Source organism: Labrus bergylta, chromosome 15 (genome assembly GCF_963930695.1).
Source record: "Labrus bergylta chromosome 15, fLabBer1.1, whole genome shotgun sequence".
Taxonomy (NCBI): Eukaryota; Metazoa; Chordata; class Actinopteri; order Labriformes; family Labridae; genus Labrus; species Labrus bergylta.
In genome coordinates, this window is record NC_089209.1 from 22,310,284 (window position 1) to 22,558,620 (window position 248,337).

The 248,337-nt window shown below is 40.6% G+C and overlaps 9 protein-coding genes across 13 annotated transcripts; 4 read left to right on the top strand and 5 right to left on the bottom strand.

The window, feature by feature from the left end:
* Positions 1 to 6,089: 6,089 nt before the first annotated feature.
* On the top strand, positions 6,090 to 8,393 carry lft1 (lefty1). Its single transcript, XM_020631458.3, has 4 exons — positions 6,090 to 6,453; positions 6,666 to 6,912; positions 7,093 to 7,332; positions 7,708 to 8,393. Exons 1-4 carry the CDS (start codon positions 6,189 to 6,191, stop codon positions 8,030 to 8,032), a joined length of 1,077 nt encoding a protein of 358 aa, XP_020487114.1. The 5' UTR covers positions 6,090 to 6,188; the 3' UTR covers positions 8,033 to 8,393.
* Positions 8,394 to 11,772: 3,379 nt separating this feature from the next.
* hnrnpub (heterogeneous nuclear ribonucleoprotein Ub) lies at positions 11,773 to 22,391 on the bottom strand. Its single transcript, XM_020631471.3, has 14 exons — positions 21,772 to 22,391; positions 20,491 to 20,605; positions 18,495 to 18,574; positions 18,229 to 18,368; positions 17,935 to 18,034; positions 17,267 to 17,379; positions 16,749 to 17,012; positions 16,495 to 16,614; positions 16,255 to 16,383; positions 16,002 to 16,170; positions 15,603 to 15,884; positions 15,233 to 15,519; positions 14,336 to 14,473; positions 11,773 to 13,946 (listed from the first exon to the last, which is right to left on the bottom strand). Exons 1-14 carry the CDS (start codon positions 22,232 to 22,234, stop codon positions 13,896 to 13,898), a joined length of 2,451 nt encoding a protein of 816 aa, XP_020487127.2. The 5' UTR covers positions 22,235 to 22,391; the 3' UTR covers positions 11,773 to 13,895.
* On the top strand, positions 22,388 to 53,044 carry kif26bb (kinesin family member 26Bb). Of its 3 annotated transcripts, none has more exons than XM_065963458.1 (15): positions 22,388 to 24,205; positions 24,420 to 24,791; positions 27,044 to 27,532; positions 29,525 to 29,649; positions 30,416 to 30,587; positions 35,321 to 35,530; positions 36,041 to 36,134; positions 38,187 to 38,458; positions 39,227 to 39,404; positions 39,585 to 39,723; positions 39,983 to 40,142; positions 40,325 to 43,478; positions 44,983 to 45,152; positions 49,633 to 49,783; positions 50,499 to 53,044. In XM_065963458.1, the coding sequence occupies exons 1-15, from the start codon at positions 24,146 to 24,148 to the stop codon at positions 50,696 to 50,698; spliced, it is 5,946 nt and encodes a 1,981-aa protein (XP_065819530.1). In that variant the 5' UTR covers positions 22,388 to 24,145; the 3' UTR covers positions 50,699 to 53,044. The 3 variants fall into 3 exon arrangements, with proteins under 3 accessions (XP_065819530.1, XP_065819531.1, XP_065819532.1); XM_065963459.1 differs by having other exon boundaries at positions 29,528 to 29,649; XM_065963460.1 differs by having other exon boundaries at positions 44,983 to 45,138; positions 50,499 to 50,693.
* Positions 53,045 to 54,202: 1,158 nt separating this feature from the next.
* cnstb (consortin, connexin sorting protein b) lies at positions 54,203 to 80,198 on the top strand. Its single transcript, XM_020631449.3, has 11 exons — positions 54,203 to 54,363; positions 58,142 to 58,711; positions 60,941 to 61,050; positions 66,549 to 66,579; positions 68,010 to 68,096; positions 68,687 to 68,798; positions 69,895 to 69,916; positions 70,012 to 70,081; positions 70,831 to 71,096; positions 76,595 to 76,739; positions 77,623 to 80,198. The coding sequence occupies exons 2-11, from the start codon at positions 58,624 to 58,626 to the stop codon at positions 77,829 to 77,831; spliced, it is 1,140 nt and encodes a 379-aa protein (XP_020487105.1). The 5' UTR covers positions 54,203 to 54,363; positions 58,142 to 58,623; the 3' UTR covers positions 77,832 to 80,198.
* A 1,265-nt stretch (positions 80,199 to 81,463) lies between these two features.
* On the bottom strand, positions 81,464 to 83,670 carry LOC109982323 (uncharacterized). The gene is made up of 2 exons (XM_020631481.3): positions 83,550 to 83,670; positions 81,464 to 83,020 (listed from the first exon to the last, which is right to left on the bottom strand). Exons 1-2 carry the CDS (start codon positions 83,663 to 83,665, stop codon positions 82,057 to 82,059), a joined length of 1,080 nt encoding a protein of 359 aa, XP_020487137.2. The 5' UTR covers positions 83,666 to 83,670; the 3' UTR covers positions 81,464 to 82,056.
* A 756-nt stretch (positions 83,671 to 84,426) lies between these two features.
* Positions 84,427 to 94,809, top strand: LOC109982301 (saccharopine dehydrogenase-like oxidoreductase). Its single transcript, XM_020631452.3, has 12 exons — positions 84,427 to 84,661; positions 85,477 to 85,589; positions 86,292 to 86,372; positions 86,543 to 86,672; positions 87,092 to 87,141; positions 87,531 to 87,661; positions 88,902 to 89,019; positions 90,746 to 90,865; positions 91,350 to 91,406; positions 92,617 to 92,728; positions 92,888 to 92,966; positions 93,111 to 94,809. The coding sequence occupies exons 1-12, from the start codon at positions 84,466 to 84,468 to the stop codon at positions 93,202 to 93,204; spliced, it is 1,281 nt and encodes a 426-aa protein (XP_020487108.1). The 5' UTR covers positions 84,427 to 84,465; the 3' UTR covers positions 93,205 to 94,809.
* A 20,662-nt stretch (positions 94,810 to 115,471) lies between these two features.
* On the bottom strand, positions 115,472 to 153,077 carry snap25a (synaptosome associated protein 25a). Of its 2 annotated transcripts, none has more exons than XM_065963524.1 (8): positions 152,893 to 153,077; positions 135,651 to 135,794; positions 133,839 to 133,880; positions 129,021 to 129,069; positions 124,987 to 125,104; positions 120,425 to 120,544; positions 117,884 to 118,028; positions 115,472 to 117,073 (listed from the first exon to the last, which is right to left on the bottom strand). In XM_065963524.1, the coding sequence occupies exons 2-8, from the start codon at positions 135,720 to 135,722 to the stop codon at positions 117,005 to 117,007; spliced, it is 615 nt and encodes a 204-aa protein (XP_065819596.1). In that variant the 5' UTR covers positions 135,723 to 135,794; positions 152,893 to 153,077; the 3' UTR covers positions 115,472 to 117,004. The 2 variants fall into 2 exon arrangements, with proteins under 2 accessions (XP_065819596.1, XP_020487211.1); XM_020631555.2 differs by lacking the exon at positions 124,987 to 125,104 and adding an exon at positions 124,639 to 124,756 and having other exon boundaries at positions 152,893 to 153,073.
* A 17,072-nt stretch (positions 153,078 to 170,149) lies between these two features.
* On the bottom strand, positions 170,150 to 188,317 carry ankef1a (ankyrin repeat and EF-hand domain containing 1a). Of its 2 annotated transcripts, XM_029276937.2 has the most exons (11): positions 188,079 to 188,317; positions 186,546 to 186,753; positions 185,973 to 186,134; positions 181,767 to 181,966; positions 181,505 to 181,654; positions 181,127 to 181,250; positions 180,007 to 180,817; positions 177,680 to 177,906; positions 176,838 to 176,983; positions 175,059 to 175,214; positions 170,150 to 173,919 (listed from the first exon to the last, which is right to left on the bottom strand). In XM_029276937.2, the coding sequence occupies exons 2-11, from the start codon at positions 186,733 to 186,735 to the stop codon at positions 173,764 to 173,766; spliced, it is 2,322 nt and encodes a 773-aa protein (XP_029132770.1). In that variant the 5' UTR covers positions 186,736 to 186,753; positions 188,079 to 188,317; the 3' UTR covers positions 170,150 to 173,763. The 2 variants fall into 2 exon arrangements, with proteins under 2 accessions (XP_029132770.1, XP_065820274.1); XM_065964202.1 differs by lacking the exon at positions 176,838 to 176,983.
* A 945-nt stretch (positions 188,318 to 189,262) lies between these two features.
* On the bottom strand, positions 189,263 to 216,781 carry emilin1a (elastin microfibril interfacer 1a). Its single transcript, XM_065963905.1, has 12 exons — positions 216,396 to 216,781; positions 201,573 to 201,689; positions 199,332 to 199,528; positions 199,011 to 199,110; positions 197,844 to 197,952; positions 197,449 to 197,625; positions 194,348 to 195,625; positions 192,446 to 192,860; positions 191,951 to 192,076; positions 191,772 to 191,789; positions 191,533 to 191,667; positions 189,263 to 190,954 (listed from the first exon to the last, which is right to left on the bottom strand). Exons 1-12 carry the CDS (start codon positions 216,503 to 216,505, stop codon positions 190,635 to 190,637), a joined length of 3,102 nt encoding a protein of 1,033 aa, XP_065819977.1. The 5' UTR covers positions 216,506 to 216,781; the 3' UTR covers positions 189,263 to 190,634.
* Positions 216,782 to 248,337: the final 31,556 nt, after the last annotated feature.

Consider the following 248,337-nt stretch of genomic DNA (forward strand, 5'->3'; position numbering starts at 1 on the left):
GGAGCTGCTGCAGGCAAAATCCCAGATCATCATCATGGCGCCCGTCACAGCATCTGCTGTGCGGAAGGGGGGGTGGGGGTTTGTTGGTGGGGGCTGTCAATATTGTGAATGGAAACTGCGGGTTGTCTGTCAGACTGCTGGTGACGTGGTGCAGAGAGGACACTTTTTCTTCTGACTGAAATTACAATCAGTGGTTGCTACTTTAACTATCTGGAGCACAGTCAGGCATAATAACCATGCAATGATGCTGAATCTATTCAAATATTCTATACCTGAAAGTTCTTGCAGAGGGCCTCATTCACAGAAAGACATTTTTTTTAAATGGCCTGTGAATGTCGGCTGTGTGTTGTATGCCTAAATTCTATTCTATTCATTGTATGCTAGCTAGCATAGAGCACATGAGCAACAACTGAGACATGAAAACTATGCATGCACTTGAATGGACATCATTAGGGTCCAATGACAGCTTTAACAAGTGTACTGTCCCTAACACCTTGAACTGGGATTTCTGTGGCCAAAGGGGTTATAGTCATTTGAAAGTTATGAAGCTTCATTGCAGCTCTTATTCTGTCAGCTTTTCCCATCTGTCAACATTAAGGTGTGTCGAGTTTGTCCTGGATTCTCTCTGCCTCTTGCACTGTTCTCACTGCAGGTCACAGCAGCTTAATGCTGGGAACAAACTCTCTAAGACAAACAGTGGTGTGTTGGAGTTGGAGTTCTCCTGACCCTGTGATCTGCAGTGTTCCTGCAGGCTGACTCAGATAGACTTTACAAAGGTTGACATAAATGAGGATTAAGCACCAATCAAGACTTTTAAATTAACTTTCTCTAAGTGACTGTGTTCGCCCTATATTTCACAGAACAAATGAACCTACTCGAGTGGCATTGTATGCAAACTCATACCCAACAGCATGTTGTGTTGGAAAATGTCAAAACTGAAACTATTACGACGGTATTGAGTTCAAAATTGTGATATGCAGTTTCACTCTAAGGGGGTTTTCATCACAGTTTGTTGCTCTTAATTATCTTCTCTTGTTTTGAAACGGCCCATCCTTTTGAAGTAAGGTGCTTATCGCTGCTCAAAGTACAACTATTAATGATTAACGGCCCACAATGCAACTGGGCTCAAAGGGGGTATAGGAAGAGAGGCACTTTGTGTTTCTGTGTCTGTGAGCCACACACCAGCAGAGCTCCACATATATTCACTTCTATTTTCAGAAAGATTGACTTTTGTTGTGCGAGAGAGAAAAAAGGCATAAAAAGCGTCTGTGAGGAAATTAGCACACACAGAACAACTCAGCATGCAAGATTGTGTCCAATGAAGCAGATTTTTGATGGTGACCGACTGTAATGTGAAGCATACAGCACTGGCATGAATGTTTATCAGAAACAGACAAGCAGCAGTTTATATATTCTGCAGCGTGTGACCACTCTGAGATGATTGATTGTCTCGGCTGTGCACACATGTTCTGAGTAAAAGTTAGCTGGCAACTGTAAATAAGTATGTTAAATATACTGCTCTCATTTTCTTTTCCAAATAATCTATTAATCTGTTTGACCCTGCAGAAAAAGGTCACAACACTTTATGTGAAATTCACATGCATGTTGTATGAGGGAAATGTATGATTCTGATGCATGTGTAACCCTGGGGGATTAGTTCTCCTTTAATTCAGTTTTCATTGTTCACTTCTTAACGTGTTTATTGTTTGTAGTTGTTAATCACTGCGGGTGGGTTAAAGAGTTAAGAGCACTTCTCATCACAGAGCTTATCATCAGCCTATTGGTATTAATACGGGAGTGCTGACCCTTTTGAAGTACACTTACAAAGAACCGCTGGGATTTACATGCTGTCCAGTTCAAAGCATTTATGGTCACAGTTACTTTGGAGTTTTTGCATTGAACAACAACCAGTTAAACACTGTGATAATTGATCACACAGTAAACCGCAGCCATGTGGATGTAAAAACAGCTACAAACCAGCATTAAACATGTCCAATAGTATAATAAATAAAGAGATCTGTTGTGTCCTTTGAGCTGCACACTCTCCTAAATAACCTGAGGTAATGCATGAAATACTGCAAAGAAAACACACTAAATCAATAAAATGCTGCCAGTCAAAAAAAGATGAATATTGGTGGTGAAGTATGGATCAATAAGAGAATGAAGTGTTTACAGTCTCAATTCATCTTTAGAAGTGCAGCAGAGTTATTAATCAATATAAAATTGTAGGCTGATGACGTCATCGACTCAAGTTTCGATAGTGGTTATCTCATTGAGAAAAAAAACTGTTAAAAATGGAACAGTCCCGAAATGTGTTATTATTCAGACACTGGTCTGAAAGTGCTTTTCATGTAACAACAGCGCCCTCTGCTGCACAACGAGTCTCAATGCAACTTTTAAACTGGACTGCTCTGGTGGACAACAGCGCCTCTTCTGTATTTCTTATGAGTGCATTTTTTTTTTCTGATTTTGTTCTAGTTCAAATGCTGGAGCACAGACTCATAAATTCATTCTAATAACAGATTGCAAAATAACTTAATTCATTCCAATGGCATCTATAATAAATGGCGAGTTGAGCCTTTAAGTCGTGTTTTTGTTTTATTGAATGGTCTTGTCGTATATTACTTTTAAATAAATTGCACTCCCAAAGTCTCCCCTGAGTCGATTAATTAAAAAGTTAATGAAAATATTTATTGTTAGTCCTATCTAATCATGTCTGATCCTATTTGGGTGAGTCTACACTGGGATTAAAGCCTCATGTCTCTGCGCTGATTGAGCCGTCATTAGCTGTGTGAAATGCAATTAGACTGCCCTGTACTCCGTCTACATGTAGAGGCCATTGAGCAATAATTGTGTTGTCCCTGCACAGGTCTAGCGCTTTCCCCTCTGACAGACTGATCGATGATTATTGGCAGGCCAGCTGTATGGACTGTTCCGGACTCGGAGTGGACCTTTCGTCTGCGGCCGCCCTCAACCATTGTATCGGCCATTAAGGTGCTAAATAAAGCGGTACATGTCCCCAAATATTTGGTATTAAGATAAAGTGGTAAATAGTAGATCAGGAAGTCGGTGACAATGGAGCAGTGTGCATAATGAGGAATCTGCGCTGACCACCAACACAAGTTCAATATTGACTTTGTGGAGCAGCCTGCAGCGCCGCCTTGCTCCCAGGGAGACTCTAAATAAGATGCTGATGCATACTGTATAATGTGCAAACAGAGAGGAAAACTCTTCACCCTGACATAGTCTCCAAGAATTTTCTCATATTTCAACCAAGCCTTCTACAAACAGCATTTTGCAAAGCAAAGGGGATTTCATGTTTCACAAATGGAAGGCAATGACCTATAAATTGGACTGCTTTTGAATGCAAATGCATGGATGTTAATTAACACCTGAGTTGTTGATTGTGGGAGCTTGTTGGCCTTTGATTGAAAAGAAATGGCACCTTGGAGCATCAGATGTAGCTTTGAACTAGGAAACTTGTCTTTGATTGGTATGGGAAGGAAGAAAGACTGTGAAATGTCACACAAAGGGAATCTTAATTTCCCGAATTAGGGGTTGTAATGTGAGGCAGAGAGTGAAAGAGGTCTGTGCATTGTAGGCACTTAGACTCAGCCTTTGGCTGGACTGGACAATAGATGGGCTCACAATTTACATGTCTGCAATAGAGCAGTTTGGAGATCAGCAGTGGACTTTGATGGAGATGGCTCTGTGCTCAAGAGCTCTTCTCCTACGCCCAATCCAAATTTTGGAAATAAATGTGTTTGTTTTTTTGTTTTTTGCCTCAGCACCTAAAAACCCTTGATTCTATCACTGATGGATATATGTTATTCTGGAGATATGTTGTGTCTGTGACTTTATTTACTGATCGATATGTTGTGCCGGCTTCCATTTTTGTTCATTTTATCACATTGAAAATAAATGTATCATCATTTAATTGCATTCTTTTTAAGTTTTGAAAAACTGGACAGGAATTGCAGATGAAAAATGCTCATTCACAATATTGGCTTTGCTGCTGGATGCCTCATTAATAAAACAGGATCTATGAAACAAGCTCATAAATACAGTATTTCATGTCTTTATAGTTTCAGAAATTATTTAGTAGAACAAATCAGACATTTTCAAATGGCCAGTGTCTCAACTTAATCCTTTCATGCATGAAATATAAAATCAGGTAGCAAGATTTTTTAATATATATATTTTTTGACCTCTTAGGACATGCAAAGTGACATTATGTTGTTATTTTTTTTTTAAATATTCATAAATTTCCTCTAGAGTGGACACCAGGTAGTTCTACAATGCAAAGAATACTTTTATTTATATTGAGGTGCATACACAAAATAACAGATTCTTATTCCCTTTCAAAAACCATTTCAGTTTAAGTTTTGAAGGATGACCGTCTTTGAGTGTTTGGGTTTTCCTGTTTAAAAAAAAGAAAACTTAATAAAAGACCATCGACTATATCACCTTTACTGCAAATAGGTCTTCCAAATTGTATGAAACATTACAGTCAGAATGCAGAAGTAACAATATTGAACTAGTTATTGCACATTTAAAAATCTATACATACATTACTGACTTTGCTCAAGTGCATTTACATCACTTTTTCCAGGGGTAAAAAAAATGCCCTTCAGGATAGTATTATCTGTTATGGGTGTCCGGCACTAATTAATAATTTGTCTGTTTGTAAGACACAGGCAGACTCTGGAGTGAGCTGGTCTGGCAGTCATCTGTCATTTGCTCTTCCTGTGTGCCCCTTCAGTCTGTCTGACATCTCTAAGCAAACACGGGCCAATACACAACCACAGGCAGGGCCTTCTGGGCAGCCAGTGAGAGCTGCCTTCTTCTAATGTTTGTGTGACAAAAAAGGCAAGGCAAATCCTCGCAATGGAATCAGATAATCACCAACCCGTGAAGAGCCTGCCCCAATCCACATCCACGCCGGCCCCCGACCCCCTGGATTAACTGTCTGTTTGGCTAATAATTTTAATCTGCTGGAGAGGGCCCAGAATGGGTGACAGGGCTCGGAATAAACATCTAATCCTCCAGTCCCCCTCCTCCCTCGGAGCCCTGCAATACTTCCTTGTTATACACTTGTGCCCAGAATGAACAAGACTGGATTTCCAGATGATCTTTGTCCACCTTTTGCATGGTCAAAATCTGCTGGACCCTGCCACCCAGAAAGAAATAATGCCGCTGTGTGACAGACTGTTGCCAGACTGTCCCGGCCTGACATCGTCCAGTGGAATGTACACGGCTGAGTGTGGGGTGTGTGTGTAGACAAGGGTGCTACTGAAGAGAGGGCACTTCAGGTTCACAGGGTCAAGAGATGTCTGTCTGGGACGCATGTGTAGCAGCAGAGAGCACACTTCAGAGTGGACCGGGGAGACAAGCTTTTAATTCTGGAGTTATAATTGAGTCTCAAGACACAAAAGAGAATTTGGACATGTGTCCTACTATGTGAAATAAACACAAGGTATGACTGATCCTGAGTTACAAGAGATAAAACTCAAATAAAATGATTTTAGATCAAACAAAACCATAAAAGTTTTAACTCCAACTTCAAGACTTAATTTGCAATCAATTATACTGTGCTTAAAAATGTCAGAATTATTGCCACATAAATCTATATGATGAGTTTTGTTGTTGCTTTTGTCACACCTTGCTCTTGTGTTCAGGAGTTTGTAAATCCATGCAGGAACATTTTAACCAATATGATGCAGATGAAAACTTTTGGGAACACTTGTATAACCCTGAACAAATATATAAATTAGTAAAATGTACACAGAAATGTATTGTATGATATTCCTCAGTCACAGTGGACATATATGATCTTATTTGTTTACAGGCTAAAGGGAAGATTTCTCCTAGCTTTGTTATCAAATGCAACCCAGGCCACCAACATCAAGCACGACTTTAGTGATGGTGAAATTACCCCACAATACGGATGGCACTCGAGTCTAATTGTTGCTGTTTGAAGTATGACCACTTAGATATCCTGTTTAGGATGGGGTTGTATGGTCGCACCTTTGTTCTGATAAGGGTCCCTGCCCCCATTGACAAAGTGCGAACGACTGGGAGGGCCGCAACAATATAAGGGGGCCGGTGGAGTGTCAGAGGGACACTGTCTATCTCTGGGTGACTCGAGCTACTGTGCTGCTGTTTTTTCAACACTGAAAGTTTCCATCATGGATTTACTCCGCGCTTGTGTTCTTTTCGCCGCTCTCTTCGGGCTTGCCAAAGCTTTTACGCATGAGGATATGAAGGACGCATTGCTGCAGAAACTTGGGTTGGATGAAGTTCCTAGAATCCATAAGAGGGATTTGGAGAATCTTGTTATTCCGGCGCATATCAGAAACAAGTACTTGTCAATGCTGAAGATGCACCACAGCAGGAGACGAAGATCTCTGCCCAGTCTCGCGGGCATCCTGAGGGGAATCCCTGGCAATGCAGGTATGGGACTTCAACATTAAAAAAAAAAAATAATGCATGTAATTTTAAATTAATTCATATGAAAACAGTATTTTTTTTTTATAGCTACAGGTTTAAGTAAAACGTTTTTCTGTGCGTAATTGTGTTGCTGCGTAAACGACTCTTTTACGCACCATTAAAGTCAAAGCATAAAAAATGCGTCGCCTAAAACGCTTGCATCATTCCTGCTATAGATATATCCGGGGAGTATGTGTATTCTGACACAACGAGGCATCGCATGGTGTTCGACATGGAGGCGAGGATCCCCGATAACAGCGAAGTGACCATGGCGGAGCTGAAGCTCTACCAGCGGGCTTCCTTCCACACACGCTTTGCCATGGAGAGGAAGAACCACAGACCCGTGAACAACGCCCGCGTCAGTATCTACTGGGTGGAGGTGCTGCCAAATGGATCCAACCGGACATCGCTGGTAGATTCTCGGTAAGGGGTCCACTTCTGATGGTGACGTTTGGAAATTGTATTAACTGCTGGGGCCATTAAAGACATGACACTAGCACGGCATCAATTAGTTGTCTTCGTAATAATCAAATTGCATTATTCTCCAGGAACTATCCGTTTCATCTCCGTTTAATTAATCGCCCTTATCTCTCGTGTTCACAGGTTGATCCCCATTCACGAGACCGGCTGGAAGAGCTTTGATGTGACGCAGGCGGTGCACTATTGGTCCAAGAGCCAACAGAAGACACCTATGCACCTGGAGGTGTGGATCGAGGGCGAGAGACCTGGCAGCTACGCGGCAGAGATGGCCAAGAGTGTGCGCTTTACCACCCAGGAGCAGACTGACAACACCTTGGGAAAGCCCGAGCTCATCCTCTACACACTCAACCTCGAAGAATACGGGTAAGAGCGCGAGCTTTTGATATACAGGATATTGTATCAGGGTGACAATTAGTCTGTATCCTCTCTCTTTTTTTTCTACCTGTCACCATTTGCATTCATTAGTCGATTTGTAGGGCGACACAGGGACGTCAGTTTACTCATTCACATGTTCAGGAGAAGTGAGGCATCAAATCACTGTCTGGCCATTTAAGACAACTAATAAGCCCAAGTGTGTTTCCTCTATAGTAAGGATGTTTAGTTCTGATCAGAGTAGACTTTAATCAGGTCAACATATGACGGATGACAGAATAAAAATCATCGACTATAATAAGTGGTTAGAAATGTAGCCAAACGGTTCTGCAGTAATCTAACTTTCTTTATTTTGTTCCTCCTCAGTTCTCGTGGCGACTGTGACGTCAACCAAAACAAAGACACCTGCTGCAGAGAGCAGTACTTTGTCAACTTCCGAGCCCTCACGTGGACTCAGTACTGGATCATCGAGCCTGCGGGGTACCAAGCCTTCAGGTGCACTGGAGGCTGCAAGCAGCCAAAACGCAACTATGGCTACGGAGAGAGGCGGTGTACGGTGTCCGAGAGCGCGCCTTTACCAATCATGTACCTGGTGAAGAAGGGGGACTACACCGAGATAGAAGTGGCTGAGTTCCCCAATATGATAGTAGAGAGGTGCGCCTGCACGATGGACAATGTCTCTATAGTATGATCACGGAAAGCAGCTATTATAGTCCTATAACAACACAACTCTGATGGGGGGGTTAGAGGACTACAGTAGTGCCTTTCAGATTGGGGTTGTTCTATATTTAATGGTCTAGTACTTCTATTTATATGGACATTTATTGGGAGATCCATACACAACAGGCCGCCCTGCTGCCTGAGACTCCATCTCCTTCCACAAGCACTTTTATATATTTTGTACATTTTGATATCTTTTTTTATACAAATGTGTGTTGTTATGTTGAATCTACAGCAATCATTCAAATCCTGTCTGAAGTGTTATATTTTTGAGCTGTACATAATATGAATGAGTTTATGTTTGGAAAAAATAAAATATTTTGTTCACTTAAGAGATCCATGGCCTTCCTCTCTCCCCTGCTGCCAAGCGGCTGTCTGGCTCCATTCACATTCATGCTAACATTCAGATGCAGACAGATACAGCCGTCTCCTCTTTCACCTCTTTATTTACACCTAGAAGAAACCAGAGCCGAGCAAATCATTTGCCTAATGACTTATAACATTTGTTAGAGTTAGGGCACACTGTTGTTGACAAAGGAGCTCGGACTCTACTTGTAATGCTTTATTTACAGAGGGAAGGAGCTACACAGCCACATACAGAGTTACAGGTCAATTCACAATAAACTAGAATGGCCTCTTCATGTGTTTACATCTGACTAAGGTCAGTCAAACATTGGTAATCAGGACCAATACCTAATGCGCTGTTTGCTGTCTGAGTAGGGGGTCTTGTCATTCACTAATACGCTGCTGATGGAGGTAAACAAGTTGCCTCGCCAAAGACAAGCAGCTGTCTGTCTGGGTGGAGAAGTGGATTCCCAGCATACACCTCAAGCGGTAACCAGTAGAAACACAGCTGGTCCTGTGAATGAATGTCAATGATTTTGTGATTGTTTTCAAGGTAACTGTGTCGTGGTATTTCACACTTCATGGTCTCTACAAGTTACTCACACAATATTTACAAATCATGTTTTCACAAGTATTTACCTCCCACAAAAGGACATACAGATTAAATGGTGCAGCCAACCGGTTTAAAGGTCACCTGATCAGGGTCGGTTCTGACCTGTCAAATAAGGGTGGGCAAACTGGATGGTAGATAGCCAAGAGTTTACAGATTTGGATGTTTTAAATTCCTGTTCAGTTAAACAAAGGGAGGCACATGTAGTTCTGGGGGTCCTCCACCAGGACACTTGGGGCTTTTAACACTTAACTTCGTGATTCTGGTGAATATATATGCGACAACTAGTGCTAGAATTTCAGCCATGTAAAAGGAAAACAGAACATGATTAATGATTAATTCAGCTGGAAACAAAAAAGACTCTCCACAGTACACTGTCAGAAATAATGTGCTCAATTTGTACCTTCAGGGGTCCAGCAGCTGTAGTCAAGACCACACTAAACAAAACACCAAGACATACCTGAGCCCAAAATACTCCACGACCAAGACAAGACATTTAAGAATGGAGATCGAGTCAAGACCAAAGCAGGACGAGACCAAGACAAGACCCAAAATATCACTGAAAAATCATTATCTTGTGTGCAGCGGGCGTGTCGCTCACTTAGACCGTAACACAGGGAGGGTTGCGGGCCGTAACCGAGGGATACCATCTAATTATGATTCATGAATGACTTTAAGTTATTAGTTCGTTGAGAGAAAGAGGCATATCCCCCTTATCACAGTGATGACGTGGAAATATAGCCAATCAGTGGTGGTCTTGTTTTAAATTCCAGAGTCCACCCAGTCTGAGACCGAGACAGAGACACTTCCGAGATCAAGACCTTCAAAAAGTGGTCTCTGCGGACTTCAATGTACCCTTTGGAAATGTACTGACCCAGTGACCAACTCTTTGTACCTAATGATGACAAATTTATATTCAGTACAAGAAGAGAAAGAGTCAAACTTTGTGTTCATTTATTACTTTTCATTACATTGCATTAAATGTCATAATGTTTAATTGAATGTCATACTATATAATTCAGTTAAATCTGGAGATGCTTGAGTTGATGTTTGACATTGCAGTGTAATAGAAAGCACGTAGCTTGTGCTTGGCTCACTTTGAACCTCATGGATTGATTACTTCAAATTCATCTTCATAGAAAAGAAGACGAAACGCATTTGGGTAAACTCTGAAGAAAAGATGTTCCTTGAAGTAAATCTGCTTTTTCTTATTCTGCACCTGACTCTTGGAATACAACACATCTCCTTGAAGGAAATGAACCCTTTTGGATTTTAGAAACCTGATTCTGAAACCTCCCAACCTCTGTGTGTATCTGTTTTACATCAGTGTGTTTTATTTATTGCATTGATTTTTTGAACTTGCTTCATTATTTTAGTAAATGTTAGACTTTTCTTACACTCTAGTGTTTACTTCTTCCTTTTCATTGTCCTAGCTTCTAGAAATCCCCCAGTTTGTTGATTTGAGTGGCCTTATATTCCTCTGTCTTCTGGTTCTTTTAATGATTTGTGGTCCAGTCAAAGTACCATCAGAGTGGTTGCACGAGTAATCTGGGTCTCTGTCAGTGTGCCTGTCGGCCTGAATCTCATCAATTATGTCCTCATGTGAACAATATGGAGTCAAAACCTCCGTAACAGGCATTAAGAATATGTAGTCTACCTATTGTGTGTCCACTTTCTGACCTCAAAATGTGATCCTCTGGTTCAACCAAACTGAGCTTGGATTTAATATGTTCCCATAACACTGTACTTTTAAGAATAGACTTTAAACTTTTTTGATAAAGTGTATAGTCAGGGTGCAGGTACAGACCTGCTTATGCTCTTATGCTGCTATAGGCTTAGACTGCCGGGGGAACTGGCAGCTTCAGCTGCTATCCTTCACTCTCTGCACATAGTCACTATCATGCATGTCACTATCTGTACATCTTAGTTTACTAACCCCACCTTTTCCTGGGGGCTCCTGAACTGCTAAAGACCCCCCGACCCCCCTTTGTTCCCTTCCTTCTTCCTGCATCTTCCTCTATCCCATGTTTCGACTCCTGCACAGTTTCACCACGTCTGTTCATTATGAGCCTGGTTTTGCCAAAGATTTCTGCCTGTTAAAGAGAATGTTATCTTGCCACTGTAACTTTGCTAAATGTTTCTTAGTGCTCATGATGGATGAATGTTGTGTCTCTGTAATAAAGAGTGAGGTCTTTTACCTGCTATTTGTAAACTGTCCTGAGATAACATTTGTTATGAATTGGGGCTATACAAATAAAGATTGATTGATTTGACAGCTGCTGAAGCTTTTTTTTTTTTTTTAAAGTGATAAGACTGGATCCCTTCTCTTAGTTCAGGACACTCCAAAATATTGAACCCATATTCATGAAGATGGTATATAGTAAAATCATAATTATCTATAAAATAACCAAACAATAAATGTGTCATTTCATATGTCCTGTTGGACAACCTGTGGGATCTTACTTTTAATTTTCTCTACATTTAAGAATGAAGCTTCAGAGATTTAGTTTAACATTTCTAAATAGCGAATCCATGAGGCGTTACAAACCACTGACTGGTTTCACCTGACAGCTCACTCTTTGGGGAAAAGTTCATTCTTATTTGTGTTACTTTGAGCCCAGTTGGCTTAGATATTTCACTTTGTTTTTAAACTACAAGGGTAGAAAAGCTGAATGATTCTGATTCAACGTTATGAAACAATGAAGCCTGAAAACCTGTGAGAGGTGAACACTTTGTAACAAACCACAAAGTCACTGTTAACCAGTTCGTAAACTTTAATAGAGTTGAGAGAGAAATAAAATAAAAAATTCAACCGCAATTTTCTTCTTCAAAACACAAATATTAGAAACTGTCTGATAGAAAAAGCTTTTGCATTGTTGGTTTACACATTAAAGACCTGATATACACCCTGCAACATAAAGCCATTTAAAAATATAGTCTGTCGTGTTATTATAGGTTATACTGTAAACTCAAAGCTCGTCATCCGGATAGATTTATGGATCCAGTACAATTAAAAGAGGAGGGCACAAACTCTCCAGACATTTCAATATAGTAGACAATCATCACACAGCAGTACTCGGGCAAACTAACACTTTCTTAATCACAATACATTTAGAAGTCAATTTTATGAACATTCGTGCATGGCTGAAATAGTGGTTCAATATTTACACGCTTATAAATAACACTCGGATTCAAAAGTTAAAATTAAAAAAAAAAAAAAAATGGGCTCACACACAACCATATTTTGTCTGATCTACTGTCAGTTTTTTTTTGCAACTCTGATGATGGTCTGGAGTTGGAACACAAGCTGGGTGTCCTCTGTCGGCTCATGACACATTATGAGCAGCCGCCATTATTACCAGGCCACACAGTCAACAACCAAATGTGCCTTTTCAACTGACAGAAACAGAAAAAGGGTTAGGTCTGCGGCTTTTCCGTTTCTTTTCATGAAGTGCTAATGGTGTTTGTATTAGATGTGTTGTGATGCTGTGTAGCCCTTTAGGTTTGCTGGTGAAAATGACTAACCCTGCCTGTCAGCTTTCAGTCCGAGTTGTGCTCCGATCATCAGATATATGCTCAAAACTTTAATGGTGGTATCAACACTCATTTTCAAGAAATTCTTTCACAGTTCTGATTTCGTTTGTGGGGCTGGTCAGTGCTTGCTTTTTCTTTTGTTTTGTTTTTTTTAAGTCTACTGCACTAAAGGGATTTTAAACAATAAAAAAAAAATAAGAGTAAGATCCAGACTTTTCCCTTGGGACAAAGTGTAGTCTATCCTTTAATTCTAAGCACATATTTAAAAAAACACTAATTTAAAGGCAGAACGTAGCAGTACAATGGCTTACTTGTATCCTTAAAAATGTCAAAATACTTTGTCAAAGCGGTGTACACTGGAATAGCTTAAAGGATCTGTAAAGACATCAAAGACAGGACACCAGGAGGGAATACTTAAAGTAATGAGGCGTAAACTTGGGCTTGTAGCGGGGCTGATGTCAACTGTTTGAAGTAGCAAACGGGGACATCGCCGTTCAAAGGTCTTTTACACACCTTTGAAGTGAATCAAAAGTCATAAGCCAGGAAGTATGTTTAAAACAAAAAGCCAACGAGTTGTTTATTGTAGGTCTATGGAGTTTCGGTTACAGGTTTGGTACTGGGAACAGAACATTTATTTAAAAAAAAAAAAAAAAAAAAAAAAAAAAAAAAAGCTTGCTGTAATTCATTTGTGGATTCAGTTGAACTGATTGACAGTGGACTATACTGACACATACAGGTCTAACAGTATAATCACCTACCATGCTTCTCACTAATAAGCCAAGGTTCCATTCAATCATGAGTTATTCTCAAATTTCGCATAAAACTACAAAAAAAAAAAAAAAAAAGATATTTACAATTTGTAATAAAAAAAGCAAAACAGAAAATCACAGCACAGATAAAATGCACAGCGCTAAGAAAAAGAAAAAAAAACTCAACATCTGCCAGGCTGGCAAAATGTTTGGGGTTCCTGAAAATACAAACATGAAATTCTCTTTAAAAGCAGGTCATTTAAAAGTGGTGAAAAAAAAAGAGAATGAAATATACAACGAAAACGGATAGTTGACTGAACGAAACTTAACCCACATCATACATGTGTGTGTGTATATATATATATATATATATATATATATACATACATACATACAACTTCAGATACACTCAGGATGCCTGGTTTCCTCTCTGATGTGGAATGTTGTTGCTCAACATCATACAGGTCAGACGAGGGCTTTAAGATTATTAAAAGTGGGTTGTTTTAAAAAAAGAAAATCAAAACGCAGGATGGAGGGATGTTCCTTGGCTAGTGGTGGATCTCGGTTTGGGCCACCAGTCCGTAAGAACAAGTGTCTTAGTAATATCCAGGCTGATACTGCTGGCTCCACGGCTTCTGGTTCCAGAACTGCAGCGAAAACGCAGGAAGAAAAAAAGTTTGCTTTGTTTATATGACCATAATGCTTTCAGGTAAATGACAGTCTGTTGTCATTTCAGTAGCTGAATCATAATCATCAGGACCCCTCCTCTGAGATTGTCAACGTATAGAAACTCTTTTATTGTATTGTATTACTTAAGAGATGGGACAAAATCCAAGTATTTTTAACATTAAAAGCTGAATAATAAAACAGAAAGTAAGAAAGTCCCAAAGCCTTCGTTCACTTGGAGTTGGGAATATCAATGATAAAAGCATATCTCGCTCAAGCTTTACTAATAAAGCGATATTAATCACATGCTAAAACAAACAGGACTTATGTGCAACAGATGCCTGGAGAAAAGAACTGTGGAAATACTGACCCCTTGCTGCCAGCTCTGGTTGAAGGCCTGGGCCTTGTCCATGCCATTCCTGTTGCCGAAGCTGCCTCTGTTCCTGTCGTTACCGTAGTTTCCATTTTTGTGGCCAAAGTTGCCACGGTTACCACCTCTCTGATGGAACTGTAAGAAAATAGATGGTGCTATGAAAATACACATCATAGAAGAGGTGGGCGATGTGACCACTGGAATAAACAAAATAATACTTTGAAAAGAATCAGTGATGCATTAAAAAAGGGCCTGAGCATATGAACACATTAACACACCAAGACCCCCCCCCCCCCCCCCCCATTTGATGGGATATCTGACTCATTTCTGTGTATGACACCAGAGAAAGATGTTTTTAAAACACTGCGTTTAGATCTCAGTAGCTTCTAAATGAATCTGTTTTCTTTCTCTCCTGAGGTGTTATGCTAATGTAGCATAACGTGATGCATAGCTAGATCCCACAGTTCAAGTGTTGCCAAAACCCACCGTACTCTGTTTCCGATTGGCTAGTAACGTTAGTTAGGTTGAGAATGCGGGCTGTGTTACTGGCAAACCATTGGTAGGGTAACTTCAAGTGCATTCACAACAAATTTCCACTTATTTTACATTTCTCCACCCCCCCTTTCTGGCACAGTGCAACCAGTTGAGCAATTGTTGTTGCCATGTTTGCATTACAAGCAAACTTGTGTATTTAAACCAGTGATGATGGTATGGCAAAAATCTTGTTGTGGCCAAATGAAACACTCATGATGGTACCAATACCGGTTCACCACACACACACACATCTATATCATAGCTTCAGGCATTTCAGAAAAAACTGCAGAGATATTAGACCAACCCCAAAGTGCCTCACAGAAAAAAATAAGAATAAACAACGTAGGTCTCCAAACCCACCTGTCCGGGATGACCCCTGTTTCCTCCACGGTTCATGTTGCCTCCACCTCCTCTGTTCATGTTCCCCCTGTGCATTGGGCCACCTCTGTTCATTGGTCCCCCTCTGGGTCCCATGTTGCCACCTCTCATGGGTCCACCCCTAGGGGCTCCACCCCTGGGGGATCCACCAAGGCTTGGAATGGGACCACCCCTATTGAAGTTTCCACGGCTGGGGAAGCCTCCTCTGTAAGCTGGGGGAGGCAGGAAGCCGCGTGGTGGACGGTTGAAGCCGCCACGGAGGCCTGGAGCTACAGAAACATCAGAAACATTTTGTTAACAGTGTCACGATTCATTTAAATTACATCATATGACATTCAGCTATCAACCTTACCTCCTCTGAAGTTGCCTCTGTTCTGGAATCCTCCGCGGCCGCCACCTCTCTGGCCCGGTCCACCGCCACGGCCAAACTGGTTCTTGCCTCCGCGGCCACCACCACGCAGGCCTCCGCCTCTCTTTGGTGTTGTGCTTCCCTGGTTAGGTTTCTTCTCGGCAGGCAGAGCGGTCTTGCTTTCCTCTTTGTACTGCTCAAGCAGCTTGGCTGCCTCCTCCTTCTGCAGCTCAGCATAGATGACCTCACTGAAGCTCTCTCCCGCCTCAGGCAGAGAGTAGAAGCCTGTAACAGAAGGGGAAGAAAAACAGCATGACTTCAGATGCCAACATTGTATATTTTAGTCCTTGCAGAGATTTCAACAATTCAGGTTTAGTAACAGCCCAAGAATCTTTATTTTACCTTTCATTTTGAGGACAGCGTGTTCAGGCACTTCTTTGCCATCACTCTCAACTTTCTGTTGGACTCTCTGCTTGTAGTCCTCATCAGAGGGGCAGACAATCACAGCCTTACGCTGGAACCCTGCAAACAAGCACATCTTCCTCTTCTGGCCCGGGGCAGACAGGTTTGTCTGAGGGAGAAGACAAGGAGGCTCATTATGCTGTTATTACGATGTCACGTGTGTAATACTGGTATGATCGTGCTCATCACTTACATGATCCAGGATGTAGTTCCTCTTCTTGCGGGCAGCAATTTCAATGAACTTTCCAAGGAAGAGTGGTGCACGCTGGGAAATAGCAGTGAGCTTTGTGATGTCCTTTGACTGGCGTTTCAGACTGTTGATCTGTTTTGAATAAAGGATGAAATACATGACATTAAAACAATCTAAATGACAGACTTTCAACAGTTACAGCTGTGCAGTTGACTGGTGGATGTTTGTTGTATCAGTACTGACCATCATCTTGTCCACAATGGTGTCACTGCCCAGGATGTAGTATTTGCCAGGGTTCTCCTGAACATGGTCCTTCACCCATGTAGTCTTCCCTGAACCTGGCAGGCCAACCATCACTATAATCTACATGAAAGACAAGGAAGTATTTAGATCAAAGTCTCCAGGAATTTTACTGTTAATACTGAAACTTAAAGTGGAGGGGAAAAAAAAACAAAAAAAAAAAACATAGAATTGTATCTCCTTGTAATGGTTCTTACCTCGCAGTCAGCCTTGGTCTGTGGACCCTTGAGCCCCCGGACTCGATCACTCACGGGGACCTGCTGCATGAAGGTGTAGCCCTGGGGCTCGGGGAAGTATGGAGTCTCCATTTGGCCGAAGTTAAATTCCACAGCACAATTGTGGCAGATGACATGCGGGAACAGGGCCTGGCCGTTGAGGGTGTCCTTGCTGACTTGGAAAGCAACGGCCGGCTCCCCGCCATTCTTCGCGAAGGACAACACAAACTCATCACCCTCAAAGTCCTGAGAAAAGAATGAAACATAGTGAGTTAAAGATAATATTTACCAGTACAAATTACACTTGAAACTCAGTGGTAGTTCTTTATCATGTGTACTTCCTTTAACTTTAAGATGCTGCATAAAACTCCATTTTTTAAAATTAAAAAGAAACATTTATTCAACTTATTCTAAACGGAACAGCACTTTAAACTCCTGTTTCTTTGACTGGTTTTCAGGTACTTAAATAACCAATAAGACAAGTAACATTTATGTCTTACAATAAGGCAGCAGATGACATCATTCTCCTCGTACGTTTCTCCAAAGTCCTCGGTCACACAGTTGGTGGTCTTTTTGCCTTTTCCAGAGTATGCATAAGAGTGCTCCTCCTCTCCTAAAATTAAAAAGGAAAATATGTTGACAGAATATACTAAATTTAGTTGCCACACGTCAGCCAGTAAGACTATGTAACTGTGTGTGATTCATCCATGTGGGCAACATGCCAGCCACCATTACCGTTATGTAGGGAGAGCTGCAGCCATTTTGCATCAACATGCAGTGCACCTTATGAAACACTAGGGGGACCCCTTGGGACAGACTGCCTCTGATATGGGATCATCAAAGCAGTAGGATAGTGCTATCCTATTGGCAGACCTCTATGCGTTAAAATACAATCAGTAAAATGCATTTCTCATAGTTTGAACGCAACATTAACTCTCCTGCAGAGATCCTAAAACTACAATGCATGGTAAAGTTTATTAATACCAAGTTTGACCCCCTTACTATTCTGGATTTGGTCACTGCTGTGTGCGTCCAAGAAACGCAACAATATTCTAACAAGGCTCTTCAGCGTTTATTTTAGTGCATGAGTTAAAATGAGCGGGACTAATGTTACCAAGGGATGCTGACAATGACACAACAACATATAAGCCGAATAAAAGACACTAACCAAGGAGCAGGGTGCCAGTGGACAGGGACCAGCCGACCTGCACATCATGAATCTCCATGTTCTTGCTGGAAATGTGCTTCACTGGTATTTTCTCTGTAATCTGTTGAATGAAGCAAAAACGCCAACATTTTTATCAGTAATAATTTCCATTTGTCTAATGTATCTTAACGTTTAGATGTAGACCTTTAAACAGCATGTACGAACAATGTAGAAAAAGTACGAGATTCATAGTAATTATTGGCTTGTATGAAAGTAAAAGATGGAGTGCACAGTGTGTAGGAATAATAACTGTACCTTCATCTCAAAGCAAGCTTTGCCTTTGTTCACACCATAGGTGGCCTTGCCTCCAGACCACAGGTAAGCAAAACTCTCCATAGTGAGAGATGAGGCACTGTATCTGTCCCGTGACACCTTAAAGTGCAGGTCGCTGTTGTCTACAAAATACAAAAAAAACACCACATTATTGCATTTACTCTGCTGTACAGGTCAACTTCAGTATCATACATTTTTATTGAGGACTTTTAACTCAAATGTAATTATGTCACATTTCTATCACTCACAGGCATCAAGGCAGACTTTTGTTTCATCAAGCTCCTCATCTTCTTCCTCCAGAGGTGGCACAGGAGACTTAAATGAGGCCCTGAAAAGAGATGCCAAACAGTCATTTAGAGGACTTGCGTCACAGAGCAACTACATGAAACATATAGATTCCTTGGTACGACTTGCTGAAAAACATTTGGGGAGAGAAGTAGAAAAGCAGACTATGGGAAATGATACAAAATACTGAGTAAATCGGCAAATGAGCCTCGGAATATTTGGGATAGTCATCTGTATTGTGGGCCTGGGCAGACATCACTTACCTTGCAGTATCCAGCGAAATCTAAAACGTGAGAGATACACAGAAAGAAAGCACCTCTTCTAGTCTTAACACATGAGGCTATCCACTTGTGAAAGTGATCAAATCCCTTCAAAATAAAATAAAAGAGAGCTGTGTGTATGATCTCGAGGGTTACAGTGGGGTCAAAGTGATAGTGGGTGCAGTTAAAGTTAACTTCCCATGTGTGGAATTCTCAATGTAAAGGTCGTGACTTACACAGACAGTTCTGTGGAACTGCAACTATACAGTACAGGTTCTCAACATGCCTCGTTGCTTTAAACAAGAAACTGGTGTAGTGAGAGCTACAGCAACTTACCAACTCTGTAGCTGTAGAATGAGTACCCAAATGGGAAGTTTAATAAAGTAGTTAAAAATATTGCAGGTTTAACTTCAGTGATAAAGGATTTCTCAACCTAGAGCAATGATCTTAACCCAGTGGTGTATAGTTTTTGGGGGTTCATTATTATCTCTAGAATACTGTCAGTGTATTTGTCCTCAAACAGTCACAAATGCTGCTGTGGTGGGATATATGGGGACACACTTTCTGGAGCTTTTAGTTATTGCAAACAACAGTTTTGACTTCTGCTCTTGTAGCTGTCCAGTGCCACCTGGCTTTAACAGATCTAAAAACACTTGAATAAATATTGTATTCACTGAAAAAAATAAGAAATAAAAAAAACCCTTTCAATTTAAAAAAATAAAATAAAAATGGCTGTGAGAAATTTGTCTGAAAAAAAAACAAACACAGTAGACAGAAAAACCATCATGTTTCAACAATTCTGTTACTCCGATTATTCAACGAGTCCGTAAACTTCCCCCAAAAATAAAAAATAAATTAATTAAAAAAATGGCAGGATCAAAACAGGTTTGCCGTTTCTGCCAGTTGATTTTTACAGTCTGTCAACAGCGCAATGAAAACAAAATACTGACCAAGAGTAGGTATATGTATGCACACACACACTGACAAACACACATGCTTGATGTCACTGCGTAGGGGTACAAATGAACTTTGAAACTCTCACTTCATGATAACACACACACACAGAAGACATGATTCATGAGACAGAAAAGCATTTTGACATCATACAACCAAACAAAACGGGGGGGAAAGGACCATAGCGAGGCAAAACGATGGACGGTAAATTGCGAGCTCCTCCGTGAACGTTCCAGACACTCTGGAAGATTGCTACATCCTTGTGTGCTAGCCTGGAGCAATGGACCTCCTCCTCCTCCCACCTCTCTCAGCTATTCCTCCCCACCCTCCCCCTTCATTCAAAAGTGCACATCTGCTACTTTCCTCTGGGTTTGTTGTCTTTGAGCAGCCTTGATTCACCTTGAGGACACAGTGGGCTTTGCAAAACAATAAGTGGCATGAGGAACAGATGTGACAGTTCATAGAGACTGAAAGTTGCACTTCTGCTACAGAATGCAGTCCTTAAAAAAGACAGAAATGTGAGTGGGCACTGTAAAAGATAAATGGTAAGGCTCCTTAAGTAGTCAGGGTTGACCCTCAAAACATGTGTGAATGTAAGTTTTTATTGGATAGTATAGTAACTAAAAATGAGGGTCTTCCTCTTGCTAGTTATGTGCATTGGCACTTAAAGCCAATACAGTTCAACAAAGCTATGCATGGCGTTTCAGGGATGCTGAAGGCCATTTTTGCTCTGTCCCATCCTTACCAGCTGTATTTGTTCTCTTCAATAAATTCAAAGTAGCCCCTTCCATGTTCCTCCCGGCGTCTCTTAACACCCTTCTTATTCTTCTGATCAGCATTCGTGTCTTTGTCCGCATCCCCTTTGAAAATAGAACAAAGATATAGAATGAGGTGCTCCTTTTTATGGAGAGAGAGGTCGGACTGGCAGTGGGGTTCTGGCCCACAAAGCCCGTTCATTAGTTACATTGTGTCGACCATAATCATCAATATTAATTTATGAGGTGAAACCTCATGGTTACACTTAACAACACAGTCATAATCCAGAAATTGTAACAGTCGTAATGACCAGATAGAAATTACAATATAAGCTGGTCCAAATAAACATTGAAAACTGGGTTGGGACTGGAAAAACAAGTGATATTAACCCCATAACAAAGGGTTTAGAATAATGTTCATATCATTAAGAGGTCTGTTGTGTAGGACAGCTGCATCATGCAAGAAATTAGACCTATTTAGATGTTTATAGCACCATCCCCAATAAACTAATAACCTAGGTGTCCATATTGAACATTTGTCTATTTATTCCAGTAAGATGATATTCAAGTCAAACCACGTGTTTTATCTCCTGGGTCTGCTAGTTCAAGTGATCCCGGCTCGTATAAAGTATAACACTAGTAACTCATGTTTGGACGTGTTGATTTACATATTTATGTCCAATTAACATTTTAATTATTAAATAACTGAACTTATATCGGTGAAGCAAAGACAACGCGCGATCACTGCCGCAAAAACCCATTCAAACCTTTCAGACATGTTGCTTTGACTTGTTCATAATGGTTATGAGGTTAGCCTTGATACACCCTCCCCCACCTCGGTCCCTTCACTTCCGGGAACACTAAACTAGCTCTCCGGCTCTTCCGCTACTTAGCACCGCACCGCAGACAAAGAGCTAAAAATGCTAACCACGCTAAATACAAAACGTTTATTTCACGCTCTTTTAATTCGACATATTTCCGTAAAATACATACCTATGACGAAACGGTGCAAAAGTTGCACGTTTTTTGTACAGGAATGCCGGGTACTGACTTTACAAAGTGATTAATTTAATCTCGTCAAGGTGGTGACCGATGCTAACGTTGAATGAGCTAACCGGCTACGTGTTGCTAAGGTTGTTGCTAAGGCTATCCATTTTCCAACATGGCCGCTCGGTTTACGTTACGCGTTGTTTAAATGGAGTCAGTCCCTCCGACACCCAGCCACAGCCCATACAGCCAGACACATTTATAACCAACCCGGGTTGACTCACCCTCAGCGGCCTGGTCCCCGGGCTCACCGTCCTCCGCTTCTATTTTCTCCATGTCGTCCACATCTCCCTTCAGCATGGGATCCATCTCATCATCCTCGTCCTCTTCCCCCTCTCCCATCTCCTCGTCCTCGGCGGCGCCATCTCCTCCTTCGCCCCCGTTTTCCGGCTCTTCCTCCTCCTCCTCCTCCTCGTTGGCCTCCATGCTTTCCTCCACCTGGCCCTCGCCCTCCTCCTCTTCTCCCATACACTCTTGGTCTGCGGCCTGGTCGAAACCTTCGCTGGACGCCGTGGCAGCAGCGTCCTGGTCCAGCGGGGTGTCTCCTCCAGAGAGGGCCTCCTCGTCCAGCGCGGCCTGCAGGCGGTCCATCAGCTCGGCCTTCAGCCCCTTGTCCGACAGATCCCGCTTCTTCAGCTCGTCTTTCAGCTCGTTCACTTTCAGCTTCTTCACGTTAATCGAGCTCATCTTGAATGTTAGACGGTCTGTACGATTAAAAAATACGACGGTAAATAAATAAATGGACGCCCTTTGTTCACGGTTATAGCTCAGAAATGCGCCAAATGGCAACCGAACCGTCCAACCAATCTTCCGCCGGCAGAGAGCTGTGTGCGCGGAGCCTGCGGTGTGGGGGAGGATGACGTCACGTACCGTAATTACCCGGAAAGCAACGCAGCCTGGTTATATAGCGCGCAGCCGACCATCTGTCGCTGCCGCAATCACAAAGCCTGGTTGTGGGACAAAGTGGGACATAATGTAATGTGGCGCACATTCAACCCAAAACAACACTTAACGTCGATGATATTATTCAGCTCACATTATATGTAAAACCTGTTCATTTAGCATATGTTTTTGTTTTGAAATGAATAAATACATTTTATTTGGAAGAGTAAAAATGATAGCCTGTATAGTTCACAATAGAATTCATATGATGAAGGTAAACTGTGGAGTCATTACAAGACGTCGTACACGATTGTGAAATACAAAAGGCTAGGCTACTTAAAAAACATCCATGTAGGAATAAGTAGGGTGAATTCGCCTAATGTGGGACAATTTTTGCATTTTAGACTTCTGAGATATATTGCAACATGAAACTATACATTAAATCCACACCCAGTAACACTGAAATCTCCAGGATGTCCCCTAATCAAACAAAAATCCAGTTATCACACTCATTAAAGAAATAGTATACATATCAGTAGTCTTAGTGCCAAATTGTTTCACACAATCTGCATTTCCTAATGTGGGACAGTGCTGTTCTAAATGTGGGACACTGAAAAGTCTATGTTAAAAGGCCTGAATCACCTTAATTCAGGTATAAAAACCTGTCACACTCAAGTCTAAAATGTGCAATACCATATTCTGTAATTTTAACAATTACAATGTTAATGGTGTTACAGAACACTAGAAAAGGACAATACTAGTTTTGATGCATTTAGTAGAAAGACAATAGGCTATTATATCAGCATATCTGACATGCAGAGAAAGCAGAATGTAATGAACATTTTATGAATTCATTTATTTAAAGAAATGCAATGTTACAATGTTACAATGTTAAAATGTTAAAATGTTTTCTATTTCATACGTCTGTCCTGAACAAAATAAATTCTTAGCCAACTAACACCAATACTATTTTGTTGACCAGTTGATTAATTGATCGACAAATCTTTAAAACTGTGTTTTTCCAAAGAGAAATATGCAACATAACTTATTTAATCATATCTTTACCAGAGATGTACTAAGGTTTCTTTGCATATAGGCTACTGTAGGTTTGTCTCTATATAGCTTATTTTGAAACCCTTTTCGAAAATAATATCTTCCAAGGGATTAAACATCTAAGTTATAGCCTATATGATATTAAAAATAAATTGCAATAATAAGCCAATTAACCAAACTCTCCAGTAGAGCAAGCTATTTTGAAATTAGATCTTATAAAGTTAAGAGAAAGATTAAAAGCAGAAAGCCTTGTGTTATAGTTTGCATGTCTCGATGCCATGAAGACTGCACTCTGAAATATGCCCAATGTAAAATGGACATAGATTATTATTATTATTATTAGAAACGGTGCAACAGCGTGCTCTCTGTGACTGGTTGTGTGATCACTTGCTCTATACTGCCTCCCCGAGGACATAATGGAAAATAGCAAAGTGAATTCATGAAGTGTTCTTCGGTGCGCTCTCTTCTTCTTCTTCCTCACTGTGCCACAGTCATCATCACTCCTGATCACAGACAGTGTCTCTTTCCTCTCAGCTTGAGATCTTTTTCATTTTCACCCATGAGTGAAATACTTTCTCTTTACATCCATGGAGCTTTGGCTAAATTCATTAAAAGTGCACCCTGCCTTTGTTCGGATGCCTTTTTAAATATTAACAAGTTGTCATGTCATCTCTGACTGGAAGAGGAGACAGATTTGCTGCTTTGGACAGAGGAACACACAGGGTAAGTCCGTTTCTTTCATTGTGTAGGACTACATATTTTTCCGCATTTGTAAAAAAAAAAAAAAAAAAGAAGGACTTAATGGAGTTTCTTAAAAGAATAATATTGTTGCACTGCGAGATAAACATTTGGGTGTGGTTAGTTACCCGCGTCATTTGACATCTAATTTCCCGCGGCCAAAGCCCACACATCCTTCTTATGATGATTTATTTCTCAGAACTCAGAAGTGCAGCATCACTGTGAGCCCGCCAGCTTTTCTGCAACTATTACCGGGAAATACTACTGCCAACCCAAGGAGCGCCCTGCCCCCGAGGGTGCCGGAGGGACCCGAGGCGACCCACATCGGAATATGTGCCAGAGAGCAGACGCTGTCCCGTCGTACAGGTCCCTGACAGGAGCCGTGGGAGACCGCGTCAGGAGTTCTCTGTTCTCTGGAAGCGGGACTTTATGCAGAGGCACCATGTCGAAGAATCCCGGCTTTGGGAGGTCCGACAGGAAAGTTGCGTGTTGTGAGAAGTGCTCAGCGACTCTTGTTGCTCTCAAGAAACAAGCTCTGAGCCTGGCAGTGCACCATCACTTCTCCTGCAAGGTCAGTAAGCAGGACGCTCTGATGGAGCTGTTGGAGGGTGTAGTGGAGCTGAGTGCTCCTATAAGGGCTGGAACAAGGGGAAGAAAATATGACTATAATAAAGGTTTTTCATTTAATCAAGTTTAATCAAGACTTTTTATCAGGTGGTTTAAAATGATATTGGATGGATAGAAATACAGTAAATAATAATACAATTGCATTTCCTTTGTTAAATAAAAAGGACATTTTAAATAGACTATTTCATTTTTATTTTTGAATTATAAAGACAAAAAAACATACGATTCAGTCTTAAGATAATCAGCAGTCAAGACATATAATCTCAGACTTTGTTAATAGAAACGACCTCTTCTCACACATTTTCTCACAAGTGCTGTGTGTCAAAAAGTCAATTAATAAGTGTTATAATATTCATGCAGGCACATCAGTCTGACTCTTTACAGTGCTGCCTCTGGGAGGTTTGCTCACCATCCATCTGTACATTTGTCACCACTAACATCCATCAAACACTCCCATCGACAAAGTAAACCAGTGCCATTCCTGCTCGAGTGGTTTCAAATGAATATTTCATCTGAGACATCCATGTGTCATCCCCACAGTCCTCTCCATTGAGAGAGGCTATTTATTTCCGTCCTCCTAAGTGGGATGGAGCGCAGTGAGAATCGTGTTTTTAAGACACAGAGACCACAGGACAGAGCGGTACACATTTTGAGAAAGAGAGAGGTGGTATCTGGTGACCACAGACATGGTCAGGAGAAATCGGATAAGCCGGCTATACAGTAGCTCCTTTCAGGTTTATTGATCTGAAGACAATTTCTCAAAAACATCTTGGCCTTATAATGACATCATTTTTTATGACAGGTTTGAAATCTGGCTCAGCTTGAAAGTCCAGTCTGGCCACTTCAGCTCATATCTTTTATTTTCCGTCATCATTTGAGTGTGAAGCTGCAATTTGTCCTGATTATTCTGATATATATTTAAAGAGTACTATATCATGAACTTGGCCTTGTTAACCACTGAATATTATTCAATGAAATACAGCTACAGAGTTCCTGATGCTTCAGCACTTTTGGAGTTTTAATGATTTTGCTTTACATAATGATTGGGAGCTCCTCCAGTTCTCCTCTGGGGGAATATGGGTCACTGACTGTGCTGGCAGCTGGCAGGTTGGATGGGAGGGAGGACAGAGTGAGTCTGTTGCATGCTTTTAGATGTCAAGGGCAAAACAAACAGGCCAGGGCCCAAGAATGTCTTTGTCAAGATCAACAGCAAGATGATGGTTTGAGTTTAGTCTAGTTAGATCTGACAGCCTGGCTCCTTCCTCAGGACTCATATGTCAAAAATATTTTTTTAAAGCGGACTGATTTCAACTTTTATAAACCAAATCTTCTCAAAATCATCAAAATATTAACATTTGATATTTATATTCCATTTTGATGAACAACTTTATTTAATCAATATAAGTAATAATTTCTCATTATAGTATTATGGCAGGGGAAACGGATAGCCTCCTAGCGGTTATGTCCCGCGTCCAATGTACGGGGCTTCAGTCCTCATCCCAGCGGCCCTGGGTTCGAATCCGACCTCAGCCCTTTGCTGCGTGTGATACCCCGATCTCTTCTCCAAACATGTCCTGTTTCTCTTCAGCTGTCTGGTCTAATCAAGGCAAAAATGGCAAAAAGAAAAAACTTTCAAAAATGATGCAATGAATCCTTTACCCCCCACTCAAATACAGAAGAAAATATTGCAAAGTCATTGTTTGTATCATTTGTAACAGTGCTTTACCATCTTTTCAGTTTCAACAAGTAACAATTGTTTTTCACAGAAGGAAAAAACTAAAATGAAATGCTTTTTGAACCCGAGCATTTTGTTATTTTCCATGAATTTGGGCTTAAAAACAGAAAGATAACAGTCATCTTTTTTTTTTTTTTACAAAGGTGCAGTATGTAATTTTTTTTTACTGCATTTTTAATTATCAGGGGCAGTAGTCTTAGTTCCATGATCACTTGGCTGAGTGCTAAGATTGAACCTTCCCATGACTCAATTTCCGTGTGCTCAGTGATCAGTAATGTTGTTCTCAAGTCTGAAATCAAACTAAGCCAATTATCTTTGTAATTATATCTTAAAGAAGCCTGTGCTGAATCTCATTAGGTTATTCTCTTTGTGAAAATAGAGCTTATCTCAATTACTGGCAGGTTACTGATTTCCGTTAGTTCATGTAAATTGATTTCCTCTACCTTTGTGTCATTCTGCAGGACTCTAGTGATCTGTCTGGGTTTCTTCATGACAACCTTCGTGTTCATAGTCGCTCCACCAATGAGTCCAGGGACAGAGAGAGGGAGCCGGGCGAGTGCGGAGCCTGTGGTGTAACCCTGAACCAGCTCAAACAGGAGGCTATCCTATTAGCCCTGGGCGGGGGTCAGCCATTAGCGAAGCCCCCCTTTGAACCCAGCTTTAGCATCGGTTCACTGCTGGGACAGAATGACACAAAGCATGGAGACAGAGCTCAACGTGAGGCATCTACAGCTGTGCACCAACCGCGCAGCCTCACCCAGAGTCCTCACACCCCAAGGAGCCCAAGGACCCCTCAGAGGACGCCTCAGAGTACCCCTCAAACTCTCAGACGAAGGGGGCCCAAGCCCCTCAATGTGGACATGGACCGCTGGGTGGAAGAGCAGCAGCAGCTGGTTGCGTCTAAGTCTGCGTCCAACACTGATGGTGTCACCACGCACCCTCACCGCCAGGTACCCCTAAAAGCTTCTCTTACCATTAAATCACACATAACACATCCCCTATGTGCATTCCCCTTTTAATGAGCTATGTGTGCAAAGTACATCTTTATGGGGGAACATGTCAGCAAAGCTATGATTCATGGTGCCTAATCAGAGCCTATTTAGATCCCATGGCCCAGGACGTTGTTTAAAACTACTTTTGCTAATGGAATGGAATTGGGTCATGAATTACCCTTGTCATAAAAGCTGGCCAGTCAGAAAGCACTTGTGATCAATAGGGGGATGGTCATATTTAACGGGGCGGCTGGTGAAATATGCATTACTGTGATGGAAGCTGCACTGCCTTGAGCCCACCCCTCCCTCCCCCAGGTTCCCAGTGAGAAAGGTCATTAACCTATACAAGGTGATCATGTATGTAAGGTTGATGGTTCAACTTTGGCGTTGTAATGGAAGCTGCTTTCCTTACACAGTAAGAGTTTAAAGGAAGTTGTCACCAGTTAATCACAAGGCTTACATATAGAAACAGACAACCAGCCACACTCACATTCACACCTACAGCTAATTTAAAATCACCAATATAGCTAATGAGCAAGTCTTTGGACAGTGGGAGGAAAGTACCTAAAGGAAACCCATGCAAACTCCACACAGAAAGGCCCTTAACAATGGGGATTCAAACCAGGAACCTTCTCGCAGTGAGGCAATAGATTTAGCTTAAACCTGCCCCTTATTAAATAAAAGACTGTGATTGGCTTGGTCTGATGGAGCAGGATTGAAATCTTTCTTTATGGCAGACACATGAACCCAGGTTCATCTTGTTGCCAGGCTACCATTGAACAGGATTGTTGTCAAACTGAGGGATCAGAAGAGGTTGGGTCTTAGTCATTGGAGCGATATGGTCTTGAAAGCGATATTTTTAATTAACATGCTATTCCTAATTGACTAGTTAAATCTAATTTAACGATAACAATGAAACATCTTATTCAAATGTAACTGTTGAGGTCTTTGCTAGACTGTACGAGACATTAGCAAGGCGGGTCCAGTAAAGAGGGCAGATCAATACAGCTTTGTGTGGCTGAGGAGAAATCATACGAGAGGAGTGTAAGTGAAGGACAAAGACGGAGGAGAGGAGACAAAAGAGGAAGGCAGAGAAAATGATAACAGTTGCAGAAGAAGAGACGGTTTAAATGAAATGTTTAAGATTGGAGGCAGGAGAGAGGAGAGAGGGAAAAAACAGAAATTCCAATTCAAAGAAATGGAGTGGGCGGGACAGGAGCACACAGGAAATAATACAGGACTATGTAAAAGCAACTACATGGAGAAATCAGAGCAGACTGAAATAGAAAATAAAGATTATGAAAGGAGATATGAGTCAACAAGAGGGCATGAGGAGTGAAGTGGGGGAGTATACATTATCTAAATGAGCTCTGGTTTCAACTGTATATTAACCCAGCCCTGCCTCGGTACTCCTCCCAGTCTCCTTGCAAATCAACTCCTTCTGCATCAGTGTACAGCACTGACTGGCGGTTTATGCTCAGACCTTATTAAAAGGAAAAAATCTGAGCTGACGTTATGCTGCTGTGAAACATCCTGAGACATCTATGCTGTGTGTGAGAGCACTGTTATACAAAGATGTTCGGCTCAGTAGCTTGGGGCGAAGCTGACTTCATGTTGAACAGTAACATGTTGAATATGTCATGTTGCCTATCCAGTTATTAATGAGAGTATGTTTTCTGTCCCTCTCCAGCCCTGATTCATGTTTAAAGCTAAGAAAACAGCACTACAGCCATAGGTTTATTCTTTATACTTCACATCAAGTAGGATCCATTATAGAACTAATAGTGTATGTTTAACCCCCTGTGCTCTCCGCCTAGATGCCCTACTTAGACAGACGCACCCATACTTGTCCCTAGAGTAATACCATTGCCTTGATAATGGCCCCTTTTGGAGGAGATGCTGGAGTGCAATTACAGATTTGGATTTTTTATAATGAGCGTTCTCCCCCAGCAGGCTGCAGATGATGCTACGCTGGCCTGTGGTGATGTTGGGACAGTGCAGACTAGCTCAAAGATCCCCCACATATCCAGAGTGGTAAACATCGCCAACACTGCTGCAATGTCCCTTTTAGCCAGGTAAGGTATTCAAAACATACATTTAGACAGCAACTGTTGTGTTCAAAAATATTCGTAATCTGCAGCAGGGCAGGCATTGCAAAATCATTTCACAAAATGATAAATGTTCATGAACCAGCCAAACATTTAGTGAAAAAATATGAAATATAGAAATATAAAAAATATTTTGTGCAATGCAAAAAAATCTGTACGAAAAAACATTTTGTGAAATGAAAAACATTTTGTGAAATGAAAAACATTTTGTGAAATGCAAATACATTTCAGGAGATGCACATTTTTTAAATGGGAATTTTGAGAAACGCAAAAATGATTTTTCAAACGAAATGCAATATTTCACTTACTGCAAAAAACAGAGACTGGAAAGGGTAGGAGCAAAATACTTGTTTGTGATTGGACAAAACAAAAGTCCTTAGCAAGTCATAGCAACAGTTTACCTTTTACAGTTTTCTCTTTCCACAGCGAATTTCAACAAAGTATGAAAATATTGAGTTATCTTTTGTTCTATTCAACCACGTGATACTAATGGTCACTTTACAGAGCAGCCTCTGACATCAGTGTGTATTAATGTGTAGGTGTGACCTGCAGTGTAAAAACACTTTGAGTACTCAGAAGATTTACAATTTACCGTTGACAGGTAGTGTATAGTCCTTCCCTTTCTGTTTTCTGAAATGTTTTTGCAGTTTATCTTCAGGGCCACCGTAGCGTATGGCCTGGCTACACCACAAGTATCTGTGGAATGACATGCCACCTCCCTCCTTCTCTGCAGGGCAGCCGAGAAGCTCAACCTGACACTGAGGAAAAGGGGCCAGGCTTCTGATCCGGCTCCCGCTCATTTCTCCACCTGCTTCAGGGAGATGATCCAGAAAAGCCCGCCACCCGTACCCTCCTGCCTGCTCCAAGCTGCCACTAGGACCAAAGACTCACCCAGTGTTGGCAAGGTACAGTATAAAGCTTCAGATTTTTCAATAGATCAACATTTTTCACTGAATCCTTTTTGGTTTGGGTTGAAATTGGTGACAATTCTAGCATTTTTGGGAATTAATTTTTGAATAAAAGATTCATTTTCATTAAAGAGGGACACACCAGTTAGATTTAGTAAACCAGTAAACATTTGATGAGCTTTGCCTCTCCTAAATCTCTGTCATCATGGATAGATTTACTGACATCAACTTCTTACTGTGTTTTAATTATCTTGTACATTACCAGGAAACAAAAGGATGTCTTGCTGCAAGAGAGGCTACTTGTTGAAATTGTGGTAGCATAATTGGACTCAGGCTCTTTAGCCAATGTGGAAAACTACTTTCTAATAGCCATAAGGGAGCAACTTCACTGCTTGCAGAAAACACTCTAATGTATACTGGTCTACCAGAAAATCACCCATGACCGTTATGACTTGATTCATAACGTAAGTTAACTTGGACTCATCACAAAAGTATTGTGTTCATTTTGTTAATTATATTCCCATTTTAATATACCATAAAGTAGTTTAGTCATGTCACACAGAATCTATAATGTGTGTCACAAGGGATTTAAGCCATGTATTAACGGCTTTAAGCCTTACAGTATACACAAGGCTTCCATAAGTCAGTATTATTCAAAAAGTAGATAGATAGCCGTGTCAGCTGTTTAATAGTGTGACATCATAGCAGCCCAACACATTGTAGCCAGCTATTAATTAAGTTAAACGTTCAAGAAGAACAGGGACACAGTAAACAGGGGACCCTTTGGGTAGGATCGGTACCCTTGGCACCCCAGCAGAAGCGTTAACAAAAAAGTAGGACGGTATGGATCCCTTATTTTGGTACCATTCCAAACTTTTGATGGTGGAAACGCCAATAAATGGGTGCTGTACCGAACCGAACTGAACCGGACCGCTTGGTGGAAACGGGGCTAATGTACATTTACAAGACCATTTTGGGCCACTTTGTAACTTATATTGCAATATGTAAAAACCTACAGTATAGGTCTATATCTGTGGTGATATATAGCACCATCCTCCTCGTCCACATCCACCACCTTGGAAGTGTTTTTACCGCCCTTGTTCCAGCATAAAGAGATCACAGTCAATTTGGAGGAGATCCTATATCCCCCCCTTCTTTATGATACACTGTAATGTGGTGCTAATGTCTCCATCTTGTTCCTCCCCTCCTCTCCACTCCCCTCCTCTGGGAGAGAAAGTGGGGAGATCAATATGGCTGCCTGCCCTCCCCTTGTCTCAGATGGATGGACTCTTGGGTTCAGTCTAGAGTTACAGATAAGGGCTCTGAGAGACCCCACACACCTGCCCGAGCACTCAGCTCAGTGTGCCTCTGCGTGCCAGTTTCTATGTGTGTGTAACAACGGTAAAGAAGGTTCTCTGCTTGTGGAAAAGGTCTCTTGAATAATTGAACCATCATAAATAGAGTTTGACACATGTTCAATGACGTTAGGGAGCCACTTCTTGCATAAGGTTTTCAAATTATGAAGAGGAAAGAGAAAAAAAAACCTTCGCAGAACTTATCATGCAGCAGATGGAAGATGGCTTGCATTCGGTCAATAAGAGATGATGTCATGGTGGTGTAATGCAGTCCTGGACAATTTCAAGAAAACCACAGTCAGCTGGGTGTTACGGCGCACATGGTTACTTGCGATCTTGAAGACCTGAATCCTGATTAAGAAAAATGTAATTGGCTTATATACCTTATTAGAGCATATTGTCTATTGTGAAGTGCATCTTGTCTTGTCTTGTTGCAGACTAAGACCTATGAGCCTTGTTAAATGACTGTAAGAGTCGGGATCTAACTTAATTTAAGACCCTTAAATCCTCTAAATCCTTGGGCTTCCGGTGGAGAGCTGCATTAAGGAATTAATGTCATGACATGTGGAAATATAGCAGGAGGTATGCATTGCCATGCAGCTGTAAGTGCATGTATGGTCCCTGCATTAATTGAATGAGCTGGCTGTCGACTGCAGACTCAACAAAATCCAACCTGAGACAACATACGGCTCATTTTTGTTGGAAAAATCAGGCGACGGCTATGAAGCACAAGAGCAGATTTTATTAAAGGGAACCAATTTGCTTCAATTAAGCGATGTGAGAAACATTTACGACGGCAAAGAACACCATCTTCAGTTCACCTTCGTAATGCTCAAATCTAACTCATAATGACGTTAACTAATTTGTTCTGCAAGGTTTCCCCTTTTCAACCGATGTCTCTCCTAACTCATGTTGCATAAAATAACATCTTACCCTCCAATGGCTGAGCATCAGGGGCTCCAAGCGGAAGTCTTACTGTTACTTCCACCTCACAGCATCATTTAATGTCAGCCTCCTGAGATAAAACCCATGTTTTGGTAAACGGTAAGCCTTGAATTCCTTTTTTCAAAATGCATTTTACATAAGAAAATGATAACCTGTAACTGACTACATGGCGGGCAGCTGTGAATATTTTGTCTACAAATATTAAGAGACTTCTCACTGTGTCAGTGCCCTCACGTCTCTGGATGCAAAGACTCGGCGATGACTAAGACTCGCTTGAATTTTACATGAGGATATTTTTGAACTTGCTGTTTTGAAACTCATTGTTTTTTAATGTTTCCCCTCGGTGCTCAGATTTATTTTCAAAAGTTTATGTTACCTGTACGCTGCTCTCATTCTCTGCTTAAGATCTCAGGCTTTTTTTGAAAATCACTTACATACAGTACATGTTGTTCTGTAAAAGCTACCCAGCCATTACATTTAATAAGTAATGGAACAGGCTTCTCTTTTAAGTTGTATTTGAAACTGCTCACCCGTTCTGCATTTATCTTCTATACAGTATGAATACAGGGGTAAGTGGAATTGTCGTTTTAACTTAACTCTTGTAGGAGTCATTGCACTTCTGTCCCTGAAGGTTTTTACAAGCCGATTTCGCTTTGACCTCTACAAAGTTTAACTGGTATAAAGCTAGATTCATATTAGCCAGGGTAGACTGCAATGAGGCTTTTTTATGAGGTCAAAACCTTACATCATGAATGAGTCTGTTCACTGAAATCACAAAAATAACATCTATGTTTGAACTTGCCACTTAATCTATTTATTTATGCATACAAACTGTTTCAGTGCTAAACCAGGTTTGGATCTGTCCACTGATATTTGGCCTCAGGAGATTAGAACAGGGGCTCCCAAGCTTTCAGCCGCAGACCCCCAAAATAACGGAGCTAACAGCTGGGGACCCCCATTGTCCCCGAGGGTGGTTAAAACCTTTAATGTTGAGCACAGCCGGGCACACTATGAGGCCTGTCCAAATAGTGGCATTAGAACAGCCCAAACAGAAAGCTAGAAGCAGAACACACAGAATCTCTTGAACTATGATTTTGTTTGTATTTTAATATTAATGGATAAGATATGCTGTTTTAAAGTTTTGGGAAAGAAACTCGCATCCCCCCTCTCAGTGTCTGGATTAGAAGGATTTGGCATTTTTGTAATGTCATTCTTGACATTTTGCTTACAGTATTGAAAATTTCCTTTTAAATATGACTTCGACTCACATCCTGCACTTGAGCTCCTAACAGCTGGATTTTGAGCTGATGCTAATATCTGCATGTCAACATGGTCATTAGAACAATGCTAACATGCTGATTTAGACCAATGCTAACATGCTGGAGTTTCTGTATTTAGCAGCAGAATTTAGCAGACCTTAAATATCTTACTTGATGACCAGATTCATTAGGTTTAGTCTAACTTGATGAACCTCTTAAGTCCACTTACCAAATGGATGGTAAATGGAGTTGAGCTTGTATAGCGCATTTTTAGTCTCCTGACTACTCAAAGTGCTTTGTACACCGCAGGCCACGTTTACACCGCATTCAGACACTGATGGCAGAGGCTGCTATGTAAGTATTAACGAACCCCATTTATATATGGGCGATATGGACCAAAACTCACATCTCGATATTGTTTAGCTAAATGGCGATCCTCAATATATATATATCGATATGTCTTTTATTAACGGTCAAAACACAGGAAAAATAAACTACCCGTTTTTGAATTTATAAAGTAATATTTTATAATAAAATTTTTCCTTGAATACAATAAAAGAGAGAGAGAGGAGGAGAAGAGTGACAGACAGACAGTCATCATCAGTGAGATGAGAAAAAGGTGAACTGGCAGCTCTAACGTTATTTTAATGCAACATAAACTAAATCGATATTATACCCTATATCTTGTTTGGAAATATATCGATATATCTTTAAAACTTGATATATTTCCCAGCCCTAATCAAACCTCCGACCTTCTGGTGGCTGCTTCTACCACTGATCCACAGCCGCCCCAGTTATCAATATGTTCTCTACACAGGGTTGGCTGAGGCTGCTGATATGTCATTAGTTTTGCATGTATCTGGTCCTTAATGACGGTACAGTACTAATAACATTTCTAAACCTGGTCTGATGGTGTGAGACGTGAAAGTGAAAGGAGAGTCCATCGAAGAAAGGACAACCATTAAAGTATGGACCAAATGTCATGGCTATCTATCTAATTCTTGTCTATTCAAATGGAAGAATGTCAGACATACTGACATTAATTTTATTAGGGCCATGCTGCTACTGGGACTATGCTCACCTCATGCAATTGAATACATCAGTTGCAATTCTACAATTTATATCATACTGACATTTCCATCTTGCTTCTATCTCCTTTTTATATGTACAGGTCAGAGTCATGCTGAGGGTGAACCCAACACTGTTCGAGGGCCAAAGCCAACCACCTGTTCTCCGTGTTGAACCGTCCAAGAATAGAGTCATCATAATGGAGCCAATCAGCAAAAGCCAAACACACTCCACAATGACACTAGACAGGGATAGCAAACGTCTTGTGAAGACCTTCAACTTCGATGCTGTCTATCCTCAAGAGTCAAGCCAGGTTTGGCTCTTTTTCCTGATTATTGCTGAACATAATATGAAGATATGGTTTTAAATATTAGGGTTAGGGTTAGGTTTAGATTTAACCCTAATCCTAATCCTAACCCTAACCCAGGAGCAATTTGGGGTTAATTGTCTTGCCCAAGGACACATGGGGATCAAACACGTTAAATTTCTGGTTGTGAGACCAGACTCTACCACTGAGCCACAGCCGTCCCACTAAGGTGGCATACTGTTTATTTTCCTCACCATTCAATGCATATTTTCCCTCTGTTTGTCTCCTCTGTCTGCTGACCTAAAAACTGATAGGGCCTGAATAGAACTAACAATTACACCACCCTTCAATTCAACCGTTTCCCAGCTTGCTTACAATGTCTGAGCCAAAGGGAATTGACAGAATCAGTATGACTTCCTCCTCTTCTGCAGATTTTTTTTAACGTTTCAACAGATGTGTTTTTCAGTGCGGCTATGAATCATGAGACGCTCGCTGTTCTTTGTCTTCTCTGACCAGGCTGAGGTGTGTGCAGGCGTCTTGGCTGACGTCATCCGCTGTGTGCTCAGTGGAAGCGATGGATGTGTTCTGGGTTTGGGATGTGCTGATGTGGGTGAGTAATCGGTCACTGTGAGAGGCCATGGGTTAAACTCTTAAAATGAGAGTGGGGTGCTTTTATCTGTAATCCCCCCTTCCCCCTATTTCTCTGTCCCACTCTGGCTATCATTCACCCTTTCTTTACCACTTAAAGTCCATGTCTCCATTTTCTTTCTCTGCCCTCTTATCTGCCTTAATATACATTTTCTCTATCCTTCTTTTTCCCCACAGTAATGACAGAAAAGTGTTGCTCTTTCAACTGTCTCCCCCTCAGTCTTTCATATTTCACCTGTTCCTGCGTAAATAAAAGCCCATTCATCAATTATGCAACACTATTGCTTTTTTAAAAGCCCACCACAAGCTGATAGAGATTTCAACATGCTGCACAAAATGACACAAATATTTTTTTTTATTTTGCTGAGACCCTGAGATTGGACGGGACTGTGCACAAAATGGACTGTAATATGTTGCTATTAGAGAGATGGGACCCTGCACTTAGCGTCGGTCAAGAGGTTTAATAGATTTGCAGCAACGCACACTACAGCGCACACTCACTCAAACACACACACACATACACACACACACACAGGGTAAGGACAGGGTCTCCTTGGCTCTGTTTTTTCACATGACGCCATTCTCCGTAAATCTGATTGAATTAGTTGCCCAATACAAACTACATGTGGCCCCCAGCCAGGGGATATCAATCTCATCCACAGAGTACTATTCGCTCTGAATAGGCAGCATGGCCTTTAATTGGAGTAAACCAATTCTCTTATCCTCATTCAATTAGAGTTGGGATAAGACAGGAGAGGGTAAAAAAGGCCCATAACTCAGAAGTATTGTGGGGCAAAAATGCACACAGAATATATTGTATGTATATTTGTATATTTATATATCAGATTCAGAATCAGCTTTATTGGCCAGGTGTGCTGAAACACACAAGGAATTTTACTTTGGTAAACTGTGCTCTCTTTGTACAAAGGTATAACATTAAATATCAACAATAAACCCAAAAATAAACAAATAAGCAAAGACTTATATGTACAAGGCTAAATAGGATAATAGTGCAGTGGTGAGTAGCGCATATATATGTATATATATACAGTATATATATATGATTCTTTATAACAGCTCTTAATCTGCTCTGCCTTTATTTTACATTTTTAGAACTTTATGTGTTAATTCCTGTGATTTTTTAAATGCTTCTGCAGTTTGGTCTTTTGCATATTAGATATGGATATATTGTCTTATAATATGCAGGACGAGCTGCAGACAAGTTTTACCCGTAGGCTGTATAAAACATGGATGTAGTCTCAGTGATGACACCCAGTAATGGCAGTTGCCATATTGGAAATGCCGTCTCAAACTAACTTTGGTTCATTTAGAAACTGGCAAAGAGTTGGAGCTGAGGCGGGCTGTTAGCCTCCTGGCAAACAGCTATAAAGCACCAAGCTGTCAGTCTGATCAGCCACGCCCATAATTATGCTTTTATAGAATACAAACAGATGAGTTATAGAAAAAAATACAACCCACATACAGGGTCTACCAATAACCACATGAGCTGTCCAGATTGCCATGTTGTTTTTTGTACCAGGCTGTAAACATGTTTATTTCTGCTGTAAAAATGGGCATTTTAACATGTGCTAATGGGACTCTCCAGGCTTTTGTAACCAGCCTAATGGAGGACACTCGAGGAACTGCAGTGTTTTACATTTCCGCATTGGCTTTATTTTTCAACACCAGAGGTTGCCACATCAATGCTGACAACAGTATTTGCGCCAATGACAGCTAACAGGTGTGTTTACATAAAGCTGGGTTTGGATATGCCGATAACTTTGCCCGTCTTTAGCATTGAGGTATTTCGCTCTGGACCTAAGTGGCATTCCATCTGAGCACCAGTCATATCAATGTAACATATATATATATGATGATAAGATCTGAAAATGAATCATATTGTTATTATTGTAAGTATAACATTTCTTGATGGCCCTCTCGGGTGTGTCAAGGCAATGTGCATGAACTTGATGTTTCTGTAAATGTTGCATGCATACATCTGTGTCTACCTCAGGCTCCTGGTCTAGCATGGTGGGGAGTGGTGAGAGCACTCAGAAGCTTGGGCTTATTCCACATGCCATCTCCTGGCTGTACAGTGCCATCAAGCGGCGGAGGGAGAAAACCTGGACCGAGCTGACTGTATCAGTGTCTGCTATAGAGCTCTGCTGTGGAGAGGAAGACACTCTGAGGGATCTTTTGGGGGAGGTGGTTCACTCATCAGGCAGTATCCATGACAGTCCTAAGGCTCATGTCAGACTCCAGGAGGACCCTGTCTATGGGATACAGGTAGAAGTTAAACTGTATTTGATTAGGGAAAAAAAGGAGCTTGTTTAATGAACTTGTGCTTCTGCTGTTTTCATTCTCACTCCAAATCAGAGTGCATTGACATAAATAAACTAACATCATTGATTGTGTTCTATAACATTCATTCAAATATACAGTGTGGTAAAAGCCTAACCAGGCTCTGGAAACATAGATTGTAAATCTAAAAACCAGAGTGGCAAGGCTGATTTTTCCTGGTTTTCTACAAGACAGTATTTTGTATTTCGTGTTCACTATGACACACAAATAAGTGTTATTTAGATCGGTTTGGAAGCAGGTGTCAGGGATGTTGCAGATACTGTGTGAGATATTTTTTTTACTCCCCCCTAGACATGGCAGGATTAATGTTAATGTTAATTCAGAAAGTCATTTTGCATAATGGTCTTCACTTTATGAGCAGATAATACTGGGAGTGAGTGAAATTTCTTAGATTGAGTTAAGATCAAATCTGATTGCACTATGACTGTGCAGCTCTCTCCTCCCTCGCAATGCTGTATGCAAGCCAGCACCACAATGTGCATTTCTCTCTATTTCTTTGTTGGTTTCTGGGATGAATGACATCAAATCTCTCAGAATGTGCAAAGCTCTGCCAAGGCTGGGTCATCCTGTAAGTGATGTCAGATACATTTTATAGATTGACAGAAAGAAATCAAACGGCAGATGGTTTTCATGTGAGCTACTGGAGTGAACCTTTGTGCCATATAAGATTTTACCACTCTCCTCTGTCTCCAGCTACGTAACCACAACCGGGTGAAAGCTCCCACTGCCGAGCGAGCTGCATCCCTTCTTGATGCAGCCATTGCAGCGCGTCGGCACAACGACTTCATTACGTATCTGTCCCACAGCTCCATAATGTTTTTCACTCTCTACATCCAGCCCCCTCGCACAGAGAGCAGCACCATCGGCAAAGGTTGTGATGAATTATTGAATAGCTTGGACAGCTTGTCCCTGTTGAATTTGCTTGTTTCCCCATGAATTATTTTCACAGTTAATCCTTTATTCCTGAATGAGTTTACAAAAAATGATGCAACCCACTTCTTCTTTACTGTGCTTTTAAACTATCCCTTTCTCTGTTGTTTTTATTTTGTAGGTGCACGAGGCGTCACTAAGTTGACTATGATAGATGTTTGTAGTGGTATGAGGGGTATGAGGCCAAATAAGCCTCCATTTTCTGAGCTCGGCCCTGTTGTCTTGTCTCTGCTAAGTGGACCCAAAACTATCCCCAACAAGTAAGAGTGTAACTCCCAAATATTATCTGTAAACATTTTAACATACGTTTGAAAAAATGTTTAACATTTTTACATCGATCCAAAGTGAATTTTAGTCTTGCAAATTGCTTTCCAAAAATACTCAGATTCTGCCCATAAAGTCATTTCATACTGGCTAAAAAACAATTGCTTACTGTAACAGCTACATCAAAAGTTGGATAATGATATATTTGGCTGCAGGACTCATGCAAACTTTGAGTTAATGTCTGTCTCTCTATAGGGGAAGTAAGTTGACGATGCTCCTTCAAGAATCCATGGGTCATGTAAATTGCCATACCACCGTGGTCGCTCAGGTTTCTGATTCTTTGGCACATCTTCAAGAGGCAATATCCACCATCCAGATGGCTTCTCGCATCCGCAAGACCCAGAAAAGGACAAAGGTGACATATATGTTTGTTGATGTCTGTCAGTCCAACTTTAGATTACCTCTCTGTCATTAAAAAATAAATATTTGTTCTCAGACATTATTATTTTCAACACAGCCTGATATTTTCTTGTTGATTTGTGCTTTAAGCTGTCCAAAACAAATTCAACTTTAAATTGTATCTTTTTTCTGCTGCAGTCCCCCGCATGTTCTCCTCGTGGAAGGAGTTTGACAAGAGAAAAGAGAGGACCTACGTCTTTTTCCCTGCGGGCGTTTCACTCCACTGAAGAGGTCGATGTTGACGTCCCTCGTTTCCATTTGCGCGGAGAAGTGGGAGAGCGCTCCAGTAGCGACCAGTCCTGTGACACAGTCATCCAATTGGACTCGTACGGCTTGGTCCAGTCCAAAGTAACTCCAAGACTGGCACAACCCGAATTTGTTCCAATTATACCTTCTTTGCATCCTAACAAGGCCGATATGGACGACCCAGAGTTCACTGCTCTGCTCCAAGAGCTCTTGAAAATTCCTCAGCTGCAGGGAGCAAAGAATAAGGAGGAGACAGTTCAAGGGAATATCGAAGTGCTGAAAGCAGACTTGAAGCAGCCAGGGAGGGACTGTCTTAAATGTGACACATTTGCTGAACTTCAAGAGCGTTTGGGCTGTATTGATGGAAGTGAGACAACAATGGATGTGCTCAAATCCTCCTCAAAAGGCACCCCTGTTAATGACGTGACAACCAAATCCCAACCCCCCAAAGAATCAGGGAAGCATACAGATGCTAAATCATCAGATGCCCCACAGACTCAACTGGATCAGGCATTAGGTTGCAGTCAAACATCTGCTGGAGGACAGCAAACAGATGGTGCCTTACCTGGGGACAGTTTTCAGAGAGAAGATTCAGGTCTGTATGATTGTGAGGAGTGCAGTGGAACCAGTTCCAGTGAGGAACTGCTGAACCAAACTCTAGGTATTAACATGCCCTGCTGTTCTGAACTGCCCAAAAAGGAAACTCTTAAATCAGGTGATAAGCCCCCTTCTCAGGACTTCAGTGTTGATGCTAAGGGCACAGCTACTACTAGTTCTCCAGCACTTCAGTCCACAAGCAAACAGGAGAGTCCTGAAGCTGCCGAATGGTTCAAACCAGACAAAAGGTCTTCACCAATCGGCAAAAGCTCCCCCATATCTCCACCTTCCTCCTGTTCATCCTCACACTCCTTGGCTACCAATGTTATACTGGGAGATGTACCTAAACGCCCCTTAGAGGACATTAAGGAAATGAAGGCCACTATCACAGTAACTGTTCAACAGCCACTGGACCTAAAAGGTCAAGATGAACTTGTCTTCTCAATGGTAGAGGAGGTGACCATCAGTGGAGCACTGGACAGAGGGAGAACAGGTGGAAACATTATTTGTATCAGGGACAGTGCACAATCCCAGGCACATGTTCAAGGCGCTGGAAGCTCACAACCAATCAGGATAATCAGCAATGTCACAGAAGAGCCGGTGGCTGGAAGTACCTCCATTCCAAACAAAAGTCTTGCAGTTCAGTCTGGAGCGAAGGAAGCGAGCATGGAAGAGCCCCAGCAGCCCTTCAGAAAGGAGAAGAGGTTCTTGCCTTCATTTATAAATCCCATGCTAGTTGATACAGATATGGATTGTGAATTGATTTGCGTGAAAGAAAACGAACATCCCCATGACTCTTTTCCAGGAGTCGGGTCATCATCTGAGCTCAGAGGTAATAATGTCAAATGTGAAGAGCATAGTAAGGCTCCAGAGCAGAGGATTGGGGCTTTTGCCTGCAAGAAACATGCAAAAACGTCTGAAAAAGTACATGAATCATCTTTTAGCCGAAATTCTGATGACCTATTGGCTTTCTGCAATGAAAATGCAGAAAACAAAAAACATGAAAAGAGGACGCGAAATACAGACAATAATCCCCCTAGGGAAACAGAGCATGTTTACTCTAGTAAGACTCCAAGGAGACCAGATGGGGGAGAAGTCAGTTCCAGACATGTTGGAAACGGCCCTCAGGGAACTGGTGTTCCACCTGGTTGCCAAGAAACCATCCCTGCTTACTTTAAAACAGGTAGTTTGCCTAGAGGCTGGCAAAATGCCAATCTCAAGGACAGCTACTATGGTGCACACATGACAGACTACCACAGAACCCCAAGGGGGGTGACATCATCCACCCCTTGTAGCCCAGGGGTAACTCTAGAGAGGAGGCAGGGCAGACAGCACTCCCCAGTGACCCACAGCCACCATGTCTCCTCTCCTCGGAAATATGGAGCGGAGTACAAAATGCACGGCAGTAGTGCTGCTAAAAAGGGTGTTGAATCTTTGTTTGAGACGTCAAGTTTCAGAATGAAACATGGTCATATGAGTGGTAGGCCGATGTCCCCTATTGAGGACAGCGGTAGGCTTTTCAGTGCCAAACTGGAGTACCTTGGTACCAGGTCTAATTCCCTTGGGAGATCCCAAAGAGACTTCCCAAATCTTGATAGAGAGGGTAGTAACACCTCTTTGAGCTCTAAAGGCAGCTCTAAGGGAAGTACTGAAGGATCCTCTAAGCGAGGTTACAGAGGACATAATGATGAAGATGATACATTACCCAGGGCCAGTAGGAGCACAAGGAAGAATCAGCGGTCTGACCAGAATCATCATGCATTTCATTCTGAAAACCCTGTAACTCAATCTGCTAGGCATATCCATTCCAAGCTTTCTGCTGTTGGGAAGCTTAAGATGGCTAGCCCTAAAGTCCGCCGACTGTCTATTCCAAGCATCAAGAACCTCAGTCTTCCCCACAAAAGCCTGCGACAGTCTGTCAGCCGCAGTGCCAGTCTCTCTCCAGACAGTAAAACGGTGAGCTTTGAGCGGGCATCCTCCTTTCTGTCCTCGTCCCCTCCGCGTTCTTACCAATCAATCAGTCGGACTCCAAGCCAGAGCTCCACATGTTCATCCACAAAGTCTGCCATCCAGGGGTTTGTCAATGGCCGAATCACAGACCTCCTGAAGGAAAGGTCTTCCAGTCCCACTTCAGGAGCTTTTGACCAATTGGCCCCACTCCCCTCCCCATACAGCCAGGTGACTGCCCCCCGCATGCCTGATCACATGAGTGGGCATGCAAGTGACACCACCAGTGTGCTGAGCGGAGATTTGCCACCAGCTATGGGAAAGACCTCGTTGCACTTCTCAAACAGGAACAGTACGGTGAGCAGTGGATATGATAGCATGATGAGGGACAGTGAAGCCACAGGCAGCAGCACATCAACCAGAGACTCTGTCAGCGACCGGAGTGGCTCTCTTCTCAGTGTGGCTCGCAGCAGTCGATCATCTCGGAGGAGGGGGAACACAGGTAAAACACCTGCAAAAAATAGGCGTTCATGAACTGAACTGGATGACTTTTTCTTCTGAAAAGATCAGAATCTCATCCAAGAACTGAGCGCTTATTGCGTGTAGTGGATGTTAGTTGTACATTTTTTTTAAATGTGTAGTTCCACATTTGTCTGATGTAAAAAAAAATGCATGTTGAGTGTTTTTATAAACCCTAAGATTCATTTTAAACTGTCCCAAACTTTGTGTCTTAATCACTTGTTGCTTAAATTTCCTTTTAATGTTATTATCAAATGTGGGATTCATGTATGCCATGCTTTACTTTAGATTTATTTTATTATTGTTGCATGATAACACTTCTTAGGGAAGAGGCCCACTTCTGAGGGGCAGAATCACACCTATATAATGAATTCAATAGTATGATTGTCCAATGAAAGTGCTGAATCCTCTGGCATTTGAAGAATGTACCTTTAGTTTTGTGGAGCTTTCAGTCAAATTTTAAAAGTCAATACATTTCAAAGGTGATGTTTACATTAGACATTTTTTTCTAAATCTGCCATATAATAAACAACACCATTTCTATGAACAACAGCTCTGAGATCACATTTTTTGGGGGGCTGTAAACTGACCGTATAACATTTTAATGTGACGTTAAGTGGAGATGACATACTTCTGTAGAATGCAGTCAGACCTAGTTTCCTTACTGGCAATAAAAGCTTAATTGTGTAGGAGGTCACATTATTAATATATGAAGGCTGTGACGGCACTTTCTGAAGCCAGAGTGAGCTGAAATGAATGTTTGTCTGATGCGGTACATTATAGAGGTAGGTTGTGCTCATAGCTTGTAGACAGATACATGCTAATGGAATAATGCACTGAGAAACTCTTTAAAGCTTTTGGATAAGAACATGGGTTAAACCAGTGAAAACCTGCTAATGGGGCGAAAAAAGGAAAGTAGGAGCAGAGCTTTGCTGGATGAGCAAATACATTTAAAAGTCCCTGCACATCATCTGCTCATAATCAGATGATCACATTCTGCCTGTGCTTCATTTCCCCGTAAGTGTCCTCTAATATCTCTTCTTCAATCTGATAAAGAATGAAACCTTATCATTTGAGTTAAAGCATGTACTGAGATTTCAGTGACATAAAGCATAAACCTTTTATTGTACCGGCAAACTGAGTCGATCCAGAAATATTAAACCATATAATGTCTTCAGAGTTATATAAATAATATGTCAGTCCTGGAATGCTGCATTGGGCTCAGGCAAACAGTTTTTAGCAAAGAGAGCATTTACAACGCTGGACACTGAAGGCCTCTTTTCTGTCGGTAATTAGCAACAACATTCAGAGTCAAATAATATATAACACTCACTTAAGCAAAGGTAGTCTTTATTTTAAGGTCACTATCTCAACTGCTTTAATGCAAGTATGCAAATGAAAGTTTCAGATACCGGAGAAGAGAAAGTAAAAACCATGCCGAGATACGGCATCTCACTGCAGCATCTCTCTGCCTCGCCCTGCTGTAGGTACTCACCAGCGTCGTCTTTCCCATGATACACCCCAGTCCCTGAGACGCTCGTCTAGTGGACTGCGGTCCCGCTGGGCGGATCGGGGAATCCCAGAGGCCTACGAGTTCAAGGTCTATGAGATCGACAATATACAGAGGATGCAAAAAAGATCAGGTGCTGGCAAACAGGTGCTGGGTCTATTTTGATTTTTTTTTACGAGGTTTCAGGGCTTTTTCTTTTTTTACCTCTACCTGCAACCAGAAAATGGCTACATTACCTCTTCAATGGTCTTAAACTTAATGGACATATTATGGAGACATCAACTATTTCTTGACTAGAGTTACCAGTTGGTAGAGCAGGAGCCCTGTATCGGCCTACAAATGCTACACTCCTTGCCAAATCGGCTGCAGGCTCTACTCATGACCTCCATCCTTTGATGCATCTGTACCCGACTCACCTCCACGTTTCCTGTCTCTCAATAAAGGCTAACACATGTCTTATCAACCTTATTCTAGATTCAATTCAAGTCAAATTCATTTATAAAGCAGATAAAAAATGAAATAAAAAGCATGTTGACCAAAGTGCTGTACAACAAAGGCAGGCAGGTAAATGAAAAGAAAACCAGATAAAATGACCACTAAAGTATTTGATTAAAACAAATAAGAACAGAGATAAAAAAAATAAAAAAAAACATAAACAGACTGACAGTTGAAGAATAAAAGAGTTCCTGGGCAGTATACAGTAGAATAAATAGGAAGGGCCGATCTCAAATTGGATTGAAGGCCATCGAAACCTTGGAAGTGTCAAGCGATTGGGCAGTTCTTAGACTGTACCACAATTTCAGAGCAGCCTCAGCAAAGCTACAGTCACCTCTGATTTAAAGTCTTAGGACTTCTTAAGAGGAAGTGGTTGGTCGACCTATGTGGTCTAACTGGATTGTAAAACTGCGGCGGAACAACAAGATAAGAAGGTGCCATTCCATTTAAAACCTTAAAAACAATCAATACAATTCTAAAATCAATCCTTAAACTGACAGGAAGCCAATGAAGACCAGCCAAAATAGTTGTAATGCTGTAATGACTTTGTTAGGAGACGTGCTGCAGGGTTCAGTACAAGCTGGAGACAGAGAAAAGACGACTGATCTAAACCTTTCTAAAGTGAATTATCGTCCAGCCTGGAAGCGATAAAGGCATGAATGACTCCCTCAAAGTCATTTAGACAGAGCTGGAACTTAACCTTCGCTAAGGTAAATGATTTCACTACAAGAAACGTAGAACATCTCTGAGAAAGATTTCCTTTTTTAGCAGCCGCTTAACTGAACACTTAATGCACGTCACAGAGAGACGATCATGTTTGCATTAGCTAATAAATAACTGTAATAAATCCCCAGGATGGTTTATTAAAGGTACATCTATTGATTCTCACAATTCTGATGATTAAGTTTGTTTTAATTTTGCAGCTGCACAGTTTTTCAGACAATAATAAATAAAAACCCTAATATACATTTTTACAAATCTTTACATGGCTCAAAGTCTCATGGCTTAAAGTCTCATGAAGTCTCATAGCTTAAAGTCTCATGGCTTAAAGTCTCATGGCTTAAAGTCTCATGGCTTAAAGTCTCATGAAGTCTCATAGCTTAAAGTCTCATGGCTTAAAGTCTCATGGCTCAAAGTCTCATGGTTTAAAGTCTCATGAAGTCTCATAGCTTAAAGTCTCATGGCTCAAAGTCTCATGGCTTAAAGTCTCATGGCTCAAAGTCTCATGGCTCAAAGTCTCATGGCTTAAAGTCTCATGGCTCAAAGTCTCATGGCTCAAAGTCTCATAGCTTAAACTCATGGCTTAAAGTCTCATGAAGTCTCATAGCTTAAAGTCTCATGGCTCAAAGTCTCATGGCTTAAAGTCTCATGGCTCAAAGTCTCATGGCTTAAAGTCTCATGGCTCAAAGTCTCATGGCTCAAAGTCTCATGGCTTAAAGTCTCATGGCTCAAAGTCTCATGGCTTAAAGTCTCATGGCTCAAAGTCTCATGGCTTAAAGTCTCATGAAGTCTCATAGCTTAAAGTCTCATGGCTCAAAGTCTCATGGCTTAAAGTCTCATGGCTCAAAGTCTCATGGCGTAAACTCTCATGGCTTAAACTCTCATGGCTCAAAGTCTCATGGCTCAAAGTCTCATGGCTCAAAGTCTCATAGCTTAAACTCATGGCTCAAGGTCTCATGGCTTAAACTCTCATGGCTCAAAGTCTCATGGCTCAAAGTCTCATGGCTCAAAGTCTCATAGCTTAAACTCATGGCTCAAGGTCTCATGGCTTAAAGTCTCATGGTTTATAGTCTCATGGCTCAAACTCTCATGAAGTCTCATGGCTTAAACTCTCATGGCTCTGACTCTCATGGCTCAAAGTCTCATGGCTCAAAGTCTCATGGCTTAAACTCTCATGGTTTATAGTCTCATGGCTTATAGTCTTATGGCTCAAAGTCTCATGGCTCAAACTCTCATGGCTCAAACTCTCATGGCTCAATGTCTCATGGCTCAAAGTCTCATGGCTTGTCTCTTAAAAAACAAAACAGAGTTTATCTCCCTCGATTAATAAAGTAGATAGCTGCATAGGCCTCTACTAAAGAGGCGTCTTGTACCAAGCTAGTTCTTAAAGTTACTCCAATAGTTTGATTTCTTTCTAATTTTGAACATGTATTGTACTTTATGAAAACAGAGGGAAAAAGTTGCACACGTTTTTAGCCTACACCTTTTATTTCATCACGTCAGACACATTCTATCAAATGTTCATTATGCTGCTAGTTGTTCATTTACAAGATGTTAACATAAATCAAAGTACTAAAAAGACGAAGCTGAATCACTGAGTTGAAGTTATTTATACCGTAAGTTGCTAGTTTCAAATGTATGAAGTTAAACCTGTTCATGTTATTTATTTATGTACTTGAAGAGGGACAGTGTACATTCATCAACATTCAGACTGATTTGTTAGCCCAAAGACGAACTTTCATCAGCAGTCCCTTTGCCAGCTGTTCTTTAGGGTCAAAGAATTAAAACCCATTCAAATATGTTTATTAGTGTAGAAAAATACAGATACAAAATGATTTGGGTAACAGGAACAAATAATATCCAACATAGGGCATGATACAGTTACAGTTACCATGGCTAGATCAGTGCAATAAACCATTATTTTAACATTTTATTTAAATGAATGATATGATGTTGACTCTCTCACTGAGTGCGTTTACATGGACTTGAGTATCCCGGGTTATGAGCCTTATCCCGGTTTTGATCATCTTCGGGATGTGGTGTTTACATGCACAAATACAAAACCGGAACAGGATACTTAAAAACCCGATCAAAACTGGGATACTCAAGTTCATGTACTCAAGTACTCATTGATTAGGGTGTTAAATTCCACTGATGAGCCGCTCTGAAGGAAAAGACACCCTGACTTAATGCGGTTTGAAAGTATCTTCCTTTAGTTGACTAAACATGATGAGTTTAGAAATCATCAGTCATTTGTATAAGTAGCATGCTTCTGAGAGTATGCAGCACCCTGGCTAAGTCACAGTGAGTCAAATATTCCAGCTCTTTAGAATTGAAATGTGCTTGAAAGCAAAATGCGACGATGCGTGTGGTGACGTTATGTCCCCATGACAGGCGGTCTGGTCTCATGAGACTACACCCCAACCTCCACTAGTCTCAGACTCAACATTGATACAATTTTAATGAACACATGGGGGAAATTGGGTCAAGGCTGAAGCTGTGAACAAAGAAAAACACGTAAGGTTAAACAAACAGGGTACCGTTTTGGAAAAAAAATGAAGTGAGGACTTTTATTTTAAAAAACCAAACACATATTACAGAAAATATATATGACTAATATTTCTTATATTTTTTCTCACTTGGTCGAAAGTTGATAATATAGTACTGTTCATGTAGCATAGCAACACTTTGCTTGATCGTGAAGATTTTCTTATTGAAAGTGAGTTTAGTGCATGTTGTGCCCTTCTAACTCTCCCTAATGCGTAATAAGGTTAGTGTAATCAGAGGATGATTTATTTAGTAGCCTACAGACTCTCTCACTCCCCAGAGGTGTCGTCCGGCACTAACGTGGTGTTTATGAGTGAGTGGAGCGAGAGGGAGAGGGAGGAAGATAGAGCAATGGTGGTGGTTGTTTTTTTATTTTTACTGACAGGCACACACTGTTTTTTTCAGATCATGTACTCGATCATATCTTTATTTATAACAGTGGTAGAGATGTTACATATTAGAAACTTGGTGTATTTTCTGGAAGAAGTTCATAACACTAGGAACAAGACTAAAGTACTATGTTTCCATATGTGATATCAGACAGGAAACGCTAGGAACAGAGAACGGAGGATGACATGCAGCAAAGGGCAGAGGTCAGATTTGAACCCACGTCCACTGCAGCAAGGACTGTATAGTCTCTGAACACAAGGGACACATGTCATAACCTCCAGGCCATTGGCACCCACAGAAAACATGTTTTGTTATGATTAGCATTAAAGGTGAAGTTCTTAGTGATATACCGTTTGTGGAGGGATGAGTTTTTGAAGCCATCATTTAAAAATACACTTTGAACAAAGAATCCGCCAGGTGCTATACGAGTGTAGATAACAGTGGTGAAGTGTGTGTGTGTGTTTGCGTTTTTCAGGGGCCTGCGAGCTTCAGTGCCAAGCTGAAGTTTTTGGAGCACCGTCAGGACAGGATCTCAGATGTCCGGGCCAAATACAACAACCTCAGGAGAGAGCTCGAGCAGGCCAAACACAACCTCATGCTGGAGCCCGCCAAGTGGAACCAAGAATGTCAGTGAAGTTATCTTTGTTGTCCGGTTATCTTATCAGCTCATTGTTGAGTTGATTAAGAAATGCTTGCATTTCCATGAGTCATAGTAGCATCCCCTGAATGACCTTCTTTTGTCAGAGCAGCACTCATAAAAACCACATGTTAAAATAACCAGTGGTGGAACACACAGTGGAGAGGCTAGTATTAGCCTCTCCACTGTGTGGGAATTTATACGTAACAGAGGTGGTAATTTATATGTAAAAATGTCATTATATTATCAGCAAAGTTTCATATTATTTTTCAGTCTATAAGTTAATTGATTTCATGCCCAGTTGTTTGAACTCCACCTCATTGAAAGAGCAAATAACATGCTTGTAGTATGACAACGTTTCAACAGAGGGCAGTATACTGCCATTACAGTACGCTGACTCCTCATCACTTGAGTGATGCTGTGACACTTTCCTGACATAGCACATGGTGACTCTAGGTCAGACCAGCTAATTTAAATAACAACATTCACTGCAGTTTTATACAGTTGAAGAAGAAAGCGCCTTGTGCAGTCACATGGTATTGTTTATTTTCACCATCATACCCTGTGAGTACATTTTGGCTATTGGGCGACGGGGCAGCACTCACCCATTTAATTTGGTCTACTTACAGTAACCTTCTAAAATGACTTATAAGTTCACTTTACCTTACAAACTGCTCCAGTGTCACCTTGCTGTCCTCCTCCAGTCGACCTGTGGCAGACCTTCGAGGTGGACTCCCTGGAGCATCTGGAAGCCCTTGAAGGGGTGACTGCTCAGCTGGAGAAGAGGCTCAACATCTGCAAGGCCAATGTTATGATGGTCACCTGCTTTGACGCTACAACCAGGAGGCGGCACAGGAAGCGTCGGACAAAAACACAGCAGAAGAGAGCCTTAAAGGGAATTTGAGTTGAACTGATATGACGTTACTATGACTACCTATCACTTTGATGTTTTTAGATGATACGTTCAAAATCCGTATATCTGCAACACACTTTATCTCAATGCATATTTAAAGTGCCACATTACCTCTGGTTCTTTTTGAACTAGGTGCTACAGACTAAGTGTTATGTCTTATAACTAGGTGCTGCCTGTCACGTGATCAGTGGTTTGAAGCCAGAGTTTGAATATTTTCACCTTGACCTCATACAGCCCTTTCTTTGCACTACGTTTCTTCCTGGAATTCTTCAGGCACACTTCTAAAGGGCTTTTAGCTGCTACAATGCAATTAGAAACCTTTTCATGGCACAAACTAAAATGATCAACTGTCACTACCTGTATTATCTGTACTTCAATATGTAGATTAATTTGCTTTTTAAAGCTTACTAAAGTTTATTTTGAGCTTTCAGTTCAGATAGATGCTGACAAGACGTTTTAGTGAGGCTAAGGGACAAATCCTCCTCTCCTGTTAAAGAAGCTGTTGAGGATTCAGATATAAAACTCATGCAATGTCCTGAACAGTCTGTTTTTGTTTTGACCATGAGAAGTAGGTTTCTATGGCACCCCCTCATGGCCCCTTGGGTTGCCAGGCAAACCAGCAATGGAAGCGGGCAAGAGAACTGGTTCAGATAGAAGTGAGTCTACCCGACGTAAAAACCTAAGCATTTTTCAATAAGCTCCACGAGTAGAAACATGGTAAAACTAGGATAAATATTGGAAATGCTTTTAAAAAATTAAGAGAGGTTAAAAGACAAAAAGGTTTCAAGACTGATGCAGAGCTGGCTAAACACTGAAGCTTCAGTGTCCGCAACAGGGCAACCTATGTGCACATCGAGTGGGTGTGTGCAGACAGCTCTCTCCAATGTTTTGAATTTGCAGTACCAATTTTAAACACCAGGTGTCAGAGTTACATATTGCTCCTTTAAGGTGATTAAGGTGAACGGACTATGCATCAATGAGTCATCAAAAAGGCATCCAGCCTTCAATGTGGTTTAATACAGACAGAGCACTTGATATTTGAAATAACAATGTATAGATACTAAACATTTCTGCAGGATTTCCCCTTGAGCACTTTAATCCGGCTGCTAATAGTTTGATTTTACGTTTCTGAAGCAACGAGTTGAGGATTTGATGCATTCCTCAAAAGCTTTTCCAAAAGCTTATGCTGACCGAACACTGTTAGAGCAGAATTGCAGCATTGTTTGGTAGCATTTTACTTAGTTTAATGTAATATTTGTATTTCTTTAAGTGTCTTATAAGATGAAGTAAAAATGGACTCGGTCTGAGTCTAATGAAATGTTTGATTCGCCTGCTCAAGAGGTGGTGTTACCGTCACTGTTATATTTAAAAGGACTGTTTAAAAAGGAATATGCCATTTTGTAAATAGCTTTCAGTGCTGAATACAGTTATAGAATTAAATGTATGTATTTCTGTTTTAAATTTTATTGTGATATAAAAATGCTTAAAGTAGGGTTGCCAGGTCGAGGGGATCAGTTTGCAGTTTGTCTGTGATCCGTCCCAACGCTAACTGAGCCGTCAGAAAAGAGTTTAGGTTTTAAGGACGGCAGAAAGACTGTGATCGATAAGCTGGATGCTAAAACACATTAGTAGATCATTGGTGGCAGAATAAAAAATGTGGGTTCCACTCTGGGTGTAATGGAGGAGTAATTACATTAAAGGCATAACGTCATCATGTCTGAGGAGCTCCCGTGGCTCTGAAATCATTGAGATAATAATAAAGGATGGACTGATGCATAGTGATAAATAGACAGCGCTGGTTTCTACCTGGATCGATGCATTTAAACATGCAGGGATAGGGAAGACACACACACACACTTACTGGACATCTGTTTTGTGAATCCAATTAGTCAGCATGTTGTACGTCACTGTTCATAAATGACCACAGATCTGGGTTTTTTCTGTGTGTTGTCATTGCACAAGATAAATTGTGCAGTTCTCAGTGTTCATGCCTCCATGTTTGATGATCACAACTTTCAGATTTTTTTCCGGAGTGTACATTTGTGCAAATGTGTGTGCAGAGAGAGAAAGATGCACGCAAAATGACAACGACGGGATGACTGTTCATGCTGTCCTCAGTGAAAAGGTAATGAGAGGAGGCAGAGCTGAGCCCTAGAGCAGCTCAATTATAAAGAAAGACTCATAGTAGCAGAGAAAGAAGACACAGCAACACACACACGCACGCACACACGCACACACACGCACACACACGAACACACACACACACACACACACACACACACACACACACACACACACACACACACACACACACACACACACACACACACACACACACACACACACACACACTTCCTTCCCTTACTTGCCCTTCCTCCCCTTCTGCTCCACTTCCTCATTGTTCATCCTCCTTTCATATTCCACAAACTTGAGTGCAGAAGTGAAACCACGGTCCTTCATTCATGCTGCGAGGGAATTTAGATTTAGTAAAAGAGGAAATGGGATACAACACAAGTCAAACATCTATTTCGGGATGAAAATGAGGGAATTCTATCAATTTAGGTTTAAATAAGTAAATGAAAGTCCCTTAATGTAGTGCACTTTACAGAAATAAAAGCGTCAACATTTCTGCCTCTGTGACTGTTTGTATTTTGATATTTGGCAAAGAAAACCCAAAACATAGTGTTCAACTCAAGTACATTTGTTTTAAAATTTTGCAGAAGCCATTCATGTTACATGACAATTCATATCCATTTTGTTCAGTGTCCCAAATAGGCTGACAAATGCATGAATTATAGTTTATTTTTCTAATCCATTTTTATTTTATTTAATCTCAAATTGAAATATCTGATTCAAGAATTCAGTGAATGAAACATATTTGATTTTGAATAGAATTCAGATACTTGTTTCTCGGTCATACTTTTTAAAAAATCATTGCATCTATCATAGAGTATGTGGTTCTGTGTGGAAATGGAAAGTTCTTCTTTAAGGTGCAGTGTTTTAAGTGTTGCCTTATTTCTGAAGCCTGTCATATTTTCTAAAAATGATTTAGGAAGCCTTGATTCCTCTGATGTCTGATGCCGGGTATGCCCCTCAGGGTTTATCGATATTAGTTGTATAAATAGTGAGCAGCCTACTTGATAAAAATGAAGAGGATGGTGAAGAAGATGTTGGAAAAGACCCTAACACAGACACAGAATATGCTGCATCAGTCTGATAAATTCAGGCTATAGGTCTAGTGATTTCAAATGCGTTTTCCTCGTCTTTGTTTGTAAAATAAACAATAAAACCAGAAAATGTTGTACATTTCCACTGTTCCAGTGTAATCCACGGTTTATAGGCTTAACACCCGCATCATATGACCGCTTTCATCTGCTGTTACATAACCACCAACACACAGCCAGGAGCCAGTGTGACACAGCTGCCAGAAGATGGCAGCCTCCTCCACATGGTGAAATAAATAAATAAACAAGACAGGCAGTAATATATATTTTGCAATGAGGGCAAGCAGGGAAAAAAAATCCCCGGATTGGACCGTAAACAAGAAGCATGAGAGAGTGTGAGAGACAGATTGAGGTTTGCGTGGATGCTGAAGGTATAAACGCGGAACACGACTCAGTTTCAGGGCGTTGATGTTGGAGACATCATCCTATATGGTGAGTGCATCTCTCCATCCTATTGCTGTGTAATGATGTGATATTAACTTAGCCTACATATACGGTGAACAAACCTTTGGATATGTTTAAAGCAACTCGAAAAACTCCTGCAACGGATTGAAGACCGAGAGCTGGAAGAAAATAAAGGAAACTAGAGACCAAATGTGGAGGAAATATTTAAGAAATAACAAAAACAACATGATAGAGCAACTGTCATCAGGATGATATCATGTTATTTATTTATTTTTTAACTAAACACCTTTACATCTTATTGTCCTAGAGGTAAATATCAGAAAGAAAAACTCAGACACAAAAAAGATGAAGGCAGGAAAAATTAGCGCGAGGTGTTTCGAGCGCACGAAGCGTCACACACGGTCACTACGTCACTAGGGCTAAAACACGTATACGTGCACACACACGGTCACTGGGGCACCCTAGCGACAGAACATTTATTTATTTAAAAGATATTTATTGAATCCTCTCTAGTACCTACTTGGTTTGATAATGTAGAAATAATAGTAGAATAAATATAGGCTATGTATGTTATATGTTTTTCATATGAATTAAATTGAAGCACAGGTCTGAGAGAGTTGTGAAAAAGCTACAAAGTGCAAGTACCCAAGCAAAATGATGGTTGGAAAGCTATTTATGAAGGCTGCCTGCATTTATATTTTAGTGAAGTCGTTTGAAACAACAAGACTTACAATGTGCATAAGGTTATACATCATGGTGAGCTAGCCTACTTTCTGCTTTAAAAAAAAACAAAAACATATGATGTTCTGTGGCTATGGAGTAAAGATTTTGAGAACCACACACCAGCAGTAGCCTAAATGAATTAAAGGGGCAAAAAAAAATAGTTTTAAAGGATTGGTAGGCTATCACATTTTTATACCATAGCTTCAAAGACCAACACCACAGAGTCACATCTGTACTATAAATATGAAACTAGCAGCAGAAAGTTAACCATGCACAGCCTGAAGGAAATGGGTTTGGCTCTGTAAAATATCTTCCTACCAGCGCTGACACTAGCTAAAAAACATGCTACATGTGTACGTCAGCAAAAAAGGTAGCTGTGGCTCTGCAGGTTCTTCAGAGACAGGTTAGCTTTTCATTACACTGATTCCAGTCTTAATGCTAAGCTAAGCTAAGCTAACAGTCTTTGGGCAATGCACACACGTGATGTCACGTGGTGTCAATCCACTCACTCAACAAGCGAAATATCAAGCTATCCCCATTGACTCTATAAGTTATTATAAATGATCAGGTGTTAAGGATCAGGGAACACTGGAAGCCTGAAAGGAAAAGTACATTTAACTGAAAACGCTGCTATGGAAAGTAGTTAGCAACAAAAGAAGGCTAAAACATTGGTGTGATTATAATTGTTGGTCTAGTATTGATTTAGGAAGCAATTGTAGCAATTCACTAGAGAAGCATCACAATGTAAAAGCAAACCCAGAACTGTCATACCATATTTAAGTAACATTTACATAGATTTACATCTGGAGTTTCTAATCCCTTCATTTTGTGCTGCACATACTGAGTCATGCTCTGCTCCCAGCGTGTGTGCTTTATGTCACATTCCATGTAGCAGAATTCACGACGCTCATGTGACTGCTTACATGCTGTGTGAACACTGTATCCCACAGCTTTCATGCCCTCAGACCACTCAGGCTGAATGTAGGTTTCATGAAGCGGAAATATATTCATCTCAAACCTAAAGCTGTGCTTTTTTTTGTACAAGCTGGTAGATGAGTGTAACATGTGCAACACTACATATTTGTGATTTGGTTCCCAGCGAGAGGCTTACCCAGAAGGATGCAGGTGTTTACCTTGAGTAGACACAAGGAGCTGTCTCTGATGCCAAAGGGCAAGGGAGGAAATTGAACTTACATGGAAACAAAATGAAAAACATAAAACCACTGACAATACTATTTTGTGTCTCTTCATAATAATTACAGTGACAAGATCTGGCTGGAAGTTAGAGTGACGCCCCTTTCAAAGGTCATGCATTCATTCTTTTGTCAATGTGTACAGGTCCACACTGGTGAACGTGCTGTGAAATGCCATTAGGCAAGAAACTTACAGTAATCCTTAACATCTTTGAAACGCCTTAAAGTGATAGTTAAGGTAACTGGAAGTGGGGTTGTATGAGGTAATCAATCTTATGTACCTCACTACTCCCACTTTATAAAGTAGATAGTTAGCAGTCAGTAAGGCTCCTCCTCAAATTTAAGCAATGACAACACATTTTTACCAAAAGACCCACAATTGATAATTACAACAAAGATACACATTTTATTTATCGTTGAAGGTATGAAAATGTAATCCCTTTTCCTAAAATTGTAGAGCCTGAGCCTTTTTTGTTTTTGCAATGGTAATGTAATTGAACTTAAAGAGGACATATTATCCCCCTTTTCCACCTTTTCAAACAGTCCTCTGTGGTCTAAATGAAACATCTGTGCCGTGCTTTGGTCAAAATATAACATGAATCAAGCACCAGAGGAGGTTTGTGACCCTGTATAAACCAGCTCTCTCAGAACGCTCCGTTTTGGTGTGTGTGTCTCTTTAAATGAAATAAGTCCCCCCTGAGTTTTCCTGGTAGACATCACTCCTCTGTATAGCGAGAAAAGAAAAGGGCGGACCTGTGCAAAAGTTTTGTTCTAGGCTGGGGGTGGAGTCCATGGGTGGAGATACCAGGGGAAGAGAGGTTTTTTTTTTTTTTTTATACCAGAATCCCACTGTGATGTCATAAGGAGAGCAAATTTGAAACGGAGCATTTTTCTCCGTGTTGTAAGACTTATGCAGACCACAAACAAAGGACTGGATGGGTTTAATTTCACATTTTGTGGGTCAGTAGACACTCAGGTTACCCAAATATACCTTCAAAAAACACTGTAGAAGAAGATTTTTCATATTATATGTCCCCTTTAAATGTTAGGCCAGTAACATCTGTCTGTGTAGCCATAACAGGACCTGTATAATAGTCAGGAAGCCAGGAAAGACAGGAGGCTAATTTGACCCAGACAGTAAGTTTTTTTTCAGCCAGCTCCAAATGCTGATTAGAGGCAGGCTCAGAAGGCAATTGTTTGCCAGGAGGCTAGCACTTATGATCCAACACACATTTTTATATTATTAAATGATATAGTCAGAGTACTCATCCACTGGGCCTTTCAGGGGCCCAGCCATTTCTGTGGGCGGGCCTGCCTGTGTCCGTCAGGAGGGCAGACCTCTTTACAACCTTTCTCTCAAACTCAAGTAAACCTGATGAATAGAATGAATGAACATGAAGCACATTACTCAGTCGCTAATTCCCAGTGCAGCCTCCAAGTTATTCTATTCTATTCTTCAGCTTAAAATGCTACAATAGTTTGCATGAAGATTAATGCTAAAGTGCTTGACTCCCACTTTTGAACCTCCCTGCTTGTAGAACAAAGTGGAATAATACATTATCAGTGGTGTACAGTGTGTAGTCTGTCTGCATAATCACTGCTAATTATTCTAACCCACAGACTACTGTGACGTAAATTTCAAGTGAGTTATTCAGTTATTCAGCACAGAGCAGTCTGCCATGTCTTAATGTGTAGTCATAGTATGACACAAAGACGACCCTTTCCGCCTGTGATGTAACTGCAATTTCACCAGCATGCCACTTCTCTTTGCATTCAACCCTTTTCTCCTGCTCTGTTTTTGTGAGCTCTCCCTCTCTTTACATTGTGCTTTGCATTAGGCGTACATTATTATGTTCTATTTTTCAAAATGTTTTTATTTTTCTTGACAGCTTCCCGGGGACACAAGAAGGAATGCGCTCTGAATTATGCTTTGTGAGAGAGAAGAGAAAGAAGCACAATAAACCACTCTGAGGAATGTGGAAAGTCTGCACAAAATTAAAACATCATCATCCAAAGTCCAGCCTTCTTAGACTACAGTGGACATTTCAAATCTCCTTTTTTTTTGACCACCCGAGAGAGGCCTGAGGGATTAAATCACATGCTCCATCAAGAGTGATCACAAACCAGACCTGCTGAGACCTCACTCTCCAGTGCTGTCCAGTCCTTGAATGCTTTCTAGGAGCTTCGATCAACTCAAACTTTCCAAAGAAGTTAGCTTATCTCGCTCGGAGGAGGCTCTGAAAAACGCCAGGAACAATTCATGTTTTTTCTACTGAGGGTCTGAATAAGAGCCGGAGCCCCCTGGAGGGTCTCAGAGACACTTTTTGGGACCCTTGACTTGAAGGAGAAGGTCGCTGCAGTAACAGAAGTGATGGGCAACAAAAATGCCACCCCGCCGAAAGGTCCTGGCACCGGAACTACACAGAAAGACGAAGAAGTGTGCTTAGACAGTGCCACAGGTACAAACTCATGACTGATGTGTGAATTTTATATTTGTTTATCTCTTTGTTTTCGTGGGGGTGTTGGGTTTTCTGCAGTTTTAGCAATTTGGATGTTAATGATGACCCTTTCAAGTATATTACTAATATTACTAAATACATTCAATTATTGAAGATTGATGATAAAATATCTTTAAAAAGCTCTAAGCTGGCTTTTTGTTAATCTTATAGCAAACAGAGAGACACATAAGAAGGACACATTATTCTATAGAGAAATGCTGATGGAGGCCTTTTTTAGAACGGCTCAAAGCTTATCATCCATCTGTGAATCGCCGTTTCCCACAAATTGCTGCAGTGCTCCGGAAAAAACACAGCTTAAGATGATCAGGATGATACTAAGCTGTAAGGAAGTCACAGCCAATACTCCTGGATGTTTGTAATTTACAATACAGCTTGAGCCGGTAGGCTAAGTTACATAAGTGTCGCACCATACAGCTGCGGCTAATCGTGACTAATTGTTGTAGTAATGGCTGCAGGCGTGTGTTGACATGCTGTCACTTTACATAAATACAAATTTAGACTTTTTTGTAGCTCGCGCCAGTTCACTAAAACATCATCAGGTCATCAAGAACCTACATGATGAAAGTATATAGGAGAGCACTTTGGATTATGGTATTTGACATAACCTGCTGAGCTTACAGCATGCGTGTCAGTTAGCGTTAGCATCTAGCACATCTGCAGGGGCTGTCATGACACACATACACACACACACACACACACACACACACACACACACACACACCAGGGTAAATACAAGCAGACTGACAAACTGGCTGCCAGTTTTGTAATCATATTTTTTTTTTAGCTTTTGTTGTGTTTTGTAACATAATAAAAGAAACAGCTTGACATAAAGGTTAATATGTTTAATAGCTTTTATCTTACTGAGATAAAAAGACTGATGCCACTCTCATATCCGCTAAAAAGAAATCCAAAAAGGGGGAAACAGCTAACCTACATCTGTCCAGATGTAGAAAAAGCCACCTCACAGCACTTCTTAAGCTCGCCTGTTATCAATCAACATATCATGTGTTATTAGTTTAATCTCAGCAAAAAATGTAAATGTAAAAATGGCAAAATTATGGTACATTACATTTTTATATGACATATGGATTTTTAATATTTAAAGTCAGGTTTCCAGGGGCTTTAAGGGGTACGTGCTCTCATGTTGGCTATTTTTACATTATTGGATCTTGTCATCACCATGAGGTTCCCAGCATCGATGGGGAAGATTGAAAAAGTTACTGCGTACGGCCAGAGCAACCCTTGCTAATAACCCCTTTTTATGCTAATGCTAAGCTAGCTGGCTTTTGGTAATATCTTCATACACAGTGATTGGTGTTCACCTTCTCATCTAAGTCTCAGCAAGGAAGAAATAAAGTCTATTATCTCAAATGTAGAATCATCAGCCTGTTAAAGGAGCAGCACCTCCAAAAATGAAAAATCGCTCTGTGGCTAGTGTTTGGTTTGTCCCCTCTTGGTTACCGTAGCAGCAACATGGTAGACTGTGGATGAGACGTTCTCTTTGTAGATATAAAACGCTCTTTCTAAGGTAACAATAGGGAAACACATCTTATCTGAGGTACTAAAACAATAATTGAAACATTTTTAAGGATATTTTATTCCATTTCTGCCTACAACTCTTTAAATGACCAACTCTTTCATACTGGACCTCCAAACTGAAGTCAGTGAGATGTAGCTAGTTTGAGAAAACTGAGCTAATGTTGGCCTACCACACATAAACAGTAGAAGACTCCGGTGATTTTCTATTTCATGTCTTTGATCTAAAGAGGCAGGATCAAAGCTGAGGGCACTTTTAATCCTTCGTTTAGACCAAGCTCTAATAAATCCTGACTTTGTTAATCGACATCATTAAAGTTATTTTGTTAAACTTCCCAAAGGTCCTCAAGAACTTCTGAACATTTTACACATTTTGACTTGGCTTGAGTAATACTCCTCATGGAGAGTGAACTGATTTATTAAAATAGTATTTTGCCCCTTCAGGTAACAATGTAAAATGCATTAAGTTTACATTTCTATCACTGATGGATTAAAGAAACTGTGCAGAAACACTGCAGCAAAGATCAGAATCTACTCACACACCCTCCTAGAAGTTATCATGTTATTGTTAGTGAACATCTGAAACACAAGGTGTATCTCATTCTAGTGTTTGTCTGTGTTTTGCGTTTCTAGGAAGTGTCTCAGGAGATGGACCGCCGGGCCCCAGCCTGGAACTCCTGGCCTCGCTGCAGTCCCTCAGAGACAACAGTGACTACACACTGCTGCCACACTCCCTGCACCAGGTGTGTGTCTGTCTGTCTGTCTGTGTGTGTGTGTGTGTGTGTGTGTGTGTGGGTGTGTATTTAAATCTTTAATTGAAGGTGGGAGCAGTTTTTCTCCCAAATCAACAGGGATCTTGTGTCTTTCATTAGCGAGACAACATTTTTCTGTGTGGGCGTGTATGCGTCTACATGTGTTTGTGCGTTTCTGTATGCCTGCATCTGCCGTCAGTATGACCTGATAAAAAAAGAAATGTTTTCTCAGTTAGATGAGACAGTTAAAAGAAGCCCTTCGAGCTAGTAAAGCCTCAAAACAGCTCGTTAGAGGCTGCAAAGAAGAGAGCTTGGTTTATAATTTAAAGGCTCAGCTGTCTCTAAATCTCGAACGTTTCTCTGTAGATTCATCTGCTCGAGGAGAAATCACTTAAGCATAGCAACTGGATTTATGCAACAGCTCTACTCTGCAGGTGCAGGGATTTGAACTGGCAACCCTCTGCTCTTTTGTTCGTCTCCTGCCACCTCCCCCGCCTCTGATCACGTGTTCAGAATTCAAACAGACTAATTAGAGGTGTGATAAATATAGTTTGGTCTCTGTGGTTTGTTGAAAGGGATCCCAGCAGTGGTTTCATGTTCCACGTGCGACACTTTGCAGACCCGGTTTTTCCAACAACACATACACATTATTTACACATTAAGATTCATTTGTTTCAGCTTTCTCATCGGTTTAGGACGCTTGTAGTTAAACATCAAACAACAACCTACTGCAGTAATCATAGAGCTGTTTTCCTTCAAATAAAATGAGAGGAGAGGCAACGCAGTGCAAATAGTTCCCTGACAGAGCAGTTTCATGACGTGTGACTGTAAGAGTAATCTTTTTACAACATAAATAAACATCAATTAGGAGGGATTTGGTGTGAGGGATGATGTTACCATACAGATAACTATGTCTGGCATGCAGGCTGACTCTGAGCAGAAACATGTTCGTAGTCTTTCATAGAAGGGTCCATATTTGGTTATATCTGCTAGCATCTGCTTTTCTGGTGCACCAAATATTTCATTACCTTAGTTCATTTATTAAATACTGAACAGAGCCCCCTAAAAGAAAGGAAAACAAAACAATTTGATGTATCAAAGCAGCACGTGTGTGTTTCCATGGCTTGAATATATTAAATTTTAGTAGGTTGTTGGGTAACTGCAGCTAAACTATGTTAATGACAAATGCTGATAATAATATGTATGAATGGAAATCTATAGAACCAGGTCATTACATTACTAAGAAATGAATATCTGCATATTAAGCAATAAGTTCCTTCTACCATGAATGAAGTCAGTCAGTGAACCTGTAAGGGACACAAATGGGTCAGGGGGTTTCCAAAGTTACCAAACACAGGCACATCACTTATTCAGGGGCTCATTCTTAAAAATCACTAGATTTGATGCACAAAGGCTCGCAACACTATGGCTCCCAAAGATATACTCATTTATTTACTTAATGCATTAAAGAACACAACGTCTGGGGCCCGACCGCGCTCTTCATCAGGGGCTGTGAGGTTTCTAAAGCCAGGGCTTCGAGGTGACGTTGGTACGTCCTGATAACACTTTTTTTTGCTCCTGATCAAACTGAAAGCTGTCAAACATGGATACTGTCTGTTAGTGCCTGAATCAGTTCATTAATCTAAGATGACAGAAACTGTTGGGGGAGGGGGGGGGGGGGGGGGGGGGGCTTTCTTCGATCACTGGAGGGGGGAACCTTTCACACGTCTGTCCTCAAAGGTTCCTCGTCTGTTAATGCCTTCTGAAGTGAAACTTTTGTTTCAGTCTGCAACTCTGTTCCAACAAGAGGCAGGGTGTATTGCACATAGAGATAAATGAAATGATTAAAGACCCTGCAGACTTCTAAGTAAGTGAATAAATAAACAGTCTGTTTCTCACTGAGCCTGCAGCTAGCAGAGCTTCTGTTTGTTCGGCTCTTTTTAAGATCATAGTGACAGCAGTGAATTTATAGAAGTGACAAGAAAGAAGTCTATCCACAGTTTGCATCAATCAAAGATTGTGATGATTGTGACATGTGTTGAAGACATAGATTCGACTGAGGAGATGCAGTTGTACAGAAGAGAGTTGTGGTCAGTAGTCTGAGCAGAGAAATGAATTAAACCAACCAACCAGAGTCCATGGATTTATAAGTCAATCTAAAAGAGCGAAGTTAACAGTTCAAAAGAGAGCGAACTTAGACTTAGACTTAGACTTAGACTTTCTTTATTGTCATTCAAACTTGTACTTTACAGTGCAGATAAGAACGAAATTTCGTTGCATTTGGCTCGTTGTAGTGCAGGATAAAAACAGCAGCATGTATTTACATATAAAAAATAAAAATAAGGTGCAGATATAAATAGATATAAAAAGAAAAACTATGAGTAAAAATACTGTACAGATAAATATATTGCACGTTATATTGTGTTTTACAGTCCAGTGAGGTAGTCCTGTGTGGGGGTTTGAGGGGGAATGGAGGGATTATTTTTTCCTGTTCAAAAGTCTTATGGCCTGTGGGAAGAAGCTGTTACAGAACCTGGAAGTTCTACTTCGGAGGCTGCGGAACCTCTTTCTAGAGTCCAGCAGCGAAAACAGTCCATGGTGGGGGTGGGAGGTGTCTCTGCTGATTTTCTGAGCCCTGGTCAGACAGCGGATCTTTGCGATCTCCTGGATGGGAGGAAGTGGAGTCTTAATGATCTTTTCCGCCGTCCTCACCACTCTCTGCAGGGACTTCCAGTCGGAGGCACTGCAGGCTCCGGACCAGACAGAGATGCAGTTTGTTATGATGCTCTCTATAGTGCCTCTGTAGAAGGTGGTGAGAATAGGAGGAGGGAGGTGTGCTCTCTTCATCCGACGCAGAAAGTGCATGCGCTGCTGCGCTTTTTTCACAAGAGCGCCGGTGTGAAGGGACCAGGTCAGAGTGTCTGTTATCTGCACCCCCAGGAACTTTGTGCTGCTTACTCTCTCCACTGCTGTGCCGTTGATGAGGAGTGGTGTGTGGCTGGGCTGGCGCCTCCTGAAGTCGACGGTGATCTCTTTGGTTTTATCGACGTTCAGGGTCAGGTTGTTGGTTCTGCACCAGTCAACCAGATGTTTCACCTCCTCTCTGTAATCCATGTCGTTGTTATCACGGATGAGGCCCACTACTGTTGTGTCGTCTGCAAACTTCACGATGTGGTTAGTAGTGGTCCTGGCGCAGCAGTCATGGGTCATCAGGGTGAACAGCAGCGGACTCAGGACGCAGCCCTGAGGGGAGCCGGTGCTCAGGGAGATGACACTGGAGGTGTTGTTGCCCACCCGCACAGACTGGGGTCTGTTTGTGAGGAAGTCAAGCAGCCAGTTACATAGGGGGGTGCTGAAACCAAGGGGGGGCCAGTTTCCTCACCAGATGCTGCGGGATGATTGTATGTGTATTGTGGATGAACAGAACCTCTTGTGGTATCCCTCAAACCACTTAAAAAAGGAAAACTTAAGAGCACAAAACATTGGTATAATTGATCCAGATGCAGGTACTCAGGTGGGTTTGAAATTAAAGGCCTTCATGTGGCTAGAACATAGACTGTAAATATGAATAGACCAAGCCTGAGTGACGTCAGCCATCTGTTACAGCAGAGGGTTCCAGAGGATCATCAGTAGCAGCCGCCATGTTGGAAATCCTGTCTCAGCCTAACTTTCAGTCAACCTAACGACGGGCTGAGAGCTGGAGCTGAGGCGGGTTTTAAGCCTCTTGACGAACCATAACATTGCACCCACCTGTCAATCGGGTCAGCTACGCGCCTAACTATGGATAACACGTATCGTTCATGGAATCAAAATGGAGCCATTAAAAATGGTGTGTGCCAGCGGTGACAATAACTAATCAGTAGTCGTTTTTTGTACCAGGCTGTAAACATATTAATTTCAGCCAGCCTCAAGTGGACACTCGACAAACTGCAGGCTTCATTTTTTGCAAGACTGGAGGTTGCCATTTGGGTTAGAAACATTTAAAATACACCAACGCGTATCTGCTTGCGCCTCCTTCAGGATGTAGTGACACACTGGTAGTTAGCATTTATTTTGATAAATGACTCTACATGGAAACGCTTATATACTATCTTAGGGATTCATAAAAGAGATCTGAATAAGGCACGTTTGATCTAAATAATCTGAATGAGCAATTCTCCTAACTGGTGACATATTATCGCCCTAATCACGTGAGCATTAAAACCTGGAAATCAGTTTGAATTGATAATAACGTTATGGCTCTAAAACTTCCTGGTATGATTGAATACATCAGAACAGCCGAGGAGCTGAAACCTCCCTGGCTTCAGATTGACTTTGTCATGATCTTAACAGGTTATAGAATAGAAGATAAAAAGTGGATGAGAAGAAAAGAGAGACACGTTAATCCAGACCATAATTAGTTTCATGTGACTTCATGTTTGCTCGGGTGTGTGACTGGCTCTTTCTCTTTTGTCATGTGATCTTCATCTCTCAAGGAATTTGGCGAATTAACAAAAAAAAAAAAATGTCCACGTTTGGTTTAACAGGCAGAGCCAAACTGATTCGATTGATTCAGACAGCATGAAAAATAATGAGAGGTTAACATCACACATCAGGCTACTCTTAGGAAAGCCAATGAGATTGTGAGTGTCCCATCCCATGTTCAACATACAGACTATGAACTCCTGCCCTCTGGTAAGAGGTTCAGAGTTCATCATTGGAGACCGAACCGGTTTAAAAATTCATTCATCCCTGTGTCTGTAAAGCTTTTAAATAGAGGCAAACAGGATAGGGACTATAATCGTTTTTGAACTTGTATTTTAAGAACCTGATGTTATTTTAATTCTTAAACTTTTCTAGACATTATCATATACAATTCTTCAATTGACCTAGCAGACCCTTTTATCCAAAATAACGTACATCAGAGAGTCAGTACAACACAAGCAAGGATCTAGAGAGGAGGAAACAACATCAGGAAGTGGAAACAAACTGCTTTAAGTCTGATCCGACACAAAGGTGCTGACAGGATGTGAACATAGGCAGAGCACAGCTGTTCTTTAGAGTTCTAATCAGCATCACAACCATCCTAAATATCATCATAATTAAGCAAAACTATCACCATCATCAATATCATTCAGTACAGAACGTAGGTACTCATAAAGAGCTGAGTCTTTAGCTTTTTCTTAAAGGTGCAGAGGGACTCTGGCGATCCAGTGGAGTTTGGTAGTTCGCTCGAGTCTAGTTAGAGACTTAGGGCCCTGTTGTGAAGGTTACATTAGGTTATTTATTAATGTTCATTGTTTTTATGTTTCATGTAAATGATGTTGATTGTTGTCTTTTGAGTGAAGAGCCCAAGACACATTTCTCACTTTGTAGGACAGATAAAGTTAATCTTGAATCTTGAACACTGAAAAATTCACTTCACATCACACATGATGTAAAATGCTTTATAAACTGCACTGGTATGACTCATGTTTAATTATTATGTTTTGAATCCTTTTTTCTTTCAGATCGCAGAGGCCTACTCGCTCAAAGAGGACTGTATCCTTTCAGCTGCACAGTGACATCATCTTTTCTACTTTCATTCATTGTGACATTTACCAATCACTTGTGTTTTCCATTTGAGCCTGTGGCTTAGCCAGACTGGTGCATATGATGATCAAAAAAAAAAAGAAAAAGTATGATATGCACTCTGCTTCTGTCTCATTTGATTGAGAGGAGGGTTTACTGCTTGTGAGGCTGCACAAGTCCTTCTTTTAGTCTCCTGTTGTGTTCTGATGAAGGACATTACAGGACACTGATCCTGCAGTGACAAACACAAGAATATCCACTTGTTTGTACATGTGAAAAAGCTTTTAAAATATGCAAATCATGAGAGAGGACAAAACACTCTTGTTATTTATCTTTCTTATCTATTCGCCTGTTTCCCATCTTGTTTTTCTCTCTTAGTCACTCGGTATTCCCCATACTTTGGATGAAAGCCCTGAAGTCCTGAAGTAGGAGTTTCCTCTGGCTCTGTTTTTGCCGTTGGCCTGGCAACAGCTGTGAGCCAGTTATGTTGAAATGAGGACAGTGTGTCAGTAGGGGTGAGGAAGAGGGCAAGGAGAAAGAAAGATAACATACATGTTATCATATAAACTGGGAGGATTTGTGATGAAGTTACCCTGATGTTGAGGATATCAGGAAAGGAATACATGTAAACAGGGAAACATTGTTTTAATGACACTGTTACTTTCCAGACAGACAAACTAAATCTCTAAAAGAAGATCAACTCAAAACTCATTTTAACAGCGCACAATACCTGACTGAGAGACACAGCAGTCCCTAATCCAAAAGCCTCTCTCCTACTGAAGCACTGGGCCTTTAAGTCCTGAGGCCAGGTGCAGCTTGTTGAGTAATCAGCAGCTTCACCTGAGCCGGAGACAACAGAAATGGAGACAAACAATACAGTCATAACAGTACACCTCTAATAAGCTAGAAAGACGATATTACCGTCACTTAGAACTGTCAGACATATACATTTCTTCAGCCTCAGCAAATCACGTTTCCTTTGCAGCTCTCAACATACACTTGGCTCCTTTCCAAATATAGATCTACTGCTATGAGGGGTCTTACACATATTACAGCTACACAGACCTAAAAGAAGAATCAACCTAAGATGGTAGAAAGATTTAAATTCCTACATTAACAAAAGTTACCAAGATCCGAATGTATGAAAATTCATACAAATACAGATAGCAGATAGCAGATAAACATCAAATAGGAGGCTTACATCTTGTGACTCATAGAGAATCAACGTGGATTGTTAAGATGTCTATTAATGGAGAGAAATATTGTCAGGATTAAATCCAAACCTTTCTGGTAAATATAATTTAATGTGAAAACTGATTAATGAAATTTGAGCTTTAACTAATCAGAGGTTTTTTAGAATGAAAGTCTAAGTTGGTGTCTTTAACCAGTGATGCTATCAGACCAGTGGGCCATTCAGTTTCTGCAGCTGGAGAAACTCTACCATGAACGTCTGCTGTCCAACCTCGACACCCTGCAGGAGAACTGGGGTACTGCTTGCATCTGTTCCTTTCCTTTATAATATATAACAAGTAGAGACAGACCGATTAATCGGCCGGCCGATAATATCAGCAGATATTTGACTATCGGTATCGGCTATTTAATCTCAGATATCTGCCAATATAAGATTTATTCAACAGTATAAAAGCATAACATTTGAGTTTCATTTTATTCAACTAGCAATTCTCTTTCACCATCAGAGTGTGCTATATGGATTACGAGCATTATCACTCTCTAGAGTTGAGTGACCATCTTGTCATCGTTATACATCTTTTCCACAAGTGTTTGATAACTGCATTTGAGGGATCAACACAATAAATGTGTACACTTATATCTATCCAGCTCTACAATTCGAACATAGAGCTAAGAAAGTTATCGGTCGATATATCGGTATCTGATTTTTTTTCTCCCCAATATTGATATTGGTATCGGTATCGACCCCAAATATCCCATATCCGTTAGGCCTTGAAAACAAGTTCTACAAATTGCCAAAACATAAATGCATTCATTTTCATAATTGAAAGTAATAGAGGTTAGTTTATTCATATTGTTTGTACCTGTACTCCACGTGTGTTGGCAGAAAGCCAGTTGAGGGAAAAGAAGAACACTGAAAGCAGTTTGCCTGATGAGACGGACTCCATCAGTCAGGAACACATGGAGACTCTCGGCCAGATCTGCAGGACACACCTCAGGTATACCACAACACATCGATCAGCATTATCATGCTGAAGACAGATACATGCTATATGCAACATTTTAAACATAAATATAGCAGATGTCGAATACATCCTAAATAAATATATCCTTAAGAAATGAATCCCTTAAAAAAGTCAAACCCCCTCTTGGTTTGTTATTTTGAGCTTTGTGTTCACACTGATGGGACGATGTTTCCTTCAGCTCGTTTACGTTTAACTCAGAGGCTCAAACATGTTTCCTACATGTTTTTGTCCCATGTGAACACCTTCCTGAGAGACAGTCCAGCCCAATCAGAGACGCTGTTTGTCAGCATAATGGCGGAGTGTCGTCGCACGAGTACAATTGCAGGAGAACCAACAGACCATCTGAACTGAAGATAAAACTTTGGTCTAAACTACTTAAAAGGAATTAGAACCAAAACCTCTTTGGGCTGCACATCAGAATTGAGATCGGTCCCTCAAACGGCTGCACTCGGTCAGAGTGCTAAAGGAGCAGCGGGGGAGGAGGGGAGGTGGTGCCCTGAGGGAGTTTTGTTTGGTGTGAGAGACTGGTGCTAAAGAGCTACATCTACTGCATCTAAAGTCGCTTATTATACCTTTAAGTGCCCACTCTGTTCGAGTGTAACGGACATCAATCTTTGTCTCACATGTGAAAACAGTGTGGAGTCCCAGTCCAAGCTGACTCATTGATAATGCATGAAGGCACACTGAGAATAAAAAGAAAACACACACATGGGACTTGGTTGGAAAAATCAATATCCTAACAGGGAAGAAAAGATTTCCGCAGGATTGTGATTTCCATCAGAGACAGACAAATACCGCAGGTCTGCTTGCCAGATACTGTTGTGCCCCACCCCATCATGTGACTCTTGGTATGTTATTGCAGCCCATAGACATTTAGGGTGTATATGATTTGGGGAAATGGATGCCAACTCCAGCTGGAAAGGCCTGAATGATATTTTAGCATTCTTATATGTTTAGTTACACCATGTCTACTCTTTAGTTTTACCTTTCTATGTGTCTCTTTTGTCTCTCATTGACTGTCTTTATCACTCTTTCTCTGTCTTGACTTTCCTTTGCCTCTGTGTTTCAGACCCTCCATCAGTGTGGAACAGGTAAGTCATGTAAATATGATCTTTATATATTTATCTCTGCTCATTTTAAACCAACATAAACATTAACGTTTTGCGCTCCATGTTTTCTTCAACAGAACGAAGAAAAAATAACCTGGACAGACATTCAGAGCAACAATGAGGCTCTACAATCCGGCCATAAAAACGGTAAACATGCATTTCTACCTGTAAAAATAAACGTACACTTTTAAACCTCCACTTTTAAAGACTGTAAAAAGACTTTAAACATGTAAACACTACATCTACTTCCCTGGAAGTGAGCAGAGAGATGCTAACTGCATGCTAACATGCTAACAATGACAAATTTCACACAACAAGGAAAATATTTATCATGTCAATATATATTTTACTTTAGCATGTTAGCATGCTAATATATGCTAAATAGCCTTTCAAATCATGTGAATGTCAATACTTCATATAACAACTTAAATCAATCAATAAAAAAACATGACTCAATGTTGGTGCTATCTATACAGAGATGCAATATGCCGACTCAGCGGATGCATAAGACCTACGCTTTGTCCACACTGACACATACATACGCATACACACTTTGAGTTGCTTACATAAACATTTCTTACATTTCCATCGCTTTCAATTATTTTGACCTCTTTGTGTTTGCAGGACTATAAAACAAAAGTGACTTACTAAAAAACTTTACCACTTTACCTCTCCTATAGTCGATGGAAAAAAGAAGACGAACAAATGAGAATAGAGTAAACTTTCCACCACCTCCTCTAATCCTCTTTCAAACCTCCCCTAACCTCCTAATCCACTCATGGAGTCATGTTGCTCCACAGGGCCTCTGTATCACTACGCCGTGAGATCAAACACAGCAAGGGAGGAGTAAAAATCAATAACCAATAACCAATGTCATTTGTTGTCCCACATGCCAGTCAACAAGCCGGAAACAACACACCAGGATGAGGAACAAGATCACAGCGCAAAGAGCTCGGATTCAGAACGTGCCTCACCACAGACCGGCCATCAGGAAGAACGTCAGGAGGAGGATGGAGGAGAAGAGAGGTACGAGGAAGGCCACAGAGTAGATGAGGAGACGTGTGAGGAGACGCCAGAGGAGGAGGAGGTGAAGGTGGAGTGGCCGACAGGAGTTCCCCAGGCTTCAGATCAGGACCTGGCCAAGCTGTCCAACACAGAGGGGGTAGGAATGCATATTGTGTCTGCTCATACATCTGACAAATATTACTAGAGAGGGTGAATTATTGTTTTATAGCTACCCCGCATTATTAGACTGTCACAGAACCTGATTTAGTTCGAGATAAATGTATAAAAGCTCCCTGCAGGAAGAATATGAATATATTTCCTGCTCTGTGTCTCGTTGTTCCGTCCTGTATATGTATATCATCTCCTGCATGCATTCCTCCTTCCCTCTCTTCCTTCCCTTCCCTGATCTCCTCTTTTTATGCTGCCTATAATTCTTTCAGCCTGAATACATATGGGCTGCATTGTTTTAGTCCTGTTCAGCTCTTTGTCTTTGCTGGGACACTCCCTAAAATGATCTCTCCCTGGTCTCTTAGTGAGATCATCTCCAACTTCTCCATGTCCCAAAACCTCCACCCATGTCACTGGTGTGGCCTGACACTTGGGATGTTCAGCCTGCCAAATGGGCTAGATTACTGATCCGAGACTGAGAGCCAAGACATCATGACCCGGCTCAGACACTGAGCTGGACGGGCCTGGTGCTTTAGCAGAGTTGCAAATGTAATAAAAGCTATTCCAAACAAGCAGACATCGATGAGGTCAGGATCATAACAGTTATGTAATCCAGCAGAGATTTGACGCAGACGCCTTTATTTTGCAATGCAATACATAAGGGTTTGAGAGTTTTTGACTAAACAAGTTTGTTGCAAGTTTGTTCCCTTTTTTTCAGTCACTGGATAAGAAACATTATCTTTGTCACTACACCTTTAATTCAGATTAAAAAAAAAGAAGAAATACCCAATGGTGGAATACATTTGCAGAATAGCAGAAAGAAAAACATCCTTTTTTAAACAAACTTTTAATATTTTAATATGAAGGAATAACTTACTGAGACTTTTTCATGGACTTGAGTATCCTGGTTTTGATTGGGTTTTTCAAGTATTTTTGTTTGTGCATGTAAACATCATATCATGATTTCAGAGCCCTTATCCTGATTTTTGCTACCTGGAGAACTCTGAAAGAAAACGGGATACTGTGGCATGTGTACGCCTCACCCCGGTTTCTGACAGCTGCTGATTACCTGCGCAGGCACGGCCTCAGCCAAGAGCCAAGTGACGTATCGTCAAAAAAAAAGACATGGAAGCAGCAATGAAAGAATTAAATATATTGGAAATTGAAAGTTTAGAGGGAAGAAAGCTATAAAATGCTGATCTATTAAAGTCTGTGGTGAACAACAGGACACCGTTTTCCCAAATAAGACGTAGTAATGAGAAAGCAGGATACTGGTTATTATCATGTATACAGGGATATGAATTACAAAGGTTTCTTTGTGTGCATTTAAACAACATATCCTGAATATGATCAAACCCAGAGATAAGGCTCATAACTAGGATTCTCAACTCCATATAAACACGGTCATTGTTTTTTAGATCATTTATTTTTTTGAGTAATTTATGAAATTATTTGATGGTGGGAGTTGCAGAGAGCTATAAATTCTGGGAAAGAGAGGGATTGAATTGAACATTGCCCACTGCAGTGAGGACTAACCCTAGATCAGTGATCATCGACTGGTGGCAGCATCGACAGGCTATAGAGGTTAGTCTTGTATTACAGATCCTGTATCTTGAAATCTCCCAGCCAGCTGTTTGCTTTCCAAACTCAACCTCCAGAAAACTGTCGAGCTGCCAGAAACATGTGAAGCCACAATACCTCCCCCTCAGTGGATGCTCACTGCTTATTCACTCCTCTCCTGGCCTAAACAGAGACCTGCTGCAGACACAAGACACCGCTCTATATTAGATCTCTTTATACACCTTGTTATATGTGAGAAGGACATACTGTTTTCTCTCAGATAGCAGGGAATACACTCTTGGAGTACTTGACCATTTGTGGCGTTGAATGTTTCTTAAGGTTCTATTTTCTGTTTTTTAATTTTTGTCTTGGACTGGGAGAAAATCACTTGAACACGCTGAAGAACAGCTTCTGCTTGAAACATCCTTGTGGAAATAAAAAGAAACATCTGCTGGGTTGTCCCTCTCCTCTTTTCTTATTTGACTTATTCAGGCTTCAGCACCCAGTTGTTGAGCTGTTTGCAAGCTAAGCATGATTTTATTAATAATTGTTTGACATTCAGGATCCATGGAGGATTTATTTCTTCTGACGTGACTCCTGACTTTAGTACTACTAGTGCCACAATAAGGTCAACATGTGTTGTTTTTACTACAGTTGACAAATGTACAACAAGAGTTAGCTTGGATTACCGGGATATACAAGAGATTTTTCATGAACTCTTTTTTTTTTTCAAAGTCATAGTGCCATAGTCAGGTCAGTTTTTTCTCTAAAACTTAAGTTTAGGGCCAAATATTGCAAAAGTAGTCACGTCCTCAGGCATTGTTTGTGCTAGTGCTAACAAGCTAGTGCTAACAAGTCTGCTAACATGCTTATCTAAGATAAGTTAGCATGGTTAACATTATACCTGCAGCAACACATGGAGTCATTTTCATTGCGAGCATGTTAGCATGCTGATTTGACCATTGAGCTAAAAGAAGTAGAGTTTGTTTTGGATGCAAATAATAGCAACAATATCATGTAAACACCCTTAACTAAGAAGTGTTAGCATTTAGCTCAGCTACATCTTTAAGGCGCCTCTTTCATGGCTGCAGGCTCTCAGTTTTGATATAATTGACGTCCATTCTGTAATTTGTTTAATAAAATAAATATCGATCAGTCAGTGTATTAGTTTACTTAGCACCTAATAATAACAGAATATATCTAAGGACACTTTACAAAAACAGTAAGTCTGGACTGTACTCTATATAGTAGGGATGCACCAATTGTGAAAACCATGATTGAAATAACAAGACTGCTTCTTTTGGTTCAAGTCTCCCAAAGTGACATTTTCACACATGTTTAGCAGAGTTTGTTCAACAGGTGACTTCTTCTGTTAGCAGTTAGTAGGATTAGATGCCATCATGAATGAATATGAAACAACAGATAAACATCGTCTACTGACATCGGTCCATGCCACATTACCGTAAAACTCCTATTAATTGCCCGGGCTATTGTCCACAGCAAAGATGAGAAAGACTATACAATAAACACCAGAAAGAATATTTAACTAGTCACAAAATGAGGACATAAATCAGTCATTTGTTGTTGTTTCGTAAAGTAGCATGCAAGACTGCTTCATGGCCTGTCCACATATGTTGAAGTTCAGCTTTAATTTTTGTGTCTTGCTGCTTTTTCTCCCCACAAACTATTTCAACACTAAATGCCCCCCAGGTGCCTTTATTTGTCAAAACATGCACCAACACCAGGCTAGGGACTGGGCCTTAAATCAGGAGGAGCTTTGATTTGTTTGAAGTTTTACGGTATTTGCCAATGTTTTGTCCACAAGGTCAATATCAGCCGAAACCGACGTTTCACCGATGCATCGTTGCATCCCTACTTTGAATTATTATTGACAGAGACCCGACATGAATCCACCATGAGCACAGCACAGCCTTTTTAACAGCTGAAAGGGAAACTTCAGAAAGTCAGATACCTTGAGCAGAACCAGACTCATGGTGAACAAACCATCTTCTTTGACTGGAGGGGTAATAGTGATGTAATAGTGATCGTCGCTTAACATACTGTATGTGTAATATTAGCAGCAACAACTTTTAGTTATTATACTTTACTTTAAGTATGACTGGTAAGATTAATTGTAGCAGTAAAAGTTAAACTAGTCTAATATTCGCTCTTAGAGTTTTGATCATCAGATTATAAATTGAAATAAACCTATTTACAGATAAGACTGAAATTGATGAGCATTGCAGGATTGCGCTTCCTATTGACCCACTGAGCACAGTAAATAATTGACCTATAAACTACCGCAGCAGATGAGGCTGACAGATTGAAAATTGTCTCCACTTCAGTAGTCTGCACCGTGCTGTGTGGTTTCTGCTCTGTGGCTTGTTTAGAGATTATAATCAGGTCAAAGGTTCTGGTTGCGGTGGGAGGTATTAAAGTTCTGCTTGGTGTTAATGTCATTGCTGACCTCTGTTGACTGTGCATGGTAACTGATGTTTAAACATTAGACAGAAGTCCCAAATGAGAATATTTTCTGCTTTTTTATCTTCTTTACTAGGGATGCATCGGTGTAACGTCGATATTGGCCGATATTGGCTCTGTTGACAGAAATCAGCAAATAACGTGTCAGTAGCCAATGTGTACTTGTTGTGTCGTATCAATTGAATGCTGGCACCTAGTTGATCTAACGGCTGGTTCAGAGAAGAGGTTTATTTAAAGGGAACAAACTCTGACTTGTTTTCATGCTCAAACATGACAGAAAATTAGCATTATGGGTTTCTTACATTAAAAGAATTCATGAAACACACATTGGTAATCTTTATTTTAACATCGGTATTGGCTCTAGGCTGCACGGGGGTGCAGTGTTTATGGCTTTTCCTCACAGTGAGAAGGGTCCTGGTTCTAATCCCTGTTGGACAGGAGCCTTTCTGTGTGGAGTTTGCATGCTCTCCCCGGTGCATGCATGGGTTGTCTCTGGGATTCCAAATTTCCCTCTGGGATTAATCAAGTATTTCTGATTCTCCCACAGTCCAAAGACATGCTCGTTAGGTTAATTGGTGACTCTAAATAAGCTGTAGGTATGAATGTGAGTGTGGCTGGTTGTCAGCCCTGTGATTGATTGGCGTCGTGTCGCATCTCACATTGGCTCCAGCCCCCGAGACTCTGAACGGGAAAAAGCGGTATAGGTAATGGATGGATGGATGGTATCTGTCCTGATTTTCCCAATCGGTGGATCTCTACCTTTTACTAATTATCAAGTGTTGTAGTTTGTTTAAGACAGGCTTCAGGTCATGTTGATGTTAGACTGCACGGCTACACAGACTGTTTCTGGAGCTCACCCATTGGTTACCCATGATGACAACTGGCCAAAGTAATGCTCTGATATGTTTACATTGACGGCCTTGAAGATGTTTTATTAAATAGAGTAAAGACAGAGACTGCTGATGATGATAATGATAATGTGGAATATTTTAGTGTCACAAAACATGAAACAGATAAACGTCAATTTATGATTTTAATAAAACAAAAAACTTGGCAATCTTTATACTTTTTTGTTTTATTACTTTGGGCAAGAATAATATCATCTGCATGACTGCATGTCACCCCCTCTCTGTCCTCCCAATATTTCCTTCCTCTCTGGCTGTCCTATCCAATAAAGGCAAAAAGGCCTGAAAAATGAATATCTTTTAAACAGCGGTACCTTCTTTAGTAAATCTGTCTCTGTTTATATGTATTTGATTGTTTATATGTATTGCCTGTTGGAGCCATTTCAGTGAGTTCACTACTTTACGTACCAATGGCAGGGATGTATTTTGTGTACACTCTGTCCTGATCATGTTCTGGGTTAAGTGAAAAACAGGATTATAAGAAGAATAAGAGGAAAACATTAGCTGCCATTTCTCTTGTTTCTGTGTGTTTGTCCCTCAGAGTTCGGCTGCAGATGGTCTGGTGTCCATTCTGAAGAGGAGGAGAGCATCTCTGGATGGACTTCCTCCCCCCAGTGACATCATCACTAAACAGAACTCCAAACGTAAAGTTCGCTTCAGTGAGCCAGAGGACGGCATTGAGCAAGGTACAGTTACACATCATGATTACATTTCTATTAAAATGTACAGACATCACATATGTTATATTGCTTTTTATATTTTTACCTGATTCTATTTAAGTTCCCTGTCAGCAGGAGCACTGCTGATTATTAGCTTCTTACTTTACTTTTTGCTATATTTCCTTGCTAATTGACCCTTTGTCAAGCCCCGCCCTCCTTAGCTACTGTTGCTAGGTCAGACATAATCGCTTGTCGTCAGAAACAATTCAAAATGCCCCAAGATTTTTATGAATATTTAATTGATTGGATTCTTCTCAAACCTTGGCTTCAGTGAAATATTAAGGACAGAGATACAGTAGGCTGTATGAGGATAACTCAAAGTCTCTAAAGACTGGTTAATATAATTTCCAATATGACTGACATCTGATGCTAGTGAAGTTGGCTAACATTAGCTGTTCTCATGTGGCTGCTAACCATCTCGCCTCTACTGACCTACCTCTGGACTCCAATGACTCAAACACCATTTCTGGAGCAAGGGGATCGATACACGATGTGTATATCTAACACAGCAAGCAGCTCTTAACCATGTAGTGAATTAGGGTCATTATTAACTGCGACGCACTGAAGAGGCTCGGCCCAGGCAAAAGTTTGAATAACCGGAAGTAGCCCAACAACCGTTGCTATGAGAGGGAGCTCTCTAATTGGTGGACAGCAGACCAATCAGAGCACCAACAAATCCTTGTATGTGTAAATGCATTTATCAATAAAAACTGATTCTGATTCTGAAATGTATGTGGTAGGATCGATCCACAGCAGCTACACTGGTGGTCAATTCTGCAACAGATAATTGTCACAACATTTTGACAAACCAAAACAAAGCATGTAACATTTGTCCATTTCTTGCTTGTAGATGAGGTAGGAGGAGATTCCTGCCTGATCCTGCTGCTTCTGTGTCTGGTTACCGTGGTGATCAGTATAGGCGGGACAGCCCTGTACTGCACCCTGGTGGACACTTACTCCAACATCTGCACCGACTTTGCTCAAAACGTGGACTTCTACCTCCTGAACATACGGAAGTTCTTCGCAGGTCTGGGACACTGGCTTCCTCTCCGGACTTAGAACTTTTTGATCTGCTCTCCAGACTCCTGCGCTGTGATTTGACAGTTTAGGACAGAGAGGAGGGGGATCTCTGAGCACGGCACTAAAATGCCAGTTGAGTTTGAGTTCACTGTGACTGCAAACGTTCGTACAGGCATTCATTTGGTGCTGCCATTCTGCGTGTTCAAAGCTATGATTTGATCGACAATGACTTGTGGGGTCTTTTAAAGACTAATGCACCTGAGCTATGAGTTTCAGATTTATGTTTAACTTATGGATGCTCAAAGCAACGCCAAATAGTAAAAACTGTCAGATTTCACAAGCCTGCATGTTGTGAGGTGAGAATTTGAAGAACCTCTTGTTTACTACTGTCTGTGTCGATTTTCCATCTTCAGCTGAACCTTGCAGACACCACACAGGAGGGCTAACAACACGTGGTTTGAACAGGAGTACGAGGTTATCTGTGTTCTAGTGATTCACCCAGATTTGTAGCAATCTTAGTTGTGTATACGTTTGTATTTTGTTCCAAAAGGCTTCTTGATCTTGTCGTTTTTATATTTACAGAGATGAGCTCTCGCTGAACTTTAAAAATGTTATTGACCCAAATTAAGATTTTCTTTCCTTTTAAATCCATGTCACCATTAGCTTTTTCTCTGTTGGCCCATCTCTGTTCAATAAATCAACTACAGGGCTGTACCTTCATCAGACACATTACACAGCATGACTCTAAAGATTTATATTGTTTTGAAAATCACTGCTCACAGATGAGCCTTCATGATCATCTTGTTTACCTCAGTATAAGTGGTTACTCATTCCTCTGATCTTCTAAATATGAGCGACATGAGATAAGAGGTACTGTACCTCACAGCATCAATGAGAAAAAGGTGTCATTGATGCTGCTATGTACATAGATACAAGGACAGTGTGGCTCTTAGTATTGAAATACAAGTGAAACACTTATTAGCACAAAATATATTTCAGAGTTGTATGATCAACAGTATCAAAAATATTTCAGGACAGCCCACCAAAAAACTAAATTTTTATTGCCGCAGACGCTGCTGTACTGAAGCAGCCTGGCCTTTAATCAGTCTTAATATATGTCAGCTGTGAGTGACCCCCGTTGGTTTACCTGAAGCCACTGAAGAAGGGCCTTCGCCTGAAAACGTCTGTGGCAATAAAAAGAAGTGGAAGTTTAAGATTTTGCTGTGATGTCCTGAAATATTTCAAACACATTTTTTTGGTTGAGGATTCAGCGCCCACATAAGTTACTGATGGTGAGTGCGTTTTTGTTTTCTTATTTACTTTATGATCAACAGTATGCCACACTGTACTTCAGCTCCACACACTCAGGCTCTGACCCTTTGTTTTTATTCTGGGTGCTCAATGCTGTCTACATCTGGATTATGATCAGACCTACCATTTCCCTTTGACGTTGTACAAACACCTACATCCTGATGTTTAAACCCAATGCAGAGAGAAGTTACAGAATGGATTATTTATGACAGCAGGTGAAGAATATCAGAATAAATAAAATTGAAGATCAACTATTTTAATGCTACAACATTTTTTTTAAATATCTATATATATTCATGATAACCCTTAAGCACTTACTGATCAACAGAGCCCTGTTTCCACCAAGCGGTCCACTTCAGTTAAGTCGGGTGCAGTACTCATGTATTTGCATTTCCACTGTCAAAAGTTGGGAATCATACCAAATAACTTGTCTGTAGCGTTTTTGCTACCCTTCTGTTGGAGTGCCAAGCGTACTGAGCCGACCCTAAAGGTTGCCTGCTATGATGTCACCCTAATCTGTAGCTGATGTGGCAATCCCCAATCTGGCTTACATCCCACCTACCACTTAAGGATACAGGAATGGTTAAGGGTATGGTTTGATCTTGTAATCAAGATCAGGTTTTATCGTACCAATCCGTACTGAACCATAGAGGACTGCTTGGTTGAAACGAGGTTTAGTTTACATGTAAAGTTGTGACGCTTCTTTTATCTCCATTGGGGGAGAGAAATATACAATGTTTTGTGTTCAGAGGTTATGCTGTGTTTGTATGATTTTGTCCAATAGCAGAGCGTTATGGAACAACAGTTGTGTTTCCTGGCTGGGACAAGTAACACAACATAACATACTTAATGAAACAGAGATGAGTTCAGCATGTTCCTTTTCCCCCCATTGCCTTGTATCGATGCTTTTACAGATTTTAGAAGATGTGTATTTCTCCTTCGGAACTTCTCATGTTTGAAAATTGATGAATGTTACTCCTGTCTTTCCACGGTGGATATTACATCATGCAATCCACCTTTTTATGTTTTAATATTTATGTTCAGCTGTGTCCACAAGAGAATACCAAAACATAAAGGAAAACCTGCTGCCCTGTCTGTTTTTGTCAAGGCTCCTCATTAATCTGTTGCTTTGGGGATAAACTGAATCTTTTGCCTCTCAATAATATCTTTAATCATTACATGTACATTCATGCTTTTAATTTGTTGCTTTTAGACTGGTCATAAATGCTCCAAGTGTAATATCTGAACTTCCAATCAGATGTCAGAGACAGCCAATGAATCCCCAACTGTTGTATCCACAAAACTCATCTTTATAATCCTGCAAAACTGCGTCTTCAATTAAATATGGGGGATAATTCTCTTCTACTTTAGCATGGTCTGACCCACTCTTTTTAATCTGATACATCATATTTCACCTTCACAGAACATAAATTGACGTAGATATGTTTGCCTGTTCTTTGGCTGCCCTTCCTTGAATTCTTACCTGTCTAAAGTCGAATGCAAGCACATGTTGCAGTCTGCTGCGCTAAACATAGATTTAATTTTTTAATTACACTAGACGGGATTGGGATTTTATGAAAATGTCAGAGGGGCACTGGTGGCCTATTGGTTAGTTTGCTTGCCCCATGTACAGAGGCTACAGTCCTCAAAGCAGGAAGCAGAATCCAACCTGTGACTCCTTTGCTGCATTTCATTCCCCACTCTCTCACTCCCTGATTTCTGACTCTGTCCACTCTCCTGTTGCCTGTGTCTGAGAGAGGCAGATACTGCATTTTGTCACAGGGCAGATCAGAGGTTTGCCACTTTTATAGGTGAGTAGCGTGTTTTTTAAAAGTGCAGATCTTACACTTCGTCACTGGGTGGAGCCAGAGCTCTGTTTTTCAGTGGACAGAGGATTCATGGAGGGGTATGGTTAAAGACTTGTGATCTGAAGAAGGTGACTGGCACGTTATTGGAGGAGGTTGTGCTTACACTTCACAGGGCAACTGCTAGAGATTTGTGAAAGGGGCAAGGACATTTCATGAGATTTCTTAAGGGGTGTGAATAAGGGTTTGTGTTATGAAAGGCGTGTGATAAGAGGCTTGGGAATTCTTGAGGGGCTTGGTAAAAGGTATGTGATTGGTTGAAAGGGCGGGCCAGACGCTTGTGAAAGAGGCAGAGGTGTATGCATGAGATTGGGGAGTGGTCGATATTTGATTTAAAGATGTGGAAAAGAAGAGGCTTTACACTTTGTGAAAAGGTGATGGCCAGTGTTTTGTGAAGTGGCAGGGACATATGAATGAGATTACTGAAAGAGCATTGTCACAAATATGTTATATCAAGACGGAGCGTGGCTTGAGAGTCATGAATGAGAATGAAGGTTATGAATGAATTTTTTTATATTAACCATTGTATTATGTTACAGATTGGGGTTTGGTTTTCGATGAACAGAAGGTGCAGGTTCAGATTTTTTGTTTGCTCTGGAAGGGTGCAGCATTTGTAAAGAAGAGGTGGGGCTCCCAATTTCATACATGGTGGTGGCCACTGATTTGTCTAAGGTCTATTGGTCAGGTAACCTTAAACAAACTAATTTTACTTGGGTAAACTGTGCTGTCTTTCTACAAAGGTATAAAAAATATCAACAATAAACCCAAAAATAAAAAAACAAGCAATGACTAGAATCTACAAGGCTAAATAAGAAAATAGTGCAGAGGTTAGTAGTGCAAAATATGATGTAAACATGAGGTAGTTATTACAGTATTTACATTTAAAAGTGTGCGTAACAATAATTTAAATTGAACAATATATGTACATTCAAAGTGACAGTTTTGTTCCAGGGTTACTGCACAGCGACAGGTCTGACACTCTGTGACTGTTTAGTCTTACCACTGTCTTACAGTGGTAGAGGTGAGTATTGTTACAACTTCTGAAAGAGCAGAGCGCAGCATTTTCCCTTAACAAACAAGATATTGGTCTACACATTTTCATCGTCCTGCCTTGGGCAGCCCTGTGGGTGTTCCAGGCACATCTCTGAGGTACCAATGCACATATTGTGTAGAAAACAGGCTGCCATTACTATCATCACCATAGCATCAATCCGGGTGTTCTGCAGATCGCGAAGACGCCTCCACTTGCACTTCATCCTGCCGAAAGCATTTTCAACAACCACCCTCCCACGGCTGATGTTGGCGTTCTGCTGCTGGTCGACTTCCGTTAGAGCCCCATTGTCAGGTTTTGGAGTGATGAGAAACGGGAACGCCTCTCCTATGTATGCACTGTCTCCCAGCAAGCTGTACTCGCCTATCTTCTCCTGCCATGTTGAGTAGAAGTTGGAGGACCTTAACATCCTGGCGTCATGAACCCTGCCTGGTGGTCCTGCAAAAATGTCAAGGAATCGCCCCCTCTCGTCTACAATCCCCTGAAGGAGAATGGAGTAAAATGATTTGCTGTTCATGTAGTCTCCTCCTCTTACGGGTGGCCTCTGCACCCTGATGTGGCACCCATCAATTGCACCGATGACACCACTGAGGCCACAGAGGTGTTGGAAAGCATCAGCGGATGTTGCTTTTTCACAACTATTTGGCCAGGAGATGAAGTGCTGTCCCATTGGACACATGATATTGAGCACCTCTAAGATGACTCTGTGTGCTGATGACTGTGAGACATCAAACTTGTCCGACATCTCCCTAAAGCTGTTTTGGTTGGCCATGTACCACAGGAACATTAACACCTTCTTTGTCACAGGGACTGGTGGTAGACCTTTACTGTGTTCCTTTGTTATGCCATTCTCCTGCAACTTCATCAGGAGATAGTCAAACTGTGGCTTGGTGACTCGGAAATGGAGAGCAAAAGTGAGGTCATCCATGTCCAGCATGACCTCCCACTCAGGTCCAGTCTTCATGATGACTTGTTGTGTAGACAGTAGCAAGGTGGATATCCTAAAAGAAAGACAGACAATGTGTATTTAAGGAAAGATTATCTCACATTTAAATTAAATTCGATTCATGTAATCATGGTGCGTTCCAGTTGATCTCGTAAGTGGGAGAGTCCCAGTTCCCAGTCGGACTTGTCAACTGGAACGCCTCCTGAAGTCGTAATTACGACTCGGAAACTCGGGAGAAAAAAAAGTAGTAGTAGTAAAGTTCTCAGTCTTTTCACATGTTTTAAAAAAAAATTCTTGCAACATATTTAATTACTTTACAGAGACTTTAAGACAAAAAGTTTGCAACAAAAGACAAAGTTCATATCGTATCTGAAATCTTAGGCATGTGTATTGTATATGTGCTTACCTGAAACATATAACATAAAGCAGACTATTATTATACAGTATATTGTAAAAGAAATACGTGTGTTTAAGGTTAACTATTCTGAAGAGCCTTTATTGAACTTCACTGTTTACTGAATGACCGATTATAAAGCAGTCAAAACGTTTTTCACACAAATAAAAACGCTGAAAAACAAACATACCTTCTGCGCCTCCTTTCTTCCTCTGCGGTGTTTCTGAGGTGGGCCTCATATTTGTTCAGTAGCTGTTTGTATTCCGAAAGAGCGAGCAAAATAAAGGATTTCTTGGACGCGTCCATCTTGATTTCCGACTCGGGTGTGACGTCATTCCCAGTTCCGACTTCCGAGGTAAATGAACGCAGCATACCCTAAACCCTAAACCCTAAACCCCTAATACTAATGTGTCTTTGTTCCTGTTTTTTTATTAAAGTAGTTTTTTCTGATTTCAACAAATTGTTACATCTCCTCCTGAACTCCCCATGTTTGCATGAATATGAAAGTGTTTATGTTCACAAGGATTTCAAGGGGAAACACAAGTTACACATGTGCTCGTTTCCTTTCTCCCATGGCTTCTATTATGAACCATTGTTTTAGAGGGTGAAAAGAGTTTCGTTCCTCTTCAAAAAATGTGATTAATGCACACATCATGAATTTAATTATACACCACTAGATGGCAATGCAGCATCACAGAACAACCCACCATTTAGCTTCAGAGTTTATCCTCATTCTGCAGCAGTGCACATTCAAGCAAACTGTGTGACATACATGTGTATATCATCACTCAAAGGTCTATTTTACATTCAATAATTTCAGGCTGATTGTAGACCATATGGTTCCTCTTGTAATGAGTGCCCTGGGTGTTGTATTTGTTGCTGATATCTCACTATAATCTACTGTAGACCTACATGGTGGAAAAATATATCCTAACATTTCCTTTTAATTTAACTAATAAATAAGATATAAATATGACACACGAGAGTGTAACTCATTGTTTTATTACAGCTGTACTGCGGTCGTAGGCCTAAGTTGCTCAGCCAATCAGCAGACAGATCCCCGGAACTCACGTTACCGGGCGGGACCTCGAAGTGAAACGTAAACAATGGCGACTGTAACCTCCAGCAGACCGTACCATGTTATCATTTTTGGTGCCTCGGGGTTCAGCGGGCAGTTTGTCGTGGAGGAGGTGGCCCGATATGCCGCAGAGACCCCCGGCGGTGGTCGTGTTAAATGGGCTGTGGCCGGGAGAAGCAGACAGCGGCTGGAGGACGTGTTGAAGCGAGCCGCGGGGAGGCTGTGTACGTGCTGCAGCTCTGACACGCTGTTCACTACATAACACAGACACCAGTGTTTAGACAGGCTCATAACGATTACATGTCAATGCCGCAGGATACTTTACACACTTGACCGACACCAGAAACAGTCTGAGCTGGTGTTGTTTTGATGTGTTTGTGGTTTGAAGACAGCCTAAGTTAAAGTCGCTTGATGTAGAATGATGTTACGTTTGACCAACAAGCATAAACCATTTACAATGCAACATGCAGACATTTCTTATGAAGCTATAGCCACTGTTACTTAAAGGCTGGTTGGAAGTTTGCAAGGACACTAAGAACATTAGCACTCACACTCAGCTTATACAGGCCCACAGAAATTAAAGATATTAAAGTTATATTTTATTCTCCTCTATATTATCTGTTAAGTTATTATGAATGAATGAAACCTTTATTGTCCCTAGGGGAATTTGCCCAAGTACCCAGAGCAAAAAAACACAATATAAGTGTCAAAGGACGTCCACAGGACAAGACATAAAAACAAAACCCTTAAATATAATAATACTTTTAGACTTATATGGCCTATTTACATAACTAATGCAAGCCCTCTGATGCTAGGAATTTAAATGTGTTTACATTCTCTTCTCTAGTCGTACCAGAGATGTAGTTTGTTGTGTAAATAAAAGCAATGTTGCATGTAACATCTTTCAAACTAATTGATTCTCCTCATGCAAATTATTGGCCTATATATTGTACAATATGCTTTTTTTCCTGAACTTAAATAAGGTGCTGGGGTTATGTGTGTTGTTTGAATAAACTTCTCTTTGTCTCTCTTTTGTCAGCCATGCCTGAGCTGAGGACAGACATTGAAATCATTGTTGCTGATGTGTCTATTGAGGAGTCCCTCGCACTCATGTGCCAACAAGGCCTGGTGATTCTTAACTGTGTGGGACCTGTAAGTATGCTATCTGGACTTTTTCAGGGGGTGAATGAAGCAAAGACAAATATCCTGATGAAGGTTTTTTGTTAGCATCTACATGAACATTTTACACTTTTCATTAAAAACCAATCAATTTTCAACAGCTTTCAGTGTTTGTGAAGTGGATTACTTATTCCTTGACAGCAGGTGAAAATGTCTCTTCTTCAAAGTACAATGTGAACAAAAGAACAAGAACAAACTAATCCCCTCCCCCACCCTCAACCAAGCACTGTAAATATTACCCCTCAACCCTGCCAAGGTGTGCCATCTGACATTTCATGTGCAAAGTTTAATTGATGATTTTAGCTCTGCCATAAAGGAGCTCAAAGGGTGCCAAATCATCTCAAATATCTCAATTTTGTTCTGAATGAAGTGTTTCTATCACATCTGCACAGTAGAGTAAAAGGCTCTTCTTTCTTCTTCCAAAATAGGAGAATGAGTTTCTTTGTAGTGTGATGTCCATAAGATAGAAGGCATTGTTGAGCGACATTGCAAACTTTCAGCCCTTCTGATACTCCGATGATAATTAATACTGGATTGTGTTTAATCTCAAACCCCAGAATCTTTAATTTTTTTAAATATTCCCTGACAAATGTTTTAAGCAGACTGAAACACTCTAAAATAAACAGTGTAATCCTGTGTTGAACGATCCTCTTTGTGGCATCTTTGTCTTTTCAGTACAGATTTTACGGTGAACCAGTGGTCAAAGCTTGCATAGCAAATGGAGCTCACTACATTGATATCTGTGGGGAGCCACAGGTAGGAAAAACAAAATAAATTTCCCCTTTCTGAAGGTGTGGATTTATTTTTGATTGTATTGTATTTCTGAATTGCACTGAGAAGCATCGAGAAGATGAAGCCTTGTCACTGTGCCTCATAGTGTGTGCAATATGCTTTTTGTGCTGTTTCATGATTTCTTTCCTCTCCAGTTCCTCGAGCGTATGCAGCTAGAGTACCACACCAAGGCTTTGGACAAAGGAGTTTATGTCATTGGCAGCTGTGGCTTTGACTCCATACCAGCAGACCTGGGGATCCTGTATACACAGAGGCAGTTTAAAGGTAGAAAGCAAACACAACATTTGGGTTAGATATAGTCAGCCTAAACTCTGAAACTGGTTTACTTAAAAATGTATGAAGTTAATTATTCTTATGTTGTCTGAACCCTCAACACATCAAACAATAGACTTCACAGTTCAGAAAAACACAGGGCTGTGGTAGTTTTCTTTTTTCTTTAATAACTACGCAATGGATCTGGCATACAAAACTCTCTTTTTTTCTATTATTTATTGTAAAAATTATAAACATTTCATGATAAATAGGTTCATGTAATGATAAACACACAATTAATCATAATACACTGACACTTCAAAGAATGTTTGCTTTTTGGTAGATTAAATACGGATCAGTCTGGATTGACAAAATCTGTTAAATTTTTAGATTTTGAATTCTTTGATGTCTCAAATGTTCTCTGATTTCAGGAACACTGACAGCTGTGGAGAGCTTCCTGCAAATCACCAGTGGGCCTGAGGTAGCTTGGACAACTACAGCTTCTGCACTGCATTGTGGGACTCTATCTTTCCTCTCATTTGTAAACTTGAGCTGTTACTTTAAAGGCCCGGTAAAGGACGTAACTTTTACTACAGGTATAGGAGAAAAACATATAAATTAAACAAACAAAACAAACAGAGAGCAGAATGGAGCGATTTCCAAATTTCTGTTGGTATGAAATATGTTTCAACCTTTTGGCTTCTTCTCTGCAAGCAAATCATCCCCTGGTGTCTAAGTTCATTCAAATTTTCAAATCAAAAGAAAAGAAACATTGGTGTTCATTCAGTGGGAAACTAATGGACCATATAATCTTATAATAGTGGTTTCCTGCACTGTGACAGAATTAACAGTTTGTCTTAATCCTGGCAGGGGTCGTCAGGCCATGATGCCACTTGGCAGTCTGCCGTGTACGGTTTTGCAGACAGCAAATCCTTGAGCCAGCTGAGGAAAAAGTTTGGCCACAGGCCGCTGCCTGTGGTGGGTGCCAAAGTCAAACAGAGGTAAGGCCATAACTGACCAATTACTGTCTGGCTAACACACTTGACTTTGAGTTATAACATTTTTATTGGAGTAATTCCTGAAGAGAGGGGATCAGTGTGTTTCTTCAGTGAACAACAGGAGGACTATATTACTGAAACCCATGAGTCTTTTACCCTTGACCTGAATTTTAATAGGTTGATTGTAAAGTTAAAGAAATGATCAAGCAGCAACCTCTGGTGTTGCAAAATGATGCTGATGTAGAAGTCCTGAAGCAGTTGTCATATTAAAGCCCAGCGCTCACGTTGTTTGAATACTAAGCAGAAACCTCCAGTGCTGAAAAATTAAACTGATTCAGAAGTGCAAAATCCTGCAGTTCTTTGAGTGTCCACTAGAGGCTGGCTGCAGAAGCACCAGAAGTCACATACACACCCCATTCAAAAAGTGTGTTTTTTTTACAGCAGATATTAACATGTTTACAGCCTGGTACAAAACACAAAATAGGTCTGATTAGCTCATGTCTCGATCGGCACACACTGTATGATGAAGGATAAACATTATTCCTAATAAGACCATCTGAACTGATGGACCGGCAGGCTAGTGTAACAGTTTATCAAGAGGCTTTAAACCTGCTCAGCTCGAGCTCTCAGCCTGTTGTTAGGTTGTCTGAAAGTGAGACAGCATTTCCAGCATGGTGCCCACCATTGATGGGACTACAAAACCCCCTGCAGTAACAGATGAGTGACATCACTCAGGGATTCCTCCAATATATTTTTACAGTCCAAAGGTGGGATATGATTTATATAAATTATTTTTGGCCTTTTGATCATGGGCAAAAAATGTTTTTCATATTGAAATGTAATGTATTTCTTGATTTTAACGACAGGTGTAACCTTAAGGTCATGATAAAAACATATTATATAAGTGAAACGCGAGGACAACTTAAAGTTACTATTTAAAAATGTACAAAGCTAGCTGCAGATTTTGCTGTCTGGCTCACAGACTTACATTTGTTGATTAAGAATGAGATTTAGATTGTACATGTTTACTGGTCTTTGCTGGGGTGTAAAGCAGATGAATATACATTGATGCTGCAAGCGTGTGTGTGTGTGTGTGTGTGTGTGTGTGTGTGTGTGTGTGTGTGTGTGTGTGTGTGTGTGTGTGTGTGTGTGTGTGTGTGTGTGTGTGTGTGTGTGTGTGTGTGTGTGTGTGTGTGTGTGTGTGTGTGTGTGTGTGTGTGTGTGTGTGTGTGTGTGTGTCCAGGGGTTTTCTCTTTTTCAGCAAGGAGATTGAGCAGTACACCATCCCATTTATGGGTTCTGACCGCTCTGTCGTCAGGAGAAGCCAGCATTACCTGTACGAGGAGGAACAACAGTCACCAGTAAGATATGATCAACACTTGTGTTTGCTATTGTAGAATTTTCTCTTAAGAAAAAGTTCAACTCTTATTCGAGGCCCAAAGTTGTATTGAATGTATTTGCTCTCTCTTATAACAGTTTAAAAGCTTTTCTCCTTTATTAATGTAAAACAAAAAAAAGGAGTGGAGCATTGCTGAAACTTGTTGGCCACCACCTGTGTTTTTCAGTAAACAGCTTGAAATTAAGGGATGTCCTGGAGCTTGCATGCACAATACACATCAACTCCCTCTGAACATTGTTCCCTTGGTTGCCATGGTTATGGCTGCTTCGGCTGTATTTGCTCTTAACATGTATGAACAGTGGATTATGGTAAGAAATGTGTGCGAATGTTACATGTGTATTGCTGTGTGAATGAGTTTGCAGACACGTCTCTCTTCTTCTGGTGATGTTCAACTAAATTGGAGACGGGGCCTTCAGTGTCACAGCTCCCACCCTCTTGAACACCCTCCCCTCAGGCATCTTTGGACTCATTCAAAAAAACTTCTTAAACACCATCTGCCTTCCACATCCTACAACCTCCCTTAACTCTGCCTCTCCATCGCCATGTAGAGCGTCCTGAAGTCTCTGGAAGGCGCTATATAACTTAAATCTCTCATTATTAAAACATTTTACACTTAACATTACACAGTAGTTTTAACATCTTAATGTCACGTTGTGTATCTTCTTCATGTGCACAAACTCAACAGCAGTCTATGTTATTTAAGTCCCTTAAGGTCAGCGCCCTCTTCAGCCTGAACAAGAGAAGTCAGCGAGTTACATCTGCTTTGATTTTCATAAAGATAGAAGCACCCTTTCTCCTCTAACAGCTTAGCCTGTTTTCTAACCCTGAGGCATCACCGAACTATACTTGGCTCCATGATTTGCTGTGGCTAAGATCGTATCTCATTGTTTGTGGCTTTAGAGAAAAAACCATCTGCCAAATAAATTGATGTAAATTCCCATGAAATCGATCATTTGGCATGCCTTGTTCGAGGCACTAAATAACAGGGCATGCTTCGAAACGTTTTGCTCTGCCCGAGTATGCACCACCTAATACTTCTGTGTCATCTGTGTCCCTCAGAAACAACGTTTGATGTGCTGCAGTGAACGGCACAAACAGCCGTCGCACTCTTTCTCATTTTGATTGCTTGTTTGCCTCCCTGCTTTAAAAACCTATTTCCCCTGCTGTACCTGTAACTAGGTCAGCGTTTCCTGCAGCTGCCACTGTTTTGATCCCAGCCAGAGACACGGCCTTAATGAAACCACCTCATTACGGTGTTTAGACCGCCATCTACCTGCAAAGTGAAAATATGATGAGTCATCAGTAGTGATTCATCACTTTCTTCCCTGCGGCTCATTACTCCCTTTGACATCTCATCTCATCTCACCCCCCCCCCGTTCCCTTTCTTCCTATATCTTTAACTGATACATTTCTTCTAGCCCTTGTGCTTTTCCTCTATCTTTAACATCCACAGTCTACCTCCACCTAACCCCGTCTCTTTTCCTTAATTCTCCTTATCCCTCCCTTTGCTCATATCACTTTCATCTCTTATTCCTTCTTTCATGTCCCTCCCTCCTCCCTCTCCTCCTTCATCTCTCATCCCCCCCTCCGTTGCACCTGTTATCTGCATCCCCTTCTTTCCTTCTCTGTCACTTTTAATTTTCCTTTTTTATCTCACACAGTGTGCCTTTCTTACTTTCTACCCGCAGGTCCAGTACAGTCCCTACGTGGGGATTGGTGGCCTCTTCTCTGTCGTGAAGCTCCTCTGTGGCGGCGTGCTTTTCTGGTTTCTGGTTAAATTCAGCCTGGGCAGGAAACTCCTCACCACGGTATAACTTCCTTCTCTTATCAACCAACCCTCTTTTTGTTGACCTTTAACTTGTTACTTGCTGGCCAGAGTAGTTCATCTGAGTCCCTTGGAAGCAGAGTTGATTTAAATGCAGCCGAGGCTTTTAGATGACTTTCCAGAGCCGTTTAAATCTGCATACATTTCACAGTAAGATGTGTTTGTGCAGCTGGAAGGCTTACCCAAAGCTACTCATGTTAAATGCAGCAGAAGAGTGTAGCAACAACTGTGATATTACATGATGCTGATGAACTGAGAAGTGTTACAAATCAACAAAGATTATACTGTTTCAGTGCTTTATTTATCACATAGTGTATTTCAAGAAAAAGAGTTCTGGAGAGAAAGTTGAGTCAGCAGCAGCATATTTTTTACATTTTAAGATTAAACGTGACGTTTGCACTGTTGTTAGACTTGTGAGACAATTCCAGGTTGAATGGATTCATTTATTCTTTTTTATCTTCCTTAAGTTTCCATCATTGTTCTCCTGCGGCTTATTCTCCAAGTCTGGTCCAACCATGAAGCAGGTAAAACAAACACTGTTTGAGTTTGTAAACACATTTCTATAGTCACTTTGCAGCCTAAATGACGCTGCAGCCATTACAGACGGACTGCTGCTCATAGTCAGTTCACACCCTTCATTTTCAGTTATCTCGTGATATACAGGTTATAACAATCATGAGGTGACTTAAAATCTAAAGTGTGAAAAGACTATGATAAATCCTTTAGATCTGAAAACAAGTGTAAGGAAATATAGTTATTGTTAAAAGTGATTTAGTTTGTCTAATAAAAGGTACTGAATCCTTATTTTCTTAGTAATTTTATTTTTAAGGGGTTTGGTTTTTAAATAAAAGAATCGTCTGTTCTCTTTAGTATATATTTTTTGTGGTCAAACTGTGACAGTGTGACTGCTAATTGTTTTAAAGCAAAACCTAAGAACCTAAGGCTTTAATGAAAAAAGAAAATTCTGTAATTGTTTCACTAAAATGTATTCTTAGTATTAAAAAAAGAACGTATGTACAAAGGTGTCTGATTTCAGCTTTTGTTAAAACACTCTATACTCCTTTTTCACAAAGTTATTGTAAACACATATACCATCATTACATGATACTACCAGGGGCGTGTTCAGATGGGTGGCCTGAGGTGGCATGGGCATTGAAATCTCATTGGCCACCCCAGGTACCACCCCAAAATCCAAATCTGTGATTGGCTATTGGCCGTATCAGAGGCGGGACTTAAGTACAAATCAACTATTCTGGCTGATTTAAACAGGCTAATAGTTGTACTTTCAGATGTAAATAAATAATTTGCTCTTTCAATAAAAATGTCCAAGGAAAAATTTGCATGCGTGCACATGCATGCAGTTTTAAGTACTTAAAATCATAACTTTGCACATCTTTTTTTTTGAGTCCCTAGAGAATCAAACTAATATTTATATGTTTTATATGATGTCAAATGAAGTTTCTTACAAATCATTAGTGGTGGTAGAAAGGGTGCGTGTGTGTGGTGCCACAGACGTCATGCCATCCCTCTATACGTCACCCTGGATTTGCCCTTTTCTCTCATTGTTAGAGCTAACAGACGTGACAGCTTTGGTGCGACGGTGGAGCTTAGAGCCTACATCGGCTTGTATTTTTAGTTTGATTGTACAGTACAGTGTGTAATTAATATGCTGTGAAATATATTTTTTTTATTGATTTGTCGTTTCTCTTCATCCTTCATTCTCCTCTCTCTCAGATAGAAGACACCTGTATCAGCATGACATTTTATGGGGAAGGCTACTCAGAGGGCTCAGATCCCACACAGGGTCGACCCAACACCAAGATCTGCACTCAGGTCACAGGAGCAGGTAAAACTGCTACCATCATGTGTAGCTCAGGGTATTAAGAAGTGACTGAAAAATGGTTTACCTGGGTGTACCCTGCACTACACCACTTGATGTACCTTGAAATGTTATTCATTTATTCAGCTGTTCAAATGCTTGTTTCATGTGTGTTTTGGTTTACAGATGGATATCTAATAACAGCCTCTGCTATGGTACAAGCTGCTGTAACTCTGCTGAATGAGCTGCACTCTCTCCCCAGAAGGTTGGTTCAGTCTTTGGTGTTTTTCTTGTGCTCTTTTTACTTTGTCCCTCTCTATCATACATTTAGTCTTTTTTTACTTCTCTAAATCTGCCTTTACTGTCATGCTTTTAAGAGCTCTCTTTTTCTCTGTGTTGTTTTTAACAGGGGAGGCGTGTACAGCCCAGGAGCTGCCTTCTTTAAAACCAGCCTCATCGAGCGCCTCAGTAACCACAACCTTAAGTTCTCAGTCAAAAACTAACACCACTTTATGTTGTTGAATAGTAACCACTGTAAAAGTTAAATCACTAATATTGACTGAAGATGTTCATGATCCGGTACAACATCATCACTAACATTTTAAATTGAAAGTTGTGATTCATCAGAGCGGTCTGAGCTCAGAACAGAACCACTAAAGCAAGGGGAGGTTTGCTGTTTCACTCAAGTCCACTTCAGAAAACATCTGTTTTTAACTTGTTTTCTCTTTTCTTTCTGTTGCAAAGCAGCAAGTACTTGCATTTAAATCTGGGGGGAATGTAAACATGTTTTCCTATCATCTTTAAGATATCTCACATTGATGCAGCAGCTCTACATCTTTCCAGCAAGCTGGCATATTTCACACACTAATCTGTTGACTCTGCATTCTTGAAAATGTGTTAGGTTGGCTTTTTGCAAATCTGATCAACACACTTAGTCAACATGCAAACGTGTACTTTAACATGTAAGAAAACAGGGGTGCCAGTGGCCTAGTGGTTGGTGTTTGCGGCCAATTTGCAGAGGCTGTAGTCCTCCAGGTGGGCGGCCCGGATTCAGGTCTGGCCTTTGGCTCCTTTACCGCATGTAATTTCCCTCACTCTCTCTCTCCCTGATTTCCAGCTCTATCCACTATCTGTACAATAAGGGCACAAAAAGCCCCAAAAACTAATCTTAGAAAAACAGCAAAAAAGAAACTTCAGCAGAAACTGAGTAATTAAAACAGAATTATAAAAGAACAGAAACATCTTTCTTTTGTGACTTATGGTAATGCAGAATCCATAATGCAGAACATCTCTGGAATAAGAGATGATGCTTTTACTGCTTTTCAGCATCATTCTGACCGACTGCCAACAGTTTAGAAGTCATATATTATTCTCCTTTATCAACAAGTTTAAGTAAGTCTCAGAGCTTCTAACAACATGTCTGTGAAGTTTCTTGTTCTAAATCCACTCTGATCCTGTATTTGATCATTACTATAAACCCCTCTATTTCAGCCCTGCTTAGAACAGACTGTTTCTGTGTCTGTACCTTTAAATGTAAATGAGCTTTGTTTGACCACGCCCCTTCTCTGAAGGGCTTGGTCGGCTCAGGCTTTCTCACACCATTCCCTAATGAAGGCAGACTGAAAAGGCAGACTCAGAGGGCAGAACAAACTTCTAGCTGTGGGAGTGTCACCCACCTGGGGGAGGGGTTACTGCCCTTTGTGATGTCATGAAGGGAAATCGCAATCATTTTCTGAAAAGTGGTGCAGGCAAATCACAGAGAGGATGGACTCTTATAATTGGGGGGACAGACTAGGGACACATATTAGTGTTAGAAAAACGTTGTAAAGTGTATTTAGCATAATATTTGAGCTTTATTCTATGTATTTATCTGTACACAAAAAGTAAAATAGATTTATTACAGTGAAATGTCCTCAGATTGTTACTATTATGTGGAAACTATTTCAAAATAAAAGGATATCATCTTAATGGAGAAATCTGGTAATATTATACATTGAGACTGAAAGCAGAGTTTTGAAGTATTGACCAACTGAATATTGTCTTTGGTTGTTGTTAGTCTTTTGGTGTGTTGTCAATAATAATATAGAATAAAACCTTTTTTGAATACATTTTGGCTGCATTGGTTATTCATTAAGAGCCAGTTTGAACCAGAGAGTGTAAATATGATCTCCAGGTGCATTGCCTCAATCATACAATTTCCTTTATTTGAACCCCCTGAGATCGACTGTTTACAACGCCTGAGAGAAATCAAACAGTCAGAAACGACAGTCCTTGTGTGATTAAATAAACTTATTATTATTATTCTTTTAAATTATTTTTAATCACAAAAGATTAGACAGTTTGTTCAATAAGCGATGCTTGACTTTGCTGAGTTTGAACATTTAACCCAGATTCTTCCTCTGAAAGATTGTCTGGTTGTAATCTTAATATTTACAGTAATCCATTGTTTTTGTTTTAGCTCACATCGACAGATCTACATGATACAAGCCACATGTAAAATACTCTGTGCTTGAAGTAAACTCTTTTTTGCCACCAGGTGTCAGTGTTTCCATTGCTGCTCGTTGCTGACAAATGTATATACGGCATGACAGTAGAGGTCACTTGGTGCCTTTCAGGGTGCAGACAGACACGTTGCACAGCCTCACAGAAAAGGATTGCGGGTGCAGCTCTTTAGTCTGTACTAAAAAAGGGGACGCCATCACAGAGCGTTTGATTTAACATAACAGACGTCTCAGATGTGTCTGCGTCTGTGGATGTCGTGTTTCTAAAGAGCTTGCAGCAATTGTCTGCTTTCACCGTTTCTCCTCGATGTGAGTTATTGTTAGTTTCTTCTGTCTCATCTGCCTCCCTCCCCCCCCTCCCCCAGCTGTCACCACCACTCACATAAAAACACACTGACGAAACATAAACACACAAACACAGAGCTGATTTTGTGTGCAGTGAAAACACAGAGTCTGCCAACAGCTCATGTCAGTGGGGGTATTCTCCTAAAAAAAGGGCCTAAGTTCAGTGTGATGAGTAGCTGCTGGAGGGACGGGTGAGGGTGGTAACCTTGTGTCAGTGTATAAGAATGGAGAGAGAGGGGGGGAAATATTGCAGTGGTTTCCCTCTGTGCAGCAGGGAGCAGCCCCACCCTTCTCCTCTGCCCCTGTGCATGGCTCCAATCTGCAGATATTCAAGTCATGTCCCTCAGCCCCCCCTCCTCTCTCCGTCCCACCAGTGATCTTTTCTGCAACCTCCTGGTCTAGTCAGCTTTAAAGTCACGACTGTAATCAAGATCAGTACAGACCAAAACCGCCTTGTTGAGTTTAAAAGTCCAAGAAGCCTTATTGATCTACCACCAAAAACAGACCTCATCTTCACCCTCTGAATATGCCCACAGAAAGCATTTCAACTGAAAAAATACTTAGGGCACAATGTCCTGTTGCTAGAATATTTTGAAAATGGTTTAGCAGGTAATGTATGACCCATTGAAAACTGTAAAACCGTCCAATAATGTAATGTTTGGTTGTATACCATCAGCAACAGTTTAAACTCCTGCATATGCACTGGTCCCCTACAGATTGTAAGGGGATATGTAGATCTGTACAGACATTAGCCTCTCCTTGTAGGCAATTACTTTGGGGTGGCTGTGGCTCAGCTGTCAGTCGTCTCTCAACCGGAAGGATCCCCAGCTCCTTCTTCTACATCCAATGTGTCCTTGGTCAAGACACTTAACCCCAAGTTGCTCCTGCTGCTTTGTCGGTGGCTGTTAATGTGTATGAAAGGGATCAGATAATTCTGATGGATCCTTTAGTAGTAGCAGTATCTCAGTCTGTAGGGGCTTGGTTTGGGAACCGGAGGGTTCAAGTCCCAGTGTTGACCAAAATATGGAAGTTGGTCTGGTAGCTGGAGAGGTGCCAGGGCACTATCAGAGCAAGGCACCAAACCCCCAACAACAGCCTCTTTACCTGCCTCAACCAAAAATGTATTAATAGACTCTAGTTGGTACAGAACTCAGCTGCCAGGTCTTTAACCAGTAAGCATGACCACATTACTCATATTTTAACATCTCTACACTGGCTCCCTGTGTGATTTAGAATTGATTTTAAGATTTTACTGATCACTTTTAAAGCTCTCCATGGCCTTTCTCCCAGCTACATATCAGACCTTTTACTACCATATGAACCGACTCGTACATTGAGATCGTCCAGCAGGGGTCTTTTGGTCTTTCCAAATTCCAAAATAAAAACTAAAGGGGATAGAGCGTTTGCTGCCAGGGCTCCAAAACTGTGGAACGACCTGCCCGAGGAGATCAGGTCAGCCGGATCAGTCATCTATTTTGAGTTCCTGTTTAATTCAAGCTTTCAATTCTACTTTTTTAAAATTCCTTTAAAATAATTGTATGTCTTTTATAATCATTTAAATGTATTTTCATGTCTTAAATTGTTTGATATTTCTTAACCTTTGTCTTGTTTATTATTCTTTGACCTCCCTATTTTTACATTGTTTTGCTGTCCCTGTAAAGCTCTTTGTAACTTCATTTTGAAAAGTCCTCTATAAATAAAGGTTATTATAAAGATTATTATAACACTCTGACATCTCTCCATTAATGTCCACAGGTCCTGTTTGTGCATGTGTGAGAGAAGCATGCCTCTATAACAGAACCAGAATTCACTCAGTGATTAATAAGGTATGTGAAAAAAAAATAAAATACAAAGCAGCCTCTGCATTTCAGTGTGTGAATGTGTACGTGTGACATGCAGTATAAAAGTAGTCAGAAGACTAAAAAAGCTCAATACATGCTCAGTCCATTTACAGTAGTTACATCCGCCAAACATCAGTGTTTAACAGGCTGTGCTTAGAAATGTGAATAATCATGTGGGGAAAGTAAATTCCCTGAATGAGTTCAGTGTAGTTTTGTGTTGTTGACTCCCCCTCAGGGGTCTTACACGCTCTCACATATTTTCTGCTTCTGTGACGGTGTCATACTGAATTTTGCTTCATGACCAGTGTGTGGGTCATAAATATATCTTCTGTCAGAATCCAGAAGCAGCGTAGCTCGGAGAGCTCTTGTGAATCTTTCATTGTGTTTCTGTTTCATTCTGTCTCGCTCGGTTTCTCTATGACCTCTTTTCTCTCCCTCTCTCCTGCGAGACGTTTTGTTTGTTTACCCCTTTACTCTTCACGCTCACATAACAAAACATACAGTAGCATTTCATCACATTCTCCTCCTCCTTTTTACATCACTTTTGTTGGGGTTGTATCAAGTCAACTTTGGTTATATTCTTTAATAATTATACTTAATTATTAATAATATAAATAAAATATCATTAAACTATGTTTAATCTCGTTTTGGGGCACCAACCTGTAATCAGGTAAATATAACCAAAATATCACTCAAATCATTCTCAAATTAGTTATTTAATTACTAATATTATTAATAATGAATAACTATATTTAATAAATTGAAGGCGTGAAATCCGTACACAAAGCCTTCTCACCCAGCTTATATCACAATGCAAATACACCAGTAACCACAAACAACTGCTCTCTTAAATTATAACAGAATTTATTTAAACAAAGCAACATCAATACAATCCAAAATCAATGAACAAATCAATCAAACAAATAACTATTATAAACTAATCTAAGTAACAAACATTATCAAGCAAGGCTTGTGGATGAGGTGTAAATGTGTGTATGTGTGCAGATGAGTGTGTATGTAGATGTGTGAGAGAGAGAGAGAGAGATAGAGAGAACAAGATGGTGGAGAGAGACAATGCACCCTGTGGCTTTGTCACATGGTGACAAAAATGGTGGACAACAAAGGAAGCCGTGTGGCTACCTTTTGAAATAGTTTGAGCTCTCTGAGCTGAGTTCAGTAACTGTTACTTAAACACCAGAAAGCCAGTGGCCGGACTTTGATTCAACGGCAGGTACACTGGTCTTTCTGATTGTGAAAGCCGTTGACTGAAGGTAAACTAGCATAGCATTAAACACATAGACGAACACAGCAGTTCATTACAATAAAACAAATGCAGCAGCTTACAACAGATAATATACAGAATGTGACGTGTCGTCAACAATGATGCATAATTATCAGTGGTTATAAAAGAAACATAACTATTTCTGAAACTATTTCTGCCCAGACCAAAGCTCTTACTTGGGGTAACTCCTGGTGATCATTGCAAAGTTAGTTAGATCGTCACTCTGTTGAATGTTAAATCAACAGATTCAGGCAGGTTTCCTTCGTGGCAGATGTAGGAGGAGGGTAGCGGGATTCAGATCTTCGACCAGAGTGCTGCTCTATAGGGTCTTCTGGTTGCAGGAGCCGAGTTCTTTATGTGTCCTTGTGGATTCAGGGATCAGTGGGCTTCCTTCAGCGCTCCTGTGAATCCTCTGATGCTTGAATTCAGCATGTGAAGAGCTACCTATACTGAGCAACCTCAGCTCTGGAGTTTAACCTATGTAAGTCAAGAGGAGGAAAGGCTTTGTCTCGAATGCTGGAGTCCATCTTGTTGGAGAGGGTATCCTCTGGTGTCGGCAGACAACACTTGAAGAGGCCCAACACTTTCCTCTTTTCCGCTCGGCCCCATCATGCTGTACACGCAGGCAGGGGCAGATTGTTTTGCTTTTCTTCTGTGACCTCTGACCCTCTCCTCTCCCTCTCCACATATGACCCTAATTTCAGATTCTTGCCCTTGAAGGGGAATGCCAGCTCTACAGATATGTTTTTGACATACTGTGAGGAGGTTTAGTTTCCAATCAGAAGGATGATAGAGAGAAATGGATGGAGTCAAACATAAGGTTCAGTCCCCTCTACCACCCAAATCGCTTTTGAACGATTCCTTGGGCAAGTATGCGGATGAATAATTATATATAATGATTGCACATGCAGTCTTTGTACCTTTCAGTGAAGAGATTTAAAAATAGATCTATGCACAGAATCATGATGATGCCTCGTGTGTGTGTGTGGTCGTGTCTGTGTGTGTGTGTGTGTGTGTGTGTGAGTGTGTGTGTGTGTGTGTGTGTGTGTGTGTGTGTGTGTGTGTGTGTGTGTGTGTGTGTGTGTGTGTGTGTGTGTGTGTGTGTGTGTGTGTGTGTGTGTGTGTGTGTGTGTGTGGTGGAGGTGGTTGTTGTTGTTGTTTTCTGCAGACTCTATCTGCTGACTCCAACAGAACTGAGTCCCAAGACTGTGTCAGCAACAGACAGAGAGAGAGAGAGAGAGAGAGAGAGACAGAGAGAGAGAGAGACAGAGAGAGAGACAGAGAGAGACAGAGAGAGACAGAGAGAGAGAGAGAGAGAGAGAGACAGAGAGACAGAGAGAGACAGAGAGAGAGAGAGAGAGAGAGAGAGAGAGACAGAGAGAGAGAGAGACAGAGAGAGAGAGAGAGAGAGAGACAGAGAGAGAGAGAGACAGAGAGAGAGAGAGAGAGAGAGACAGAGAGAGAGAGAGAGAGAGACATGAGAGAGAGACAGAGAGAGAGAGACAGAGAGAGAGCAGAGAGAGAGAGAGAGAGAGGAGAGAGAGAGAGATGACGAGAGAGAGAGGAGAGATGAGAGAGACAGAGAGAGACAGAGAGAGAGAGAGAGAGAGAGAGACAGAGAGAGACAGAGAGAGAGAGATGGTCTGCAGATACAAGTCAGAGCAGGAGTTGCTGGAGCTCGCGGGTTTGCCTGGGGAAAGAAACCTTATGTGCATTTTCCAAACACACACAGATTGAGTTGCTGCGATGAGTTTCACATACCAGAAGTCACCTTCAGGACGGAGAAGCCACAGTGACAGTTTATAACATCCACAGCAGTGCCAATGACACCACATTCACTTGTCTTAGACACATGTAGACTTTATTCATCTTTATTATGATGTAATACAAAGCTGTTGAGAGTAATCCATATTCTGACACACACACTCACACTCACACTCTCACACACACACACACAGTTTCGATTAGGCGAGACCAGCAGGTGTTTATGAAACTGAAGTGAGGATCCAGTGATTTAAAAAAAAAAAAAACTCTTTGAAAGACTATTTTTTGCTGTGTCTGGCAGGACTGTAAGACTGGTTAGTGACTTCAGAGCACTGGATTCTTGTGTGTGCACAGAGCTGAGTACTTATATTAATTAGTTCACTATTATTGACAAACCCAACGCCATAAATTGATCACATATTGGTGTAGAGTTGAACTGTAACGACTGTGGTTTGATTTTAAAACCACAGCACCCCGGGGTGGGTTTTCCAGGGCACCTTAGGACTGTGCCCAGCGCAGACAGAGCACACTTTGAGCCTGAATCAATTTCAATTAGGCAAGACCTGTAGGTGAATCTGAGTCCACCAGGAAGGTAAGACTCTGATGACACAGACGAAGAGCCGATAACACCACATGCCAAATTTGAGGTTATTAATATATTTCATATATTGGAATGTCTTGTTTTCCCTAGATTTGATATTTCTGTATTTCTTTTGGTTCTTATTTTCCCTGTAATTGATGGTTTGTTTTATTGATTTTTAAAATGTCTATTTTAATGTTTGTTTTTCTCTTTGTCATGATGCGTTTAATGTGTTGTGTGAAGCACTTTGAATTGCCTTGTTGCTGAAATGTGCTACACAAATAAACTTGACTTGATCCGGGATGTGTGTGTGTGTGTGTGTGTGTGTGTGTGTGTGTGGTGTGTGTGTTGTGTGTGTGTGTGTGTGTGTGTGTGTGTGTGTGTGTGTGTGTGTGTGTGTGTGAGACTCTTCAGGTTTGTCTGTAACAGTTATTGACCATTTTTATTTTATAATTTTACTGTTGTTAATTTGCCTGTCAGCCAATGAGAAATCTTAAAAAAAAAAAAAAAATCTATAAAACATAAAAATATCAAACTCATGTTGATTCATTTGTCAGTATTTATCGACTCACCAACACAAGAAGAAACACAAGAAATGTCCTGACTCTAGTTTTCATGTCAGCCAATGAGATCAGAGTATTCCCCTTCTGTCATTGAGTTTTATAGTTTTTGTTTTTGTAATGTAGCAGACGTCCTTACCGTGTCCCCCGATCAGAAAGTGATTCTCATTTCTAGAAAACTGTCAAATGTTTTCTCTTGTAAAGTAGAGTAGGTAACAATAGATGATTTGTTTCCATGAACTTCTCACTTTAATCACAATATGTTCACATGTTTATGAAGACGCTCTTTTGTTTCTTAATACTCTAGAAATGGGATGAAGAGGAGAGAGATCTTCAACAGCCTTCGTCTTCTGTTGGCGATTTGGTTCTTAGATTATTTTTTATTTTGTCTGTTTAGTCCCTGCAGGCTTCAAATCTCCTTGAGCTCTGACTGCTCCTCCTCTCTGAGATGGAGCCAGACAAATGCCCACATGTGGCCATGTAGTGATTCACCCTCATCGTCATTTTTTAAAAATGTTTCAAAATAAGAACAGCACTATTTAAATGCTTTTTATTTAAATGCTTATTTACTCCCGCACTTCCTTTTTCCAGATCACATGGGAGATTATGTCATTGACTTTTTTGCTCAGTCGGATTGAATTGAGATGTCAAATTGTAGAGAGACACATGATGAGGAGTTAGTGGACATGATGTCTTCGCTGAGGCTGTCCCAAATGAGGGGAGTATGTCTCGAGAGGAGGACGAGGGCTGGGGACGACTTCATCCTCAGAGAGGTCTTTACAGTCCATCAGATCATCATCCAGGATGTCTTCAATGTCAGGGCTCACAGGAGAGCTGGAGACGTTCCGACATGTTGACGTCTTTTTGTCCAGAAATCTGTCACAGAAACACAAACAGCAGACGTGTTTAAACGTTTAGACACAAAGAAAAGTACTTCAAAACTTTCTTTGATAATCTAAAACAAGTCAAAATCCCAAAATTACTGATCAGAACTTTTAAACTAGTCTTGTATTTTAATTAATCGCTCAACAATGTTGATTACTTTATCGAGATCATTCTGATAATTACTTTTAAGCTTTTTGTTCAAGACTTTATGCAATCCCTGAAAAACATGTTCAATATCACAAAAATGAGTCAAAAGGTACATCTCATATCTGAAATATTTGCATGAGGACATTTGAGACTTTTCCAACAGTTAAATTAAACAGGCGTTTCACATGTGATGGATTTACTTTATGAGCATTTCTGAGTTTTTAACCTTGACTTTGTTCAGATTTCTGTTTGTTCAGAGTCTGTTTGACACACAGAGACCACCTGTCCTCTCACTGAAACTGCTGAAGCTGCTTCACCTAAAAAACTTCACCACATCTTTAAAATGTTGTAACATCAAAACTTAAACTGATTCAGTGTTTGAGTTTGTGTTCTGTGCAGACTCTTACCTGTCTCTGTGCAGACATCCTCAAGTAGAGCAGGTTTCCCCTCCTAACGATGTTATCGATGTTATCAATGTTGTTGATGTGATCGATTCTTTGTTGTTCAGTTTCTCTCTCTCTCTTGTGTGTGTAAGTTTATCTCTATCTATCGTCTATGTGTGTGTAAGTTTATCTCTATCTATCGTCTATGTGTGTGTAAGTTTATTTCTATCTATCATCTATGTGTGTGTAAGTTTATCTCTATCTATCGTCTATGTGTGTGTAAGTTTATTTCTATCTATCGTCTATGTGTGTGTAAGTTTATCTCTATCTATCGTCTATGTGTGTGTAAGTTTATCTCTATCTATCATCTATGTGTGTGTAAGTTTATCTCTATCTATCGTCTATGTGTGTGTAAGTTTATTTCTATCTCTGGTCTGTGTGTTTGTAAGTTTTGGTCTCTCTCTCTCTCTCTCTCTCTATAGTGTGTGTTATCAGGTAAGAAGTTGAAGCTGAGTCCGTTCACTGTGTTGATATTTAAACTCTGAGAATGTAACAACTTCACAAGACCCTCTGTGAGCTCTAATGAAACTCACTGTGTGTGTGTGTGTGTGTGTGTGTGTGTGTGTGTGTGTGCGTGTGCTGCTTTAGCTTGCACAGAGGCTCCAAAAAAGTTCTCACTCTGAACTTTGTAGCCTACTTACTAGGGCTGCTTTACATATAGAAAATTTAATATATAGAGTTACTGATAAACAACAAGCAAATGGGTAATAATATATGTTTTTTTCTGGTGCGCTTTATTGAGATATGAATTAAACAATTCAGCAATTTAATACAAGATAAGATAAAAGCAGTGTGTTTTATTTAAAATGAAGAAATACATGATTTCATTTGAATTTAATGACATGTTTCAGTCTGCACTGTGCCAAAGTGTCAAGCAGACAGGAAGCCAATTGGCTTCTTGTCTGCTTGACAAACATTTGATGATGACTAACATTTCCTCTGCAGGTCTAAAGTTTAAAAATACACTCATGGATAACCATCTTCATTAGAAGTCACTTAAGGACCAGCATAATTTAAAAAATGCCATGTAAGTCATGTAAGATATAAAAAAGGTACAGAGTCGTAGGAGTGAACAGGAAGTACGACTATTAGAGAATAAGAAAAGAAATGTGGACATTTTAAAAGGAACTGTAAAAAAACTGAGGTTTTTCCTCCTCTGTTACGAAAAATAATCCCGTCCACATACGCTCAGTTCTCAAAAACGTATTTGTCCACTTGAAAACACAACAACGCACTGTTACAGCTGTCAAGAGCATGCCAAGTCAACAACGATGTCCTTGACATGCAAACATTTTTTCGCCCATTTCTTCAGTAATAACATTTCATTTACTTCATTTCAGGCGTCTCTGCTCGTCAACATAGTGGGAGAGTAACTCTGTGTGTATGTGTGAGCATGTTGTCCAGTTGGCAACATTAGCACCAGCACTAGTTTGGTTACGTCTGCCATCGCACTAATCTCATGTAAACAAAAGTGACAGCATCGCACAATAATGTCTAACGGAGGAGACGCTGATTGTATACAAAAGGTCAAAGCTCACAGAAAAAGTTACGTTTTCAAAAACACCCGCCTACGTGTGGACTAGAACTAAGAACGGTCTTAAAAAATTGCTTTTCTCTCGTGTCTTTGGCTGTGAGGGACTCCAAAGCCCCCTGCAGGAACAGATGGGTGACGTCACTCAGGCTTTATCCGTTAATATTTACAGTCTATGGTCTGAACATAGCATTTGTTCTTTACAGATTAGAGTAGGTTTGGTCGGTGTCCCTTGTGGCTGGATTGAGGCTCTTCTTCACCTGTGGAGACTGCAGCAGTCCAGTTCTTGCAGGTTTCACGTACATGGAAATAAAACAGCAATAACATCAATCTCTGGTACAAAGTAGTTGCCAGACAACGTAAAGTCAGTTTGTTAATGTTTAAGTGACCGCAATTCAAATGGCCAGAGAGCTAATAATGAGCGTGTTGCCTATAGTGTTCCCATGGTTACTAAAGACCCAGAGGTCAAGTAGTGCATTGTACAATGAGATCCTTAGTTCCCATAGTTTTTCAAAAACAAATCGGCAGCCTCTGGTATTGAAGAATTACGCCAATTGTGAAAAGAATTAGCAGTTCCTCCAGTGACCACTTGGGACTAGCTGCAAAGGCCAAGAATCTCCATTAGGTCCCATTTTAAAATGTTGATTTTTACAGCAGAAATAAACATGTTTAGAGCCTGGTACAAAAAAAGGTTTTGGTTTCTACAACTCTTTTTTTAATTCATAAAAACTGCAAGGAGTGATTTCTTTTATAACTCTCCCGTCTTTATTACAGTCTGCGCCATTTTCACTTTTCAAGGTTTTCTTTTTTAACCCTGCAAGAGTGCACTTTGTTTCGCAGTCAGCAGTAAAAGAAACATACATACAGCTAACAATCAGCATTAGGAAGCAACCTTAGGAAGGATACTAAGAAGTAAAAGTCCAATGGACAATAAATAAAATGGATTTTAAAAAAGGTGACAAAGCAACGCAGTTAGCCGTTTAAAAAGGTGATTCTGTGCTGCATAATGCTGGTTGGGTTACTTAGGCAGCTTGTCAGTCTCTTGAAATATGATATCTTTTTAGCGTGTTATCTGCTCACCTCACGTTTTCTACACTCTGCTTTGACAGTGTGTTGCCATTGCAAAATCTTCTCCAAACTCTGCCAGGCCTGTAAGCCTCTCTTTTTCAGCTACTGACATCAAACGAGGGATGCCAAAAGCAGATAGCGCCAACAGCTGATCGAAAAAGATTTTTTAACTAATGTATTTTTCTCACCCATTGACAGCTGGGATTGTCTCCAACCCGCCCCCCAGTCACAGTGATGTAAAAGAAGGAGACTGCTGCATCTTTGAATGTCTCATTTCACTTTAACAAAAGCTCATCTGACAAGTCCAAAGTAATAGCCACCTTATGACATCACACAAGAATATGCCATTTTTCACACTTAAATGTAGCAGAAATCAAGTATATCCTCTGAAAATAAATGTGAGTCATGACTGTCTACAATGAGTGTAACACCCGAGTCCCACTGTCTGTGATGTTTTCGGAGCTTTCCGAGTCCTATCTACACCGTGTTTACGTAGATGGGACGGCCGTCTGACTCCTCCCCTTTTTTCATCCTCTATGTCTTTTTAGATCAGTGTCATTTCGTGTAAATTTACATGCAGTGTGAAGATATGAGCAAAATAAAGAGCGCTAGCATTAGCATGCTAACACAACAATGCAGCACAAGTTGTTTTGGTTTCATGCTGGTGCTCAAGGGCGACACCTGCTGGATTAATAAATTGCATATTCTTCCTTTAACTTCATATCCTAACCTTCCATCTACCAGAAGGGCCTTAATTTATTTCAAAATAAAAGCATGGTTGAATTCAAACAGAAGGTACTTTTCTCTAAGCTCAAGCCAATAGAAAAATTCTAACTAAAGACATAATATAGAAAATATGATGTTGCTACAAAAACACAGAACAAAACAAATTAAAGAAATTTACCTCCATGGGTACACCTTCATTGTCTCTGGTGCTCAAACCAGAGTTCCTCCTGGTTTTCCTTATGCAGAGAAAGACCAGAAAACCAATCATCTGCACAAAAATTAGGCTGGCACATAAAACCAGAGGAATAAAGCAACCTGGAGAAAGACATGACAGCGTGAGAGAAGAGTAATACAGTGAGGATTTGAAATTAAAGGATCATTTTGGGTTGAATTTTCTACTGAAAGACCTTTAAGTCCTCCTTCGGTTACAAAATAAGTGCTGTCTTGCGAGAACTTTTCTGTACCTGCAGGATGGTCGGTGGTTTCAGGGTCTACTGATGACGTTGTGGAGCTTCCTGAACTGGAGCTTGGACTCATAGTTGTTGTAGGTGCAGGGGCTGATGGGCAAGATGTTTTAAATTTGAAATGCTCTTTACTGTTGTCGTCATTCTCATGCAGGTTCAGTCATTTTAAAACTGAAAAGATACAAAATAAAGCAAGCACCAATTACAGGATGTGTACAAAGACTTGTAATAGCTGAATGTAACATAAAAACATTTTGCATATAATGCACAAAAATATGCACAGCTTAATACAAAAATATCTCTGTCAGTGTAAATGTAAAGCTAACAAAATCATCACAACATAAAGCACCAATGAAATGCATTGCTAACTTTAACATTAGCATTTTTAGCTTGTAAATTATCTTGAAATGATAAAGAATGCATCAAAATATAAAAAAGCAGTTTGTGAGTAGGAATACAAAGAACTGCACTTGCAAATAAACTCACAAGAGATGCTTTCCAAGGCACCAACGAGGGAAGGAAAGAAAACGCTGGCCTGAGCTACAGGCCGACCACATGGAGTCACATGACTTAAACTGACCAATTGGAAAATATAGCGAAAAATAAAGAGCAAAAATGAAACTTTCCTGCTATACATGACTATGTTCTTAGATTTAGATGGATATAGATATGTTATAGTGTTGATCCCTTAAATACAGTTATCATTAGTCGATACAGTCAGTGGATATGTTCATATTGGTCGACATTATCGACTGGCCAATTATTCGGTCGTGCTCTACTTCAGTCAAAGATTCCTTCCTAAATAGTTAGATGGCGTATACAATAAATTGATATCAGGGAATTGTCTTTCAGTAGATACTTCCCATTTACAACTCTGAAGTTGTAGTGTCCTGCATCAGACTTGGTAAAGCTGGCGATGGTCACATACAGAGTTCCTTGTTCGGGAGATATTATTTTGTAACGAACACTGTACCTGCCACTCTGAGCTGCAACACCGTCTGTTTTAACAAGAATATCTTCTTCTTTACACTCATCTTTACAGAAGAACTTCCAGTTTCCATTCAATTCTACCCAACAGGATACGGAACCAGTTTGTCCTTCAACTCCTGTAAAAATTACATCTTTAGCACGAACCAGTCCGGTGTGTCCACCACACGTTGAAAAGATAGAAAAAGAACACTTACTGCTTTATAGATTTAATTTGTTATTGGCACAATGGTTCTATTTGTTATGTCAATTTGAAGCTGTTATGTCAATTTGAAGCTAAGCAGAAATGAACATGCTGCTTTAGGATGACAGATCTGTTTCTATCAAGAGATCAGCTCATCATAACCTGCTAACATTTGTCTTCTTAAGGAGTTCCCTATAGTCACGCTCAGGGCAAGCAAATAGGACGCTGACCTTTAACCCTGTAAGATCCATGGTTGCAAAGGTTCTACTTAAATGTAGAAATGAGTAAATGTGGAAATAAATAAATGTATAAATAAATAAATATGGAAATAAATAAATGTATAAATAAATAAATGTGGAAATAAATACATGTATAAATAAATACATATGGAAATAAATAAATGTAGAAATAAATTTAAGACATTTAATTATTTATGTCCCATTTATTTACCAGTTTTTATTTATTTATTCCAGTATTTATTTATTTATTTATACTTCTGTCAGATCTCGTCCTCCATACGAAGGTGTTCTCACCTTTAATGTGGATATCCTGGCTGTTTTTTTTGAGGGACGATTCCACCGCTGTCCAGGTCTTTGCTGCTTGAGGGTGCTGTCATCTCATCTGGATGCTGATCTGCAGATAATGTGCTGTTTCAAAGGGCGGTGTGAAGCACATATGGAGTCTAACTGAAAGGATTTTTATTATTGTTTGCACTTTCGTTTTTCTGAGATCTCAGTATTTTTTGTTTTTGGCCTAAAATCTAAAATTAACGGAACTCTCTTTTCATAACCAAAAAACAAAGTTCAAATGGACAAAGACTGAAACCTTAAAAGGGGATTTAATTCATTTTGTTACAAAGGTGTTTTTTCCATCTTGTCTTTTCGTTTTGTTTAATTTAAGGTATTGAGGTATTTTTTATTTAAAGTGTATACATATTTCATATATGTGAACAGGAAGAACTGTAATCAAACCTCTTAAATACATTTCTCTTTTATATCCATACATTGGTGTGTGTGTGTTTGTGTGGACTGGAGGTCTTATTGCTCTTTGAGTAACCTGAACAACTGAAACTCTAACATTGTGAAACTGTTCATTTAGAGGTCATTTGATATTGATACTTGATCCAGAGTCTTCTGAATTGACAACCTACTTTAGGTTTAACCCCACCCCCCGGTTAGAGGAGTTACACATAGGAATTTGCATTTTCTTCCTATTCATTGGCAGGAGTGACAGTCAGATCCATTTTTATTAATGTTAAACAGAGGCAGAAAAACAGAGACTCACCCATGTGAGGTCACGTTCGAATGCCAGTTTTTATTTGCGGAAGTAAACGCAAACGTACTAAAATGTCTCCAGGAGACCCTGTGGTTGATTAATTTCGGAAATTTCTTTCAAAATATTATTGTGAAGTTATTTTCCTATAATTGTTTAACTGGTGTCTTCAACCTGCAATATGCTCTTTAAGCTTCACAAAATCCATCTCACACTTGACAGAGATTCTGTGCGCATTAAAGCAGGACCATGAGATTGTTGTAAGTTAAAGAGATGCTATAATGATTTGTCATCATCTAATTTACTATTATTACACTTTCGTCTGCACATCTATAGGGTCTCACAGTCCATGTTCACAGGGAACTTCTGTAGGTAGACACACTTACTGCTGTAGTGAGATGTAGTGTAAATTACACTAAATATAAGAAGTATTATTTCATACACCAGCTGAATGAAGAACAGAAGAATAGTTATAGTTTTTACTTTAGTTGTCCTATTCTTCTGCAGAATGTTAATGTCTGTGTCACAAGCCATCACTGTGTCTGGAGAATTTGGAGAGGGGGACATTATTGCCATTTAAATAACCCTTGAACCAAGCAACTATTATCCACATGCTCCAAACCAAGTGCTTCAGATTATCACCAGAACTGTTTCACTCTGTTGACTAGTACAAACTAAACATGATGGTGCTAGTTAAAATATGTAAAATATTAATATAGATAAATATGTAATTAATATAAATGCCTTTTCAGTTAAAAAATGAAGAGAAAGTAATGAATTACTTTGCGCTTCTTGCAGCTCTGCTCCGTAAATGATCCACATCTCTGCTGTCCTTTCTTCCAGTTAAGCTAGTTAGCAAACATTATGTTATAAAGCTAATCCACTGTTTTAGCTAGTTGTTAACATTGGCTGATCTGAGTCGATTTAAAAGATGTGTTGAGGAATTGCTTCCTTAGATAAGTAGGCTGGTGTCTAAGGTCATTAATATTAATGAGGAATGTGTTGTTTTACTCTAATTAGAAGATAACTGTTCGTGTTAAGTTCCGCTAAAACTAGCCCAAACACATTGAGTGTGTGTATGACTAAAATAGGACATGTGAGGACCTATCTTTGAGTCACGTGACTAAGTGTGTGTGGAGTGTGTTTAGTACCAAAACTGACCACAAGTTGGCGTATTGAAGGTGAGCAACACACACACACACACACACACACACACACACACACACACACACACACACTCCATTTCCAAAAATTGTGATTTTTCAGGACATGTGAGATTTTTGGTTTAGGGGTATTATGGGATGGTCTACAACACTGTAATAGGCTCGGAAAAATGAGGACCCGAAAAATGTCCTAATTTTACCAAGAGTCCTCATAGTGTAGGTGTGTAATCTTGTAATCCCGTTACTTGTAAACAAGTGCACGCACACACACACACACACACACACACACACACACACACACACACACACACACACACACACGCACACACACACATAGATACTATAGTATTATATACAGTATATTATATAGCATATTAAATAGTATTTTTTTCTGTTAAAATAATGTTTTGTGTATTGTTTGTATTTGTGTTGTTGTTTCATTCTCAGTTTTCTACAAAGTAACACAGTGTTCACGTTGGAATGAGAGAAATAGTGTTTCAGCATACTCTGCTCATGTCCAGATGTTTCCCCAGCTGTAGGAGACCTAAACCAGGAGCTGAAATTAGAGAGAATAGAGAGAATATTGGACGTACATTTGAAGTTGGACAGCAACGTGACTCAGAAAAAATGTGAGTCTACTGAATGTTTTTTCAGCTTGCCAAAAACATTTGCATCTAGGGGGGCAAATTTGAGAAAATGTCTCTTATATTATTTCATCTCTTTAAATTTCTATAATGTTATATTTGAATGTTTCTCCCCCTGTGATTTGAGTGCATAACCACATCCCTGTATTTTCATGTTGTATTTTTTTTTTGACATTCAGATTCCAACTTTGAAATATCATCTAACATAGACACACACTGAATAACAGAGTTTAGGAGAGACAAAGTGTGCTCTATTGACAGCTGTCCTGTGTTTTCATTACATATATCTATTTCCAGTGGTAAAATGGGATTTAGTATAAAACTCATGCAGTCCAGAGTGCTGAATGTGTCTCTGTATTCGCTCTTAGAGGGCCTGAAGCCCTTACCCCCCATGAGGACCCTCCACCAGGCCACCAGGAGTCTTTGGCTTCCTGCTGTTGCTACTGTTGTCTGTCTTTCTGTGTGAATGTTACAGGGGGTGTGTCCTGGATGAAGGCTTTACAGCAGGATCAGCTACACCTGGACCTGGTGCAGTCTGCCTACACAGATCTGCTGGGCCCTTTCCGAATTGTCACAGTTCAGTATGCAGTACATACTATTCAGTATGGAGTTTCAGTATACTGAACATTTCAGTATGGATACTAACTTCCGGGTTTTATGCAGTATGGATCGGATGCGTGCTTTCAGGAAATTAATTGTGTTTTACCACCCACAATGCTGTGCAAAATTAAACGTAAATCGTCACGTCACGTCCGCCTCCAAATCAAAACAAACGAGTGTGGATTAATTTAATCAATTTTTAATCTAGAGTTAAAGTCCCGACTGAAATCATGACTTTAAATTAACAACAGAAAATATAACAAATATCTGCATTATTATAAAACCTTTCCCTCTCTATTTAAATCATGATTTAACTATTTAAATGTGTCTTTATTGGTTTATTTTATATTCTGTATATTACTGTCTTTCATTTGTACTTTTCTTTATGTACTGTATGTTATTTAATTATTTAATCTGTTTTTTACTTGATTTACATTGTGATATTGTTTTTTGTTTACCTGACTGTATATGCGCATTACTCTTCTTGAATAAAGCTAAACAAAAAAAACAAAAAAAACGGGTGAATGCGGCTGGTTCGGGAAACGTAAATGACGTCACTTCCATACTGAATGAATCAGACGAAGTAGGAACAAATATCTGCCTACTGTGTGTGCATACTGAATAGTAGATACTAACAGTATGCAGCACGGATAGTACGTACTGCATACTGCCTACTGAAAGATTGAGTATGGACTTGGCTATTCGGATACGGCCCGGCATTCACTTTGGTTCTATGGCTCTAGTTTTGCTCTGGCTCTGATTCTAGCTCTGGTTTGAAGAATCCATCACTTGACAAAGAAGTATCTTCTGTTTAGCAAACACTCATTCACACATTATTTACATTTTTATTGTAAATAAATCTATGTTAAAAATCTCCAGCTCAGCTCGTCTCCGTACTTTGTCAAACGCTATGAGCCAGGCTGTGACTCCTAAAAGACTTAGAGGAAATTAGATATACAGTACATATGTACATAAACTAGCCAAAGTCAATGTGAGATGATGATGAGGCAGAATGCATTACAGTGACTAAAAACCAAGAAGGATCCACAGTGTTCCTGAGCCCTCCTCTAGTCTCCTTCAAGGGTGTTTTTGTGATTCTGTTGAATAATGGATGAAGCACAGACGGAGAGAGAGAGGGAGAGAGAGGGAGAGAGAGGGAGAGAGAGAGGGAGAGATAATCCTCTGGCGACTAAGCTGTACTGCAGCATTTGTTTTAACTGATGCTTTGTCTGAACTTGATCCTCTCAACCATGACTCCATCTTTTGAACTTAAACATAATAAATTGACCTGAAAAAGAGAGTCCTAAGCTTCATGTAAAAAGAATATTGCATCAACATAAACTGTCGAGAAGATTCTCAGCATGTCGAAGCAAACCTTCATATTGTTTGGCCTGGCTAATGATCCCACCCCCTCCTGGTGTTCTTTCCTCCTTAGTCGGTGTAATAAGAAATGGCTCAGGTAGTTACAATTTGACTCCGTGGTGCAAAGCACACCAATAAAATGGTTTGTATTTCGCTCACAGACAATATGCATTGAACGGGCTGCAGATTATCTCTAAAATGGAGCACTGACCTGCAGACAGACACGCTAGAGTATCTCATCAAGACACAGCTAGCAAAAGCTGCTCCAGAGTCAACTATCAGCGGTTCTGTAAAAGGACCTTATGTTGTTTTATTCATAGAGTTGTATTCTGAGTAAACTGCAGCGAGCTTCCTGGACATTGGTCAGATCATCTCACAAAATGCAGTTCAGTGAACAGCATCATTTAAGCTATATATATTTTTTCTTACGTACCTATTTAATGCGGTGGCTGTGGGTCAGTGGTCGTGGTCGTCTCTCAACCCGAGTGTGGGGAGTTCCATCCGCAGCTGCTGCAGTCACATGTTGAAGTGTACTCGGGCTAGAACCCTGAACGACGGCGGTGTGTGAATGTGTATGAGTTGGATTAGTTAATACTAATGGACACTTCACGTAGCATCCTCTGCCATCAGTGTGTGAATGTGGTGTGACTCTTAACTTCAGTGTACATTTAACATATGTTTTAATGTTTGCTACATCCTTTATTGTTCTCTTAAATCAACACTGTTGGACATAACATATCAACTGGTGTTACTATTTTTTAATAGTCATGTTAGCGATGGTTGAGTTGAAAGCTTATGGGTTTATTTTATAATGAAAGACACTATTTTTACCGTCGTCAGAGGTTACGTGATAACCTCCATTCATCCTTCTCTTCAGCATCCATGTGCGTCTGTGTTTCCTGTTTGTCTGGGAGCAAAGTTTCTCAGAATATACTTACTGGTCCAACCCAAACATTTAGTCACACATTAATGCACATTGATGTAGAATAGATCATAGACCTTTATCGTAGGATCACTAAACCTGTCGTTCATGGAGTCGTGTTCTTTAAAGTTATTTTGGTTCACAGTGTGACATACAGTATGTAACTAACCTAAAAAGAAACAAGTAACACTTATATTTTTCATTTATAAAATGAATTGAATTGTATTCTGTATCATTTACAAATATGATATATGTAAAATAATTAGTAACCAAAATGTGGATTTTCACAAAGTGGTTGTATTGGAAGCGGTGTCCTCATGCATTTTGTTGTTTTATATATATTCCACCTTTGCAGGATCAGTTCTTTTTTTTTTTAAACTTTGTTTGGGCTCAAACACTTACAGGAAAAATTTGAGGGCAAATTAATGAAGCGTGGGATTTCTATTTAAACTGTTCTATATTCAGTCAGTTTTATTTCACTTGTGAGGATGTTTGTCAAAGAGAGAAACAAAGTAAAAATGTGCCGTCGTTCACAATAACATCTTGTTTAAATACATTTTATTCTCTCATGTAGGCCTGTAATGAGGATTGTGATAACTTAAAAGGAGTATTTTTTATTAATAAAAAAAACTGTAGGGGGGCGCTGGATAGCCCAGAGGTTATGTCACACACCCAATGTACAGAGACCATAGCCCTTGTCGCCGTCTGAGTCTGACCTCGGCCCTTTGCTGCACGTCATCCCCCCGCTCCCTCCTCCCAACATCTCCTCTCTCTTTAGCTCTCCTATACAATAACAGGAAAAAAACATTACATTACAACAAAGCTAACATGTTTAGATGGGATCGATCCCTCTTGTGGTACTCCTGGAGGCTTGATTTTTTTAATTTTTCAAATAAAGATGAACAAGTGCAAGAGGAGACGTGAGCAGTGCCAGTGACCTGCTAGCAACAAACAACACAAAACAGTAAGAAAATATGACTCGAGTTACATCCAGTTTGGATTCTTTTGGCACTGAGAATGAGCTCAGGCTGCAGCACGTGGTGTGCGGTCAATAATAAATAACATGCATATTAGGAATAAAATGGCCTCCTGTGTAAACGGTATGTTAAATATCCCTACGCTACTGTATTTCAGATAATAATTCATAATGGTGTTACTTGGATAGCCAAATATTTTCAGTGGTGGTACTCACTGTGAAAAGTTTGAGAACCACTGCTCTACATTTAATCAAATTAGATTTTTTCTTTAAGAATAATAATTGCACAATGTCCATATAACTCTTAAACTCTTATATCCTGTTGTCCAGCGGTGTATTAATCATATTTTTATTAATTAGCAGGGATTGCTCTATGCATGGAGATGATGCATGTTATCAGTAGTTTAGAAGAAACTGCATAAAGGTGGACAGCCTACATGTACATGTCTACAACATTAGCAGTAAGAAAGATTCAAAAAGCCTCTCCACTCCCAGGAGCAATAAAGACAGACACGGATGAGACTAGGGTTTATTACTTTTAATCAATTCAGCTAGCTACAAAATGTCCACCACTTCACACACTGACAGGATACAGAGGGAGTCTTTAATATTACATGCGTTGAGGACATCAATCTCACGGTTGAACCTATTGTGTCATTCAGGTTTTAGGTATTGAATCACCGTTCTCTAACTACTCGGCATTTTGGCGATTTGGTGTGCATAGCTCTAAAGTACAGAAGCAACAAAAAAAACCCTTTTGAATGTATTTTTTGTTTCAGAGTACAGTTACTGTTGTTTTTATACGATCATTATTTTACCAATAACAAACCACACGGGGAGAATAAACTTACAGATACAGTCTTCTTATAAAAGTAAGGTCTCTCAGAAATATGCGTCTTTGCTTTACATTGCAAACGTTTATTTTTCTTTTTTTTAGAGCATCCAAAACCTATGATACAGTACACAACCAGTCCTCATCTTTCAGCACATAGTCAACATCATCATCATCATTTAACTGCATAATCATTTAGAAAACAGGTCTTTTTTTTTTTTTCTTTTTTTTGCAATACAACCCCCAAGTCCTCGTAATTCTTCATCCTGAACTCACTTTTTTTGATCCCTTTTGCATTATTTTACAACGAGATGGTCACAGTCGGTAAATATATTGAGACAAAAAGAGTGGCACTATTGCAAACTTGCAGGAGTAATGGAACGATCAACTGTGTCCTAATACTGAGCATGCGTTTGTCAATTCGCTACTGCCATGTTATCATTTTTTATATATATTTTTCAGACAGGTTTTATTTATAAGACTAAAATCTACCATTTGTCATGCAGAGAACGCACAATTCACATCACTTGGAATGCAATGTCTAATACAGCTACAGAGAGAGAGTCTAGTTGCACATTGTCTAACAGTAACTCAGTATGATTGCAATGAAGGAAAATGTACCAACGACTGCCTTTTTGATTGTAAGTGCTCTTTGCGTTCCCCTTTCGTCTGCACCGTTTGCTCAGTAAATCTCTACTCGTGTTTTTCCATCCGTCTACTCCCTTTTGTCGTAACAACACCAAAAAAAGGAGCATGACAGTAGCCTAAATGGAATGACACAGTTTTACTAAGACGATACTGAGATACTGAAAAGGAATAAAACAAACAGCTTGTATAGCATTCCTTGTATATACTTGTCATCCAGAGCAGTGTACTTTTAAATATATATATATATATTATATATGATATAGTTATTATTATATATGATATATATATATATTGATAAAGAGAATAAAAACTTCACAGGTGAGCTAGAGAGCCATCAAGTCAGCACTATATACAACCTTTGGAAAGAATGATATACGGAGTATAAGAAATCATCTTTTTAGGAGGACAATCATCTTGAAAAAGCTCGACAGACGACACACAGAACAACATTTACAATGGGGAGGGGGAGGTGATATGTGCATGTGTGCAAACCTAGAAGGTCAATACCATGATGAAAGCATGTCAGCGCCTGACGACGTGCGGCGCGGGAAGCCCACGCTCAGACATGTCGAGCGTTTAGCCACTGCCCAGCATCTTTGTGGCGCGTTGGTTGGCCTCATCAATCCTGGTCTTGTTGGAATCAGCCTGGGTGGAGGAGAAGAGGAGAGAGGAGGAGGAGGTCAGGTTGGTTCTTGTTTTGGTTACATTGTTCTACCCCGGTTATACAGAGCTGTCGTCGCTACCAGCGAACTTCAGAGATAGGACATTGGACGGTGTCAGAAATTGTGGAGAGAGCGAGAATGGGAAATAACATGCAGGAAAGGAGCCACAGGTCGGACCCCAACCCGGGCTGTCCGCCTGGAGGACCACTGAGTCTGCACATGGGGCACGTGCACTAACCACTAGGCCACAAGTCCCCTAACCACCGTATCTTTGCTGGAAATCTCCACAGCCACCTTCTTTTAAAGCCTGGTTACTAGATATCATGATTTTACTCAAATTGGAGAAAATAAAGTTTACTCTGAGTGGTCCGTAAGATAATAACATACATGTTACATACATGTTATTATCACTGGAACGCACTGACCAAATACGTTGAGAACGCTTCACCAAGAGAGGCGGAACAATAAGGGGACCAATTCACCGCCTGTTCACTGCCAACACTGCCAACTATCAAAACTATCAATCCAGCCTCAGCCACTGTCCTTTCTCTACAATTAAGGCACAAGGAATGTCGATGGGAAACCTGTGCCATTATTCATTTGCCAAATCATCTTTCATGAAAACAGTAGCGATGTCTTTAACTAATTAATCATAAAAGAATGAAATCATTTAACATTTAGAAATAGGACCTTAATATTTATAACTGACTCATTGCATGATGGGATGTGATTACTTTTTCCTTTTAATATATATCATTAAACAAAATCTTGTTCTTGTCATCATGGTCCATACCTTCTCCATGATCCTGTCGATCTGGCGATTCTGGGTGTCGATCTCGTTGCCCATGTCCAGAGCCATGTGGCGCAGGTTACCAATGATGCCGCCCACCTGCTCCAGGTTCTCGTCCATCTCATTTTCCCGAGCATCATCTGTTACCCTAAACACACACAAACACAGACAAACACACACAAGGTCAGATTTAAATACTGTGACCAGGCCACACACACCACATGTTGCTACTTTGACCAGGTTCAGGGAGGTGATGCCTGCTCCCTGTGCGGCCGTCTCTTCCATATTTCCCCTCTGGTTTCTCTGTGTCTGGGGCTGACCTCAGACCAGGCACCTGGACACTATGAAGACCCTCAGCATCAGAGTTTACATTCTATTTTTGAACTGTATTTGAGGCTCCAGCTCGAACTTTGAAACGCTCAACATCTGATTTACAATTTTTAAACTGTTAATAAAAAGTTTATATAGGAGAAAAGTTGAATGATGAATCTGTTTTCATGATAAACTGGGCAGCAGTGCTAACTTTAATATCAAGCACGATATCTCCAGATTTTCAGGACTGGCCCAGTTCAATCAAAAGAGCAAAATGACCTCTGAAAACCATTTTGTGGTCACTGGAAAGAATATTGATTATGAGATAAATCTAGTCCTTCATTACAGAGATTCAATACTGTTACGTGACTGAAATACAAAATAGAATAAAACCCAGCTCATATTGGGCGACTTAAAACTTAATAAGAGAAAACCTGAATGTGATTGACGACACAGCACCTAGAAATGATGAATAATAATGTTTGTTAACCCGTTCTACTGTAAGCTAAACGATATCAAACTGAAATGTTAACTCTCCCCAAGTGTCAAGACACTAACATCAATACCATTTTGGCTTCAATCTACATTTTGTAATGTATGATGTCAAGGCTCAAGCAGGTTGTTGCCCTCGGCACATTCACCGGTCTAAATCTGTTTAGACCAAATTACATTTGTTAAAATCTCAAAAAATCGCTTCAATAGTTAATGGTGATTATTCCCATGTTTGAAATTCCATTATTTTCCATTTAAAAAATACAAAATGTATTTTGAGTTTTTGTACTGTCTTAACCTGAGAGTACGTTACTTCCTGTTTGAATTAAAATCTGCTTTTATTTTTAAATAAAGTAAGGATCTTCTTGTAGATCACTTACCCACAGAAAAAGAAAATCTTTTCGGATCACAAACTAAAGTCAAAACGCTCAAATGAACGGTATCAAAGGTAAATGTTTGATGTCATTAAGGTGGATATCAATTTGGACATCTGAGCTGTATGAGAGTTTTTGTGAAATGAAACATTCAAAGATGCAGCAGTGTCGTTCTTATCCTGTGACTACAGGGAGACACTGAGGAGGCTTATCTACGGTGGGCCTAAGGGGACAAAATAACATGCCAATAACCTTGATAAAAAGATGAATTAATTAATTCCAGAATTTAATTAATCCTGATTTACTAGTTAATGCTGACAGCCCTAGTTGAGACTCAATCCGGCTGTGCACCCTTCACTTCAGTGAAGAATAATACTGATGTATGAGACATAAAGATAAGTGCCATGGAATGAATTACACTCTTGACCTCTTTTCTGCCTCTCCTCATTTCCACTGAACCTCAGCTACATTGTCCTTTACACTTAACCAGCAGACGTTAAGCCGTGCATTAAGAGACTCTTTGTTTTATGTGAAGATCATTTTTCAGATGTCGTTTGTGAATCGTAGTATTTTACACTAGCAACACTTGACGCACTGTGAGGCAATATTACCATCAAGGTAGAACTTGAGCTTAATGCTGTTGTTTTCTGTGATAACTTTCTCACATTTGATGACTGGAGCTAAACAATGAAGCTGAAGCTGATGTTGTAGGTTTTTATGAAGTAAATGCTCATGAAAAATGTTGGTGTGCAGCAGATTATTTCTTTAAAAAAAAAGTTGGTTGTTGGAAAAATAAGAAGTTGCATCATCAAGTGTAGAGATCGATCCTCTGGAGAGAACCTCGACACAAATAAGGAAAAAAAGTATTTCTATCCTGACTTATTGTTTTGTTTGACATCATCTTTTTTAACATCTTGTTAAACTTCTAAATCCTATTTATAGTGCAAGCTCTCTGCTTCTTTATTATCCTCTCTACAAAATAAACTTAAATACGACTGATCACTTGGTGTGGGGTTATTTTCTTCTCATTTTTCTCAGACCAGATGAAATTAAGCTGTTTAGATGTGTAAAACTACAGACATAGTCACCATCAGAGTTTTGGGTACAGATTGCATCTACATCCTTCAGCCAAGGTTAACCAACCTCCTCCTTTCTTTCTCCTTTGTGTGTCTCTTTATGACTCTCTCTCGCCCCAACACGTCTGAACCATCTCCACATGTACACTACTATTCCTCTGAACACAAATCCCTTTTTGTCTATCTGTGCATGCTTTAACATCCTGTCACATCAGCCCCTGCTCCTCCTTCTTTCTTTCTAGTCCATTTTTTTTACCTCTGAGTGTCTCAATGCAGAAAGCCTCTCATACCTGCGGATGAAGCCTCCACTGATGGCCATCTGTTCGCGCTCATCGACCACGCGGGCGGGCTGGCTGGCCACCACGCCATCTTGGTTGTTCCCCCAGGCCTTGCTGGCTCCGCTCTTCATCCTGGCCGTCGACAGCGAGGGTGAGGATGAGGAGGAAAGTTACTCAACAGTCGACTGAACGCGTCATGATTCACCTCAACCAAGGCTGGCTTCCCATTAGTCAAGTCTACAGAGAGAGCCTTGGATTTGAGGTTCAGTATGTGACGTGACCAGCTGACACAAAGGTGTTGTTTGGCTTCATGCATCCAGCACATAAATATATGGTGGGGACTAGACTAAGTCAAGCAAAGCATAGCAGGCACAGATTGGTTGGTAGACTGGGTTTGGTAAGTTAGGACTCATTCTGTTGTTACACAATAGCAATGTGTGTTATGTTATATCTTATATAACATACTACTCAGGCACAAGTCACATCTGTCTGTTTGGTAATCTAGGCATGCATTATGACTCAGAAAGGGGAAATACCCTCTTTATACCATCCTCCTGCCGTTTTTAGTGTGGTGACTATGATACCCCACTACCCCACTCCCACAGGTAAATGTCCCAGTGTGACAGAAAACAGAGAAGAGACGAGCTTTTGTGCAGACACACCAAACATAGAGTGTACAGGACTGAAACATTGTTAGGAGGGACGACGGTCAACGTGGAGAACAAACTGCCAAATGACAAAAGGAAACAAAACAAAAACAAGAAACTGGAGTGAGCTTACAGAGAATAACAGCTGTTTTAACACCCGCACCTCTAACCCCCACCCTTTGCTTTGAGTTCTTTGAATATCGACGGCTAAAATCCAGGCACAGAATCCTGGACAGTCGGGGATGTCAGTGAGGCGGAGGAGTGAGGAGTGTGCTCAGAATGTCGACACATCGCGTGGGTTCATCTGTATCTGCTCCCGTCTTAAGAAATAATAAAGCTAAGCTAAAAACAAAAAGGAAACCACATCCCTCAGAAGGGTGTCGAATATGTCGCCTCAGTTTGCCCGGAAGATTCAACATCTGATTTGGCACAAGAGAGTCAGGACAGAGTAAAAGTTTGTTAAAATGTTTGATTCAGTTAGTTAGTGTTTCTTTATATTTGTGTCTCCATGATTTAAGGCACTTCATAAGGTTGGCCAACATAACAGTTGTCATCCTGATATTCCTAAGGAGTCTATTTCATTGCAATACAAAGTTCATCTACATCCATTCAACAACATCCAGTCATTTCTTCACTTACTTTAAAGCGACTGTTGTTGTTTTTTGTATAACCAGGGAGTGCTGTGCGGATGTATTTTAGCTGTATCAGGGATGGCGATTGCTCAGCCTCCTACGCTGCTTTATTAATAGAAATGGATTGAGGCAAGGCTATGCTTGGCTCCCTGTCCCTGCTGACACACCGATGTGGTAAACATTCATGCTGCCCTTGTCTGAGTCTGTCCTTTTTCTTCCTCGTTTGTTTCCCATCTCAGTTTTTCCTCTCCTCTCCTCTCCGCTTCCCTGCAGTCTCAGGATGGATAAAATGCTCTTATCTAATCAGCTTTGATGCTGAAATAAGATGATATAAGATATTATGAGTATTGCCGACAGCTAGCAGTGGCCGACAGAATCCAAAGGCATTAAGCACTAAAACTTCAGTCAGCTAATTCTGACACACAGCGAGCATGTTGAAAGGATTTTAAAAGAAGTCCTAGTTCATGTGATGAATTGTCAGTCTATGAGCGTCGAAGAGAAATACGTCCTTTGTCTTTCTAGCGTCCATCTACGTGTGCGTTCACTTTGACTCAACTTCCCAGCAGGCTTTCATGCCACTATCTGATATGGCTGACCTACATGTGAGTGAGTTCCCCCCCGGGAGAGGCAGCTTAGCGAACAGTAATGTTGAAACAGCCAGTGCCAGATAAAAGGGAATTTAGCACAGCGCTCTGCAGGAGAGGTGGCACTGCAGAGACACTGCAGCAGAAGCAAAGGGAAAACAAGGCAGCAGTGGGCTGGATCGCCACACAGAGCCATGTAAAGACAAGGGTACCACGCGGTACATGCGCAGTGGCATGATGTACCCATTTGGCAGAACCAACATGTCGACATAAGCCCTGAAAATATCTCACTGCGCATGTGTCTTAACCTAGATTCCAGCTCCCAGGAACGACTAAGATCACTCCGGTTTTTCTCCCTTTTGCTCTAAACGTGTCATACTGTGTCATTTTTAACTCCTAGTGATGTGGTCACTGCCTTTCTTTCTTTCTTTTACAACAATGAACTTCTGTTTTAAGTGTCTGTTTTGTTTCCAGACATTAAAGCATTGAAGAAAAGACTCTCTCCTGTTTAATCCCATTTTACCAGAAAAAAAAATATCACAGGCTCTGAACTGCTTGTTGTAAAAAAACAGACTAAAAAAAGAGATTTGTTAATCATCACTATTAACATCATCAATATCACCGTCACTGTTAATATATCAGCATCATCATACGTAGCAATCCTGTTATGAGTTGCATTTTCATGCATGCATGAGCATTCAAAGGGTCATGCTCGTCATTCCATATCATTGGCACTTTCTGGTTCAAAATGGTGGGGGAGAGAGGGTGCTGAGGGGGGGAAACAGAAAGGTCTCGTATCCTGCTGAGAGGTGATGATCTCCTAATAAAATGTTAGAGCGGTGTGGTTAGAAGTCATGCAGATGAGGAGAAGTGTCAAACAGTTCTTGACCAGGCTGACCCAAAGCATTTTGGTACCAAGGTCATCAAATGTCCAGCAAGAGTCAAAATGTAAAATGATCTAGAGTACCAAGATGCTTCAGGAACCACAGCCCTGCTCTTTAGGTTCATTGATTTTAATCTTGGGAGGGCCATTTGCATTAAGAATTAAAGAGTGAATCCAATTCCTAGATATATTAGTATCAATTTTACAAGTAAGACTTCTACAATGGCTGCAGCTGCATGTACTGTAGAAGACTCCCGTTATAAAGGTCTTTGGGGGAAGTGGAAGCTCAGAGAATAGGGCACTTGGAGAGTGGCACTTGGCAGAAGAGTATTAAGAGAGGCACTTATAGATGAACCATGGCCTCTGCTGAGTGAAGAAGAGCTTATGTGAAGGACTGGGCCTTTTGAGGATGGCTTTATCGGATTTGGGTCTTGCCAATCTATATGCACATGTCTGGTTGGACTGTGCAAAAGCAGCAGCAGCAAAGAGAAAAGTATGTTTGAAGAGCTGTGAAATCTGATTTAGTGTATGTCAGGGGGCCAAACCAGGGAAGAACATCTAGAAGAACCCGAGGCTGCTGCATGTACTCGCAGTTATTCACAGCATGTGTATGCATTGTCTGAGTTTGCATCAAAGTTGAACTGAAATTTAAATTATCTTTGTGATTAAAGAATCTCATCTTTATGTCATGTAAACATAGTAGATACCAATTGTACTGTAGTGATGGCACCATTAAAGTTCTCCTGATGGGGAATAAACATTTGCTTCTGACTGATAATGTCAGTACTAGGGCCATTCCAACAGCCACACAAGCACCAGATGCTTGGCTAGCGTATTAACCAGTGCTTAGTTGCAGGTGTGCCTTGGACGACTTTGTTGTGTGAGTTTTGACACAGTTGTCCGATGCTAAGTCTGGACACACTTAAGTTAGCTGGGTATGTTAAATTTAGACACACAAAAGAAAACAAGCTAATGTTGGCTGAACCATCTTTGTTCTATCACACAAGTTATACACATCACTGAGTTGGAAGAAATGTCTGGTGGGATCAGTGCTAACATTTGCAAGCTAGGCTAAAATACTAGCATTCTTTGAGCTACAGTAATAAGTCAAGCTTCTTTGAACTTTTCAAGCTTCATCTTATGTATTCTCACAAATGTCAAATGTTTTAACACTTTTAATTGCTAACTTTAAATAAATATAGCCAACTCAGTAGTTGCAGTATCATAAAGATAATCTAAATTTCAGCTCGACTTTGAGTGTTTGTTTTGTGTGTGTGAGCTTTGAAACAAACATCATGGCTTCCTGTATCCACCTCGTACAGATATGAAAGGGTAGTCTAGGCTTATTTGAAACTGGAGCAGAGCGGACTATTGGCTGATGGCCATCGTGATGTCACTTCTACCTCCATTACTTTTTGATTCCTCAGATATTTACTCTTATTTTGAATGGCAGGCAGGCAGGCAGGCAAGCAGCACCTACTTGTTACATGGACAGGAGCAAAGACCACAGAATTTCCCTAGATCGTTCAAATTCTTTTCTGCATCCTTCATGTCCTTATTGATTTGGTCCATTCCCTCCTCGATGCGCTCCAGTTGCTCTGATTAAACACAAGTCATTTATCCCCCACAGAACGAAGCACGAAGAGAGAGAAGAAGAAAGAGGAGAGGAAGAAGAGAGAGAGATAAAGAAAGGACAAAGGAGATAAGACAACAACTTCAGACACTCACTGTGACGAAAGAAAGTAAAACAAAAAAGAAAAAAAAAAGAGGAAAAACTGGACGCCACCACATATGTAAAGAACCTTTGGGGCACGTTGTCAGTACCTACTTGTTACATGGACATATGAAAAGCCCACAGCATTTCCCTAAATCTTTTAAATTTTTCTCGGCTTCCTTCATGTCTTGGTTGATATGGTTCATGCCATCTTCAACACGATCGAGTTGCTCTGGTCAGGACAAAGGGATGACAGTAGTGGAATGAATTTCATTGACTGATTGACAGAAATATGAGTTATGATGAGCAGTAAGTGAGTCAGATTTATACTCTGTTATGTATGTGCATTGTGTATAAGAATTGGAGATTAAGACCAAACTAAGTATATCTCGAGTGCGTTGGTTTGGTGGAATAATCTATAATGTTTGCACACATATTTTGGAAATATATATATTTTTTTTAATTACTGGCTGGGAACCAGATAACAAGATTTAGTTTATACTCACATCTGTTTTCTCAAAAAGGAGCTAGAGCAATATTTAATACATTTGTCACCTTCGTAGAGAGCAATGATAGTGATTAGCCACTATTCTAAGGTTTTCTGTCATGTGCTGCCTTGGAGGAAAGAAAATGTTTTGGCCCGCAAAATGATTCGGATTCTGACTTTAAAAATGTATTATTTTATTATTTCTTAACAACAACGCCATGAGAATCAGTGACAGACATAGACATCCTTGCCATGGACAGTGGGCCGCGGCTGATGCTGAAACAAAGCACCATCACGGCAAGACTTATCCCCAGAATCACCTCCTATTTAGCCTTTTGCATAGAAAAAAGGGCAAGATTTTTAAAAAACCTTAACGGTACGATTTGGCTACTGAATACATAACGTGACAAGAGTGTGAGGAGGGAGAGAGAGTAGGATATACTTCAGGTAATAATTTATATGACTATAATAATGATAATGAAAACATTTACTGGACTCCACAGACACACACATGACTACACATATTTAGGATTCAAATTTACATCCACAGGAAGTTTCAATCTGGCTGTGAATGAGCTCAGAGGGAATGGCTTTTTACTCAATTCACCCATTAGATCTGGATAAAACATTTAAATCTATAATCAATCCAATTTTATTATATTACAAAACATTAGCTCAGCTCAGGTTATAGAGAGAGAAAAAGACAATTATATTTTATATTGGACATGCACCACAAAGACTGGGAGAACACAGAGTCATCAGTAGAGATGCAATAATTTATGTCCAATCCTGTCAAAGCCTGAGACTGAGAGATGATCTTCAGAACACCTGACAGGTGTTTTTAGTCTGAGGGACAACCATTAGAACACCTGACAGGTGTTTTTAGTCTGAGGGACGACCATCAGAACACCTGACAGGTGTATTTAGTCTGAGAGGCGACTATCAGAACACCTGAAACAGAAGTTTCCCATGTGACTCTGTTATCCCAACATGTGAGCCTCATGTGGGCTGGCATGTTATCAAGACGCAGCAAAACCAAGAGAGTAGAATCACATCAGCATCAGAGAGAGAGAGAGAGAGAGAGAGAGAGAGAGCGAGAGAGAGAGCGAGAGATGGGAAGTGTCAGTAGTAAGTACTAAACCTGTAGCTTTATTACGGTTGCTTTATTGCAGCAGAAGGCGCTGTCCACTGCTTGGACACTGTTCCATGGCGAGACTATTTGTGTCTTTCACTGATTGTCATGGCTTTGTTTTTAAGAAAATAATCAAATAAATAAAAGTCACAATCAAATCATCTTGCGAGCCAGATACTATTCGCGAGGTGAGACCGCGATTAGATGTTTCTTAGTTTCACAGGGATCTTTTTCGTGCAGATTCTTCAAATTGCTTCGTCTAAATTAGCTGGTTCTCCCTTTTCATTCGACTGAAAGTTGAAATGTTCCCAAAGCGGGGAAAGTTACATTCGGTTTGGTCACCAGTGCATTTACCATTGTTTTCGTCTGAACATGAGGTGAGGTGAGGTGACTTCACTTGCGGTTGTGACGGGTTGCCTATATGCTCTGCGGTTTGCGCGTAATATTGTGATAATTCATTTTTGTGGTTACCGCGACAGCCCTAAAGGTATGAGCATGGTGATCACATCCCTCTAAATTAAGAGACCCCTACTATAATGTTGTTCTAAAAACAGTTTGGTATATAACCTTGCTAGATTTTGCGGCCACAATGTCGTTCATGGAATTGGCTTACTTGGCTAAAAACTGCCTGCGTTGCTTTGTTTGGCTTTGCAAATGTTTTAGGAACTGTAGGGACTGTGAGTATAATTGGATTTTGGTTTATGAGCATCAGGGCCTTTGTCATGCTGATGTGGTGGATGGTGTGTCGTTGACTTTTCTGCAGCGCAAAGTATTTTCCATCCTGCTTGTGATTAAATGAAATAAGGTGCAGGCAGCGTGTGAAAAGGTGAGGCACAGTTAAAAATGGAAAAAGTAGTTCACTGTCTTTTTCAGATTTGTAAAATCCCTGATTGACATGTGTTTATGCCAATACATTATACTCAACCATGTTAGATCTCTGTTATTAGAGTGAGGTGGAGCAACAGCTTGATCAAGCTGCACTGATTTAAGAATGATTGTTAATGATCAGATGCTAAATGTTTTCCATTGAACTTCACCAGAAGCGCACTACTGTACCCTTTAATAGCTGTCTCCAGGAATGAGCTACAGGCTCTCCTGCCTGCACAAAATCAATAATAAAGGGTCAAAGGTCAACCCAGGCTTACAGCCGCCTGTATGACCAGTGAGCCATTGAAATTGGTTTGGGAGTGATGATCCTGTGGTGCAGAATAGCTCTTTGGACACGAGGGATAAATGATGGTCACAGGAGGGATAGAGCTTTCATCCCCGAGTGAAAAATCTCACTGGTGCAATTAAAGCTCTGTCTTAGAGGATTGGTCAATTGGTTAACATGCCTTCCAGCTAATGGGAGAGCTGAGGGGCTGAGACCCCTCTAGAGTCAAAAGAAGTGATGTCTTCCTTTTTATTGTTTCACATCACCAGTTTTACCTGGTTGATGTTGCACATTTTACACCTTTTTATTTGTTGATGGTTTGTTGGACATGCGGTTATCAAACTGCATCTGACCAGGGATTGTACAAACCTGCATATGGGTTGATAGAAAAGTGATAAAATGTTGTCTCTACCAGCTCAATCGATCGTTTGTCATATCCACCTCTTGTGTTTTTAAACTCCCAGGGCCTGTTCAGCTGTTCTCAGATCTGCTGAGCGTTTACACTTCTAGTATTATTCAAAGAAAAGTCTGAAGTCAGGTTGGCAAACTTCTTATAATGTAAGCAGAACCATATAATAGGGTGGTATTCCTCATATTATTGGCTCATTAGCTCAAGTGGTGAATATAAATATCTAATGGCATCAAAATTAAGGTCAGTAAGATATGTCACTAACATGACTACACATTGGAATCACTTTAACATCCAATCATTTCCCCACTGTAAATGTGAAGGGGATTAAAGCACAGATAGATCCGAGAACAGCCACCCTGCCTTCAGCTGCCACAGAAGGAACACTTAAACCCAACTGGATTCATCTTGATGTTGAGCTGTAGGTTTTTGGCACTGCAGTGGAGGGCATTAAATAATCCTCTGGAAATATTTTGGCACTTTTATGATATCCTTCTATTGCCCTTGTTAGCAAATGAAAATTAAAAGAAAGCATCTGGCAAATCAAAATTAGTAAGGCAAACAAAAAACAAAAAAAAAATGTTAGCCAAAGGAAACAAAGGTTAAAGAAAGCTGAAAGTAAATAAGGCACCTTTCACCAATCAGATAGAGCATGCGTTAAATCAAAACCCAAACAAGGAAACTCAAAGGAAACAAGAACTTGTCAATCAAATGCATTTAAATAAAAACAAGCAACTGCATATGAAACATTTCATCCATTAACAAGTGTTGTCATACCATAAACATATCATCAACAATAATATAAATAATAATGTACCTTGTTGTGCTACTAGTATTTGATATATTCACGGTTTTTGACTTTTACTAAATACAGAAGCATTAAACGAGCTCTGCTAAATGTGAATGTACCTCTGTTTTATTGGCTTTATATAACCACTCAACAGTAGCCCCCTTCTTGCAGACTTACCTCCCTGCTCGTCCAGCATAACCAAAGTCCTGATGCCGGCATCTTTGCTCTATTCCCAGGAGACAGCCAGGTAGAAAGGAGGGATGAGGAGGGGAGAGAACATAAAAGGGAATAGAGGTCAGGAATGAGGCTACAACAGTTTAGGGAATCACTGGCTACTGAAAAATCCAAGCTAGCGTACGCAATTTCCCCTTAACCTTTTGCATTTTGACCTTTAACGCCAAAACATTTTTTTATGGTGCAGAGTTGCAGTAATACCAATTGACCCTTTGTTGGCTCTCTGATTGGTTCTCTGACCCACCAATCAGAGAGGCCTCTCTCATAGCAACCGTTGGGCTACTTCCAGTTAGACAAACGTTTGCCTGGGCCAAGTCTTTTCAGTACATAGCAGTAAATAATGACTTCATTTCATTACTAAACATGAAACATGAAAAGGTGCTTGGGGTGACTGCAAGAGCGACTCAAGATGTCCACATCGTAATCCAATAGGTTTTTTCCCGTCACATTTAGCACAAAGTGATGTTGCTGTGATAGTCAAATTGGGTAAAAAACTCTCAACTATGTATTCAAGGCCCTGTCACAGACATTTAGAGGATATTTCAGACCTCTGACTCCAGAAATGGTCTCTGATGGAGTCCAGTAAGTCAGTGGAGATGAGACAGCTAGCAGCCACGGTAGGACAGCTAACGTTAGCCATCATCATTAGCATCAGACATCGGTCATATTTTCATAAATGATCACAGGTTTTTTTTGCGGGGTGATTTCAAGTTATCCCCATACACAGTACTGTAGTTTTGTCTTTGTTCTTTCACCGAGGTCAAGTTTAGAAAAATAATAAAATAAATAAAATACAAATTAGAGTTTATCTAATTGTGCAGCATTTTGAATGGTTTCAAACAAGAGATTTTGACTAACCTAGTAACAGTAACTAAGGAGTGGCTTGACAAAGGGTCAACTGTTAACTATTCTTTAACTATTATTTTGTCTTCTTTGAACTCTAATGACTTAAGACAGAACTCTCAGCTAGCAAAGTGAACTTAGGATAACAGCTGGACAAGAACTCTGATAACAGATTAGGGGGAATCGTTTGACAAAGTTGGACAGGACGATCAGTATTAATCCTGAGCCTGTACATTAAACACAAAGATACAGCCAGCCGCTCTTTAACTTTAATTAGCGTTAAAAAACTCAATGGAGGGGGAATCAGCCCGCCCATTTAGTAGCATGTCATGATCCAAGAAACATATCCAGAACATACTGTAACTCTCCATTATATCCTCAACTGTTTGGCTCAGTATCGGCGATTTGAATTTAGTCCCTTAAGCTTTAAAGATAATAAGCTAATAAGCTACTGGAAGCTGTTACCCTTTTCTGCTAAGCTAATCATGTATATTCTTTGACTTCCATGACCAACTTCAGGCAAGACAACTATTCATTTTCCAGTTGTTGAAATATTTCCTTAAATATCCAAAGTCAAATAATGTAATAAGTGGGGAATATAACATTCATAAGTGTAACCATTGGTACCTATATGAGGTCTCATTAATGCCTTTTCCATCATGATTCTTTTATTCTAATATTTGCTCGCCCATCTCCAGCACGCAGGCTGGTATTGATAAGAAGAGGCAATGGTCACTTGGTCATTACACTTTAAGCAGGAACAACTCCCAGGGGATTATCAATAATGACAGCAGTGGATACCATTGGGTTTCCATGAACAAATGACACTACTACTAATCCAGGATCCAAACACCCGTTCTGTGTAGGACTCAGCAGGTGATAACACCTCTCAAACATGCACAAGTACCGCGTCTATCCTCAAATTCAGAGCATGTTTTTCCCACTAAATTTCAAATGAAGCTTTTCCACTGGTGTCGCCTCGGCCCTCACATCTTCATTTCCATTCCTCTCTGACTATAACCCGTCTGAACAGCTGTGCGTGCATGAGTGCAGCAGTAAAGCTATAAGTCATTGATAGGGTTTGTCGGCTGCAGGTGTTGATGCAGTAAAAAGAGGAGATAGGGGATAGCTACACTTGCTTCTGTGCAACCCCTTTTTCCATTCTGCTCCTTAGAAATTCTGCACTGCCATGCTAAGACGTGACACCTGGTACAGCCTGATAGGGCATAAATAAGATTAGAGTGTGTCAGTGTACAAACACACCATTAAACACACCATCCCCCTCTGCCTTCTCAGCAGTTCGGGAGGAAAGCACATTGACGCGGCCAGAAGGCGAGAAGGGAGCAATAAGGAAACGCTGGTGTATAAATTATTCTGTAATTTTGCACGCCTCAGTCCAAAAGAAATCCCAAAGTGGTTGAAATGTGTCCCTGGGGAAACTCCAAGGACAAATCAAACATGATCCGGTACAGCTTAGGGGACTGTTCAATACAAAATCCTCATTCAAATCAGTTGGAAAGATTAATTAAATTCAGTATTATGACCGCACATCAAATCATGGATTGGACATTGTAGTTTCTATGACATAGATTATAATAGGATAGAGTCATCAAAATATTTTATTTGTACTCTTTGGTAAAAAAAATCTAATCTTAAAAGTCCTGTATTTCTATGTTGTAAAACCTAACATCATTATAATAAATAAAATAAATAACACTAAATCAGTTACAGCTAAAAAAAAAAAAAGGCACAGTCACTGCTTCAACACTATTTTTATAGAGGGTATAATAATTTTTCTCTTTTTAAAGCAACGCTAAGTGAAGTGATTTGTTCAGCGATTTCTACCTCTTCAGGTAATCCAAACCTCCCCCTCACATGATCATGTTACTAAACATTTCTTATGATCGTGCTCGATTGAAGAAATCATAAATTCTAATAAAAGGCTGAATGTGATCTACTGCAAACCACTGCTCCTCTTTTTGTGTATAAAATAGGCACATGAACATCTCTTATGTGATGGTAGGGTGGGGCTACATGGGGAGATATGTCGTCGAATGATCAATATGACCTTGAGATCCGCACAGAGCGCTTGCCAGACGCCACAACCCCCCCAGCTGTCCACGCCTTTTCTCTCTCTCCCGTATTCTTCACTCTCCCTTCGATTCTTCCTCTTTTCTCCTCGTCTTTCAGTCTCAGTTTATTACAGCATTATTTATTGGCATGAATGTCACATGAACCAATAAAAATATGTTTAGTCGGTGTGTGTGTGTGTGTTTGAGTGTGTGTACTCTCTCTCTGTCTCTCTCTTTCTAATATTAGCTTTTAACCCGATCATGCTTGGATGCGTACGTTAATGCAATAATGGTTCATTATAAATTTAATAATAATGAAAGTCGTTTCAGCTGAAGTTCTTTGCACTAACTAAAACATGACTCAATATATCTGCCTTGTTAATGTCATCTGCTTTGCAATATATATTTTTTTTAAGGTAGATTTTTGGGGCTTTTGGGGGTTTTATTTAGAGATAGGACAGTGGATAGAGTCAGAGATCGTGGGGACAGAGAGTGGGGAATGACATGCGGGAAAGCAGCCAAGGTTTGGATTTGAACCAGGGCTGCCGGCTTGGAGGACTTTAGCCTCCGAATATAGGGGGCGCGCACTAACAACCCACGCCACAAGTGCTCCCTGCTTTGCAATATTTTGTTGGGATTTCATATTGTTCAATGTTATTCTGGATGCTGCTATTTGACTCTGTCTTGGCTGGGCGGCCAGACCTGGGGCGGCTGTGGCCTAGTGGTTGGTGTGTGAGCCCTATCCTGGGAGGCTATAGTCCTCCAAGCAGGCGGCCCAGGTTCGAATTTGACCTGTGGCTCACTCTCTCTCCCCCTGAATTCCACCACTGTCCTATCTCTACAATAAAGGCCCAAGAATAAACCTTTAAAAAAATCACATCACAATTACTCTGACCTGCCTCACAAGACTGATGGATCGAAGAGCAGCACAGTAACAATGTGTGTGTTAAAACTAAATCTTGGATTTGGACTCAGTAGGGTCAGACAAGCTGACAGGTAAGCTGACAAGTAACTGAACTAAAAGTAGACTGAACCAGACTGATTCCTCATGCTGCCAGTCTTTATATTTCTCTAAGCTAACACAGTCTACTGGCTCGTTCTTTGTAACACTGTTGCTTGTGTGTTGAAGAAGTATCTCCCTGACCTTTCATTGTCAACACAACACTTTGAAATACTAAACAATACCAAGTGTTTACCACATATGTTGTTCAGCCTTGTTCCAAGAGGAAATAATAATCTACTCTTAACCATGTGAATCCTCACATTTTCTGGTATATAGAAAGACTGATTTACATTTTTAGCACTTCTTACCTATTTATTATATTACAACAATTATGATACTACTCTCACAGATGTAGCTGTACCATCTCACATTCTGCTCTGCTCCTTTGAGACAACCTTCTGTTTTGTATTGTGTGTAGCCACAGAGGTGCTCTTTGTTGTACAATAAGAATACTGGAGACATTGTTGAAGACTGTAATGCGTAATGCTGGCTGTCTTGTCATCATGTTTTTTTTTTTGGGAAGCCAAAGACAATTTTCCTTCTTGTGAATAAATGCAGTTCTATTGTCTTTTATCTTTCAATTAAGGACTTAAAATATCCCCATGATTCACCTGTATGCTAACACTGTGTTCCTACTCTATTTCCCACAGTGACTCCTCTTCTCAAACAGAATTATATGAAAACAGTCAAATCAAAACTACTTTAAACTTATTATCCCCTGGGAAGACCACAGACCACGGTGTCCAAGTTTAAATGAGTCCAAATAAAGAATAGGGTTCAGTTGTTTGTTAAATGTACAGTAGGTTCATTGCAGTAATTGCTAAATGCTTGTTTTGTTCTCACCTCTTCCACCAGCTGCAGCATACGACGAGTGCTCTCCAGGGACTGTGGAGGAATAAAAGACACGGTTAGTTTTGATACCACTGTGACAAATTCAAACAGCCTACGTTATCACAAAAGAGAAAGAGTTCAGTTTGACATGAAATTTCTTCAAAAGGGAACAGAAACATCTAACTCTGGGAGGTGTGTACAGTCTACATACTGTGTCTGGTTATTGAATTGTGTGTAAGTGAGCATGTATCACAGCAAAGTGGAGTCAATTTAACCAATAAGAGGGATACATAATGGATCAATATTTCATGTTTATTGACATGAACTTGACATGAACTCATAAAGACTTACTGTCTGAACTTAAAATATTGAATATGCCCGACTTGTGCTGGGAATTTGAAAAGATAACTCCCTAAACGGCTTACTGTCATTAAGGCTTGCAGGATTTAAATACAGTCAGTATTAGATCACCAGTGATTTTCTCAAAATACAGCAGCTTTTAAAAGTCCACTCTTATAATAAAGAAAGCTTTGATCCCTCCCCTAGAGTCTGTTAGATGTCTATTATTTGCTGTGTATTGATGGACACGATGCTGCATGTTCCAATTGCCTCTCTAAGAAGTGTGTTGCTGCACAGCACAGCTTGCTAGCTCAAGCTACTCGGTAGGGACAGCGCTCTGTGATATCTCGTTCTTCTTACAGTGACACTGCTTCGGCCTGCTGTGCTCACTGGGAGCACAGCTGATTCACCGGAGCGGGGAGGAGAAGGGGGGTAGGGTAAGAAATCCAATGGGTTGCTTGATTTGAGCGACCATCTTTGATGTAGCCAGTCTTTTTCTCTTCATCCTTTTCAGCTTTCATATCTCTTTTACTTTTTTAAATTGTATTTTTCCCCTTGTGTGTCTGATTTCATACATCTATCAATATCTCTAATCTGACACTGCAAAACATATGAGCTGTTTTCCTCTCTGTAGATCTGAGAGATTTCATAGGTCAAGACAAAAGAGAAAAAAAACAGTTATTCTGATGCCGCCATTTTGTGCATATACCCTATGTTCACGCATGTGTGTTTGTGTGTGTGTGAGCGAGTGTTTAATATTCTGCTCAGCTGTGCCAGTGTGAGTCATATGTGAAGCTGGAGGGGTGTGGGTTCATCTGCTCTGGGTCATGGCTGAGACTCTCTCTCTCAATCTGACTGCTAATGACAATTACACACACACACACACACACACACACACATGCTCATAGATGGATTTCAACATGTGAACAAACACACACACACAGTAAGAATCCCTTCTGTAAATTTTCACACTCATGAGCGTGAAAATTTGTGTCAAACTGAAGATGGTACGATGTAGTAAAATGTAAAGTCAGATGCATGAATAATCTATCACCTGCACACACACACACACACACACACACACACACACACACACACACACATGAATACAGCCACAGCTCTATAGGAACACATTAGCATGATGCTGTTTATTTTCTGTAATAATGTATTTAGTGTCTGAATTACATGTAGTTACATTAAAGATCAGTCTTACTATAATGATATAAAATCTCCTGCACATCATGGAAATACAGTTTACATTAAGAATTAATACACTATATTTATTGAACATATTTGGTTATAGGTAGACATCATACAGAATTGTATTGCCATGTGTTTGTCATGTTAAAGAATTTGAGGAATGTGTAATATTTCAGACTCAGTTATGTTCGTGGGTCTCGTTTCTTCATAACACTGAAAAAAAAACAACATATGTGCAGCATCACAACATATATCACAGTGATGTAGTGAGCGTGTTCTTCTCACCTCATCGGCCAGCTGGTCGGCACGTTGCTGCATGTCCGACAGCTCATTGCGCATGTCTGCGTCATCTGCCATGGCTGCTAGATGTGGGGGGTGGAGAAGGTCTCCAACAGGGAAGAGAAGATCCTAGTGGGATTTCGGGGAGGGCTGGAAGAGAGAGGAAAATAGAGAAAGGGCATGAAGCTGGATGCTGCAATAGAAAGAGCTGACTCCAACGAGGCATGACAAATATCAGACCAGTGGATAACTGATTACAAGTGGAGAATTACATTTGGGAAGATAACAAAGAGCAACCAAATATGACATGATGAAAAACTTTAACATTAAAGCCACCTGTAATAAAAACCCCACTACATCATCTATTCATTCACCTCTCTGTAGCAATGAGAGGAGTCGGACAGTTTGGAGCAGTAAATAGAGCATTAGAAAAAAAGCACCACTGACGGCAAGAGACAATATTTACAGGCTCAGATGTTCTGGACCCAAGATTTTAAAGATTAGCCAAAAGCAGCATGTGCATATCTAATTCCTGTTCATCATCATTATGCATGTGCCCGGTCCAGATGCCCCTGAGCAAAGTGAAACTTTTCACCCGACCAACAAGCTTCCAGTCTGAATAACAGCAGCTCAAAGGAAAAGGCGAGACAAATACAGTCCTGAGGGGTTAGAAAGAAAACAGCCAAAGAAAGAGCCTGGATTGCAACAAAGAGGCCCAATGAAATTGGATCTCATTTAAGAGGCTCTACAATGAACATAAAAATAAAAGCAAGACGCAGACTGGGAGCTACTGTCTCTGTTTACCGTCACAGGCGGTATAATGGAGGATTAAGAAGCCACCGCAGCAGGAGTTTGTTGAGGAATCAATGGAAAGAGAGCAGGCGACTGATGTGTGCAGAGGAATGCTGCAGTCTCAGACAGGGTTGACTGGGATTTTGGAGGATTAGCTACAGAGAGACATAAACAGCCTGTTAGTCCTGTAGCTTTGATCCTTTCCTCTCCTCTGTTGGTCATAAGAGGCTGGCATCACAAGCCAAACTCTTGGATATCTGCAGATGTAGGATTACTGGGGGAGCTAACTGTAAAGCTGATCATGAAACATCTCGTCATGTGTCAGATGAGTTAGAGATCATCGGTGGATATGGCTTCAAGAAATGCTTTCAAATTAGCATCCACATTATTTAAACCCCCTTCAGAATCAAATAGCATTTCTTCCCGCAGCCTTCTGGCTCAGTTGGAATCCTTTATAACGATGGCCTTTACCGCCCAGGGGGAAATGATGAGGAGTCATTGGATGATACGTTTAAAAATTGGGAGCGACATATTTCTTGTGCAGATCCTCAGGGAACTCAAAAGACTTTGTCTTTATTTAAAGACAATCTCCTACATGAAATCCAGGATAATAACACTGTATTGAATAAGGGAAAGGAAGACATGTTGCAGCAAATCACTGAGAATCAACACATCTTCTTTTTGGAGGGTCACTCTCTTTCTAAAACTCAATCAATGCTCATACAAGTTTAATGCGTGTTCAGACCAGAGCCTGACCCATTAGTCGGCCAGCTGATAATATCGGCCAATATTAGCATACCCAGTGACTATCAGTATCGGCTAATTAATATCTCTGATATGTGCTGATATTACTAGATTTATTAACCGGTCAGATATAATTTCATTTGAGTTTCATTGTATTGCATAAGCAGTTCTCTTTCACCAGTAGAGGGAGCTACATGGATCACAAGAAGCATTATCACTCTCCAGAGTGTCAAGCGGTGTTGAGAGACCATCTTTTCTACGTTATATACTGTATCTTTTCCACAAGTGTTTGATAACTGCAATTGAGAGATCAACACAATAAATGTGTATATCTGTATCTATCTATCTCTGAAGGTTGAAGATAGAGTTCAGCCGACATATCGATATCAGATTCTTTTTCCTCCCCAGTATCGGTATCGCCCCCAAAAATCCCATACTGGTCGGGGCCTACTTCAGACTAAGTAATTTTCCCAGGAGTTGCTGACAAGTCAGTTTTGGATTACATTTATTTGGTAGCCAGAGACACTTTATTTTAACCATTACCACCTGGATTAACACATTTTATGTATGAGCTTTTTTCTGTTAGTCTCTAAGCAGACAGCTAATTTCAATGAAAAAGCTTTAATACATGCAAACTGTATCATATTTATTTTATAGTATACATGCCATATAGGTAATATTTCTTCTGCCCACTGGTGGCAAAAAAAAGGCGTAGTGCAGGCTATGAAGAGCCAAGTGTGAACCACTTCAGCATGAACCCAGTGTGCAGATACTTTAGTACACTAAAGAAGTACATTCATCAGGGCACTTGGGTGGAGAAAGGATAGAAACCTCTGCATATATGTATGAAGATGTTCCTGAATATTAACGCTGCTAGTAGTGAGGTAAATGCATTGGCTGGAGATAAAGGAACAAATCCGTATACTCCATTTGCATTCGATGAAATATGAATCCCGTACACTGTGGACATTAAAGACACAGATTAAAGGCACTACACCCGTCTCCTTTTACAGACTTGATGTCTTGAGAGAACACTATTCCTTGCAATGCAGACTATCTGAGCGTGCACATGGCACAAAAACTAAAAACAAGTCCATCATGCACAGGTTTTCAGAGAGACTGATACTCAGTGGCATCCACTTTATAAACATTATGAATCTTTAATCCAAACTTTGGTAGAGACAAATACAGAGTCCGTATCTCATCTCTCTGACAGACGGCTTAGCCCACCTGGACATGTCTCATCTTGGTGACTGAGCGTGCAGTCTGGTTGATGATCTGCCTCGCAGGTTCCTCTGTACGTGTTTTGTGTCCAGAGATGTTCACAACAACATCTGCTAGAGACACACACTCGCTGCACACACACAGGATATGAAGCCATTTCTTTTACTGCCACGGCTATATAACAAAACGTCTTGGTCTGAATCATAAAGCCTCCCTGTGCGGTGTGTAGATCATCTCCGTTCATCTCTGTGGATTTATGCAGTCATTAATACGTCCTCAGATCAACAGCTGCATTGTAATGATTACGTTTGGCATTTTTTTCAGGGTCCTTTTTAATACATCATTTATTGTCTCTTTATGTGACCAAGGTTAGAAAACTACTGATATGTATATCTAAAGATTCTTATAATTAATTGCGCATTAAATTTGAACGATGAATCGGTTATATTCATGCAGCTTGGTTACATTCCTCTCTCTTTCCTTTCCTCTTGCCGTCCTGCATTGTTTCCTAACAGCAGCGGCCATGTTGAGTTATATAAACCCCCGACCAGTCCGTGCAGTTTAATGTCTGAATCGAGTTTGTTCTTCAGAGCGGCTCACTGAAGGAAGAGAGGGCATCATCGCCGGCCTGTCCACTTACATAACCCATTTCAGGCAATTAAATTTGAACAGGCCACACTGACCTTTTACTTTATGTCCCAATTACAAGCTTTGTGTTTTTTTATTTTAGACAGCTTCAGCACTGCCTGCTACAAATCAGGCTTATCATCTGGGTTTTCTAATAACATGCTTTTATAATCAATACATGAATATGTGTGCTTGGTTTTCAGTCAGATTATCTGACAGTTAAAGTGGCTATCCTGCTTTGAGAATAACCTCTAGTTTGCACAATATCTACAGTATAATAGGAATAAATAATTGTTATGTAAAATAATGAATATCTCCCATAACATCAAGCTGTTAAGAACTCTACACTAATTCAACATATAAATACTATTTTTTTTTAAAGATATCTCTGGGCCTTTGGTGTAAAGACAGGACAGTGGATAGAGTCGGAAAGCAGGGACAGAGAGTGTGGGGAATGACATGTAGGAAAGGGCCCGCCCACTGCAAAGACTATAGACTCTGTACAAGGGGATGGCGCCCTCACAATTTGAATAAAAAAATAGACTCCTTCATAACCTCCAAGCATCTTCCACACGGGTGGCTTCAAATACTCTTGATCCATTTGACCTTCAGCGAGGTAATCTGGAACCACCAACACCCGATGTCCCTGACGCCCAGCCACCACCATCAGACTGTGTCGTCCCCACAACCACTGCCTTCCTCTTTCATGCACTGCCTGCTCCGACCTCCACCGCATCGGCAAGGAAGAGTGGACAACAGGAACACGAGGAATACACGGGAGAAACCCTTCCTGCATCTTAACCCATCTTCCCCTATCCCATTTTTCTTTGTTAAAATGGGATTCTCTTTGTAAAGCGTCTTGAGATACACACTTGTTATAAATTGGCGCTGTACAAATAATGATTGATTGATTGATTTGGTAGTACACAACTACCACTTTTCTCTTCATTTCATTTTAAACAAAGTCATCTTCATGTGTGTCTGCCCCTCTGTGTTGACACACACCCACACTCCCTCTGCCCTTGTGTTTCTAACACCTTTCTATAATAGGTTAGACTGACGTTGACATTTATGGCAGGCAATGGTACTCAGTGTGACCTTTGGACCCCAAGTCAAAAGGAAAGCAATAAAGAACAAGAACAAACACAGAAGCACCAAAATCCAACATTCAGTCATTAATTCAGTCTGTATACATGGGCACATATACAGTACAGAGGCTTTGGAAACGTGTTTGTGAATTAGCTGCTTGATTTAATTTATGACACTAGAAAGATGCTGTAAAATGTGATATATGCCGTGTGGCATCTACCACAGTTTACAAGGTGATTTCTGGAGTAAGGCTGCATATTCATCAATAGAGTTTTGAAAAATGGGATGAGAAAAAAAACAGGCTGTACACAATCGTACATGTAGCGTACAACGCTTGTAGCCAGAAGTAACACCGTGAATGTTAAATAGAATACTCATCTTTCAAGCTCTCCATCTATCAGCCATCCCGTCCTGTGTTTACTACCTCAGGAGTGATGTTTCAGTGTAATCACCATGGGAAAAATAACCAAAGATATGAAGGTACCTTTATTTCCATTCGCGGCATATTGAACCCCAGAGAATGGCTTATTTCATACTCTGTCCAATCTTGTTCTACCTGGAGAAGATTGCTAGCCCCCACCATCTGCTCCCCCTCAACACGCTCTCGTTACTTATCCTCCACTCTCTTCTTTTATATCCCTCTTTCTGTCCTTCATTTTCTCTTTATACTTTTCAGTGCTATCTTCCTCCTTCTCTTGCACTGGTAGTGTTGTAGTATTCGAAATCGATCTTGGTCTCAGGACTGAGTCAAAGTAAGTGAAACACCTGCTGCACACAAGATGATGATTTTTCAATGATATTTATGGTCTTGGTCTTGTCTCTGTCTTACCCTGACTTGGTCTTTGGCTTGTCTCGGTATTGGAGCACTCTGGTCTCGGGTATGTTGTGTGTAGTTAGATACAGTGTACATCAGTATGAATTTTGAAAGAATTTAATTGCAAAATAATGATTTAAAGTGTATAAATTATGTAAAATATCTCATCACGTTCATCTACTTTTTTAGTTTAAAGGGGTATGTAGAATGTAATCTGATGTCAGACCCACAAGATGAGCCATTAAAATACAGAAAACTCAGAAACAAGTACACAGGAGACTGTACAAAATGTAAAATCGAAGTTTGATCCAAAGGCAACTTAGTTGAAGATTTCAGCTGCCTTTGGATCAAGCTTCAATTTACCATGACCTGGGTGACTGAGAACTTACACATACAAAATGTAAACCCAACAATAAATATAAAAGCAAAAAACTTAAAACTCACTCACTTAAATAAATGAAAAAAAACTAAAACATACAAAATACTATACCATCAAAAAGAACCTGATACTTCAAGACTACATAAATCAATCCACTTTAAAAGTTTTAACTTCAAATGTTCAATTTTCGTAATAAAAGTTAGTCAACATGCAGACAAATGTCTTTATCAAAAAGAGGATTTACATAATATGTATCCTCCAGAAATATGCATTTTACAATAATTGTTAGATGCTCTATGAGTCACAGAACCTGATACTTTTGATGAGTTACATATAAGCAAATTTAAAAGAGCTATCATATGTTAAATTCTTAAGAACACAACATTGATGAGAAGCTAACTTACACAGTTTCCTTCACTCGAGCATGGGACAAAACTTCTAAAGACAAACATTAAATGATTTGACAGCCTTGCGGTAACTAGATGAGTAATTCAAACAGATATATAACTGTATTGTCTGCATACGGTGAAAACATACTTTAATTTAGCACATATTTGTGATAAGTTTGTAGGTATAAAAAGAAAAAAACCATGAACATAACCCTGTAGAAGTCCACAGAGGAGATGATGAAATAACATTAAAATTATTTTCTGTATTTATTACATCACTAGTTCAAGTTTTGAAAGATTCAATCGTTGTAATTTTTAATGAGAGAAATAAGACTTAAGTATAGAATATATACTATCGACAAGTCTTTGTACAAGTCACATTATTTTACTATAATTGCTACAGAAGAAGTCTTATAACTGAATTAAAACTTGCTGCATAAATATCTTTAAGCTGAAAGACAGACGTATTTAAATAAAAACGACAATACCCATGAAGGTAAAAACAATAGAGCTTTTATTTGACTAGTGGCAAAAAACACAATGGATCTTTGTTGACTGTTTTATGCAAATTAGCCTGCATGTCTCTGTCTCTTTCTGGCTCTAAGTGTGTGTATGTTGGCTTCCATTTTGTTTGCCTTCCAGTTTCTATTTCAGACTCTTCCTGTCTGTCACTGTTTTAAAACATTTAACTTCACCTTCTGAAAGAAAGCAGTTCAACGAAAGTGCAAGGTTAACATGGCCAATGTGTGTTTCGCAACACATACAATTTATGTGAAACGCCACTGGAGTGTGGATGACACAATTAGTCAATAATATCTATGTAGCTGACAGAAATATAATCCAATTCATACTGCTTAACTCAAGACCAAATGATAAACACTAATGCATAGATAAAGGAACACAGCATTCAGACTACAGTCACTGGATTAAAGGCACAGGCCTGGTTGTACACAGCATACTAACTAATGAGATATGGATGTCAATTCTTCTTGTATAAATATATCATGTTATATATAATTGTCTAATAGTGAAGGCCACTTCACTGTTATCGCCCCTGCAAAAGATTGCAGTGACTGAGGCACTGAAGTGATTTGAATTGTCATTTGGCAACCGATGATGAATATAAACATTATCATATGTCATTAAATACTCCACAGCAGTCATTCATGTGGGTACGCAGAACAATAAATCAGACCTCTGTAATGGTTCTTCTTTCAAAAGCCTTCTTGTTTGGTCGTTTCAACACATTATAACCATGACGATAAGATGACTCTACCCGTCCTGGATCCACTGGGAGCCTGCATAACATCAACAGTGATGTAACATTACACAACAAGCCAAAGTTCGAGCTCTCTCTCTCCCCTCAGAGGAGCTAGCATTAAGTGCTGCAGAAACATCCCAGTGGCCCGCTCTACAAAGAATGCCATGCATTATTGACCTGAGAAGTCCAAGACCCCATCACTTATTCATCTGGACCCACTGTAACCAGCCACATCTCAGAAACACATGGCTAAAGAGGGGAAGGTGGAGGATCATTACAATGCAGGGTACCTGCCTCAGACAGGGGTTAACACTTACAAAATCTCCTTTCAGAGTCACTGATGGATAGACAGGACTTTCTAATGCTGTTTTTTTCTAAAATGTGACCCTGAAGAGAAGAAGAGCTCTTAACATTCAAATCAAGATTTGAGTAAGTAGGGGCGCAGGTGGCCTAGAGGATAGTTCTTGCACCCCATGTGCAGAGGCTGTTGTCCTTGAAGCAGGCAGCCAGGGTTCGGATCCGGCCTGTGGTTCCTTAACCACATGTCACCTCTCTGTCTCCCTTATTTCCAACTCTATCCACTGTCCTGTCTCTCAAATTAAGGCATCAAAAGTCCAATAATTTAAAAAAAGAGGAAAGATTTGAGGAAGAAAAATAGAGAAAAATATATTCCCTCTTGTAAGAGGAACACTGTAACCACAGGGTAGATCAGGACCCTCAAACACAGTGTCCTTCATGTTCTGACGTTCACACATTCACACGTAGTTTGTTCACAGTGACCTACAAGGCATGTCATACAACACAAAGGTAAATAACACAAGACACATCCTATGCATGCCCAAGGCAATGTGCTATCTGTTTAGAGGGCTGGAAGAGAGAAGGTCACGAATTGTAATTTTCAGTTGTATTTGTTGTAACAATTGTAGGTCAGGGTTATTAAAACTGAGTGGGGTTCAGGGGAGAATATCAGATTACTGCCTTCTTGAAGTCTCAGAGCAAAATGACTGAACCCTTCATCGATTGGAGGCACCTCCCTTTGTATCATGGTCACACACCCATAAAGCCTGTTCTTCCAAGGTGAACACTCACAGTTTGAGAGACAGCCGCATTATGACTTATGTCTATGTAAATGTTAAAACTCCAGTACAGGTCATCCATTGTCATGCATTAAGTTAGTAAAAGCAGTGTCATGATTTAGGCTGCACTCTGAAGGTGGATAATAATCACCTATCAGTCAACTCACAGCTTTGGAGTGGAATCTCTACACTTCTCTCAGCTGTATCATTGTACAAAGAGGAAAGTAGGAGCAACAGTATGGAGGGCTGTAAGCTTTACAGACCGAGTCTCAAGATGTGACTATTTGTCATCATAAGGTGTTGACCCAGAATTTTTCTCATTCAATGTCAGGTCTCTCTGAAGCTCTTCGGTGAGACGTGGGGTCTAAAGGCTGAACCGCTGTTAACTTCTGTTCAGCCTTTTTATCTGACAACTTCATATCCAGTCTGTTTTGCTTGTGGTTAGTCTGTGCGCCCCCATGTACAGAGGCTACAGACCTCAAAGCAGGGCAGTCTGGGTTCATATCCAGCTTATGGCTCCTTCACCGCATTCCCTACTCTCTCTCTCTTGTGATTTCCGACTCTATCCACTGTCCTGTCTCTGTAATAAATGCATAAAAAAAAAAAAAAATGTATCTTTAAGAGTAGGCTTATAGGGGCTGATATCGGAGTTCGGGTCAACTTTGAACTGTTAAAAAAATAAAAACACTAGTAAAATCTTTGTTTTCCAAACTCAATTGACCAAACTGAGTTATGCACAGCACTTGTCAACACTCTTGAAGAAGGTGTTGTTGCTGCATTTGCTTAAAGAGACCAAAGAGAATGAGGGTGAGGACAAGGGCAAGGGCAAGCTTGGTGATATAAGGCAGACCGCCCCCTCATCGCTCTCTGTAGCTGCACGGCTCCTTATCAGCCTGCCTCCAGCTCCTTGGAAACAAGTGCGGAGCCGAGCAAAAGAGACAAAAGATAGAGAGACAAGACGAGAGAACATCTCAGCGGAGCAAACTGTGGTGTTTATTAAAAGCTGAAGGCAGATGAGATAAAAAGCAGAAGAATAATGATAGATTCCACATGTTCAACAAACCACAATCAGTTTGTCCACCTTCACTGCCCTTCAGACTCGTGTTCACAGTCACCTCTGCGGTGTCTGCAGGGGAAGGGGGTCCTGGTTACATCATTAGCCAGCCTATAGCAGCCCCCAGAGCCACATTTATTACCAAGCGGTTATTAAAGAAGACATTTTGACTGCCAGGGGGTCGTGGAGATGTGACATTTGACAAGCCAAACAGGGGAGGGGTGCTCAGGTTGGGAGTGAAAGCTAAAAGGCGGAAAAATTGGACAGTTTAATGTGTTGTGGGGGCTTGGAGGATACGTGGGTGCAATGGAATATATGACCAACAATCAAGCAAGCAATTTCTGTACAGGCCTCCGAAGCCTGTTTTGAATTAGAAGCACACTCCCGTTTTTACGACGCAATAAACGTCAGAGAGGAGAGATGCTAAAGCTGCAGATGTTCTTGTTTTATTATCCACACATTTGATGGAATCTCTGGCTGGAAATGTTTCACGCCAGCAGCCCAGTGCAAAGACAAAACTCCAGATGTTTCAGCTTTCAGCAATGCTGCACTGAAGGGGCGTCTCACTGTTATGTCCCGTTTAAATATTGAGGTCTTCAGTCAGTCATTCAGATGGCCTCGAGCACATTTGTACAGTGAGGTATAAGACTCATAAGAGAGAATTTCAAAAAGTGATCTCCAGAGGTTGATTTCACACAAACACAAACACATTTAATGGCACCAAGTCATGGACCGTAGCAAGGGCACTTGTTAAATATTTCAGATGTCATTAAAACAAAGACAAAAGAGAAATTAGATGCACCCTTAGGGGGGAAAAAAGCCTTCAGGAAGAATTCAATTATCAGGATTATATATCACCTTTCTGCCCACTTAAATGTATTATTTAAGTCAAACTGACATGTTGGAACAGCATTTAAGTTATACACACTATCAATGCTGAAATGTGTGAAAGAAAAACAATGTTTTTAAGCAGATAACAAATTCAGGTCAGTAGACTGTCTGTACAGCAGCAGCTTGTCGTAAGTCGAACTGATTGGTAAGATCAGTTCAGATTCTGATACCAATGTTTGTTTCATGACTTCTTTTGATGTAAGACTCTCACAATGCCGACATTGTCTCTCATGTTTGATGAAAACCGGACAGATTTTGTCCAACAGGTGATTTCATCTGCCCAATAAAATACATCTTCTCTGAATCAGTCGTTAGGTGTACGAGATGCCAGCATTAAATTGATTTGGAACAATTATCAGATGTCTGTCAACAGTACCAATATCAGATGATACTGATGTTGAACCGATGCATCGGTACATCCTGAGTCGTGATAATTTGCAGTGTCTAAAGAAACATCCCAACAAAAAAAGCCATTTAGTTTACTTTAGTTTACTAAAAACATGCAAAAACAGACTGAAACCGAGTCATTGATAAGCTTGAAGCAGTGTAAGTTTCTTCTTTTTGTGACTTGGTAAATTAAATTTAAGAAATATAAAATATAAACTAGGAGAATGAAGTCACATTCAAACGGCACAATAAATGCTGCAGAGGGTAATGTTGACCTCCAGGTCAGCGGTCATCCCTTAGATAATCAATCATATTCACACTGTGCACCGCTTATAACGCTTTTCAAGACATGATTTAATGTGAATGGAAGTAAATGTCAGTAATAGAGATATATTCTAACCAGCACAAAAAGAAAACCCGGTATGAAGTTCACTGAAACAAGCAATATTAATATAAAATCCAATTTTACTGGTTTGATGTCAAAGACGATTTAAGAACATTTTTAGCCTGAACACATCACACCGTGTATGTTAATCTGATTTACAATGTGTGCAGTCTGGACACATGAGTGCATGAGCTGTAGAAAGAAGTCAAAATGTGAGACACAACATCCCGTCAGCCACTCAAATACTGTTAAAAATAAACTCTTATTCCATACATCCCATGTTGTTTAAGGTTTTTATAAAACCTTTTGTGCAGAGGTTTCTCTGCAACAACAAGCTGAGTCAGCTGCACTGCAGCATCATAAATTACCCAACCCCAACAGGAAGACCTAGAGCAACACTATCACCAAAAAGCACCATCGAACACACCACTAATCATCGAATGAAAGCAGCGCCACACTCCAAACAGTTTCATGTTTGCAGAAGACTGATACAGCCGTATTGTGCCTGCACCTGAGCACACACTGCCATGTAATCTAGAGGGCGGAGGGCGTATTCATGTTGACCCGAGCAGATTAATTGGTGACTTTATGCTTCGCTGACACGGGGATAATAAGTCTATACAGGCTTTCATTTCTGGAAATGGAAGCTTTAGTCGTATAAAGCTGATGGAAAAATGGCTAATGCCACGGTGAAAGTGATATGTTTGAGGCTACAAATCGATGTGTTACTGAAGCAGTCTACATTATATCTGAACACACACAAGTACACTGTATGTGTATGTGTCTGCACTCCAAACCATCCGCTTTCTGTACTGAAATACAAGACAGAGAGTTTATTTTAAGTATAATATGGTAGCATTGTACTGTAGTAAAAGGTATAATCTGGAAAATACTCGAAGAATTGTTCAAAAAGAACAATGATCTGTATTTAACATAAGGCTATTTTTCACTCATTAAAAGTATTCACGTTATTTCTCTGAGTGGTTCAATGTGGTTCGACTATGGCAGTCTTCCTTCCCTCGCTCATGTTATTACTCTCCATCTTTTAATTTTTTCGGTCTCCCCCTATCAAGATCCCTGATTTCACTCCCTCTCCTTTTAATCATTTTCCCTCCTTAAATTCCTTCCATTAATCAAAAGAATAATAATCTGTCACTGTGCGAGCGGCCGAGAGGACAGAAGGCAGAATGATGATGACGCCTGACAGATATTCTGTCTCCTGAACATGGCTTTAAATGCTAAAAAGATGGAAGATTTTTTTCTCTTTATGAAATGAGCGCACCACATGGGAGATAATAGTCGTCATATCACTTCTGTGAACGGACAGAACTGAGGTAAGATTAATAAAACTACATTCAGAGAAGTTATGCGAGATTTGAAAGGTGTGTTGACATCTACGTAGGCTCCTTGTTTCTCAAACCATCTCCATTAATCAACATTTTTTTTAAATATATAAATCAAAGACACAATTCTACAAGTTTTGAATAACCTATGAGACACATTTTAAAGACAACATCCCAAACATTAAAGTGATTGGCATATAGAAAGTAAAAGAGCAATAACTGAAGGCTGTCATTAAAAAGCTGTTTTACAATGCGGTTTGGTGAGGAGCCAATGCACCACTATCTTTCTCTATATGCTTCGTCACAGCTTGAATCTTTGGGAGCAGCCATTTTGTTTCTGTGTTTTTGTTCTCATGCAGCGTGTCTCTGAGAAAGTGAGAGGTTGTCTCGTGAGGGCTGACTGGACACAAAAAGCTAAACCCTTCACTTCACCCTGGCTTGCTTTTTTGCTGCCTCTCAACTGTTATGTATCTCTCATATATCTTGCATGGACAAATAAACACTCCCTCTACTTTCTGTCAAATAACTTTAGTCTTCCAAACCACAAATCTTCTGTCCCTTTTCTTTACAAAGATAGTTTGAATATTTGTTACAAGTACAGAAATCCACTTTGTTGCAGAGTGACGATGTCTTTGTCCCTCTCCAGTTTGTACACTGAATCAAAGGTTTTAACAGTGGTCACATATTGTCTGGCTCTGTACACATTTTGTGGGGGCCTTTTTGCCTTGACTATACAGGACAGCAAAAGAGAGACTGGAAATGCTGGGAGGAGAGAGCAGGGGACGAAATGCAGCAGAGAGCTGAGGTCGGACCCCAACCCACGGCTGCTGCGACGAGGACTACAGCCCCAGCACCGCCTGGCTATATGGCGCCCCCTCTTCGTCCACATTTAGCACGCCCGAAGCAGACTGATTAACACGTTAGAACTTCTGAAACTGAAGTGCAAATATATTCTTCTATTTTTACAGGTTACATTATGCAAGATTATGGGTACAGTGCCATCCCACTTCTAGTCCTCACACTTTATTTTATTATTTTTTTATATCCAGAGAGAGTCAGGCTAATTAAGCTAAGCTAAGCAAACCACTTGCACACTATGGCTGAAAATGCAGTTGAGCGTTATTAATGAGAAGAAAATAATTTCCCAAAATGTCAAACTTTCCCTTCATGAGGTATTTTGTCATATTTTGTCATCTGTGGTATCAATTTGACGTTTGTTTGCTCTACTTAAAACACCCTTTGAAGTTCTATCTGTGAAATAAATGATTTAAGATTGCTCAATAGTAACATCTTAGTCTGGATACGTTTTTTTTATGCCCAATGCTGAGTCCATGGAGTAGACAGCGCAGCACACTTGTGTAATGCTTAACTCCTGGAAGAAATCAAAACCAAAGTAAACTCTCCAGATTTTTCTTTCCTCCATTGTAAGGCCACTTTGCACTGACAGAATCAATTACCCTTAAAAAGGAATAACCCCTGGTGTGATGTACCCACAAAGCAAACAGGATCCTTTTCAGATGTCTCTCATGGCTCTGGACTGTGAATGGGCATGGGCATCATTATTCACAAAATCAAGAGAGAAAACAGTGAACTTGACCCCCACAGGGTATTCCTGGGACTTCTCAAAGTTGCTAGTGCGACAGCAGCAGCAGCAGCAGCAGCGACACAAGCTCTGCTGAATCCGAGAGAGGATGATTTTGTTTGTCATGCAGCTAAAACCTGAACTCCACTGTGACAGGAGGACATTACTGCAGTAGGCTTAGTTTACACTCCCAGTCCACAGTCCTTTACCTAGGAAAGAGTGAGACAGAGTCGAGTTCTTCGCTCAAGGGCAATTTCAAAATTCCCTTGACCAAAGGCGCCAGCTTCTCTTCCCCTTCTTCAAGCAGGAAAAGCCCTTTCCATCTCCGAGTCTCGATTGGATTCGGAGCCAAATGTAAACTGCTTTTTTGTGATTCCGTACAAGGTTTGTCATTTTTTTATGTCAAGTTCCTCACAGCTTTGAACTAAACATGAGGCAAAAACCTGCTTTTATTTATTTATTCAAATGACTGTTAGTGAGAAAGATGAATCTATGCTCACAGTGTTTGATATGTGAACGCAAAAATCAATCTGTTGTTATCAAGGAGAAAACATCAAACTTTAATCAAATCTTTTCATTTGAGAGAAACAGCTGGAGAGATTCCAAAGACTCTTTTTGTGCTGGTCTAACGAGGAACCACAAATGTGACTGTGTGTCTCATTCCATTACAGACTAATGTATCAGGGTTTACAATATGTGGCTCTCGTATGGGGTTAATGTGTAATGTTGCTCATGCTTGAGCTGAATGGTCAGTTTTGGCCTGTTAGCAACCTTTCAAACCACAAAAAACTCTGACAGAAACCCTGCTCTGCATTCCTCTGGATTCTTGTGTAATTACAGCAGTTTATCATCAGGAGCAATGAAACAAAACCAGTAAGGTTGGAAGGAAAAAGAGCTGTTACGGGGAAACAAAATCAAGGCCCTGTACCTGCACCAAAACACGCAATGCGCAGCCAGCCAGTCGTCTCGGTGTTCACCAGCATCGATCACAGAGGCTTTAGCTCCATTACAGCACAGTGCGATGCAGGCGGGGGTGAAAGCACCCATGTGAAATGAACAACGGCCAGAAACAATCAGAGGACGGTGATGGTGTTGTGAGTCACCATTAAACCTGAAAGCAGCCCCATGCAGTGAGTGCAGTAACAGGCCTGACACCCCCTCCCATTACCACAACCAACACCAGCCTCTGCCTCTTTCTGCCTCTCTCCCTCTCTGCAGTCCAAACAGTGCAAGCCGCAGTGATATTGGTGTAGCGGTCATGGCAACTGGAGCATCCTTTGGGGCTTTATTGTGCTCTTTGTACACTGCAGGCTTTAATCCGCCATTGTCATAAACACACACACAGCTGGATGTGTCCAACGCCTGTGAATGACTCTTCCTGTAGAAATAGACTCATATCTGTTTGCTTCTGATATTATAACACAATCTGTTACATTAAGGTCATTACAAATCAGTTATCAGACAATCAGACTCACTAATAGATTGTGATTGGAGGATGTAATGTAGGTGTCACAGTGCACACTCATGGTTTCCAGTGATGTGGCAAACATTCAATCAAAGCCAAGTGACAACATCTGTCAGTGAGCATCAAGTCAGCTAGCCCACCACTCCATGTGGTGATAAATATCATGTCAGCTGCGCCAAAGGATCAATCAGATTTAACATCTAATCCATGGCGTCGTCGAACCTGAGGATATCCAGCAGTTCTGTCTCGTTAGTGCGTCATGAGGCTCGGGTTCCTCTCCTCTAGCAGCTATTGTACCGTGCGTGACAGGCAGCACAGGTGCGTCATTTCACAAACACACAAAAAAACCAATTGTTTCTTATACAAACACCCGCAGAATCATCCAACAAATTGACGTTTTTTCAATCGCAATTTGGGAATATTGGGCGGGAATTTATTAGACCATTAACGCATGGCTCCCACCATCATCTCGTATCACTATATGAAGTGTGTATGCAGCTTATTATCCAGCATTATGAATGCGGAGCCCCGAACTGGTGCACGCTTGCGCATGTTGAGCTCTCGTGCCTATTTATCACGTTTTTGCGCGATGCCGGGTCTGACGGACAATAGGTGCGGGGCTCCCTGACAGTGATGTGCGTCTCCTCGGAGACGGCGGGCTGGTTGGTGTGATAGGATACTCAAGGGAAGGAAGATAAGGAGGAGGAGGGGGCTGGGTGTCATAGTGCGGGTTTCACCGCGGTACTCCCCGGCACTCTCCTCCCTCCATGTCTCCCCGGAATAACACCCCCCTCCTCTCGCATCCACCGGGATATTTTGGACCTCTTCGCGAAACGGTTTTGGCGTGAAATGGAGTGTTTGTGGGGAAAAAAACCACTGCGTATAAAAATAAATAAAGCAAGCGACGCATTCTTGGAGCTGGATCATGCCTCACCCCCCTCCCTCCTGTTTATATCGGCTACCCTCCTCCCACCGACTTCACCATGGCGCAGTTTACTATTACATGCATTCTCTCCATCTCACCACATCCAGCGCAATCACCCCGACTCCTCTGTTCAAAGCAGCAGGGCTGCACTTGTTTGCTTTTCTCTGTCAGACATGAGTGCGACAGATTGATTCATGATCCGCACATCGTGCTGCGGTATCAGCAGCCACCCTGCTGCCTCCATCGGCTTTGAGGTGTGAGACGCGTTTCTCTCTCTCAGCCCCACTGATTAGAATGAAAACAAGCCTCTTTCTAAAAGCACAGAAACAACCCCGCACCTCTTTCATAACTCGAGGTTTGGACAAAACAATCGACCTGCTGAGACTTTTTTTTTTTTTTTCAAACACCTCGATGTGCTTTCTCTCTCTGGCGCTGTCCACGGTGCTGAAAGATAGAAAACGCCCACATTGAATATACGCATTATAGCGCAGCGCATCCTTCCGCGCAGCGATCCACTGCGCGTTCCTGATTTATCACCCGGGAGGTCTCGCATTGCCTTCCTCCCTCTATACAGTCCTCTCCCTTACCTTCTCTTCCCGCTAACAATGAAGCAAAAGATCTTCTAAGTCACAACATAAAGCCCCATGTGCAGAGTGCGTTTTTAACAGTATTGTTCTGGTTGGAGACGACAGACATCCAGATCTCACGTTTCACCCATAACAAAAAAATCTATGTCTTTAAAGCATACAGAGCCCATATTTAACAACACGCTTCAAATGAAAACGGTTAAAAAATCCGGTTGTGAATGTCTTGGTTCTTACCTGTGCCTGATGTCGGTGCCCCGCACTCAGAATGGGAGGAGAGGTATATCAACAGCTAAGCGTTACCAGCCTCTCTCTCTATGTGACTGGGATGCTGCAAAGGCACTGCACGTCGGCTCAGTCCTCCTCACTTCTTCTTCAATGGGAGGCAAGCAGTGCAGCTCTCGTCAAAGATGGCGGACACTTTTGACGTCAGCAGCAGTATTTATAGGTCTGTCAGAGAGAGAGGGGGGAGGGGGTGGGTGGGGGGGGGGGGGAGAGAGAGAGAGAGAGAGAGAGAGAGAGAGGGACTTCAAAAAGTCTTTGTTATCATGGGGAGTTGCACCGATAGCAAATTCATCTTTTAGCCTGGATATTTTGGGATGTTATTGTTGTATGTTTTGGTGTATAGCCAAACCGATATCTGTCTGACTTGATGCTATGAATACATCAAGTAGGCCATTCAAATTCCTTAACTTGTCAAAATGAGATCACTTCATTAAGTCAAAGTGACCTGATGGACGTAGACGATGAGCAACAGGAATCCATGACACATGCAGGAAGTCACTTAAATCACGAGTCATTCATCCTTTCAGCATATCATTGGTCCCATCACTGTAAAGCGCTGTAAGGTGTTAACTATGATTCATGTCTCACCACAGACATGCAGGATAGAGTAACTGGACTAGCATGACCCTTACATTTCTGCAGGTTTGTCTGTTTAGAGGCATCTGAGTCTGTAAAAAAGAAAATCAATTTTGTATTTTAACTTTTGTATTTAAATTGATATTTCATATTTTGAGTTTACATTTTTTCTTAACTGAACTGTAGGGTTTTCCATGTTGTGCTCCAATTAAGTATCAACTGGAAGTGAATGAAAATGTCTTCACTATATACAGTATACTTGTAAATCAAACCAATCCGACCAGTCATCTTGTGTCTTTGTTAAACAAAGTAGGGTCAGACAAAATGAAAAGGTCCTACAGAAAACTGCTTCTGTTCTTGTAGATAACTGTTTCATTATTTCCATCAATGCTGCGCTTGTACATTTCTGATGATGATGATGATTTGATCAACCAATTTAGTATTACCACTTAATCCAGCACAGATGCCACTGATGCTCATTTTTGTTGATCTGGCTAAAGTCAGAATCATGAGGTGAGTCTGTTTCTTGCTCCCTTGAGTAAGTGCTTCACTTTAAAGATACAAAGTATTCCTACCCTAACCTTGAGGATTTCCTGAGGCTCGTGGGTGTCCAGCTGAGTTTGATGCTCTGCTGTCTACTCACAGTTTTTAGTAACATCACAGAGGACATCCTTTTTCCCTTTTATTAAAGTAAAATACATCTTCAATATCTCTGAAGGCCTGTTCTGAACTGCAGCTTACCACGGATAGATGTTTCACTACAAGGGTTTTAAATGAAGAGGTCGGTTACTTGACCCTATATGTGTGTCCAGCCTGAAGTATCTTCTTCATGTGTACCACAGAGCTCCTTTGTTGAACATAAGATATTTATAACACATCAATACTCCATATTGTTACACTGGCTGTTATGTTCCTTCATTATAAAGATCATGGGCACTTTAGTTTAGGCAGCACCACTACAACCGTCCTGCTGCAGAAATTGTCCATAGTGGTATTCACCATATGTGGAGAGGTCTATTCATTTCTATCTTTGACTTAGTAGTGCATTTTTTAGAAATTACAATGCCCTTTGAAGAGGTTATATGTTTCTGTGGCATCTTTTTAAGTCTATATATCTTACAGTGAACCAGTTGGTGGTTGGCTACAGAAAGGAAGGGGAAGTCAGAGAAGGACTGCCTTTGGCGATCAGGTACGATAGGCTGTCATCAACTTTCTTTTGTGGGGGTGCCTGATAGCCAAACATTTATGTTGCACGCCCCATGTACAGAGGCTACAGTCCTCATCACAGTGCCCATGGGTTCGAATCCGACCTCAGCCCTTTGCTGCGTGTCATCCCCCACTCTCTCCTCCTAACATTTACTGTCTCTCTTAGCTGTCCTATCTAATAAAGGCGTAAAGCCCCCCCCCCCCCAAAAAAACACAAACAAACAAAAAAACAAAAACAAACGCACAACTTTGTTTTGTGTATGGACTTATATTGTTGGCTAACAGACCTCACTTTGGTTCCTCTAAGCATAGAAAACTTTGAACATTTATCATCTTTTCACTGTCAGCTGCAGAGTAAACAGACAGCCTGAGCGTGTGCACATCAACTGTTTCACTTGATGATTATAAAACACAGTTTGAACCATGTTCTGCATGCCCTTGGCAGAGTGTACAAAATCAAAACTAATAGCCATAACTTATTAGGTTGAGGTATAATACTTTCCTTTCTCATAGTTGTTTTCTCAAAGAATCACTGTGTCATATGAAACTGTTAAGGCTACTGCTGGAGGTTTCTGTTTCGGATCAATTACCGAGATGAACAAGAGAGCGATTGATGTTTTCTCTGCACGTTCACACTGAATTGTCTGTGGACTCAGCAGCGTGGGAATGTCCCCCTTCTCTTCTCCCCCAGCTGCTTGGCACTGTAACAAATGTGTCTTCAATTGCTCTGAAGCGAACCTGTCTACTAAATTAATGATAATGATAACTCTGCATGAAAAATCCATTTGGAGAGGAGAGCCAGAGGAGAACAGAGAGGAGGGAGGGAGAGAGAGAGAGAGAGAGTGTGTGTGTGTAAAGAAAGTGAGGAGAATGAATCTACAGGTCCCTCACTCTCCTCGCAAACAATATTTCAGGAGAATAATGAACCACATTAGGAATAAATTGAGGTGGATGATTGGGGTTGTGTTTGCACCGAGGCAACACAAACTGTGTTAGGGTAATGGTTTTACACGGAGGTTCATGAGGGTCCTATAGGTAGTTCAGTGGTCCTAACACCATGACACATACAGTAATTGAAGTTCCCAGTCTAACTGCCTTGTTTTAAAAATGCTTAAATATTAAAATGTGGGTTTGTTTTGAGCAGAGGCGATGTTTGTCTACAGGCCTGGCAGGCAACTGCTTGGGGGCCCAGATCAGTAGGGGGCTCTTGAGGGCTTTACAAACTTTAACCAAAGCAGTGGACCCAAATTTTGCAACAATAGTAGGAAACCTCCCTAAAGGGGGGCACCATCTGCCAGCACTCACTCTAATTGCCCGGCTACATGTTGCATGAATTATGCTGTGAAAGCCAAAGCTTATCAATAAAAGTCAACAAATTCAAATGAAGAGGAATTATCCGTCTAAAGGAGAGAAAAAAAAAACAGGAAAGAAGAAGAAGAGGAGTAAGCATCGGGACAGCGGCAGACGTGATGGTGATGAACACTGGTTGGAGGGTCCCCCAACTCATTTTTGCCTATAGGGCCCCCAACAGACGCTAGAATCACCACATCACCCTGCAGAGATTGGCCAGCCAGAGAGAATACAACAAACAATGAACTTGATCCAGAAGATGAAAAATGACACTAAAATAAAGACAATCAGTTAAAACAGGTAGTAATGATGCTGCTACGATCTCTGTTTGAGTGAAGTCACCAAAAACACTTCTGTCACAACTGTTTAATCTTCAAAGGTGCTGCAACAAGATCAAAACTAAGATCTTCATTTACTCTGCAATAAAGAATTCATTAGCTGAGACATAAAGGAATAAATCGTGAAAGGCAATACATTTTCTTGGTGGCAGAGCTTCTGACTGAGAAACCGCGGGGAGTTATACGCACATCACGTAGGTGCAGGCCAGTGCAAGAACAGCAGAAGGAAATCATTAAATGTGTCTCTAAATGACTCAGCATAATCAACTCAATCCTCCGTTTCATTCTCCCAGAGTACCGGATTTGTGAGAGAACATAACTCTATTTTGATTTAGGTTGAATTTCCCATTTAAAAGTCTCTTCCATTAATACTGTGAGAGTTTAAATCAGTGTCTACAAGGGTTACCAGCAGCCCGGCGTTGGCATTGCTGCTGCTTATCTGTCACATCCTCTCCTCCTCAGAGCCGCTCTAGACTGAACATTTGGATGTCTTTAGTCTGAAACCTGCGGGTTCTCCGTCCTCTGACGAGTGGATCTGGGGAGAGCTTGGCACTGTTGTTTTCCATTTGAGTGTATAATATAATGTGTAAGATGATTTTATATTCAGAAGAGGACAAATAAACGGAACAGTCATTGAGGGATCTTTAAAAGCTCACCCTTTCTTCACTTTTCTTTTTTTCTCAGCCATTAAATTTGCAGGTTTTTTTGTAGCTTTAGGAAGAGATTAAAGAGAATGGCTAACTTTTGAGAGGAGGCCTTTGACGTGATGGGTGTGTGTGTGTGTGTGTGTCTGTGTGTGTGTGTGTGTGTGTGTGTGTGTGTGTCTGTGTGTGTGTGTGTCTGTGTGTGTGTGTGTGTGTGTGTGAGGTGTCTGGGGAACTCAGGGGATGGAGAGCTTGGCTGTAGCAGTGATTTGTCTCACGGTCAAAGAGCAAAACACAGCAAGTGGAGGAGAAGATTAGCCGCAGCATTATCAACTCTGTAGCAGACAAGCTTGCGCACTCTGATCTCTCCCTCTCTCTCTCTGATTTCTTTCTTAATTAAACTTTACAGTGAAGGTGGTAGGCTGGAGGGAGGAAAGAGGAGCAGGGTGAGCTGTGAAAATATGACACGGCAAAAAAAAAAAAAAACAATAGGCGCAGGCTATAACCAGAATAAGAGGTGTGAAGGATCGGTAAAGGGCAATCGACCCAGGCAGAACATTAAAGATGAGGAGAGGCGGAGAAGGAACGCACTCTATGAGATGCACAGAGGGGAATGTGTGTGTGCATGAAGAGAACAAGGAAAGGATGAGAGATGAAGCCAGTCAGCCGGGCTGTGTTGCTCGGTGTGGGGGAGGGTGCTGCAGCAGCCTTGCTGTGACTCAGCATTAAAATCTCCCTCTCTCTCCTTTCCCTCAAATCTCAGTCCTTAGTCATTGTACCAAACACTCTATTACAGCTCTTTCTCATCAGCCTGTAAGAGGCTGTCATGTTTCAATGTTACTTTTTTATTTTTATTTACCTCCTTATACTTTTTATATAAAAAGCTTCAATCAACCAAAACAAAGGATATGAATGACTGGATTATCATCGTTGAAATCTGAGTTGCAAAAGCTGTTTTATGACTTCGTTTAATAAAATACGAGTTTAAGACCCTTTTTCTGCAGCCCCTCTGGTAGATGAAACACAGCCATTACACTTCAGTCAGATTCACTACATGTCCTGTTATAACAAATGACTTTATCTGTAGAATATATTTCACATATTGTCTGCACAAATTACAGAATTGCAACCTCAGTTTGTAGGACATGGAGCTGAAAAAAAAAACAACAAGCCTCCTTTACAGAGGAAGCATTGCAACATGCAAATTCCAATATTTTGATGAGTAAGAGCATTCATTTGTTTAAGGGGGGGGGGTTGGTGGTTTATGTTTGATAGGACAACTTTAGAGAGACAGGAAATGTGTGGAGAGTGGGGGATGACATGTACCAAACAGTGACAGCATCGGGGGTCGAACCTAGGAGCTGTCAAGGACTTCTCTACCAAATGAGCTAAACCATTCAAACAGCATTCATGCTTTTGTCTGATTTTCTCAAAACTGACTCTCTGAAAGTTCACCAACTCCCTGAGAATAAACACCTTAATAAAGTTTCAAAAGCAAGATATGCACTTCTAGCCCTGCAATCATTTCAATGTCCAATGTCTGTGTGTAGTCTTAACTGAGCCGCTCTCACACAGGACGTGGCAGAAAAAGTGAGGCCACTGGAGCAGCTGCTTTTATTACAGCTGTAGTGTGACCTTTTTCATAATGAGCAACTCTGAAGGCCTGTTGAGTATTTGATGGCACAGATGCACAACAGTTGAGAAGTTTTATTTTTGAAGTAACCAAACGGGCTTCTCTCTGTGTGCGAGATGCGACGTCTTAACTTGTCTGGCTTCCTGCTGTCAGGAGCTAAAACCTTGAGGAACACCAAACCCTGTGGTCTCTCTTCTGAGCTGAGAAATGACTTGTCATGTTTTCAGTCCTTTCACAAAGCTGGTCATGCTTTGATCGCAGTGTAGATCTGTGTGTACTATTATTAAACAAACCCCGTCCCTGTCATAACTCCCCTGTGAGTCCCCTGAGTGCTGAAACCCCAGGGAATCACTTTTTTAAAGTCAAGTCATGCTGTGACAAGATATTTCCATAAAGAACAACCCAAATATTTGCTGTTCTGCAGTTGAATGTATTGTGTAACAATGCATCCAGTTTTAAACCTCATATCATACTATTTTACAGATTGAAGAAGGTTTTAAAATCAGTAATTTGACTCAAGCTGTTTACAGAAATGTTGTGAGGTTAAGATTAAAATAGCATCAACAAGTAAGTGCAACAAGTACAGTGTGCTTCACTCCTCTTAAAGACTGATTATTTGTGTGTACTATTTTAATCCCAAGGTTGACGATTATCATTACATAATTGTACCTTTCCTCCCTTTAAGGATTCTTTGCTCATCACTGATGACGCTCACCCGCCTGTTGGGTTGTTTTGTCCTTACAAAGGCACTGAACTGTGCGTGAATCCACCTCAGCAAAGACATGCATGAAAAACAGCTTTCACTGCGGCTCGCAGTGGAGAGTGATATTCAATCTGATAATTGAGGTATTGATAAATCGGGGGTGAGTGGTGACATTGATAAGTGTGGGACTGCAGGTTGTTGTGTCCGACAGTGAGGAGGGTTGTCAGAGGGAGAAACGATCGGCATCGACCAGCAGCTCTACACCTTACTGCCTCCTTTATTCTGGTCTTTTCTATTCTTGTCTATTTACTCCCTCTTTTTTACCCGTTCTTAATGTTTTTTTCATTGCTGTTTTTCTCCTTTGTCTGTTCAGTTTTAAACCTCTTCTGCCCTTGTGTCTCTTCTCTTCCTTTGCCCTTTTATCATAGCACATAAAATAGACTTGCTTAAACACTATTTCAGAATCAACAAAAAGGCTAAAGTTGGAAACCTTGTGTGTGGACAGCTGAGGACAGCTCAACAAAGCAGATGAGAACAGACTAAAAGAGGAAAGAGCCTGGTGAAGCAGCTGGACTGAGCAAAAAAAAAAGAGAAGAGAAACACCACCACACGATGCAACATGAGGTTATGTAAGTAATCAGGTACCCTGATCTAATAAAAACAAAACATACACCAATCATGTGTGTAGTGTCACATTAAGTAACAAAGGGTAAGGTAACATCACATCATGCAGGATAAGGTAATGTAAGAATTTAACAGAGAGCTCAGGAGAGGAAAAGGAAACAAACAGAACAGAATTTGCGAGGGTGCACTGGCCCAGAATCTAACGTCCCTCCTGGCTAGCTCACAGGAAGTGGCACATTACTGTCGACTGAACTCAAAATGTGCATACTCTCAATCTCCCATATGAGCATATGTGTGGATATATAGTGTGTTTGTGGTTGTGTATGCATGTGTGTGTGTGTCTAAATGTTTGAACAGCTGAGATTGCCCGGCTGCATGACCAGGGTTGAAAGCCCAGTGGGCAGGGAAATGCAATGAGCCCTGTATGAAGATGGGGACAACTAGAATAAGGCGATGAGAAAATTAACCAATTTCTAGTTTGTATAGCGGTATATGCTGCATCCTCTTACCTACATCTTTATGTTTCTTTCTCTAGAGAGAGAGAGAGAGAGTCCAAAACAGTGATGTCCACAAAAAATAACCTTTTTCCACCATTCTCAAACGCTTAATCCTCTATCTTTAAGATTCCAAGAAGGTCCGTCGTTTAGCAGCCCCATGAGGTAGTAACAAAAAATTCACTGCGACTGACAGCAGTACACCAATGTCCCCAATATGTATCTGATTTATTAATCAAATAGACTGAAAACAACACAGAGAATACAATGGTTTTCATCAGCATTAACCGCTAATAAATAAACCGCTGAAGGAAAGGCGCAGCTGGACTATACCAGCTTTAAACATCAAATGTGGTGCAGATGTTCATGGCCTTCAGAGAACTGAATTTTTGTCCAGGGCCATCTTGAAATGTAAATATAGACCATAGGGCAGGGCATTTTAGAAACCTAATTTTAAACCTCCAAACCTCTGTTTGTAACTGTTTTACAAAAGTGTGTTTATTTATTGCATTTTTGTGCTCGCTTCATTATTTTAGACTTTTTTTCTTACACTCTAGTTCTTTGTCTTAGCTTCTTAGAAACCCAAAGTTTTTATCTGTCTACTTTGTTGTCTGTCTTTTAATTAATTCTGTAACGACTCGATGTCATTGTAAATCAGGGTTGCCCCTCAGTGATCTTTGGAGTATAAATAAAGGTTGAATGAGAGGTGTGAATGTGAGTGTGGCTGGTTGTCTGTCTCTATATGTCAGCCCTGTGATTGACCAGTCCAGAGTGTACCCTGCCTCTCACCCAATGACAGCTGGGATCCACTCCAACCCTTCTAAAGGGCTGACAAAGGGGTATACAGCAGATAATGGATGGATGGATGGATGGACATTCTACACATCACTGTCAGGATGAAATTTAATGCCATCATCATCAGGAGGTCAGATATTTATTTTCATTAGTCTGGTTTAATACAAAAAACCTTTGCTGGCATTGTCAGAATATTTTGGTGACATTGATATTAGCATTTACCCAAAGCATTGCTGTACCTACAATATATCAAGTATAAGTGAGTCTTCAGCGTGGCTGTACACTTTCCTGGAGCTTCAGAAGCCTTCATTTTCTTTGTTTTGTTTGCTGATGTTTTTTCTTTTCTTTTTTTTCTTGATAAGCTGAAAAGGTAAATTGACCAGAAACTGTACATATCTGCTCCAACTTTTCCTCCCTTCTACTTCCTCTTCTTCTCTCCTCCACTTCTGTTCCTCCTCAACCTTGTTTCTCTTTCTGTCGCTTCTCATCATGCAACAACCCGCTCCAACACCCACTCTCCTCCCCCCTCTCTGCCTCTTCATCATGTACTTCACCCCCAGGGAACGGATCAACTCTCCTCTCCCCCTTTTCTCCACTTCCCCTTTAATCTCACTCTCCTGCCTCATCCATTTCTCTCCTCCTATTCCTTTCTTGTCAACTCGCTTTCATCCTCGTCCCATCCCTCTGTATCTTCAATGTGTCACACAGTCACTTGTAAGGGGTCAGTGAGGTCAGGGTTCTGGTTGGCCAATTACATTCGCTCCATAACTACCAGCTTATACCCATGTTTGTCATGGAACATGCCCTGATTTAGTCTTGGTTTGTGCTCAGCAGGATTTTAATTTCTCTCAGTGTTACTTCACGTGTGTGCTTGTGTGTGTGTGTGTGTGTGTGTGTGTGTGTGTGTGTGTGTGTGTGTGTGTGTGTGTGTGTGTGTGTGTGTGTGTGTGTGTGTGTGTTGTTTAGTTACTATAAGAATCTCAGCTTTTTGTGTAAGTATGCATTTTTGTTTGTGCATGTGTGTATATGCTTCTCCCACTGAAATATGCATGCAAATGTTTCACCTCAGCAGATCGAAAAAGGCTAGATTAGCTCCTAGTGTCTTGCACCTGCCTGTTGCTATGGAAACTGGGTATCCTCTGTGCGTCACCTGTGCCCATGTTTGGTCTGATTTCCTGCTCCTTTTTATCAGCTTCCCCCTCGCTCTCTCTCTCTCTCTCGCTCTCTCTCTCTCTCTCTCTGTGTAGTCCAAACCACGCTTACTGAAACAGAAACACACACACGTTCACACAGATAAAGTGCTACCTAAGTCCTCTGTTCACCACATGAATACCAGTATTTACGTAGGCTGTGTGCTAAGCAAAAGTCATGCAGTGCAAAGACTCACTCAGACACATCAAACACAAACAAACAATGTGAACATATTAACAGCATGTGGAGGTAATGACACAATCATGATGCTCAGTTATGTTCTTTCTGTTGTTCTTTATGGGAAAAGGGACTTCATGCCATAAACTCAGGGTTTATTATATCAACTGTTATAAAGAACTGGTGACAAATTCATATGTTTTTGATCATGTTTGGCCATATGATCAAAGATTAGTAAAAAAAAAACAATTGGTCAAATTGAAGGAAAAATCTTGGATGAGGTGAAAACCCAAAATGAATTAATTTTGTGAGAGGATCGCCCTGTCTGATTCATCTATCCATCCACATCCTCCTCTAAAAGACATTTTTTGGGGGGCAGGATGTGTATGGATGACTGCCTCTGGAAGGAAACCCAGAGAACAACTTTAATTCAGTAATGCAAAGTTGGCAGACGCTGATGCAGCTAATACTTAAAAGTGTTGCTCCTGACTAACTTCACAATGTCTGGGCACAGCGAAACCTGGAAATAACAGTTCTAGAGGTCGCCAGATGAGTTCTAGACAGCAGGGCACCAAGTATCAGAAACAGACGTCCTGAGGGAAATGGGCACAGAAAGACAGAGAGTCACATGCAGAAAAGTTTACACAGGACTCTGGTGAGAATGATAGCAGAAACGAGACAGAGGGGTCTATCAATTTGGAGCAAAAAGGGGGAGGACAAAAAAAAAAAACACCACTGCAGTAAGCCAACCCCTCGACCAGGCTGACCCTCCTCTCCTCTCTCCTTTTCTCTCCCCTCCTCTCCTCATCGATTCAGTGCAGTAGCAGCAGCAGCAGCAGGAGCAGCATAACAAATCTCTGGCCAAAAAAAAAAAAGCCCTCCTCAGTCTCAGGCACTGCAGTGCCTGAGACCCAGCTTTGGGAAACCACCCATCCTTTTTTTTCTCTTCCTCTGCATCCACTCTGCAAGCCCCCACCCCAACCATAACACACTGACTCCTCCCCCCTCCTACATTTCAAACAGTATCCCCTCCAGGGCAGCCCTCTCTGCTGTTTGATATTTCCCAATGCTGCATGACAGGTCAATTTCTCAGAAGACAACAAACAAAACCCCCTTATCCCAAAATGACTCAAACACCCATATGCAGCAGCACTTTGAATTCATCTTCACTTTCTGTTGAGCCTGACAGTCAAAAAACAACCACGACTCTCTCTTGACCTGCCATAACCTCCACAGAGTAGGGCTGTTCTCAAAAAATCAATATGGCAATATATTGTTAAGTACTCCTAGCAAATATGTGAATCTATGCTGATGTTATAGAATCGATATGGCCGCTAATGCTGTGATGGCAGTTTGGACACAAGACACAATACCAATGGTGCTGTTCACAATAAAGCCAGTAGGTAGCAGTAGAAGCACAACGCCATGATGCAGCACCGTTTCAATTCAAAACAAACAAGCATGGCTGAAAATCTTTATCCACTGAAAGCAAAGATACAGAAGCATTTTGGACTTTTGTCCATGACTTTTGAGTCATGCAATATGCAAGCCATGCAACAAAAAAAAAAGAATCTGCAGCAATACGGCCGAGCACCATTTACACGAGAGGTCGCTAGCAACAACAGCTAGGTTGGCTACACAGGGCCAGTGTGTGCCGTCCCAACTAGCAATGAATTATGCTTCCAAGTCAACATTTCCCTTAACGTTGGCTCAGGAGATCACAAAAAAACTGCATGGCTTATTTCCAAAGACTTGCACCCAAACAGCATTTAAGATAATGAAGGCTTCAGGCAGCTGCTCAATGAGTGTGAGTCACGCTATTTAATCTCCTTTTGTCCATTTATTAAAGGAGCAATATGTAACTCTGACACCCAGTGGTTAAATTGGGTACTGCAGTCCAAATACAAAACATTACAGAGAGCTGTCTCCTCCTTACAGTAACGTCTGATGATATAGGAAGGTCATTTTATCATTTAATTAAGTTGATATCTTATATATTGGACCTTTTAAAGAAGCTGCACTGCCTCAGTTGTATGGAGATGTATAGAAAAAACAGCAGAGACAGCTATTTTAAGTTGAAAAAAAAAAGTAGCATTTATTAATAGTTTTGTGATTATAAACAGAATATTTTAATTTACTCCTAGGATCTCTGACGACCTGTATTTTAAGTGTTTTGAACGGTATGATTCTTAATATTAGGAATTTGCTGTATTTCTCTACAATAAAGAACAGCTGTTGTGGTGAATTCTGTGTAGTACATGATCATTATCCAAAATCAATGTGTAATGTAATTCGTATTGCATCTTGAGGTAGTGGGAAGTAGCAGTCAGAATCCCTTTTTGAGCCACAAGTGTTACTCACTTTAAATCTTTGTTATCCGCCACAATCTCTCAGAGATCAAAGCTTCATTACCTGCCGCTCTCCCCTACCCTGCAGTGCAAACATATCTTTACTGGCACTGTTTGGTGCTGAGTTCATTTCTTTCTCTTAGCAGCTTTGGGATGTTCCAGTTGTAGCAAACTACAGCCATTGTCATACCCACCCACTGAGCGATTACAGAGACAAAGAAATTTGATGTGCAGAGCTGAAGGTGGAATAATACTAGTTCCCCAATAATCTCTATAATCTCACATGTTTTACTACCTGAAATAAAAAAATGTACATGAAATAAATGTCTTCAGAGATTTGAATAAGTACAGTTATGACTGATCCTGAACAATAAATGTTTCTGTTGGTTATCGTTGATGCACGAGTGGCAGGCAGATTTCTACAAGTTGTTCTCTTTCCATGACAGCCTCCCTCCTTTACGTAACATTTATCTGCATTATTTATATGCGTATCAGAAAGCCTGGCTGACAATTCCTTATATAACATTCATATTTCATGACTGTTTCCTGGTTGGAGTTTGATTAAAATATCCTTCTTGCTCAAGAATCCAACTACTGCTGAAAGATTGGCCACTGAGGGGGCTTTAATCAACAGGGAGTGTGTGTGTGTGTGTGTCTGTGTGTGTGTGTGTGTGAGTTAGAGAGAAAGAGAAGTCAGTTTGGGGAGGGTGCAGATGATACTGCAGTATTAAACATAGTCAAAATACAAAAACATAAAAATGGTTAAACTTCTTTTAAACAGTGGACATGTAGCAGCCTTTAAGAGCCTTTTTAAATGATGTGTCGTGGTAAGTAAACTCAGGATACTAAAACAGTCCATAGATACACACAAGTGAGCTTCTAACATGGTTGACATTTCTCTTGGTCTAAATAACTATTTATAAAAAAACCCTTTCATATTACACATCACATCCTTATTCACCTGAAAATATGTGAACACATGAATCATCTTGATAAATGCTGTGATCTGAAAGGCGATCATTATTCATGTCATGAAATTACAAATTTGACAAATGGACGTCCTAACCAGTGAGATGAATTATGATCAGATTAGTTTGATGCATATGAAACCAATAAACTTCAATTTAAAATGTTCTTAGTATTGAAATGAATTTTTGCTTGAATTGTTCATTTTGACATGACTTTAAAAAGTACTGAAAATCCATTTTATTAAAAGGCAATATGGAGGTTTTCTATGAACTTTTCAGTTTTTCAGTGTGGTTGTTCTACGTTTGAGAGTAAGCCCTTGAATGCTTTTAAATGTTGCCTGTCCATCACAGTCCCACAGACCTGTTAGCACATGCATTATTGTTGCATAAAGTGTGCATTGTGTCTGTCAGGTCATTATTTCATGAGAGGACACACTCGTGTTTAACAGCCCAATGATTCCTCACTTAAAAAAAAACAGGGATACATTTGAATATTAGAGGTAACACAATCAGCTCCAAATGTGTGAAGGCTTTGGTGTTGTATAAAAAAAAAATGCTCACTAAAATAACTTCATGATGACAAAGTGAAGCCAATGTGAAACGAGGCAGAAGCTCCTGTGGCTTTAGCCAAGTAGCAGCTCTTTGGTTTCTATGACCACTGCCAGCAACTGTAAAGAGCTGTTTTTAGAGCAGATGAAACTTTTCTTTCTCTCACCTAATAAGACAGGGAAAAAAATCGAATTACAGCTAATATACCCCACAGAAGCAACAGAATGAATTGTTGGTCATTTTCTAACATTATTAAAAAATGAGTCCCTCTACAATCTGACTGATTACCACTCACAGCTCAACAATGTTTAAGTTTTATCACCACGATGCTATATAATTAATAACGCTGAACAACTCTAACAGGGATCAACTGAAATGTATTTTATCTTTACCTATTAACACCTTTTAAAGTCCTGGTTTTATGAAGTAAGTATTGTCGGCAAAGTGCTGCGAATGTAATGTGTCTGGGAGATATTTATTGCAACGGGTCTTGGTTTCTTTCCCAGGAACTGGTCTGTTTATCGGAGCCAAGACTCAGTCCTCTGTTTGCCACCCAGCGTTATCGGCCTCACTATGAAATTCAAATCAATATCTTCGTAATAAAAGTCCCAGGCCTGCAGCAAATTTGAATCTATAGCTTGGAAAGCTAAAAAGATCTATGGAACTGCCAGGGCCGGCCTAATGAATGACCAATCACTGTAACATACAAACACACACACACAGCTGCTCACTCAGTTAACCTGTACAGGTACCACACATCCATAGACATCCCACACACACATGCAGACCTGTTGTGTCACACATGCAGTCAGTCAGGCTGGTGTGGAACATGATTCTCATTAATAATGGATGGTAAACCAGGATCTGCACAACACCACTATTGTTTCACTGGACACAGCATTTCCATCCCCTCGATACTGTGTTTACACTTATTGACTCTTTTGAGAAACAGAGACAACGTGAGCACTGAATCCATCTTAGCATGAAATTACAGGAAATGGATTTTCTTTGAACCTGAAACTGTGAATATATTTAGTCGCCGTAACTTTTTGAAGCTGTGCTGTGGAGCAAATAGTTTATTTTATCATGAATTGAGATTAGAAATCAAGGCTTCTTCCTAAATGAGATTGTTTCACGGTGATGTTAAATTATGTAAGTGAAATATGTGTTTGTCCTGACTGTTCAAATCGGATTTGAAACCGTTAGATAGAGCTAGAATACATCTGCTTATACTCAAGATAAATGACACATTGATACATAAATGCATTTGATTAAAAAAAAATTCAGTCTTATTAAAGGTCACATATTTTGCTCCTTTCCAACCAGTTTAAGTAAGCCTCAGAGGTCCCAAAAGTAGGTCTCTGAAGTTTCATGTAAATCCTCTCTGATCCTGTTTTTGATCATGTCTATAAACCCCTCTATTTCAGCCCTTCTTAGAACAGGCTGTTTCTGTGTCTGTACCTTTAAATGTAAATGAGCTGTGTTTGACCACGCCCCTCTCTGGAAGGGCTTGGGTGGCTCGGGCTTTCTCACTCCATGCCCAATCATTTACTGTGAGAAGACAGACTCAGAGGGCAGAACAAACACCTAGCTGTGGGGGGACACCTGGGGGAGGGGTTACTGCCATGTGTGATGTCACAAAGGGAAACTTTCCAAACTGCCTGCACACATTTTCTGAAAAGTGGAGCAGGCAAAAGACTGAGAGGATGGACTATATTTATAATTGGGAGTTTGCAGACAGACTAGGGACACATATTAGTCTTAGAAAACATGGTAAAGTGTATTTGGTATAATATGTGACCTTTAAAAAATAAGTGTAGGTTCTAGAAATGTCAATATATTGCAATGCCATATACGACCATGACCTCAATGATAATTTATACATATGAAACCAAACTTAAGTTTGCAAAGGTAGAAATGGAGCAGAGCTGTTGTGCTGGATTACATAATTTTGTATATTTGCACTGGGCATGTATTAGTTTGGGACCTGCTCATGCAAATCTATACCCTTGCTTTAGTTTGTGAAATAAAAACATTGACTTGAATATTTACCGACACAGATATCCTGTGATAATACTAGTCCCATAAAGTTTTCTGTTTGCTCTGAGACTTTGGCCAACCTTTTACCCAATCAATACTTAAGGAGACAGTTCAAGCCAATTTAAGAGAAACCATGACAGTATCTGAGGTTTGAATTCAGTAGGCTCGTCTCACATCACAGCATTAAGACAGATTCTGAAGAAAAGGCTCAAATCTATCAGAGGAGAGAAATCTCATCACGATGAGATTGATGACTTGCATGAAATAAGGTTGTATGGATTTTGTTTTGGATCTTTCAAAGGCTCAAATTGTAAATGTAACCATTGGGTTGTAGATATAAACAGTTTGATTATATGTGCACTGTGTGCCTTGATGTTTGATTTGGGTGATGTGTATTTAAATATTTCACTTTCTATCCCAATGCGCCTCATGAAGCACAGACATGGTGGGGATAGGATCCAAATTATGAGGGCCCAGGGTAATATAGGCTCATGGGATCCTGCTCATGTGTAGGTAATAAAAGTGTTTTTCTTTTCCACTGAAACACAAAGTACTGCCAGTATTTCAGTGTTTTTGCGTGAATGTCAGAGACTGTAAATATTAATGGATGAAGCCTGAGTGACGCCCCCCATCTGTTACAGCGGGGGGCTCCGGAGGCTCATCATCTGTAGCTGCCATGCTGGAAATCTGTCTCAGCCTAACTTTCAGTCAACCTAACAGGAGTCTGAGAGCTGGAGCTGAGGCAGGTTTTAAGCCTCCTGACAAACGGTTACATCGTACCCACCTGCCAATCTGGTCAGCTACGCACCTAACTATGGATAACACATAAAATAAAATCAAAAACCATGATGACAATAATGATCAGACCAATATCATTTTTAGTACCAGGCTGTATAAACTGGCATTTTTGATTGTGGTGTGTTTGTGACTTCTGGTGTTCTTGGAGCCAGCCGCAAGCAAACTTCCACTTCCACATTGGCTTCATTGCCGCTTGGTGAATGTGTATGTGATGTCCAGAGTGTCTGTGTATGCTTGCTTGCATATGTAATTATTGAATTATATGCATGTGTGAGCACATCTGTTAGCATCTATACTTAATGTAAGTAATGCTTTAATAGATCTGAATAATAGCATACTTTCATGTGGAAGACAGTCATAATATGATGAGTGGTTATGTGTCTGTGTGTGTGTGTGTGTGTGTGTGTGTGTGTGTGTGTGTGTGTGTGTGTGAGTGTGTGTGTGTGTGTGTGTGAGTGTCTGCGTGTGTGTGTGTGTTTGAGTGTCCCAGTGGGTTGTTTTGGGAGGTGAAGGGTTGGAAAGCTGAATGCTGAGTAAGCGTTGCAGGACCAGAGCTGGGAGACTGCAGTGCTGCTGACAACACACTCAAATCAGAGCTCAGACTGATACTCAGCAGAGGGGGGAGGTGTGTGTGTGTGTGTGTGTGTGTGTGTGTGTGTGTGTGTGTGTGTGTGTGTGGTGTGTGTGGGGGGGGGGGGGGGCACTTGAAAGTTTTAAAAATATCCTATAAATTCTATGTATGTATTGCATATTGCATTTTAGCTAAACACACATGCAGTTCCACTTGCAGAAAATTTCAACACCTACTGCAGCGTTTTCCTTATCTGATGCAAAGCAGAGCCTGAGTAATGAAACAAACAAAACGTCCATGTGTTCACACAAACAAAGGTCTACATGCTCATCATGCACATGGTACAACATAAACACAAACTCACCACTACAAAGATGTTATCATTTTATATTCACAAGGCAAACAACCGTCAATACCTTTTATCACACTAATAGAGGAGCATCACTATTTGTACAAAAAGTCAAAAATATCTCTGCATACTTTCTTAATTAGACACACTTGCACAACCAGGAGAACCACGCAAGCACGCATACTGCAAGAGCCTGAGCCCACGCCCTGACTGACACACTGCGTCACGGCCGACAGTCAGAGCCAGCAGCCTTGTTTACTCCCTCTAACCTGTGTGCCACTTATTGTGCTAGAAAAGCCCTCATCTTCTCCTCCCGCCCACTTCCTCCGCTCCCATCTCTTCTCTCCACCGTGCTGCCTCCCCATCTTCTGAGTCACCCTCTGCTGCTCATATCCACCCCACCCCCTCTCCTCTCCTCTCCTGTGCTCATGTCCTCTCGCCTTCCCTTCCCTCGCTCTTAGTCGTCTCCTTCCCCTCATCTCTCTTGCCTCGTTATGAATGGCTCTGCTGGGCTCACAAGGATGTTTGTCACTCTCTATTCACTGTCTCCATTTCTCTTCCTTTCTTTCATCACTTATGTGCGATCCTCTTTCAGCCTCCTCTCTGCTTTCCCTTCTCTCCCTCTCTTATGTTTGAGTCCATTGCCTCTGTCTTCAGATAAGTGTCATCAATAATACTGTGACTTGGTATATTTACAAAAATCCAGGCTGATATAATGACCCTCAAAGCCTCTCGCCCCCACCCTCCCTCTCTGCCTGTATATTAGATTATATAACTGTGTCCCCATGGACCTTGAGGACACTGCAATCTAATTTTATCTGTTCATGTCAGTGGTGATGATGGGAGAGTGCATCACTGCAACATTTAACACAGAAAATGATCTCTATGCTCTCTGACGATTCTTGATAAAAACATCAATTAAAACATGACCCAAAAAACAAACTGGCTGCAGTCAGCCTCCCTGAAGCCAGTTATGTATTCATCCAGGCAAAGAGGATGGCTGCACTGTCTCTTCATAATACCCTGATTATTTTGGGATGTGAGATGCAGATTCCTGTTTGAAAGCAGTGTATGAGGCTAACATGAGAACAGTAAACACAGAGCTGCCATTTTGATGTTTTTCTGTGAACGGAACTCGAGAGCTGCCTCCAAGTTTTTGTCTGTTCTCCCAAAACGACCAGACCCCTGCATGGCCTAAGTTTGCCAAACAGCGCCATGTGCTGGTTGCTACATGGAACTGCATCTGGTTTGAGATTAGTTATTTTCTGCCAGCAGATTGACGTCTTGTTGTGGCTACATTAGTTGACAGAATAAAAACTGCAGCAATCAAGGGGTGATATTTATACCTAAACTAAAGGCAGCATTAAAGAGTGAGAGTTAATTACTCTACGGAAATGTGTGTTATGCTTGTGTGCCTGCTCGATTGTTGTGTGTTTCAAGCAGTGTAAAGAATGGTTAGTGTTGTAAAGAAAGAAAGAAAACGGAATCATAAAAAAAAGCCATTGGCCACACGTCTCCTCCTCTCATCATAGATTTGTGTTTCTATTTGTTTGACCGCAGAAAGGAAGAAAGAAAGAAAACAAACGGGTTAAATTATGTGTCATGTCCAGCTCTTCATCTTAAGTTATTTCAGTTTTTTCCTTGTAGTATTTCCTGTTTTATTTTTGTGTTACTTACATCTTCATTCCAACATTTTCTCCTAGTGTGTTTCTTCCCTGTTTTTTTTTTTATCATTGCTGTTTTTTGGATTTAAATTCTGCCTGCTCCCTTTGGATTTTGTCTGCTGATCTTGCTTGTCTATTTTTTTTGCAAGTAAAGACCTTTTTCTTAACCTTGAGACTGGGTGAGTGTATTGTCGTGCTTGTGCTTCTTATCCACAGTGGGTTTTTTGGTTGTACATTATGTAGCTGTGATGGGAGAAATGTGACCCACAGCGGTAGAAGAAAAAACTTGAAAAGCTTGCAAATACGAAGGGGAAGAAGAATGAAAGGATTGAAGAAAATATGGGAGCCATATGACAGTCTGCTGTGAGCCAGCAGACTGTCATTTCCTCTCCTCAGCAGCTTCCTCTTACCATTTCTAACAGACTCTTCACGTCTCTCACTGCAGACACTGTAGAGTCAGAGGAGGATTTTTACACAACTTTATGACTGCAGCATGTACGTACAGTACCGTTTGTTACCCTGCACAATATTACTTGTGTTATTTTAACAAGAATTCAATTTAACTAGGCCTATTAGCAGTTTGTATTTTTTGTCTGAGTCACACCAACCAAGAGCCCTGTCATAAAGCAGTGCAGAAACAATAAGCACACGTCCATTAATACTCATCACTGAGTGCCGATGTCAGTGACGGAGACGGTCTGATACAGTTTAAACTTTTACAGTATATTAGGTCGCCCTTAATGTCAGTTTAATGTCAGTTTACACAGGAGGAATTATTCAAGTAAGAAACAAACCTGTTGAGTTTTAGTGTGGACTCCTGACTGTTTTATGATACACTCCCCCCTCTGTTATAACTATTTGTCAATTTCATCACTCACACACGTGGTTTGGGTTACCACGGTAACTTATTACCTTTTACATCATTGTCAGTTTACCATTTTTTTCTGTTTATTTATTTTCTCTTCTTTGTAACAGTTCCTATAATATGCTTTATGGCCAATATCCTATCTATGTTAACATCAGGGTAATGATTAATGACAAGGCCATTTAAGTGGACACACACACACCTGCAAGCATGCACGAACACACACACACACACACACACACACACACACACACACACACACACACACACACACACACACACACACACCTGCAAGCATGCACGAACACACACACACACACACACACACACACACACACACACACACAAGCGCCAGTTTGTCTTTTTTTCTTGAGTTTGTCTTGAATTAATTAAAAGAAGAAATACCTAAAAAAATGGAAATATTTAAAAAAGGAAATCTTTCTAGGTTTAAACCAGACCCAATAGAGCAAGTTTAGCAGCCACCACTCCTTTATGTGTAAAATAAGAACATGTACAGACGTATTGACTGTCAGATGTTGTCTTTTGTCTGACAGTTGAAAGAAAACAAACAGAAACAGCATGCTGTCAATGTGACTTGACAGTGTGTTCCTGAGAATTCTGTCTTTTCTTTTAGCTAGTTTTAAAATACTTACAAAAAGTCTTTGTCATCTGATTATTATAACAGCTTCTACCCTTTGTGAATAACTGTTGTGAAAACCTACATGTACTTCCTGCAGACTATTTCTTACTAAACTGACACTGTCAGTAGCAGAACTACATAATTAGATTAACAATAGAGGTAACATGATGTCCAGCAGTGTCGCTGTGAAGAATTCAACAATCAAGTGTGGCTAGCTGCCACAGGTGGCTGCTACACTCAGGATACAGACTATGAGTCCAGAATGTCTGAGTGTCTCTCTCTGCCTAACCTCCTTTGGGTCTAGTCTGTGGTTTTGGACGGCTCCAGCGTTTTCCTCTGGATGTTATGGCTGAAAGGCATCATGAAGTCATCAAAGTCCACCTCCAGGGACAAGAGCTCCTTCCGCCGATCCATCTTTGACATAAGCTGGCTGGTGGTTGGTGGCTTCCCCCACACCTGAAAAAGACGAACGAAAAAGATACAGAGTGACACAGTGAAAAAGACAATTTGGTGTATTTGTTTAGGCAGGTTAGTGTACACATTCACCCACTGATGGCAGACGCTGCTATGTAAAGTGTGACATCAGAAGTTACTGATCACATTAATACACATTTATACACAACCAACAAAGCAGTGGGAGCACCATGGGGTTAGGTGTCTTGCCCAAGGACACATCAGACCACAGCCACAAAAAAAACTGATCTAAATGTATATCACATATTCTAATGTATGTTAAGACCACGTAATCCATCTTGTGATATAGAAATTTATATTTTCATGTAAAATATGTATATATTTTAATATTCGGGACTGCAGTAGCTCAGTCTGTAGGGACTTGGGTTGGGAACCTGAGGGTTAATAATAATAATAATAATAATAATACATTAGTTTTATATAGTGCTTTTCTGAAAACTCAAAGACGCTTCGTCAAAAACCAAAACAAACAAAACAAAAAAAACGACCAGGACTAGTAATGTAATGGGGGTTAGTGGTTGTAGGTAGTGTTTAAGAGGTGAGTTTTGAGGAATTTCTTGAAGGAGGTGAGTGTGGGGGAGTCTTGGATGTTTTTTGGGAGTGAGTTCCATTCAAGTCACCATGCAGACCATAATACCATAATAAAGAAAGACCATAATAAGTCTTTCCACAAGTGGAAGTGCACATACCTGGTATTATTCTATTATTGTATTTTTTCTGCCTTTATTTAACTGATGTATATATGTTTGATTTTTATTTTTAATAATTGTATTCCTTTTTCCAGTTTTTCTTGAGCTGCTGTAATGACAAAAAATCCCCCATGGTGGATCAATAAAGTTTATCTTTATCTTTATAATATGGAAGTTGGTCTGGTAGCTGGAGAGGTGCTCTTGTGCAAGGCACCAAACCCCCAACCGCCCTGGTGCCCTCCCTGTCTGTAGCATCCTCTCTCACATCTCTCCATCAATGTCCACAGGTCCTGTTTGTGCATGTGTGTGATTCGGGCCTATGTGTGTGAGAAACATGCCTCTAAATAACAGAATGTAAACCAGTTTTCAATAAAAGCAATCAGTGGCTTCAGTACAGTAAGGAAACCTGAGGAGACTGATGATGAGCCCTACTGTTTTTGGCACAAAGGTGATATCCACGGTGTTGGATTTTCCTGTAGTGATCCTGGTGTTTTCTGTGATGATGCTCTTTGAATCTTTCTGAGGAGAGGTCTTTCCTGCTGATGCAGTTGATGTCTCTGTGTGCATGGACACTTCTGCAGCAACATCCTAGAGGGGACACAAAGACTTTTAAAAAAGACCTTCATTTTATTAATGTATGCTGAGCAAAGGTTCTCCTGTGTCGCTGTGAAGTCAGTCAGATTGAGGAGGGTTTCAGATCAGACCATCTCGTAGTTTAGTGTCATCACAACAGTGAGAGAGAGAAAATACTCATTATGAGATCAGGAAATAAATGCGAAACATCTGTCAGTTTGAGAATTAAAACTTCGGGAGATTCCAGCAAAATCGACTCGTTCCAACATGACATACAACAGTGTTAATCATCAAAGAGCATTAGAAGTGCTGTGATTTCAGAATGAAAACTGTGAGAATATGAAAAATACAAGAAGTAATTAAATCACAGAGCTTGTAGGTCCAGCTTACTTCTCTAAAGAAACGTACTGGACATGAAGAATATCCAAACTCTTGACACACTAACACACAGATCTGTTAGCTACACGACTAGAACATGCAGCTGTGTCAATACAGAGTAAATCCAGATGTTTACAGCTGCCACTGATGGACCTTTGCCCCTCCACATGCAAATGATCGTCTTGTCCTCTTTTCAGGCATCTGATATATGACACCAAAAGTGTTTCCTTATTTGGACCCCTCACTTACACTTCAATCAGTTAGAGACGAACATGTCCATACACCCTCGCGTCTGACTGCACTTCACTTACTACAAGTACTATAAATATCAAACTTAGTTGTTAATGCTAATACTAAACATACTTTTAACATTATGACTGATATTGTAGCTATACATCTATCTTATTCATTGTTGTGGCTGTTTGTCTCCATCCTTCTCCTTCCTACACCTCCCTCTGGTTCACTTCCCAAGCCCAACACAGCCACCAGGTACCGGTAGATATCTGTTCATCATGAGTCTGGTCCTCCTTGATGTTTCTGACTCTCATAGGAAGTTTTTTCCTCTCCAATGTAACTTTGCTAAATGTTGCTTAGTGATGGATTAATGTTTGGTCTTTGAAGATAATAAAACAAAAAGTCCGGCCTGTGGCTTCTTTCCCACATGTCATTCCTCACTCTATTTCTCACTCACTTCTCCACTGTCCTATCAAATAAAGGCAAACAAACCCAAAATACATCTTAAAAGAAAAATGTTTTTTTTTTATTATTATTTGTGAATATATTAAATGAATCTGTGCTACAACACAACCTGGTACTTTCAGAGTCTGGATGACAAATTCAAGACTTTGTCAAAATGAAAAGAAGCAGCAGTGTGTTCTTGTTGTAACATTACCCTTGTGGTCTAATTTGCTTACAAGTCTCTACCTTACAGTAATCAGATCTCTTCACAGGCTTAGGTTTCTCATGCTGACAGAAAAAGCAGCAGTAAACAGACACAAACCATGTTGGAGGAAAGCTTCCTGTCAAGAGTTGTTTGACTTTTACTCTGTGAGAATTTCACTTGTGTTCAAACAAAGGTAGCTGCTGCTGTGAATCCATAACTAAACGCAGCAGCAGGAAGGAGAGTGGGAGTGTCGGTGGGTGAAATGTTCTTCTCAAAGAAACACGCACAGTAAAATAGGGAAGTTTTGAAGGCAGACGGTTTTAATATTTTTGGATTGGGGTGGTAAAAAAGAGATGTTAATTGCGTTTCTTTTGTACCTTTCCTTTAGTTTTTTTAGCATTGCCCCCCTTTCCTGTTTTTTTTCCTGTGTCCTTTGGTTTCGGTAAAGAATCCATTTTGTCTTTTACCAAATCAATTATCCTGGGGTCTCCAAAAGCTCTGGCAATATCCATGCAGTTTTGTTCTAAGAAAAAAGAAATATAGAAAGTTAAAATAACAGTAAAGTCACATTGTCAATCTTCAACGAGGAACAGCTTCCTACCTTCCCTGAAGGGTTTTTTGAGCGTTTGAACATTCAAGGTCACATATTATGAAAAATACACTATGATGGTTTTCGTACACTAACATATGTCCCAAGTCATTCTACAAACCCCCCAATTATGACAAAAGTCCATCCTCTTCGTCATTTAGCTACTCCACTTTTCAGAAAATGTGTGCTGAAACAGGCCGTTTGGAGAATCTCCCTTTGTGACATCACAAAGGGCAGTTAACCCCTCCCCCAGGAAGGTGAGACTCCCAAAACTAGGTGTTTGTTCTGCCCTCTGAGACTGTCTTCTCACTATAAACAATCGGGCATGGTGCAAGAAAGCCAGAGCGTCCTGAGCCAACACAGCTCATTTACATTTAAAGGTACAGACACAGAAACAGTCTGTTGTGAGTAGGGCTGAAATAGAGAGGTTTATAGGCATGAGCAAATATAGGCTCCAAGTGGATTTTTACCACTACAGTTCACAGACATGTTTTGGAGAGCTCTGAGACTTATGAAAACGTGTTGAAAAGGTGGATATGTGACCTCCAGAAGCTTTTTCACATAGTATTCATATCAACAGTAGAGTTTTAAAAATCTGCATTAACATATATATCAGATGTACAGTCGAACCTTTCTTGTTCTCGGAGTAAACGTTGGCACCTGCCTTGATGAGAAAGTCCACACAGGAGGGTCGAGAGCTCTCGATGGCCCTCATGAGGGGTGTACCTCCACTGAGGCCCTTGGTATCTATGTTGGCCCCTGCCTTCACCAAGAGCTCAAGAAGTTCCACTTGTCCAGCCTGAGCCGCATGGTGGAGAGGCGTCCAGGAGAACTGGTCACACGCATTCACATCCGCCCTGTCCGAAAGAGGTATTACAATTATGTGAAACAAGAACAATAAGCAGGGGACACAAACCTGCTTGTCTTTCAGTATAGTACAAATGTCAAGATATTTTTTTAAACAGGATATTTCCCTTTTGTTGTCTATTATTTTCTGCTCTTCACTAATGAATTAAAACAGTAAAAAGACTTCATTAAAAAGTAATGTGTGCCGTATGATATGTCTACTGCTGACTCACAACAACTCCAGACTCGAAGCAATTTAAAACAACAATCATGAAAATGAGAGATTTTTCTTAAAGAGGATGTCCTGTCCTGTTGACAGTGAACAGGCTGATCAGCTTCTTGATGTTTTAAAACCAGATCACCCTGACTCTAATTCTGTGATGTGTCTTCCATTATAACTCCATCCCATCTGCAGTACTACAACCAGTAGGCTTGATATCTTCAAAATTAAACCCTTTTAACTTTTTTGTATTAAAAATGAATTATGAATCCATCAATCATTATTTGTATAGTACCAATTCATAATAAATGTTATCTCAAGTCACTTTACAAAGAGCAGATAAAAGACCTTACTCTTGGTTATATTATCTGAAAAAAAAAACCAAATTAATCCATCATGAGCAACATTTAGCAAAGTTTACAGTTTACAGCAAAAACATTCTTTTAAGAGGCAGAGACCTCGAGCAGAACCCGACTCATGTTGAACAGACATCTATCACCACCACCACCACCACCACAACAACAACAATGAATAAGCTGGATTTGAAGCTACAATATCAGTATTTAACTATCTATATACATTTTAGCATAAAGGTTTAGGGTGCAATCACACTAGAACATTTTGTACTGTACCATGTTTAAGCATGATTGTCACTTTTCTTAATATGGCTGCTTCATAGCCATATCAACTTCAACTTAACACACAGTGTGCTTCTGCTTTACTGCTTACAAAGAAGCTGTTGAAGGAGTGTCTGCTGATTCAAGAATTCTGGGATATGTACTTTTTTAAACAAAATATCTGATACCACACATAACCATGGGATAAATTCTGGACTGATAGCCTACCTGTAATGCTTCAAGTTTATAGGCCCAAGGTTGGCACATAGTTGTTTGTGTGACAGAAATCAGCTATGAAGCAACATTATGAGGCTATGCTTTGGCCACCTCAGGCTGGTTTAAGCTTTGCTACAGACTTTTTGTTTTTGTTTTGAAGAGCTGAGCAGGTAGTGTACAGTGACAACAGCTGACTTCTGCTACCAGAAACAACACTGATGGAGCAGTGACAATCAAGCACAAAGGTAAAGTTGATGAGCTGATGGAAGCTTTAGAGGTGTTTAAAAAAGGAGGAAGCAGCAGATTCAGTCAATAGTGTGCACTATGATAGCTTCATCACTACACAGACTATGAAATCGTCACATTGTTTTCACACTTTTCATTTGATGAATGATCTAAACTTTAACCCTCTGAGGTCGATGCTGTAATAACGGGGTTTTGTTAGCTCTAAAAAGGAAAGGTACAACAAAGCAGGTTAGTGAAATCCAATCTTTTCGTCAGCTCGGCGGCTTTCCGGTGATAAGCTGTGTTTCTACGAAATCCAAAAGCTTTTCTATCCCACTGAGAAAATCAGTTTACAGTGACTGTCCGGATCCAAGCCTCACAAAATGAAGGTAATCCATTATGATTTAATCATTTTAGTGAAATTGTTTCATTTCTGTTAGCTCACTCAGCTAACACGGACGCTGCCATCTTGTTTTGGTCTGTTGACCAATCAGAGGCTGTATCTGTGATCAGCTGACAGGTAAGGGCCAATGAGAAGCCAGTGCAGCCTGAAACAGACTTTTTCTGCTCTCAGCATAGATATACGAAAGATAGAACTGTTTTAAATGGATTCATCCTATTCAGCTTATTCTAGTATCAGTAGATCTTTCTCTTTTTACTAAACATCTTTAAATAATGTGTAAATTGTCCTTTGGACAGGGTTAAATTCACTTAATTGCCATAAAAAAACTTAACTAAACTAAAAGCAAACTGTAACTCTTTGTTACAAAAAGTGTTGAAATATTTGTCCTCAAATCAGAAGACAAAAGAAAAGAATATATGATCTTCCTTACCCATGTGTCAGGAGATATTGAGCCACTTCATAGTTGCCACTGGTGCAGGCTGCCATCAGTGGAGTCTTGTAAAACTGATCTTTAACATCCACAGGAACTCCCTGGTTGAAAGCAAGGTTCAGCGACTCCAGGTCTCCACTTTTCACACAGTAGTTGATGTTGACGTAGACCTTTTCTGGCTTTTCCAAGTACCGCCCCGAGTCATTCATTATGGGATGTTCCGGCGGGTGATCTCGGTCAAATCGAAGGGGGTCTGAGCAGTTGTAGTAAGTCTCAATCATAAAGTGAGGAGGGCCTCCATCTGCTCTTCGGGGCATCAGCTCTGGGGGAAGTGTGCAGATAGGCATAGGAAGGACAAATTTACCCTTCTTCTTTCCTCCTTTCCCTCCCTTTTCCCCCTTCTTTTTAGGAATATACGAGGAGATGAGGAACGGTTTCTTGATGTACTTGACCCCTTTGAAGAAATCATTGATGTTGACACCCCCCTTGTCATGGGCTGAGATGACTTGATTGACCTGTTCTACATCAACTGGAGCTTTTAGGTCTTCCATCACTGAAGTAAACATTTCTGTGGTTACCGTTTCTAAATTGGCCCCAAAGGCTTGCCGTAATTCTGTCTCATACTCATAAGACCAGTCATGGAGGGTAAGGGCCCATACGTCTGACAGGAGGCTGTCACTGCTTGATTTTTGGCCTTTTCCCTGTTTTCGCTCTGCTTTCTTCAGCTCCTTGGCTGCAGCTTTGTGACCAGCGTTTTTGGCAATCTGACGTGGCAGGAAACCTTCCTGGTTCTTCACTTTCGGGTTACAACCTAAACAAAAAGCACCGTTTCAGAAAATCGTTTACAAAAGGTAGAATTACCTTGTTTCATTTGGTCTCTATTACATTCTCTTCTACGCTTTTCTTGTTTTTATTTAATTAAATATTTGACCATGACGTAAATTTAATTTCCTGGCCCTACACGTATCACAACACAGATATTGGATTACAACAGACAACAATACCGGTTCTGTCTTGACACTTTGACCACACCCCTCTAAGCATAAGTGAGCACAGAGAAACCCATATCTTGTCTCTGCAAACCAAAAAGGCATGTTATTGTAAACTCTCTCTCTAGCACCTCTTTGTGCCAGGAACTTGCAGCAGTTGGCATTTCCTGTGGCTGCAGCGTAGTGTAGAGCTGTGCAGTCATCTAGGTTGATCACACCCATGTCTGCTGAGTATGCGGACAGCACCTGAATCACCTGGAAGACACAGAACACCAAAGAGAAACACATCTAAATCCAAAATGTCAAATACCACTGTAACCCATAGACACCGCTGTGATATGGGTTAAGGCCTGGACAATACATTTAGAAAAAAATGGAAGATGTTTGGTGAATGTTAGGAGAAGATTACACTGCTATAATCATGGTCGAAACCATACATTCTGCTAAAAGCTCCTTCACTTTTATTCTGACTATAGCTTTGTATTAATCAGACTGAGCAGATATGTCACCTCTAAGAAGCCCCCCATGGCCGCATAGTGTACTGCTGTCAGTCGCTGTCGATCCAGGGCATTGGGATTTCCACCTCTCTTGAGAATGGCTCTAACTAGCTGGAGTGAGCCTGCCTTAGCCGCCCCCATCAAAGCTGTGATGCCGGTTGCCTGAAGAGTCAGAACAGAGAATTACTCAAAGAATTTAGATTTATGACATCCTCCATGGCACATCCTCAGATCTCCTAATGTCTCAGTGTTAGTCCCCTTATGCAATTTGCACCTGGTTTGTAGCATTAGGGTCTGCCCCTCCATCCAGCATGATGAGACACATGGGGGTGCACTCCTCGGCTCTTTCACACATCAACTGGAAGACGTGAATTCCCTGCGCTGATACATTGTTGACATCTGCCTGGCAGGTTAGTGCCACTTGCAGGCAGCGAGTGTGACGCTTGGTGGGGTAGATGCAGTAGAACAGCACACCTAGTTGTGGGAAAGGGTACAAAAGATAAGCAGGAGTTAATACATAGTGAAAAATATAAAAAGTGGAAGCGTAAAGGAGTGGTGACTGACTGACAGTCTCAGTCTCTTGAGCAGTAACTACAATTTTTTAAATAATGACAATATCGAAAGAAATTAAGAAAGGTTGGCCCTGACATCCCATCTCGAGCATGTTAAGATGCTTTGTTTTACATCAGCTATTGAACAGTGACTGGCAAGCCTTCAAATCAGCAATGTCATGTCCTGAGCTGTCTTCAACTCTGTCCTTGTCTCTCATCCACTCTGGTCTGCTGAGCTCCATGTATGTGTATAAAAAGAGGTCAAACCCTGCCTGCAGAGAAACACCAAACACCATGGACAACACAAACACATCACAAAACTGTTTGAATGTAGTCTACCTAATTTATGTTCACTTGTTTTATTTCAGCTCAGTGGTAGAGCCTCTTGAGTTGGAGCGGCAGTGGAAGTGGTAAAAGCGTTTACGTATCTGGGAGGTTTGACTGAAGTGCGCTGAGATGTGATCCCAACACTGAAATGATTTGTATAAAAGGCCAGCAACGTCTCTTCTGCCTTTGTAAAAAGGTTAGATTTAATGTTGACAGAACTCTCATGACTCTCGTGTTTTATACATCCTATATTCAATCTGTCTTAACAGTTTGTGTGATCAGCTGGTATGGAAACCTCAGGGTTAAGGCCGAAACCTCACTTTCTAAAATTGTGAAGGGCAGTGACGAAATCATAGGTGCCCATCAGAGCAGCCTCACTGACCTGTACAATAAAAGGCAAAATCTGCAAAAGGCAAACTCCATCCTGTCAGTCAGTGCTCCCACCATTCACTTTGAATTTCAGATACTTCCTTCTGGTTCTCAGTTCAGATTTCCCTCAGTAAAAACCAATAGATACAGGCTCTCTTTTGTGCCCAGCGACATTTCCCTCCTTAATTTAAATCGGGGGGGGGGGGGGGTAGTTGTGCTGGTAATGCTGTCGGTACCAATTTGGCTGATGTTGCTGTTGGGTTTCAGTTTCAGTTTGTATCTGACCTTGGCTGTGTCGCTTTGGTGTTTCTGTTGGAAACATTGTCAGCAGTAACTCTCTCATGTATATAGGCTAATATTATTGTGGTTTTGTGTGGTTTGACTGTGTTAATATATGCACTTGTGACTTTTATTACTTAACAGTGACCTGTTTATATTCTTGTTGACTCAGCACTTTAATCTGTCTGTAATGGAAGCTGCTAAGAGCATCAGTCCAGGATCACTGCTGTTTCTCCAAGGCTGCATTAATCTGTGCCTCTTACCTTTTTACCTCATTAGCTTTCTACATGTATTTAGTCTTTTATCCTTTATCTGTCCTTTTAATACCTTGCTGCAAAATCAATCGCCCTTCTGGGACAAATAAGAGGAGATACAGACATTGGTGCTTACAGATTGCCAGTTGAACGCAAGACATTAGCAGCCCTGTCATGCCTTGTTTGCAATGGCTAACACACTAGGCCGCCCATGATCCTCCATCAGCGGTAGTAACAGAGACAGAATTGGGGGAAGTATGGTGGCAATGATGGCAATGTTTAATGTTGAAGCTGGTGAGGCGAAACAACACTGTGTGTGTGTGTGTGTGTGTGTGTGTGTGTGTGTGTGTGTGTGTGTGTGTGTGTGTGTGTGTGCATGTCTGAGTGTATGTGTATGTGAAGCTCCCAATGTGTTTACACACCAAGCCTCTCCTGCTTCCAACAACAGTAATGCCTTAACGCTATCTGCAGGCATTATGTCTCTGAGTCCCTGCCCATTTGCATCTAGGTAAAAAATATATATCTGGTTTGAACCAAATTTAGGGGTTGCTTGCAACTAGCCAATCATGGTGACGCTGTACAAACTTGCATTATCAGGCTTCTACATGACTCCTGTTAGCACTCACTCGCTCTCTTGCTCTCTCTCCTCACCTTGATGGTTCTTAAAGCACAACAGATGTGCAACACACACCAGTTGCATTTTTCTTTTTTTTTTTAACTTTTCTGGCATGTATAATGATCTGCAGTCAGTGTCCTCTAAGTCTGACATAACTGGCTGACTGTAACAGTTACAGTGACAGTTGGCTTGCATGATTAGTGCGTCATCTGGTGAATGAGGCTCAGCAGAGTGACACTAGGCAGCAGAGGGGGAGGTGGAAGGTTTTTCTTTACCTGGAATGTTCATGTTGCCTACTTACACTTTAAAAATATCTATTCAATTGATTTGAACCAGCGGGCAACTTTAAATGAGGCAGAACAGGATTGTTGAGCAGCAAACTTGTTTGGGGCTTTCCCCCTTTGCTTTAATATACACATTATGTAATGATGCTAATCTGGGAGTGGGCAGTCTTTAAACAATTGTAACGTGCTCAAAGTAATGAGGAAGAGCAAATGCAGCTCTTGTCCATACCTTGAAATCTTTACAGTCTTTTCTTGAAACAGGCAAATATATGACTGTAGACAATGAGCCTACTGGGGTAGAGACTTGGCTGTAAGAGTTGACTCTTAGCAGAAGCAGTCCTTGGGGAGAGCAGGATCATATCAGGTTACTCAGCACATAGCAAGAGAACAATTGCCATTAGTGGTTGATCTGTAATTAGATGTAGCAACGCTGCCTGACACACACACATGCACACAACTGTGCACACAAATCTACGTACAATATACAGAACATACATGCTACAAAAGCATGTATTCAGGCACACGAGCACACATCCAAATACTTTTCTGACTAATACGACCTCTGCCTCTCTCCCCGTCATCCTCCTCCCCTCTCCCCTTCACTTCCCTTTGAGTAGAGTGCCATTTTCAGTAATTGATGCCCCGGATACACTGTAATTGGGGTCATTATCACAATTGGTTTAAAATGGTCCTGAAGAACAATTTTGGGCTGGCTGATTGGAGTTGTACAGGATACTGTCTTCTCATCAATATGTAAACAGAAGCACCATGCATTTTCATGAGCTGTAAGACAAGGCAGGGCATTTAGAACCGACCTGCTGGTCTAACATGAGATGGAAACGCCTCTATTTGAGACGTCGACACTTCGAGCTCAAATGAGAATACATTAGTGGAAGAGAAGTGGTGCCTTTGCCTCTCCTGATTACAGCTACTATATTATTTACATTTTAGGCACATTTAGGAGCTTTATGAAGGAGAGTTTCACACAGGCTCATAAGAAAAAAATATTAGAGAATATGCTACTTATCCAGAGTTAGTCAGACCTGTCTATCTGTTTGTGGACTTTGAATCATGTGTTTTGATGTTTAGAGGTAAGGTGATACTCTCTTGAGTCTTAAAGATAAATGCTAGACAAAAGACAATCATATAGAAAAGAAAGGATTAGGAACATAAGCTCATCATTCAGATTCAGTCTTTTATACAAATTGCTGCAACTGATGATTGTTTGTCTGCCTCTACTTGGTACTTATACATTAATTACCAGTAGCTCAGATGTCCACCTAATAAATGACTTCAATGACTATTTGATCAGAAACATTGTCATCAATTTGTTTTCAGTTGATTATTTTTTCAATGTACAGTACAGGCATTTGTCTATGTTTGTACTCATAACAAACTCCCCTGTTTGTTCTTATTGTAGATGAATCCAACTTCTTCTTCCATGTCTTTTACTTCTTATTTCTTGTATCTCTGTATCTCTTCACCTGATGATGTGCTGAGTGGTTGGCTGTCTTGGCCTCTGGATATTTCTAAAGCATTCCTTTTTAATTTCCTGTAACTACTCTGTCTATATATTCTTGTTTTTATACATTTTTCATTTTTCCATACACATAGTTTTGAGATAATTGCAGTTCATTTGCTAAAATATGTGACTGACCTTTGGTGCTTCGTCAGGTTTCTTTTTGAAATTCTTAAAGCCCAGTACAACTCACCTGTCAACAATCATCTTCCAAAGTGTTTAATCTTTCAAGAATTCACAATATGCCCAACCTGTACTGTATCGCAAATATTATCGCTCACCTTTGCCCTCAGCGTCTTGTAGCCTGAGGTTAGCATCATTTTCGACCAGAAGTGCCATTATGGCATCATTGCCCATCTCAGCAGCCAACATGGCCGCAGTGTGGCCCTTCTTGTCCTGAATATCAGGGTGTGCTCCCTGAGAGAGAAGGAAGCTGGCCAGGTCTGTAAGGAGTCAGGGAGAGTATGGACACAGTCAGGAGAATGAAGTGACAGTGAAACTATTTGGTTACCAGTGGAATGGCCTGATTTATGGCCTGATCCTGTAGCTTGGACAACTGTCTTTTTTACACATGCCCTCTTACTAAGGCTACAGTCCAGTAATAAGGCCTTGCTTGCATTAAAATAATACATCACAAACTCAAGACCCTTTCCTCCTCCCCCCCCCCTACAAAAAAACTGATGTTAATTAGGGATTTTGGAAGTTGGAAACACTTGAACCTATTGCATGATATTACATTGAATTACAGATTTGTAAAGTTGCTTGTGTCAAATGCCGGCCTCTACCAGATCAGACTTAATTTCTATCAGATACTACAGCTGGCCAGTGGAGGAAGTACAGAAAAGGTTAATTACCCTGTTTGTTGGCTGAAACTGCCACTTGAAGCACCCCTATGCCGTCTTTTGGCTCGGTGAGATTGATGAGGTTGTCTACCCCAAGGTTCACCATCTTCTCTATTTGCACCATATCCCCCTTATGGATGTGCTGCAGCAGGCGGTAGATCTGAAGGACCTCCAGGCGGCCCTCTGCTTCTCTCCCACTCATTATGAGGCCAGGAAAGGGCTGGTAGGGGAAAAAAAGACTTCATGAAAAATGCCCTGTTACTTATATTCAAGACTAATGGTGAAAGCAGTTGTATATGGCTTTTGGGAAAAGTGAATTGTTTTTTTTTGGTGTTTTGGTGTTATGTCGCTTAGTTTAAAACACTCAGTAGAATCAACTCAACAAAGCAAAAACACTTGTTTATAACATCGGTCAGAGGAGCCATTATGGTGGGCAATTAGAGCAGCAATCTTTTTAAAAGAGCCAAACTATATTTGAGAGATGCAGTTTCAAATTTTCACATATTTTTTCCCTGGAGTTTGACCTGAATTTAGGTCTCGACTCTTAAAGCAATTCACCAAAGTCTCTCTGAATAAGGTTAACTAAGCACTACACATATGACTAAATAAAATAAGCATTTAGCCTAGGCCTACTACTTTATGAGGGACAAAAAACGACTAAAGTATAAATAAATAAACGTTGGGAGAAATGCATACAATAATGTATAAATAAATAGATAATTAAATAAAAGCATCAATACATAAATACATAAATATATTGATATATTTATTTATGTATTTCTGTGTCCATGTTGGACAAGAAAAAGTAAATATGTAAATTAAGTGTGCCGTCCTAACATTACTGAAGTAGGATTGGTCAATTTTGAAAAACAGACAGAAGCAAATTTACATATATACTTTTCCTCTTAGGACCTGGACACAGAAATAAATAGATGTGTAAATGTAAAAATACAGAAATATATTAATAACTCAATTAATGTGGAAATGTATGCATTGATACATATATAACTGTAGAAATACGCTAATAAATTAATAAATACATGTAAAAATATATAAATAGCCTTTTTCATTAACAAAGTGTATTTGTATTGTTTTCAGCATTTATATATTTATTGATGCATTTATTTAATTATTTATTTATTTATTTATACATTATTGTATGCATTTCTCCCAACATTTATTAATTTATTTATACTTTAGTCATTTTTTGTCCCTCATACTACTTTAGGTGGCTTTATATAAATAGATGTGCATGTGTGTCCATTTTAATCCCAAAGTGACATTCAATTACTATATGACGCACTGCTCTTTTACTTGTAATCGTTTAAAACATGTCTAAAAGGCTATAATTGTTTTTTTTAAACAAAATGTTTGAACCTTTAAAACACGAAATATATGACATATGTATATATATATATATATATATATATATATATATATATATATATATATATATATATATATATATATAAAACGTTTTACACCGAAACACTTCATTAAAAGGATATTCGGACTGATAAAGAATAAGTAGCTCATTTCACCCACCTGCACTCTTAAACTGAAGGGACAGCCTCACGTTGACACTGAGCTTCTTACGTTACCGTCCTGGAAAACATTAAAGTCACTGGTTGTCACTTTGTCGTTCACTTATCTGGAAAACGAGGACGGTCAAACGTATCCTTTCTTCACATCTTCACATGAGGTCTTTCCTTGATTTTAAAGCACAACTTTTCACTTCGTGTGAGCCGTAGGAAGGAAAACAAACTCAGCTCCATGGCAACGGAACGCGCGAAAATCCCGGGAAGCACTGAGCTTTAGTGGTTATTGATGCTGCTTTCAAGTGCCGCTGGTGAGCCCGTTAATACGATGTTCACGGCTTTCAATACGTCTGAAACGACGACCGATCTAAAGTACTCTGAAAATGTAATATTTTTTAAATGTATATGTTCTTTACTATTTAGATACAACTGAAATGTGTCAAATAAACACTTCGCCTACATATCTCTAGTCACATGTTGTTCCATAAACGACACATTTCGACAGCTTTCAGAAATCCTCCTTGTGTTGAACATTCTGTCTGGTTTAGCACTGGGTTGCTTATTCTTCATTATGACCCCAGTTAGCCTCAATAAACTGCTGGGGTCCACAGAAAACGTGGCTACCATTATTTATTTTACCACGTAGGCTATCCTTACATCCTTTATTAGGCCTATAGGTAGAATTACCTGTTCTTTGCCCCTGACCGCCACTGCATGGATCAACTTACAGTCTTGGAGAAGACTTTGTCTGAGTGTGAGTGACAGTGAGTGGAATGGCAGCTATTGAGGCAAGGGAGGCTTCAATTCTCCTAGTAGCCTAATGAATGCCAAGAATAGAAGTATAGGCCTCCTCTTTATTTCAAAAGACTTTCTTAAAGTCCTCAGGTTGATCAGCAGAAGCATCACAGCCATGTAGGTAATAAAACTGAACACATGGTGTCACTGTAGTGCAGCATTTCTTTTCAACTAACTCCTTGAAGTTTTCATTTCAGAGGAGATAAGAGAGAGAGCCAAGAGTTGAGCCAGAAACAAAAGAGCATCCAGCTGTGTGTATTTGTGAAAGCCAAAAAGTGCCAGTTTAAATAAGTGACGTCCAAAAGTATGGGCTAAACCGTGGGTGAAAACTGGCACATACTTGCTCATTTAATAAAGGAACACAATCCAAATAAAATAGAGACAGTTGATACCAGCTGTGTAAAACTTGAATACTGTATTTGAGGCATACTTGTGGCAAATCATACAAAACATATACAGTACCTAGTAAGGTGAAGTGGTGACTCATACAGCTCAAAAGGGGAAGACTGCTGACAAATATTTACATTCCTTCAATGTCATACAATGCATTAACATATGTCAAAAAATACAGTTTCACACCTTACAGAGTAAAAGTTAAAAAATACTTTGCATTGTAATAAAAAAAAAACATAATTTGCAGACATTATTTCATGAATAATTTCCACAATACATAAGAATAATATATTATGTGGCCCATCAGCTGTATTGTCTCTGCAGATAATGTGCAATGTTCCTTTTTAAATCCATTTAATAATATGTACAAGCTTGATATCATGTACACTATATCTTTTAGAGACATTTTAATGACACTTTTCTAAAGGCAGGAGGTGTGTGTGTAGTTATGTAAGAGTCGTGATATCTGAAAGGGGAAGACTAGGTTCATTATTTGCTATTTTTAGCTTTGCATAAAGATTCCACTGTAAGATAGTAACAGTTTATAAGATTAAGTACTTGATCCTTCAAGAGGTTTAGATGTCCCTTAATAGGACAGAAAAAAATCCCCATTCTTCCCCTTGACAATCCTCCGGCCTACTTTGTGTTTCTGGGTAGAAGTCATGTCCTAAAATGGTCTTATTATTGTGCCGTCTTACGATTTTTAAAATCCTGTGGTTATTCGACTGAACTGTCAGTGACTTCATTTGTGCGTTTCCTTCTAAAGAATAGTGGTTTGGACTGTGACCCCCTTCGTCTACATCACTGAGGATTCAAGAAGATTGGCATCCAGCACCATTTTCTGGGAAGTGAAACAATGAATGTGTAAAAATGAAACTTCATCAGAAAGAAAAATGAAAGTATCCTCTGAACATGTGACGTGATCTGGGTTCATAGCACAAAAACTAAGGAAACCCACATCCTAATCTCTCCATCTTACAGAATTTCCTTTTGTTAACCACAGTGAGAGCTGAAGGCAATCTGGTGTAATCAGTCAAGAATTCAAGTTTATAGCACAGCATTATATATGGAATAATACGATAACCCTGCAGTGTGTTTCTTTTTAACAAAACGTACTAAAATAAAACACAATGGCTTTTTGCAGAATCTGTTGGCTTTAAAACTGTGAAACACAAACAATGATTGTGGTTGAAAAGGAACCTTTTCCCTTCCCTATTAGCACATAAAGTAAAGTATAAAATACAACTCTCCACACTGAATGAGTCCAGTCCAGTATTTTCAGTCTGTTTGTCTCTTACAGTCCAGCAGACAAATACAATGCATTCCATCCAATAGTTTCACCCAGAGAGACTGATTACAACAAGACTTCATCCAATCACACGGTCTCGTACAGCAGCGTCCCACTGAAGATGGTCAAAGGTTCAGAGGAGTAGGCCAGTTTGCCGGTGACAAGGTCGATACAGACTGTGTCTCCTGCCTGCATCGGCAGGATGATATTGAAAACAGCCAGAGCTCCAGGGATGTGTTTTGCCTCGGCCATTGGCTTCTCCAGGCCTTCAGGCTGATACCCAGCTGAGTCCACTCGGGCCACACCAGTGTTGGACTTGGACAACACCGCCTCTATCTTCATGTTTTTATGGCCTGTAAGGATGCCACTGAAAAAGTACTTCCCACTCACTGGAGCTGTGAAATAACCTGGAGGGAAGGAGGAAACAATGAAAACTTACAATTGTGCAGTTTGGAGGTCAATTGTTCGTTTACTGTAAGAACTGAATGTATGGAAACATCACTAATAAAAAGGGTCAGGTTATAACGACAGAGTTAGCTCAAATCTATCTCACCATTTATATATTCTGGTTCTATTGTCCCCATGTTTGAAGTATTCATGGCTAGATTTCTGCTACCGCTATACAATTTAATAAAGACAATTTTGTTGCTCATGCAGGTTGTCATGACACTGAAGCTTCAGTGTTTAGCCAGCTCTGCATCGGTCTTGAAACCTTTCTGAGTTCTAACCTCTCTCCATTTATCAAAAGCATCTCCAACATTTATCCTAGTTTCAAGTACAGCAGCAAACCTACAGCAGGGCTATAGGTGAGAGAGAAAACATGTTTTTATTTCCTTTTATTGGCATAACTAACCCTTTAAATCTACATCAAAATACCCTCTTTTTATGTTAGTGTTGGACATATTAAAAACAGAAAAGTAGAAGCTAAAGAGTCTTGTTTTGGGGAGAGCTTCTTCTTAAACTATTACATCTGATATAAGCTCACCTGTTTTGGGGTTGTAGACGTTATTTTCATTGACAAAGACGCTGTTGAACACTATAGTCCCTGCACTTCTCATGGGGCGAGTCAGTGCAGCGGAGAAAGAGAGGCGTGGCACGTGAGCATCGGACCCTGCATGACCTGATCTCGGAGAAGAGGTAAAAAGAAGGAGTTAGCATGGAACAGAAGATAAAAAAATATAATCAGTTCTTATTGATTATCTTGTTAATAAGAACAACACGTACCCTGTTCTCCCCTGAGACCTGAGGAATAAGATGAAGGATAAGAATTAATCAACCATCGATACAATCCTGGCTGTTATTATCATCACAACAGAGAGCAGATGTACAGGAAGATCCAAGATAAAGTTGATATGGCTAACCTACGGTTAATCAAATAACTCAAAGAGAAAGTTTATGTTTACCTGGGGGTCCAATAACTCCCTGCCTGCCCTCTCTTCCTGGAGGTCCCACCCTTCCTTGAGGTCCTACAAGTCCCTGGGGTCCACGCTCCCCTCTCTCCCCGCGTGGGCCCGGAAGACCAGGTGGACCTGAATCCGAAAAAAAATACTTCATGAGACATCACAGCTGGGAAAGACACTCCTGAAAATCCTCTTCACCAGTAATGGGCTCTCTTGAGAGATTCTAAAAAAAAAACCATTCAAAGTATAAGCCAAGAAAGTTAAAATATATCTTCTGGTGTGCGTAGCGACGTGCCTTTCACCCTCATGTTTACTTAAACTCCTTCTTCAGAAGGATTATAGACTTAATAGGCTCTTTAAGTGAGTGCTTCTCAGAAATACAGCCTGGATTCTTTCTTTGGTCTATTTTTCCTTCACCCTGACCTTGCCTCCCTCAAACTGAGTGTTTTTCTCTTCTCCAAAAGTTAAATCTCATGCCCTCTGTCCTCTATGACTCACCCATGAAGTCCTGCTGTATGAAACTGTGGAACTCCTTCACCAAGTCCACCACTGAGGAATTCAGCCTGTGTATGTCGGAGTGAACGTTCACCAGCTGGACGTTCTGGATGTTGTCGATAAGATCTCCTTGAGACATCACCGTGACATTGAGTCTGTTAACACAGCTCCACAGCCCAGACACGTGTCGGTTCAGGCCCTCCTTGATCCTCTCCAGGCTGTCTGAAAAAGAGTCGAAGCGTCCGCACACCCCTTCCAGCTTGGAGAGTCTTTGGTCCAGGCCGTTGCTGGAGCGCCGGCACTCCCCAATCTCCGTCACAAAGTTGCTCCTTATGACTTGGATCTCTCTGCCCAGACTGTCGAATCTAATCTTGGAATCATCAACGTGCTCGGTCAGCTCCTTCTGCAAATTGTCCACCTTGTAGAGAATGTAGACATTCGTTAATGTGTGTATTTTGGAAAGGTTTCTTTTGAAAAGTAGTCCTGTATAAATATACTTTTTTTCCCACCTTTGCTCTGATTTATTTTCCTATTGTATCTTATACACACAAAAATATGTAAGCATATAATCTAATGCATGTCTGTCAAGAACTCAGAGTTTGCAATAGGCTCAAATATTTTTCTAACTATGATAATATTTTGTGAAAAGACGGTTGCCAAGATAACCAAAAGGAATGTTTGATGGACATTGAGGCTATTTCTGAGTTCATGAAGAAAAGTTATGCTGCTGTACGAACAGTTTAATAAAACAACAAACACATCAGGAGCAAAATGACCATTACTGTTATCATAATGATGTTCGAATCTCCTGTTTAGTTCAAAGGGTAGGGTTCGACATATCGCAGTGCAGGGTTTCTCGACAGGGGCCTTGAGTCCCCAAGAGAGGCCATAGGATAAATTAAATATTATCAAGGAACACAGGGGGGAAGAAAAACATAATATTTTCCAAAACAAATTCCAATTATTTTCCCTATTTGGGCTGCTTACAACAGAGCAGCAGCTTGGCTTTATACTAGGGCCCGACCGATATGGAATATTTGGGGCAGATACCGATATCTAGCTTAGGGAGGGAAAAAATCTGATACCGATATATCGGCTGATAACCTTCTTTGATCTATCGTTGATCTGTAGAGATAGATAGATATAGATATACACATGTACTATGTTGATCATTTAAATGCAGTTATCATACACTTAATAATAATTAGTAAAGACACGATGGTCAGTCAACTGGAAAGTAAAGGTTAGCGGTTGTATCACAGTTTGACAGCTTGTTATAATCCATATAGCACACTCTGCTGGTGACAGCCAGAAAGAGAACTGCTAGTTTAATACAATGAAACTCAAATGAAATGCTATTTGAATAAATCTAGTAATAACGGCACATATCTGCGATAAAATTAGCCTATACCGATAGTAACTTGATATGCTACTATTGGCCATATTATTGGCTGGGCGATTAATCGGTCGGGCTCTACTTTATACAAGGCGGTACTTTGGTCCACCAATCTGGTCCGAACTGGATTTTTATCATAATCTACTAAATGGATTGACATAAAGTTTTGCAGATATTCATAAGCCTCAGGAAAAAAACATTTCTCTTCTGAATTAGTTGAATTGCTCCAAGACTCTTGATATACTAACACCAACAAAAAAGACGCAAATTAGCACTGCAGATATGACCCTGCTCTCTAGGCATAAAAATATATTGAAGTAAAAAACAAGCTGAGAAGGAAATATTTGTTGTGGGTTGTCACTGATTCAACTAGAATTAGAATGCACTGTTTCTGATTTATTAGACATCATTGTAGGTTGATGAGACATTAGTTCTGTTAAAGGGTTACAAAAAGACACACAATCTGTGGAAGTCATACCGTCTTCCTCATCATCACCACATCATCTTACCTCAGAGATAATATCGTCCTTGGCATTGGTCAGGTCAGTCAGTGTGTTTCCATGCCTCTGTACAGTCCTTCCCAGGCCCTTCAGCGTGTCATTGATGGAGTTAAATGTGACTATGGCCCCAGCAAGCTCTCCTTGGATTGACTTCAGATCGCCTCCTAACCTCCCTGTATGGACGCCGTGACCATCAAGGCGGTCCTTAAGATCCTTTATGTTGATTTTACACTGGCCTGTACACTCCTCCACTTCGTCTCTGAGTCGTCCCACCTCCTCCTTAAGGTTGGAGCACACCTGAGAGCAGACGGATTCTCCTGAGTCGACCTTCCTGCGCAGATCTGTTAGTTCTGCCTGGCACTTGCTGAGGCCACTCTTGGTGGAGTTAGTGAGTGAACGCAAGTCTTCCTCTACACTGCTGCAAATGGAACAGTCCTCTAAATCCCGCCCCAGTGTTTCAACCTCTGTGAAAATCCGGTTGAAATTCTCGCCATTCTCCCCGGTTAAATCCTTGATCTTTTTGACATCGTTTGATAAATCGATCACTCTGTCAATCAGCGAGTCTCCTGTTACAGACAAATCCTTTAACCTTGTGTTAAACTTTTGGATCTCCTCTTGGTTGGCCACAACTCTCCACTGTAAGGTTTTCACAGTATCATCAGTATTGCGACCTTTCCCGTTAGGTCCGCAGGTCTCATTGCACATGTTTGTGGTTGAGGTTAGCCTTCTGTCCAGGAAGGTTGTTATGTTTTCCAGCTGACTTAACCGCCTACTGTGGTCGGTGACTGTATCACCAAGAACAGCCACGTCCAGCTCTATCTTACCGATCTTGAAGCTGTGGTCATCCAGAAGGCTGAGGACTATGTTGCGCAGCTGTGTGAAATCTCTCTGGACGCTGTCCTTCATGTTGTTCCCGGTGTTAGTACACCTCTGCTCGGTCTTCCTCACAGTACTATTCACCCTCTTCTCCAATTCTCTCAGTCTGCCATTCAGCCTGTCCTCCGACACTCTTCCCTTTCCTCCACCTGTCCCGGCCAGCTCCTTATCCAGACGCCCTTTAATGGTGTCACATTTGTTAGCTGTGGTGGTGACACGGACCTCTACATCAGACATCCTCTTCTCCAGCTCAGTGACGGTGTTGCAGCAGGCCTTAGAGTGTTCAGTCTCACTGCGGGAGATGTCCAGGCTTTGCCTCAGGTGCTGGTCCATGGAGCTGATCAGCTTCTCCAGGGCTTGGATCCGCTCCCTGTCCTCTTGCTGCTGGCGCCTCAGGTCCTCCACACCTGCCTTAAAGAGACAGGGATTACAAGAACTGTTTGGTAATGTATCAACTTCCTACATTGTTAATTTGTAAGTAATGTGCATCTTGCAGTTTGCAGTCGTACAGTCTTCATCATTAAGACTGGCAATTACCATGACATGACATCTGTCATTAACATGAAGGAGGCTTTATGAATGTTTATGAAAGTTGTCATTAAGTGTCATTTGGTCATTATGTCCACCTTGCACCTAATGCAAAGTGGACAATATTAAGGATGTCTTTGTTTTGACAACTTGACATTAACATGTCATAACAGGACTGATTATCAAACTTAAAGAAACACTTTACTGTATCTGTGAACATTACACTAACCTGTCATATGTGGTGAATGTTGACATTGGCTGTCATTACACCATTATAACAGTGTCATGAATCATTTACCTCAAGTAAAGTGGGACACTTTGGACTAGTCTGGACTAGCTATTAAGATGTCATTGAGTGTTATGACACAATCAAGTTGTCATAACAAAGACATACTAAACAATGTCAACTTCGCATTAAAAGCAACATACTTGACCAAATGACACTTAGGGTGCACTCACACTAGCCAATCCGTACTGTGCCTAAGCATGCTTCACCCCTAAAGTCCAGTTGGTTTGACTAGTGTGAGTGCTCCGATCAGTGCTTCACTTCCTTGGCCCTGGCACGCTTGGAAGAGGTGCAGTCCATGCACGAGCACAAGCACGGGTACACAATGTGGACAGCCTTATTTTATGGAGAATTCCTGGAGTGTTCTGGCTGTATATCTGACTAAAGATAAGCCATAAATTCAGTAAAGTAGCTGTCATGTTCTCTGTGTTGTACTCCGATGTGCAATCCTTTTATTTATCGTTTTATTTTTTTCCGATTCCGCCTGTCTCATAAACTAAGCACGCTTAATAACTACGTAAAGCCAATCAAGTATGACGTTTTTACAAGAGGTAACCGTGCTCAGGCCCGGTTACTCCTGGAGCAGTGTGAGTGCAGACCAGAGGGGGAATGATGGGGGGGGGGGGGGGGGGGACACAATAGTGCTTAAGCAAGGTAAGGGACAACTTTGCCTAGTGTGAGTGCGCCCTTAATGACAACATTCACAAACATTCATAAAGCCTCCTTCATGTTTATGACGGTGTCATGTCAATATTATGCATACCCCTTCAGCCAAAGTGTTACCAAACATATGCTACTATGCTAATTAAATATAGACAATACAATAAACAACAACAAACGTCAAGCCAAATACCATCAAATTAATTCAAAGGAGCTAATAAGAGGGTTTTGGTTTAATTTGAAATTTTCCAATAATACTTTATAGAGTATCTTGTTGAGAGTAGTGTTGAAATGACGAGGCAATAAGATTTACAACAACCACATACACTTTTACAAACATGCAAAACAGCTGTGAGTAAAATGGGTCAGAGTGCTGTTGTTATGGGTAGAGAGATTATGTGTCAGTGACCAGGGGTTAGAGATTAACAACAATAGTTGGTTTTATGTTTAATCCATCTTCCCAATCCTTTCAAACTGCTGAATTATAATGTTTTGACCACAGGATACTTGTGTACTATGTTTTATTTACACAGGAATGCAATTTTCATGTATAACCGTCTGCAGGTGGTTGATATTTTTTTCCTGTTTAAGGCAGTGGAAATAACTTACAGGAGTCTATGTGGAACAAAGTAAATACATTTTACAGCTACACAAAGTATGACAAGACATAACATCATGACATCAATAAATGCCGCAGACAAAGGGGAATAATGTTTGCCCCTGAGGCCTGCACATCAGATTTGTACATATTGAGCCTTACCTGGCAGGAGGAGCAGGACAAAGACACCCTTCTCTCTAGCTCCGTCAGTATCTCTTCCTTCAGAGTATTCAGCTGGTTTCCTCCAGACCCTCCTCCACCCCTGACCACTCCGTCCAGTTCATTTCCCCCTCCGTTCACAAGGTGGTTGTTGATGGTTAGCAGGGTCTGGTCATGGACCTGTAGAAAAAAGAAGACCACTAATGGTAAAATGTCTATCATTGCATTAAAATTCTAAATATTGGGGTGCCGGATAGCCTAGGTTATATTGTACACACGAGCAAAGGCTATAGCTGCATTAGCCGTGGGTTCAAAACCAGCCTTGGCCCTTTGCTTAACATTTGTCTAATTTCTTCTTTGATATGAAGGCTGTTAATACAAATACAAACAGTGTTTACCTGTGTTCTGTTGTAGAGATGGTCCAGTTTAGTCTGGATGGTGTTGATGGTGTCCTTCATGTGTGGCTGAGCTGAATCAGCAGGGACAATGGCCCCATTCAGACCAGGCCTACACAGAAGAAGGATAAAGGTTTCTTTAAGTTTTGGATAACCTATCCTAATAAAGAGGTACCTGATGGATTAGACATTTTTTCAAATCTTCCTACCCTAATTACGAATCCCTGAATCTGTGTTACAAAATGAGTGCAAGCTGTCAAATAAATTGACATGCTGGAAAAATAAAAACATCAAATGACAACAACATCAACCTGTGTTTTTCTTTGAAAGTAAAAAAGCTTCTTGTTGCTGCAAAAATGTTTTTACCTGTTCTAGACTATGGTGATCTTTTGTTCATGCACGCCTCTGCTCAGTGTCTCACATGGTTGATACAGCCTTCCATTCGTCCTTGAAGTTCATAACAAGCTGTAAAAGTCTGACTCAACCATTGTGAGTTGTACTTTCGGGGAGCATGGATTTCTCTGGAAACCCGTAGGCATTACTGGTACATCTTTATAGAAAAGGCAATTCTTGGTCTGCTCCCACACTATATGATATGTGTTTTTATCATGCGGAAAAATACCAAGCAGTATTCTTTGCATTTTCAGGACTTCTTTATGCTCTCTGTCCCAAATGCTTGGACAGAAATTGGAAAAAAGGGCTTTTTGGTTATTCTGCACCCTCAGCCTGGAATGTTGCAGAATGACTTGAGCTGGTGTCCTTAAATGTTTTTAAATCTAAAATATAAGACGTGGAAGCAGATCTAGAGGATGACTTCAATGTTTTAACTCGACTGCTAATACTACTGACTCCCAGTTTCGACTCATAGATGGTTCTCTTTCAATGCAAATGTTAGTGTTTTGTAAATTGTACTTTGTCTCACTTTGTGCCTCAGTCTGTAACTTTGTGTTTTTTTTGTTGCTGACTGTCTTGGTAAGGTCTGCCTTGGAAAAGAGGTTCTTAATCTCAAAACCTGATTAAAAAAAGGTTAAAAATACTCAGGATCAACACTTAACCCATAAAACTAGCATGTGGCAAGTTTAATTGGATGTAAACTGTTTGGGTTTGCAGGTGATTGCACGCCATACCTTGAAACATGTACAGGATTTATTGAGAACAATGTTTACTTACAGTTTTTGGTTCATGCCATTAATGCTGGTCTGCATGTTGTGGAGGTCTTTGGTCAGCCCACGGACTGTATCCTCCAGCTGTCTGATCCTCTCAGTGTCACCTGGAGACAAGAGAAGAAAAGTCAATATGCAGATACGTGCTGTCCAAGAATGTATAAGAAGCAACAGCTTTACTCATGCACATCACATGTTATAGAGAAAAAGTTGACAATAAACATAGCAGTCATACTGAATTAAATTTAAATAAACTTTTCAGATCTTTCTTCATGTCTTTCTTGTTTTGTTTAACTACTATCCCTGAATCTTTTTTTAAACACTCTACCTTCTCCTCTCTGTCCACCGCCATTGTTGAAGCCCGTCTGTGGGACACGGGGTCGGCCTCCATGGACTTGGGTGTCTGTGGTTCCCCTTGGCCCATCCTGGCAGTCTTCCCCGGAGTAACCATGACAACACTTCCACTCCATTTCTGTCACCATTTTGTAAGCTACCTTATACCTTGGCCTTCTGTATGTCCGGTAGCTGAGGATGAAATGGAAATCATCTTTTTTATTCGTTCTGACTTTACAGGACTTCAAAGCTGACTTGTGTCAGATCACCAAATAGACATATATGATTTATAGTGTGAACATGATACAACACCCCTAGTGGTGTCAGACTGCTGTACACTGTTAATATTTATGTTCAGTGAGCAGGCATGTTTCCAGACACAATTGAACTCCATTTATTTCCTTTTTCTTAATCTCCACCATGAACTTCTAAATAATAAAAGAGGATGGCGACATATACATCTTCATAGGTTAATTCTTTAAGAACTGAAAATGATGTTGTCCAAAGTCACAATAAATTGCATGCAAACTGTCCAGGAGTTTGAAGGATTGCTTGCAAAGAAATTCTCTTAAGAAAAAGATGTACAAAGAATTTACTTACGATTTAAAACACAAGAAGATTAGACAATATGTTTAACCGACATATTAAGAAAACTACAAGCAGCCTGTTGCAACACAGCCCAAGTTGTTGGAGACAAATAGCAAATCAGAGTTTTGGATTTTGAGATGGTACTTGGGGTGGCCAATAAGATTTCAAGGGGGCCCATGCCACCAATGGCCACCCCTCTGGACACACCTTGGCAGTGAGACATAAGATATCTGAATATTAGGTCATATCTCAAAATCAACGAATGTTGTTAGAATAAAACTGCTTTAAAAACTTTAGATCTTACTCTTCGTCTGACATTCCAAAAAATATGAACTATATTTAGACAGCACTATCTCTCAGCTTGACTGTAAATTATTTAAATGAAAAATAAAGTATTTTGTTTTTAGATACTTTCTGTATGCGTCATATACCTCTACAGCTGAAGAGACTTACTGCTTGAGCAACAACACAATAAATAGACCAGAATTGGCCGGAAAAAGATTTACGGTGGCCTCACAGGCACATTAACAAGCCTTAACTGTGAACATTCAACTGCTCTCCTTTTTGCCAGCCCACAAACATCACTGTAGGTATCGCAAGGCACTTTTCTGTGCCATAGAAAAGATTTCATCTTCCAGCTCCCTGCTTTGAGAGCGTGAGAAAAAAGGAATCCGACGTCTACTTGGAGGAAAAACAAGAACAGGGGTTGGAAAGACGGCCGTGGGAGGAGTTTGTCGAGTAAAAGAAGGAGTAAGAAGGGAGGAGAGTCATAAAAGAAAGAAATACAGAGCAAGAAGAAGAGATTGTTTTTACAGGACGGGAGACTAGACTGTGGTGCCTGGAACCCCTGTCAGCCTCATTCTTAGCATAGTCCAGGTTTAGGCCAAGGCCTCTGGCAGGCATGGGGATCAAGCAGCCAGGACAGGGTCAAAACTGGAGAAGGCTTCAAAAGAGGTAAAACATCAGGAGTGCTGGATTAATGCTGTCTTGAAAACATCCACATTTGGAATAGCTACACGAAACAAAGACAATTTACTCCAACAGTTGTATGATCAAATTCCCTTTGGTCTGCATCAGGCAAACTGAAACTCCACCACAGTAACATGAGTACGTCTGAGAACAGAATTCAGTGAAAAAGAATAAACAGCCAAATCCTTTTTTAAAAGATATTTTTTGGGCAATTTTTACCTTTACTTGATAGGACAAAAGATGAGACACAAGAAACTTTGGGAGGAGTGACTAAAGGGGGATGACATGCAGCAAAGTGCCAAGGTTGGATTTGAACCCAAGGTCTATAGCCTCTGTCCAAAGGGTGCACAACATAACCACTTAGGCTATCCCGCCCCAAACAGTCAAATCCTGGACTGTCATTAAATCTGTAGCAATGTTCTGCCTGCACAAGTGAGCCACAACCTGACACCCTCCTGATCAGTCTCTACTTGAAACAGAACAGACAGAAAATGAAAAGAATTGAATGAATTCCATATCTAAAGACAGGAAAGGATGGAAAAGAAGAGGATGCAAGCGTCTGTGGAATCTGAAGACAGGAAGTTGCTGTAGTTAAATTGAATCGCCTAAAGATTATATTTCAGTAACAGAGGAAGAATCAGAGGAGATAGAAAATACCAAAGATGGGACGGATACTCACGCAACTCTAGGACATTGGCCCCAGGTGCAGCGTTGATAGTCTGGCTTGATGTATGTCTCCACTCCATCCTCCATCACACAGCTGACAGTGCGTGTCACCACATAGGCACACCAGTTCCTATAAAATAACACACGCAGGAAAAAGGGGATGAATAACTTTGTGATGCCTGGCAGTTTTCAGTGAGTTAAGAGTCAGGCGTTGACAAAAAACATAGCAGCCTTCTTACACACACACACACACACACACACACACACACACACACACACACACTCAGTATACACTCTGCTGCTGCTCTTTGTCTCCAGGCAAAAAAAGAGAGACTTGAAAAAATAAGAATCTGGATTCTTGTCACTTCTTTGATTGTTCGGCTCCGCTGTGAGGCTTGAGATAAATATCTCAAAACCCTGGACTGATTATATTTCTGTTCAACTTTCAAGAGAAATTGTTCTCTTGCACAAATGTCTGATCCGTTCAGGATAACTGCATGAGTTTAACAATGGCTGCCATTGTGTGCCTCCCAAACTCAACACTAACCAACCCACAGAAAGACACACACACACACACACACACACACACACACACACACACACACACACACACACACACACACACACACACACACACACGCTTACATATTTTTCAAGAGTTTAAACTGCATATCCATGTGAAAATCTACCCTTGGTAATATATTTTTTTAAGATTTATTTTGGAGCTTTCATGCCTTTATTAGAGAGACAGGACAGATAGAGTCAGACATCGGGGAGTGAGGGAGTGTGGGGAATGACATGCACAATGACAAGGACCCACAGGTCGGATTCAAACCCAGTGCCCCTGTTTTCAAGGACTTTGGCTTCTGAATATGAGGCACGCACCAACCACTAGGCAACTGGTGTCCCTACCATTGTACCTTTGGCTGCCATAGTAGCCTCCAAAACTCAACACTGACAAACCCACAGAAAGACACACACACACACACACACACACACACACACACACACACACACACACACACACACACACACACACACACACACACACACACCTTAACAACAGGGGACTTTCATTCTTCACTATACAAGTGTGGACTTCTCTTTCTGGTCGTTAAATAAAATAGTAATACCACATTTAATTGTTATGTCTTTAATCATAATGTTACTTCAAATGTGTTTTTGTGTTTTGCCAATGGTTTTATTCAAATGTTTTTATAACTCCAAGTGAATCTATCAACATTTGTTTTAGTTTACAGGAAATTAAATGAATGAATCTGGAATAATTGGCCTCTGTACAAAGAGTTGACATTTTTAAGCCTTTCTACTTAAAGTATTTTCTTGATCATATGCACACTAAAGGAGTTGTTGATTTCTGTAATCATTTATCAGGTATAACAGCAAAGACATTCCTTCTTAGTGCAAGTGAAGTGAGAGATTTGGGAAAAACCCTCTTACCCCCTGCTTTAACTTTATAACCCCTGACATCCAACTTTGGGGGCTTCCTGTGTAGCCAGCCATTTCTCACAAATGACTTTCAGACATTACTTCTTTTTTTTTTATAGTCAGACAAGAAATTTGAGAAGCAAGAAGGTAGTTAGTCTTAAAAAATCACATCCAAGAAGGGAATGCTTGGCAGCACTTGCATGCAGTTACCTATTACTGTAATAAGCACTGATTAAAACTAAATCATCATTAAATTACTAGCAACAGGTTTCAGGATTGTATTACTGCAGACTGCTTTCTGCTCTTTTTAATTTCCTCACAGACTGTTTTCATGCACAAAGCCTGAAATCATCCAATCGACCAAGCAACTGAAAACAGGAGTGAAAAAACAATTTGGGCACGACTCACACATTTAGCTGTGTTGATCCTTACAAGTTATACCTTGTTTTAAAGGTGACATGAAATTCTTCTCGTGCGTGTGTGTGTGAACACAAATGCCACAAGTACAAGTCTGTACCCCTGTTTGGGCCACCCCAATCAAAAGAAGTCTGAACATGCCCCTGGTTGACCAGAAACCCTTTTTGGTTGACCAAAAATTCCATCCATTGGCTCCAATATTAGCTGACTTAGCTTATCTGATCTTTTTTTGTGATGAAAGCCCACTTTGAAAAACAGCGCTCCAACAGCACTGGATGGATGAGAGTGCTGAGAGCTCATCTTAAAAGCTGAATGAGCAGCTGGAAAACCAATGCACGCAGATACAAAAAGTGGCTGTGTTGAGCTGTGTTGCTAATTCTTTGCGTTTGGCACAAGAAGCAAATGTGCTGCTGTTTTATACATCCAGACACACTGACCAAGATGGAGTCGTGTTTCTGGCAACTTGGCAAATATAAGTGGAATATTCTCTCCCCTTGAAGTACCTTTTTTTTTTTTTTTTGCTCTCCACCAAACCCTGTGAGACAAACTTGGTCATTGCTGGTAGACGTGCTAGCAGCTATTAGTCTCTAACTCTGCCTCCTTTAGTGCTGATCTGGTTGTGTTTGATCTGCTTGTTTGTTTTTTACTGAAGACAGAAGTCTGGTGCAGTGGGGTTTATCAGAAACTCTCTTTTATATTTGATCAAATTAGTATTAAACAAATACAAATTATAGCAGCTTTAAGGGGAATTAACAGGTTTAAATGTAATCCAAATGTATACCCTGAATCAAACAAAATAAACTGGAAGAAAATTGTCCCCACGCACTGGCACAGTTATAAGAAACACATACATGCTCCCACATACTACTCTATGTCTACATGCTTCTCAATTTGTCCCAATCCCCTCTGACCTGCCTTGACCCCCAGATATCTTTCCTGATAAGAACCACAGAAAGGTTTAAGACACAGACGTCCTTCAGTTGCTTTCTATCATCATTTTCCTATTACCCAGAATCCTCATCCACTGCTATTCCCCCGATGGTTATTATGGCCAATTAGTGTCAGTCTTGCATTCATCCGAGCAGAACTTTAGTTGGTTGACAGATAAAAGTTGGAGCATACAAGGAGTTCCTTCATGATGAAAAGTCCATCAGCAGCTTCCCTCTCTCTGTCCGTCTATCCGTCTGTCAGTTTTCATGTCACTTCTTCTCTGTTGCTCTCCGTACAGCTCATTTTTATTTTCCCTTTTTGGCCCGCCTCGTCAGTGTGGAATTCTTTCTTTCCATCTCACTCTTGCTGTTCCTTTTAATTCCTTCCCCTCCGTCTGTCTCCCTCCCTGTCCATCTCTGTTTATTATCTCCTTCTCTTCCTCACAGCTTGTCTTTATCTCCTCTTCTGTGTGACTACACCTCTCCACTGTTCCCCTAAGACGGTTATCCTCCCCTTCATTCCAGAGCCGGTCTGACTGACAGAAAGAGTTTATCATGTTTCGATCCTCCCCTGTCCCTGATGACCTCCTCCTCATGACCCCCTATTCCTGTTGCTACTGTACGTGGGAAAGTGAACAGGACTAATGAGCTGTCAGATTCTACATTAAAGCTTTTCCTCAACAATCACGAGGAACGCTCTAAGGGTTGGTTGACCTGTAAGACAGGCATGTTAAATATATTTTCTGTTTCAGTGTAATCCGATAGAGTAAAATGACTTATGTTATATTTATTTGTTAATCGATTTGTTACCAAAAGCAATGGATATCTGAACTAGTCAGATTTTCTATGAATCACCAGTTATGATGACATTATGCAAATACAAATGCACAACCCAATCTATTTTTATCAGATTATAAGGCCCTAAAATAGTACAGGTCAGTCTGCCCTCATTGTGAGTAGCAATTTATTTTGTCTGCATCATTTGGATGAATAAGCTCTAAAGCCTGCCGTTCACCGTGCAGCCCTATTGCACATTGTTAGTCATTTAGTGTACACCTAAGCGCGACAGTCGATCAAGGTCACGATCAGATACATTTCTGACATGTTTGACATTTTGGTACGACTGCACAAATCGCACAGTTTGAGCAAAGCCAAGAGCCGACTCTCCGACTCTGGGACTTTTCCTCGCTGATTTAACCTCCAGAAACTGACAGACAGAGTCACCATGGCAACAACAGACCAAAAACTGCGTTCAAAATAGTATCGTCGTTTCATGCCCGTGTATGTACACAGTCCGATACAGCAGGTGACAGAATGCACATAGTTGGTTTGCAAATCCGCCAAGAAGCAGAAAAAAGAAGCAGCAACCATGGCAACCACTTGCGGGCTGAGTCCATCCTGTGGTTGTTTTTTGTTATTTCTGAGACCCTCTTCCTACTTCCAAATGCAACATGCCCGTAGGACAAAACAGGCCCGTTCTATATGGGTACAAGAATTTTGTACTCGGATCCTGGCCTGGGTCCCTAATGTGAAACCACCCTGAGAGCGTTTTTGCTGTGTGTGTGCGTGTACGTCTATTTGACCCATACATATGAGATGGCAGTTATCAACCTCCGTCTGTGTGAGTTTTCTAATAGCAATTGTGAATGCTCCGTCCTGATTTAACACGTATAGTGTGAGCTCTCAGGTCGTGACCTACGATCAGGTGCAGTGTGAGCACATAAATCGCGAGCTTTGGTTGTGGATGGTAAACGATTCAGTCCAACAGTGTGAGCTGACATTCAGTCACAACGATCTACAATCGTACATGCCTTGCCGGGCATCACGAGTATAACGGTTGCTTCTTTGAAAAACAAGACATAATGGGTTCTTGGTGTCCTTTTTTTAGATTAAAAACATGAGGAGGATGGATTGGACATTAACTTTTCACTGTTGAAATTTGGTTTATTTTGTATATTCACAGTATATCATGTTCCTTTAGAGCCACCACCACCAGATCAAACACAAGGGAATGTTTCGAAGCTGAAGTCAATTGTTTTTCATTCGTCTAAAGAGTTCTTTAACGCCTCTTCCAAAGATTTGTGGCTTGTCGGAGAGATCCAAACACCCTCCTCTATTTATGCACATGATTGTGTTACTGTTTTTTTATTCTGTGGTTTGTGTTGTTGCCTTTAATGTTTCTATAACTTGGATGGCTGGTGATTTGGAGAATCTCTGTCACCATATCTGGTAACAGCTAACACAAGTCCATCCAAACACAGCTGCGTCTCTCCTCATGTGTTTCCAGAGTATTGCGGTTCTTCGCGGTGATCTCTATTTTTATTTATTAGGTCATTGGATGGTTCGAGCCTGAGTTATCTTATACTGTGGCTTGTTGTACTTTAATGTGTGCTTTGGACTGAAAGTTTTTGAACAACAATAAAAATCTCCATCAGGAGTTGGCGCAATACAGAGGGGATGGAGAATGTTTAAAATAAGACAGTGGTGATAAATCAAAGAGCTCTGCCTCTTCCCCCGGCAGTCCCACTGTGTTGCTTTAAGTCACTGTGATTCAGTAAGACAGCTCTGCCAATCTATTATCCTGACTAAGTGACTCTCAGGGTCACAGACACAGCAGATAAAACATAAAGTTGGCAACATTCACACACCATCATCCCAGATGGGGAACAGGCGCTGTGTCCCAATTGAAATAAACACAACCATCACACTTTCTATCACGATTGAGCAGAGGCAGATGTGGATGCATGGCAACACATATACAACACAAAATGCAATAAAGTTGGGCTGTTGTGTACAATGTAAATAAAATCAGACTGTGATGATTTGTCAAACATTGAAACCCAATGTTTGATTAAAAATAGAATGAAATGATGTGCCTATTTCATGATGCCAGCAACAGGACCTGGTTAACATGACGCTGTAACAACCTTTTGAAACATTGTTAGGAATGATAGGGAACAGTGAATTTTCCTATTGTTCTTCCGTAGCTTTCTTCTTTTTCTTTTTTTAATTAAATTTGTACTGGCTTTCATGGTGGAAATATAGAATGGGTCTAAGCTGTGTTGATCTTGGTTGTCCAATAGTCTTAAATGCACCGTTGAGGTGTGTATACAGAGTGGGTGCTGTGTTGCCTTTAAATGACGTAATAAATCTCAGGCAGCTGAGAGAGGACCCGTATGGACGCCGACTTGGGTGCTACCTGGCTCGATGGCTGACCTACACTAAAACAAAAACTGAACTCATAGACGAAGCCTGGGCTTGTTGCGCACCCAACAACGCCATCCAGTGCGAAAAAAAGGGAAGACCAGCATGTAGGTGAGCTAACCCAGCCTTGTTTTTTTCCCTGTCGTGAAAACCAGTCCTTTCTGCCACCTGTCCATCTCTTGACCTTCTTCCACACTTCAGCTTAGGGCTAGCTTTTTGGTTTGTGTAGCCGGTGCTAGCTCGTAACATGTTGCTGTCATCACATTTAAAACAGGCATATCATTCTACAAAATCAATAAAATATTTGTTTCTACATCTTGACTGTTCTCCTTCTGTTACTTCTGTTTTTTACTTATATTCTGCTCAGCATCCCGACTTTTTTGAATTTGGGGTTTTACATATATATGCAAACATCTAATTGTCTCTTTAACCCCCAAACAGCCACACTGATTGTGCACATCACCCTCTCTGCTGGTGTATTTTCCATAATTTAGTCATGGCTTCTCCCTCCAGTGAAATACATAAGAGAAGTCTTTATACTCGAGGCAGGATGACTGTTAGTGTAGCACTGAGGGAGTGTGTCTGCGGGTGTGTGCGCTTGAGTTTAGGCGTATGCCCTCCACAAAAAGAGAGTACAGTGTGTTGGTTATTCCCATTCATGTGTGCCTGCATACATGTTTCCTGTTGGATGGTCGACACCTTCCACAACTTTTCACATTACCCCTCCCCCCCCTCTCCCTGACCACTGTGAAGCTAAGAAATTCAAACAGTAATCCAATAAAGGCCCATTAATCCAAACGGCTGCGGAGAAATTGCTCAAATGAAAGTTCACTAACAAGACTTGGCATCTTTTCCACAAGAGTAAAATAAAGTTACAAGTACTACTCACGGTCTGGGACAAACACACAGCATGCAACCATGCAGTCAATAAAGACAGCCACACAAGGACAATAAATGTGTGTGCATGTTTGTGTGTGTGTGTGTGTTAGCATGCGTGAGTGTACATGTATGTGTGTGTGTGTGTGTGTGTGTGTGTGTGTGTGTGTGTGTGTGTGTGTGTGTGTGTGTGTGTGTGTGTGTGTCTCAATGGTATTTTCAGCAGCTAATCTCCTTAACAATATCACCAAAAGAGAAAAACACTGCAAATAAACAGTCCAGTTCCTGTACATTTTTCAGATTGTTTATATCTTCAGATCAGATTAAGATGTAAAAGATCAATGTAAAACTTCAGCACAAAGCTTCATTAAACCTTTGTGTTATTTAAGCCCCCAAATCATTTATGGGTATAATGACTTTTCATTGGATCGACTAGATTCAGATCGACAGATTCACGCCCTGCAACCAAACATTTAAAATCATCAATATTTCCAGCTTCTCTCAGATTTTTCAGCAAGTTGGTTCCAACGTCTCGGAGAGTAATGTCTAAGAGAAAGCATTACCAAATGTTTTCTTTCTGCTCAGTGGAACAGCTAATGCTCCCCACAGAACAATGTGTGGGAGATGTTATGTGCTGCTTCCTATAAAAGGTTAACAAGAGAATTAACCTAACCAAATGTTTTTATATTGGAAGTGTTTTCTAACACCATGTTTTGTTTAAACATGTGGAAAGACTAAAAGATGATATCTAACTGGTTGGTTTTAGAGAATCCAATGTCTGGTAAACTTGACAATACAATAAAGAACAGCTGGAGTAATGTCGACTAAAATGATGTAACCTGTCCAAACAAACTTGATTGAAAATGTGATTTTGATTCATCAAAATGTGCTGACAGCATATACTGTACAATACTGCAGCTGTTTAAACATATAGGCAGTCCTGACAATTTCTAAAAAGTTTCAGGACAGCATGCCCCTGAAAATGTACAAAGTTTTTGATGTTTACAGGATATCCAAGATGGCGAGCAAAGAAGAGCTCAACACTACACAGACAGTATTGTACTTATGTTGATGCTAAGTTTAGTATTATTGATAGAGTGGAAACATGCTTGCGAGCAGATTAGAGTATGAAGCTGCTTTATTTACGGTCACATCGATCACTCCGGTTGCTTACTAGTTGAAGATATGAACATCATCCCCCCCCCTCATGTTCACCTGCATTTAATTTAAACCTGCCTTAACATGCTGCATTCACACACACAGCTCACACAGAACATATAAAAAAAAGAGATTTAACTACTGTATGTGTGAATACAGTAGAAGTCATTGTAGATTAGAAATGAATACCAACATTTGGTGTTTAATGCCTAAAATCATGTTGGTATCTTTGAGGTCTTTTTTAAGTGAGCTGACTGCATTTATTATCCTGTAAAACATTTGAAAATCTGTCGTTAAGTTATTAATGCTGCATTGTTTTTATGCATGTTTGCTGTAGATAAAAGTGCAGAAATGTTCTCGCTTTGCTCGCACAATGTTATAATGCTACTTTTGCAAGTGAACGCCTTCAACTATCAAACTGTGTGAAACTATTATAAACAGTACACATTATGTTATTATGTGCTCCTGTGCATATTACACGCACTACTTTGTAGTGTTATCTATGAGTAACAGCTACTTATGCACATAGACTATCCATACCACTTTTTTATCCTGGCTATGTATTGTGGGCTCATGTTTTTTTGTATGGGTGGGATATGTTTGTATATATGTGTTGTGTTGTGTGTTTGTATGTTTGCTGGCTGCTGGAACACCTACATTTCCCTGCTGGGATGAATAAAGTATATCTTATCTCTTATCTTATCTCTTATCTTACAAACAAAACGATGAGACTGAGACACATGCATTGGCAAAGAAATGCAAATCTACACACTATGCTGAAATGAAGCAACATTATTCAGTATTTCGAGTTATGTTTGTGTCCAGCTGGAGAAGTGAAGCTCTTTCATTTGACTTGCTTTACCTGACCCTGCGGGCTCAGGTACTGCTGTCTCTTGTTTGGTGCTGAGCAGGTAGTAAGCAGGCTGTTTTAAGAGCCTTTTTTGGGAGGGAAACAGCTGCATATTAAACAACATTGAGAGTGGTGAGTGAACCAAAACAGTGAAGTGTTGGGCCATAAAACCAAAACAATGAGCTTAGACATGTTGTAAAGCTCTGTATGGTTGAGGTAAACTGCAGGCTCTGGTGATTTGTCTCCGTTTTCACCACCACAAGGCATTTATCGCTTACTGCAGTTTCATGAAATTGTTTGTTTTCACAAAAATATTCACTACAACACTTAAAAATGTAAAAGTTAAAAATGATTTGCTTACACGGACACTCACTGAAAACGCTTACATGCATGTTAATCAAGACACACATGTCCTTCACCTGCAGACACATTCAGACCAATAATGATTTCATTACTTCTCTGCCGGGCACTAAGCAGTAAACTTTCATTGTGCTCGTCTTATTCTTATTTACTGAGCCATGACTCAGCATGACTGGAACTTTTGCGCCTGTCTGAGCATCACTTTATTTACCAATAAATTTCACCCCTCAAAACAGCACACAGACACTCACATAGCCATGCAGGAAGTAGCGGCCTGACATCTCAACTCACACATACCAGGTTCATTTTATCCAGCAGCGTCTCTGCATAAGCCCTACAGAAGGGGAGTGTGTGTAAAACTGGAATAGTCCGAGACAAAAGTGACACAGAGAGTAAGTGGGCGGATGAAGGAATGAAAGAATGAGAAAGAAAGAAAATGGGGTTCAATAGTTAAACAAAGAAAACACTTGGCGGCGCCTATTGTTAAAGGATCTTTCATTTAACTTCAAGGGAAAGCTTCGACAGCGACCTGAATGAGTGGATGGAAAGGGGGTGTGTCTAATGTTTGAACTGTGACCCAAAGGTCAAGCACCCCTTCAATGTCCTTGTGAAGGTATACCCCTGTACACACACTGCAAAGCACACAGACTGTCACAAACGACAGCCTACACACTCGAGTGCACTCACTCACGCTCGAGTGAACGCACGCCGACAGACAACACACACACACACACACACACACACACACACACACACACACACACACACACACACACACACACACACACACACACACACACACACACACACACACACACACACACAGGGGCAGACGCACACATTCTTACGATCTCTCTGCGCTGTCTTAAAATGCAGTTTTACTAGCGCATACACCATTTTCCCTTTGGACTGGTTCCAAAATCAAGGGACAGTGTGACTGTGTAAACTCCTCTCTGATTGTTTAGCCTGGCGGTCACAAAGATATACGGAGAATGTCTATGATGCTGCCCTTTGCCTTAGCATGAGGGCTCAGATATATCATGCACGGAGGTCTGCGCCGGGTGCTTCTGGTGCTCGCTTGACTGTTAACCATTTATGGAGTGTGTGCATTTGAAAAACAAGTCCCCTCAAAGCCTTAGAATTTCAGTTTCCTAAAATAGTAGAGATAATTAAAGCAGGTAAGATTTTATATGCTGCTCCAAAGTAGAATTTTTTTTTTTTTGTGGTTTAATGTCTTGTCATGTTGTCCATTTATAATGTCAGATGTGGGATATCCTTGTTCAGTGGAAGGGATCTAAATCCCTATAGAATTCTGTACTTTTATCCTAACAAGATAAAGAAAGCTTTTTCCGATGAATTGCATGCTGGGAACTATGGTAATTAGGTCACAATAGCTCTAACCTGAAAGGATCCCTTTTCCCACATTTGCATTCCCATATATAATGCGATTTCTATACTTCACTAATTAGCAGAAAGCAGAAAATCACGCAGATAAAGTGAGTTTGGAATCTTTCCAAAGTCCTGTCAGGACAAAGACAATCCTGTTACAGTCGTAATGCTTGGAAACATATGCTGCATCTTGGAATGTTAAGGGTCTTCCAGATAGGATACGGTGGGTGCTGAGAGCGTATCTGAGCTGCTCCGAGCTGAGTGCTGCCCCTAGGTCTCGCTTGCCATCCATAAATGCTGCACAGAAGTTAAAAATTACAACGTGGGCGCAGCACTCCGTGAGGTGACGACTCATGGACATGTCCAATAGGAGGGAAGATCAGATCACAACAAAGGGCACTTTCCTGAGCTCGACGTGAACATGTATTGTTTAGAAAGATATTTCCAACAGTTTGGGTGGACCAGGTGTGTTTTAAGAAGCAGCAGAAAATCATGTTGCGCTTGTGAAGCTGTGGTTGTAGCTGCAGCTCCTGGACGAGCCGTAACTCCCCCAAATCCTGCCCTGCCCTTAAGATTTCATGAACCCACACCGACTTCTTCTTTGCTGCTCGTCTCTTCCTCAGCAGGAGAAAGGTGAGGGCTTTCCTCTCTGACTAGTGGACAGCTACATTGTGATGTCTAGAAGCTTCTCAAGTACAAGCTGTAGTAGAAGCGGAACTTCCGCCGATGATTTGTGCGGGTCTGATTCCACACCTGCTCTTGTGCCCAAGCCCAGCGCAGCTCACACTGCATCTTATCTAAAAAACCATTTCATTAGTTGTACCGATTTTTGCAATCCATCAGAGCAAATATACTTTCATAATACTAACTTGTACTAAAAGTTTTTAGTGACTACTGCCATGCTAGTGGTCCACCATGCTTCCTTTTTAGGGAGTTAAACGCGTACATCAATATGCTAAAACGTGCTTACAATGGATGGATGTTTAAAATGTTTCAGTGCTGCCATTAGTCTTAATATTCTACTATGAGTGTGATACGATCCTTGCTAAAGAAGCAAAATGTGCATCTACACAAATGCTGTGCTTTTGAGCAGGTATAACATTAACCATGTTCACTGTTTTGCATGTTTGCAACCATTTAATGCTTATTAGCAATAAATGCAAAGCGGAGCTCGGTCTAATGGGAATGAAATTACTAAAGCCAAAGACATAAATCAAATTATATAAAACAAAAAAAAGTGGACCTCCCTTAGTGAACAATAAAAACACCTGAATGCAATGCAACAGCATTGTCAAGTATGACCGTAAAACGAACAGCAGGAAGTAAAAGAAAGTCCTTTTTTATTTCCACATACAGGACAGGATCAGGGTGAGGAAACGGTCAGGGCGAGTCTGACACTGAAGTTGTTGGATGGGGTTGAGGTCAGGGTTCTGTGAACATCAGGCGAGTTCTTTCACATCAAACTGGGAAAAAAAAAATGAAATGAATGGGTCTGCCTTTGTCTATGAGGGCATTGTAACACTAAACAGGAAAGGGCTTTACTCAAACTGTTACCACAACGTTGGAAACACAATTGGATAAATTGTGTATAGAATATTAGATTCCAGCCAGATTTATTCAAGAAACATGATGTGGGTTGTCATATTTTTGTCACTATTGTGGATGTGTGTTGCTGAGCTTCCAGAACACAGGATGAGACATTAGACTTTGTCTTCGTTCTGCCTCTCTTATTTCCCTGTCTCACTGTAACAATCAAACAAGGCGGATGTCACCAAACAAGCCAAACACAGCTTATTTTAGAAAAGCAGCAGCATGTGATTAAAAAAGAGTAATGTGTGTGCAGTTGCCTCTTCTTATGGCCCCTCTTAGGAACCAAAAAAAGGAGAAAAAAAAGTGGGAGGAATGACAGACATGTCTGTATCTTATTCATGATGTCTCGTCCTTCAAACTGCTCGTGATCCTTAACACATCAGCAGTCCACCTGCGTCCAACCCCAAACACACGGCTCCTTCCTCCTTCCCCTGTCACTGCCTCGAGCTGACGGGCTGACGTGCAGCTCGGACATTTGGCAGGAGATGTGTCGGGCCTGCTCCGGGTCCTCCTGAGCCACGCCCCCCCCCCCCCCCCCCCACCCCACGTTAGACCCCTGCTGGATGTCTTCAGTTCATCCAACAGCCTTTACCACTTATGGAATACTTCACACATCTGTCAAAACAGATCAATTGAGTTCAAACAGATGTCAGAGGGGCAAACCGCACTGCCACGGGCCAGCGCATTCTTCTCCCCGATGCGTCACTGTGTGAGTGTGTGTGGTGTTTGATTGTGTTTGTCACAGGCCAGTCATGCTGCCTGACTCCTTCATAGCCAACTGGTTTCAGCAGGGGGAAGGCATGTAAGGACCCTCTCTTCTCTTCCTCACACAGTCTGTCTTTTCTCTTTTTTGACTTTCCTCACTGTTTCATCCTCTCTTGTCACGCCTGCTTAGTTTCTCTCACTTCTCGCCATGTCTGCTGTTTCTTTTGCACTCTTATATCCTCTCCTGCCAGATTTCACTTTCGCTTTGTTTATATTAAGTTGACTTTTTTTTACCTTTTCTATTCTTCTTTCCATTTTTCACTCATGGAACTCACTTTCCTTCTTTCCCCCCCACGTTAACCCAGATAACTCTTCTCTGTATACCGCCCACTGTCTCTCATTCCCAGTAGCCAACAGTTCAGCCTCATCATGCACCGAGCAGGTCAGCCGTCCACACGTCCTGACTCAGGCGGCAGTAGCAGCTCTGATGTGGGAAAGAAACCTGATAGAATCTCATATTGCCGAGGCTCAACTCGCAGGAGTCTGGCTTGCGTTGCGTATACACACGTACACACACACGCTAAGTACAAACACATGCAGGCATGCGAGCAGACACAGACCACATGTGCGAGGTATATAGGCTCCGTCCTTCATTTACTCCGGCATTCTGTTCACACACATGCACACACGTAATAAGTCAATCAATAAGCAGAAAGTTCTTCATTCATCCAATTAGAAGCTCCCAACTTCTGTTCAAAGAGATGTGGAGGGAGAAGGCCTCAGGCAGAAACTAATAACACACTGGGGCTGTATCAGCGCAACAAAAACAAATATAATGATCGTAGACCTGAAGTCTAAATCAGTCAAATATCTCACAATACACATTATAAGTCTCGCAGATTACTAATGCCCAAATATTCAGCATCCCCGCAGCTCATCAATACCCACAGAGCTGACCATGTACCTTTACTTAAATGGAAAACACTGCTTGTCAGAATGATGGATTCCACTAAAACAAGGCTGAGGCTGAGGCTGGGGGGGGGTGCTTTAAAAATTTCTGCGCCCCCTGAGAACTTTTCACTCGGGGCCCTGAAACAGTAAATATCTATAAGCCTTATAAGCCCTGTCCAGCTCTCAGCTCCCCTGAATCATCACACTCCTCCACCATCCCATCACTCCCCATTCTGGGAGGGCCCCCACTGTGAAGAACATGTACCCACCTAGAACATGTTTACAAAAAATACAACATGTTACACTACTGCAAGGTATTTGTTGATGATAATTTCATTTTATGGAGACATTCAAATCAACAAAATGAGGGTGCTGGTGCTGATTTTTCCATTCTTAATTGTGCTCATCATTTTGGTTTAAATGTGATTAATTGTTATTCAAGTAGGCTAATAGCTACAAACATGAGGGTTACAACGTCTGATCAATTTATTTTAAACAATGTCGAGTTTAATATTAATTAGTTGTCTAATGATTTAAACCACCAATTGACACCCATTCAATCTTCAAATACCTCTTTGGTTAAAATTACATTCAAATAAAACAGAATGATATTCCATCCACAGTTTAACAAAACTGAGAAAATCAGCTATCAGTGGACTAATCAATTAGTCACTCAGGTGGGTCCGCCCTTAACCATTGCATATTTGTTCAAAGGTCCACTGGAATAATCCTAAGGACCCCCTTAGGTCCCCGGACCTTGACTTTAGGATCCACATGGCTGGACTACTTGTTGACACAGGCCTTTATTACAACTCTTCAATGTATACTTTATCTATGGAGTGTTTTAAACTGCTGCGCTTCTCTTGTTTCTCAAGATTAAGAAAAAAAACAACACTTAAACTTATGGAGCCACAGGTGTGAACATTTACGCACAAAGTGATCCCGCTCTTGTTGATCCTACCTGTGTCTGCTGGCCGCTCTCTGTCCCGTCTGGACACTGGACTCCGAATACCCGAGACCCCAACTAACCCGGGCCAACGTGAAGGCAAGCAGGTAAAACACCGTCTCCATCCTCAGGTCCGGTGAATGTCTCAATCAAATCAATGTCATTTAATTCCAAAAGTTTATCGAAGAAAAGTCTCCCGGTGTACAATTGGGCTTCAGTAAAGTTCTGTCGATGGACGCAGTTGGTTAGCCATGACTTCAGAGGGTGAGGAAGTCCCGTAAACGTCGCACAGTCCAGTCAAGTGCATTTCAGAGGGTTAACTGAAGCGATGGGAGTCAGACTGCTGCTGCTGCTGCTACTGAAGAGTGGAGCAACATGAGGAAAGTTTCCTGTCAGAGCTCCAGGAGCACTCATGCCCGCTGCGCTCTCTCTTTCTCTCTCTCTCTCTCTCTCTCTCTCTCTCCCCCCGTTGGTTTGAATGTGTCCCGCTCCCTCGCTCTGCCCTCATGTAGGCAAATTTCCTCTCTGTTTTTAGCCCAACTCTGCATTCAACTAAAGCTGTAGCCTACTTTATCTGCTATTCACAATCATTTTTAAATGTTCAATACAGTTACAAGAGGACAATCCAAATGAAACAAGGACCCTCCAGAAAACCTTAAAAGACCCAGACATTGAAGGTATAACACAGGTGGAACTTAGAATCTTTTGTTTCACAAGGATTTTTAAAATCCAATAATTCAAAATTAAATAGAATTGCATCAACCAAATTAACATATTCTGATAATCCTAAATGTTATGAGGAATATTAGCATTTTAGCACAAATGAAACTGAATGTCTGTAGACTAAAAACAAAGTAACAAACATAGTAGCCAATCTAAAGCCTGTTTTTCATATTATATTAAGAGTATGCATAGTTGTAGACCTATAGATAATAGAATGAGTATTTTTCAGGGTTTTAAGAGATTTCTCTTGTTGGCTTTAACCATTAAAGGTCACATATTATCCTCCTTTTCCAAAAGTTTAAATACGTCTCATAGCTCATCAAAACATGTCTATGAAGTTTCTTGTTCTAAATCCACTCTGATCCTGGATTTGATCATGTCTATAAACCCCTCTATTTCAGCTCTGCTCAGAACAGGCTGTTTCTGTTTCTGTATCTTTAAATGTAAATGAGCTGTGTTTGACCACACCCCTCTCTGGAAGGGCTTGGGTGGCTTAGGCTTTTTCACACAATGCCTTTTCGATTACGGTGATAAGGCAGACTCAACCTTGTCTTTTGCCCTTTGTGATGTCATGAAGGGAAAATCTCCAAACGACCTGTTTGAGCACACATTTTCTAGAAAGTGGAGCAGGCAAAAGATGGAGATGGACTCATAATTAGAGGGTTTGTAGACAGACTGGGGACACATTTTGGTGTTAGAAAAACATGTTTATTCTACTCTACAAATCTAAAGGACTTTCTTACTTCAGTGGCAAGAGCAAAACATTGGTTAATCATTACGCAATTGAAACCTCCTTAAGATCAGGGGTTGTGTAGCATCATGTTTACTTTCAGATGGATAGTGGAGAGGGAGAGTGCGTATATACTGAATGTCTGTGTGATAAGCTTTAATGTCTTTCATTAACCCAGTCAATCTTAAAGCAATCAGTCTGTCTGCCCTGTTCCACTTTTGATCATGTAGCAGATTTCAATCTTAGTAGTGGATGAAATCTAGCAGCCCTACTTAAGATACACACACACACACAGCGCGTAGTAGCAACTCTTTATCAGCCGGCTGTTGTCGGGGTGTGATTGATGCTGCTGTTCTCCCACAGCAGAGAGAGAGAGTTTGACTCCATGCCATGATAAGCACTGCACTTCATTTCCCCTTCCACCTCCTTACTGTCATTATCAGTATCCAAATTTAGCATACATGCTAAAAAAAGTTAAAAATAGACATGCAAAATCTAAGCAGTTCCCTTTTCAAAGATACATTACCCAAGTTCAGTTTGCTAAAAGTCAGCAAAGTTTACTTTTAGTGAATTAAGAGCAGATGGAAAATGTACAATCCCAGACTTTGGCTAGTTTGCACACTTTTCATCGTTGCTAATCAATGTTCATAGAACCCTGAAACTCCTTTTGTGAGCACTTTCATCTGAGGTTATTATCTTTTTTTTTCCAAAAGTGCCTCCCTTCCTCCTTGTTTATTTCTACATTTTCACTTATTGGAAGCTGCGCATCTCCTACTCTGTGGGCCACGCTGGAATGCCAAGCTCAGCAAACCTCCCCTTGGTCCACTAATGAGTTCAGCTCTCCCAGCTGCTCTGTCACAGACTCTGTGACTCCCCATTGAGAGCATTGCCAGGCATGCCGAGGAGGATGAGACTGTTAAAAAAACAATACATACAACTCAACTTGTTCATGCATGATGTAAACCAGATTGCTGACAACTTGGTATCTCATTGCAGCATGAATCAACCCATCCGACAAGACAACAACAAAACAGATCTTTCTTCACAGAAGATCGAGTGCCACTGTTTGGGCGTCAAGTTGTATCATAGCGTCATTATGAATCAAGTTGACAGTTAAAAGAGGAAAGGTATCTGGTGTACACATAAAGTTGGCCACAGCCCGCTAGGACTCTTGTAAAGTTGAATCTATCACACAGACCTCTGAACTTTCTGAGTCCATGAAAACAGTGTATTAAAATTCCTGCCAAACAGAAGTTGGAACACATAAAGCCGCCTGGGAAGTTGTGACCTCCGCCTGGTGATGGGAGAACCACTGTACTGTATGGCTCATTAACTGTAGCTACGAAATGGTAACCTGGCTACTGTACCTTTCAAATGAAGTGTGGATGGTGTGAGAGGCTGGCCAGGCTGCAGCCTAAGTGATAAGGCTGAGAATAAATGAGAGGCCTCACAAACCACGTGATGCATGACACAAAGCAGATATGAGAGGAACCCTAATGGGCCTAATTTGAAAGAAGGGTTGAAGGCTGTGAAGAAGGAGGACACACATCTTTTTAGAGCGCACAAATGATCACTTACGTTCCCCCTTGTTAACTATAAATCTTGAAAAGCAATTCGTCCTGACGGATTCGCACAGACACAGTCACGCCCTTCAGCCGAATCCCTTCCGTAAATGACTTCCTTCTCTGGAGCCAAAGCTCCCACAGATATATTTTTGAAACATTTCCAGAATCAGATGTGCAAGTTAGTACCACCTTTGTGTGACAGGTGCTGCCAGCTTATCTGCTGTGCATTTCAAACACACTTAAGTTCATTCAACCTCTGTGTGTCGTGCACAGCGAAACCTATTTCTTCACCCTGGAAGTGTCTCAAGGAGGATTTGAGGTTTTTTGTTTTTTTTCCAATTACTGGTCTTCAGTTCCTCTTACCCTGAAAGAGGATCATGATAGCTCCTATAATAAGACTACCCCTTTGGTTCGAAATCATCTGACTTCATGGAACAAGTAGCTGAACTGAATAAATATAAAACAACTACCCTGCATACCTTCTGCTACGTCTTTTCAGAACTGAAGACTGAGTCCTATAACCATGTTACCCATTGGCTTCTCTGTTTAAGACACTAACTAAAAAGATCAGTGAGCTGTGAAGGTGTCAGACGCTTATTTGTCATTATCTATCAATCAACCAATTAATCAATCAATATTTGTATAGCGCCAACTCATAACAAGTGTTATCTCGAGACGCTTTACAAAAGAGCATATGGGATAAGAGGTGGAGGTCGAAGCAGGCCGTTCGTGAATAAGGACGGCGGTGGTTGTGGAGACGATACAGTCCGATGCTGGAGGCTGGGCGTCAGGGACGTCGGGTGGTAGTAGTGCCAGAACACCTCGCTGAAGGGTGGGGGAGCTCTGTCTACTCGAGAGCCTGGCTTCTGCTGCCGGGACAAGGCCTCCTGACTGGTGTCTCTTTACTCAACAATAAATATGCACTGATAAAATGTACATTGTTTTACATTACACTGAATTGTGAGCAGAAGTAGTTTACATGCCACACACTTCTACATCTCATCATCATCATCATGGGAATTTTGAGGACAGTTTGTCTCAAAGCAGGGTTATTGGATTGTAATTCACCTTCCAGGTGGATGTGAGGAGTAAAGGAGGGCGGCTGTGGCTCAGTGGTAGAGTCGTTCGTCTCTCAACCAGAAGGATGAGGATCCCCAGCTCCTGCAGCCACCTGTCCAATGTGTTCTTGGGCAAGACACCTAACCCCAAACAAGTTTCTCTATGAATGTGTTTGAATTGGATTAGTTAATTAATTAGTAAGTCCATTCTGATGGACACTTCACATAGCAGCCTCTGCTATCAGGGTGTGAATGTGTAGGTGTGACCTGTGGTGTAAAAGTGCTTTGTGTAGCCAGACTAGAAAAGCGATAGAAAAGCGATAGAAAAGCTTAAATTCGTTTACCATTAACCATGAAGCATTTGCCAAATTAAGATTAGACCCTCTAAGAATACACTAACATGTTTCAGTTCTGAGCAGAACTGAAGGAGCCTTTTGGAGGAGAGGTGAAACAACTTCAAGATCTTCAATCAAGTTCAGTTACCTTTGGATCAGGTTTCAAATTTACCATGACCAGGATGATTGAGAACCTACACAAACACTGCATATATTTAACCTATGTCAGTAGAGTTGTCTTCTTTGGACCAAATGTCCTCACAAAATGTTCAATCAATCAAGTTTTTCAAATATTTTAGTTCAACTAAAGTAATGTACTGACTGTTCGGTCGATCGACTGACTGACATGCCGAGAGCATGGTCAATTAAAATTGGTAAAGAAACTGTCTTGAGAACAATAAAAAAGTCAAAAGTCAATAATGCCCTGTTGGTATTTTTTCATGTCACTCAAGAGTCTACACAGCTTGACCTACCTCTGGTCCCAAACGTGTGATCACATGCATGTTAAAGACCCCCAAAGTTCCAATCCAGTGGGAGCTCTATACCATTTGACTGTTTCTTTTAGTTTATGTGCTGATAAATTATATTTTCTCCTGCAGATGCGGCAGGGGGGAAAACTTGCTGATGAGTTTCTTCTGCTTTCCTCTCTCACAGTTCGCCTCCATTCACTCCAATCGCTAGCGTTTTCATCGGTTTGTGTGGTTTTGCACTGTGAGGCTGTCTTTGAAGAATGCGACTGGACAGCATTTCTTTCCTTTCCTGTGGTTTTGGATTAATCGTGTCTTCCTTTCAGGGCCAACTTGCAAAGTGGGATGTACTTGGATTGACCCTGTCAGCTGTGTAGCGTTCTTTGGCTGGTCTACTGGACTCTTGACCAAAGCCACCAAAGCCCTCGGGAAGATTAACATTCCTGTGAGGAGGGGAGTGGGGGGGGGGGGGTTTCTTGCCATTATAAATAGTGAGGATTAAGCCATACACAACAAAACAAACAAGAGGGCTTTCTGTTGTAGCGACACACAATATGTGTTGATGAGGGCACAGTTAGTGTACAGACTGGATTCTAGGTATTTTCAATAACTTACATTTTACTGCTTTTCTATTGTTCTGTTGTATCCCATTCTTATTCTACCTACTCCCACAACTTCCTCTACTTCTTTTATCTAGACTTTGTGTGTGTGTGTGTGTGTGTGTGTGTGCTGTTTGACCAGAGCATTTTTCTGATGCTTTGTGGCTGCCATGTTGACATTCTGCGAGGCTTGGCCTGCATTTCACATTTGTGCAGGTCAGGCTGTTTTGTTTGCTTTAACTATTATGGGAGACCCCCAGTTGTTATTTCGCACTTTGGAGGAACCTTTTAAATGCCTCTGCTGGGGTGGTATGCTCTGCTGCACAGAAAAGACTTGAGCTTCGGGGGAGGTCTCTTTAGAGTGTAACTCTGTCAGGTCTACAGTCCAGCTCTGGACTCCCTGACTGTTTTTTGTTTTTCTTATTCCTGCGAGGCTTTAAATGCCCAGGCCACATGCACATACAAGGCAGCCTTCATTCATAAGTCACAGTCTGCAGTTTGTGTGCAGCAAACATACAGTAGTCCTAAGCAAACCCAGACTCCTTTCACACAAAGTACCTTCATTTGTCTCTAGACTTTACACACACAGAAGGAGCCAGTCTTTGAAGCATATCTTGACTCTTTTATATTGTTCCAGGAAAAAAGTTAGCTCACTTTAAATCCTCGTCAGACAAAGAAAAATGTAAGAGTTGCGTGATTGTGGTGAGCATGTTTTGACTAAGACAGTGAGTTGAGTGTTAATCATCACCAGTTTTATTGAGTCAAAAGCTGCACTTTCAATAAAAGTCATTAAAACAACATGTGCACATTCTAAAAAGGTTCTTAGAAATACATCCTGTTGCACTGACCCTTCCTCAAACAACACAAGTTCATTAACATCTCTTATTACTGAACTCTGGGGCTCCACTGATTCAGCTCTGCGTTGACAAAGGATTTCTTAATGATGCAGAGACATGTGGGAGAGTGGAAGCATGACTTACATCCCACGATAATAATCCATAACTTGAGTTGTGTTCTTGGACCATGATCAAGCTTTTACAGCACTATGAGTATGATGAATGCTATGTTTCATTTCTATAATCCTGCCGAACTCAGCAGCAGTAGTCAGGAATTTTCCAGTAACAGCAATAAAACAGAAGATGACTTTCCCTGCTAAATCAGATTACTCACATTTACAAATACGAACTACTCATGCAACATGTCTAGCTTAGTATATTGCAATGTAGTGCTTTTTTTGTTTTTAAAGTGAAGTAAGGCCTTTAACATGAGATGTTAACATGTGTGGTCCTGTTCTGAGCACAACAACAACAAGCTGTAAACACATCCCTGACATTTTATCACCTCATTAAGTTAATAAGATAAACATAGCAAACATAACTGTTGGCTGTTCACACGTGGATCAGACAAAAAGGAAATTAAAGCATTTATTTTTAATTCTGCTACATGAAGCTTGACAGAGGAAAGTGGAAACTTTGATCCTTGTCCTTTAACGGATGTATGTTACTTAAAAATCCACCAAAGTGTCCACCACCTTCTCCAATGCTGCATAGATTCGCTCAGCAGCACTTGGCAGAATCACCGCCGACAACATACCTGTCTATCTGTCTTTAGTCCGTCCTATAAATCGTGGAGCAGGGGGTGTCACACTGACTGTTTATATGGAGGGTCTCCTCCTTGGTCTCCTGTGTCTGCAGCTGCAGGCTCTCTGCTCTGACAGCTAGTTTAGTAGAAGCTTGTTATTGGTTAGGTTGGTTCTTTGCTCTTGTGGGAGAAATTTCCTTCCTGCACATAGATGAGCACACTCGATACCAAACACACATATTGTCTGTATTTCAGAGACAGAAAGCTGGCGGCTGAAGGATCATCTGCCTGTGTTTGTTTACAGCGCGCAACATGCTTTCTCCCACGATGCTACTGTGCTGACATTAGCATCGCCTCCTGCTTGTTGTCGGCTGTTTCACAAAGTAACGAGTAATGAGTGCTTTTAAATGTCAGTATTTGTAACAGCGTTTTCGAATCTGGAAAGTAACTAATGCCTTCTATACAGGGACTTGTCAAAATGGGTGGCCAGGGGTGGCATGGCGCCCCCAGAGTAATCGGATTGGCAACCCAAGGTACTACCCAAAAGTCCTAAACTGTGATTGGTTTTACAGTATGCCATGTCAGAGGCAGGACATATGTTTAAACCAACTATGAGGTCTTTTTTTTTTTCAAAAGCTGCTAGTTTTCTTTACATATCAATGCTGTATATTTTTAAAATAAATTGTAAATTGAAACATACTGCATATACTGTATATTTCATAAAACAGGTTAATAGGAAAGCAATGCACTTTCTTATTTGCAGTGAGCTAACTGGCAACGTGTCGGGACCAAAGCATTGCCGGTATCTTTTGCAAGTTAGACTGTGCAGGAGTTTGCGTGCAAATTTAAGGGTACCTTAAATTGTGACCTTGAACATACATCTTCTTTTTGTGTCATGGAAAAGAAAGCTAATGTTTCCTGTTATTTGTGTTATAAAGTAGATATTAGTGAGATTAGATAGAGTAAATGATTGATCTTTATTTTGTATGTGTTTGACATCACATTTCAGGCCACCCCTGCATAACTCAGAGCCCCGGTTGGGCCACCCCAGTCCAAAAAGTCTGGACACACCCCTGCTTCTATACACTAGAAGACTTTGCAAAAACTGAAAGAATACTTTTTAAAGATTAACGTCTCTCACCCTCTCATTCGTTAATAGTCATCTTAAATAGCAATGGTGTTACTTTTATTCTCAACACTAGTCCCAACGGCCCCTTTCATAAAACACAGATTTATCTTATCAGGATTTTATAAAAGATTAGAGAAAAGATAGATCATGAGCCATTTCTACAGCTTACAGATGCAAAATTCAAGGTAATTCAGTGTCTTATTTTCACTTTAAAAGCTCAAAGGTCTGAGACTCCTCATCTCTAACACAGGCATGTTTCTGTTTATTTTCCCAAGATAGTGTCTCATTGCTATCACATGTAGAAATAAACAGCCCAACCTGGGTCTTGGCCCTGTCTATCTGTTATGCAATGTTGAAAATGGTGTCCCAGAGATGGCGGGTGGAGCGCAGGGGAAACAATTTCCCTATCATTTTGGTCATTACTCCCGGCCCTTATCATCACGGATGTTTGTCCAAGAAATCCTGCACTGCACATTTCTTTTGAGGAATGGGGATGGCAATACCGTCAACGCTCCGCTCCAGAAATCATGCAGATTGTCTCATATTATCCTGGCATGGGGGAAGCAGAGGAATCATGTGGTTAAAAAAAAAGGAAAATGGATGCAATGTTTTAGATATCAATTTACTTTAAGTGCTGCATGCCCATATTAAAGCTCCGGTATGGCTTTGTCTTCAAAGACAACATTCCTATACTCTTACATTTTTTGTTGCAGATAATTGTTGATGAGTGCACTTTCCAAGCTACTTAATAGCTGCCAGTGGAGGCACACTGGGTGAATGATGTGATACCTTTTGCTGTGAGTCCCGTCGTCTTACAAGATGAAACGGGCCTCCTGTGTGGGCTTTGTTTGAAGAGGTTGCGCTCATAAAGAAACCACGAGGGAGTTGCAGCAGGATGTTTATGGGGATGTGATGTAGAATGATTTAGGAACCGCAGGAGTTTAAGCACTGGGGCCCTTGCCACTCACACAAACATATATGCACCCTCATTCACATTTTATGTACAGACACACACTATGCAGCACTACACACTCTGTGTTTCTCCTGCAGTCAAACTTAACTTCAACAAAACCACTTTTATATTCAGTACAATAACCTTAACAACTTTCATTTAAAGTTTGCTTGCTCTGTTGCTGCGCTTTAAAAGTCATTTTCTCACACTGACTGCAGGGGAGGCCAGATAGGGAGGTTTTGCAACAGAGAAACAGACAGAGTGAGACCAAAGACAGAGAAGAGGAAAAGTCTATCAGTCCAGCACACATCTGCAAAGTCTTAACCCCAAATCTAAACCAGAAGTCCAACACCATAACGCACACCATGAAAACACAACAACAGTTTTGCACATTTTAGCCTTCCACTTGTTGTATAATGTTTCCCATATGTCCAGAGCGATTGTATGTAGCTGCTTTGTCGTTGGGTTGCTCTCATGGGGAAAACAGCTTAAAACTAAGTAGTCTTTGTTATCAGTGCTCAGCTTATTTTGTGCATTTTGTTCCATTTTCAGTGCGACAGACACTTTGTCTGAACTCTTGTTCTGAGGCGGTTGCTCCTGGGACAGATTAAGTCTGAACATAGGACAACAGCTATTTAGGGTAGTGACATTTAGACTGTTCTTGACTGTGCTTGTTTGTGCTGTGTGTGTTATGATGATTAGTGGAGATGCAGTTTTCAGAAGTGGAGAAATTGAACCACAAAAGAGATACGACTTTTTGTATCTCATGCATTTATATTTTTAAGGCTGCGGTCATACTGGCAATCCGTACCGTGCCTAAACCCAATTCAACCCTAAAGTCCAGTTCGTTTGGCCAATGTGACCGCTCCGTGCTGAGCTCAGGCACGGTACACTTCCTTGGCCATGGCACACTTCGGAGAGGTGTGCTTCGGCACGGCACACTTCATGCACGAGCACAAGCACGCGGGTACACAACGCTGACACCCTTTATTATGGAGAAATCCAGAGTGTTCTGTCTGTATCTGACTAAAATGACTCAAAGTAAAGACACAAAGTAGCTGTCATGTTCTCCTTTGTGCGGACGCAGACTCGGCTGCACGTCTCGTTTACATTTATTTATGGGTGTATGTGATTAAAATGACTGAAAATAAGCCGAAGTCACTTAACAAGTTGCTGTCATGTTCTTTGTGTTGTTCTCCGATGTGAGGTCGCAGACTTTTATTTTTATTACAAAGTTATGTACAAGAGGTAACTTAGGCCCAGTTTGTCTTGGAGCAGAGTGACTGCAGACTGTGAAGGCCAGCTGGGCAGGAGGGGGGGGGCAATCGTGCTTCAGTACAGCACGGTACGAATTGCCAGTGTGACCGCGCCCTAAGATAGGTGGCAAAGACTGAGTGCATATTCCAATATTAGATCATGTCTTTCCAGGAGTCTGATGAAGGGCTAGGGTCTGGAACCTCACATGTGGTGATACAGTTAATTAAATGTGAACTGGAGCAACTTCTACTTTGTGGACTTAGCCTTCCTTTTGTCTTTGTATATATTTTTTGTCCAGCACCCAGTACTCAATGCTTGGGATGTGCGTGCTGTTTGAAAAAATGTTATATGTCGTGCAGAAGAGTCCCCAAGGAAAAGAGAAGTGAGAATGATAAAAGCAGTATTTTAAGAAATCACACAGACGTTCCTAGAAAAGATCCTGAAAAGATCCCCAAAAAATGTTCCCTTTGCTGTCCTGTCTTCTTTGTGGCTAATTGATGTAACGCAGCTGTTTTCTTACTATATCTAGTTCATGAAAACATTTCCAATGTTATTCCAAAATATGGTGGCAGGTGGTTCTTTCTCAGGGAAAAAAATCCCCAAAGGAAGTCTTATGTTTTCTGTTTCCAGAAGCAACAACAGTTGAGATAATCATAAGAATACAGCTCAGTATTAGGATAGTAGGATAGTACTTTATTGAATTGTATTATGACTGTGGTAGAAAAGAATATAGAAAAAGGAAAAGATAAACAAGGTTATGAAATACTATATGCAATATTCCTTGGTTCCATACACCACTGAGATGATCTTTTTACAGAAATGTCACCTGAAGCGAACTAATCCTGCATAATCCCATTTTAATATGTCAAAATGTAATACTGCGTGATCCACAACCCCAGCCTCGCTGCCAAACACCCTAGAAGGGAATATCCAGCGAGAGAATTAGGGTCTTTTGGGGTCAAACTCATGCTTAACTGCGTACGGACCAAACCTGACCGCTCAACTGATTCCCTTATGAACCAGCAAGCCGGGCCGCTGCCAGAACAGGGGCTTTAAAGAGAGCAAGAGTTAAAAAAGCAAAAAGGCCAAAGCACTGAAAGCCTGTCTTTGTGTGGGTGAGTGTATGACTGTGTGTGTGTGTGTGTGTGTGTGTGTGTACTGTATGAATGAAGAGAAAAAAGGAAAGTGAAAACAGATTTGAATGTGTTGGTTCTTTCTGTGTTTGCATGTTTGTGTTTCTGTAGGAGTAGACCATTGTATAAACCACCTCCTACACCAGCCGTCGCCTTCAGCAGCAGGTTCAGGAGCAGAGGCAGCAGTGCAACAGTGAAACACCATCCAAAGCAAACACCGCACTACCTCTGTTTCACTCTGAATTCCCGCTACTTGGAATTTTTTGTTTTCTAAAAGGTGCTCTTTGTCCACACTGACGTGTATAGATCTGGTGAGGCATGTGGGAGTCCACCCTCACTTAAAAAACTGGCCCAGGAGGGCTGTTTAGCTGAAACAGACACCGCCACCTGAATATGCACGCTGCCGATTAGCAGCAAACTTGATTATTGGCCCTCACAGACCTGCCAGTAAGACCTTTTCTGCTCTCCACTCCTGCTCTGCCCAACTTCTTTAAAACTTCCCTGAAGGCAAGAGGCCCAAAACTAAGATGATGAAATATAAATTACAGCATTACTTGTACCTCCAAATGTTTCATTCAAAGCACACCTTTCCCAGCTCCTCCCTGCGCTTTGAGGAGAGTGAGCAGACAAAACCCTTTTCAGTTTAGAAAATCACAAGCGCTATATTTGGAAAGTTTGGAATTCCCTAATAAAAGCAACGTTTTAATACACCAGTAGTAAGGGGATATGTTTTTTTCCCTCTCACGCCTCAACCTAACTTTGAGACTAGTGATCACAACCCACACATGCCAGCATACAAAGCCCAGCATTCATACATTCGTCCACCATCCTGAACGCCCACTGCTCTGACAGCATACAGAGAGCAGCAGCCAACAGGATGGAGAGAGGAACATAGAGCTGATATTTCATGGAAAAGGAACAACATGAATAGCACTGAATGAATAGTCCCCTCAAAACACCGACAGTTTTAAGTGTTGAGTTCAGAAGGGGGAGTGTTTGAGGACAACACTCCAGTGTTTCAAGATCAACTCCTTTTTTTCTTTTTCAAGAAAAGCAAAGGTGTAACTGTGTGGCTACAGTGTGTAGCATTGAAGAAATGCTGTTTATACTGTAAAGATTAGTAGAAAAAAGACAGTCTGTAAAATATGGTTTGGGAGACTACCAGGCTATTAGGTTTTCAACCAGACTGTCAGGGCTCGCAGGTGTTAGAGGTGTGGTGATTTGATGTATGTTCAATATGTCTGATGTTGGCAAAGGGTTTAGTCTCAAATGTCCAGTCTACTTTTCAAACATTACCTCCTCGGCTTCTGGATTTTAAGCTTTGAACCTTAAGTCTAGCATTATGTAGCTTTAAAGGAAAAATCCCAGTATTCTCATTCTCATAACAGTGGATATGTTTACTGTAAGTAGCACTGGCTTTGCACTTCAGCAATCAGCTAATTAAGGGCCATGATTAGACCATTACAGCAAAACAAGTTATGCACAAGACTTGCATAGCTCCCAATAGAGCTCAACAGTGTGGTAATGAAAGAAAAAAATCCCATTCAATTTCTCCATAGCGGATTTGATTATTAGCCATAATGTCATAATCATCCATGGTAGACTCACCATGAGCTACCTGTGTGTGAAACGATGTCATATGCTCCTGTAGGAGACACAAGTTTGTATGATATCAACCTGGTTTTAAGGGAAACATGGTTTATTCGTGATATCAGGGAAAAGAACTACACTACCCACAAACAGAGAGTGTCACAGTGACGTCTCTGATTGGTGGAACTTGCTGTTGCCATGGCAAAGTTTCCCGCCCCTTGGCGGCATATGCGTATGAATAGTTCCACAAGAAGCTAGCTAGTTAGCTAATATGAAATGTACTAATAACCTTGTTATGTCACAGTGAATGTAATTTTTATATTCAACAACACAAACTACATTATACTACAACACTTGTTTTAACAGTATAAACACCATAACAACAACGAAAGTTACATTTAAGAAGAAACAATACCATTCCCAATGGATTGTTGGATTGGGAGTCCAAAAAGCAAGAAAATTGTGCACACAGTCTTGTATCTTTGTCTTTTTTCTCAGTTTTTTAATGTCGGCATAACGCTATTTGTTGGTATCAAATATAGTCAGGGTATAGGATTGGGGTAGCTGGTTGTCATGGTTCCATCTCTTGATATGACGATTTTGTGAAATGTCAATAGAGGATGTGAACTGGGAAATATACTTCTGAATCAGAGTCGCAGAAAAAGTGGGGGGGGGGGGGGGGGGGGGGGGGGGGGGGTCACTGTTGAGCTCAATTTGAAACCTTTTGTTTATTTAAACAATTGACCCTTTGTTCGCTCGCTGATTGGTCCGCTGACTCACCAATCAGAGAGCCCTGTCTCATAGCAACCGTTGCTGTGCTACTTCGGGTTAAACAAATGTTCACCTTGACAAAGTTCTTTCAGTGCGTCCTGGTGAAATTGTGATCTTAATTTTGTATCTACATCATGGTTAAAAGTTGCTTTGGATGTCTGCAAGAGTATCTCAAGATATTTAAGAGTTTTTTTTACCCCCGCGTGGATCTGTAGCATTTAGCACAAAGTGATGTTGCTGTGATTGTACAATTTGCAATAATAATAATAACAATAACTCTCAACTGTATATCAAAGGCTCTGTTGCCGACATTTAGAGGATATTTCAGACCTGTGGATCTAGAAATGGTCACTGATGGAGTCCAGAGGTAGGTTAGTAGATGGTGTGACAGCTAGCAGCCATGGGAGGACAGCTAATGTTAGCCAACATCACTAGCATCAGACATCGGTCATATTTCAAATGATCTTACCAAGTTTTTAGATATTTTGAGTTATCCTCATACACCCTTCTGTATCTCTGTATTTATTATTTAATTGAGGCCAAGTTTAAGAAATGATAACATCTAAAAATGTACGTCTGTCAAATCGTGGAGCATTTTTAATCGTTTCAAATGGGAAGGAGACCAGCAACAAGAGAGGTTTTCTAACCTAGGAACATAAACTAAGGAGCGCCATGACAGGGGGTTACTTCCCTGTGAGGGCGGGGCTTGACAAAGGGTCAGTTGTTGCCATTGCCTTCTGAATAAAAAGAAGGCAATATCGGCCAGGTATATCAGGGTGTGGGTTGCTGTCAGAAGCAAGAAGATTGGCTGACATTGTAGTACGAGAATGAAAAACAAATCCTAGAAATTAAGAGGTAAAAAGCCACAAGTACAATACATCTGATAGCCTAACTGATTAACTAGTGATGAAAATGAAAATGTGGTCCTGTGTTCCCCCGATAGGAGCTATCATCACAATCAAATCACAAAAGGTCAAATACAGATGGATGTTTCAGAAGCAGTCTGAACTGTGAAAATCTGGATCTCACAAATGCAAGTGGCAACCTCTACAGCTGCAAAATAAAACCAACACGACAGTACCATAAACTGCAGTTCCTTGAGGGGCCACTTAAGGAGTCCCTCTCCTTTAAGCTCCTTATAACCTGCAATGTTATAAATGTTTACAGGCTGGTAGGAAAAAAAAACATTTAGGTTTTTATAGCTAATTTATCTTTAATGACAACTGTTTAGGGATGGACTTTTTGCACAACTCATCCAATAAAATGAAATTAAGTCTCAACATAAGGCATAATCAGGAGTGTGGTTGTTCATACAAAGATTTATTTGTGGTAGCCCATGAATGGTAGTCAGACTGTTCTTGGGTTTTTTCCCTCCAGAGAAGAAAGCTGGCTGTAGTGTTAAGGTGCTTAGTTATTTAAAGTTACCCGATTTGTGAGGTGCAGCTGTCATTGGCTCTCCCCTAGGAGATGTTTGTGAGCCTGCACAAGTCTGCTTCATTCAACAAGCTCTCCCAGCTTACTTGCCTGATAAATAAAAACTCCTGTCAGCATACTCCTCTCAATTAGAATGGCATTCTGTGGGAATATGGCGAGAGCAGTCTAATGATTTAGCAATGGGCATACTGTATGGCCTTTTCCCCTCCAGCACCAAGGTGACACCCTCTTATTCATATATGGTCGCTTCTGGCACCTAAAAGAAAAAAAGATGATAATAGCCAAGCCAAAGTGGAGACTTGAAAACAGTAGTCCACAGACCAATGCTCTACTGTAGAACCATAATGTCCATAAGGTCTTAGGTCCAAAAAATAGTCTCCTGTGCAAATGTATTTAATGGATATAAAACCATCTGGCTATAAGCACAATGTGGAAGAGGGCTTAAGAACTAACCCTGGCAACATATATTGAAAATCCAACCAAGTTCAAATACATAAAGATCTATATATCTCCTTAATCCCTCAAATGAATGAATTGGGGGATATTGGACCCTTGGAGCATAGAACCCTGGGAGACAAGATCCTGACCAGTTAGCGAGCATCCAGCTTGGTTAGCCTGCTGGTTACCCTGTAAATAGATCTCAATGAAGTTAGTGAAAGCTAATCAAGATGGTTGCCTTCTGTGTTTCCTTTTAGTTGCAGACAATGAGGAGTGTTTGAAATGTGTTATGTTAAATGAAGCTCTAGCATAAATTCAGTCAGGAAGACTAAATAATTGCCTTCACGATCGGGTCTATCTCTCATTCATCCCTCACTCACGTTTCCGCAGTCATTCTCGAGCTGTCATTTTCTGGGGCTGTGATTGGGTAATCAGCTCTCTCGTCAGCGGTACTCATCTAACCAATTGAATTGCGTTCTTCCCTCATTGTCAGCCTATCATCGTTCTGCTCCCCTTTTAAAAATTATTCTTTCTCTGCCTTAGTTCCTTCATGCTGATGTTTTGTACGCCCCTCCCCCCATCATCATCCATTAATTCTTCACCCATCCAGTCTCATCAAGTCATCAGCTTCACCACCACCAGTGTATGGACTCCATGGGGGGATTTATTCTATCAACACACAGAATTGTCATTCTTCAATGACATCAACCACCCTGTAGAGTCCAAGCGCCTAAGTATTTCTTTAAATTCACATTTCCATGTTATCCATTGTAATGAATCATTTTCACTTGTCCCTCCTGATTTAAATATTATTTCTGAAGCTAATAGACTCACACTTTTGTGGCCTCTTACATTGTACTAAAGGCCTGGGCGCAATAGGAACTTGCAACAGCAAGTAGAATTGCTAGTTTTTCATAACATTTTGTTATCATAGCTTGGTGCCAGGGGAAGTTGGCAAAATGTAGATGGTGAAAAAAAAAAGTCTGAATTTTTGTGATTTCATCAGATTGAACAGATTTTGCCATCCAATTTTTGCCATTTTAACTGCTAGCGAGTCCAGACCTTAAGACCAAGACGGAAAAGTACCAGGAATTTCCTTTTAAACAGTGTGCCAAGAATGTTGTCCAGCGCAGAGCTCTATTTGTGCCAGCTGTGTGGGAAGACCAGCCACCTTGACCTTAACTACAAACCAGAGATATGCAAGCGGGGCTTACAGATCTTTGAGCACGATTTACTTTTATCTCTAAAAACTGGCAGGCAGACTTGTTTGAGTTATCAAGGACTGTTCTCAGGCCATACGTGACATCAGCACCTCTGAATTACCAAACACTAGATACATTTCAAATAACTTATTCTGAAGAGCTTCAAGTGAAAGAGTCAAGATGGTTCAATGGTTCAAAACATTGTAAATCTTCTTTCCCTTTTAACTCCTATGCCATAACCTGCTACTATCTTTATGCTTGACTGGATTGTGGGAACAATGAGTCACTTACTCCTCCATTAACCCTCCAGCCTCAATGTTATGGTAAAACATTCCTCTGACAATAGCTTGTTTCTTCCTTTTAATTTAATACACGTACTTTGGGAATCTCCCTTTTCATGGGCCGCAGCACGGGGTCCAGGAGCTGAATGTCTGCCAAGCACTGGTCCTTGTGTGTGTGAGAGTCTGAGCGTAGGTGGAGAAAAGTGTGTGTGCGCTGAAGAGATTTTGTGTGTTCTTGCCTCCAAATTTGGAAGACAGCTAAACTACTTAATTTCTCTAGATTAATAATGCAACAAATACCATAAAATACGTATGTGTATGCATGATGTGCAACAGACTTTTCTATAAGCTATATGAGATTTAATGTTTTTTTGCCTATACAGTATCAGTGACAGAAACTCTTGTGGTTGCAGGGGCCCACTAGCCATGCAGATTAGCAGCAGGTGTCCAAACGACTGTTTTGGGAGCTGAAGGAATCCAGCTAACATGTTTACTTGACCTTAGCCTGCCATCAATTGGTCATGACCTACAGTGAGACTGTTTGCAGAGGAATTGAATCTGCTCAAGAGCATTATTAACTTCTGCCACCATCACTGTTTCAATGACAGAACACACCAAACGTGGTGCAGTCAAAAATGTGGTCCTATTCTGGATATGTTGAATGTAGAAAACACTGAAACATATTGCAGGATGTATTGTGTAACAAACAAAGTAAAACCACATCAAAACTCAGCAAACTCAAATCACCAAAGAAGTTAATTTGAGGCAGAAAAAAATCATTTCAGAGAAGGCGCTTGGTTACAGCATGGTAGCTGCTAAGTTTGTTAGTTTGTTAAGAGATGTGCAGATAGCTTTAAGAGTGATAAGCCTTTTCTTAAAAGTAAAGAGTGTGTCTGCTTCCCGGACGCTGACTGGTAAATGATTTCATAGGATAGGGTCCTGATAACCGAAGACTCTACCTCCCATAGTACATTTAGAGACTGTAGGTATCATAGGCCTGCATTCTGGGACCGTGTTCTCAAAGGTAATTACGTCACTATTAGCCAGTGCAGAGAAGCCAATACAGGATTAATGTGGTCCCTTTTCCTAGTTCTAGTCAGTGCACAGGCTGCAGCATTTGGACCAGTTTAAGAGTCTTTAGAGACTACCAGGGCACCCTGATAAATGAGAAAAACAATAATCCAACCTGTAGAGGTAACAAATGCATGAACTATTTTTTTCTGCAGTGTTTTGCAACAGGATATGTCTGGTTTGAGATATATAACGAAGGTGAAAATAGGCTGTATAGGGTGTCCTTGAAATTTGTTGAAACTTTAAACCAGTCAACTCGAGTCAAACCCTCTAAAATATCCCTTTATATGTTGGGAGTTCACATAGCTGAAAGCAGGGCCACATCAAACCAGCAATCCCTATGGACAGCTCATGCTGAGCTACCTTTTTTAGCTGTGTGTGTGTGTGTGTGTGTGTGTGTGTGTGTGTGTGTGTGTGTGTGTGTGTGTGTGTGTGTGTGTGTGTGTGTGTGTGTGTCTTGAACAAGATTTTTTGGAAAAGTTGACATCATGGGTCAAAGGACAGATGATTTACCATTGCCCATGGTGCCCATGGTAACCATGCCCATTTGCAACCAAAGGGTTTTTTGAAAGCACATACCCACCTCTTTAGCCCATCCATTGAACTTATATTGTGTTAGAGACTTTTGGGAGGCATTCTGAGACCATGCAGAGTTCATTTTCCTCTGATGATGGTTTGGCTAGCCTTCCAGTTTCAGGTTGATTTACACACAGTCGCAGCTATTTCCAATTCATACTTGTTTGCAAATGGGCCACTATGTTACATCTACATTATGTCTTTTTAACTTTAACTTTCTAACTCTCTGATTTGACAGCTGTGGGAAATTTAAATCACGATGTGGTCTTTGGAGTCAGACTTTATAACAACTCTGTGGGAGGTCATTTTGAAACTGACCAAACTGTTTAACACCATTTCTGCTATAGTGTCAGACGTTTCATCTCATTTATTGTCCGCATGGCTCAAGCTTAGTTTTCATCTAAATCTCAGACTGCTGGCAAGAGTTCAGACCCTGATCATAAGACATGTCTCAGCAAGTTACTACTATCATCATTCTTTCCGGTAATATTGATCAGTCAGGAAGATCAAGGGTTCTGCATTATTTCTCATAAAACTGTGATGAGTATAGATGGACAGGGATGCCCGGCAGACATAAATGTCACACTGTGAGTCTCACACTGTGAGACAATACAAGTTAAAGTTAAATTATAATACTGAGAGAGGCTGCTGAACAGAACCTTTGTGTTTCTATTTAAGAGTGCAGCCTCAGTAGCGGCTTCTCCCCGCTGCGCTGAGAAGAGGAGTCCTGCTGCTGTGAGATCAGAGGCTGCAGGCTGTTGGCTGTTGAGGTCAGCCACAACACTGAGGGGCTGTCTCATATGTTTAGCCTGGAAACTAAATGGAAGGAGACAGAAGGTAATTTACCACACACACACACACACACACACACACACGCACACACACACACACACACACACACACACACACACACACACACACACACACACACACACACAGCAGAATTAGTAGTGCCAACAAAGCGTCTGCAGTCATGAAGAAAATGACCTGATAGAAACTGTAACCAGCACTTTGATGCACACTTTAAAACACACATCACACACACACAGCGACACATTTCACACTTCTGCACTACCAGGCTTCTGCCTAATAAAAACCTGAGTTTAAAGCACACTCCCCGTAGAGCAGTTTACACGCCTTCAGAGCTGCCACGGTGACAGTTTGAAATATAGTATTTTCCTATTTTTTTGGACAATGGCCTCTTAATAGTTATGGTTGCTGTCAGGTTAGAGCCTTGAGTCTGAAATAAGCCACTTCGTCATGGTATAAAAACTGTAGTGTTATCTTAGCCGATGTGCTTCTATCTTATTGGATGAATTAAAAAAACTGGTATTTATACATTAACAATAAAGTCAAACAGCTTTCATAAAAAGCTTCATATCCAGAGCAACCAAGGAGCCTTACAGCCAAAACTCGTACCATTTTACTACAATTCTACAATACATTTAGCAGATGCTTTTTTTCCAAAGTGACACCAGAGAGTAAGTACAACACCAGCCAGGATCTAGAGAGGAGGAAACAACGTCAGTTAATGCAAACGAACAGCTTTAAGTCTGATCGGACGCACATGTGCTGACAGGAAGAGACCAGAGGCAAAGCACAACATCGAAAGCTGCTCTTGAGAGCTCTAATCAGCATCGAAACCATCTTCATCATCATTGTCACTATCATCATTAAGGTCGTAGGTATTCATGAAAGAGCTGGGTCTTTTGCTTTTTCTTAAAGGTACAGAGGGACTCTGCAGATTGAATGGAGTTTGGTTAGTCGCTCCACCACCGGGGAGCAGAGGAGGAGGACTTACGGCCCTGTTGTGAAGGTTGGATCAGACGCCTTTCATGCTGCATCAAGAGAGGTGCCTTTCTGACCAGTTAACTTTGTTGCCTATACTGAAAATCAAAACATGCTGCACCTTTTAATTAAGAAGAAAATTATCATATTTGTATTAACATGCTGGATATGATCACAACTTTGCACGTCTTGTGAATCCAACTACCGTATTGGTCCGAATATAAGACGGCCTTTTTCCCCATCGAAATAGGTCCGAAAAAGTTGGGTCGTCTTATATTCGGGGTCTAGTATTCAGAGCGCAGCTCTAATTGTTCGCCTGTCCCTTTAAATGTCAACACACATGACGCGCTCTGGGAGGAGCAGGGGAGTGATGACAGTGAGAGAGAACACAGCGGGGCGGAGGACGTGTGTGAGGAGACATCGGAGGAGAAGTTTGGAGAGTTTTAGTTTAGCGGTAGTTTAGTTAAAAACGTTGCCTGTATTTCCTCTGTTATTTCAAAATGTTAAAAACATGTTGATAATATTGTTTGATTGTTAATCGATTTTAATGTTGAATCATACAACAGGTGTTTAATTCAATGTGTTTTTAATATTGTTATTTTCAAATAAAATGAAGTTCTTTAAAAAAAAGTTCTTTACAAAAACAAGATCTGGTCTGCAAATCTTTTTTTTCTAAATATGGGTGTTGAAAAACGGGGGTCATCTTATAATCAGGGTCGTCTTATATTCGGACCAATACGGTATTTGCACTATGGTTAAGAACAGAAACAAGTGATTCATTTTGATGAACCAGCCTGCTGACCTCAGCAACATATTTTTCCTGTAACAGTTTAAGATGGACAATGTGTGGGTCTTCATGAGATAGCTATGGCTACAAGAGATGAAGCGTTCTCTGTGAGAGTACTTTAAAGCAATAGGATTGTTCATGCTTTTTAGAACTGCACGAGATGGCCCTGTTGACTTCTTACTTCAAAGCTCTTTGGATTAGAAGTGTGGAGGGACGTTTCTTTGAAGCACATTGCTTATCGTGAGATAACAGATGTAACTGTCAGACCGTAACTGGTGGACAAACTTGCAGCAGGATTCAAACCACCTGAAGAGTCTTTAGAGACTCACTCTAGTGACCTAATAATAGGGAGCCACACTAATCCAGCCTTAAAATAACAAATGCATGGACTGTTTTTTTGTAGCATTTTGAGGAAGGGTGTGTCTGATTTTTGTAATTTTATTTTTATGTTTCGGGTAACATATGCTTCAAGTTAAGTTATTTGATTGGTCTCATCTGGCTTCATTGGGAAGTACAATCAAGTATCATCTGCATAACAATGACAACCAATTGTTTTCTGATATTACCCTTATAAAGCACCAAACTTTGTGTAGCGACCTCTGTGACTCACTTGGTATTCATAAAGGACTTGACGTGTTATGATGAGTGAACGACTACTGGACATTCTCCACCTTCTGAGCCACAGCCGCACCTACCGCCATACAACATCTGTTGACCTTTTGTAACCGAACACATTTCATGGCAATCCATTACATAGTTATTAGGATGTGTCCGACACAAACCAAAAATGTCAACCCTAATGCAGCGTAAAAGGACAGTAGGATAGAGTAGGAAACCAGGGAGAGAGAGTGGGGAGTGACATGCAGGAAATGAGCCACAGGCCAAATTTGTATACTCAGCCTCTATTCACCTCATTCAAATGATCTTTTTTTACTTTTATGTTGGACCAAATCCATTTAACTGTCATGTCTGTACACTTATCTGTTTCTTCAATTATAGCATTCAGACACACACACACACACACACACACACACACACACACACACACACACACACACACATGAATGTACGCATACATCATCCAATCAGATCGCCCCATTTGCCCTTCCACATTAAACTGCCTGGTGAAAAGAGGTCGTGAGTGAATATTAAGTAATCAGCCTTCAATGACAAAACAGTGATAGGCCTCGAAATTCTGAAGAAGTAGCTGTGTGTATGCGTGTGTGTGTGTATGCTTGTGTGTGTGTGTGTGTGTGTGTGTGTGTGTGTGTGTGTGTGTGTGTGTGTGTGTGTGTGTGTGTGTGTGTGTGTGTGTGTGTGTGTGTGTGTGTGTGTGTGAATCAAACCAGAGATGGGAAATTTGCCAAAACTTTCAGTGTTTTCTTTTCTAGTGCTTCTTGAAACACCAGATGGGATTTAAAAATATATCAGGTAAAGTATCACATTGAATTACTAAATGTTTTTCTGATAAGTTTTGGAACTTCTGTTCCATGTTTGGTTCTTTTGAAGCTTCAGATACTGCTACCTGTCTAGACTCAAATTAAAAATAGTATCATCTTTAAAGCCCTTCAAAAAGTCCACAGCTGTACTGAAACTCAAAAAGTAGGTGAAGAGGGATCAGCAAACAGACTTCCTCACATTTGCCCTTTCCCCCCTGCATGTGTCCCAGTCAGACGGGGGGGGGGGGGGGGGGGGGGACATTAGTTCAGGGTATCCATCTATTCACCCCTCATCTGTTTATTCATCGGTATCCGTGCTGCCTTAGCACCAAGTAGCCTTCCTGCACAGAGCAGCACTCTCACAGTCTTTCATGCATGTCAGAGCTGAAGTATTTTATGTTTCCCTCTGCCCCCTGCAGGTCCTGCTGCTGTGATTTAAAGCAAGAGGAGAAAGAGGCAGGAGCAGGGGGGGCCCAGGACTGAGGAAGGCCTCCATCCTTCCTGCTTTAAACCCATACCGTTGGGGAAACACCAGCAGGAACCAGGAAAGGTAAGATCTGAGATGTTGTGAGACACACTCAAGAGATTTTACTGAGAAAGGCAGAAAGCCAAAGTGGGGTCAAATATTTAAGAGCTACTTTTGTTGTTTATGGTGAATGCTGCTTACTTTATGGTGGTATGTTAATCTTTGAAAACACACAGCTCGACAAAATGTCCATAGCACTCATGAGAAAAGTGAAATTATTAAAGCTCCTGCAAGGAGTGATAAGCTGGTTATGACTGAGACTGAAATGAATACAAATGCTTCTTTATGATTTACAAAAACAAACCAGACCATCAGTAAAAAGATGAATTATTCATATATAATTATTTTATATGCCTGTCAACCCTGCTGCAGCGGGGTAGGTGTCACACAGTGTGATTAACAGCATGCTTTAGAAACAACGTAGAAACAATGTGTGTCGCATATTTGACATTCAAAACAACAAAGGCAGAGATTTTTCATCAGAGAAAATATTACTTACCCATGTACAGGACAAAATGCTTTGTCCATATGAGTTCACACAACTTTCTCAGAGGAGCTTTAAATAAAAAAAAGTTAAGTATTTTTAGTTTCTTAAATGTGCAACCACACTTGAAGTGACGTCTCTTCACTTTGTCATTTGAGTTATTATTGATGTTGAAATATTGATCAGTGCAGGTTTAGGATGTTACATATTGAAGAGATGAATATGACAACTAAATCATTCATCATTAAATGCACAATCTGCCACCAGAGATCTCTAAATCAAAACAATAACAAAAGTTGACATCGAGGCTGGCGGGGGGGGCGGGGAGTCACAGGTGTGCTATTCCCCCCACCCCCAATAAAACAACCGTAGTCAAGACAACGGGTGAATCCTCCCTGAGGAAGAGAATATGTTAACCGACGATGTAACCAAGTATGATTTACATGATGACATTTTTATCACAGCAGAACATACAGCAACAGTACCTCAGCTTTCAGTTGCAGGTCCCGCTTCCTTATGCAGAGCTCTTTGATGTAACATCCTGTGTTTCCATGGCAACGATAAACATGTCATGTCTGTCATGGCGGCCGCCACGAAAGACATGGGACGCTACAACTATAACATTACAGATTTCTCTGGCTTTGATTACTGTTGGAAATATTTGAGCAAAAGTAAAAAAAAAAAAAATATGTATCACAAAGTTTTTAGTCATTTTTTTTATAATTTTTAATTTAGATATTAAAAAGAGTAAAAATTAAACATATTACACTTAAAAATGTGTTTCAGGAAACTTTTTCTTCTTTAAATTTGTATGTTAATTCAGTAAACTCTTTACCAAATACTTTTCCTGACCTAGTGTTTAGAAACAACCGGAGACTTTCTCTTCCTCTTGTCACAGGCCTCTGTTGAATAAAGCTTCCTTTGCAAAGTTAATCTTGCTTGTAACGCGGTGTTTTGTGTTGGTAAGGGATCGCTCGGGATACTTAGTTCTTCTAAGAAAACATCATGATGACACTCGTGAGGAATGCAGCGGATCATCAGATCTTTGCGCGCCCCCCTTTTAAAGTGATGATAAATGGGAGGCTGTTCTTCAAGGTGTAAGGTGATCAAAGGCGTGGCAGAGGTCTGGCCTTGCTTTACGAGATGGCGGTCAGGTGACGGGCCTCCGGATCAGAGGGGGGGAATTCACTTTTCCATAAGCACACATCTGTGGTGGGCCTCATGAATGAGCTGAACTAATGCACAAAGATCTCTTCAGACTCATGTGTGTCAAGATAAACTATGAACCCCTTTTATCAGTGACATAGTTTATTGTTTTACTCCTCATATTAAATCATTAATGTTTCTAAGGTATTTGTTTTCAAAGATCTCAGAAGTTTAAATACATTTACCTTTGTGCATGGGACAGGAAGTAGGTTCTTCTTCTTGATGATAAATCCATCCATATGAGAGGACATTTGAATTTTTAAAATCAAGTTGTTCTCTTTACCTTAAGACCAATCTTTAAGCCTTTTATTATTCCTTAATACTGTTTAAACGTTCCATCTCAGAGATCTGTGTCTGGCTCGCCTTTGGCCTTAAGTTGTTACAGAAGGACTTTGGGACATGGCTTGACCTCCTATCCCAAAGGTCTGAACAATGTGAAATCAGTCAGATGTCATTCACATTCACATATAATAGATCTTTGAAATAAAAATACTCTCCAGACTAGCAGAGAGCAGAAAAAACAATATGTGGATATATCAACTGTTCCCACCCCTGAAATGGGGAGTTTCAGCTTCTCCACTCTGGCTGTAGGTGTGTTGTTCCCAAAGGGAGACTAATACGCTATACAAACACTTCTGTACCTGGATACCTGAACCAGGATATTATACATTTTTGAGTGGGTGTCTGTATAAGGACTTTGACATGACCTGATGTAATCGACGATGTTTGTTCTGTCTGATATTTTAAACCATGAATTTGTATTTTATTGTGTTGTATATTGGAACGTTGAATGTCCTGTCTGCATGACAAATGTACTTCTATTTCTTGGTACCAATAAAGAAACCTGGAACCTTGATATAGACAAAAAGCTGGAAGAGCAAATTTGTTACAATTTCTCTGCTTACCTTCTCTAGAGGACCAACCACTGCTTTAAGATCCAAAAAACTCACATAAAAAACTCACATAAAACTCACATAAAATCTTGAAATGAAAGGAAGAATATGCAACTTTTTGATCCAGCAGATGTCGCCCTTGAGCACCAGCATGAAACCAAAACAACTCGCACTGCACTGTTGTGTTAGCATACTAATGCAAGTTATCTTTAGTTTGCTCGTAGCTTCACACTGCATGACTCACAGAGTTATTTTCAGAGGATATACTTGATTTCTGCTACATTTTAGTTTGAAAATCACATATTCTTCCTTTAAGTTTGTGTTGGGTTGAGTGTAGACTTCCATGAGAAGTGACTGAGAGAGATTTACTTCAGTGTCAGTGAAAATCTTTACATTTGCACTGTGCGGGTAATCAGTTCCAGGAGCAGAAAGAAAAGGTAGACTTGGGTAGATTTCAACTTTATGAAACAATATCAGAAATGTTTTTGTACCCTGACACCCCAGGTTAACATGTTCCATTCAGCCAGCAGCTACAGAAACAGGATTAATTCAAACCACTTGGTAAATCTGAAATTAAATAGTTCAGTCTTCGCTTCATAAATAGTGTGAGTGGATTTTGGCAGACAACATGAGGTATAGAGTATTCTACCCAATCAGGTAATTAATGGAAATAGGATTAGATCTAAAAGAAAATAAAACACAGTCCTCTGGCTGAAAGAGTGGAGGGATTTCTAATTCAAATGGTACCCATACATGGGATGCTTATAATGTATTGTGGATCTGAATTCCCAGCATGCCCTGCTGCACCACTGGAGAACGCACCGTTTTTAGCTCAGACTGAGGAGGAGAAACACTTCACAGAGGGGGAATTGTTCTTTTGATTTGTATGCTGTTTACAGTTAATGTACTTGACTTTGTTCCCATTTCCCTTTTTCATATTAACCCTAAACAAACTGATCTTTTATATTTAGAGTTATACATATTCTACTCTATAGTGTGTATTGTGGCAGCTTCAGATTGAAAAATGTCTCACAGAGACTAAGTGAACCTGTGACTCGTTCGTATCTAAATCAAATTCAAAGTCCAGATGTCTTTGTTGATTTATTTAACAAAAGAGTCAAAAGTCATTCTAAACAAAAAGGTCAACAAATTACGATGATGACTATGAGGATGATTATGACAGTCAACAGAAAATATTCAAACCCACTCACCCTCTTTGTCTAACCTCCCGCCACCCCAGTGCACAGATAAAAATAAGGTAAAACCACGCCCACTGCAAATTACCGGAAATTATATCAAACCCATAAAAGGATAACAAAAGGATAACAAATGATCAACAGACGTTAAAATACATATAATGTCTCCTACAGTGTGTCTGATTTGTTGCTACAGCTGTCATGATCTGATTTGATTTTATTACTTTTTTAAATTAAATCAGCGTCATGTAGTCATGTATTCATTTTTTTGGTCACTTGACCGCCTTAAAATAAAATAAAAATCATTTGTTTGATACATTGGCAATCTATAGAAATGTTGAAAAGTGCAGCTTTAATAGACAACAGCACGTACTGCAGTTATAAAAGATATACTTTCGAGCTCTGTTAGAGCGGGTTAAATCCACAAATACCCTCTCAGTTTACCGTCTGTGTTTTAGAAACTCACAGCTCACAGCTGAGGTTCAACATCATTATTCTCTCACTGCCACAAGGCAAGAGGTTAACAGTAGCTGTAAATGGGTGGTAAAATCCAGTTAATGAGCCTTGACAGCAGCCCCCTGAAAACACATGCTAAGTCTCAAAACAGAAAAGACCTTCTGAATCCCCCAGAGAAAATGTTAAACCTATTTGCCAGAGGGGTCAGAGGTCAGCCCAGTGTGACCCTTACTCTTTGTTTGTTCAGTGGGTCACCACCTGGATCTGTTTCTAATTGTGGACACTGACTTAAAATATGCCTTTGTTACAGTTGAGGGAAGTTGGAGTCATTTATAAAACAGGTGGGGGGAAACAAGTTGACAGGCACGTTTGATGTGTGTGTGTGTGTGTGTGTGTGTGTGTGTGTGTGTGTGTGTGTGTGTGTGTGTGTGTGTGTGTGTGTGTGTGCGCGTGCGTGAGCAAAAGTGTATTAAGTCTTATTGTCTCCTATCCACATATTTTGTCCTTCTGTCCCCTTTTGTTGTCCTAATCGGCTCCTCTTTCTCTCTCTTAACTGGTCTATTTTCCTCTATCTGTCTTTTTGTTCTTCCTGCCTGTCCCCTGCTGCTCATTGCTCACTCTTCCTGGCCTGTTGTCACTTTGCAGGAGAGCAGAGAACAAAGATAAGTTTTGTAGTCTCAGTGGGGAGTTGTCCGTCTGTAAGCCTTTTCACATTCTGCTCACTGTGCATCTTTACAAGCACATATAAACCTCTTGAGTCCGTCACTGGACACTCACTGAAATGCACAGAAGGACACACTGAAGTGTTGTTCTCTTAACTGATAAGCCTCCAATACACATGTAGTCGTCCCAAAACAAACACAAACACACAGACACCTCCCAGCGTTGAAAAGCACTTTAAAAAACAGATAAGATAATGAGAATAAGTAAAGCAGGTTATAAAGCCATGAGATGTTATTTTTACTGTATCAAAGCTTTTGTTTTCAGGAGTTTTATATCAGCAAGGATTCAAATGAACAGGGTTAGATATGTAGGTGAAACCAATCATTACAGAAGGTTTCAGTGTCTTTCAGCATATTGTTTTTTTGCAGCTTCATTCTAAGTGATGCATTTCTCCAGCATCCAGTTGTTGTCACACTGATGGCAAAGGTTACTTTAAGTGTCCATCAGTATCAGCTTATCACATTCATACACTGGGATTTAAAGACTGGTCAAGACCACCACTGAAATGCAATTTTTCCAGGTCATTGTTGTGATTAGAAGGAAATGCCCCTTTTTAAAAGAACAAATAACTTCAATTCATTCAGAATTAGATTTTTATCCCCCGGTTACGGCTGCAACTTTTTCAGTGTTATGATCTAAATGGAACCTCCTCTCCTTCTCTCACCCTTAAAGGTCCCATATTATGTTTTTTTCTGGTTTTATATGCTCTCTTCTCCTACGAAAACAGACACTTTTTTAGGACTTCAGCTATTGTGAACATACTTTAGTAGGTACATAGATTAAATATATGAACCCCAAAAAGGGCATAATATGGGCTCTTTAAAAAAACAACATTATACTTGATGATTTTGAGAGAACATCAGAGAGCGTAAGTCGGTATGCTGTCCATATGAATGTGATGGATAACGGATGGTGCAATGCCAGGTAAGTAGGTCAGCTTTCTCATACTCGACAGTAACCAACAACACTTTAAATTGAAAACAGAAGCAGTGAACCGCAAACGCTGCATGTGGACACATCTGGGAGGTAACGCAGAATGGAGAACACTTGGTGTGATTTGATTTACACCAATGTGTTTGTAATGAAATGCATGTTTAAATTTGAGGATTTTGATGTTTCACTGTACATAAATCAAAAGCACATGGAGGAGGCTAAATATGTAAGAGCATTTGAAAAATGTTCACGTTGTATTTACAAGGACAAGGAGAGCTTGTGAGCTAGAAAATAACAACTTTACACAGAACTCATTCAAAGCAATCCCTTGAATTACTTTTGCCTCGGACTTGGAATATTTTATCTTTATAGTGAATTCAAAACACTTAGTTTGCATCAACCGATGTAAGGCACTGCATCATCATATTTTAATTGATCTTTAAACAACAAATATATCATTTATAATCATATGTCAGGAAACTGTCTTGACTTAGGGTGCGTTCGAATTGTCCCTCCTGTCTCCTTTCACTATCCACTTTACCTTAACCCCCGGAAACATTTAAGTGGCGGCCATGATAAGAGCTGTTTGAATTCTCTAAAAGTTAAGGAAAGGTGGGTCAATGCCTCCTTTATAACCTCCTTTAGCATAGGATACACTGGACCATCCTTTACCAAAGGAGATGAGATATGCCGCCCCACAATTCCTTGCGGCTGCAACATTTAAAGCGAGTCGCGCATCCGACCGTTCACGAACATTAACGATGATTATAAAGTGATACAGATGATGTTTGATTCAACATATTTAATTCACTTAAGAATGTTTTGTGCAGTTGTACATGTGTATGTTTAAAATATTATGTGTAGGCTATATCTTACATAAATGTAAAAATTAATTTCATACAATCATATTTATTTTGATGTTGATTTCTGAGTGGACAGGAATGTGATGGTTTCACTTTTGTTACTCGTAGCCTGGTAGTCTATATTTATTTCATATCAATCCCAACCTTGTGGTAATTAGGATTATTTCACCGGTAAGAAGGCACAGGGGAAAGTTTTTTAGATGCATTTTTTGTAATCCATTTTCGGAACATTGTAGTTTCACCACGGCAGACCCACGTCATTAACCTCCGCCAGCCCGTCGCATTTAATGACGTCGCCTAGTGGAAAATGTGGTCGGATTGTCAGAGCAACGAGATTGCCTTTCTCTAAGTCCTTTATGAATTCTCCTAACATCTTTCCTTAAACTTATACTCATCATGGCCCTAAGGAACACTGTTACACTATCAATATTATCACAGTGTGCATAATCAATATAACATCAGAATATATATTACTGCTGTGAATCAGAGCAGTGATCTCTACTGGTGTAAGCTGTGTCTAATGGAAATGTAGTCATCCGTTTCCGAGCACCAGAGGGTGACAGAGCTCTGCTGCTGTTATACTTCTGCTTCAGAAGTGATACTTTAACAGTTAATTCAAGACAAATAAACAGCTGCACTAACAGAAAGTTTAAAATGTACACATGATCACGTATGATCCACAAAAAGGGTTCAATATTACAAATTAAAAGCATAATCATAGGATTAAAAAACTAATGTCTCGATGACTGAGTAATGTGAAACTTTACAATAAGAGTAAGATGAGAGCTTATTTTACTTCTTTATATACTTTTTTAATTTTAAACCCTTTTTTAATGTTATTTCTTTTCACAGCAATGATCATTATTTCACTGTATTTTTTGTGGTAATCAACATTTGCCTCCATAAAAATAATATCAATACTTTAAAACACCAAAATGAATTAAATTTTGTTGCTAGGATACAAGATGCTGTTAAAAAATACAAAAGTATGGTGTGCTACATAACAACACCTATTTTTTTCAGGTTCACAGAAAACCATTAAATCATGATTGTCTTTAAGGAATTCCTCATTTCACTGACCAGTACATCACGGCCATCACACGGGAGACTCATAACTGTCATACCATCCCATCACAGGAATGCTCCCGTTTTACACCTCTGACCTCTGCTGCACAGGGACGTGTGTTTTGGTGTACTGATGCACACAGGCACACTTGGTGACCTCGTGCTTAGCATGTGTACTGCATAAGGGGAGTAGGAGTCCAATAAAAGCATCACAGCACGTACCACGCATTAAAAACGATGTCTGGAACATCTCGCTGTTGACCTGAAGATCACCTGTACCCAGAGGGTTTGGGGGATTTAACCTTTGACAAAAGCAAGAGGCAGTGGAAAAACACAAAAGCATATTTTTGAGTGCATATATCTGATGTATTTCAGGAAGCCATCACCAAAGGTCAGGTCAGCATATAGGACTTCTGGGACTTGTTACTGATCTCAGTGTAACATTTTGTGGATACCTAGGATTTGCAGTATATTCTTTCTTGCTTACACCTGAAGTAACATCAATACAATTGTCTAGAATATGGCGGAAGAACCAGACAAACTGTCTCTAGATGAAGGGGAAAGGTTTCTGTCTTCTGTCATACATCGCAGAGTGCATGACGTAAAGCAGTTTCCCTCGGAGCACAGTTCGCCTCAATGCATTTTCTGTCTTTATTCATAGTTCACCACTCTTCATACCTTTTAATACTTCATCTGCTTGAATGTT

Excerpts from the sequence above, each read along its gene's own strand:
- lft1 (XM_020631458.3), top strand. The coding sequence starts at position 6,189 with ATGGATTTACTCCGCGCTTGTGTTCTTTTCGCCGCTCTCTTCGGGCTT. Across the intron at positions 6,454-6,665 it reads GGGAATCCCTGGCAATGCAG|ATATATCCGGGGAGTATGTG; the intron begins GTATGGGACTTC and ends TTCCTGCTATAG. Across the intron at positions 7,333-7,707 it reads CTCAACCTCGAAGAATACGG|TTCTCGTGGCGACTGTGACG; the intron begins GTAAGAGCGCGA and ends GTTCCTCCTCAG.
- hnrnpub (XM_020631471.3), bottom strand. The coding sequence starts at position 22,234 with ATGAGCTCGATTAACGTGAAGAAGCTGAAAGTGAACGAGCTGAAAGAC. Across the intron at positions 17,013-17,266 it reads ATGTCATCTGCTGCCTTATT|GACTTTGAGGGTGATGAGTT; the intron begins GTAAGACATAAA and ends TTCTTTTCTCAG. Across the intron at positions 15,885-16,001 it reads CGCTGTCCTCAAAATGAAAG|GCTTCTACTCTCTGCCTGAG; the intron begins GTAAAATAAAGA and ends CTTCTGTTACAG.
- kif26bb (XM_065963458.1), top strand. The coding sequence starts at position 24,146 with ATGTCATCTCTGACTGGAAGAGGAGACAGATTTGCTGCTTTGGACAGA. Across the intron at positions 24,206-24,419 it reads TGGACAGAGGAACACACAGG|AACTCAGAAGTGCAGCATCA; the intron begins GTAAGTCCGTTT and ends TTTATTTCTCAG. Across the intron at positions 24,792-27,043 it reads ACCATCACTTCTCCTGCAAG|GACTCTAGTGATCTGTCTGG; the intron begins GTCAGTAAGCAG and ends GTCATTCTGCAG.
- cnstb (XM_020631449.3), top strand. The coding sequence starts at position 58,624 with ATGGGCAACAAAAATGCCACCCCGCCGAAAGGTCCTGGCACCGGAACT. Across the intron at positions 61,051-66,548 it reads TGCCACACTCCCTGCACCAG|ATCGCAGAGGCCTACTCGCT; the intron begins GTGTGTGTCTGT and ends TTTTTCTTTCAG. Across the intron at positions 66,580-68,009 it reads CTACTCGCTCAAAGAGGACT|ACCAGTGGGCCATTCAGTTT; the intron begins GTATCCTTTCAG and ends TGATGCTATCAG.
- LOC109982323 (XM_020631481.3), bottom strand. The coding sequence starts at position 83,665 with ATGGACGCGTCCAAGAAATCCTTTATTTTGCTCGCTCTTTCGGAATAC. Across the intron at positions 83,021-83,549 it reads GAAGAAAGGAGGCGCAGAAG|GATATCCACCTTGCTACTGT; the intron begins GTATGTTTGTTT and ends TCTTTCTTTTAG.
- LOC109982301 (XM_020631452.3), top strand. The coding sequence starts at position 84,466 with ATGGCGACTGTAACCTCCAGCAGACCGTACCATGTTATCATTTTTGGT. Across the intron at positions 92,729-92,887 it reads CACTCAGGTCACAGGAGCAG|ATGGATATCTAATAACAGCC; the intron begins GTAAAACTGCTA and ends TTTGGTTTACAG. Across the intron at positions 92,967-93,110 it reads CTGCACTCTCTCCCCAGAAG|GGGAGGCGTGTACAGCCCAG; the intron begins GTTGGTTCAGTC and ends TGTTTTTAACAG.
- snap25a (XM_065963524.1), bottom strand. The coding sequence starts at position 135,722 with ATGGCAGATGACGCAGACATGCGCAATGAGCTGTCGGACATGCAGCAA. Across the intron at positions 129,070-133,838 it reads TGCTGCAGCTGGTGGAAGAG|AGCAAAGATGCCGGCATCAG; the intron begins GTGAGAACAAAA and ends TCCTGGGAATAG. Across the intron at positions 117,074-117,883 it reads TCGACAGGATCATGGAGAAG|GCTGATTCCAACAAGACCAG; the intron begins GTATGGACCATG and ends TCCTCCACCCAG.
- ankef1a (XM_029276937.2), bottom strand. The coding sequence starts at position 186,735 with ATGAGTGGGAGAGAAGCAGAGGGCCGCCTGGAGGTCCTTCAGATCTAC. Across the intron at positions 177,907-180,006 it reads CAATATCTCCTGACACATGG|GGCGGATGTGAATGCGTGTG; the intron begins GTAAGGAAGATC and ends TCTTTCGGACAG. Across the intron at positions 175,215-176,837 it reads CTAAAAAAACTAAAGGAAAG|GATGTTGCTGCAGAAGTGTC; the intron begins GTACAAAAGAAA and ends TGTCCCCTCTAG.
- emilin1a (XM_065963905.1), bottom strand. The coding sequence starts at position 216,505 with ATGGAGACGGTGTTTTACCTGCTTGCCTTCACGTTGGCCCGGGTTAGT. Across the intron at positions 199,111-199,331 it reads CGGTGGACAGAGAGGAGAAG|GTGACACTGAGAGGATCAGA; the intron begins GTAGAGTGTTTA and ends TCTTGTCTCCAG. Across the intron at positions 192,077-192,445 it reads CATACAGCAGGACTTCATGG|GTCCACCTGGTCTTCCGGGC; the intron begins GTGAGTCATAGA and ends TTTCGGATTCAG.